Below are 251,301 nucleotides of genomic sequence, written 5' to 3' on the forward strand. Positions count from 1 at the left end.
CCTTTTTACATTTTATTTTGAGACAAGGTTTTGCTAAGTTGCTTAGGGCCTTGCTAAGTTACTGAGGCTGGCTTTGAGCTCAGGATCCTCCTGTCTCAGCCTCATGAGCCTCTAGGATTACAGGTGTGTACCACCCTGATTGGATCTTCAGTGTTTTTAACATTAATGGATGATGAATTTTGCTGAAGGTTTTTTTTCCTACATCTATTGAGGTAATCATGTGAGTTTGTCTTTAATTTTATTTATGTGATGAATTATGATTATTGATTTGCATATATTGAATAAGCCATGCATCCCTAGAATGAAACCAACTAGATATGATATACAATATTCTTAATGTGTTTTTGAATGAGGATGGCTATACTTTATTAAGGATTTTTGTATCTATGTTCATTAAGGATATTGGTCTATAGTTTTTATTTCCTGATGTGTCCTTATATGCTTTTGGTGTCAGGGTAATACTGGCTTCACAGCATGAATTTGGAAATATTTGATTTCCATTTCATAGGATAATTTGAGGAGCTCTTCTTTAAAGATTTGTCTAATTCAGCTGTGGATCTGTCTGGGCTTGGGCTTTTCCTTACTGGGAGACTTTTTAGTATTTCTTTAATCTCATTGCTTAATATTGGTCTATTTAGGATTTCTATACTTTCTTTGTTCAATTTTGGTAGGTCATATGTATCTAGAAATTTAATCACTTCGTCTCAGTTTTCCAGTTTATTGGAATATAAGTCTTCAAAATAGTTCCTAATGATCCTATGGATTTCAGTGTCTGTTGCTCATATCCCCGCCCCCTTTTGTCTCTAATTTGGGTCTTCTCTCTATTTTGGTGAGTATGATTAAGGGTTTGTCAATCTTGCTTATTTTTTTCAAAGAATCAATGCTTCATTTAATTGACCCTTTGTATTATCATTTTATTCTCTACTTCTATTTTTATCTACTGGTTTTGGGCTCAGTTCTTGTTTTTTGAAGACCTTGTATTAGGTTATTTATTTGAGATCTTTTTGATTTTTTTTAAATCTAGGCACTCATAGCTATAAAATCCTCTCTTATAACTGCCTTTGTTATATCCCACAGATTCTGCTATGTTGTGTTTCTATTCTCATTTGAGTCTAAGAAATTTTTAAAAAATTAAAAAAATTCTTCTTGATTTCTTTGATATCCCAGTCATCATTCAAAAGTGTATTGTTCAGACTGGGCATGGTGATGCATACCTGTAATCCCATTGGCTTGGGAGGCTGAGGCAGGAGGACTACAAATTCAAAACCAGCCTCAGCAACTTAGATCCTAAACAACTCAGTGAGACTTTGTCTCTAAATAAAATATAAAAAAGGCTGGGGATGTGGCTCAGTGGTTGAACACCCCTGGGTTCAATCCCCAGTACCAAAAAAAGTATATTTTTAAAATTTCCATGTGTTTGTGCAGTTTCTATAGTTTTTCTTGTCCATTTGTAATCTAATTCCAACATGATATGAAATATTCTGTAGACATCTACTAAGTCTATTTGATCTAAAGTATAGCTTAACTTTAGAGTATCTTTGTTGATTTTTTTTTTGACTAGCTGTTAGTGAGAGTGGGATGTTGTGTTAGGGGCCAATCTGTCCCTTCATACTAACTAGTGTTTGTTTTATGAAATTGGTGCACTGGTGTTTGGGGCATAAAAATATACCATGGTTCTAGCACCTTCTTGGATTGTTTCTTTTATCAATATGTAATCACCTTCTTTGTCTCTTCTGATTAATTTTGGCTTAATGTCTGCCTTGTCAGATATGAGAATAGCTATTCTTGCTTGCTTTTGGATTCCATTTGCATGGATGGAATATCATTTTCCATCCTTTTACCTTCAGTTTGTGAATATCTTTGATTGCAAGGTGTGTTTCTTGATGACAACCTACAGTAGGGTCTTCTTTTTAATGCAGTCTGCTAGTTCATGTGTTTTACTTGTAGAATTTAAGACCATCTACATTCAATGTTATTGTAGACAGGAATACATTATTTCTTTTTTTTTCTTTTCTTTTTTTTAGAGAGAGAGAGACAGAGAGAGAGAGACAGAGAGAGAGAGAATTTTTTAACATTTTTTTTTTTTAGTTTTTCGGTGGACACAACATCTTTGTTTGTATGTGGTGTTGAGGATGGAACCCAGGCCGCATGCATGCCAGGCGAGCACGCTACCGCTTGAGCCACATCCCCAGCCGGAATTTTTATTTATTATATTATTATTTATTTATTATAATTTTATTTTATTTCTAAGTTTGACTCATTCCAATTTTTATTTGATTATCTATTCTCCTAGTAATATTTATTATTCACTGAATTCTCTTATTTGTTTTCATCTTTTTCTATATGTAGGATTTCTTTAAATATCATCTGCAATGATGGCTTAGTGGTCATAAATTACTTTTGTTTATGTTTATCTTGAATGATTTTTATTTCCTTGTTGATTCCTAAGGATAGCTTTGCTAGATATAGTTATCTAGGCTGGCAGTTACTTTCTTTCAGGGCTTGGAATACATTGTTCCATGCCTTTGTCTTTTAGGGTTTTCACTGAGAAATGTGCTACTATTCTGATGAGTTTACCTATATAAGTGACTTGGAATTTCTCTATTGCAACTTTTAAAATTCTTTCTTTGTTCTTTTTGGCATTTTAACTATAATATGTTATAAGGAGTTTCTTCTCTGATATTGTCTATTTGAGGTTCTAAATGTCTATAATATCTGAATGTTCATCTGATTTCCAGTGTTTTAGAAATTTTCTGCTATTATTTCACTGATTAGGTTATCTATGCCATTGACCTGTGTCTCTACTCCTTCCTAAAGACATGTGAATCTTGAATTAGGCCTCTTAATGTTGTTTCAGAGTTCTTGTATATTCTTTTTGTAGTTTCTTATTTTTTCCTTATTACTGTCCTAGTTCATCCAACTTGTCTTTAAGTCTTGAATATTTGTCTTCTGCTTGACTTAGTTTACTGATAAAATTTTTCATTGAGTTTTTAATTTGACTTATTGAGCTTTTCATTTTCAAGGGTTGTGTTTGGGAATTTTTCAGAATCTCTTACTTTTATTAAATTTGTACTCATATCCTGTACTGTCTTCATTAATACATTAAGTTATTTTGTATCTTCTTTGAATTTGTTAATAATTTTCGGGGGAGAGAAGGGAAGATGGCGGCGGGGAATGAGTGAGCCGCTCTGTGCTCCGCGCCACCGCCGCTGCAGCGTATGTTGCTGCTTCTTAAAAGAAGAAGTAAAGATCATTAAAGGAGATCTGTCGACAAGGATTCAGCACCGTGTCAAGAAAAGGGCCTAGATGGAGTGAATCCGCCACGACTTCAGCGCAAGCAGTAAGGCTGCAGCCCCCGAGCTGCCGGGCTCCCTGGGCCCCTTCTCACTCCCCTCTCCGCCTCTCCGCTTCGCTTCTCCCCCGCCATCTCTCCTCCCACGCTCACTCCCTAAATCTAGATCTCAATCTCTTTCCCCCACCCCACCCGCTCTCTCGCGTGCCCAGTACCCGGCCCACGCGGGCCCCGAGGCACTGCCTCCCCTCCCCCAGCCCGCACCCCCTCCACGGGGGTCCCGAAGGCCACAGCTTTGCCGCCACCGCCGCCGCCGCTGCAGCCACCGCTGCTGCCGCCACCGCTTTCCACGGAGCACCTTAGAACAGACTCTTAACCAAGTAAAATGGAACAGCTGATAAGATAAGTGACAATTTAAAATCTAAATGATCCAACATGGCGGCGGACGCGGAGAGATCAAGTCTCTAACCCCTTCAGCTGCACGGGCATAGGGAGAAGTAAACTGTCAAAATACTGTTCGCTCAGGACCACTAGGCACGGTTGAGCTGAAGTGGACCCCGGGCGAACGGTCTAGCCTTCTCAGAACACACCGAGCCCGAATTGGCTGCATTCTAGCTCAGGTTCGCCTGCTTCATGGACTCAACACTAATGATCCCGCTGAAATAACTAGTCGGCCCGCCTGAACTCAAAGAGGTAAAAGCCAACTGAGCACCACAGCCAGACCCAGGGAATCAGGAGTGACACAGGACTAGCGGCGCAGGACTCCCAGCTATTGCTATCACCAGTGCTGACAACAGGTCCCTTGCACCAGCTATCAGGGGAGTTGCTGCTACCTGAGGGCAAACAAATTCGCTGGGGGCCCTCAGCCCCAAGCCCTACAAACTTAGGGTCTGAGGGAGGCAAACAGAAAGGGTGTGCCCAGGCACCCATGAAAACAGGGCTCCCAGGAGCAGCAGACCTGGCGTGTAGTCAGTATTGTGGTGAGTGTCACAGGTGAGCAGGGCCTGGCTTGAGGAACCACAAGAGAAGGCCCTAGGCACTCAGGATTAGAGACCCACACAGTCTGGGAAGAAGAGCTGAGGCACAGTGATTGGTTCCCACCTATCAAGAAGAAAAGCCTGGCCCAGTGGGCATAGCTCCACCAACTGGATGAGAAGTTAATCGAGCTATATGACTGCATTTATTATTATTATTACTTTTTTTTTTAATGATTATTATTAGTATTTTTTTTTTAAATTTTATTTTCACTTTTTGTTGTTGATGTAGTTGTTGTTCTTTAACGTTCCTATTAATGGTTTCAATTTTTTTAAATTCTTTTTATTTTATTAGTATTACTATTATTTTTTAAACTTTAATTTCCATTTTTTTACTATCATTATAAAATTTTTTCTTTTTTTCTTTTTTTTTTTGGTTTTAAATTTTTATTTTTTTCGTTTCTTCTTTCTTTCTTTTCATTTTTTTTTCTTTTGTCTTCTCACTTCTTTCAATTTTCCTATTCCACCTTCCTTGAATTCTACCTGCCTACACTCATTCTCTTTAGTGACTTCTTCCCTCCCCTTCTAATATCTCTCCTCCCCAGTATCACACTAATTGGAGGAGGATCACAGCCACTACCTGCCCTGAAAGGGTGATTTTTCAACTATACAAGAGCAATATAATTAAATAGAGGGGGAAAATATCAAAGACACAACAATTTCACCAAGCAGAAAGAAACGCCAGCAGTATGAAACGACAAGGAAAGAAAGGACCACAGGCAATGCAGGTCAACTCAACTTTAGAAGAGGTAATAGCTGCAACAGATGGAATGTCAGATAGAGAGCTCAGGACATACATGCTTCAGATGATCTGGAGTCTCAAGGAAGACATGAGACAGCAAAATCAGACAATGAAAGATCATATTGACAAACAAATCCAGGAAGTAAAAGATCAATTTCACAGGGAGATAGAGGTAATAAAAAACAAACAAATAGAAATACTAGAGATGCAGGAAACAATAAACCAACTTAAAAACTCAATTGAGAATACTACCAGCAGAGTTGATCACTTAGAAGATAGAACATCAGACAATGAAGACAGAATATTTCAACTTGAAAAGAACATAGATAGCTCAGCAAGTCTACTAAGAAACCATGAGCAGAACATTCAAGAGCTATGGGATAATATCAAAAGACCAAACTTAAGAGTCATTGGGATACAGGAAGGCACAGAGCTCCAAACCAAAGGATTAAGCAATCTATTCAGTGAAATAATACAAGAAAACTTCCCAGACTTGAAGAATGAGACAGAATCCCAAATCCTAGAAGCCTACAGGACGCCGAATGTGCAAAATCATAAGAGATCCACACCTAGACACATTATAATGAAGATGTCCAACATACAGAATAAGGAGAGAATTTTAAAAGCTACAAGGGAAAGGAAGCAGATTACATTTAGGGGTAAACCAATCAGGATAACAGCTGATCTCTCAACACAGACTCTAAAAGCTAGAAGATCCTGGAATAACATATTTCAAATGCTTAAAGAAAATGGATTCCAACCAAGAATCATGTATCCGGCGAAATTAAGCTTCAGATTAGAAGATGAAATTAAAACCTTCCACGATAAACAAAAGTTAAAAGAATTCGGAGCTAGAAAACCATCTCTTCAAAAAATCCTTGGCAAAACATTACAGGAAGAGCAAATGGAAAATAACATTGATAACCAACAATGGGAGGTAGGACAGTAAAGGGGGGAAAGTAGTCAAAGAGGATAACAAATCAGGTTTAGTAACATCAATAAACAAATATGGATAGAAGAACAAACCATATCTCAATAATAACCCTAAATGTTAATGGCTTAAACTCACCAATTAAGAGACACAGGCTAGTAGAATGGATCACAAAACAAGACCCAACAATATGCTGTCTACAGGAGAAGCATTTGATAGGAAAAGATGTACATAGACTGAAGGTGAAAGGTTGGGAAAAATCATATCACTCATATGGACCACGGAAACAAGCAGGAGTGTCCATACTCATATCTAATAAAATAGATTTCAAGCCAAAGCTAATCAAAAGGGATAAAGAAGGACACTTCATACTGCTCAAGGGAACCATACACCAACAAGACATAACAATCATAAATATATATGCCCCAAATAATGGTGCAGCTGTATTCATCAAGCAAACTCTTCTCAAGTTCAAGAGTCTAATAGACCACCATACAATAATCATGGGAGACTTCAACACACCTCTCTCACCACTGGACAGATCTTCCAAACAAAAGTTAAATAAGGAAACTATAGAACTCAATAACATAATTAACAACCTAGACTTAATTGACATATATAGACTATACCACCCAACATCAAGTTGCTACACTTTTTTCTCAGCAGCACATGGAACCTTCTCAAAAATAGACCATATACTATGTCCCAGGGAAACTCTTAGACAATACAAAGAGGTAGAGATAATACCATGCATCTTGTCTGATCATAATGGAATGAAACTGAAAATCAATGATAAAAGAAGAAAGGAAAAATCAAGCATCACCTGGAGAATGAACAATAGGTTGCTGAGTGATCAATGGGTTTTAGAAGACATCAAGGAAGAAATTAAAAAATTCCTAGAGTTAAATGAAAACACAGACACAACATATCGGAATCTATGGGACACATTGAAAGCAGTTCTAAGAGGAAAATTCATTGCTTGGAGTTCATTCCTCAAAAAAAGAAAAAACCAACAAATAAATGATCTCATACTTCATCTCAAAATCCTAGAAAAAGAAGAGCAAAACAACAGCAAAAGAAGTAGAAGGCAAGAAATAATTAAAATCAGAGCTGAAATTAATGAAATTGAAACAAAAGAAACAATTGAAAAAATTGACAAAACTAAAAGCTGGTTCTTTGAAAAAATAAATAAAATTGACAGACCCTTAGCTATGCTAACGAAGAGAAGAAGAGAGAGAACCCAAATTACTAGCATACGGGATGAAAAAGGCAATATCACAACAGACACTTCAGAAATACAGAAGATAATCAGAAATTATTTTGAATCCTTATACTCCAATAAAATAGAAGATAGTGAAGGCATAGATAAATTCCTTGAGTCTTATGATCTGCCCAGATTGAGCCAGGAGGATATAGACAACCTAAACAGACCAATAACAATAGAGGAAATAGAAGAAACCATCAAAAGACTACCAACTAAGAAAAGCCCAGGACCGGATGGGTATACAGCAGAGTTTTACAAAACCTTTAAAGAGGAACTAACACCAATACTTTTCAAGCTATTTCAGGAAATAGAAAAAGAGGGAGAACTTCCAAATTCATTCTACGAGGCCAACATCACCCTGATTCCGAAACCAGACAAAGACACTTCAAAGAAAGAAAACTACAGACCAATATCTCTAATGAACCTTGATGCAAAAATCCTCAATAAAATTCTGGCGAATCGGATTCAAATACATATCAAAAAAATTATACACCATGATCAAGTAGGATTCATCCCTGGTATGCAAGGTTGGTTCAATATACGGAAATCAATAAATGTTATCCACCACATCAATAGACTTAAAACCAAGAACCATATGATCATCTCGATAGATGCAGAAAAAGCTTTCAACAAAGTACAGCATCCCTTTATGTTCAAAACTCTAGAAAAATTAGGGATAACTGGATCATACCTCAACATTGTAAAAGCAATCTATGATAAGCCACAGGCCAGCATCATTCTGAATGGAGAAAAATTGAAGGCATTCCCTCTAAGATCTGGTACAAGACAGGGATGCCCTCTCTCGCCACTTCTGTTCAACATAGTCCTCGAAACACTGGCCAGAGCAATTAGGCAGACGAAAGAAATTAAAGGCATAAAAATAGGAAAAGAAGAACTTAAATTATCACTATTTGCAGATGATATGATTCTATACCTAGCAGACCCAAAAGGGTCCACAAAGAAGCTATTAGAGCTAATAAATGAATTCAGCAAAGTGGCAGGATATAAGATCAACACGCATAAATCAAAGGCATTCCTGTATATCAGCGACAAATCCTCTGAAACGGATATGAGGACAACTACTCCATTCACAATATCCCCCCAAAAAATAAAATACTTGGGAATCAACCTAACAAAAGAGGTGAAAGATTTATACAATGAAAATTACAGAACCCTAAAGAAAGACATAGAAGAAGACCTTAGAAGATGGAAAAATATACCCTGCTCATGGATAGGCAGAACTAACATCATCAAAATGGCGATATTACCAAAAGTCCTATATAAGTTCAATGCAATGCCAATCAAAATCCCAACAGCATATCTTATAGAAATCGATAAAAGAATCATGAAATTCATATGGAATAATAAAAGACCCAGAATAGCAAAAACAATACTAAGCAGGAAGTGTGAATCAGGCGGTATAGCGATACCAGACTTCAAACTATACTACAGAGCAATAGTAACAAAAACAGCATGGTACTGGTACCAAAACAGGCGGGTGGACCAATGGTACAGAATAGAGGACACAGTAACCAATCCACAAAACTACAACTATCTTATTTTTGATAAAGGGGCTAAAAGCATGCAATGGAGGAAGGATAGCATCTTCAACAAATGGTGCTGGGAAAACTGGAAATCCATTTGCATCAAAATGAATCTGAATCCCTATCTCTCGCCGTGCACAAAAGTTAACTCAAAATGGATCAAGGAGCTTGATATTAAATCAGAGACATGGCATCTGATAGAAGAAAAAGTTGGTTATGATCTACACGCTGTGGGATCAGGCTCCAAATTCCTCAATAGGACACCCATAGCGCTAGAGTTAACAAATAGAATCAACAAATGGGACTTACTCAAACTAAAAATTTTTTTCTCAGCAAAAGAAACAATAAGAGAGATAAACAGGGAGCCTACATCCTGGGAACAAATCTTTACTCCACACACTTCAGATAGAGCCCTAATAACCAGAATATACAAAGAACTCAAAAAATTAGACAATAAGATAACAAATAACCCAATCAATAAATGGGCCAAGGACCTGAACAGACACTTCTCAGAGGAGGACATACAATCAATCAACACGTACATGAAAAAATGCTCACCATCGCTAGCAGTCAGAGAAATGCAAATCAAAACTACCCTAAGATACCATCTCACTCCAGTAAGACTGGCAGCCATTAGGAAGTCAAACAACAATAAGTGCTGGAGAGGATGCGGGGAAAAGGGCACTCTTGTTCATTGCTGGTGGGACTGCAAATTGGTGCAGCCAATTTGGAAAGCAGTATGGAGATTTCTCGGAAAGCTGGGAATGGAACCACCATTTGACCCAGCTATTCCCCTTCTCGGTCTATTCCTTAAAGCCCTAACAAGAGCATGCTACAGGGACACTGCTACATCGATGTTCATAGCAGCCCAATTCACTATAGCAAGACTGTGGAACCAGCCTAGATGCCCTTCAATAGATGAATGGATAAAAAAAATGTGGCATTTATATACTATGGAGTATTATTCTGCATTAAAAAATGACAAAATCATAGAATTTGGAGGGAAATGGATGGCATTAGAGCAGATTATGCTAAGTGAAGCTAGTCAATCTTTAAAAAACAAATACCAAATGACTCCTTTGATATAAGGGGAGTAAACAAGGACAGGGTAGGGACGAAGAGCTTGAGAAGAAGATTTACATTAAACAGGGATGAGAGGTGGGAGGGAAAGGGAGGGAGAAGGGAAATTGCATGGAAATGGAAGGCGATCCTCAGGGATATACAAAATGTCATACAAGAGGAAAGGAGGGGTAAGACAAGATAATACAAATGGAAGAAATGATTTACAGTAGAAGGGGTAGAGAGAGAAAAGGGGAGGGGAGGGGAGGGGAGGGGAGGGGGGATAGTAGAGAATAGGACAGACATCAGAATACATCAGACACTAGAAAGGCAATATGTCAATCAATGGAAGGGAAACTGATGTGATACAGCAATTTGTATACGGGGTAAAAGGGGGAGTTCATAATCCACGTGAATCAAACCGTGTAATATGATGTATTAAGAACTATGTAATGTTATGAATGACCAATAAAAAAAAATTTTCATGATCAATTAAAAAAATTCTTTGGCATTTCAGCTGTTTCAATATTTATGGATTCAGTTACTGGGGAATTGTGAACCTATGGAGGTGCTTTGTTAGCTTGTTTTCTGCGATTCTCTGTTGAAGTTTTCACATGTGTTGGGACGAGTTTTTCTTCCATTATTAATTGAGAGTCATTTTAAGTCAGTATCAAAGCACCTACTCAGAGTGATCTAAGTGCTTGGTTCAGCTAACAGCATCACCATGAGAGGAGAGAACAGTTACAGTAGTAATTTAAAAATAAACCATATATTAGCATATAGTAAAAACTTATTAAGTATGATCTTTGAAACTCCACTAACCAAAGAGAAGAAAGGGTGAGTAATAATATAGAATAGGCTGAAAAGTTAGGCTTTAATGGGAGTATATTAAATACTGAAATATATAGATATCAAGAAAAAAGGGTGAGGAGGGAAAAGTACAGAAGAAGAAATTAGGGGAGAAAGAATGAAAAAGAGGATAGGAAGGAATATAAATAAGAAAGAAGAAAAGAATTGTGGAGAAAAATCCAATGAATTGAAAAAATAAAAACATAAAACTAGATAGAAATATAAAAAAAATTATGGAAAAGAGACTAAAACAACTTACCCGCCTCCTCCCGAAAATAAACAACAAAGCTAAGATTTGCTTGATGATATAATTAGAATAAAGACACTTCTTTCCTCCAGGGCTTCAGTTTTAGAGTCCACCAGCTATAGGTAGGTTTATGGGACACAAAAGAGATTAATTATGTTGGTGAGGATGTGGAAAAACTGGAAGACTTGTATACTCTGGGTGGGAATGTAAGATGACTGCATCTACGGTGGAAAACAGTATGCCATTTCCTCAAAAAATTAAAAATAGAAATACCATCTGATTTAGAATCCATCTCTGAGTCTATAAATCCAAAGGAATTGATATCAGTATCCCAAAGATACCTATCTATCTATCTATCTATCTATCTATCTATCTATCTATCTATCAATCTGACACACTCCCATGTTCACTGCAATATTATTTACAGTAGTCAAAATATGGAAACAGCTTAGTTAAAACTATAATGAAATACTACCTCTCCCCTGTTAGAATGGCTATTATCAAAAACCAAAACAAACAAAAAGAATTATAAATGCTGGCAAGAGTGTGGAGAAAAAGGAAACTATCATACATGTTTTAGGAATGTTAATTAATACAACCCGTGAGGCTTATAGAGGTTCTTAAAACCAACCAACCAACAAACAAAAAACCTGAACATTGATCTAGTTAACTCACTTCTGGGTAAATATCTAAAGGAAATGAAATTTGCATACTAAAGTGATACCTGTACCTCCATGTTTATCTTAGCACTATTGATAATAGCCACCAAAATATGGAATCAGATTAGCTCTTGTTCAGGGGTAAATAAAGAAAATGTGGTATGTTTATATAATGGAATGTTATTTAGTACTTAAAGAAGAATGAAATTCTATCATTTGCAGCAAGATGGATGGAATTGGAAGACATTATATTGAAAATGAAACAAGCCAGGCACAGAAAGTTAAGTATCACAAGTTCTCTCATATGTGGAAGTTAAAAGAAAAATTGACCAGAATGTAGAATGATTATCACTGTAAGGGGTAGAGGGGAGATCAAGGAAGGTTAGATTTGATCAGTGCATACTTTGTGCATGCATTGAAATATCACATTGAACCTCATTGATATGGACAATTAAGTTATGTTAATAAAAATTTTAAAAACCCAAATAATAGAATTATCATGACTGTTTTAAAACTGGTCTGAAAATAGGGTCAATTCTCTAAGTACGATACCACAGAGAAAGTGAACACCTGGGCAGAACTCAAACACTGCTAATGAAGAATGGCAAATTGGATTTTGAGCAGGAAACCCATATTGTCTGTGTTCACTGTGTACTAGGAAATTCACAGGCGAAGAGCATGTGAAGTTTGATTGATGTAGAAAAGTTTGAAATAGAAGTGGTAAATTCAATGCAGTAAAAATAGAATAAATACAATATTTGTTAAATAGCAGTAAAGTTCTGTTGAAGTTAGATAGCATTGCTCAGAGAACCTGATCAGCAAGGTCCTGAGATATTGAATAATATTGAAGACACTCATTACAGGTGTTCATATTTGATGAAGTTTCTGATAGGGGAGAAATCCAGGAATAATGGCTTTTTTCCATTACATCACGTTTTTTTTTTTTTTTTCATAGAAGAGGGCTTAGATAAAGCACTCATTTGCTTTGATTGAGGAAATGATTCTATTATCTTATGGATTAGAACCAAGATGATTCCTGAGAATCCCAAGTACAATACGGCAAGAATGCAAAAATTACCTTATCATTGAATCTTACATGAACAATGATGAAGGAGTAATTCCTAATACTCGGTTTTCCTCAGAATAGACATTATGAGCACAACCTTGGGGTTTTTCACTATGTGGTTACTGTATAAGCATAATGGAGTATCACTTTCTTCATATAAATCTCCTTGGTTTGGTGATAAGGGTAATGGTCCAGATGTACCGATGAATAGAGAATTGTTTTTCAATCACTGTGAAAGAGCACTTTAGAATTATCTCCTTAGAGTGTTGAAAATCAAAACAAATTAAAAAGATTTCACTGACTTGGAGGCATGAAATCTGAAGCTTGACCATGATTTCTAAAATGTTCTTCTTTTTGAAAAGTTCTCTTCCAATTTTTTTTTCTTTTTAGGTGAGTAAATGAGTTATAGTCAGGAACCTCAGATGACATAAGCATAAATTTCACTTGTGTTACATCTTTTAAACACTAAGACTTGGGAAGCATTTAGAATCTTTCTATAAGATGCTTTCTAATAAGAACAACAGTGATAAAAATTCCTATCCACTGAAGAAATCTTATAGACTTATAGGATGGTCAAAACATGAAGATTCATCAACTTATACACATTTCTTCTAATTGTTTCTGCCTCGTTTGGTTGAAGTATTTCTCTCTTAGGGAACTAATGAAGCACAGCATAGAAATTTCAGTTGTATACAGCTGGAAAAATTACATTGAGCATCAGTTAGGACCATCCTGCCAATATATGAGTTGGTTATTGGATATAGGCAGTGGAATTAACATTGAGAATTTAAAATTTCTTATTTTTAATATCCTTTAGGGACATCTTTACACAATTATCATGCTTATGCTTGACAGATGTTTGGTGATTCAGGAATTAATCATGGAGAATTCAGATATGTAAACAGATCTGAGTTACTCAATAAATTAGATGGGAATAAGTTTCCCAAGAAAACCAAGTAAAATAAGCAGAAAAGGACCCAAAGCATTGGGCATTTCTTTGAAGTTTTTTGCTTGCTTACATATAGACCCTTGGGTCTGTATTGGTTTCTTTATATTCTTGACATTCAGATTAGTATTTATTTGTGAAGCAGCCATAATAATAAAAGCTCAGGATATTCTCTCTCTCTCTCTCTCTCTCTCTCTCTCTCTCTCTCTCTCTCTCTCTCTCTCTCTTTGTGGTACTGAGAAATGAATCCAGGGTCTCACACATGCTAGGTAAGTACTCTAACCACTGAGCTGCATCCCTAGCCCATACTTTCAAAGGCAGAAAATGCAGTTACAGAATTCATATAATAAAAGCCATTTCAAGACAGTAGAATGAGCTCATACTGCAGCGCAAAAGTCTGAGAAATGACAGAGAACTAAATAAATAAACCGATCAACACATATACCACTTGCAAATATAAATGGGAACAAAGGACCAGAGACTATAAAAATTTTCCTAAAGATGAAGACCAGAGCCCAGTCCATTTGTAGAAAATCTTATACTGAAAAATGGAAGAAGGACTGAGGAGGATCCATGCTGAAGGAGATTAAGTGCAGAAGTTATGAACAGTGAGAGGCTCAAGGAAAAAATGACAGGGTGGTTATTTGCGAGGTGTTATTGGGGGAACCTGGGGAGAAAGATGCCTGTGATTCTTCCTCATCTTGGGCCTGGTGGCAACACGGGGGGAATCCCCACTGCTTGAGGTGAAAGTTCTGTCTCAGTGACGGGGTTTGGATGCTGGGTGACACTCTGGGAGAACACTTAGAAGCCTGGCACATGGGCAAAACCCATTCCTTACCAACTCTTACTGAGAGCAGAATGGTGGGCTAAGCCCTCAAAGTGGACTGTACAACAGGGTATCTCAAGTACAAAAATGACCACACTAAGTGTTCAGATACACCCAACATCATGCAAGGAGAAATCATGTGTAAAAAAAAATAATTTGCACCTAAGAAAACATAAATAAAGACTCCACTTGGATTTGACCGGACTCTTGATTCTGTGTAATTCTCTTGGCTCTGTTTTTCTTTCTCATACTGATTTCCCACATGGAAGCAAAATGGCCCCAGGAATTTCAGGCCTACGCTTCAATAGATGAATGGATAAAAAAATGAGGCATATATACACAATGGAATAATCCTCAGCAATAAAAGAGAATAAAATCTAGGCATTTGCAGGTAAATGAATGGAGTTAGAGAAGATAATGTTAAGTGAAGTTAGCCAATCCTCCAATGCCTAATGTTTTCTTTGATATAAGGAGGTTGATTCATAATGGGATAGGGAGAGGGTGCATGGGAGGAATAGACAAACTCTAGATAGGGCAGAGGGGTTGGAGGGGCAGGGAGGGGGCATGGGGTTATTAATGATGGTGGAATGTGATGATCATTATTATCCAAAGTACAGGTATGAAGACACAAATTGGTGTGAATATACTGTGTATACAACCAGAGATATGAAAAATTGTGCTCTACATGCATTCTGCTATCATATATAAATAAAATAAATAAATAAAAGAAAAAAGAGAATACCTGTCCAAGACTGTCCAGAAAATATCCTGAGAAGCAAACTTCCATGAGCACTCTTGCACCAATTCATGAATACAGAGGAAGAAAAGAGACTGACTGAATTAACCTTGGATAACTGGAAGTAATGATGGTAGCAAAAAGGAAGAGATTACCCTGATTTCTTAGGTCAATCAAGGTCTGTTCCTAGAAATGGAAATTTTTCTTGCTTTTAGATTCCAACTGAAACTTAAACTCTTCCTAGATCTCAAACTTTCTGGACTTTGGGCTATAACAGAAACATTAACTCTCTGGGTTCTCAGGCTTTTAGACTTGGCCTAGAGCTACATCACAGAATCTCCTGGGTCCCCAACTCACCTTGCAGATCTTGGGGTTGGTCAGCCTCAATAATTATACCAAAAAATTCCTTATTTAAAAAAAATCACTACACACACACACACACACACACACACACACACACGTATACACACACTATTGCTTCTGTTTCTCTGGAGAACCCTGACAAATAAAACTTTTTATTGTATCGATCAAACTCAAGGGTACAAAAAACAGGTTTCCTACCTATTGAAGGGTCAGAGGAAATCATGAAGCCAGCAGTTCAGGACATAGGCCTTGCTTGTACCTAAAAGGTAACCTTTAATTTAGTCTTCCATATGGGTTATAGAAGCTTTGGACTATTGTTCTCATTTCTTTATTCTCTCTGCATCTGTATCTTTTGCCACATAACTTTGCTGAGTCCTTTCACTAGAATCTGGGGGAGATATTTCTCCATTTATAAAAGTACTGGGTATGTAATGATTCACTTAAAAATGAAGGGCACTTCTATTCAACCTTACAGAATGGTCAGAAATAATGTTGTTGGCAGCCCTCCAGATGTAATCCCTTCCACCGTAGTGAGGGCATCCACCGCTAATGAGGATAAGCCACTTTTCCCAATGGAGCTAGTTGACCCCAAATCTCATTGTTGACGATTGGTTTATTTTGAACATATGCTGGAATGAAGCATAGTAATAGGGGAAAACAGAAAACAGGAGGGAGATGATTATTGATGACTGTACAGCAAAGAGATCTAGGCTGTAAGGCTTTTGTCATTTTTATATCCATCTTCATTTATCAGAAAGAGATGCTACATTGAATATTCATAAGTCCGGAGAAATGAATCCTATCATTGGAATTACCTAACCCTTTAGATGAAGATGCTGAGATTCAGAAAAGCAAAATAATTTGCTCACTCAAATTTACTATAGTGAAAACAGGGTACTTTATCTGTTTCACATAGACTTGTGTCTTCCTCTCCCTGAAGAATTCTTACTCATTCTTCAAAGCCCTATTTTTTTGCATTATCTCCCCCGCCCCTTTGCCTTTCTTGCCCCAACACCCGAAATGGTATGAACTGCTCCTTTCCCTGTAATCTTGTAGAATTTTGGTATTTACTTTATCAGTCTGCATCACAATGTATTATGACTGTTTGTTTAGATCACTTACTCCCCGTTCCTCACCTCATTAAATTATGACCTCCTTCTGGCGGGAGTTGCATAAGGCTCTGTTGTTACTGCAGAGACTGCAGAACAGCTTTATTTGCTCTTGCTTTATTCCTGCAACCACTGTATTTGATAATTTGGCTTCTTAAACCTGGTAGTCAGGAAGGGTAGATTCTGAAGGTCCTTTGAATTTAGGCCAGTGAAAAGGCATACTCATTACAAGGGCAAAATAAATGGGCATCTCGATCTGTCAGTCAGGGTTTTATCTCTTTGGGTGTGTATGAATCAATTCTTTAGGCTAGTGGCGTTCAACTTCACCAGCAAGACTATGATCAAAAGAATCAACCCTGAGGTCTTAGGGTATCCAACTTCCTGGCACCATTTCCTAGGAATTCTTAATATGTTTCTGATGAAGTTTACATTTATATATATTTAAATCCCTTAATTGACTTTGATATACAATCAACTTAGAAAAATATGATCTTCAGCCTGATCCCCCTAATAACATAATAAAACGAAAGTAGGAAAACTCAGGTTCAGAACCCACCAGACTCTAGCAGCTGCTCAAAGATTAGACTTGTACTGAACTGATCGTAACCATTTCTTATGTAAATTTTTAATACTTTTAACAGCTTGGTGTTGGGGGCACATGATTTTTGAAATTTGAACTGTCCTTAATAGCACTCCTTGGTGACTTGACCTTCTGGAACTTGCCCACCTGCTTAGCTATGGTACACCTTGATGTGGTGTGTACCTGAGTATGTGGCTCCATTTCTTGAGTGGAATGTAAGATAATATGAAATTTCCTGTGTTTGGCTCTTTATTTTAAAAGCAGACAGAGAACTTCACTGTTTATTTTTTCCTACTGTGGTCCTCTGTTGAGAGCCACAGCCGAAGGGGCCCCAGCAAACTTCCAGCTGCCAACTGATTGGTTCCTCTGCAGTGACACTCATTGGGTTGCTTCCCCGCCCTTTCAGACCATGGAGCTGCTCATTGGGGGACTTTTTTTGGTTCCGCCCAGGCGACCCAGCCAATTGGCCTCAAGAGCAGGACAGCTGGCAGCTGTCCTCTTTTAAATTTTATGTTACAGTTTTGAGACACCAAAACCAGTAAGACTTGGTTTCAGTTGTCAAACATGACTAAGATTAAGTTGAGTGAAATCATCATTATATTAGCCGGGCTTCTTGTTTCAAGAGTGACACAACTAGGTCAAGAAAGGCTATTTTTTGGCCAATGTGTATCTTTTGTGGGAAGGACAAGGTCGTAAAAGATGACTGGAACTTGGGACTCTCATGCCACCCAAACTTCCCCCTCTCTACTTTGCATGTCAACTCTAATCTTTAGGCAGATTCTTGCATAACGACTGAAATGTGGCCTCCATTAGAGTTCAGACTCACGTGTTGAAAAATGAAAACTTGGCCTCACTGAACCCAGGATCCTGAGATGGACAAACCAACACTTGGTCAAGGGCCATCCTCAGATCTATTCTAGGGATGTGGGACCCTGTAAAATGGACATCCCTCTTTGCTTGTGGTGTAAGCAACCTAGAGTTGCATCTAGGTGACTATAGAATTTTCATAACTTAATCTAAGTTTAACTTCATTTTGTGGTTGTTGGGGAACCATTGAGGTTTGTTTGTTTGTTTGTTTGTTTTTTACCAGGTGAGTTTTTTTTTTTATTGGTCGTTCATAACATTACATAGTTCTTAATACATCATATTACACGGTTTGAATCAAGTGGATTATGAACTCCCGCTTTTACCCCGTATACAAATTGATGTATCACATCAGTTACCCTTCCATTGATTGACATATTGCCTTTCTAGTGTCTGATGTATTCTGCTGTCTGTCCTATTCTCTACTATCCCCCCTCCCCTCCCCTCCCCTCCCCTTTTCTCTCTCTACCACTTCTACTGTAAATCATTTCTTCCATTTGTATTCTCTTGACTTACCCCTCCTTTCCTCTTATATGACATTTTGTATAACCCTGAGGATCGCCTTCCATTTCCATGCAATTTCCCTTCTCACTCCCTTTCCCTCCCACCTCTCATCCCTGTTTACTGTAAATATTCTTCTCAAGCTCTTCGTCCCTACCCTGTCCTTGTTTACACCCCTTATATCAAAGGAGTCATTTGGTATTTGTTTTTTAAAGATTGACTAGCTTCACTTAGCATAATCTGCTCTAATGCCATCCATTTCCCTCCAAATTCTATGATTTTGTCATTTTTTAATGCAGAGTAATATTCCATAGTGTATAAATGCCACATTTTTTTTTATCCATTCATCTATTGAAGGGCATCTAGGCTGGTTCCACAGTCTTGCTATCGTGAATTGAGCTGCTATGAACATCGATGTAGCAGTGTCCCTGTAGCATGCTCTTGTTAGGGCTTTAGGGAATAGACCGAGAAGGGGAATAGCTGGGTCAAATGGTGGTTCCATTCCCAGCTTTCCGAGAAATCTCCATACTGCTTTCCAAATTGGCTGCACCAATTTGCAGTCCCACCAGCAATGAACAAGAGTGCCCTTTTCCCCGCATCCTCTCCAGCACTTATTGTTGTTTGACTTCCTAATGGCTGCCAGTCTTACTGGAGTGAGATGGTATCTTAGGGTAGTTTTGATTTGCATTTCTCTGACTGCTAGCGATGGTGAGCATTTTTTCATGTACTTGTTGATTGATTGTATGTCCTCCTCTGAGAAGTGTCTGTTCAGGTCCTTGGCCCATTTATTGATTGGGTTATTTGTTATCTTATTGTCTAATTTTTTGAGTTCTTTGTATATTCTGGTTATTAGGGCTCTATCTGAAGTGTGTGGAGTAAAGATTTGTTCCCAGGATGTAGGCTCCCTATTTATCTCTCTTATTGTTTCTTTTGCTGAGAAAAAACTTTTTAGTTTGAGTAAGTCCCATTTGTTGATTCTATTTGTTAACTCTAGCGCTATGGGTGTCCTATTGAGGAATTTGGAGCCCGATCCCACAGCGTGTAGATCATAACCAACTTTTTCTTCTATCAGATGCCGTGTCTCTGATTTAATATCAAGCTCCTTGATCCATTTTGAGTTAACTTTTGTGCACGGCGAGAGATAGGGATTCAGATTCATTTTGGTGCAAATGGATTTCCAGTTTTCCCAGCACCATTTGTTGAAGATGCTATCCTTCCTCCATTGCATGCTTTTAGCCCCTTTATCAAAAATAAGATAGTTGTAGTTTTGTGGATTGGTTACTGTGTCCTCTATTCTGTACCATTGGTCCACCCGCCTGTTTTGGTACCAGTACCATGCTGTTTTTGTTACTATTGCTCTGTAGTATAGTTTGAAGTCTGGTATCGCTATACCGCCTGATTCACACTTCCTGCTTAGTATTGTTTTTGCTATTCTGGGTCTTTTATTATTCCATATGAATTTCATGATTCTTTTATCTATTTCTACAAGATATGCTGTTGGGATTTTGATTGGCATTGCATTGAACTTATAGAGAACTTTTGGTAATATCGCCATTTTGATGATGTTAGTTCTGCCTATCCATGAGCAGGGTATGTTTTTCCATCTTCTAAGGTCTTCTTCTATGTCTTTCTTTAGGGTTCTGTAATTTTCATTGTATAAATCTTTCACCTCTTTTGTTAGGTTGATTCCCAAGTATTTTATTTTTTGGGGGGATATTGTGAATGGAGTAGTTGTCCTCATTTCCGTTTCAGAGGATTTGTCGCTGATATACAGGAATGCCTTTGATTTATGCGTGTTGATCTTATATCCTGCCACTTTGCTGAATTCATTTATTAGCTCTAATAGCTTCTTTGTAGACCCTTTTGGGTCTGCTAGGTATAGAATCATATCATCTGCAAATAGTGATAATTTAAGTTCTTCTTTTCCTATTTTTATGCCTTTAATTTCTTTTGACTGTCTAATTGCTCTGGCCAGTGTTTCGAGGACTATGTTGAACAGAAGTGGTGAGAGAGGGCATCCCTGTCTTGTACCAGATCTTAGAGGGAATGCCTTCAATTTTTCTCCATTCAGAATGATGCTGGCCTGTGGCTTATCATAGATTGCTTTTACAATGTTGAGGTATGATCCTGTTATCCCTAATTTTTCTAGCGTTTTGAACATAAAGAGATGCTGTACTTTGTCGAATGCTTTTTCTGCATCTATTGAGATGATCATATGGTTCTTATTTTTAAGTCTATTGATGTGGTGAATAACATTTATTGATTTCCGTATATTGAACCAGCCTTGCATCCCAGGGATGAATCCTACTTGATCATGGTGTATAATTTTTTGATATGTATTTGAATCCGATTCGCCAGAATTTTATTGAGGATTTTTGCGTCAAGGTTCATTAGAGATATTGGTCTGTAGTTTTCCTTCTTTGATGTGTCTTTGTCTGGTTTCGGAATCAGGGTGATGTTGGCCTCGTAGAATGAATTTGGAAGTTCTCCCTCTTTTTCTATTTCCTGAAATAGCTTGAAAAGTATTGGTGTTAGTTCCTCTTTAAAGGTTTTGTAAAACTCTGCTGTATACCCATCCGGTCCTGGGCTTTTCTTAGTTGGTAGTCTTTTGATGGTTTCTTCTATTTCCTCTATTGTTATTGGTCTGTTTAGGTTGTCTATATCCTCCTGGCTCAATCTGGGCAGATCATAGGACTCAAGGAATTTATCTATGCCTTCACTATCTTCTATTTTATTGGAGTATAAGGATTCAAAGTAATTTCTGATTATCTTCTGTATTTCTGAAGTGTCTGTTGTGATATTGTCTTTTTCATCCCGTATGCTAGTAATTTGGGTTCTCTCTCTTCTTCTCTTCGTTAGCATGGCTAAGGGTCTGTCAATTTTATTTATTTTTTCAAAGAACCAGCTTTTAGTTTTGTCAATTTTTTCAATTGTTTCTTTTGTTTCAATTTCATTAATTTCAGCTCTGATTTTAATTATTTCTTGCCTTCTACTTCTTTTGCTGTTGTTTTGCTCTTCTTTTTCTAGGATTTTGAGATGAAGTATGAGATCATTTATTTGTTGGTTTTTTCTTTTTTTGAGGAATGAACTCCAAGCAATGAATTTTCCTCTTAGAACTGCTTTCAGGCTGGGGATGTGGCTCAAGCGGTAGCGCGCTCGCCTGGCATGCGTGCGGCCCGGGTTCGATCCTCAGCACCACATACCAACAAAGATGTTGTGTCCGCCGAGAACTAAAAAATAAATATTAAAAATTCTCTCTCTCTCTCTCTCTCTCTCTTCCTCTCTCCTCTCTCACTCTCTCTTTAAAAAAAAAAAAAAAAAAAAAAAAAAAAAAAAAAAAGAACTGCTTTCAATGTGTCCCATAGATTCCGATATGTTGTGTCTGTGTTTTCATTTAACTCTAGGAATTTTTTAATTTCCTCCTTTTTTTTTTTTTTTTTTTTTTTTTTTTTTTTTAATGTATCTAGCATCACATATTTTATTATAGCAACACAAAATGGACCAAGAAAACGGTCATTGCCAACTACTAGCCCCTCAATCCTGGAGTTCTCAGCCTCCAGAACTGTGAGGCTTTATTACCAATTTTCTAGTCTGTTGTAGTCTATTAAAATAGCACAACAATAAACTAAGACAACAGTTGGCTGATCTGTGACAAAAGAGCAAAGGCAGTACAACGGAGCAAAGACAGTCTTTTTTTTTTTTTTTTTTTTTTTTTAGTATATATTTTTTTTTTTCCCTTTTTATATTTTATTTTATTTTATTTTTTTTTATTGGACGTTCATAACATTACATAGTTCTTAATACATCATATTACACGGTTGATTCACGTGGATTATGAACTCCCGCTTTTACCCCGTATACAAATTGCTGTATCACATCAGTTTCCCTTCCATTGATTGACATATTGCCTTTCTAGTTTCTGATGTATTCTGCTGTCTGTCCAATTCTCTACTATCCGCCCTCCCTTCCCCTCCCCTCCCCTCCCCTTTTCTCTCTCTACCCCTTCTACTGTAAATCATTTCTTCCATTTGTATTATCTTGTCTTGCCCCTCCTTTCCTCTTATATGACATTTTGTATAACCCTGAGGATCGCCTTCCATTTCCATGCAATTTCCCTTCTCACTCCCTTTCCCTCCCACCTCTCATCCCTATTTAATGTAAATCTTATTCTCAAGCTCTTCGTCCCTGCCCTGTCCTTGTTTACTCCCCTTATATCAAAGGAGTCATTTGGTATTTGTTTTTTAAAGATTGACTAGCTTCACTTAGCATAATCTGCTCTAATGCCATCCATTTCCCTCCAAATTCTATGATTTTGTCGTTTCTTAATGCAGAGTAATACTCCATAGTATATAAATGCCACATTTTTTTTATCCATTCATCTATTGAAGGGCATCTAGGCTGGTTCCACAGTCTTGCTATCGTGAATTGAGCTGCTATGAACATCGATGTAGCAGTGTCCCTGTAGCATGCTCTTGTTAGGGCTTTAGGGAATAGACCGAGAAGGGGAATAGCTGGGTCAAATGGTGGTTCCATTCCCAGCTTTCCAAGAAATCTCCATACTGCTTTCCAAATTGGCTGCACCAATTTGCAGTCCCACCAGCAATGAACAAGAGTGCCCTTTTCCCCGCATCCTCTCCAGCACTTATTGTTGTTTGACTTCCTAATGGCTGCCAGTCTTACTGGAGTGAGATGGTATCTTAGGGTAGTTTTGATTTGCATTTCTCTGACTGCTAGCGATGGTGAGCATTTTTTCATGTACTTATTGATTGATTGTATGTCCTCCTCTGAGAAGTGTCTGTTCAGGTCCTTTGCCCATTTATTGATTGGGTTATTTGTTATCTTATTGTCTAATTTTTTGAGTTCTTTGTATATTCTGGTTATTAGGGCTCTATCTGAAGTGTGTGGAGTAAAGATTTGTTCCCAGGATGTAGGCTCCCTGTTTATCTCTCTTATTGTTTCTTTTGCTGAGAAAAAACTTTTTAGTTTGAGTAAGTCCCATTTGTTGATTCTATTTGTTAACTCTAGCGCTATGGGTGTCCTATTGAGGAATTTGGAGCCCGATCCCACAGCGTGTAGATCATAACCAACTTTTTCTTCTATCAGATGCCGTGTCTCTGATTTAATATCAAGCTCCTTGATCCATTTTGAGTTAACTTTTGTGCACGGCGAGAGATAGGGATTCAGATTCATTTTGGTGCAAATGGATTTCCAGTTTTCCCAGCACCATTTGTTGAAGATGCTATCCTTCCTCCATTGCATGCTTTTAGCCCCTTTATCAAAAATAAGATAGTTGTAGTTTTGTGGATTGGTTATTGTGTCCTCTATTCTGTACCATTGGTCCACCCGCCTGTTTTGGTACCAGTACCATGCTGTTTTTGTTACTATTGCTCTGTAGTATAGTTTGAAGTCTGGTATCTCTATACCGCCTGATTCACACTTCCTGCTTAGTATTGTTTTTGCTATTCTGGGTCTTTTATTATTCCATATGAATTTCATGATTCTTTTATCGATTTCTACAAGATATGCTGTTGGGATTTTGATTGGCATTGCATTGAACTTATATAGGACTTTTGGTAATATCGCCATTTTGATGATGTTGGTTCTGCCTATCCATGAGCAGGGTATATTTTTCCATCTTCTAAGGTCTTCTTCTATGTCTTTCTTTAGGGTTCTGTAATTTTCATTGTATAAATCTTTCACCTCTTTTGTTAGGTTGATTCCCAAGTATTTTATTTTTTGGGGGGATATTGTGAATGGAGTAGTTGTCCTCATTTCCGTTTCAGAGGATTTGTCGCTGATATACAGGAATGCCTTTGATTTATGCGTGTTGATCTTATATCCTGCCACTTTGCTGAATTCATTTATTAGCTCTAATAGCTTCTTTGTAGACCCTTTTGGGTCTGCTAGGTATAGAATCATATCATCTGCAAATAGTGATAATTTAAGTTCTTCTTTTCCTATTTTTATGCCTTTAATTTCTTTCGTCTGCCTAATTGCTCTGGCCAGTGTTTCGAGGACTATGTTGAACAGAAGTGGTGAGAGAGGGCATCCCTGTCTTGTACCAGATCTTAGAGGGAATGCCTTCAATTTTTCTCCATTCAGAATGATGCTGGCCTGTGGCTTATCATAGATTGCTTTTACAATGTTGAGGTATGATCCTGTTATCCCTAATTTTTCTAGAGTTTTGAACATAAAGGGATGCTGTACTTTGTCGAAAGCTTTTTCTGCATCTATCGAGATGATCATATGGTTCTTATTTTTAAGTCTATTGATGTGGTGGATAACATTTATTGATTTCCGTATATTGAACCAACCTTGCATACCAGGGATGAATCCTACTTGATCATGGTGTATAATTTTTTTGATATGTATTTGAATCCGATTCGCCAGAATTTTATTGAGGATTTTTGCATCAAGGTTCATTAGAGATATTGGTCTGTAGTTTTCTTTCTTTGAAGTGTCTTTGTCTGGTTTCGGAATCAGGGTGATGTTGGCCTCGTAGAACGAATTTGGAAGTTCTCCCTCCTTTTCTATTTCCTGAAATAGCTTGAAAAGTATTGGTGTTAGTTCCTCTTTAAAGGTTTTGTAAAACTCTGCTGTATACCCATCCGGTCCTGGGCTTTTCTTAGTTGGTAGTCTTTTGATGGTTTCTTCTATTTCCTCTATTGTTATTGGTCTGTTTAGGTTGTCTACGTCCTCCTGACTCAGTCTTGGCAGATCATAAGACTTAAGGAATTTATCTATGCCTTCACTATCTTCTATTTTATTGGAGTATAAGGATTCAAAATAATTTCTGATTATCATCTGTATTTCTGAAGTGTCTGTTGTGATATTGCCTTTTTCATCCCGTATGCTAGTAATTTGGGTTCTCTCTCTTCTTCTCTTCGTTAGCATGGCTAAGGGTCTGTCAATTTTATTTATTTTTTCAAAAAACCAACTTTTAGTTTTGTCGATTTTTTCAATTGTTTCTTTTGTTTCAATTTCATTAATTTCAGCTCTGATTTTAATTATTTCTTGCCTTCTACTTCTTTTGCTGTTGATTTGCTCTTCTTTTTCTAGGATTTTGAGATGAAGTATGAGATCATTTATTTGTTGGTTTTTTCTTTTTTTGAGGAATGAACTCCAAGCAATGAATTTTCCTCTTAGAACTGCTTTCAATGTGTCCCATAGATTCCGATAAGTTGTGTCTGTGTTTTCATTTGACTCTAGGAATTTTTTAATTTCCTCCTTAATGTCTTCTAGAACCCATTGATCATTAAGCAACCTATTGTTCATTCTCCAGGTGATGCTTGATTTTTCCTTCCTTCTTTTATCATTGATTTTCAGTTTCATTCCATTATGATCAGATAAGATGCATGGTATTATCTCCACCCCTTTATATTGTCTAAGAGTTGCCCTGTGACATAATATATGGTCTATTTTTGAGAAGGTTCCATGTGCTGCTGAGAAAAAAGTGTAATTACTTGATGTTGGGTGGTATAGTCTATATATGTCAATTAAGTCTAGGTTATTAATTATGTTATTGAGTTCTATAGTTTCCTTATTTAACTTTTGTTTGGAAGATCTGTCCAGTGGTGAGAGAGGTGTATTAAAGTCTCCCATGATTATTGTATGGTGGTCTATTAGACTCTTGAACTTGAGAAGCGTTTGCTTGATGAACATAGCAGCACCGTTGTTTGGGGCATATATATTTATGATTGTTATGTCTTGTTGGTGTATGGTTCCCTTGAGCAGTATGAAGTGTCCTTCTTTATCCCTTTTGATTAACTTTGGCTTGAAATCTATTTTATTAGATATGAGTATGGACACTCCTGCTTGTTTCCGCAGTCCATATGAGTGGTATGATTTTTCCCACCCTTTCACCTTCAGTCTATGAATATCTTTTCCTATCAGATGCGTCTCCTGTAGGCAGCATATTGTTGGGTCTTGTTTTGTGATCCATTCTGCTAGCCTGTGTCTCTTAATTGGTGAGTTTAAGCCATTAACATTTAAGGTTATTATTGAGATATGATTTGTTCTTCCAGCCATATTTGTTTATTGATGTTACTAAACCTGGTTTGTTATCCTCTTTGACTACTTTCCCCCCTTTACTGTCCTACCTCCCATTGTTGGTTTTCAATGTTATTTTCCATTTCTTCTTCCTGTAATGTTTTGCCAAGGATTTTTTGAAGAGATGGTTTTCTAGCTGCGAATTCTTTTAACTTTTGTTTATCATGGAAGGTTTTAAATTCATCTTCTATCCTGAAGCTTAATTTCGCCGGATACACGATTCTTGGTTGGAACCCATTTTCTTTCAGTGTTTGAAATATGTTATTCCAGGATCTTCTAGCTTTCAGAGTCTGTGTCGAGAGATCAGCTGTTATCCTGATTGGTTTACCCCTAAATGTAATCTGCTTTCTTTCTCTTGCAGCTTTTAAAATTCTCTCCTTATTCTGTATGTTGGACATCTTCATTATAATGTGTCTAGGTGTGGATCTCTTATGATTTTGCACCATCGGCGTCCTGTAGGCTTCTAGGATTTGGGATTCTGTCACATTCTTCATGTCTGGGAAGTTTTCTTGTATTATTTCACTGAATAGATTGCTTAATCCTTTGGTTTGGAGCTCTGTGCCTTCCTGTATCCCAATGACTCTTAAGTTTGGTCTTTTGATATTATCCCATAGCTCTTGAATGTTCTGCTCATGGTTTCTTAGTAGACTTGCTGAGCTATCTATGTTCTTTTCAAGTTGAAATACTCTGTCTTCATTGTCTGATGTTCTATCTTCTAAGTGATCCACTCTGCTGGTAGTATTCTCAATTGAGTTTTTAAGTTGGTTTATTGTTTCCTGCATTTCTAGTATTTCTATTTGTTTGTTTTTTATTACCTCTATCTCCCTGTGAAATTGATCTTTTACTTCCTGGATTTGTTTGTCAATGTGATCTTTCATTGTCTGATTTTGCTGTCTCATGTCTTCCTTGAGACTCCAGATCATCTGAAGCATATATATCCTGAACTCTTTATCTGATATTCCATCTGTTGCAGCTATTACCTCTTCTAAAGTTGAGTTGACCTGCATTGCTTGTGATCCTTTCTTTCCTTGTCTTTTCATACTGCACGCGCTTCTTTCTGCTTGGTGCAACTGTTGTGTTTTTGAAATTTACTAGCCTGAAATCACCTCTTCTGTAACTGAATGAGCTGTGATCAGTAGAACATGGGGATGATTACATCATCTCTTTGAAATGGCGGCTGCTGTCCTCCTCTGTGGTCCGACCAGTGTCTGGAACCAAACTGGACCACTTCTCTCCTCTGTCTCAAAGCTGAAACTCCGCCCTAAGCGCTGCCAAAGTCCTAGCGCCAAACCGCTAGAGGCCGTTCACAGACTCAGCCCTGCAGGGCCCAGATCAGCCGCTGCCGTGACCAGCGGGATTGTGAACCTGATCGAGTTGCTCCGAACCGGCTGGAGGGGGGTGGGGTGGTAGGAGTGTGGATCCTAGCGCTGAACCACCTGAGGCCAATCCCAGACTCAGCCCTGCAGGGCCCAGATCAGCCGCCACCGTGACCCGCGGGATTGTGTCCCTGATCCGAGTTGCTCCGAACCGGCTGGAGGGGGGTGGGGTGGTAGGAGTGTGGATCCTAGCGCTGAACCGCCTGAGGCCGATCCCAGACTCAGCCCTGCAGGGCCCAGATCAGCCAAATCCGGGACCGGCAGGATTGTGTTCCTGATCCGAGTTGCTCCGAACCGGCTGGAGGGGGGTGGGGTGGTAGGAGTGTGGGTCCTAGCGCTGAACCGCCTGAGGCCGATCCCAGACTCAGTCCTGCAGGGCCCAGATCAGCCGCTGCCGTGACCAGCGGGATTGTGAACCTGATCCGAGTCGCTCCGAACCGGCTGGAGGGGGGTGGGGTGGTAGGAATGTGGGTCCTAGCGCTGAACCACCTGGGGCCGATCCCAGACTCAGTCCTGCAGGGCCCAGATCAGCCGCTGCCGTGACCGGCGGGATTGTGACCCTGATCTGCGTCGCTCCGAACCGGCTGGAGGGGGGTGGGGTGGTAGGAGTGTGGATCCTAGCGCTGAACCACCTGAGGCCGATCCCAGACTCAGCCCTGCAGGGCCCAGATCAGCCGCCGCCGTGACCGGCAGGATTGTGTTCCTGATCCGGGTTGCTCCGAACCGGCTGGAGGGGGGTGGGGTGGTAGGAGTGTGGGTCCTAGCGCTGAACCACCTGAGGCCGATCCCAGACCCAGCCCTGCAGGGCCCAGATCAGCCAAAGCCGTGACCGGCAGGATTGTGTTCCTGATCCGAGTTGCTCCGAACCGGCTGGAGGGGGGTGGGGTGGTAGGAGTGTGGGTCCTAGCGCTGAACCGCCTGAGGCCGATCCCAGACTCAGTCCTGCAGGGCCCAGATCAGCCGCTGCCGTGACCAGCGGGATTGTGAACCTGATCCGAGTTGCTCCGAACTGGCTGGAGGGGGGTGGGGTGGTAGGAGTGTGGATCCTAGCACTGAACCACCTGAGGCCGATCCCAGACTCAGCCCTGCAGGGCCCAGATCAGCCAACTCCGTGACTGGCAGGATTGTGTTCCTGATCCGAGTTGCTCCGAACCGGCTGGAGGGGGGTGGGGTGGTAGGAGTGTGGGTCCTAGCGCTGAACCGCCTGAGGCCGATCCCAGACTCAGTCCTGCAGGGCCCAGATCAGCCGCTGCCGTGACCAGCGGGATTGTGAACCTGATCCGAGTCGCTCCGAACCGGCTGGAGGGGGGTGGGGTGGTAGGAGTGTGGATCCTAGCGCTGAACCACCTGGGGCCGATCCCAGACTCAGTCCTGCAGGGCCCAGATCAGCCGCTGCCGTGACCGGCGGGATTGTGACCCTGATCTGCGTCGCTCCGAACCGGCTGGAGGGGGGTGGGGTGGTAGGAGTGTGGGTCCTAGCGCTGAACCGCCTGAGGCCGATCCCAGACTCAGTCCTGCAGGGCCCAGATCAGCCGCCGCCGTGACCGGCAGGAATCTGTCCCTGATCCGAGTTGCCGAGATTCAGTCGCCTGGGACAAACTGACCCCTCACACAGACTTACTAGTTATCGGCAGGTCTCCTTCCCGTGGAATATTGTTAGAAGATCTTCAGCAGGTCCCATGCAAGTGTATTTATGTGTCTCTCTGATCCTGTTACTGCGGAGGTATAGGAAATGCTGCTTGCTCGCCGGCCGCCATGTTGGATCCCCAATTTCCTCCTTGATGTCTTCTAAAACCCATTGATCACTCAGCAACCTATTGTTCATTCTCCAGGTGATGCTTGCTTTTTCCTTTCTTCTTTTATCATTGATTTTCAGTTTCATTCCATTATGATCAGATAAGATGCATGGTATTATCTCTACCCCTTTGTATTGTCTAAGAGTTGCCCTGTGACATAGTATATGGTCTATTTTTGAGAAGGTTCCATGTGCTGCTGAGAAAAAAGTGTAGCTACTTGATGTTGGGTGGTATAGTCTATATATGTCAATTAAGTCTAGGTTGTTAATTGTGTTATTGAGTTCTATAGTTTCCTTATTTAACTTTTGTTTGGAAGATCTGTCCAGTGGTGAGAGAGGTGTGTTGAAGTCTCCCATGATTATTGTATGTTGGTCTATTAGACTCTTGAACTTGAGAAGAGTTTGCTTGATGAACACAGCTGCACCATTATTTGGGGCATATATATTTATGATTGTTATGTCTTGTTGGTGTATGGTTCCCTTGAGCAGTATGAAGTGTCCTTCTATATCCCTTTTGATTAGCTTTGGCTTGAAATCTATTTTATTAGATATGAGTATGGACACTCCTGCTTGTTTCCGCGGTCCATATGAGTGATATGATTTTTCCCAACCTTTCACCTTCAGTCTATGTATATCTTTTCCTATCAAATGCGTCTCCTGTAGACAGCATATTGTTGGGTCTTGTTTTTTGATCCATTCTACTAGCCTGTGTCTCTTAATTGGTGAGTTTAAGCCATTAACATTTAGGGTTATTATTGAGATATGGTTTGTTCTTCTATCCATATTTGTTTATTGATGTTACTAAACCTGATTTGTTATCCTCTTTGACTACTTTCCCCCCTTTACTGTCCTACCTCCCATTGTTGGTTATCGATGTTATTTTCCATTTCCTCTTCCTGTAATGTTTTGCCAAGGATTTTTTGAAGAGATGGTTTTCTAGCTGCGAATTCTTTTAACTTTTGTTTATTGTGGAAGGTTTTAATTTCATCTTCTAACCTGAAGCTTAATTTCGCCGGATACACGATTCTTGGTTGGAGCCCATTGTCTTTCAGTGTTTGAAATATGTTATTCCAGGATCTTCTAGCTTTCAGAGTCTGTGTTGAGAGATCAGCTGTTATCCTGATTGGTTTACCCCTAAATGTAATCTGCTTTCTTTCTCTTGCAGCTTTTAAAATTCTCTCCTTATTCTGTATGTTGGACATCTTCATTATAATGTGTCTAGGTGTGGATCTCTTATGATTTTGCACATTCGGCGTCCTGTAGGCTTCTAGGATTTGGGATTCTGTCTCAATCTTCAATTCTGGGAAGTTTTCTCGTATTATTTCACTGAATAGACTGTTTATTCCTTTGGAATGGAGCTCTGTGCCTTCCTGTATCCCAATGACTCTTAAATTTGGTCTTTTGATATTGTCCCATAATTCTTGGATGTTCTGCTCATGGTTTCTTAGCAGACTTGCTGAGCTGTCTATGTTCTTTTCCAGTTGAAATACTTTGTCTTCATTGTCTGATGTTCTCTCTTCTAAGTGATCTACTCTGCTGGTTGTATTCTCAATTGAGTTTTTAAGTTGGTTTATTGTTTCCTGCATTTCTAGAATTTCAATTCGTTTGTTTTTTATTACCTCTATCTCCCTGTGAAATTGATCTTTTACTTCCTGGATTTGTTTGTCAATGTGATCTTTCATTGTCTGATTTTGCTGTCTCATGTCTTCCTTGAGACTCCAGATCATCTGAAGCATATATATCCTGAACTCTTTATCTGATATTCCATCTGTTGCAGCTATTACCTCTTCTAAAGTTGAGTTGACCTGCATTGCTTGTGGTCCTTTCTTTCCTTGTCTTTTCATACTGTTCGCGTTTCTTTCTGCTTGGTGCAACTGTTGTGTTTTGAAATTTACCCCCTATTTATTTATGTTGCTCTTGTATACTTGAAAAGTCTCCCTTGCAGGTGCGGGCGGCGGCTGTGCCCCTACTCCAATTGGGGTGACGTGTCTACCACGCTGGCGGCTCTCTGGGCCTGTTCCGGGAGTGGAAGGCAGCTCTGCTCTGTCCCTATTCCAATTGGGGTGTCGTGACTACAATGTTGGCAGGTCGCTGGGCCTGTTCCGGGCGTGGGCGGTGGGCTTGGCTGGCGGGATTCCACCTAATGGCAGTCCCTAACCTCCCTGCTTGCTAATTAATGGCTTCTCTGAGGCGCCACGCCTTCTGTAGCTGCGGGGCAGGCCACGCGAATCTGTTGGCCTGGATCTCCGGGGCCCTGCTGCAGGCTGCTGGGATCCCTGGCACTCTATCACTTTGATTTTTTCTGCTTGCCCCTCCCCCAGCGCTGGCTAGCCAGGTTTCCTTTTGGCTGCTACTGGGAGGAGGGGTTGGAGGTCAGGTGTCTCTGGTTTCCCCCTAGTCTTTATGGAGGCTCAGCTTGATACTCCCTCTCCCGGCAAGCCTAGGAGAGATTTTATGCGAATTCCCGCTGTCTGGGGGGTGAGCTGAATGACACCGACCTGTTTTGATGTTGCACTCTGAAGGAGAGTGGCGGTGTATCCTTCAGCTTTCCCGGATGGTGGCCGCTGACTGCCTCGGTGGAGTGTCCACTGTGGGGGATGGGACTGTACCGCTTCCTTCCCCTTCTGAGATCCCGTGCTCAGCCCACGGGTCCGTGTGGGCTTGGCTGGTGGGATTCCACCTAATGGCCTTCCCTAACCTCCCTGCTTGCCAATTAATGGCTTCACTGAGGCGCCACGCCTTCTGTAGCCGCAGGGCAGGCCACGAGAATCAGTTGGCCTGGATCTCCGGGGCCCTGCTGCAGGCTGCTTTTACCAGGTGAGTTTAAAGTCAGATTTCTGATACAGGAAGATTTTCAAGCAGCCTTGAAGTTCATATTTCAATCTGGAAACCGGAAGTTGGCTTTCTGCTCTTTGCTTACTTGCAGTTCAACAACCTCCCACTCTCTTTGATCTCCTGTATCTACACTTTACCTCTAATTCCAGGGACACCTGTGAAGGAGGATGCTACGTACCATGGAAGAGGCACCCTTTATCTTTCTGAAGATGCCTCTGTTTGACCCTTTCCTGAAAAACATCTGTGACCCTCTACAGCACTAGATATATAATGGGGGTATGGTATCAAGCAAGAGAAAACAACTTAAAGAATTTAAAGCACTGATTATGAAACATCAAAGACAACTTGTGGCTACATAAATATATTGTATGGGGTCTGCCTTCATCTTCCTTGTTTTTTTTTTTTTTTTTTTTTTTAACCAGGTGAGTTTAAAGTCAGATTCTCCCATCCTTTCTCCCCATTTCCCATTCTCCTTCTTCTACTAAGACTTCCTTTCAATCATCCATTTATTTGGTTCTTTTGACTTATGGATAAAGGTGAAATTCCCTGTGGTACATTTATACATGCACATAACATGATTTATTAAGAATCCATTCTGCATTGCCTCCTCTGACCTCCACTCTGCTTCTTGATCTCCTTCTTCTACATTACTGATCTTCCCTTTATCTTTATTATGATTTCTCTTTTAAAAACTCCTTCTTCTGCATGCTCTTGGCAAAGTCAAGCGCAATTTTGCTTTGTCTAAAATATTCATGTGTTCTTCCACACAAAGAATGCTTTTTTTTTTTTAAAAAAAAAAAACAGCTTCATCTGCTGTTTGGAAAATAATTATTGTATTCGAGGCCTCTTGTGAAATGTGCCATTCTACCAAGTAGGAAAACATACTGTACTAAATGACTTCTAGGACAAGATATTAGGTGAGCAAAAGAAAGTAATATTTATTGAGCATCTACTACCTGCTGCCATTGTGCTATTACACAGAGGTGTCATATTTATTATTCACTACAATCTGCCATAAATATTACCCGTGATTAGTATATAGGGAACCTGAGACTTACAGAAATATTAAGTAACTTTCCCAAATCACACAGCCAAAACCCAAAAAAAACCCCCAAACAAAAACAAACAATAAAACACCCCCCAAGATAAATTTTATATAATAAGAGACACATTTTACAATGACAGTGAATCACAATTATATTTTGTGTGCAAACATAATCATTTCCATTTTGCAGATACTGCAAGCAAAAAAGATGGACTTTCCAAGATCATCATCTTGCTGTTTGTAAACTGAAAATCATTTTAAGTCATTTCACTATCAAAATTTATATTATAGTTCAAATGAAGTTGTATTAATAAGTGTACTATATTTCTTAAAATAGCTTGGAAATATATGGTGGAATTATTATCATTATTTAACAAGAGTTTATAAAAGGTATTTTTCATGTTTTTATTAGCTTTAAAATCAAAGTGGAGAAATAAAGCTGAAATTGGCTTTGGATTATTCAGAAAGACATGACATTACCCTTTCTGGATGTGTCATAGGGTAGTGTCTTGAGGTTTTAGCTCCTGCCTACCCTAGGAATATTTCTTTTATTATATTTATATTCATTCTTCTCCAGATCTAAAGTTTCTCTTCATTTTTTCTCCTATCTGAGATTTTCTTGAGCACTTATGGAGAAAAGGGCTGTTCTTTTTACCAGGAACTCTTGGGCTTTCTGTTTCTAATTGGAGATGTTTCTGTTTTCTTATTGGAGATGGAGGGTTTCTCCTAGTGAGATATGATTTCCCTGTCTTGCAAAGAGTTGGACTGGGAACTCTCATGTCACACTCTCATTGAGTCTTTATTGGTTCTGTTGCCCCTAACCACCCACCACTCACTTTCCTCTGTGATGCCGTAGCATGAAATGATGAGACTTGATTACCGTGTACAAATTCCCCAGAAAAGCACCAGTACAACCTGTTGATCAGACTTCCTGCAATAAAGGTGAATGCCACACAGCAGAGTCTTAGTAACATAACAAGAGAGTGGGGAAGGATACCTGGAGGGTCTAGGTTCTGAGCCAGATGAATTCTAGATGGGGTTAACAAGCCAGAGAAGTAGCTGGGTTTGAGCAGAGTTTATGTTATGGTTTGTATATGAGATATCTCCCCCAAGCCCTGTGTAAATGCAGGAATAGAAATGATTAGATAATTAAAGCTGCACCTAATCAGTCCATCCTAGTTTGAAGGAACTAACTGGAGGAGGTGGGTGACTGAGGGTGTGTCCTGAAAGGGGAAGATAGGATCTCTGCAGCCCTTTCCTTTTTCTCTCTCTACTTTCTGGCCTCTGTGCAAGGTTTCCGTGCTCCTCCATCATACCATTTTGCCATGATGTTCTGACTCACCTTAGGCCCACAGCCATGGAATTGGCTGACCGTAGACTGAACCTCTGAAACTATGAGCCAAAATACACTGTTCTTCCTCTAAGTTGTTCTTGTCAGGTATTTTGGTCACAGCAATGAAAAGTTAACAACAGTTCATGACATAATATCTTTTGATTGATGGACATAGGAAGCTGAAGGAATTGAGGCAATCTTCTTAAACCGTTGGTTAATATTGATAAGTAAACTATTTTTGTTAGTCACAGTCTTAACTTTTAGGAGCAATTATTTGCTACCATAGGTAGCTAAGTCACTTTTGCTTGTTCTCAGTGTAGCTCAAACATCAACAAAAAAAGTATACTAGATTCCAATATTGCTTAACACAGAGAGAGGAAAGCATGTTGGTTTTAGTTATCAGCAACACATTTTAACTATTAATTTTGTTTCTTGTTCTTTTTAAAAAACAAATCTATTGCATTAGGAGAAATTCAGTCATATTCCATTTAAATAATCTCCCACCCCCAAATCATCTTGCATATTTCTTTTTTCTTTTATCTTTTTTTTAAAAGAATGCAATCCAATTCATTACAGTGGAATGCATTACAATTCTTATTACACATATACAGCACAATTTTTCATATCTCTGGTTATATATAAAGTATGTTGACACCAATTTGTGTTTTCATACATGTACTTTGGATAATGATGTCCATCACATTCCACCATCATTGCTAACCCCCTGCCCCCTCCCCTCCCCTCCACCCCTCTACCCTATCTAGGCCCTAATCTTCATCATGTGGGATTAGGCCCCCACTTCCTTTATAAGAATCCTATAGTGCAAGAATTAAAACTAAGAATCAATAAATGGGATGGATTCAAACTAAAAAGTTTCTTCTCAACAAAAGAAACAATCTGTGAGCTGAACAGAGAGCCTACATCCTGGGAGCAAATATTTACCCCTCACACATCAGATAGAGCACTAATCTCTAGGGTATATAAAGAACTCAAAAAGCCAAGCACCAAAAAAAAAAACCCAAAAACAAATAACCCAGTCAATAAATGGGCCAAGGACCTCAACAGACACTTCTCAGAAGAGATTATACAAACAATCAACAAATATATGAAAAAATGTTCATCATTTCTAGCAATTAGAGAAATGCAAATCAAAACTACTCTAAGATATCATCTCACTCCAGTCAGAATGGCAGCTATTATGCATACAAACAATAATAAGTGTTGGTGAGGATGTGGGGAAAAAGCACACTCATACATTGCTGGTGGGACTGCAAATTGGTGCAGCCAATATGGAAAGCAGTATGGAGATTTCTTGGAAATCTGGGAATGGAACCACAATTTGACCTAGCTATACTTCTCCTTGGTCTATACTCAAAGGACTTAAAAACAGCATATTACAGGGACACAGCCACATCAATGTTTATAGCAGCACAATTCACAATAGCTAAACTGTGGAACCAACCTAGATGTCCTTGAGTAGATGAATGGATAAAAAAAATGTGGCATATATACAGAATGGAATATTATTCAGCAATGAAAGAGAATAAAATCATGGCATTTGCAGGTAAATGGATGGAATTGGAGAATATAATGCTAAGTGAAGTTAGCCAATCCTCCCCCCAAAAATGCTAAATGTTTACTCTGATATAAGGATGCTGATTCATCTTGCATATTTCTGATAGTATGGTTTTTAAATGTTCAGAAGTATCAGTATTTCCTAATGAATGTGAGCAGAGGTTGATATTTCTCATTCTGATGTTGGCTTCTTATTTAAAGCAATTGCAGAAGATATAGATTGTGAAAGTTGGATTAATGAGAAGCAAATAAATATAAATAATGATAAATTCTGGGAAAAAACTCAATATCCTCTTTTTTTCTTTTGAAAAATTTTTTTAATCTTTATTCAATGCTTTTTCCTTTTCCAGAGAAAATGCCAAACAAAACTCAAGTCAGATAAAGTAATATTAGAATCCATTTGGATTCTTTTCTGTGTTAGGAAATTGAAATCCTGGTGTTTTAGTACCTGAATTGTTTCAGGTGTTCAGCTCCAAATTCCTACTTTCTTAACTGCCTTAAGCTAATACGTCCTTACTAGAATAAATACAATTCTCAACAGAGGTTAGATTTTGCATTATGATTTCTTTTTTTTGAGGGGGGGGGTTAATTTTTTTAATTTTTATTTATTTATTTTTAGTCATACATGACAGTAGAATGCATTTTGATATATAATACATACATGGAATGTACATATATCAATCATATTGTCTGTTCTATTCTGCTGCCCTTCCTATCCTCCCTACTCCTCCCCTCCTCTCCCATCCTTTCTCTATCCAATCTAATGTGACACACTTTTTTTTTCTTTTTCTCATTACAACATCACATATGTATTCTGTAAAACAATGAGGTTCTCCTCCCATCTTCTGTGCAACTCCCCTTCTCCCTCGAATTATGATTTCTTTAGGGAAAAATTTGTTTCAATTTTATAAGCAGAAGAAAGGAAAAAGAAATGTGGAATTCTGCAGAAAAGGTTGTAGATTTCCACAGCTACTTTATTTTGCATTGCGATTATGAAATTTAAAATCACAAACATATTGAAAATCAAAATTGCCAGAGACACTCCTGAAAAAAGCCAGTTCCTTTTTGATTCCAGTGCTATTTTAATATCACATAATTGTAAAGAAAACACCCCACCCTTCTCCTGAAGTAAGAGGCCTCTTTTCTCCCTGAAGATATTACTGTTGATGGGGAAGAACGTCTCAATTAATAAATCTCTGCACTCTGACAGTGTGGGGACGGAGTGGGAGTCAAGCCTCTACCTGGGCCAGGCATGACTGGGAAGCAGAAGTCTATTTTGTCCCCAAGACTCTAACTTCTTAATTTTTTAGGCCTCAGCGTCACTCCTCTGTGTTTCACCCAGATGGCCAATGTCACATTCTCTATAAAACCTGAACAGGACTCCTTGATAAGAAAGGAAAAGTCTCAGTGTTCAAATCCAGGATTCTAGGATGTTCTGTGCCATAGATCTCATAAATTTGACTGTACTGAGTGGATTCTAAAAGGAAAAAAATGTACTCTCTCTCTTCAGAAAAATTGCTTTCTTCCTGCGCCATTTCCCCCTTATTAACGAAAGACAAAAAGAAAAATTATTTTACACACAATTTGTGTTCTCTTTGTAAAAAAAAAAAAAAAGGGGGAGGAGGGAAATAACCCAGATTCAAAATCTCAAGGATCAAATGTTTTCTCTCATAGAGATAGATAGAATGGGATAAAAATTAAAAAGAGGCATGCGGAATCTAATGAAAATAGAAGGGAATATAATAACATAGAGGAAGGGATGAGAGGAAGGAGGCCTTGGGGAAGTATTCAGGAATGAAATCTACTGAAATATGAATATACCACAATGAATCTGTATGTGTGTGTGTGTGTGTGTGTGTGTGTGTATAAATAACACTACTCCTACTACTAAATGGGAGATCAGTAAAGTAGAGAGCAAGTGGATTGGGGAGAGAGGAGAGGAGGGAAAGGGAAGGCATTGGGGAATGAGACTGATTTAATTTTGTGCATCGGCCTCAGTGAAATAAGACTCAGAAAGTCAAGGGTGAAATGTTTTCTCTCCTATGTGGAAGCTAGAGCAAAATAAGAGAAAAAGGGGGGGGAATTCCATGAAAAATAAAAGGGAGATCAATGGAATAGAGGAAGAGAATTGAGGGGAGAGGAGGAGGGATGGAAAAAGGGAAGAACTGTAGAATGAAATTGACCAAATCATGCCATGGACCTACATGATTAGACTACAGTGAATTCCACCTTTATGAATATCTATAAAGCACCATTTAAAATAAATAAATAAAAGAAAGACCAGTAGAAAAGAGGAAAGGATCAGGGGGCCTAAGCAGGGAAAGAGGAAGCACTGGGGATTGAAATGGAATAAATTATATTCCACACACATATGATTATTTCAAAATGAACCCCATTCTTATGTATAATGATAATACACTAAAAAATTATGTGCATGTATAAGTATGATATAATGAATTCCACTATTATGTCTACTTGTAATGCACCAAAAAAAAAAAAAATTGGACAGTCCTCACTTATCTTTCCTTCCTCATCCTTCTGACCTCATTCTTTCTGAGACATACCTGGAAACTTTCTAATTTACAGTCTAAAGCAATCCCAGAACACCTGAGACCTGGTGTTCTGGAGGTCTGCTGAGCTAGGGTCATCCTTCATCTCTCATGTTTTGTCTTGGTCGTTTGATAAACGTTCATCTGAGTAATTTCAACATGTCTCTTCACATGCAGTTGGTATCTATTCATGCACTATAAAATCTCAACCTGAGTCCATGTCCCAGAAAATCACCACCACTCCCACCACCACCAACAACAAGAAAACAAATATAAAAAAGTAAGTGATTCATGTAAGGCTAGCCAGTGCTTTGACAGTTCTTTGCTATGCTCTGTGTGCTAAAATCACATCTGTATTTCTGCTGTCCCCTCCATTTTCCCGCGGTCCTTCCAGATAAACCTGCTGCCTTGTGCGCGGGAGTGCCCGTTACTTTCTCTATGGTTCCTGTTCCCCTTAGGACAGCCTCTCTCTGAGGATTTTCTCTGGTTCCCTGCAGGCTGGCTCTGAGGAATTGTAAATCTTGCAGCCAAATGGCGAGTCCTCAGCCCAAATAGCAGCCGTGACCTCAGCTCCGCAGAGATAAAGTTTGCCCTCTGTTTCTGAGAAGCTCTGCCTTCTCAAGTTCATTTTGGCAGCTAGTGGCTTCCCTGAAACCGTTTGCTTACACAGTGTAGACCCAGCCAACAAACAGCTGGAAGTCTCTGGACATCTTCATTTAAAATCTGCAAAGAGTTAAAAGTCCCAGGGGAGAATTAGGCCAAAGGCACAAGCCAGAGAGGGCTTAAAAGGCCCTTCAGCGCACGCCGCTGGATGCTCACTTGCTGGGGGTACCCACCTGCCCTGCAGCCCGCTGCGCCTGGGGCTTCCTGCAGCTGGATCCCAGACGCACGCACTGTGCAGTAGCAGCGCCCAGCCGCTCGGGGCAGCCTCTGGAGAGCTGGGGCCGACTTCAGGGTCCTAAGTGTCCCCAGACCCCGGGGAAATCTCGGTGAGTGTTGGGTGCAAGGCAGGGGACCTAAGATGGGTGGGCAAGGGAGCCCAGGACAGATTTGTGGGTGTGAGCTGCTCCGGTGATTTTGCCCCGGTTTGATGCCCTAAAATCCAGGTTCTAAGGAACTTTGCAAATGTTTGAGACTCCAGTTCTGAAAGGCTAGACTTTTAGCGGTGCTGTGGTTCAGACCACCAGCATCTTCATTCTCTGCAATCATGTTAGAAATGCAAGTTCATGGGCCCTGCACCAGACCTGCGGAACCAGAATCTCTGGTTATGGGAATTAGGAATGTGAGATTAACAAACCCTCCAAGGGGTCCTCAGTGCAGCTGAAGTTTGAGAAACCTTGCCCTAGATGTCATTTAGTCTAATACTTGGGCCCCTAACCCCAACACAGGAACCCCCAAATAAATAGCAATGGGTGACTAAACTGTGAGCTGTAAGCATTAGTGTATTCCAATATAACAAAACACTTGGAAACATTCGTGGTTTGTTGTTATTCTGTCTCAAACTGTAAACTGTTAATGAGATTTGCTCAAAACAGCAGTCATGGCTTCAATGAACGTTTTGGATTTTCTACTCTGTTTCAAGACACCAAATAAGGTTCTTCCAAAGGCTGAGGGAGTTGCTTACTCTAAGGCTCTCCAAACCTAAGGCTTGCTATTGCTTTAACCAGGAACCTTGTAATTTGATGCAGTGTTCTATCCTTCACATGGGTTTTTATTCAGCTGCTCCTTCTGAAAAAGAAAAAAAAATGTTTTTTTTTTTTGGTTATCCCAGGGTGCCAGGTTAGATATTTTGAAAGAGGTATATTTACTTCATGAATTCTGAACAAAAATCCTTTGGAAGAATTTGCTCCAGAAAGACATATTTTCAATATCTAAGTTTATGATGTTACAACCTCTAAGTAGAATCAGTAGGGATCCTGAGATTTCTTATGAATTGGAGTAAAAAAGGCAATTCCCTGTGGTTCTGAATCATTCCTTCAGGTGAAGCAGGATCATCATCATTGCTGAGGAGCTGACACATTGGATATTTGATGATGAAGGCACAATTACAGTTTGTTGTGGGCTTTGTTTCTTTTTCTTCTTTGGTAACTTAGCTTAAACATTAAGTCTAAATTCATTAATGACTTATTCTGAAACTCTGGTTCAAATTTCTTTGCAGATGATTTTTGGTTTTCCTCTCTCTTCAGTGGGTGGATGAAGAATGTAGAGTTTTTTGGTATTTGTTTTTTAAAGATTGACTAGCTTCACTTAGCATAATCTGCTCTAATGCCATCCATTTCCCTCCAAATTCTATGATTTTGTCATTTTTAAATGCAGAGTAATACTCCATTGTGTATAAATGCCACATTTTTTTAATCCATTCATCTATTGAAGGGCATCTAGGCTGATTCCACAATCTTGCTATCGTGAATTGTGCTGCTATGAACATCGATGTAGCAGTGTCCCTGTAGCATGCTCTTATTAGGTCTTTAGGGAATAGACCGAGAAGGGGAATAGCTGGGTCAAATGGTGGTTCCATTCCCAGCTTTCCAAGAAATCTCCATACTGCTTTCCAAATTGGCTGCACCAATTTGCAGTCCCACCAGCAATGAACAAGAGTGTCCTTTTCCCCACATCCTCTCCAGCACTTATTGTTGTTTGACTTCCTAATGGCTGTCAATCTTACTGGAGTGAGATGGTATCTTAGGGTAGTTTTGATTTGCATTTCTCTGACTGCTAGCGATGGTGAGCATTTTTTCATGTACTTATTGATTGATTGTATGTCCTCTTCTGAGAAGTGTCTGTTCAGGTCCTTTGCCCATTTATTGATTGGGTTACTTGTTGTCTTATTGTCTAATTTTTTGAGTTCTTTATATATTCTGGTTATTAGGGCTCTATCTGAATGACTCCTCTGATATAAGGGGAGGAAACAAGGACAGGGTAGGGACGAAGAGCTTGAGACGAAGATTTTCATTAACAGGGTTGAGAGGTGGGAGGGAAAGGAAACGAGAAGGGGAATCGCATGGAAATGGAAGGCGATCCTCAGGGTTATACAAAATGACATATAAGAGGAAAGGAGGGGTAAGACAAGATAATTCAAATGGAAGAAGTGATTTACAGTAGAAGGGGTAGAGAGAGAAAAGGGGAGGGGAGGGGAGGGGGGATAGTAGAGAATAATATAGACAACAGAATACACCAGACACTAGAAAGGCAATATGTCAATCAATGGAAGGGTAACTGATGTGATGCAGCAATCTGTATACGGGATAAAATTGGGAGTTCATAACTCATTTGAATCAAACTGTGAAATATGATGTATGAGGAACTATGTAATGTTTTGAACGACCAACAATAAAAAAAAAAAAAGAATGTAGAGTTTTGATATGGGACTGGCCATTATCATTCCAAATTATTTCCCCAGAGTTTCCTATCTGTCACATGGTTATGACACTGAATCATTATCAATATACTAAAGCTGAGAAAATATTTAAGATGATGATCATATGGTTAATTATGTATGTGTTTTACATTAAAACGTCTAAAAGTCTTGTTCATAGATTTCAAAAGCTAATCACTGCTTTGTTTGAAAACATAGTTGGTAATGTCAGTAAAATTGGGAGCTGTCACTTAGAATGTTATAAGACTGCAAAAATAGTTTGCCACTATAAATATTCTGAATCAGAGCTGCACATAGAGCTGGTTCATAAGTAGTCAATGAGCATATGCTCAGCATCATTCTATGATGAAGTGCAAGGTTTACAACATATGTCTTGTTTTCATGGTATCTCATGCTGTGATTTTTCCTCCAAGTTCAAATCACCTTCCAAAAGGGAAGAATTTCCGACCCTGAAACATTTGCCTAAACCCTCTGTTTCTGAGAGTGGAGGATATGTATTAACTTAGGATGTGTACTTTTCTTGGTATTGCAGTTTGCTTTGAAGATGTCCCTGTCAATCTTATAGGATCTCAGATTTAAGTCTATCCTGGGCAGGTGCAAAAGGAATGGAAATGGCACCAGGCAAAGTGGGAACCTGAGATATGAATGAAATATACGTGTGTCCTTTGAGGAAGTTCTGGCTGGTGGTGTGTGTGGCTGTTTTGTCACTCCCATCCCTGGTACTGTATGATACTGACCTAGATTCCTCTGACCTGTTTGAATTCTCATTCTTCAAGCCACCATGGGGGTGTGTGTGTGGGGGATGGGCATTCTGCCATTTCGGATGTAGATCTCTGAAATGTCACTATGCAGTTCTACATTATTTGATGGTCCCAAGTGATAGTTCAAGTCTTCTCCCTTAGAATGGAATAATTTACTTCGTTAGCTAGTTGTTATCTTGGAAGATAACAGGAACATTAAAGGACCAGAATAATGGAATCAGAGAAAGATAGTGTAGTGCAGGGAAAAAGCATCATCTATGTAGTCAGGGCCGGCAAAGTTTTGGGCAAGCTATGCTACCTCTTTGAGCTTTGGTTCCTTCATTTGTAGGGTGGACATAATTGTATGTACCTTATAGAGTTGAAGTAAGCATTGAGCCTATTGGGTTACTGGTGTTGGGGTCCAGGTTCTTGCATCAGCAACAAAGAATGGAGGAAGACATGCAGAAATAACAGGCTAAGCACAGATTTATTGAAGATGAAGGTGAAAGCAACACTCTGTAAGATAGAGCAGAGTGGGCCAAGTAGGAGATAGAGGCTCGAGCCCAAATGTTTGGAAATTCTTGTCATATGTACTAAGCTGTGAGCTGTTCACCTCCATGCATGGGCTGACTGAGGGACATACCCATTTGCTCCCATTGATTACCTTATGATACCTCATTAGAATACTACCACATTACCCCCATTGATTATGTTATGATTTAATTGGAAAATGGTCTATTTTACCTCCATTGGTTGCTTTAGAATACTGACTCTGTGATGGAGGTCATCATGGCAATAACTTATTGTAAACAGGGACTTGATGACTCATCTCCTATCTTGTACTCCTGTTGGCATGTTTCTCATACCCTGCCTCCACCATCTTGGTGTCCCTGAACTTCTACCTAACAATTGAGTGAAACATTGATTATATATTGAATACATACCAGCAGCTGTTAATATTGAAACTTTACAGCTAATTACCTAGGCTAATCTTTTGTTTAACAATAGGGAAACCAAAACAGAAAAAGAAGAAAATCGTAGTGTAATAATCTAAATACAAAAACATTGCTAAAGAAGGGTATTGCCAGATCTTTTTAGTTAATAGGTAAATATAATTTATAATTTTCTCATATTTTATTCACTAATTATTGATATAGGATGATTGTTAAAGAGTTTATTTATGGGGCTGGGGTTGTGGCTCAGCGGTAAAGTGCTCACCTAGCACGTGCGAGGCACTGGGTTCCATCCTCAGCTCCATAAATAAATAAATAAATAAATAAAGGTATTGTGTCCAACTACGACTAAAAAATAATTAAATAAAAGTTTATTTATGTATTCTTATGCATACTAAATACCATTGTCTGGACTTAGATTACATAAACTATGAATAGGTTGAGCCGCAAAAGTGGCAAATCAAAATAGCAATTTAGACAAATCATACATTTTCATTGTGTAAAATAAGTCCACCAATAGGCAGTGTAGATTAATAAAGGGGAACCATGATTATCAGCGGCCAGGATTCTTTTTGCCTTTGTTTCTACCTTTTTCGGCAGGGAGCTTCCATCTACAACATTGCTCTATGTTCACAAGCTGGCTATTGGAGCTCCAGACATTTTGTCTGCATTCCATGCAGCAAGAAGGAAGATGCTGCAGATAGATCTATTTTCTTGCTGAGTCATCCACCTTCTGCATATATTTCATTGGCTAACCTTACCTATAAAGGAAATTCAGAAATGGGTTTTTATAGCTGAGCACATTGCCCTATCCACCATTCTCTGAATAAAAAAGGAAGGAATAGGAAATATTGGAATATTGGGTAAGCAACCAGACATTTGCAATATTGGAACAAGGAAAGAATAGTTCTTTAGAGAATGGCAAATGGTGTTGGTTGTAGTGGGTAGTGTGTGTATGTGTGTGTATGCATGTGCATGCATGTATGTGTGTTGGAGAAGAGGGAATGATAAGCAAGAGTGTGCTAAAGCTGCAGGGCAACTGGATGGCTTGAAGTATTAGGAAAAAAAGAGTTTCCCCCAAATAGAAATACTGCAGGTGGGAAATTAGAGGAATGGCGATGAATTAATCTAGGTCTTGAAGCAGTTTACGTAAGTGGCTGTATTTAAATTCCATTGTAATCTTGAGAGGTAAAAAGAACAGATTTTTTAAATTATCATTTCATTGAGGAGAAAGTTGAGGATCAGATTGATAAACCCTTGCTGAGGACCATGGGCCCACTTGGTTCAGAGCTGTTCTAGGCCTTAGCTCTTCTGATGCTTCAGTCCTTATCCTTAATAGAGAGGAGGAAGGAGATAGAAGAAATGAGAGAATGAAATTTACAAATTTCCTTTTAACCATGTGATAAGAAAAAAATATTTGGAAAGAGGGAGACATAATCAGATTTTACAAAAAATTTTACTATTTTACAGTAGTATAACGATTTAAGACCCCATCTATTGGGGCTCAAATCAGCATTGCACCACTTGATTAGCGGAGAGACACTTGAACAAAATACTTAAACATCATTTTTTTTTGTCACGTGGAAATATCGTAGTTCTTGCCTCATAGGGAAGTTGTAAAGTTAAAGAGCAAGAGGAGTGACTGGTTCGTAATAAGAATCATGTATGTGCTTAAAGTTCTACATCGATCCTAATTAAGAGAATCGATTAAAAATTATTAAACCTAAGGACTATATTAGTTAAGAGAGCTGACAGCAAAATAATTTTCAAAAAACATGGTAACCATTTAATAAAATGGCAGCAAGCAATTAAAGTAGAAAGAGAGGCAAATTTCTATTCTCAATAGTAATAAACTAGAACATAGCTGAGAACTGTGATTGTGAAATGTGTAGGACCAACTCCTGTTGGACCCTGCATACCTCAGCTTACTCCCCCTGCAAACACACATCCAAAGGCTTCACAGAAAACCTAATACACAGGAATGAACCTTATCCAAAAATATTCCCAATAAAAAGGAAACATTGGTTACACTTAAAACAAAGATGAAGCATTGTTCTAGTCAACAGAAGAGAATTACTCTAAACTCAACATCAGAGAACTCAGGCAGTATTATTCAAGGGCCCCAAGAAAAGCAAGAGATAATGGGAGGCAAATCCAGAAACTTCAGAAAGAAAATAAAACTATTTAAAAACCAACACCCAAGTTAGAAGCAGTACTATGTAATTCAGCCTTTTGGAAAATGGAGTTTTGATTTAGAGGCTTTGGAAAAAATCACCTTGGTTACGGAATACAAAGACAGATAAAGTTAAAGAGAGTAATAATAATGGAAAACAGATCAAAAAACAGCATAGGACTAAATAGACATTCTGGGGGGGGGGGGACAAAGGGAACCAAACATAAGTATAAAAAATTGCATTTTAAAATTTCAAACTGTCATTTCAAGATGTGTTATGGATTTAAAATAGCTTTTGGGGAAGTTGAAGGAAACCAGAATGTATTAAATGAATGTGTCATAATTTTTCAATTTGAGAAAGAGTCAAATGTGAAAAAGATGCATCTTTTAATTAAGGAAATGTGGAATTAGATGAAAACTTGCCCAAAGCAAACAAACATCTGAATTGGCAGATGAAAATTCTCACCGAGGGGCTGGCGTTGTGGCTCAGTGGTAGCGCACTCACCTAGCAAGCATGAGGCCCTGGGTTCGATCCTCAGGACCACATAAAAACAAATAAAAGTATTGTGTCCAACTACAACTAAAAAATAAATATATTAAAAAAAATTCTCACCGAGTGGAGCAGGGGCTTGGCCACGTACATTCACGTGCATCACTTGCACCGCGGGAACCCAGACCTGGTGAATATGGCGGGAATGCCGCCCCTGGCCCCGCAGCTGGAACAATTGTTGAATCTGCAACTTCGAGAGGCGGATCCTGAGGCCAACCCAGAGGAGGAGGCCACTGCTGCCAGAGTGATTGACAGATTTGATGAAGGGGAAAATGGAGACGGTGATTTCCTGTCGGTGGGTAGCATTAGAAAACTGGCATCAACCTCCCTATTGGATACCCAGGGAAGGGTGTGGAGTTGGAGATTCAGAGGGACTGGGTCTTGGGGAATCTGATGAGGATGATGCGATTGCTGCTGAGGAACAGGATGCTGAGGAGGGATGGGGAGAGCAGCCTGGCAGGGAGGAAGAAGAGTAGAAGCCTCTCTGCAGAAACACCAGGTTTCAGTTTCCAGAGCATTAGTGACTTTGAGAAATTTGCCAAGGGAATGGATGACCTTGGGAGCAGTGAGGAGGAGGAAGAGGAAGAGGAAGAGAGTGGCATGGAAGAAGGCTACGGCGAGGAAGATGGGGGAGGGTGAGAGTGAGGACGACAGGGCTGGAGACAAGAGCAGTGAAGATGATGGTGTCCCGATGACCTTCTCCAGCGTCAAGGTTTCTGAGGAAATGGAGAAAGGAAGAGCAGCGAAAAATCAGAGAGCACTGTGGCACCAGCTCTTGGAAGGAAGGATCAAACTACAAAAAGCTCTGATGACAATCAATCAGCTGCCTCAACTGGATGTTTTTCCTGTTTTCAAGGACAAAGGTGACCCAGAATTTGCCAGCGCCTTAAAAAAAAAAATAGTCACAAAATCCCTTAAAGCATTGTTGAGGTCATTGGTAGATCTTCAGGAAGAGTTACTTTTCCAGTATCCAGACAGTAGACATCGAATAGATGGGATGAAACCCAAAGAGGAAAGTGAGGAGATTTCTAGTGAAGATGATTAACTAGTGGAAGAGAAGAAGCAGAGATGGATGACTATCCCAACTTCATGACAAAGTGTTTCGCTGACTTCACAGTCTACAGAAACCGGACACTGCAGAAGTGGCACGATACAATCAAGCTGGCTTTGGGAAAATTGGGGAAGGGTTTTGGTGCCTTTGAATGCTCAATCTTGACTCAGATTGATCATATTCTGATGGACAAAGAAAGATTACTTCGAAGAACACAGACCAAGCGGTCTATCCACTGAGTGCTTGGCAAACCTGAACCAGTAGCTCAACCTGTCCCAGAGAGTTTGCCAGCAGAACCGGAGATCCTTCCTCAAGTCCCTGCCAATGCTCACCTGAAGGACATGGATGAAGAAATCTTTGATGATGATGACTTTTACCACCAGCTCCTTCAAGAACTCATGGAACGAAAGACCAGCTCCTTGGATCCCAGTGATCAGGTAGCCATGGGAAGGCAGTAGCTTGCAATCCAGAAGCTACAAAGCAAAATCCACAAGAAAGTAGTCAGGAAAGCCAGCAAAGGAAGGAAACTTTGGTTTCATGTCTTTAGCAAGCTCCTGAGCTTCATGGCACCTATTGACCATACTACAATGAATGAGGATGCCAGGACAGAGTTGTATCGATCTCTTTTTGGCCAGCTCAACCCTCCTGATGCCGGCCTTGGGGGTTGACTTCGCTGTCTCCTTTGCCGTGGGCCTCCTTGCACCCCACCAGTCCTGCCGGCTGCTCACCCAGGAGGCAGCTATGACTCCATAGGGGCTGAGTGGCCAGGGAATCCCTGGGAAGGTGCTTTGCCCAGAACGTGTGCCTAGTGCCTGCAAGGCACCTCCCCGCGACCTTTAACCATCACAAATAAAGAGTATTGTCACTGCTAAAGAGAGAGAGAGAGAGAGAGAGAGAGAGAGAGAGAGAGAGAGAGAGAGAATGAATTTAGGAAAAGAAAGGAAAAGAAAGACATGACAATTAAGAATTCAAGCCTGTGATCCCAGCGGCTTGGGAGGCTGAGGCAGGAGGATCGTGATTCCAAAGCCAGCCTCAGCAAAAGTGAGGTGCTAAGCAATTCAGTGAGACCCTGTCTCTAAGTTTTTTTTTTTTTTTTTAAAGAGAGAGTGAGAGAGAGAGGGGGACAGAGAGAGAGAATTTTAACATTTATTTATTTATTTTTCTTAGTTCTCAGCAGACACAACATCTTTGTTTGTATGTGGTGCTGAGGATCCAACCTGGGCCGTATGCACGCTAGGCGAGCGCGCTACTGCTTGAGCCACATCCCCAGCCCCGCCCCCCCCTCTCTAAGTTAAAAATATAAAATAAGGCTGAGAATGTGGCTCAATGGTCGAGTGCCCCTGAATTCAATCCCTGTTAAAAAGAGATTTATAGCCACATGCTGTATGTGGCTTTTGTTATATTTCTATTGGATAGCCCTGATTTAGATGGCTCTGGATGGCAAGTTGAAAAGATATCAGAAACACATTCTAAGTCATGCATACCCCCATTATGTATAACACAGTCCCCTTGTTACTCAAAGTGGTGACTGAGAATCAGAGTTTATACAATGCAGACTCTCAAAGCCTACTCCAGAGCGACTGAATCAGTATGCAATTTTACATGCCCAGGAAATTCATTAAAACTTGGGGAACACTCTCAACCCAGCTGCATTGAAAGGGCTATGGGTGCATTGGCAGAGACTTTGATCTTCTTAGCCTGGGGCTGTGGGATGGAAAGCCTTGAGTTGAGATCCTAAAGAACATTTTCATCTTCTGTGTGCATCACAGATCTACAGTTATGCTGCCCAAGAGCCATTTGCCTTATGTGGTTACTGGGTATTTGAAATGTGGCCAGTCTGAGGTGAGATGTGCTATAGAAATAAAATATTCACCAGATTTTGAAGACTTAGTATGAAAAATGAATGTCAAGTTTCTCATTAAAATTTTTTTGTATTGCTGCGTGTGGTGGCACACACCTGTAATCTCAGCTACTCAGTAGGCTGGGGCAGGGATATCACAAGTTGGAGGCCAGCTGGGGCAACCTAGTGAGACACAGTCTCAAAAAAGCAAACAAAACAAAATGAAAAACAACTAAAAACTGAAACAAGACAGAAATTCCCTCTTTCATCACTTCTATTCAACATAGTCCTTGAAACTTTAGCCAGAGCAATTAGACAAAAGAAGAGCTCAAACTATCCCTGTTTGCCAATGACATGATCCTATATTTAGAAGTCCCAGAAAACTTCCAGAACTCATAAACTAATTCAACAAAGTAGCAGAATATAAAATTAACACCCATAAATCAATTGTGTTCCTCTATGCCAGTGATGAACCAACTGAAAAAGAAATAGGAAAACTATCCCATTCACAATAGCCTTAAAAATAATAAACTACTTGGGAATCAATCTAACAAAAGAGGTTAAAATTCTCTACAGTGCAAACTATAGAACAAACAAGGAAATTGAAGTCGATCTTAGAAGATGGAAAGAACTCCCATGTTCTTGGGATAGGTAGAATTAATATTGTCAAATGACCATACTATCAAAAGTGCCATACAGATTCAATGCAATTCCTATCAAAGTTCCAATGATGTTCTTCATAAAAATAGAAAAAGCTATCATGAAATTCATTTGGAAAAATAAGAGGCCCAGAATAGCTAAAGCAATCTTTAGTGAGAAATATGAAGCAGGAAACCTCCCAATATCAGAACTTAATTTTTTTTTAAATACACGACAGCAGTGGAAGGCATTACAATTCTCATTACACATATAGGGTACAATTTTTCATATATCTGCATATAAAGTATGTTGATGCCAATTTATGCCTTTATACATGTACTTTGTTGGTATTTTTTGCATTACAATTCTTAATACTCATATATACCACAATTTTTCATATCTCTGTTTGTATATAAAGTATGTTGACACCAAATTCAAGTCTTTATACATAAACTTTGTATAATGATGTCCATCACAATCCACCATCCTTGCTAATACCCTGCTCCCTCCTTTTCCCTCCCACCCCTCTTCCCTATCTAGAATTCATCAATTCCTCCCATACTCTCCCTCCCTACCCGACTAGAGTCAACCTTCTTATATCAGAGAAAACATTCGGCATTTGTGGTATTGGCTGACTTCACTTAGCATTATCTTCTCCAATGCCATCCATTTACCTGAAAATGCCATGATTTTGTTCTTTTTTATTGCTGAGTAAAATTCCATTGTGTATATATGTCACATTTTTAATCCATTCATCCACTGAAGGACATCTAGGTTGGCTCCACAGTTTAGCTATTGTGAATTGTGCTGCTATAAACATTGATGTGGCTGTGTCCCTGTAGTATGCTGTTTTTAAGTCCTTTGGGTATAGTCCAAGGAGAGGACTAGCTGGGTCAAGTGTGGTTCCATTCCCAGTTTTCCAAGGAAACTCCACACTGCTTTCCACATTGGCTGCACCAATTTTCAGTCCCATTAGCAATATATGAGTGTACCTTTTCCCCCACATCTTCTCTAACACTCATTGTTGTTTGTCTTCATAATAGCTGCCATTCTGACTGGAATGAGATGATATCTTAGAGTAGTTTTGATTTGCATTTCTCTGATTGATAGAGATGATGAGCGTTTTTTCATATATTTGTTGATTGATTATATATCCTCTTCTGAGAAATGTCCGTTTAGGTCCTTAGCCGATTTGTTGATTGGGTTATTTGTTTTTTTGGTGCTTGGCTTTTTGAGTTCTTTATATACCCTAGAGATTAGTGTTCTATCTGATGTGTGAGGGGTAAAAATTTGCTCCCAGGATGTAGGCTCTCTGTTCACCCCTCAGATTGTTTCTTTTGCTGAGAAGAAACTTTTTAATTTGATTCCATCCCATTTATTGATGCTTGGCTTTAATTCTTGCACTATAGGAGTCTTATTAAGGAAGTTGGGGCCTAATCCCACATGATGAAGATTAGGAACTACTTTTTCTTCTATTAGACGCAGAGTTTCTGGTTAGTTCCTAAGTCTTTGATCCATTTTGAGTTCAGTTTTGTGCATGGTGAGAGATAGGGGTAGACCTTACATTATAGTACAGAGCTATAGTAACAAGGACAGCATGGTATTGACACCAAAACAGACATGAAGACCAATGGAACAGAATAGAAGACACAGAGACAAACCCACATAAATACAGTTACCTCATACTAGACAAAGATGACATAAACATACATTGGAGAAAAGATAGCCTCTTCAAAAAATGATTCTGGGAAAACTGGAAATCCATATGTAGCAGAAGGAAATTTAACCCATATCTCTCAACTGCAGAAAACTCAACTCAAAGCAGATCAAAGACCTAGAAATTAGACCAGAAATCTTATACCTACTAGAAGAAAATGTAGACTCATCACTTCAACATGTTGGCATAGGAACTGACTTTCTCAAGAAGGCTCATAAAGCACAAGAAGTAAGATAAAAAAGGAAACAGTCAAGAACATGAAGAGAGAGGATACACAATGGGAGAAAATCTTCGTTGTGTGTACCTCACATAAGGTGTTAATTTCCAGAATATACAATGAACTCAAAAAGCTTAACACACACACACACACACACACACACACACACACACACACACACCAAAACCAAAAACAAATTACCCGATCAATAACTGGGCAAAGAAACTGAACAGACTCTTCTCAAAAGAAATACAATCAATAAATATATGAAAGATGTTCAACATCTCTAGCAATTAGAGAAATGCAAATTAAAACTATGATGAGATTTCACCTCACTTCAGTCAGAATGGCAACCATCAAGAATACAAGTAACAATAAATGTTGGTGAGGAAGGGCACATTCATACATTGCTGGTGGGACTCAAATTGGTGTAACCACTCTTGAAAGGAGTGTGGATATTCCTCAAGAAACTAGGAATGGAACCACCATTTGACCCAGTTATCCCATTCCTCTGTCTATACCCAAAGGGCTTAAAATCAGCAAACTACAATGGTGTAGCCACATCAATGTTTATAGCAGCTCAATTCACAATAGCTAAACTGTATTACCAACCTAGGTGCCCTTAAACAGATGAATGGGTAAAGAAATTGTGGTATACATACACAATGGAATATTAGTCATAAAAAAGAATGACTTTATCACATTTGCCAGTAAATGGATGGATTTGGAGACTATTATGCTAAGTAAAATAAGCCAATCCCAAAACCAAAGGTCAAATGTTCTCTTTGATATGTGGATGCTAACATACTACAAGAGAGTGGAGAAGGGGAAGGATAGATATTCAGTAGATTGGACAAATGAGAATGAAGAAAGGTGGATAGGAAAAGACAAGACAGTGGAATGAATCTGAAATAACTTTCCTGTGCATGTAAATGAATACACTACAGTGAATCTCAACATCATGTATATTGACAAGACTGGAATCCTAATTAGACTTAGATATACTCCATGTTTGTATATGTCAAAATTGATTCTACTGTCATGTGTAACTAAAAAACAAACAAACAAAAACAAAAAGAAAAAAAAAGCTGGGGATGTAGCTCAGTGGTAAAGTGCACCTAGATTCAATCCCCTTTTCTGTCCCTCCTTCCTACTGCTCATTCTCCTTCTTCTACTCCACTGATCTTCCCTATATCTTTATGACATTTGATCCTGCTCTCATTGTCCCCCTTATTTTGCTCTGGCTTTTGCATATGAGAGAAATAATTTTCTGAACCTGGCTGATTTCACTTAGCATGATATTCTCCATTTGCATCCATTTACTGGCAAATGCTATAATTTCATTCTATTTTATGACTAATATTCCATTGTGTGTGTGTGTGTGTATGTGTGTGTGTGTGTTTGTGTGTGTGTGTGTGTGTGTGTGTATTTTCTTAATCTATTCATCCACTGATGGGCATCTGAGTTGGTTCCATATTTTGGCTATTGTGAATTATGTCTGGAAAGCTATTTGGCTATTATGAATACTGATGTGGCTGTATCACTATAGTATGCTGATTTTATTCCTCTTGTTTAATTATCAATGAGTGGGAGAGCTGGGTCATATTGTGATTTCATTCTTAATTTTTAGAGCAATAGACAAAATTCTTTCCAGTGATTGTACTAGTTTACAGTCCAACCAACAATGTGTGAGTCTATCTTTTCCCCCACATCCTCATTAACATTTATTATCATTTGTATTCTTGATGATTGTCATTATAATTGGAATGAGATGAAATCTTAGTGTGGTTTTGATTTGCATTTCCCTGATTGCTCGAGATGCTGAACATTTTGGTTATGTATGTGTTGACCATTTGTGTTTCTTCTTTTGAGAAATGTGAAATGTCTGTTTAGTTCTCTTGCCCATTCATTAATTGGTTTATTTATTTATTTCTGGTGTTAAGCTTTTTTTTTTTTTTTTTAAGAGAGAGTGAGAGTGAGAGAGAGAGAGAGAGAGAGAGAGAATTTTCAATATTTATTTTTTTTTTTTAGTTCTCGGCAGACACAACATCTCCGCCGGCATGTGGTGCTGAGGATCGAACCCGGGCCGCACGCATGCCAGGCGAGCGCGCTACCGCTTGAGCCACATCCCCAGCCCCTGGTGTTAAGCTTTTTGAGTTATTAATATGCTAGAAATTAATCCCCCTGTCAGAGGAGAAGCTGGCAAAGATTTTATCGCATTCAGTAGGCTCCCTCCTCATTCTCTTAATCATTTCTTTAGCTGTGCCTAATCTTTTAAATTTGATGCCATCCCACTATTGATTCGTGGTTTTGTTTCTTGAGCTTTACGGGTCTTGTTAAAGAAGCTGTTGCCTACATTAATACGTTGGAGTGTTGATCCTATGTTTTCTTCTAGCCATTGCAAAGTTTCTGGTATAATTCTTAAGTCTTTGATATGACTTTTGTGCAGGAAGAGAGATAGGGATCTAGTGTCTTCAATATACGTATATCTAGTTTTCTTAGTACCATTTGCTAAAAAGGCTGTCTTTTCTACAACACATGTTTTTTGCACCTTTGTCAAGTATGAATTGGAAGTATGTGGCTTTGTCTTTGTGTCTTCTATTCTATTCCATTGGTATTTGTGTCTATTTTGATGCCAAAACCATGCTACTTTTTTTTTTGTAGTTGTAGTTGGACACAATACCTTTACTCTATTTATTTATTTTTATGTGGTGCTGAAGATCAAACCCAGGGCCTCACACTTGTGAGGCAGGAGCTCTACCACTGAGCCATAACCGCAGCCGCCATGCTACTTTTGTCAGTACAGCTCTGTAGTATAATTTGAGATCAGGTGTTGAGATAACTCTTGCATCTCTCTTCTTGCTCAGAATTGCTTTGTCTGTTCTGGGTATTTTATTCTTCCAAATGAATTTTAGAACTGTTTTCTCTAGTTCTGTGAAGAATGCCATTAGTGTTTTGATGGGGATTGTGTTGAATCTGTAGGTTGCTTTTGATAGTATGGCTATTTTGGAAATATTAATCCCACCTATCCAAGAACATGGGAGGCCTTTCCATCTTATTGGGTTTTCAGTTTCTTTCTTCAGTGTTCTGCAGTTTTATTTATAGACATCTTTTATTTCCTTGGTTAGATTAATTCCCAAGTTTTTTATTTCTTGAGGTCATTATGAATGGAATAGTTTTCCTGATTATTTTCTCAGCAGAATCACTGTTGGGAGTAGAGAAAAGCTATTGATTTATGGGTGTTGATCTTGTATCCTGTTACTTTGCTGAATTCATTTATCAGTTCTAGAAATCTGCTGATGGAGTTTTTGGATCTCTAGATATAGGATCATGCTATCAGCAAACAGAGATAGTTTGACGTCTTCTTTTCCTATTTGTATCCCGTTAATTTCCTTATCTTGCCTAATTGCTCTGGCTAGTGTTTCAAGAATTATAATAAATAGAAATGGTGAGAGTGGTCATTCTTGGTTTGTTCTTGATTTTAGAGGAAATGCTTTCAGTTTTTCTCTGTTTAATATGATGTTGGCTTTGGGTTTGTCATATATAACCTTAATAATGTTGAGGTAAATATCTTTTTTTAAAATTTTATTTATTTATTTATTTTTTTGAGGTAAATATCTTTTATCCATAGTTTCTCCAGCATTTTAAACATGAATGGTGTTGAATTTTATCAAAGGCCTTTTTTTTGCATTTATTGAGATGATCATATGTTTTTTGTCCTTAATTCTATTTATGTGGGAAATTACATTTATTGATTTGTGTATATTGAATCAACCTTGCACCCCTGGGATTAAATCCACTTGATCTTGGTATATTATCTTCTTGATATGTTTTTGAATGTGGTTTGCTAATATTTTATTAAGGATTTTTGCATCTATGTTCATCAGGAATATTGGTGTATAGTTTTCTTGATGTGTCTTTGTCTGGTTTTGATATCAGGGTTATTATTGCTTCATAGAATGTATTTGGGAGTGTTCCCTCCCTTTCAATTTCATGAAATAATTTGAGACAGTCTGGTGTTAGTTCTTCTTTAAATGTTTGGTAGAACTCAACTGAGAATCCATTTGCTTCTGGGATTTTTTTAAATTTAAAGCCTTTTAACTGCTGTTTCAATTTCATTACTTGGTACTGGTCTGTTTTCTGTGTCTTCCTGGTTAAATTTGGGTAGATCATATGTGTCTAGAAATTTGTCAATGTATTTTAGATTTTACAGTTCATTATATCATAAAGACTTTTATTGCATTGATCCTGTGTATTGTATTTTTCTTCTCAGTTTCATTAATTTAGTCGCTAATCTTAATTATTTACTGTCTTCTACTGATTTTGGAATTAGTTTCTTCTTGCTTTTCTAAAACCTGAAGATAGAGCATAAGCTTATTTATTTAGGATCTATTTTTTAATGTAAGCACTCAGTGCTGTTAATTTTCCTCTTAGAACTTCTTTCCTAGTGTCCATAAATTTTGATATGTTGTATCTCTGTTCTTACTTGTTTCTAAGAATTTCTTGATCTATTCTCTCATTTCTTCAATGAGAAGACAATTGTTCAGTATTCATGTGTTTATGTGGTTGTTTCTATTATTTTTCTTGCTGTTGATTTCCAGTTTCATTGATTATAATCTGATAGAATGCATAGGGTTATAACTTTTTTTGTATTTACTAAAGCTTATGTTGTGATCTAGAATATGGTCTATTTTGAAAAAGGTTTTATGAATGTCTGAGAAGAAAGTATATTCAACTGTTTTGGGGTAAAATATTCTGTAGATGTCTACTAGGCCCATTTCATTTGGGTCAGAAATATTTTTATTGATTTTATGTTTGGATGACCTATTGGTGATAAGTGTGTGTTGAAATCATCTAGTATTATTGTTTTGGGGGTCTACTGGTTATTTAAAGTCAAGAGATTTTTTTAAAAAATGTAATTGCTGTGCTGGAATTTGGGGCATATATATTTACTATTATTACATTTTATTGTTGGATTGCCCCATTTACAGGATGTAGTAGTTTTCTTTGTCTCTTTTGATTAGTTTTTGCTTGAAGTCTGCTTTGTCAGATATGAGAAAAGCTACTCCTGCTTGTTTTTGGATTCCATTTACATGGGAATATTTTTTTCCCATCCTTTTACTTTCAATATGTGTATCTTGTATAAAAAGATGAGTCTCTTGCAGAGTTTTCTTGGATCTTGTTTTTTGATCCATTCTGATAACCTGTATTTTTAAGCTGGGGAGTTGAGACCATTTACATTTGGTTTTATTATGGATATGTGTTTATAGTTTCCTGCCATTTTAATTTGTTTGCTATATTTAATTCTGCCCTGATTTTCATTTATTTGTTTGCTCTTCTAGTGATCTTCACCTTTTTAAGAGCTTTGGGCTTGTTTTTGGGTTCCTCTGTGTGCAGTATATCTTTGAGAATTTGTAGTGCTGGCTTGATGGTCATGAATTCTTCTTTTTTTTTTCATTTTCATGGAAAATTTTTATTTCTACTCTGATTTCAAAAGAGAGCTTGAAATATTTCATTTCAGGTCCTCCTTTATTTTAGGGTCTTGGTTGAGAAGTCAGAAGTGAGTCATATTGGTTTGCTTCTAAATGTGACCTGACACTTTTCTTTTGCAGCTTTTAATATTATTTCCTTTTTTGGGGGGTGGGTGGGTAGCAGGGATTGAACTCAGGGGCACTCAACCACTGAGGCACATCCCCAGCCCTATTTTGTATTTTATTTAGAGATAAGATTTCACTGACTTGCTTAGCACCTCGCCATTGCTAAGGCTGGCTTTCAACTTTTGATCCTCTTGCCTCAGCCTCTCAAGCTTCTGGGATTACAGTTGTGTGCCACTGAGCCCAGCATTCTTTCCTTATTTTCTGTTAGGCATTTTGATTATTATGTGTCTTGGAGAAGTTCTGTTCTGATCATGTCTATTTGGAAGTCTATAAGCCTCCTGTATGTGGATGTCTATCTAATATGGAGAAAAACTTCTGTTACTATCTCATTGGAGGTGTTATTAATGTCTTTTGCCTGTATTTCCATGTTCTATTTTATTCCAGTGACTCTCAGGTTTGTTTTCTTGTTGCTGTCCCAGAGTTCTTGATCATGATCTTTTAAATTTTTCTTTATTACATACTGATTATTCAAGTTCATATACCCTGTCTTCAAGGACTGAAGTTCCATTTTCTATGCAATATAATCTGGTGGTGATGTTTTCAAGTGAATTTTTAATTTGATTCATTGTTTTCATTGTTGTTTATTCTGATCGGTTTCTTTTCATTACCTTTATTTCTTTATTAAAATGGTATTCGGGGCTGGGGATGTGGCTGAAGCGGTAGCACGCTTGCCTGGCATGCGCGCGGCCCGGGTTCGATCCTCAGCACCACATACAAACAAAGATGTTGTGTTTACCAAATATTAAAATAAATAAATAAATAAATATTAAAATTCTCTCTCTCTCTCACTCTCTCTTTAAAAAATAAAAATAAAATGGTATTCATCTTTTATATTTATATTTTTAATTCATTCTTTACATCTTCTTTTAGTTCACTGTACTAAATCTTTCTCTGAATTTCATCCACTTCCATATCTGTGGGATCCTTTGTTGGAGGATTTTGGATTTTGGAGGGAGATTTGTTTTCTCATGTTTTCAGAGGTCTTGGTCTTATGCATCAATTGGGATGGATTCTCTTTCCTCTTATATGTGTCCTTTTGCAGTGGTTATATTTTTTTTTATTTGTTTTAGGACTTCTTTCTGTTTTTTTTTTTTTTTTTTTTTATTGGTCGTTCATCACATTACATAGTTCTTAATACATCATATTACACGGTTTGATTCAAGTGGATTATGAACTCCCGCTTTTACCCCGTATACAAATTGCTGTATCACATCAGTTACCCTTCCATTGATTGACATATTGCCTTTCTAGTGTCTGATGTATTCTGATGTCTGTCCTATTCTCTACTATCCCCCCTCCCCTCCCCTCCCCTCCCCTCCCCTTTTCTCTCTCTACCCCTTCTACTGTAAATCATGTCTTCCATTTGTATTCTCTTGACTTACCCCTCCTTACCTCTTATATGACATTTTGTATAACCCTGAGGATCGCCTTCCATTTCCATGCAATTTCCCTTCTCACACCCTTTCCCTCCCACCTCTCATCCCTGTTTACTGTAAATATTCTTCTCAAGCTCTTCGTCCCTACCCTGTCCTTGTTTACACCCCTTATATCAAAGGAGTCATTTGGTATTTGTTTTTTAAAGATTGACTAGCTTCACTTAGCATAATCTGCTCTAATGCCATCCATTTCCCTCCAAATTCTATAATTTTGTCACTTTTTAATGCAGAGTAATACTCCATTGTGTATAAATGCCACATTTTTTTTTATCCATTCATCTATTGAAGGGCATCTAGGCTGGTTCCACAGTCTTGCTATCGTGAATTGAGCTGCTATGAACATCGATGTAGCAGTGTCCCTGTAGCATGCTCTTGTTAGGGCTTTAGGGAATAGACCGAGAAGGGGAATAGCTGGGTCAAATGGTGGTTCCATTCCCAGCTTTCCGAGAAATCTCCATACTGCTTTCCAAATTGGCTGCACCAATTTGCAGTCCCACCAGCAATGAACAAGAGTGCCCTTTTCCCCGCATCCTCTCCAGCACTTATTGTTGTTTGACTTCCTAATGGCTGCCAGTCTTACTGGAGTGAGATGGTATCTTAGGGTAGTTTTGATTTGCATTTCTCTGACTGCTAGCGATGGTGAGCATTTTTTCATGTACTTGTTGATTGATTGTATGTCCTCCTCTGAGAAGTGTCTGTTCAGGTCCTTGGCCCATTTATTGATTGGGTTATTTGTTATCTTATTGTCTAATTTTTTGAGTTCTTTGTATATTCTGGTTATTAGGGCTCTATCTGAAGTGTGTGGAGTAAAGATTTGTTCCCAGGATGTAGGCTCCCTATTTATCTCTCTTATTGTTTCTTTTGCTGAGAAAAAACTTTTTAGTTTGAGTAAGTCCCATTTGTTGATTCTATTTGTTAACTCTAGCGCTATGGGTGTCCTATTGAGGAATTTGGAGCCCGATCCCACAGCGTGTAGATCATAACCAACTTTTTCTTCTATCAGATGCCGTGTCTCTGATTTAATATCAAGCTCCTTGATCCATTTTGAGTTAACTTTTGTGCACGGCGAGAGATAGGGATTCAGATTCATTTTGGTGCAAATGGATTTCCAGTTTTCCCAGCACCATTTGTTGAAGATGCTATCCTTCCTCCATTGCATGCTTTTAGCCCCTTTATCAAAAATAAGATAGTTGTAGTTTTGTGGATTGGTTACTGTGTCCTCTATTCTGTACCATTGGTCCACCCGCCTGTTTTGGTACAAGTACCATGCTGTTTTTGTTACTATTGCTCTGTAGTATAGTTTGAAGTCTGGTATCGCTATACCGCCTGATTCACACTTCCTGCTTAGTATTGTTTTTGCTATTCTGGGTCTTTTATTATTCCATATGAATTTCATGATTCTTTTATCTATTTCTACAAGATATGCTGTTGGGATTTTGATTGGCATTGCATTGAACTTATAGAGAACTTTTGGTAATATCGCCATTTTGATGATGTTAGTTCTGCCTATCCATGAGCAGGGTATGTTTTTCCATCTTCTAAGGTCTTCTTCTATGTCTTTCTTTAGGGTTCTGTAATTTTCATTGTATAAATCTTTCACCTCTTTTGTTAGGTTGATTCCCAAGTATTTTATTTTTTGGGGGGATATTGTGAATGGAGTAGTTGTCCTCATATCCGTTTCAGAGGATTTGTCGCTGATATACAGGAATGCCTTTGATTTATGCGTGTTGATCTTATATCCTGCCACTTTGCTGAATTCATTTATTAGCTCTAATAGCTTCTTTGTAGACCCTTTTGGGTCTGCTAGGTATAGAATCATATCATCTGCAAATAGTGATAATTTAAGTTCTTCTTTTCCTATTTTTATGCCTTTAATTTCTTTTGACTGTCTAATTGCTCTGGCCAGTGTTTCGAGGACTATGTTGAACAGAAGTGGTGAGAGAGGGCATCCCTGTCTTGTACCAGATCTTAGAGGGAATGCCTTCAATTTTTCTCCATTCAGAATGATGCTGGCCTGTGGCTTATCATAGATTGCTTTTACAATGTTGAGGTATGATCCTGTTATCCCTAATTTTTCTAGCGTTTTGAACATAAAGGGATGCTGTACTTTGTCGAATGCTTTTTCTGCATCTATTGAGATGATCATATGGTTCTTATTTTTAAGTCTATTGATGTGGTGAATAACATTTATTGATTTCCGTATATTAAACCAGCCTTGCATCCCAGGGATGAATCCTACTTGATCATGATGTATAATTTTTTTTGATATGTATTTGAATCCGATTCGCCAGAATTTTATTGAGGATTTTTGCGTCAAGGTTCATTAGAGATATTGGTCTGTAGTTTTCCTTCTTTGATGTGTCTTTGTCTGGTTTCGGAATCAGGGTGATGTTGGCCTCGTAGAATGAATTTGGAAGTTCTCCCTCTTTTTCTATTTCCTGAAATAGCTTGAAAAGTATTGGTGTTAGTTCCTCTTTAAAGGTTTTGTAAAACTCTGCTGTATACCCATCCGGTCCTGGGCTTTTCTTAGTTGGTAGTCTTTTGATGGTTTCTTCTATTTCCTCTATTGTTATTGGTCTGTTTAGGTTGTCTATATCCTCCTGGCTCAATCTGGGCAGATCATAGGACTCAAGGAATTTATCTATGCCTTCACTATCTTCTATTTTATTGGAGTATAAGGATTCAAAGTAATTTCTGATTATCTTCTGTATTTCTGAAGTGTCTGTTGTGATATTGTCTTTTTCATCCCGTATGCTAGTAATTTGGGTTCTCTCTCTTCTTCTCTTCGTTAGCATGGCTAAGGGTCTGTCAATTTTATTTATTTTTTCAAAGAACCAGCTTTTAGTTTTGTCAATTTTTTCAATTGTTTCTTTTGTTTCAATTTCATTAATTTCAGCTCTGATTTTAATTATTTCTTGCCTTCTACTTCTTTTGCTGTTGTTTTGCTCTTCTTTTTCTAGGATTTTGAGATGAAGTATGAGATCATTTATTTGTTGGTTTTTTCTTTTTTTGAGGAATGAACTCCAAGCAATGAATTTTCCTCTTAGAACTGCTTTCAATGTGTCCCATAGATTCCGATATGTTGTGTCTGTGTTTTCATTTAACTCTAGGAATTTTTTAATTTCCTCCTTGATGTCTTCTAAAACCCATTGATCACTCAGCAACCTATTGTTCATTCTCCAGGTGATGCTTGCTTTTTCCTTTCTTCTTTTATCATTGATTTTCAGTTTCATTCCATTATGATCAGATAAGATGCATGGTATTATCTCTACCCCTTTGTATTGTCTAAGAGTTGCCCTGTGACATAGTATATGGTCTATTTTTGAGAAGGTTCCATGTGCTGCTGAGAAAAAAGTGTAGCTACTTGATGTTGGGTGGTATAGTCTATATATGTCAATTAAGTCTAGGTTGTTAATTGTGTTATTGAGTTCTATAGTTTCCTTATTTAACTTTTGTTTGGAAGATCTGTCCAGTGGTGAGAGAGGTGTGTTGAAGTCTCCCATGATTATTGTATGTTGGTCTATTAGACTCTTGAACTTGAGAAGAGTTTGCTTGATGAACACAGCTGCACCATTATTTGGGGCATATATATTTATGATTGTTATGTCTTGTTGGTGTATGGTTCCCTTGAGCAGTATGAAGTGTCCTTCTATATCCCTTTTGATTAGCTTTGGCTTGAAATCTATTTTATTAGATATGAGTATGGACACTCCTGCTTGTTTCCGTGGTCCATATGAGTGATATGATTTTTCCCAACCTTTCACCTTCAGTCTATGTATATCTTTTCCTATCAAATGCGTCTCCTGTAGACAGCATATTGTTGGGTCTTGTTTTTTGATCCATTCTACTAGCCTGTGTCTCTTAATTGGTGAGTTTAAGCCATTAACATTTAGGGTTATTATTGAGATATGGTTTGTTCTTCTATCCATATTTGTTTATTGATGTTACTAAACCTGATTTGTTATCCTCTTTGACTACTTTCCCCCCTTTACTGTCCTACCTCCCATTGTTGGTTATCGATGTTATTTTCCATTTCCTCTTCCTGTAATGTTTTGCCAAGGATTTTTTGAAGAGATGGTTTTCTAGCTGCGAATTCTTTTAACTTTTGTTTATTGTGGAAGGTTTTAATTTCATCTTCTAACCTGAAGCTTAATTTCGCCGGATACACGATTCTTGGTTGGAGCCCATTGTCTTTCAGTGTTTGAAATATGTTATTCCAGGATCTTCTAGCTTTCAGAGTCTGTGTTGAGAGATCAGCTGTTATCCTGATTGGTTTACCCCTAAATGTAATCTGCTTTCTTTCTCTTGCAGCTTTTAAAATTCTCTCCTTATTCTGTATGTTGGACATCTTCATTATAATGTGTCTAGGTGTGGATCTCTTATGATTTTGCACATTCGGCGTCCTGTAGGCTTCTAGGATTTGGGATTCTGTCTCAATCTTCAATTCTGGGAAGTTTTCTCGTATTATTTCACTGAATAGACTGTTTATTCCTTTGGAATGGAGCTCTGTGCCTTCCTGTATCCCAATGACTCTTAAATTTGGTCTTTTGATATTGTCCCATAATTCTTGGATGTTCTGCTCATGGTTTCTTAGCAGACTTGCTGAGCTGTCTATGTTCTTTTCCAGTTGAAATACTTTGTCTTCATTGTCTGATGTTCTCTCTTCTAAGTGATCTACTCTGCTGGTTGTATTCTCAATTGAGTTTTTAAGTTGGTTTATTGTTTCCTGCATTTCTAGAATTTCAATTCGTTTGTTTTTTATTACCTCTATCTCCCTGTGAAATTGATCTTTTACTTCCTGGATTTGTTTGTCAATGTGATCTTTCATTGTCTGATTTTGCTGTCTCATGTCTTCCTTGAGACTCCAGATCATCTGAAGCATATATATCCTGAACTCTTTATCTGATATTCCATCTGTTGCAGCTATTACCTCTTCTAAAGTTGAGTTGACCTGCATTGCTTGTGGTCCTTTCTTTCCTTGTCTTTTCATACTGCTCGCGTTTCTTTCTGCTTGGTGCAACTGTTGTGTTTTGAAATTTACCCCCTATTTATTTATGTTGCTCTTGTATACTTGAAAAGTCTCCCTTGCAGGTGCGGGCGGCGGCTGTGCCCCTACTCCAATTGGGGTGACGTGTCTACCACGCTGGTGGCTCTCTGGGCCTGTTCCGGGAGTGGAAGGCAGCTCTGCTCTGTCCCTATTCCAATTGGGGTGTCGTGACTACAATGCTGGCAGATCGCTGGGCCTGTTCCGGGCGTGGGCGGTGGGCTTGGCTGGCGGGATTCCACCTAATGGCAGTCCCTAACCTCCCTGCTTGCTAATTAATGGCTTCTCTGAGGCGCCACGCCTTCTGTAGCTGCGGGGCAGGCCGTGCGAATCAGTTGGCCTGGATCTCCGGGGTCCTGCTGCTGGCTGTTTTGATGTTGCAAGCTGTTGGAGAGTGGTGGTGTATTCTTCAGCTTTCCCGGATGGTGGCCACTGACTGCCTGGATGGAGTGTCCGCTGTTTTGATGTTGCACTCTGAAGGAGAGTGGCGGTGTATCCTTCAGCTTTCCCGGATGGTGGCCGCTGACTGCCTCGGCGGAGTGTCCGCTGTGGGGGATGGGACTGTACCGCTTCCTTCCCCTTCTGAGATCCCGTGCTCGGCCCAAGGGTCCGTGTGGGCTTGGCTGGTGGGATTCCACCTAATGGCCTTCCCTAACCTCCCTGCTTGCCAATTAATGGCTTCACTGAGGCGCCACGCCTTCTGTAGCCGCAGGGCAGGCCACGAGAATCAGTTGGCCTGGATCTCCGGGCCCTGCTGCAGGCTGCTGGGATCCCTGGCACTCTATCACTTTGATTTTTTCTGCTTGCCCCTCCCCCAGCGCTGGCTAGCCAGGTTTCCTTTTGGCTGCTACTGGGAGGAGGGGTTGGAGGTCAGGTGTCTCTGGTTTCCCCCTAGCCTGTATGGAGGCTCAGCTTGATACTCCCTCTCCCGGCAAGCCTAGGAGAGATTTTATGCGAATTCCCGCTGTCTGGGGGGTGAGCTGAATGACACCGACCTGTTTTGATGTCGCACTCTGAAGGAGAGTGGCGGTGTATCCTTCAGCTTTCCCGGATGGTGGCCGCTGACTGCCTCGGCGGAGTGTCCGCTGTGGGGGATGGGACTGTACCGCTTCCTTCCCCTTCTGAGAACCCGTGCTCGGCCCAAGGGTCCGTGTGGGCTTGGCTGGTGGGATTCCACCTAATGGCCTTCCCTAACCTCCCTGCTTGCCAATTAATGGCTTCACTGAGGCGCCACGCCTTCTGTAGCCGCAGGGCAGGCCACGCGAATCAGTTGGCCTGGATCTCCGGGCCCTGCTCTTCTTTCTGTTTTTGATATGAGTAGATGTCCAGGAGTGGGACATAAGGTCTCCCTCTGATTTTTCCTCCTTGGGGCCTGGTTGTTGGTTTGGGAGTTTTCCCTCCCCAGTTCTGTTTTGAAGTATTATTGAGGCTCAGTTGTGTCTAGATCATGTGTGAGGTGAAATTCACTGTTACTTGGCTGAGTTGTAAATATTCTTTGGTAGGAGGATCTCTACACTGTGATTTTAAGTGTCCCAACACCTCATAGAAGAAAGGGGGAGCCAGGAATAACACTAATGTTAGCAACAGATGTATAACCTCAAGATAAATGTCCAGTGTCTATTTTGACATGTATAATACTAATTGTCACCTATAAAGGAATAGTGGGGTCAGTATTTAATATCAGCAGCAACAATAAAAATGAACTAGATCAGGCATTAAATAGCAGATACCTGCTACTTCATCCACTGTATTAATAACCACAATATGAGTTGGGTAGGAATTACATAAACTATATAATTATATCAATGGGATTGCAGTTTCTTAAGAGCAGAGAAAATAGGGTAGGAAGGCCAGAGAAAGTTTGAAATAATGTAAAAAGTCATCAGAGAAGAGGTAGGAGATAGGTAGCAGATGCTGGCTGTAAAGAAGGAGGAATAAAAATTCACTAAAAATAATAAACAAAAGAGAAGCAGAAGGAACAGGAAAATTTGGCTATTAGTAGGGAAAGAGAGTAAAGATGGGGAGATAAGAGAGACAAAAACCAAGATACCAACAAACAATTGTAAGGTCGAAACAGCTTAAACCCATGTGTAATTATACTCCACCTATGTCAAACCAAGGATAGATAATAGATAGGTGTAGAAGAAAGAATTAAAATAAAAATTAAATAGTAGGAACACATGTCCACATACACAATCTTTCAGAATGGAAAAATTAAAAAAAAAGAATTTTGAAAAATTTTCAAAAAGAGCAAAAAATGGGAGGACATGGAGAAAAAAGAGAGAAAAGAGAGAGAGAAAAAAAGAAAAAATTCTTAATGAGAAATAAAGGGCTTGTTCCCATTGAAGTCATCAAAACTGTTGGAAGGGATTAATTTTCATTCTTTGTATTTATTTTTGGCTCTGTAACCCTTGGGTCAAGGACTGGGGGTTGTTAAATCCTGTGTCTTTGTGTTTCTCACTTAGCTGCCAGGCCTTGTGGCTAGGAGCCAAAGCTGGTTATAGTAAGTCTGAGCAGTACAGGGCAGGATAGTTAGGGCTGGGGGCAGGGGGAGTGCTGACGAATTGTGTGCTCTGTAGTGGGGGTGGCGCAGAGTTCCTGGAAGTTCTAGTAGTTGGGGTATAGTCTTGGCTGGCCTTTGGAACTCTGCCAGTGGATATTTGAGTTTTGACCCTTGCCCTCTGTTGCTGGAGAGATGTCCTCCCTGCTGGATGTTTGGATCTCAGTGGCCTCCCATAAAATCCACATTTAAGGTGTAGGGACTGAACTTCCACAGGCTTCACATTCACCACTATGGGTATGAGTTACCTATTACCAGCCCTGGAGTGTGGACACCCCTGCGTGGCTTATTGGTGTCTTCCCAACAGCTCTTATGTGGTTCCAGCAACAAAGGGAACCCAGAGCTCTCCCTAGTATTTGGAGCTTGGATGCCCTAGGCACATTTTTTTTTGTAAAAATTTCAAATTTATATGTGACAGCAGAATGCATTACAATTCTTATTACATATATAGAGCACAGTTTTTCATATCTCTGGTTGTATACATAGTATATATACACCAATTCGTGTCTTCATTCATGTATTTTGGATAATAATGATCATCACATTCCACCATCGTTAATAACCCCATAACCCCTCCCTTTCCCTCACACCCGTCTGCCCTGTCTAGAGTTTGTCTATTCCTCTCATGCTCCCTACTCCCTATCCCACTATGAATCAGCCTCCTTATATCCAAGAAAACATTTGGCATTTGGTTTTTGGGAATTGGCTAACTTCACTTAACATTATCTTCTCTAACTACATCCATTTACCTGCAAATGCCATGATTTTATTCTCTTTTATTGCTGAGTAATACTCTATTGTGTATATATGCCACATTTTTTTAAATCCATTCATCTATTGAAGGGCATCTAGGTTGGTTCCACAGTGCCCTAGGCACATTTTTTTTTTTTTTTGGTGTGTGTGTGTGTGTTTACTCACTCTGGTTCAGGTACTCTGGAGAGCATAATAGGTGACTGCTGAGTTCACCAGAAGTCCTTTATGCATTCCTGACCTGTCTTCTCACTGCCATGCAGCACCTATAAATGGTTCCTGTGCCGGTGACCCTAGTTCCTACCAAACTATCCGCCTATGGGCAGAGTGATTTTGAATGGCTTTCACTCAACCATATCACCCACTTGACTCTGGGTCCATTGAGATCAGCCTCTGTGTTTATTCCACAGGTTCTTACCACACTTTTCTCTCCTGCCTGTGTCCCCTCTGCCCTCAGCAGCCCCAGATGCCACCGCAATCAGCCAAGCTGTCACATCACTAATGTATTATTTCTTATATTATGTTTGAAGTATTAAAAAAAGCCTCAAAAAGTTTGAAGACTTTGTGTGTCTCTATAGTTTCTTCTACTGTCCAGTATTGAATTTCAGTGAGTTCCCTTAGTTACCCACCTTGTTGGAGAGCTGTCTTCCCACTTTTTAAGTCTGGAGCTAAGAAACTGGGGGTAAGTGCACCCTTCCTCTAATCCACCATCTTCTCTCCTAGACTAATTTTCTCCTCTTTCATAGGTGGGAGTTACAAATGTTATTTCATCTTGAAAATTGATAAATTTGGAAATATAAGTTAACACATTTTACTTATAAATAATTTTACTTAGTTTGCACCAATAAAAAATTTGATATGCACTCACGTTTGTGTGTGTATAATCTTCTAAATCACTAATCAGAAGAAATAAAAAAGAAGAAACAAATGATAAGGTGAAAATATTTTGACCAATAGTAAGGAAAATTAAAGCATAATACATAAAATAGAAATGACAGAAGTAAACCCAAACATATATTTTATAGCATAAAATTAAAAAATTTAAATTCCTCTCTTAAAAGAAAAACAAATAACAGATTGAATAAAAGAAGATGAATTCAGCTGCATGGTGTCTATAAGACATACATCTAAAACAAGAGATTTGATAACTGAAATTAAAATATTTGTCAGTGATATTCCATCTAAGAGAAAGGAGGGATTATGAAGTTTTGTCAGATAATGTTAAGATCAATAAAGAAATATGTTAAATGAGGCATAGTGCATGCTTTTTAAAAAAACTCTCCTTTCTTTTTTTTTTGCATTTTTTTTCAACCAATATTAAATGGGTGTTTTTTTTTTTTTGCTACTAGGGATTGAACCCAGGAGCACTTTACCACTGAGCTACATCTATAGCCCTTTTAATATTTTTATTTTGAAACACAGTCTAAATTGCTTAGGCTCTCGCTAAATTGCTGAGGTTGACCTTGAACTTGTGATCCTCCTGCCTCAATCTCTCAAGCTACTGGGGTTCAGGTATGTGCCACCATGCCCAGTGAGTGCTAACTATTGACCAGGTACCAGTAGAGACTGAAGATACAACAATGAGCCAAAAATAGATGTCCTTTTCTGAGGAAATTTCAATCTAATGGCTGAGCAAACTATAATCAAAGGTCACATAATAATAGTGAACAATGGATGAACATGTCCCACAATGAAGATATAACTGTCATAAACCTTATGAAGTGATTAGCGTGGTATAGAAATAAAAGAAAAACTACAGGAAATAAAGGGGGATTGATGAAAATATAATAGTAGAGAAAATATTGATCCACTCACATTAGTCCTCAAGAAACAGCAAAACTAAATAGGTTAATACTGAACTCTATGTCATCAGAAAAAAATTTATTTTCTTTTCAAGCATCCACTAAACTTTTCCCAAACTAAGCATTCTATGTCACAAGGGAAACATCAATATATTCCAATAAAGAGAAATATTACAGATAATTTTCTCTGACCAAATGTATTAAAATCAAAAGTTTTATTATGATAATAATTAAAAACTAGAGCTATACTCATGGAAAAATAAAACAACTTCAATAAAACAAGCAAACCCAAACTGAAAATCTCTAGCCACTTGAAAAATTTAAAGCCATAACTGAAGAATATCTGACCTATAGTAATTATAAAAATGCTATTGTATTTAAGCCAATGCTGTACTCAGGAAAAGCACTGCCTCAAAAAGCTTTCATTACTAAATAATAAAATGTAGAAATGAGTGGCTCAATCAGTCATTCAATTCAAGAAGTCAGGGGAAAGAGTATGGGGAAGTACTATAAATAAAATCAATCAAATTATGCTATGTGTATGTATGAATATACCACGTATGTGTGTGTATAATTATAATGTACTAATTAAAATAACAATTATAGTAATGAAAGGAAGATAGAGTGGAGCAAGGGCAGAGGGAAGAGGGGAGGGAAGCCAAAGGTTCTGGGTAATGAGATTGTTCAAATGATGTGCATGTATAAATATGGCATAATGAATCCTACTGTTATGTAAAATTATAATTCACCAATTTAAAAAAAGGAGTTAGGGGAAAAAACACAAAATAAACCTAAAATAGAATGAAGTAAGCACAAAATTGAGAATTAAGAGTCCCAAAAACAGTGAAATGGATTAATAAATGAAAACCCACAGTGAAGAGGATAGTCTCATGTAATCTGGGAAAGGAGAAAAAAATGCATATTATTAGGCATCAGAAATTAGAGATCACCCTACAGAGTAGAGAAAAATGAAAAAAAATTATCTGTCTTTATCAAAAACAATTTGATACCCAGGATGAAATGGAAATGGTAAAAATTATGAGTGATAATTCTAAAATCAAACTAAAGAAGCAACAGAAAACCCAGATGAAGGTAGAGCAAGATGGCGGCTGTGGAAGTTCCTCCTGTGATTGTCTCCCCAGAGACACACCAAGTTGTATTACTATTCATGCACCAAACTGCCTTACACAGGCTAAAGGAATCTGGTGAGAGACCACAGTGCCTGCTTTTAGTATAACAAATAGAAAAGAGGTATAGAAGAAGGCAAGAAGGAATGAGCTGTCAGCATCACCCCTTCCCCAACCCAAGCAGCCCAGGGTGGAGAGAGATGCCTCTCCCATGGGGGAGAGAGTAGGAATAAAGTCCTGGCCTTATTCTTGAAGCCCAGTCCTAGGTCTGTCCATAGTGAAACCTAGTAATGGGCAAAGCCCCAGAACACCCACCACTGGGCCAGTACCCATGGGAAGAGCTGTTGGGACCGCAATAGGCCAGGTGCTGACTCCTTTACCATTCCTCCTCCAGCCTCAGGTGACAGAGTGGGGAGCAAGATTTCATCTGATGGACAGCAGGGCACAAGAGCGAACACAGGGCTTTGTCATGGAGCTCAGTGTGAGGTCTGCCATGGTGAGACTGAGCACTCAAGGGAAACTGAAAGTCCCATTTGCAGGTCAGAACTCACAAATGGAGACTCTAGCATTAGGTAAGAGGCCTGTGTGTTACAGAACAGACTCAAATTTCAGCCTGCATCATTTCCAGTCTTGAGGTGGTCCTGGAGCACACCTGCTGTCCTGGGAATGTGTAGGTCTGTGCATCTGTGAGACACAGGTGCAGCCCAGATTAGTGTCAGCTTTGGCAGCCGAGAGACTATCTCTATCACTCATTTCTCAATCATAGGCTGCATATCTATCAATAGGCCAGTGCTCAGAGAAGGGGCTCTAGGTCTGCCTTGGTATCAGAGACCTGAGCTGCGGTGGGAGGGACTTGTGTTTCAGCCTGTATCACTGCCAGCTGTGGCCTGGGCCTCAGTGCACCCCGAGACTGTGCAGGTCCTGTGGCTGTGAGATTCAGGTGTGGCCCAGCTTAGTGTCAGCCTAGGTGGTCAAGGGACTGACTTCACCAATATACCTCAACTTGGGCAGCATAGTGTGGTGCAATTTCCCATTCACTGGGGTAGGACAGGGTGATAAGCACAATAATTCTCCCTGGAACTTAGCATTGATTTGGTGAAGTATAATGCTGGGAAGATCCCCACAGTCCCCATCCATTCCTGCCTGTGTGGACATAGCTCTAGCACCCAGGGAAGACAATGTGACCAGTGGATCCCGGTCCACTGAACGTCTATTACAGCCAGCATTCCCTGTGGTTGGTTGCAGTGGCCCCCATCCATGCATCTACATCAGCAATAGGCATCCCTTAACAGCTTGATCCTATCCCAGCATTGTGTTGGCCTTGGTGGGCTATGGCGCAGCCTGGTGGTTATTGGTGGTCACAGATGTCTCATAGGAGCCTGAAGCTAGTCTCTCTACAGTGACTCCTTAAGCATAGTATAGGGCCCCATAGCATTTTAGGGGCCCATGGAATGTTTTAATATTTTTTTGAAAACCAAAAAAAAAAAAAAAAAGAAGAGCTTTTAGGGTCAAAAATGTTTAATTTTTCTCATACCAGAAAAAATTTAGGACCTATCAAAGTTTATTAAATTTTTTTCCCATGCAGAAAAAAAGTAAAATTTTGAAGTATCTAAACTCATATGAAAATAATTTTTAATTTTATTATGGTGAGAGGATCCTATAAGGTCAGAGCTCATAAGACCGCAGAGGTCACAGTGTGGTTCTGGGGCCAAGCTTATTTGCTTACATGCTATTTGTCTTTGGCTGCTTTTAAAAGGGCAGAACTGAGTATATTTATACTGGAGATCATGTGGCTCACAAAACCTAAAATCCTAGCTGGCTCTCTGTGGAAAATCTTGCCAGTTCTGACTTACTGTTTTAGCACTTATGACATTAAACAAAATTTTCTGTATCGGTTGGATTTTATTTTCAGTTATTTACTTCCACTTAGACCATAGAAATAAAAAAAAGAGCCTAATTTTGAATTCTTCATATTTCATGACCATCCATAAAATGGGGTATGTCAAATGTATCAATTCACAATTTTAAGATAAGGAGAATCACTTAATAACCAATGTTTATGTTAGATTATCTTCGTATCGGACATCACAAAGAATATAAAGAGAATTAAGAAAGAAAAGATGAAGTTTTTTTAAAAAAATCTATCTCCAAATAACATACTTGCCTTTCCTTGATACCAGCTTCAAATGAGTGTCTGCCTGGGGTGGCATGAATGTCATACAGTGACCTCAGGAACAATGTGGCAGGTGACAATGATGAGAATATGGTTCCTCTTCTCTAATGCCAATTTTGAATAATTTCCTTACTGAAGTTTTAATGAGATGATAATAGTTGACAAGTTTGGATAAAATTTCTGATTTATTCTTGAAGCTCTTAAATTCATACTATAGCGGGATGGAAATATTTAGCTTAGACCTTCATTTTGACCATATATTTATCTTAAGATCCAGACAGTTGGCATTTAATTCATGTAGATTATGGTTCCTATAGCCTCCCCTAACATCCTGCTAATTTATTTTGAAGATTTTTGTATCCATGTGCATGAAATATATGAGCCTTTAATTTTCTTTTCTTGTAACGTTTTTGTATGTTTTTGGCAGTAGGGTAATGACAGCCTCATAAAATGAGTTAGGAAGTAGTCTCTCTGAGGCTATCTTCTGAAGGAGAGAAGAGGGAATTCATATAACTTCCTCCATTTGTGTTTGGTAGAAACCCCCCTCCCCCAGTGAACCTATGTGAGCATGGTGTTTTCTGTTTTGCAAGTTATAAACTGTCTCAATTTCTTCTTCTTTTTTTTTTGAGTTTTTGCAGACTGTATTTCAAGGAATTGGTCTATTTTCTCTAGTTTTCCAAATTTGTGGGCACAGAATTTTTCATTGTATTCCTTTATTATTATTATTATTATTTTTCACTGGATCTGTAATAATGTCCTCTCTTTCATTTCTTACATTAGTAATTTATGCTCTTGCTCTCTCTTTTTTCTTAGTCTGGCTACAAGCTAATCAATGTTGTTGATCTTTTCAAAAGATTAGCTTTGGGTTCATTGATTTTAAGTATTGATTTTTTTGGTTTTGTTTTCGGTTTCATTGATTTTTGTTCTCACTTTTACTCTTCTTTTATTCTGCTTATTTTGGATTTAATTTTCTCTCCTTTTTTTTTTCTAAAGTGGCAGTATAGATGATTGATTTTGTTTCTTTTAAGAAAGATATAGGTATTTAATGCTATAAATTTTCCCCAAAGTACTGCTTTTGCTGAATCTTACAAATTGCAGTAAGTTGTGTTTACATTTTCAGGTAGTTGGATATATTTTAAAGATTCTCTTTAGATTTCTTCCTTGATCTATGAAGAATTTGGAAGCATATTATTATTGTATTTAAAAAATTTTTATTTAATTAAAGAAATTTGTTCTGGTTAGTTGTACATGACAGTTGAATGCATTTTGACACATCATACATAATGAAGTATAACTTGTTATCTTTCCAGTTGTACATGATGTAGGATTACACTAGTCATGTAATCATATGTGCACACAGGCTTATAATGTCTGATTCATTTTATTATCCTTCCTATCCTCATGCCCTTCACTCCCCTCTGTCTATTCTTCCCTAGCCCCACTCCCTTTGTTGTGAATTAGCTTCTGCATATCAGAAAAAACATTTGGCCTTTGGTTCTTTGGTATTGGTTTATTTTGTTTAACATGATATTCTCTGGGTCCATCCATTTACTGGCAAATACCATAATTTCATTGTGTGTGTGTATATATATATATCTATCTATCTCACATTTTCTTTATCTGTTCATCTGTGGAAGGGCTGGTTGGTTCCACAGTTTAGCTATTGTGAGTTGAGCTGCTATAAACATTGATGTGGCGGTGTCACTATAGTGTGCTGATTTTAAGTCTTTTGGGTATAAACTAAGGAGTGGGATAACTGGGTCAAATGGTAATTCCATCCCAAGTCTTCTGAGGAATCTTCATCCTGCTTCCTATAATGGTTGCACCAATTTGCAGATCCACCAGCAGAGTATGCATGTACCTTTCCCCCCACATCCTAACCAATACTTATTGTTGCTTGTATTCTTGATATGCCATTCTTACTGGAGTGAGATGAAATCTTAAAGTAGTTTTGACTTGCGTATTTCTAATTGTTAGAGATGTTGAACATTTTAAAAATATATTTGTTGATTGATTATATTTCTTTTTCTGTGAAGTGTCTGTTCAGTTCATTAGCCCATATATTGGTTGGATTATTTGGTGTTTCAGTGTTAAGTTTTTTTTGGTTCTTTATATATGCAGGAGATTAATGTTCTATCTGAGGTTCATGTGGTAAAGATTTTCTCCCATTCTGTAGTCTCTCTCTTCATGTTATTGATTGTTTCCTCTGGAAGAATATTATTTTAATAATAATGAATGCTGGCTAGGATATGGTTTAAAAAGTACATTTGTTGGTAGGACTGTAAATTAGTATAACCACTCTGAAGGAAGTACAGAGATTCCTCAAAAAATTAAGACTGGAACCACCCTATGACTCAGCTATCCCACTCTTTGGGACTTATCCAAAAGAAACTAAAATCAGTGTACTGTAATGACACGACCACCTCAATGATCCTAGTAGCAAAGTTCACAATAGCCAAATTATGGAACTATCCCAGATACTTGTCAGTAGATGAATGGTTTAAGAAAATATGGTATGTATACACAATGGAGTTTTACCCAGCCATAAAGAAGAATAAAATTATGGTGTTTGCTGGTAAGTGGATGGAAGTGGAGAACATCATGCTAAGTGAAATAAGCGAAACTCAGAAAATCAAGGGTTGAATGTTTTCTCTTTTCTGCAGAAGCTATAGAAAAGTAGGGAAAAAAGGGGAGGACTTGCTCTCATAAAGATATAGGGAGGATCGGTGGAGTAGAAGAAGGAGATTGAGAGGGAGGGAAGAGAGACAAGAAAGGGGAATAAATTCCACAGGAAATTTTACCTTTATGTGTATGCAGAAAGCACCAATCAAAAATGAATAAATAAGCAAAAGGGATATTAGTAGAGCAAGGAGAATAGTGGGAGGGAGGGTGGGGAACAGGGACTGAAAGAAAATAAATCAAATTCCATGCATGTACGATGTTGTCAAAATAAACCTAACTACTAGGTCTAACTACAATGCTCTAATAAAAAAAAGGTATTGTTTAATCTCCACATATTTTGGGATTTTCCCATTCTCTGTAATTGATTTCCAGTTTTATTTCATTGTGGTCTAAGAGCAGATACCATATGTTTTCTATTCTTTTGTATTTGTTAAGTTGTGTTTTATGCCCTAGAATGTGGCCCATCTTTGCGAATGTCCCATGTGATCTTGAGAAGAAGTGTATCCCTCTATTCCTGGATGGAGTAGTCTATAGAAGTTCATTTTGTCCAGTGATTGATGGTATTCTTGTTCAGATAGGTCCTTATTGATTTCTGTCTGCTGAATTTGTACATTTCTGATAAAGGGGTGTTAAAATTCCAGCTATGATAATGAATGCATGTATTTTTTCTTATAGTTTTATCAGTTTTTTTTCTTATACAGGTGGTACTTTTGTTAGGCATTTATTTTGTAAGGATTGTTATACTTGACATTTTATCATCATGTAGTACCCTTGTTTATCTCTGATAACTCTCCTTGGTTTGACGTGTGCTTAGTCTGAGATTAAAGTTGGTACTCCCACTTTCTTTTGATTAGTATGGTGTGTCTTTCTTTGTTCGTTTACTTTTAGCCTATATGTCTTTATGGTTCAAGTGGGTTTCTTATAGAGAAGAACATGGTTGGGTCTTGTTATTATTAGGACAGGATGGCAAGAAGGGGTTGGAGTTGGGTATTTTCCTCCCCCAACCCTCAGGTCAGTTTGGCTCTGATAAATCCAAGTAGCTTTGACTCTGTTATTAGTTTCTTTTGTGGTCAGACTTTGTTAAGAAGAACAGTGTATTTTAGCGTATTTCAAAAATGATTCTTTTCCTCTTCACCCTGCTGATGCATGGGGGGAATTTTTCTTTGATTTTCACTGTGAGAACTTCTTAGTGTGGTGTCTGCCTATGTCTGGGTCCCCCTGGAGTTTTTAAATCTCAAACTTGTACATAAATTGCCTCTAGCAATTTGTCAAATACAATTTAGATTTTTCAACCTTAGTACTGATTCCCACCCAAGTTTCAGCTCTCAAGTTTCTGCTCTGTTCATTTGCCATTCTCTGTAGCCACCTGCCAAACTCTCAAATTTTGGGGATAGCAGATTGCCTATGATTAGTCTGCTTGGTTTTTAAACATATTTTTAGGGCAGAGTAACGACTTTCAAGCCACCTCACAAAATCAAGAAGTTAGGATACTTTTAAGAGAGATTCAAGGTGCTGTTAACCATTGAACTTGGATCACAGTCATTAGATTGGTATTGTTCTAAGAAACTACATCTTATATTTGTGACTTTCCCCCTCAATGTTGCATGTTTGCTTTACTCAAAATATTTTTCAAGGAATGAATTAAAAACTCCTTCAATTGAAATATGATCAGTCAACAAATATATGAAAAAAAATGTTCAACATCTCTAGCAATTAAAACTACACTGAGATTTCATCTCACTACAGTACTAAAGGCAATTATCAAGAATACAAGTAACAAGCTGAGTAGAGTGGTGTATGCCTGCAATTCCAGTGATTCATGAGGCTGAGGCAAAAGGATTGAAAGTTCAAAGCCAGCCTCAGCAACTTAGTGAGGCCCTAAGCAACTCAGTGAGACCCTGTCTCTAAATAAAATACAAAAGAGATGTGGGGTTAAGCACCCTGGAGTTCAATCCCTGATATATATATATATATATATATATATATATATATATATATGTAATTATCATTGGTGAGAATGTGGGGGGAAAGGTACACTCATACATTGCTAGTGGGAACTGAAAATTGGTGCAACTACTCTGAAAAGCAGTATGGAGATTCCTCAGAAAACTTGGAAGGAATGGAACCATCATTTGACACAGTAATCCCACTCCTCAGTTTATACCCAAAGGACTTAAAATCAGTATATTACAGTAATGCAGCCACATCAACATTCATATCAGCTCAAATCACAATAACTAAGGTATGGAACCAACATAAGTGCCCTTCCACAGATGAATGGATAAAGAAAGTGTGGTATATATACACAATGGAATATCACTCAGCAATAAAGAGAATAAAATCATGGCATTTGCAGGTAAATGGATGGAGTTAGAGAGGATAATGCTAAGTGAAGTTAGCCAATCCCCTCAAATCAAATGCTGAATGTTTTCTTTGATATAAGGAGACTTATTTATAGTGGGATAGGGAGTGGGAGCATGGGGGGAATAGAGGAACTCTAGATAGGGCAGAGGGGTTGGAGGGGAAGGGAGGGGGTATGGGGTAATTAATGATGATGGAATGTGATGATCATTACTATCCAAAGTACATGTATGAAGACACAGATTGGTGTGAGTATACTATGTATACAACCAGAGTTATGAAAAAAAATGTGTTCTATATATGTAATAAGAATTGTAATGCATTCTGCTGTCATATATTAATAAAAAAATTATTGGACTGGGATTGTGGCTCAGTGGTAGAGCGCTTGTCTAGCACGGGTGGGACCCGCGTTCGATGCTCAGCACCACATTAAAAAATAATAAAGGCATTGTGTTGTGTCCATCTACAAAAAAAGACTCTCTCTCTCTCTCCTTTAAAAGATACATAATAAATAAGTAAATGTTTAATTTGATGTATACCTATATAAAAACATCACATGATAAAAAAAGAAACTTTACATATGTGATCTCATGTAAATTTCTCAATAACACATTGCTGAAGTCATTCGTGACCACAATTCTCAGAGGACTGGACTGTGAATTCCTTTCAATTCACTGAGGACTGTACTGCCCCACTCTTTCTAGAGACCATTCAGGATGACCTAATCCAACAGCTCTCAATCTTGTCTGTATATCAGAATTACCTATTTTGCTTTAAAAAACCCCAGTGTTCACTAAGGAAAGAAATTGAAGTCTTAGAAGGTAGAAAGACCTTTTATGTTCTTGAATAGGCAGAATTAATATTTTCAAAATGGCCATATATATAAAAGTGAACTACAGATTCAATGTGATCCCCATCAAAATACCAGTGACATTCTTCACAGAACTAGAAAAAAAAACAATCCTAATATTCATTTGCAAGACAAATAAAAGACCCAGAATAGCCAAAGCAAATTCAAAGCCAAAAAAGCAATGCTGGAGGCTTCACAATACCTGATCTGAAGTTATGCTCAGAGCTATAGGAACAAAACAGCATGATATTGGCATAAAAACCAATGGAATTTAGAATAGAAGACACAAAGACAAATCCACATATAGTCGTTTGATCCTTGACCAAAGGGCCAAAAACATACATTGGAAGAAAAGACAGCCTTTTAAACCAATGGTGCTAGGAAAACTGTATATTCATCTGTAGAAGAATGAATATACACTCACCCCTATCTTCCCCGCCTGCACAAAAAATCAACTCAAAGTGGATCAAAGACCTAGAAATTAGATCAGAAACACTGAAACTGCTAGAAGAAAACATAAGGCTAACACTTTAACATATTGGCCCAGGCACTGACTTCCTTAAAAAAAAAAAAACTCCTAAAGCTCAAGAAATAAAATCAAGATTCAATAAATGGGATAACATCAAATTAAAAGGCTTCTGAAGAGCAAAGGAAACAAGAACACAAAGAAAGAGAGTCTATAGGATGAGAGAAAATTTTTGCCAGCTATTTTTCTGAGAGGGGGTTAATTTTCAGAATATATAAAGAACTAAAAAAAAAATTAACATTCCCCTCCCACAACAACCCATTCCAGAATGGGCAAAAAAATCTAAATGGACATTTCTCAAACGAAGAAATACAAATGGCTAACAGATGTTTGATAAATTGTTCAACATCCTTAGCAATCAGGGAAATGCAAATCCAAAGTACACAGATTTCATCTCATTCCAGTTAGAATGGCAGTCATCAAGAATACAAAGAACAAAAATTGCTGGTGAGGATATTGGGGAAAAGGTACATTTATACATTGTTGGTGGGATTGAAGGTTACACTTTGGAAGACAGTATGGAGATTTCTCAAAAGACTAGAAAAGCAACCACCATATAACCCAGCTATACTACTCCTTGGTATTTATCCAAAAGATCTAAAATCAGCATACTACAGTGATAACATGGGTATCTATGTTCATAGCAGCAGAATTTACAATAGTCAAGCTACGGAACTAGTCTAGGTGCCCATCAACAGATGAATGGATAAAGAAGATGTGGTATAATAGTTCATTTATTATAATCAGTGAATACAATGCTTTTGTATGAATGTAACCATAATTTGTTTATTCACTCATCTGTTGAGGGATATCTTGGTTGCCTCCAGTTTGGGACAATTATAAATAAAGCTACTATAATTTTTTTTTTTAAAAAAAGAAAGAAAAGGTGGTATATATACAGAATGGAGTTTTACTCAGACATAAAGAAGAGTGAAATTGTATCATTCATGGGTAAATGTATGGAATTGAGGAATATTTAAGCTAAATGAAATAAGCCAGACTCAGAAAATGAAATGTCATGTTTTCTTTTGTATGCAGGAGCTGAGGGAAGTGTGGGAGGGAAATATGAATTGAGGGAGTCATGGAGAAGCATTGGGGAATGAAATATACCAAATTAGGCTAGGTCTAAATATGAATATACCAGAATGGATCATATACACAATTATATATGTATATATATATATATATATATATATATATATATATATATGTAGCTATAATGCACCAATTAAAATAATAATAACAGCAATATAAGGTAGATCAATAGAGAAAAGCAAGCAGATCAGTGGGAGGCAGGAGGGATGGGAAAGAGAAGATATTGGGTAATGAAATTAATCAAATTATGTTATGTGCATATATAAATATAGCATTCCACTATTATGTATAATTATATTGCACCAACAAAACAATCCCCATTCTCAGACTATAGTCCTGACCAGTTGAGTCAGAGATTCTTGGAGTGGGAATAGCTATTAGTAGTTTCTAATAGTTCTCCAGTGTGCATCCAAGATTGAGAATCCCAAGCCCACAACTTTTGCCTCTTTAAGAAAGTTGTAATGAAAACATAGAGCCCTGTTCTGTTTTTTTCAGCAGCAGCTCCAAGAATGAGGTACACACTCCTGGGGAGATCCAAGAGCCACAGGGAGGTAGGCTGCACCCTCAGTGGAAGTCAGGCATTGAGGGTGTGGTTGGTGATGATGTTGATTTGGAGTCTTTCTGATTTGGAAAGTAGCTCTGGTCCAATGTCATTTATTTCCATGTGCTATAACAGGTCTTGTGACATTTTGGCAAATGGAAGTATTAAAAATATAAGCAAGGTAGTCTTTACTCTGGAAATCTTTTTTTTTTTTTTTTTTTTTTATTGGTCGTTCATAACATTACATAGTTCTTAATACATCATATTACACGGTTTGATTCAAGTGGATTATGAACTCCCGCTTTTACCCCGTATACAAATTGCTGTATCACATCAGTTACCCTTCCATTGATTGACATATTGCCTTTCTAGTGTCTGATGTATTCTGCTGTCTGTCCTATTGTCTACTATCCCCCCTCCCCTCCCCTCCCCTCCCCTCCCCTTTTCTCTCTCTACCCCTTCTACTGTAAATCATGTCTTCCATTTGTATTCTCTTGACTTACCCCTCCTTACCTCTTATATGACATTTTGTATAACCCTGAGGATCGCCTTCCATTTCCATGCAATTTCCCTTCTCACTCCCTTTCCCTCCCACCTCTCATCCCTGTTTACTGTAAATATTCTTCTCAAGCTCTTCGTCCCTACCCTGTCCTTGTTTACACCCCTTATATCAAAGGAGTCATTTGGTATTTGTTTTTTAAAGATTGACTAGCTTCACTTAGCATAATCTGCTCTAATGCCATCCATTTCCCTCCAAATTCTATAATTTTGTCATTTTTTAATGCAGAGTAATACTCCATAGTGTATAAATGCCACATTTTTTTTATCCATTCATCTATTGAAGGGCATCTAGGCTGGTTCCACAGTCTTGCTATCGTGAATTGAGCTGCTATGAACATCGATGTAGCAGTGTCCCTGTAGCATGCTCTTGTTAGGGCTTTAGGGAATAGACCGAGAAGGGGAATAGCTGGGTCAAATGGTGGTTCCATTCCCAGCTTTCCGAGAAATCTCCATACTGCTTTCCAAATTGGCTGCACCAATTTGCAGTCCCACCAGCAATGAACAAGAGTGCCCTTTTCCCCGCATCCTCTCCAGCACTTATTGTTGTTTGACTTCCTAAAGGCTGCCAGTCTTACTGGAGTGAGATGGTATCTTAGGGTAGTTTTGATTTGCATTTCTCTGACTGCTAGCGATGGTGAGCATTTTTTCATGTACTTGTTGATTGATTGTATGTCCTCCTCTGAGAAGTGTCTGTTCAGGTCCTTGGCCCATTTATTGATTGGGTTATTTGTTATCTTATTGTCTAATTTTTTGAGTTCTTTGTATATTCTGGTTATTAGGGCTCTATCTGAAGTGTGTGGAGTAAAGATTTGTTCCCAGGATGTAGGCTCCCTATTTATCTCTCTTATTGTTTCTTTTGCTGAGAAAAAACTTTTTAGTTTGAGTAAGTCCCATTTGTTGATTCTATTTGTTAACTCTAGCGCTATGGGTGTCCTATTGAGGAATTTGGAGCCCGATCCCACAGCGTGTAGATCATAACCAACTTTTTCTTCTATCAGATGCCGTGTCTCAGATTTAATATCAAGCTCCTTGATCCATTTTGAGTTAACTTTTGTGCACGGCGAGAGATAGGGATTCAGATTCATTTTGGTGCAAATGGATTTCCAGTTTTCCCAGCACCATTTGTTGAAGATGCTATCCTTCCTCCATTGCATGCTTTTAGCCCCTTTATCAAAAATAAGATAGTTGTAGTTTTGTGGATTGGTTGCTGTGTCCTCTATTCTGTACCATTGGTCCACCCGCCTGTTTTGGTACCAGTACCATGCTGTTTTTGTTACTATTGCTCTGTAGTATAGTTTGAAGTCTGGTATCGCTATACCGCCTGATTCACACTTCCTGCTTAGTATTGTTTTTGCTATTCTGGGTCTTTTATTATTCCATATGAATTTCATGATTCTTTTATCTATTTCTACAAGATATGCTGTTGGGATTTTGATTGGCATTGCATTGAACTTATAGAGAACTTTTGGTAATATCGCCATTTTGATGATGTTAGTTCTGCCTATCCATGAGCAGGGTATGTTTTTCCATCTTCTAAGGTCTTCTTCTATGTCTTTCTTTAGGGTTCTGTAATTTTCATTGTATAAATCTTTCACCTCTTTTGTTAGGTTGATTCCCAAGTATTTTATTTTTTGGGGGGATATTGTGAATGGAGTAGTTGTCCTCATTTCCGTTTCAGAGGATTTGTCGCTCATATACAGGAACGCCTTTGATTTATGCGTGTTGATCTTATATCCTGCCACTTTGCTGAATTCATTTATTAGCTCTAATAGCTTCTTTGTAGACCCTTTTGGGTCTGCTAGGTATAGAATCATATCATCTGCAAATAGTGATAATTTAAGTTCTTCTTTTCCTATTTTTATGCCTTTAATTTCTTTTGACTGTCTAATTGCTCTGGCCAGTGTTTCGAGGACTATGTTGAACAGAAGTGGTGAGAGAGGGCATCCCTGTCTTGTACCAGATCTTAGAGGGAATGCCTTCAATTTTTCTCCATTCAGAATGATGCTGGCCTGTGGCTTATCATATATTGCTTTTACAATGTTGAGGTATGATCCTGTTATCCCTAATTTTTCTAGCGTTTTGAACATAAAGGGATGCTGTACTTTGTCAAATGCTTTTTCTGCATCTATTGAGATGATCATATGGTTCTTATTTTTAAGTCTATTGATGTGGTGAATAACATTTATTGATTTCCGTATATTAAACCAGCCTTGCATCCCAGGGATGAATCCTACTTGATCATGATGTATAATTTTTTTGATATGTATTTGAATCCGATTCGCCAGAATTTTATTGAGGATTTTTGCGTCAAGGTTCATTAGAGATATTGGTCTGTAGTTTTCCTTCTTTGATGTGTCTTTGTCTGGTTTCGGAATCAGGGTGATGTTGGCCTCGTAGAATGAATTTGGAAGTTCTCCCTCTTTTTCTATTTCCTGAAATAGCTTGAAAAGTATTGGTGTTAGTTCCTCTTTAAAGGTTTTGTAAAACTCTGCTGTATACCCATCCGGTCCTGGGCTTTTCTTAGTTGGTAGTCTTTTGATGGTTTCTTCTATTTCCTCTATTGTTATTGGTCTGTTTAGGTTGTCTATATCCTCCTGGCTCAATCTGGGCAGATCATAGGACTCAAGGAATTTATCTATGCCTTCAGTATCTTCTATTTTATTGGAGTATAAGGATTCAAAGTAATTTCTGATTATCTTCTGTATTTCTGAAGTGTCTGTTGTGATATTGTCTTTTTCATCCCGTATGCTAGTAATTTGGGTTCTCTCTCTTCTTCTCTTCGTTAGCATGGCTAAGGGTCTGTCAATTTTATTTATTTTTTCAAAGAACCAGCTTTTAGTTTTGTCAATTTTTTCAATTGTTTCTTTTGTTTCAATTTCATTAATTTCAGCTCTGATTTTAATTATTTCTTGCCTTCTACTTCTTTTGCTGTTGTTTTGCTCTTCTTTTTCTAGGATTTTGAGATGAAGTATGAGATCATTTATTTGTTGGTTTTTTCTTTTTTTGAGGAATGAACTCCAAGCAATGAATTTTCCTCTTAGAACTGCTTTCAATGTGTCCCATAGATTCCGATATGTTGTGTCTGTGTTTTCATTTAACTCTAGGAATTTTTTAATTTCCTCCTTGATGTCTTCTAAAACCCATTGATCACTCAGCAACCTATTGTTCATTCTCCAGGTGATGCTTGCTTTTTCCTTTCTTCTTTTATCATTGATTTTCAGTTTCATTCCATTATGATCAGATAAGATGCATGGTATTATCTCTACCCCTTTGTATTGTCTAAGAGTTGCCCTGTGACATAGTATATGGTCTATTTTTGAGAAGGTTCCATGTGCTGCTGAGAAAAAAGTGTAGCTACTTGATGTTGGGTGGTATAGTCTGTATATGTCAATTAAGTCTAGGTTGTTAATTGTGTTATTGAGTTCTATAGTTTCCTTATTTAACTTTTGTTTGGAAGATCTGTCCAGTGGTGAGAGAGGTGTGTTGAAGTCTCCCATGATTATTGTATGTTGGTCTATTAGACTCTTGAACTTGAGAAGAGTTTGCTTGATGAATACAGCTGCACCATTATTTGGGGCATATATATTTATGATTGTTATGTCTTGTTGGTGTATGGTTCCCTTGAGCAGTATGAAGTGTCCTTCTATATCCCTTTTGATTAGCTTTGGCTTGAAATCTATTTTATTAGATATGAGTATGGACACTCCTGCTTGTTTCCGCGGTCCATATGAGTGATATGATTTTTCCCAACCTTTCACCTTCAGTCTATGTATATCTTTTCCTATCAAATGCGTCTCCTGTAGACAGCATATTGTTGGGTCTTGTTTTTTGATCCATTCTACTAGCCTATGTCTCTTAATTGGTGAGTTTAAGCCATTAACATTTAGGGTTATTATTGAGATATGGTTTGTTCTTCTATCCATATTTGTTTATTGATGTTACTAAACCTGATTTGTTATCCTCTTTGACTACTTTCCCCCCTTTACTGTCCTACCTCCCATTGTTGGTTTTCAATGTTGTTTTCCATTTCCTCTTCCTGTAATGTTTTGCCAAGGATTTTTTGAAGAGATGGTTTTCTAGCTGCAAATTCTTTTAACTTTTGTTTATTGTGGAAGGTTTTAATTTCATCTTCTAACCTGAAGCTTAATTTCGCCGGATACACAATTCTTGGTTGGAGCCCATTGTCTTTCAGTGTTTGAAATATGTTATTCCAGGATCTTCTAGCTTTCAGAGTCTGTGTTGAGAGATCAGCTGTTATCCTGATTGGTTTACCCCTAAATGTAATCTGCTTTCTTTCTCTTGCAGCTTTTAAAATTCTCTCCTTATTCTGTATGTTGGACATCTTCATTATAATGTGTCTAGGTGTGGATCTCTTATGATTTTGCACATTCGGCGTCCTGTAGGCTTCTAGGATTTGGGATTCTGTCTCAATCTTCAATTCTGGGAAGTTTTCTCGTATTATTTCACTGAATAGACTGTTTATTCCTTTGGAATGGAGCTCTGTGCCTTCCTGTATCCCAATGACTCTTAAATTTGGTCTTTTGATATTGTCCCATAATTCTTGGATGTTCTGCTCATGGTTTCTTAGCAGACTTGCTGAGCTGTCTATGTTCTTTTCCAGTTGAAATACTTTGTCTTCATTGTCTGATGTTCTCTCTTCTAAGTGATCTACTCTGCTGGTAGTATTCTCAATTGAGTTTTTAAGTTGGTTTATTGTTTCCTGCATTTCTAGAATTTCAATTTGTTTGTTTTTTATTACCTCTATCTCCCTGTGAAATTGATCTTTTACTTCCTGGATTTGTTTGTCAATGTGATCTTTCATTGTCTGATTTTGCTGTCTCATGTCTTCCTTGAGACTCCAGATCATCTGAAGCATATATATCCTGAACTCTTTATCTGATATTCCATCTGTTGCAGCTATTACCTCTTCTAAAGTTGAGTTGACCTGCATTGCTTGTGGACCTTTCTTTCCTTGTCTTTTCATACTGCTCGCGTTTCTTTCTGCTTGGTGCAACTGTTGTGTTTTGAAATTTACCCCCTATTTATTTATGTTGCTCTTGTATACTTGAAAAGTCTCCCTTGCAGGTGCAGGCGGCGGCTGTGCCCCTACTCCAATTGGGGTGACGTGTCTACCACGCTGGCGGCTCTCTGGGCCTGTTCCGGGAGTGGAAGGCGGCTCTGCTCTGTCCCTATTCCAATTGGGGTGTCGTGACTACAATGCTGGCAGATCGCTGGGCCTGTTCCGGGCGTGGGCGGTGGGCTTGGCTGGCGGGATTCCACCTAATGGCAGTCCCTAACCTCCCTGCTTGCTAATTAATGGCTTCTCTGAGGCGCCACGCCTTCTGTAGCTGCAGGGCAGGCCGCGCGAATCAGTTGGCCTGGATCTCCGGGGTCCTGCTGCTGGCTGTTTTGATGTTGCAAGCTGTTGGAGAGTGGTGGTGTATTCTTCAGCTTTCCCGGATGGTGTCCACTGACTGCCTGGATGGAGTGTCCGCTGTTTTGATGTTGCACTCTGAAGGAGAGTGGCGGTGTATCCTTCAGCTTTCCCGGATGCTGGCCGCTGACTGCCTCGGTGGAGTGTCCGCTGTGGGGGATGGGACTGTACCGCTTCCTTCCCCTTCTGAGAACCCGTGCTCGGCCCAAGGGTCCGTGTGGGCTTGGCTGGTGGGATTCCACCTAATGGCCTTCCCTAACCTCCCTGCTTGCCAATTAATGGCTTCACTGAGGCGCCACGCCTTCTGTAGCCACAGGGCAGGCCACGCGAATCAGTTGGCCTGGCTCTCCGGGGCCCTGCTGCAGGCTGCTGGGATCCCTGGCACTCTATCACTTTGATTTTTTCTGCTTGCCCCTCCCCCAGCGCTGGCTAGCCAGGTTTCCTTTTGGCTGCTACTGGGAGGAGGGGTTGGAGGTCAGGTGTCTCTGGTTTCCCCCTGGCCTGTATGGAGGCTCAGCTTGATACTCCCTCTCCCGGCAAGCCTAGGAGAGATTTTATGCGAATTCCCGCTGTCTGGGGGGTGAGCTGAATGACACCGACCTGTTTTGATGTCGCACTCTGAAGGAGAGTGGCGGTGTATCCTTCAGCTTTCCCGGATGCTGGCCGCTGACTGCCTCGGCGGGGTGTCCGCTGTGGGGGATGGGACTGTACCGCTTCCTTCCCCTTCTGAGAACCCGTGCTCGGCCCAAGGGTCCGTGTGGGCTTGGTTGGTGGGATTCCACCTAATGGCCTTCCCTAACCTCCCTGCTTGCCAATTAATGGCTTCACTGAGGCGCCACGCCTTCTGTAGCCGCAGGGCAGGCCAGGCGAATCAGTTGGCCTGGCTCTCCGGGCCCTGCTGCAGGCTGCTGGGATCCCTGGCACTCTATCACTTTGATTTTTTCTGCTTGCCCCTCCCCCAGCGCTGGCTAGCCAGGTTTCCTTTTGGCTGCTACTGGGAGGAGGGGTTGGAGGTCAGGTGTCTCTGGTTTCCCCCTAGACTGTATGGAGGTTCAGCTTGATACTCCCTCTCCCGGCAAGCCTAGGAGAGATTTTATGCGAATTCCCGCTGTCTGGGGGGTGAGCTGAATGACACCGACCTGTTTTGATGTCGCACTCTGAAGGAGAGTGGCGGTGTATCCTTCAGCTTTCCCGGATGCTGGCCGCTGACTGCCTCGGCGGGGTGTCCGCTGTGGGGGATGGGACTGTACCGCTTCCTTCCCCTTCTGAGAACCCGTGCTCGGCCCAAGGGTCCGTGTGGGCTTGGTTGGTGGGATTCCACCTAATGGCCTTCCCTAACCTCCCTGCTTGCCAATTAATGGCTTCACTGAGGCGCCACGCCTTCTGTAGCCGCAGGGCAGGCCAGGCGAATCAGTTGGCCTGGCTCTCCGGGCCCTGCTGCAGGCTGCTGGGATCCCTGGCACTCTATCACTTTGATTTTTTCTGCTTGCCCCTCCCCCAGCGCTGGCTAGCCAGGTTTCCTTTTGGCTGCTACTGGGAGGAGGGGTTGGAGGTCAGGTGTCTCTGGTTTCCCCCTAGACTGTATGGAGGTTCAGCTTGATACTCCCTCTCCCGGCAAGCCTAGGAGAGATTTTATGCGAATTCCCGCTGTCTGGGGGGTGAGCTGAATGACACCGACCTGTTTTGATGTCGCACTCTGAAGGAGAGTGGTGGTGTATCCTTCAGCTTTCCCGGATGCTGGCCGCTGACTGCCTCGGCGGGGTGTCCGCTGTGGGGGATGGGACTGTACCGCTTCCTTCCCCTTCTGAGAACCCGTGCTCGGCCCAAGGGTCTGTGTGGGCTTGGCTGGTGGGATTCCACCTAATGGCCTTCCCTAACCTCCCTGCTTGCCAATTAATGGCTTCACTGAGGCGCCACGCCTTCTGTAGCCGCAGGGCAGGCCACGCGAATCAGTTGGCCTGGCTCTCCGGGCCCTGCTGCAGGCTGCTGGGATCCCTGGCACTCTATCACTTTGATTTTTTCTGCTTGCCCCTCCCCCAGCGCTGGCTAGCCAGGTTTCCTTTTGGCTGCTACTGGGAGGAGGGGTTGGAGGTCAGGTGTCTCTGGTTTCCCCCTAGACTGTATGGAGGTTCAGCTTGATACTCCCTCTCCCGGCAAGCCTAGGAGAGATTTTATGCGAATTCCCGCTGTCTGGGGGGTGAGCTGAATGACACCGACCTGTTTTGATGTCGCACTCTGAAGGAGAGTGGCGGTGTATCCTTCAGCTTTCCCGGATGCTGGCCGCTGACTGCCTCGGCGGGGTGTCCGCTGTGGGGGATGGGACTGTACCGCTTCCTTCCCCTTCTGAGAACCCGTGCTCGGCCCAAGGGTCCGTGTGGGCTTGGTTGGTGGGATTCCACCTAATGGCCTTCCCTAACCTCCCTGCTTGCCAATTAATGGCTTCACTGAGGCGCCACGCCTTCTGTAGCCGCAGGGCAGGCCAGGCGAATCAGTTGGCCTGGCTCTCCGGGCCCTGCTGCAGGCTGCTGGGATCCCTGGCACTCTATCACTTTGATTTTTTCTGCTTGCCCCTCCCCCAGCGCTGGCTAGCCAGGTTTCCTTTTGGCTGCTACTGGGAGGAGGGGTTGGAGGTCAGGTGTCTCTGGTTTCCCCCTGGCCTGTATGGAGGCTCAGCTTGATACTCCCTCTCCCGGCAAGCCTAGGAGAGATTTTATGCGAATTCCCGCTGTCTGGGGGGTGAGCTGAATGACACCGACCTGTTTTGATGTCGCACTCTGAAGGAGAGTGGCGGTGTATCCTTCAGCTTTCCCGGATGCTGGCCGCTGACTGCCTCGGCGGGGTGTCCGCTGTGGGGGATGGGACTGTACCGCTTCCTTCCCCTTCTGAGAACCCGTGCTCGGCCCAAGGGTCCGTGTGGGCTTGGTTGGTGGGATTCCACCTAATGGCCTTCCCTAACCTCCCTGCTTGCCAATTAATGGCTTCACTGAGGCGCCACGCCTTCTGTAGCCGCAGGGCAGGCCAGGCGAATCAGTTGGCCTGGCTCTCCGGGCCCTGCTGCAGGCTGCTGGGATCCCTGGCACTCTATCACTTTGATTTTTTCTGCTTGCCCCTCCCCCAGCGCTGGCTAGCCAGGTTTCCTTTTGGCTGCTACTGGGAGGAGGGGTTGGAGGTCAGGTGTCTCTGGTTTCCCCCTAGACTGTATGGAGGTTCAGCTTGATACTCCCTCTCCCGGCAAGCCTAGGAGAGATTTTATGCGAATTCCCGCTGTCTGGGGGGTGAGCTGAATGACACCGACCTGTTTTGATGTCGCACTCTGAAGGAGAGTGGCGGTGTATCCTTCAGCTTTCCCGGATGCTGGCCGCTGACTGCCTCGGCGGGGTGTCCGCTGTGGGGGATGGGACTGTACCGCTTCCTTCCCCTTCTGAGAACCCGTGCTCGGCCCAAGGGTCCGTGTGGGCTTGGTTGGTGGGATTCCACCTAATGGCCTTCCCTAACCTCCCTGCTTGCCAATTAATGGCTTCACTGAGGCGCCACGCCTTCTGTAGCCGCAGGGCAGGCCAGGCGAATCAGTTGGCCTGGCTCTCCGGGCCCTGCTGCAGGCTGCTGGGATCCCTGGCACTCTATCACTTTGATTTTTTCTGCTTGCCCCTCCCCCAGCGCTGGCTAGCCAGGTTTCCTTTTGGCTGCTACTGGGAGGAGGGGTTGGAGGTCAGGTGTCTCTGGTTTCCCCCTAGACTGTATGGAGGTTCAGCTTGATACTCCCTCTCCCGGCAAGCCTAGGAGAGATTTTATGCGAATTCCCGCTGTCTGGGGGGTGAGCTGAATGACACCGACCTGTTTTGATGTCGCACTCTGAAGGAGAGTGGTGGTGTATCCTTCAGCTTTCCCGGATGCTGGCCGCTGACTGCCTCGGCGGGGTGTCCGCTGTGGGGGATGGGACTGTACCGCTTCCTTCCCCTTCTGAGAACCCGTGCTCGGCCCAAGGGTCTGTGTGGGCTTGGCTGGTGGGATTCCACCTAATGGCCTTCCCTAACCTCCCTGCTTGCCAATTAATGGCTTCACTGAGGCGCCACGCCTTCTGTAGCCGCAGGGCAGGCCACGCGAATCAGTTGGCCTGGCTCTCCGGGCCCTGCTGCAGGCTGCTGGGATCCCTGGCACTCTATCACTTTGATTTTTTCTGCTTGCCCCTCCCCCAGCGCTGGCTAGCCAGGTTTCCTTTTGGCTGCTACTGGGAGGAGGGGTTGGAGGTCAGGTGTCTCTGGTTTCCCCCTAGACTGTATGGAGGTTCAGCTTGATACTCCCTCTCCCGGCAAGCCTAGGAGAGATTTTATGCGAATTCCCGCTGTCTGGGGGGTGAGCTGAATGACACCGACCTGTTTTGATGTCGCACTCTGAAGGAGAGTGGCGGTGTATCCTTCAGCTTTCCCGGATGCTGGCCGCTGACTGCCTCGGCGGGGTGTCCGCTGTGGGGGATGGGACTGTACCGCTTCCTTCCCCTTCTGAGAACCCGTGCTCGGCCCAAGGGTCCGTGTGGGCTTGGTTGGTGGGATTCCACCTAATGGCCTTCCCTAACCTCCCTGCTTGCCAATTAATGGCTTCACTGAGGCGCCACGCCTTCTGTAGCCGCAGGGCAGGCCAGGCGAATCAGTTGGCCTGGCTCTCCGGGCCCTGCTGCAGGCTGCTGGGATCCCTGGCACTCTATCACTTTGATTTTTTCTGCTTGCCCCTCCCCCAGCGCTGGCTAGCCAGGTTTCCTTTTGGCTGCTACTGGGAGGAGGGGTTGGAGGTCAGGTGTCTCTGGTTTCCCCCTAGACTGTATGGAGGTTCAGCTTGATACTCCCTCTCCCGGCAAGCCTAGGAGAGATTTTATGCGAATTCCCGCTGTCTGGGGGGTGAGCTGAATGACACCGACCTGTTTTGATGTCGCACTCTGAAGGAGAGTGGTGGTGTATCCTTCAGCTTTCCCGGATGCTGGCCGCTGACTGCCTCGGCGGGGTGTCCGCTGTGGGGGATGGGACTGTACCGCTTCCTTCCCCTTCTGAGAACCCGTGCTCGGCCCAAGGGTCCGTGTGGGCTTGGCTGGTGGGATTCCACCTAATGGCCTTCCCTAGCCTCCCTGCTTGCCAATTAATGGCTTCACTGAGGCGCCACGCCTTCTGTAGCCGCAGGGCAGGCCACGCGAATCAGTTGGCCTGGCTCTCCGGGCCCTGCTGCAGGCTGCTGGGATCCCTGGCACTCTATCACTTTGATTTTTTCTGCTTGCCCCTCCCCCAGCGCTGGCTAGCCAGGTTTCCTTTTGGCTGCTACTGGGAGGAGGGGTTGGAGGTCAGGTGTCTCTGGTTTCCCCCTAGACTGTATGGAGGTTCAGCTTGATACTCCCTCTCCCGGCAAGCCTAGGAGAGATTTTATGCGAATTCCCGCTGTCTGGGGGGTGAGCTGAATGACACCGACCTGTTTTGATGTCGCACTCTGAAGGAGAGTGGCGGTGTATCCTTCAGCTTTCCCGGATGCTGGCCGCTGACTGCCTCGGCGGGGTGTCCGCTGTGGGGGATGGGACTGTACCGCTTCCTTCCCCTTCTGAGAACCCGTGCTCGGCCCAAGGGTCCGTGTGGGCTTGGTTGGTGGGATTCCACCTAATGGCCTTCCCTAACCTCCCTGCTTGCCAATTAATGGCTTCACTGAGGCGCCACGCCTTCTGTAGCCGCAGGGCAGGCCACGCGAATCAGTTGGCCTGGCTCTCCGGGCCCTGCTGCAGGCTGCTGGGATCCCTGGCACTCTATCACTTTGATTTTTTCTGCTTGCCCCTCCCCCAGCGCTGGCTAGCCAGGTTTCCTTTTGGCTGCTACTGGGAGGAGGGGTTGGAGGTCAGGTGTCTCTGGTTTCCCCCTAGACTGTATGGAGGTTCAGCTTGATACTCCCTCTCCCGGCAAGCCTAGGAGAGATTTTATGCGAATTCCCGCTGTCTGGGGGGTGAGCTGAATGACACCGACCTGTTTTGATGTCGCACTCTGAAGGAGAGTGGCGGTGTATCCTTCAGCTTTCCCGGATGCTGGCCGCTGACTGCCTCGGCGGGGTGTCCGCTGTGGGGGATGGGACTGTACCGCTTCCTTCCCCTTCTGAGAACCCGTGCTCGGCCCAAGGGTCCGTGTGGGCTTGGCTGGTGGGATTCCACCTAATGGCCTTCCCTAACCTCCCTGCTTGCCAATTAATGGCTTCACTGAGGCGCCACGCCTTCTGTAGCCGCAGGGCAGGCCACGCGAATCAGTTGGCCTGGCTCTCCGGGCCCTGCTGCAGGCTGCTGGGATCCCTGGCACTCTATCACTTTTGCTCTGGAAATCTTTGTTTAAAAAAATCTGGTGATCCCATAAGAAGAATAGGGATTGCTGTACTGAGCTTAGGTAATTAATAAGACTTGAAGGTGGTGGGGTGGGGGGAACCACCCTGATGATTGTGCCCTCCGACAAAGGAAACTTCCAGACGCATTACTATAGTTTCTGCCGATGTTCCAGCAAGAAGGGTGACATCATGCCCTTCTGAAGGGTCTTCAGTCTGAGAGGCCCAGAACTTCAAGGGATGGAATTCTCATTTTATGCCTTTGGCAGAGCCCATGTCCTTAGAAGATCTGGGCCCTAATTCACAAAGTGAGCATTTTAGAGCTGCTGGCTGACCCTCTTGCTTTGTAGATTGGAGAACCAAGTCTCAGAAAGGAGCTTATAATTTTAATTATGAGCTCTGATTCTTTGATATTTTCTGCTACCCTTGATCACAGTTTTTGAAAGCCTTAAGAGTATATCAAGTGCTTTTGTTGGTTGCTTTTGATACATTTTCATAGGAGAGACTCTGAAATGTTATATTCTATTTTTAAACTGCATTGTGATTCAGTTCTTTTCAATATATTCTGAAACACCCAAGTTCATCTGTTCTTTCAACAAACTCACTATACATCTACTGTGTGCCTGGCACCAAAGTAGGTGCCATACATATTGTATGATGGGGTTTGCAGTGACATTTTAGTAAAAACTTCACAGGCTTCTGACATTTCCTGACTTTACAAAGGTAAGTCCCTTACTTTGGGACTTAGCATTTGGTACTGTCTGTATTTTATCTTTCTGCAAAATTGTCTTGATCCCCCAGGTAGACTGACTGTATGCTCTTGGAGCATACAGTATATATTTTATGTATTTTACTCTTTGTGTCCAAGAGCCTATAGTAGTTCCATGAATTATCTATAAATGGCAGGGTTGGATGTGACAGTTGGTGGATTTGTTAATTAAGCTGCAGACTATGTTTCTCATGGGCCTTATCTGTCTTAATTTTAGAAGATAGTGGCACAGCGTTCTTGCCTTCAGTTCTAATCTAATTTATTCTGATGAATATGTCCTTGGAAGGAGATAGCAGACATTTCCCCCAAAAAAGAAAATCTTGAGGGACCATGTGATTCTACTGATGTGCTGTGTACTCTTAATTGTAGGCACCTCTCTACTTTGGATCCTTGATATCTCCTCTTCCCCTTAATACCTAAGACAACTTCCATTTGGGGGAAGTGCAGTCAGAGGCTTCCTGGTCAAGGTCCACCTGATGCAAAGGATCAGCCCTTTCATCGCACCCCCAAGACCTTGCCATCCACCCTCTTCCTTCAGTCAAGAGACATCATTGGCTCAAAGTTGCCAACAGAATAAAATTCAGTTACTTGAATTTTCCCTAGACCATCTAAAGCCCTCCGCTACCTTGTCATCTCAACTCTGTCCTTCTTACATAGACCTCCCTCCCTCCCTCCCTCCCTCTTCCACATCCTGGACTACAATCAAAGCAGAAGCCTCCAGCTCCAGGACACACCTATCGTTTGCTCCCCTCCAGAGCACTTGCTGGTCTCTCTTCCAATGGCCACCAGATCTGCTTCTTCCCCATCACGTCTGCTGTTCACACTTACGGTGTCCCGCAAGTCTAAGACAAATGCCACTTCCTCCCAGAAGCCTTTCCCACACGGACTCTGTTTCTGCGGTATTACATCCTCTCGTTTGAGATGAGGCCTCCTTCTGCCTCGTTTTTGTGAGCATTTGCACAAGTATTTGCTTTTCCCTTTTCCTCATTTGCATCTCTCCTTTCTTACCAAGTATTCACTCTGCGCCAAGCATGGAGATACACAGATGTATCAAAAAACACATGGTCTCTGCTTCAAAGAAGTTTGCCAGTCAGATGGGGAGGCAGAAATAAACAGGAAGGATCAAAGCTTCATGCAAGATTTTTTTGTTTTGTCCACTACTCAATCTAAACTGCCTACAACAGTTCTGAGAACATAGTTGACACTCAAAAAACGTTTTGTTAAATGGTGATCTATCAAAAGTGTCATGTGTACATAAATATATAGAAACTATGTAAAGTCCAGTAAGACCACCAAGGAGGAAACACTCTGAGTCGGGCTTGGCAAAGATTCTACTATTGTTTTAGGCAAGGACTAGGTCTCCGTCCTCATTTCCCCACGTTGCTGTACTGAGCTTCATGAATTGTGGGTGCTTAGTAAATACACATGGCATTGGACCGAAGCTGCCTCCAGCCAAACCAGAAATCAGCATGTTCGATTTTCATATTCTTTACCCTGCATCATAGGACAAACTGGTCTTGGTACTGTTGCCAAACCTCTGTCCCTCATCTGCTTCCTCTCTGGGTTGACCCTGGGGGATTTGGAAAGTCCCTCATTGGCATCTCTCCTTTCTTTTTAAAATTTATTTGTTTTAATTAGTTACATATGACAGTACAATGACCTTGACATATCATACATTTAAATCACATGGGATACAATATCTCATTTTTCTGAGTATACAGGTTGCAGAATCACATTGGTCATGCAGTCACATATATACACACAGTAATAATAATGTCTGTTTCATTTTACTATCCTTCTTATCTCCAACAACTCCTCCCCTCCCATCACTTCTCTCTACCTAATCTAAGGTAGCGCTATTCTTTTTTTCTCTCACATCTTCATACATGTATTTTGTATAATAATGAGGGTCTCCTTCCACCATCCATGCAATTCCCTTTCTTCCTCCCTTTCCCTCCCACCCCTCTTCTCAATGTAGAGGTAATCTTCTTCCCATGCTCTTCTTCTCTTCCCCTTTTTGAGTCACCCCCCTTATATCAGAGGAGACATGCGGCATTTGTTTTTTTGGGGATTGGCTAACTTCACTTAGCAATTTGGAAAGCAGTATGGAGATTCCTTGGAAAGCTGGGAATGGAACCACCATTTGACCCAGCTATTCCTCTTCTTGGACTATACCCCAAAGACCTAAAAACAGCATACTACAGGGACACAGCCACATCAATGTTTATAGCAGCACAATTCACAATAGCTAGACTGTGGGCCAACCTAGATGCCCTTCGATGGATGAATGGATAAAAAAAAATGTGGCATATATACACAACGGAATATTACTCAGCACTAAAAAATAATAAGATCATGGCATTTGCAGGCAAATGGATGGCATCTCTCCTTTCTTAGCAAAGTAAAAAAACAAAAGGCATCATTTGCATCTCTCCTTTGCTTTTTGCAAAAGTGGAACGAGGACTGTCCACCCAGCCTTCCCTGCTAGAGTAGGTTCTCCCCTACCTCCCACCACCTCCACCAGGACTTGTTTGGACTTGTTATGACTTTGTTACATAATTGTTAAAACTGGTGGAGTTCGCTTCCCATTTATAGGCCGTTGCTTTTTCAATCTCAGTTCACTCTAGACATGGCCTTTTGTTCTAGAAATGCCTGGAGTTGTTACTGTGTGAGGTTTGATAGGCAGTTGATTAGCAGTGGCTGGATTGATGGAGCTTCTTATTACCTCCTAAGTAATTAACTTGATTCAACAAATGTTTCTTGAGAACCCACTCTAGAGCATGCCCTGAGCTAGGAAGGTGGGACACTCAACACCGAGAGATGAGGTATTCAGTCCTGCCTTCCACAAGCTGATAGATTTTTGAGATTGCGTGTGTGTGTGTGTGTGTGTGTGTGTGTGTGTATGTGTGTGTGTGTGTCTGAGTGGGGAGGAGAAGAAAGGAATTAAGGGAGATATTTCAGTAACCACAGAACAAGGCAAAATGAGGTTAAATGTCAAGAATCCTAAGAGGACAGACTTCCCAGACCATGAAGCTGGAAGGGGAGTCTGGACATGTTGATGGATTTAGGGGTGTGGAGGATTGCATAGCCTCTCTGAGGTGTTTTGCCATGAAAGAAACAAGAGAATCATGAAAATCAAAGGAAGCAGAGCTGCGTGGCACTCACAGCATGGATAGACAGCCTAGGAAAACAAGACTGGGCCTCGTTGGTCCTGTTGATGGGAAAACTCAATCAATATGCCTTCCAGATGCTCTCAGACACGGGCCCGAGCACCACAGACTAAGGCCTGGGCTTTAATCTTGAACTCTGCCTCCTGGGCCCACTCTGTGACCTTGGATGTACCTCCACAGATCTCAGCTTCTTAGTTGGAAACCAGTAGGCTGCGTATGTGTGGTCTAAGGCCCTCACAATCTGGAGGTTACATTTTCTAAAGTTGTATCCTCTCTCTGTGGGAAGTCCATATTCTGGCCAGAGCCGGGTCTTGGCCTGTCTGTGGTACCTTTATACCTAGTGAAGGATGGATTAACCAGGGAAAGTGCAGGGTGAGTGCAGGGGAGAAGGGCAACGTGGTGGAGGACAGAAGAGATGGTCTAACCTTTATTTTTTAACCATATTTAAGGATTTATTGCTCCTTTAGCTGCATAGCTGCAAAAAGAGAGAGAGAGAAAAAAGAAACTAAGTTTGGTGGTTTCAGAATGTTATTTATGTTGTTTTTGAGTAGGGATTTAGCAATGTAAACCTCCAATAAACTGTTTACATACATTTTTTTTCCAACCCAGTGGGCTCAATACTTACACTAACGCCTTGCTGTATTATTATAACTCACTAAGTAATTTCCATTTTCCTTCAGTGTCGGAACCTGCCAGAAGGTTGCAAGCTTTATCGTGTTTTTTTTTTTTTTTTTTACTTTGCTAAACTAAGCTTTTTTTTTTTTTTTTCCTCTTGCTTTACCAAGTCACTTTAAGACTCCATACCATATGTTACAAAACAGACTGCCCCATAGGAAGTGTGGGGTTTGCCATTTGGAGTGTGTGTTATTTGTCTTTACAGACATTTATGACCAAAGAAATGTAATCGAAAGAAGGGAGATGATTATTCATTATTCCATCAAGACCCTCCTCCTATTTTTTGTTTCTCCTGGAAAGTTTTGTTCCCCAATGCTTGTGACTGATTTGCATGTGATGAATATCCCCACAGGAAACACACAACCAGCTGGTTGCTGCCTAGCATTCAGAGTGTGGAGACTTCGGGTTCCAGAGCCCACTGACAGTGGGCTCAAAGTTGATGCTAGGTTTTATTTAATTTTTAATTTTTGATATTAGGGATTGAACCCAGGAGTGCTTAACCACTGAGCCACATCCCCAGCCCTTTTTACATTTTATTTAGAGACAGAGTCCCCCTAAGTTGCTTAGGGCCTTACTAAGTTGCTGAGGTTGGCTTTGAACTTACGAGCCTCCTGCCTCAGCCTCCTGAGTTGCTGGGATGATAGGCGTGTGCCACCATGCCTGGCCTGATGCTAGTTTTGAATTTCCATTCCGACTCTGAGGGTTTGAGCACTGGAAATTGTGAGAATGAGTGAGTTGGTTCACTTGTTAGCTGTTTAAGCTTGGAGCTTCTAGAAGCTCAAAGTCTGTTTTAGGGGCTGATCTACCTGAAAATGACAAATTTAATTCCTATAAAGTATTACCTGTCGATGCCACTGTCTGCCTCCAGCTTAACATCCATCATGGCATCAAAGAATCAGAGAATTTTAGTCAGGAGGAGCCTTAGAGATGCGATTCAACCCATTTCTAAATACTAGAACTGCCACTCTGAAGTCTTGGGACCTCTATGGTCAGAAGTTTCAAAAGAACTGCTAGAAAAATCAACTCTAGAATAAAATCCAGCCCTTATACCTTTGGTATCTCATTTAAGGCAGATCTGTTTTTGAGTATTGGTCATTTTGGCCTTTTTCTTTTTCTTTTTCTTTTTCTTTTAAATGAACAACAACTCTGATTCGGTGGAATTTCTATGGCATTTAATTTTTTTCATGAAGATATTTGATTAATTGTGAACTATGTGGAGAAAGATGATGAACTGAATTTGTAAGATTGGTTATAACTGTGAGAGAACAATTCTCACAAGAATTTAATGAAGAAAACAGAGGTAGCTGCTGGCTCTTTTGAGCTGTTATGAACATATGCAATAGTCCTGATTAGCATAATGATAGGGGGAATAAAATTGTGACTGCGTACATTGTGCAAAGATGTGGACTTAATATAAGGATCGTGGTATAGTGGTTAAGGCCATGGGCATGGCAATATCCTTGTCTGGTGAAGGAAGTTTCCTAGATCTGCCAATTATCAAGTCACCTGGTGCCTCAGTTTCCCTATAGTGTGCTATAATAATTGTGCTTGTTTATAAGATTGTGGTGAGGATTAATTTAGATGATACTTGTAAAGCACCGAGAAAGGAACTTGAGTCATGTTAAGGGCTCAACAAGCTTAAGCATTATCTATTTTCAATGAACACCCTGAGTGCTTAATAAAAGACCTTGGGACTTCTTGACAAATACATGTTTACAGTGTATCCATTCATTCCAATTATTCCAATAGTTATTTCCTGGTGTTCATTAAGATTTTTCATATTGCAATATATACATTTGTAATTTTTACATATACATATATAATTTTTTTTTCAGAATAAAAGCAAGAAAACTCCATTAACAAAATGAAGATCCAGCTAATCATAGTTGCTCTAATAATCCTTTGGACTGAAATATTGGCAGATCAGAGCCCAGGTACTAGTATATTTTATGTTGATTGTTATTTGGGAAAATAAATATGTCTCATCAAACCTAATTTTAATAAACAGAAAAGTAAATAATTTATTTGCTGAAAATCAAAGTACATGGCATTTGTTAGTAGTTGTACTATGCAATAACAAACAAACTTAATTTTTGAAAGATGGTACAAAGCCGGGGCAGAGGGATCATAAATCATGGTACATGTGGCTTGAAAAACTTTGATTATTCATTGACTTGCTTAAGTCTCAGTGTTCCACATCTTTATGAACACAGTCAATCCAAAATGTTTATAGGTCAGTTTGAATTATGGATGAAAATGGAAGAAAAGGAACCCCCCACAGAAAACATTCTAAGTATTTTTGGGGCCAAACCATTGCCTGCTTTTCCCCCCCAACCCCAAACGTGAAATGTACAGGTTGGGCATTCCTAATCTAGAAGTTCTGAATCTGAAATGATCCAAAATCCAAAATGTTTTGAGCTCTGACTTGACACCTAAGTAGAAAATTCCATACCTGACTTTCAATGACAGGTTGCAGCCAAAAGGTAGGCCCACTAAAAATATTATGTAAAAACTCCTCCAGATGTGTGTAAAAGGTGTATATGAGACATAAACAAATTTTGGGTTTAGATTTGAATTGCATCCATCCCTCCAAAAATATAATTATATACTTGCAAATATCCCAAAATTAAAAAAAACAACTTTTAGAATCTAAAACACTTCTGGTCCCCAGCATTTCCACTAAGAGATACTCAAAGTTTATGTATATGGAGTATAAAAAGTATGTTTTTCTTTTCTCCTTTAAACAGTTATAAAGAAGTATTTCCAACCCTGCACTGGGCCACCATAAGATTTCATGATGAATTTCTGAGTTACTTTGAAATTGTTGGACCTTTCCCATCATATCATTAGTTTTAGGAGCTGAGGTAATTGACAGAGGCTGCTGACACGGACACTATTAGTGCCTCCCCATGCCCAGATTCTAACCCTTCCCCAGCTGCTGTCAATATTACATGCAACAGCTGCAGCTGCCACTCACTTTCTGGTTTTCCCAGAGCCTCCATACCTAAGGAATTATGCCCATACCCTCTGCTTCCTCCTACTGATTTCTGGGGATGGCCTGCAGCTGATGACTGACAGAGGAGTACATAAAAACTGGTCCTCTTTCCTCAAAGAGGGAAAACTCTGCAGTAATGTATGCTTCTGAGTCATTTGCAGACCATACCTGACCAGACCAGATATATCCCTTTGCTCCATTCCTGTCTGATCCTGCTTTTAAACTACTTGCCTCTGTTGAACCCATCTACCTAAAGTCCCTGTCTCAGACTCTGCTACCAGGCTGTCCAACTCAAGACAGCTTCTTACTCTATGCTCTTTCCAAAAACTGCTGTTAGTTCTCAGACCACTTTGGAACTTTCTGGGGCTGGTATCATTATTGTTTATCCATTAGTACAGTGTTAGAATTTGGTGATTTAGAACTGAAAAAGAAAAAGTCAGGGCTGGGGATGTGGCTCAAGTGGTAATGTGCTCACCTGGCATGCATGGGGCGCTGGGTTTGATCCTCAGCACCACATAAAAATGAAAAAAAGATATTGTGTCCACTGAAAACTGAAAAATAAATATTAAAAAATTCTCTCTCTCTCTTTAAAAAATAAAAAGGGGGAAAAAAAGAAAAAGTCAGTTTTCTCTGGCATAAACTGGAGCAAGAAAAATCTGTTGGCTAACTTTACGAAAGTCCTCTTATATGACATTTTAGCAAAAACAAGCACACTTTCTTCTGTTTGACTTCTGGAAGACACTTTCCTTGGTATTTTGCTAGACCTATAAATGAGGACATAATTTGCTAGACCTATAAATGGTGGTCTAAAATGTAAAGGTTAAACAATAACCTTATTTTTGTTGTCTTTGGATTTTGATAGGGCCAGGCCCTGACTATGCAGATGTGGTATTTCTGGTGGACAGCTCTGATCACCTGGGAGTTAAGGCCTTCCCATTTGTGAGAACATTCATCAATAAAATGATCAGCAGTCTCCCCATCGAGGCCAACAAGTACCGAGTGGCCCTGGCCCAGTACAGTGACATGCTCCACAATGAATTCAACCTGAGTACCTTCAGGAGCAGGAACCCCATGCTGAACCATCTCAAGAAGAACTTTGGGTTCCTTGGCGGATCCCTGAGGATAGGAAACGCTCTTCGGGAGGCTCACAGGATCTACTTCTCTGCACCTACTGATGGAAGAGACAGGAAACTGTTTCCTCCTATTTTGGTGGTCCTGGCTTCAGCGGAATCCGAGGATGAGGTGGAAGAGGCTTCGAAGGCCCTGCGGAAAGATGGGGTGAAAATCATCTCCGTGGGGATGCAGAAGGCTTCCGAGGAAAACCTGAGGGCCATGGCCACATCTCAGTTTCACTTCAAACTTCGGACGGTCAGAGACCTCAGCATGTTCTCCTCAAACATGACGCAGATCATCAAGGATGCGACCAAGTACAGAGAAGGAGCAGTCGATGTTGATGTACAAGGTAAGGAAGCCACATCGAAGTACTGGAAGTTTCAGCACAACATCCTCTTATTCTGCCTTTGCTCATATTGTTTCTCTGACAGCCTTCTTACAGCCCAATAACTCCTCTGACATTAAAATCTCAACCCTATACTCTTATCCTCTTATGTCTTTTAGGGTCTGACAGTTCCTTCCTTGTGAACACCTGTGACCCCTGTAATTCCCACAATTATCCACTTCTGTTTGCCCTCTTTCCCAGCAATGGACTGGTAGTGCCACAAGGGCAAAATGGGCAACTTGTATTCTTTGGGCTTAGAAAATGAGCTGGTGTTCTATTTCTTAGTGAATGAATACATGAGAGTCTTACAGTTACAAAAATAAGATCCTTGTCTGTTTTCTTTCCCTCGTGGTCCTGGTTCATTTGAAGTACTCAGTAAATACCCATCAATTCATGTCTAGCGGCACCCGGTGGGAATGGTAACCTTAGAATGAGACTTGTTAGCCCATGCTCCTGTTTTGCATTCATCCAAGCAGAAGAGGGATACAAGTTGTGCAGTCGTGTGACACTGTGGACCTCAGTCTTGAGCTGTGTGGCTCATCCCTCTCTGAGCCATTTTCCCCTTAGATGTTAAATTTCTCTGATAAAGCCAGAAGTTTGACTTATGAGCTCTCCGAGTCATAGGATCATCTTATGCTGATATCTTCATGTTTAAGACACATTTTTTTCCACATTTTTACTATACCAACTGGTATAGTACAAGGTAGCCTGAACTCAAAAGATCAGGACAATGCCATTAGCTGGCTCTGTGATCTAGATGCCATCTATCTAGGCCTTTCACCAGCACCCTCATTTGTAAGATGTATGAGGTGGTAGGCTTGGAACTTCCTTCCTGGTCTACCACTCCTCGTCCAGTCTCATAGCCACAGCTGTGGGCTGATTGTTCCCCTACCCCAGTCAGACCACAAAAACTTTAATAACAAGTAGCCTTCATGAAATTATTTCCCTTGTATTATTATGTGATCAGTGCTCAGGACACCAGTTGTCTTCACATTGTTTGGATTATCTAAGTTGGTGTTGGCTTTTGCACTTTCAAATATGACTTCCAAAGTGCCCTGGGAATTGACATCCAGCCGAAGAAAGGGGAAAAACATGGAGGAAGATCACCCCAGGAGAGTTTTAGGGGCTTAGCCTGGTGGAGGATAACACTACTTCTGCTCGTAAGCTGCTGCCCATGCCTAGCTGCCCATTCCCAGCTCTTGGGAGTGGTAGTGGTAGTTCACTGGTCAGATCTTCGTTGCATGGCCACATCTAACTGCAAGAGAGGCTTGAAAATCAGGTCTAGCTCTCTGCTCAAGAAGCAGAAATGGGCCTGGTGTGGTGGCGTAATAGGCCTGTAACCCCAGCGACTCCGGAAGGTGAGACAGGAGAATTGCAAGTTCAAACCCAGCCTCAGCAACGGGGAGGGGCTAAGCAGATCAGTGAGACCCTGGCTCTAAATAAAATACAAAATAGGGCTGGGCGTGTGGCTCAGTGGCCAAGTGCCCCTGAGTTTAATCCCCCCCCCCAAAAAAAAAAGCAGAAATGAGGTTTGGAAAGAATCTAGAAGACTCTCTTCACAGTGTTGCCCTTGAGGTATTGGGGAGTTCATTTTCCTTCACTCCTCACTGCTTTGGGGAAAAAAAATGTAGAAGCTATAGCAAGTCCTTAGGGCATATGGAAGAGATATCCCGTGGCCTTCCACCCTGGGGACAAAGGAGATCCTCTCTGAGCTCACTGGGGGCAATGGGGCTTTACCAACTACTTAGAGGGCTCTGTGCAGATTATGTTTCTGTCACTACTTCTAACTCACCTCACAGCAGGGTTGTACGACAAGATATTGCTTGGCCAGATCCTGTCTTTGCCTTTTGGAGATTAAGATTTAGAGATTAAGAGATTTATAGTCAGGAAGGTCTGGGTTCAGACCCTGGCTTGTCTGCCTCAGACCTTGAATAAGCTTACTTAACCCCCGAGCTTCAGTGTCTACCTTGCAACACGAATGAGGTGACTTGTATGGCATTTGGCATGTGGTTTACTAGTATCAGTAGTAATAAATGTTTGCAAATAAATAATAACCGAGGAGGTCATACTGGGAGTCTATTTTACTCTACCGTGTGGGATTCAGAGTAGATTGGAAGACTTATAAGATCATTTTTTAATTCCACCAAGATTGTTGACCTCTCACTGGGTGCCAGGCACTGAAGGGATAGAGATAGTAAAACATGCCTCCGACTGCTAAGATCAGAGAAGCTAAGGGGTAGTTTGTTAGTGAGATGAAGCTTATCTCTTGGCTACACTTTCCACAGTGGAGGTCTGTCTGTGCTTGGAGTGGCTGTGTATGTGAATATGGCCCACTGTTCTTTAGAACCCAGATTCAGAGAACCAACTGCTCATGTGGCATTTCCTCTGGGATGCTCAGTGGCATCTGAAGCTGAGTAGGTCAGAAACAGAACTCTTGAGTCCTCTCTATAACATGTTCTTCCCGCTCTCTTCCCTAACTTACAAAAAGACACCCCCACCATCCACTCGGTTGTTCAGGTAAGAAGCCCAGGAAATTTCTATTTCTGCATATGCTGTCAACTCTTGCATCCAATTTGTTAAGTGTTTTGTTCTCCTTCTCAATCATGTGTCAAAATGACCCTGGTTGTGCATCTCAGCTGCTTTATCCTTTCTAGAACCATTATCTCTTTCTAGAGCCATTGTTTTTTTTTTAATTGTTATTCCTGAATTCATTATTTCCCTTCAGTAAATCAGAGCGACACTTAAAAGATTTGAACTGAATCATGTGACTCCCAGGTGATCTGGGCTCGTCTCCCTCTGACCTCGTCCACCAATGTTTCCACGGCTTTCAGCCGCTCTGGGCTTCTTGCTGGTTCCAACCATTTGGTTTTCTTTCTACCAGAATTCCTCTTTCTTCAGATTTCCACACGATTGAATCTTCAACCCAAATGAGTTCCTCTCAGAGAGGACTTTTTTTGACTTCTTCATGTGTGAATTAAGTTAGAGTCCCCTACCATTCCATTTCCCCAGCATAGTTACTCGATAAGGTCACCTGTTTTATTTCCTTTCTAGCACTTATTACTGTCTGAAATAATATATCTGCCCTCCCCTTCAAATGTGAGCTCCCTGAAGTCAGAGATGTCACTGATAACTCTTGCCTGCATCCCAGCTCTTGGGAATGGTAGTGGTAAAGACAGTGGTAGTCCTACTGGTGGTGGTGGTTGAACTGGTAATGAAGGTGGTGGTCTAAATGCAGTTGAGTATAGCAAGGCTGGTAGTGATGATGGTCACCCTGATGAGGGTGGAGGTGCAGGTGGGGATGGTGATTATGCTGCTGGTGGCAATTGTACTGGTAATGGAGGTGGTTATACGGTGGCTTCCATAGAGACGATGGTGAATGTCGGGTGTGGTAGCAAAATTGGTAAGTAGCATTCTTTAGATAGAGGGAAGAGCATATGCAAAGCCTCTGAAGTCAATGACCTTGAAAGTCTTGTTCAGAGTTTTGAGCTTTTGTTTGCTAAGATAAAATATTGCTCTGCATCTGTCATGACTCCCTCTATTTTCACTCATGCCTTTTGGAAATCAGTAAAGTACCTGTCTTACTCTGGGCTAGTGCTTTATCCTAATCATCATACTTTTTTTTTTTCCTCTCCATAGTTCCCTTCCTTACATCCTGTCAGAAAGATTCACTTGCCGACCTTGTGTTCCTGGTGGATGGGTCACTTGGGACCCAACAAAATTTAAGAGACCTGCAGAAGTTCCTGGAGAACATAACCAGCTCCTTAGATGTGAATTCTGATTGCATTCGGCTTGGACTGATGAGCTACAGCACGAGGGCTGAGACAATTTCTTTTCTGAAATCCAGCACAACCCAATTTGAATTTCAGCAGCAAATCAGGAAGCTTTCCCTTCGGGATGGGAAATCCAATGCTGGGGCTGCCATCGATCAGTTGAGGAAGGAAGGTTTCTCACAGTCCAGTGGCAGCAGAAGGGCACAGGGGGTCCCTCAGATTGCAGTCCTGGTCACCCACAGATCATCAGATGACGAGGTGCATGAGGCTGCATTGAACCTTCGGCTGGAAGGCGTAACTGTGTTTGCTATGAACATCAAAGGGGCTAACAGGACTCAGTTAGAAGCAATAGCATCTTACCCTACAGAAGAGACAGTTTCCACCTTGAACTCCTATGCAGCGTTGGAATCTTACAGTAATAACTTCCTGAAAAAGCTCCACAATGAAATATGGACCCAAATTTCTACTCATGCTGAACAAATTAACCTTGACAAAACTGGTATGTTTTTAAAAATATGTATTTCTTATTCTATAGTAAACTGAAAGGTTGCCTAGTGTTGGGGCAGGGGTGAGGATTGAACACAATTGGATAAGGGAGCTTTTAGAATTATGGGAACCAAAACCAGATTTGGGTCACGGTTGCATAACTTTGTAAATTTACCAAAAAAAATCATTGAATGATATACTCACAATGGATCAACTTCATAGCAGGTAAGTAAGTCATGCCTCAAAAAACATGTGTAAATAAAGTTGTACGTGTTAACTGTAAAATATTTTAATTGTGTGAATGGATATAAATTAGGAAAGTAAAATCACCTGAAATCCTATCTTCAGATAAAACTATTAACAATTATTTCTCTTTTATAATAAGATATAAGGGGGAGGTACTGGAGATTGAACTCAGGGGCACTTAATCACTCAGCCATATCCCCAGCCCTATTTTTTATTTTATTTAGAGACAGGGTCTCACTGAGTTGCTTAGTGCCTCGCTTTTGCTGAAACTGGCTTTGAACGAGTGGTCCTCCTGTCTTAGCCTCCTGAGCCATTGGGATTACAGGCATGTGTTTAGTCTCTTCTCTCTCCCCACTCACTCCGCTCATGCATGCACAGACCCATATAAACACAGTTGTAAAAATTATATATCTGTGCTCCAACAGAACATTCTGGGATGATGCAAATGTTCTCTAGGTGCACTGTCCAATAAGGCAGCTGCCAGCCACTTGTGGTTTTGGAGCACTTGAAACGTGATGGAGGAACTGAATTTTGTAAATGTAATTTGATTTTGATTTATTAGCCATGTTCAGGGTCTGTTATACTGGACAGTGCAAACACACACAGTTTGGTGGCTTGTATCAGTTACAATCACTTTTGGGTATGACTAAGAAATAAATCAGAGTAAAAGTAATTGAAATAGGATAAAATTACTTTCACTGCTTTACAAATAAGTCTAGAAATCGACAGATGAGTGGCCATGGTACACCTCAGTGTTAGGGACCCTTTCTCTTCCTGTGATTTTTTTTTTTTCCTGTGTGTGACCTTTATTCCAAGGATTGTAGTCCAAGACAACAGCTGCAGGCATCATGTTCAGCGGACAAGTACAGAAAAGAGGAGGAAAAGTGAGATGCCCTCCTCCCCACCATTCTTCAAGGATATTTCCAGAATTACACACACATTTCTGCTTCTGTCCCCTGCACCAGAAGTTGATTATATGCCACACTTAGTTGTAATAATGGGACCTGGGCAATATAGTGTTTATTTGGAGTAGTTGAGTATCTAAGTAAAAATATGGAGAGTCAGTTAGCATAGAGAGAATGGCTATTGGTGGTAACCAGTATTTTCTGCCTTACCTGCTGTCTTTTGGTCTCAGGGATTGAACCCAGGGGGACTTTCACCGAACCACATCCCCAGCCTGTTTTATATTTTATTTTGTGACAGGGTCTTGCTAAATTGCTTAGGGCCTTGCTAAGTTGCGAAGGCTGGCTTTGTACTTTTGATCCTCCTGCCTCAGCCTCTTGAGCGGCTAGGATTACAGGCATGCCTGGCCCCATTTTTTAAATCAAATTTACATCAAGAACTTTTGTCTATTTCCTTAAATATTATTTTGCAATATACTTTTTAGGTTGGCGATAATATTCTGTTATATGGATTTACCATAATTTGTGCAGCATATCTGAAATTGTGGGGTATATGGGACAGTGACAATGTTTTGCTCTTGTAAAAACTCTTGTACCTATATTTTTATGCACAACCACAATTACTTCTCCACATTTTGATCTTTTTTAAAATTTTTTTCTTTCATCATTCTAGCCAAGGACATCCTAGTTAAGATGCTTTGTGAATCTGCTGTAGTTTACTGAGCTCTTTCCAAAGGTGTATGCCAAGAGAGACTTGATAAGACTGAGCATATCTAATTCTGAGATATCTCCTGCCTTCACGCATTTTCTCTACAGATAAACTGTTTTTAAATAATTAAAAGTAGTATTTGGCAGCACTCGCATGGAAAGGAATTGCCATCTTCAAAGGCACAGGGGAGTGTGAATTTCCAGACACTTCTGGCTCAAGTGGCAAGCAAAGAAGATTCTAGCAACTCAGGAACAGCCCTCCCACAGACATAGTGTTTGCTAATGAGAGTCAAAGCAGTAGGTGCCAGCGTGCCCAAAAGTGACAAGAGATTTCAGGGGATGTAGGCAAAGCACCAACAATATCTGCTATAAACTTATCAGCCTGCTAAGGAGCTTGTTGATAATTTAGTGGTCTAAGCCTCATGCTAAACCTAATGAATCCATCTCTGAGGGTGGAGTTTGAGCACGTGTGTGTGTGTGTGTGTGTGTGTGTGTGTGTGTCTCACTTGGGTTGAACCCAGGTGCACTTTATCACTGAGCCACATCCCCAGACCTTCTCCTTTATTCTTTAAAAATTTTGAAACAAGGTCTCTAAATTGCTCAGGCTGGCTGTGATCTTGCTATCTTATTGCCTTAGACTCTGGAGTTGCTGGGATTACAGGAGTGTGATACTGCAGTCAGTTGGGCAGCTGTATTTTCATAAGCTCCCTAACAAACTCATGCTAGGGAGTTAAAAACAAAACAAAACAAAAACCTCCCTACCTGGTCCAGAAATTTGCTAAGGTCCAGAAAGTGATGGCCAGTTTTCCAGTTTTAGGGTGATCAAATTGCAGAAAAACAACCTTATCTGACTTAGTCACTGCTTTATCCACTACATTTGGCACATTGAGGATATTCAACTGGTTAAATAGAATTTATTAAACCAAAGGGACACTCATATTAACCAAACTCAGGATTCTGATGTATTAAGAAAAGAATGGCGATTTTCTTTATAATATCAAGAATGATCAGTGCCAAGGAGACTAGACATTCATGTCCTAGAAATGGAACATACTCTCCCTATAGACATGCAAAGTTTGAAGCTAAATTGTAATAAAACAAAAAACGGTTGGGGGTTGTGTAATCTGAATAAGAGAGTTTTCTGATTGAAATGTTTAATGGAATCTACATGGACAGCTATCTTGATTTCAAAATCAAATATATACATTGATAACTTTCTGTATCTAGAGCCCTATCTGTATATGTGATTGTACAGGTGAGGCCTTGAACCAAAGGACTTATTCTTCTTTAGTCCAATCAAAATGTGTAATGACGGAAATGTTCCATATCTGCCATTCGATATGGTAGCCACTAGCTTGCATGGAGCTGTTAAGAGTTTGCACGTGCAACAAGGAGCTGACTTTGAATTTTATTTAATTTTAATTAGTTTAAATTTACAAAATTTTAAGAGCAGCATGAAAAGTTTAATATGGTTAAAACAGATGAAGAATTGCTGGGAATAGGGTCAGAGAGAAAGGTAACAAGCAAAATAAAGCCAATTTTAAAATTCTGAATTCTAAATACACTGATAAATCATTTAAGTAGAAAAATAATATGATCTTATTCAGCTTTAAACATATTGTTTATGGTAGCTCTGAGAAGAGGAGATTATTGGGGAAGTAAGAATACAAGCTCCTCAATCCCATGCCATTTCTCAAAAACTGATAACAGCAAAAGTATCTAATGGGGCAGGTGTCAATATGAGAAAAACTATTTAACTTAGAGCCCAGAGGTTTGGGAACCTGGTCCTTACTCTTTAATTTGTGACCTGAGGTAAACAACCATGCCTTGCTTTGTTTCAATTTTCTCCCAAGATGGTTGTACATTTCAATGGAAAAAAAAATGGACATAAAGAGTCCAATGAAAGGTACAGGCTTTTGGCTAAGGCAAAGAAGCCTTGTTCTAATGGGAATAGCCTCATGTTTCTCCAAAATTGTAAGGTTCTCTTGCAAGTTCCTTCCAGGTTCTTTATCATCAGCAGAAAATGCTCTGTTCACTTTTCATTTTTTTTTCCCTTCAGGCTGTGTGGATACAAAGGAGGCTGATATCTATTTCCTCATTGATGGCTCCGGCAGCATCCAGGTGAATCAGTTTGAGCAAATCAAGACCTTCATGTCGTCAGTGATAGACATGTTTAGCATTGGCCCAAACAAAGTCCGAGTTGGAGTCGTGCAGTATGCAGGGAAGAACAGGGAGGAATTTCCCATCTCTCGCTATCAGAACAACATTGACTTAAAAAAGGCTGTTTTTAACATCAATCAGCTCCGAGGTGGCACTCGGACTGGAAAAGCTCTAGATTTCATACGGCCAATAATAAAGGAGGGAAAGAAGGACAGGACAAGTGAAGTGCCCTGTTTCCTGATCGTGCTGACTGATGGGAAATCTGAGGACAGTGTTGTGCAACCTGCTGAGAGACTAAGGGCTGAACAGGTCATCATTCATGCAATTGGCATTGGAGAGGCTAATAAAACACAGCTGCTGCAAATTGCTGGGGTAAAAGAAAGGGTCAACTTTGGACAGAACTTTGATGCCTTAAAAAGCATAAAAAATCAAGTTGTTCGCCGCATCTGCACTGAAAAGGGTAAGCAAAACAAAGATAAAAGGCTCCATTTTCCACATATCATCAGTTGCTTCAAGTAGGTGAATGGCCAGGCTGAGTGGAGGTGCCACGTGATTAGTTGTCTGGCTCACAGTTTGCTAACTTCCTTTATCACCAAGGAGGGATTCAGTTCCTCATTTTAAACCAATTGCCAAGACATGGAGAATCCCTCTAGAGAGAGCTGCTCTGAAGCTATCTTGCAGGCAGTAGGCTTGAAAGAGACTCTATTGTACGTGTGAATTGCGTGTGCATGTGTGTGCTCATGAGCATGCACGGATGCACGGATGCACGGATGCATGGATGCACGGATGCATGGATGCACGGATGCCCGCATGCGAATACAATGGAAAGAGACTAGGCTTTGTAGATTAGGGTTCAACTCTGTTCTGAAGCATCCTTATCTATAAAATATAGATAACATCTACATTCAGAGAATCATATGGGTCAAGCATCATACATGCCAATCATTAATTTCATATTATGGGTACACATCTAGTACATATGCAAATGCTGTTCATTTTTGTTTATGATAGAAACACATCTTGGTGTGGTGAGTGGAGAGTAGGAACACCAAGGAACCTAAACACGAGAGGTACAAAATGCTAGCAAGTCTTAGGCGCAGGTGGAGAGAGGCACAGGTATCAGCAGGGACAGATCAAGCTGCTCTAACAAAAAGACTTCAAACTAAAGTTTGGACTGCAAAGTCAAACAGGCTACTATACCCCAAATGCAGCTCCCTCTTTAGCAAAACTGAAATTCCGGTTCTGGAGCCCACGATGCTCAATCATTTTAGTGGCAAGACCCAGAAGTGGCCAGCTCGATGTTGCTCTTATCTTTTGGCCCAAACTTAGTCACAGGGCCATGTCTAGTTTCAAGGAAGGCTGGGAAAGATAGTCTTTAGCTGGGCAGCCATCTGCCTGGCTGAGATTTGACTAACACAGAAGAAAGGGAAAATAATAGGGAACAAAATTGTCCCCAAATTGAGAAATAAGGAGGTAGATCCTGTGAATACCAAATCTCATGTTGAAGGCTTTTCCTTTGCCCATGTCACATGGAAGAGTATCATCTGCACCTCACCACAGTGGACCTTTGCCAAGGTCACAGACATCTCAGAGACCTTCCCACTGAGTGTTTTCAAGATGGCTAGAGGGCAGCTTGGGTCTTGAGTGTCAATCCTCCTGGTGGATCTAAGTGTTGGCTTTATATCGGTCATTGAAAAATAATTATCTTTTCATTTTCTCATATATGGTGAGAAAATGAAAAGATAATTATGATGCTAAGTGTTTATTTTCAACATTCCATGAATGTTGAGAGAAAGTCTGCTAAGAGGATGGCAGAGATTACAAATGGACAGGTGCACAGGCAAAAGGGATAAGACCATGGAGATCCCTGCTAACGACAATGTAAAATATGTGTAGCATGTGTTATGGCGAAATTACAATAAATCACCAAGTCAGTCTTGGAGCAGGAGATGGAAACTTTATTCACTAGCTGGTGGGAGGGGCAGGCTGCAAGTCTGCACTTCTCGACCCCTCCCAGTGATTGGAGCAAATCTTTTAAAGCATGTTGGTACAGTAATCATTAATGGCTGTTGCTATGATTCAAAACCACAAACAAAAATCATGAGATATAAAATCATAAGCAGAAGGGGAAGTGGGTCAAAATGACCCTTGTTGAGTATGAGTTAAAGAATGGTTACTATATAGGCAATGACCAAAAGGTTTGTCAAGACAAACCTTAACATTCTATGTGATTAGGGAACATTGCACAAGTACATTGTATAAGAATTGCCATTTTGTGTGCTAAGCAACTGTTGGTGGGTACAGAGGCAGGTTGTTCCCATGAGAGAAGCGTTTCTTACATGACATGGAGTCTCAGGGTAAAATGGAATCTGTTTGGTCATTGCCTATATAGCTTGGCCAGTAACATATGGATTAATAATGTTTTCTCAATACTTTATAGGAATTGGTCTTAGATGTGTGTATATGTACATATACATATTTTTATATATGCATGTATATGCACATATACAGATTTCCAATCAATAAGTTATCAACAAATTTCATGCATAAAGGAACAGTCTATGGTGAATAGGTATGTGCTTACCTTAGCACTTATTATCCCTACTAAAAACTTTTCACTCCAATTTTTAATGTTGACTTGCATTGAATTTCTGATTCAGGGTTCTAGTCTGCAGTATTTATCAAATTGCTTAAAATTATCCCAGAAAATGATGTTATTATATATTACTTGTTGTTGTGTTTTCCAAAAAATTACATAAAACCCTGGAGTAGTTAGTCCTGTGATTGCTGGGACTTGATTACTTTGGCTCTGATTCTTTATTATTGATCACTATTGGATCCCTTAATACAGGATCTGAGGTTTGGTATTTTATACTCCCTAAGAATTTTGAATGAATGAGTTATGAATAAATGGATTATGAATAAAGGAGTGATGTATGTGTGAATGAATGAACATGTACTTTGGAAGTTGCATTTCTTTTATAAAACTCCTTGGATGTTCTCCCATGAATTTCTGATTCAGGGTTCTAGTCTGCAGTATTCTACTAAAGATGCAAATAAGAGTCTCAAAACACAACAGCAGTTGCTTGAGTTAAATTTCACTGTTTTCCATTAGTGCCTTATTACTGTGGTACTGTTGTTACCTATGCTGAGAACCATGCCGATTTCTGGTCTTTCCTATGCAGGATGTGAAGACATGAAGGCTGATGTCATGTTTCTGGTGGATAGTTCTGGAAGTATAGGAACTACAAATTTTGATACAATGAAAAACTTCATGAAAAACCTGTTGGCTAAGATCCAAATTGGTGCAGACAAAACCCAAATTGGTGTCGTTCAGTTCAGTGGTCATAATCAGGAAGAGTTCCCACTGAATAAGTACTTTACACAAAAAGAAATCTCTGCCGCTATAGACAGAATGTCTCTCATCGGTGAAAACACTCTGACTGGCAATGCACTCACCTTTGTAGATCAATACTTCACCCTCCCCAAGGGGGCCCGTCCTCACGTCAGGAAGTTCCTCATCCTCATCACAGATGGAGAAGCACAGGATGATGTGAGAGGTCCTGCGATTGCTCTCAGGAACACAGGGGTGATCATTTTCTCTGTGGGGGTATTTGGTGCCAACAGGACTCAACTGGAGGAGATCAGTGGGGACGGCAGCCTCGTTTTCCACGTGGAGAACTTCGATCATCTAAAGGCAATAGAAAGTAAACTCATCTTCCGTGTGTGCGCTCTGCATGGTAAGTGACCCTGTGATCCTTCGTGACTCAAGGATGTGAGCAGTTGACTATATAGTGGATACAGTGTCATATTCTGGACTTGACCCCTACCTGGACTGGGGCTAAGTTTTGGTTTTATCAAAATGATATTAAAATACCCATCACCTTCCCTTAGCATGATATTCTCCAGCTCCAACCATTTACCAGCAAATGTCATAATTTCATTCTTCTTTAAGGCTGAATAATATTCCATTGTGTATACACACCACAGTTTCTTTATCCATTCATCTGTTGAAGGGCACTTAGGTGGGTTCCATAGCTTAGCTGTTGTGAGTTGAGCTGCTACGAACACTGATGTGGCTGCATCACTATAGTATGCTGATTTTAAGCCCTTTGGGTATAAACTGAGGAGTGGAATAGCTGGGTCAGATGATTCCATTCCAAGTTTTCTGAGGTATCTCCATACTGCTTTCCATAGTGGTTGCAGCCAAAATAAAACCTCTTTTCTTTATAACTTAAAAAAAAAATCACCTCCGTGGATATTCCAGTTTAACAACTTAGCAACTAGTTTGGCTCCAAGAGTCTTGCTTTTGGTGACTTCAGATATATTACAAGAAATTACAAGAATTCTTCTTCCAAGAATTTTACACTAAAATTGCAACTCTTTAATATCTACATACCTGGATTTTTCCAGAGCCAAATTCTGTTTCCAAATGATTTCTTAGAATTGTTCCTTGGCTGTCTATAATCACTGTTAAGCAGAAAATAATTAGAAACACAAATCCGTCTTTCTTTTAGTTATATTAAACCCAGTATCTTAAGCAGTGTTGCTACACACATACACACACTCACACACACACACACACAAGACTTTTATATTTTAAAGATACAGTATACATTTCATTACTTCACATTACTCTAAACTTCTATTAATTGAGTATTTTATATTTACTTGTTCACATGCTACTCCTTTGGAAAAATTTAATTGTGATTCCCCCCGCCCCCGAAATGTTTGGAGCCATTGTTTTTAACTCACAAGTCGGGATGCTTTTCAAATTGTATTGAGTCATCATTAGTTTGAAAGTATCAATTTTAATGCCTCTTGAATGAGAACTTGCTGTGAATTCACACAGAGACTGAAAACACCTTTGCTCTTAAATCTATCAACCGCCTATTATCTGTTTTGGATACAACTAAAGAGAATAAAGCAAAGTGTTAGGAAGCTTGTTGTGTTGTTCCCCTGGCAACATAAAGACATCTGTTGGACTTCATTCTTCAAAATTATGTGTGTGTGTTTTTTTTTTTCCCAGAAAGTTAACAAATAAAATATCTCATAATAGACTCTGGGTTTAAAGTGATAGCTCTAAGGCTTCTTTGGTAACAGCTTAATTGTTGTTTTTTTTTTCTTCTCCTAAGTGTGGCAGCAATTCCCAAACTCTTGGTAATGTAGACAGCTGTATCCAAAGGCCATGGCCTTGACTTTGAAACCTTCAGGGTTCTTGCTGGCATTTCTTCGTCTTGACAAATGTCATGATTGTGGAGACCCTGTCTATAGCATAAGGCAAAATTTCTGCCTATTCATCATCTATAAGATGGACTTGTAAATATTTATTAAGTCGTGGCTAGTCACCAAATCTCAGTGACCACTGCCTCAGGTTTTTACCGTTATCACCTGAGCGCCTTCACATTGTGTGAGACTTTATTGCCAGCAATAGGGATTGGAGGCAAGACAGGCAGGTGGAAAGTAGAAAAACAACCTTTGGAAGCATGTGCTTATGTTATTAAGGGAAGGAGATGAGAGGGTGAGAGTCTGTATATTGAATACTCGATGGGAGGGGTTGCTTGGCTTGTCATGTGGAGGAGAGTTGGGGAGTAGGGAGGAGGGCTTGGGAGCCTTAGCTCTTCCTTTACTTAGGGCCACTTCCTGAGTGCTAATTTAGGAGGTCAGTCGAAGGAGCCAAATAACCAGGGAGAAGCATGAGGTACATGGGAAGTCTTGTCCCTTGGAAGCTCAGAAGACATCTCGAGCTGAGAGAGCAGGATGAAAACCCCATCTTATACGATGAGCTCCCGAACTCTTGAAAGTAGCAGGCCAGTTTGGCAATCCTCAGTCTATCTCACCATGACGTTGGCACTCAGCTAGTTTCTGGCTGTGACTTTCAGTTGCAAGCCTGACATCTCCTGATGGCAGAGCAGAGTGGTGTGGCCTAAGAATTGCCAACTGTGGAGTCACATAGGTAAGGGCTCAAATGTCCTTGGAATCACGATCCAGGCAAGTGGCCCTTCTCTGACCCTTGTTTTTTTTTTTTTTTTTTTTTTGTAAAATGGCAACGACCACCCCTAAGGACGAAGTGAGATGGAGTATTTGGTGCATAGTAGGCTCATGGCAAAGGTTAGATTGCTTCCTTCTCGGTGATCCGTGCAGTCTTAATCCCCTCTTCTTCGTCTTCTTTTTTTCAGATTGTAAAAGGATTGAACTGTTAGATGTTGTGTTTGTGCTGGATCATTCAGGTAGCATCAGTCCCGAGCAGCAGGAAAGCATGATTAACCTCACCGTCCATTTGGTGAAGAAAGCAGAGGTTGGCAGGGACAGAGTTCAATTTGGAGCCCTCAGATACTCTGACAGTCCTGAGATTCTTTTCTTCCTTAACACCTACTCAAGCAGTTCAGCCATCATCGAGAACCTGAGGAGGCGCCGGGACACTTTCGGGAGTACCTACACGGCCAAGGCTCTGGAGCACTCCAACATCCTCTTTAAGGAAGAACACGGCAGCCGCATCAAGCAAAACGTGAGGCAGATGCTGATTATCATCACTGATGGGGTGTCCCACGATCGGGATAAGCTCAGTGAGGCTGCGCTGAAATTAAGAAACAAAGGCGTCACCATCTTTGCGGTGGGTGTGGGACAGGCCAACCAAGATGAACTTGAGACTATGGCAGGGAATAAAAATAATACCATCCATGTAGAGAATTTCGACAAACTGAAAGATATTTATCTGCCTGTACAAGAAAATGTGTGCGGTGAAGCAGGAGAGGGTAAGTTGTTGTTATTAAAGCTTCTCAGGAGGTCGCAACCAAAGTTCAAACGAAAACACAAATCCTATACTTTTATAATTCTTGCCTTGCTGGTACCTGGGTATCACGGGATGACCATTTCTCTACTTGGGCTACAAGTTTTCTCGTCTCTAAAAGAAATGAGTTGTTTGAGCAAGATCCCAGAGTTTCCCTCCCACCCCAGCGTGCGTCGAAGGGATGATACAAGAAAGATTCAGAGACATTCCTTGCTCTCTTTGCACCCTGTTGCTTTTCTTAGCCAGAAAGGTGACCCACCTCTTAGGGTCGTGGTCGCCTTACCCCCTTTAATGACTACTTGGTGCAGCCCTATTGCTTACCAGTCTCGATGCAACCATCGGTGGTCAGTTTTAGGCCAGATCCAAGTAGAGCGTTTCATGATTTAAACAGACAGACTTTTGTCTTCAAAGAGCCAAGGCCTTCTGAATGGTATCATAAGCATTCTGCGGGCCGTAAGAGGTTTTCATGGTCTGGTGTTCTTTTCTGGATAAGGATCACTAATGCAGAGGGAGGGATGGGGGAGTTGAATGTGGGGTAGTGGAGACTGTTGCTAGGAGCAGGGGGGAAGGGGACTAAGCTGATCACATGAGCTACTACTGGACTGGGTGTACTACGCTTGTCACATTCCAGTGAGGGAAAGGTGAGACTTGCCACCTGGTCTCAAAAGCAATAGAAATTGACAAGTCATTAGGGAGGGCTGCTATGCCTCTGAACGCACGTGTGTATGTTGACCCAGACCCCAAAACGAGGCTAATGAGTCAACCAACCTAATTTTCTTTTTTCTTCCTCCCTCCTCCTTCCCCTCTCCATCTCCTTCCCCTTTCTACCAACACAAGTCAGGCTCCTAAGACTGATGTTAACCCACTCCCATCTCTGTAACCAGTCCCACCCCAGACAAACATCCCCTAAATCTTGCTTTGGGTCCCTGTTTTCTTTGCTGAGTGAAGCTGTGTAACTATCACAGTGTCACCTTATTTAAATAAGAAATACATTCATCTTGTTGGTTTCAGATATTAAGTGAAGGTATCATCTTTATCTAAGAGAGGTATGGTCCCCCCCCACCACCCCCCAAAGCAGAAGGACTGTCTCAGTTCTTCCTCTTCTTTCTGGTCTGTAGACTCCCACCCTGAAACCTGGTCTCCTCTCCATTTCTCCTGCCACTGTGCAGTCCAATCTCAACACTGAAGATCTTTTTTTTATACACACTGGACTGTGTCAATCCTCTGCCTACAGCTTTTTTTTTTTTTTTGGAAGCTTCTCTCTGCCATTGGGGTAATTTCCAAACTCCTAGGCTTCATCTAATCCCTACCACCTCTTCAACCTCATTGATGACCTCTCCCTTCTTCACAGCCTACCTTGTTGTTCTGAAATTTCATCTTTGCAAACATTATTTGATCCACCACGAGCACCAGGCACATCACTTCATTTGCTATGTCTATTTTATCAAGTTTTAGCCTTTGTTTGGTAATTTCCTGGCTGAATGTCTGACCCCATGTTCTCACTGCACCTTCCAACCCTTGCAACTTCTTTGTGTTTGCACTTAATACATACTTTTTGCTATTTGATTATCTATATCTGTTGTAAGACCAAGAGTTCCCTGGGCAGGCTTGGTTTCTTGTTTATGGTCGGGTCTCGCCAAACCTGGTACATCTCTAAAACTGTGGTCTTGTGGGAGCTGCTTCATTCTCATCTCGCATGCTTACATTTTGGAGGCAGAGGGTGAGATGGAATTTGGGATCCAAGATGTTTCTTAGGGATACAGATCTGCGAAATAAGTGGGGGAAAGCAAGATGGACAGAAGAAATGAAACGGTGACACACACTCAACAAAGCTTTAAACCTAGCGGATGGCTCAGGAGTGAGTATTGCTCATGAGAGTTGTCCAGCATCAGACCAAAACATCTGGGAATCCCCTTTGCCCTTAGTCCCCAGATGTGGGCTTCCTGGGAAGCCCATGACCTTTGGCATAGTATCTTTCTGTGGTGAGGCAGACCCTGAAGGAGCGGAGAGCTAAAGGCTTTTTCTGCCACAGGAAGATCTATCTTCCTTGAAGGTCTCTCTGGGAAGCCCATCTGCGCCTACTACACTGCCATCACAAGGAGTTGTATGACAGTGGGCAACCCATGGTCTCAGTTGCCATTAGTGATGATTGCAATGCTGCACCTACCCTAGACATTGAGTTTGTTTAGAATCAAGTGTAGAAAGTCTTTCTTTGGTTTGTTGAAGAGACTTCTAGCCTTTTCTCTCTCTCTTTTTTTTTAGTTGTGGATGGACACACTACCTTTAATTAATTAATTAAATAATTAATTAATTAATTAATTTCATGTGGTGCTGAGGATGGAACCCAGTGCCTCACACATGCCAGGCAAGCGCTCTACCACGGAGCCACAACTCCAGCCCCTTGTCATTATCCCTTAATGAATCTATTCGATCTATGCCAGCTTCCTACTTTCTTTCTGAGTAGCCTGCAGTCTTTTCCAATGAATCATGCAAATAATTACAACTCGTGAAACTGCTGCTATTATTACCCTTTCTGCTATTTGTCCTTCTCTATGAAGGCCAATAAGTGATTCTGCTGCTAACTTATCTCAATTTATTTATCTCATTGTGAAGCAATGTAAGTGGTTGGTAAAGCAATTGAAATAATAGAATAAAGAAAAAAAATTAGAATGATTCATGTGGGAAATGATTTATTCTTTTCCTTATTGCAGTCTGTAAACTTCAGGAAGCTGATGTGATTTTCCTCTGTGATGGCTCTAACATGGTGTCTGATGCGGAGTTTGTTACCATGACAACTTTCTTGTCAGACTTAATTGACAATTTTGATACTCAGTCTCAAAGAATGAAAGTTGGGATGGCTCAATATGGGAGCCGCTATCAGGAAATAATTGAGTTGGGAAACACTCTGACCAAAGCCCAGTGGAAATCGCGAATTCAGGCTGTCTCCAAGAGCAACGGGCAGTCTCGAATTGACTTTGCCCTTCAACACGTGAGCTCAATGTTTCATCCATCTTTTGGTGGGAGAAGAAATGCCGGTGTCCCTCAAACTTTAGTTGTTATCACATCTGGGTCTCCCCGCTACAATGTGGTAGATGCAGTAAAAACCCTGAAAGACCTTGGAATCTGCATCCTGGTTTTGGGCATAGGAGATGTTCGCAAGGATCAGCTTCTGCCAATAACGGGCAATTCTGAAAAGATAATCACGTTTCGAGACTTTGATAGATTAAAGAATGTGGATGTGAAAAAAAGAATGGTCCGAGAAATCTGCCAGAGCTGCGGGAAAACCAGTAAGTGTTCTTTGTCCAGTTTTATTCAATTGTAGTTTCCCATTTCTCCACTTCCCAAGGGATTGACAAAGGCCCGCTCTAGTAGAACATATATTTGGAACAATGTGCAGTGAGAAGAGAGCTCTTCTCTGCTTCCAGAAGTGTGTGTTCAGTTGGCCTCCCTCAGAGACAAGGAGAGGCTGCAGAGGCTGAAAGGACCCAGTCTGTGTCCTCTGGTCAGCCCTGTCCTCTCAATGTAACCTGCTGTTTATGCTTTTCTTTCTCAACACCTGGCTCTCAATCTCTTATTTCTACTTTCTCCATTTCCATCTCCCTATTTTAACTTTGTCAAACTATCTTGTGAGGGACTGTGTGTGTGTGTGCATGCCTGTGCACGTGTGTATACATCTATGCACATGCATACAGTGTATTCTTTTAATGATGATGTCTATATCATTATAACATAGTAAAGATTTAAATTGTCCTAAGAAGTTGTTTAATCCAGGGGTCACAAATATAAATGCTGCAAAGGCCAGGTGGGTAATGTATGTGAGTCAAGGGGGCAGAGTGTGAGGACAATGAAATGGAGAGCAAGGTTCTAATGGGGTTGTCACTCTTCGGTTGCAGCTGACAGCAGCCTTGGGGGACTCAGGTTCTGTCAATTTGGAGATTGGGAGGACTGCATGTCAGGAAACATTCCACATCTTGTGAAATCTGCACAACTTGCAGGAATTCCTCGGAGTATTTGTTTCTAGGCTTGTTGTGATGGAAGCATCCTTCAAAAAATGTGTCATTTTTTTTTCTAGTGCCTCAGATCTTTTACATCCCATTCAAGTGCTCAAGTGGAGACAAATGAGAGAGGTAGAAAGAGCCCTGGACCTGGAACCAGAAAGCCAGAATTCTAATTTAGGGCAGGAATAATAACCTCCATAAATTGCTGTCCCCTCATCTGGAAAATGAGCAACTAGACAGTATCAGAGGTGACCAGATGGCCACTTGCACATCATGCAGTTTGCTTCTTCTGTCCACACGTGACAACTTATTAAATTAATCTACAGCATTAACAAAGTGGAAATTTTATATTTAAAAAAATGTGGATTTCAGATTCCTCTTTGAAAAATCAGAAGATTAAACAAGAATAGGCCCCATTTTCCTCGAGGCTCCTCTCAGCTGGAGCTGAACACTGAGCAGATGTAGGGGTGGGTTCTTGCTCTCCAGATCATTGTCTTCATGTTCTGCTCACTGGACTCATCTGCATTATCCACCTAGCCTTTGCAACCATTTGCATTTGTGACCTCTGGAAACTAAGATCTCTAGAAGAGTTCAAGTATTTATTATGTTTGATTACATGGATTAGAATATATTATCATTAAAGAATTAAAATGCACACACACACCCAAAACCACTGTGAATGAGACTACACTGTGTTTGAACTTCTAATAGCTACAGGAATGCGTGATATTTGAAAGGGGACAGAGGAGAGAGACACTTGTGTTATGTGTTAGTAGAGCAACGAATGTCTTTCTTCTTGAACACTTTTTGGGTAATAGAGACCCTCTAGACTCCAACTCTGAAGCATGACAGCATTTCCTTTTCCCTACCCGTCGTTATCTCTATCCACTCATTAATCTAGTCTTGTTTCCTTTCATCTCCAGATTGCTTTGTGGACATAGTGGTCGGGTTCGACATTTCCACTCACCTGCAGGGGCAGACTTTGTTCCAGGGCCACCCCCGGCTGGAATCATACCTCCCAAACATCTTAGAGGACATCACCTCCATCAGGGGGGTGAGCTGTGGGGCAGGTGCAGAGGCGCAGGTGAGCCTGGCTTTTAAGGTGAACAGTGACCAAGAATCCCCTGCTGAATTCCAAATCTACCAGAAAGCAATATTTGACAGCTTACGCCAAGTCACCGTCAGGGGGCCCACTCATCTGAATGCACAGTTCTTACAGTCGCTGTGGGATACGTTTTGGGATACATCTGCATCCCGGGGCCAGGTATGTGTGTTTCATTCTATCTCCCATTCCTTCCCCAGTTCTATCTCTAGCTTTCACATCATCCCATTCTTTGCTTTCCTCTTTCTCTAGGTGCTGCTCATCTTTTCGGATGGTCTCCAGGGAGAGAGCACAATGTTGCTTGAAAACGAATCGGACAGGCTCAGAGAAGCAGGTATCGAGTTGAAAATTTATTTATTTATTTATTTTTAATTTTTTTTTGCTGATAAGCAATTGTTTTATTTATTTATTTATTTATTTTTATTGTTGGTTGTTCAAAACATTACATAGTTCTTGATATATCATGTTTCACACTTTGATTCAAGTGAGTTATGAACTCCCATTTTTACCCCATATACAGATTGCAGAATCACATCAGTTACACTTCCATTGATTTACATATTGACATACTCAAGTCTGTTGTATTCTGCTGCCTTTCCTATCCTCTACTATCCCCCCTCCCCTCCCCTCCCCTCCCCTCTTCTCTCTCTACCCCCTCTACTGTAATTCATTCCTCCCCCTTGTATTATTTTTCCCTTTCCCCTCACTTCCTCTTGTATGTAATTTTGTATAACCCTGAGGGTCTGAGTTGAAAATTTAAACAATGAATATGCGGAGCAAGTCTCTGTCCTCATTAGGGTGCTCTAGATTTTGGGATATGTCTGGCCATTTGCAGCAGATTCTGTTGGGTCCTTGTCCAAAGGATCTTCCCTGCACTCCTCCCTCAAATGCTGCACAATGCTATGGCCAAGTGCTTACATCTGTGACCTACCAGAGCGTGTCCTTGACCGACCCTGAATTGTGTATGGACATATTGGGATGAGGGAGAGATTATATCATGCCCCATCTTGGTAAGTGGGGCCATCAATGATATAGGGATACAAAAGACCAGCACCCTAACCTCAAATGAATCAACTTCGGTACAATTCATATTCTGGAATTCCTCATGAATCAGGCCAAGGGCAAGACTTTGCTGAGATGTATCCCTGCTTACACCTTCCCCTTCTTCTTTTCTCTCTTATTAACTATGCTTGCCTCTCAGATTAACCCCTCTCAGATTCTGCTTCTAGAAAGCCTGACCTGAGACACCTCCTGTTGTTTCTGATTGTCCTTCTGGAAGATAGCAGCTCAGACTTCTTACTCTATACATTGTGTCCATGTCATGGTTCTGGATGGAACTGGAATCTAGGTGCAGAAGTTGAGAGGACTATGCAGTGAAGTGGAGATGCCACTCATTGTCAAATGGGAAGCATCATTTGAGAATTCTTGGTAGAGCCCCAAATTGTCTTCTGGGACTCAGCTGGCACAGACAACCTCCCTAGAGGCCACAGAATTTGGGAACTTTATTTCTGGGGTGTGTTACCTTCTCTGTTCTGATCCCTTCAACACCTTCTCACTGTTCTTGGAATATGTATACACTTCCTTAATATGGCCCTGAGACTCTGCAGATGCCAGCCTCTTCCCCCACCCAATCTTAACTCATTCCTCACACTCAGGGTTCCAGGCACAGAGAACATTTCCTCCCCCTCCTCCAAGGTACTTCACAGCTTCATTCCTCCTAATCTTATGTAGAGCTCTGTCCAACTCCCCTCCTCTCCAGTTCTTTCCATCTTCCATCTTTGGTTCTTTTCTCTTGACCAATTTCCATTCATCCTTTAGAATTAGCCTAAGCATCTGTTTCTCCAAGAACCTTCCATGACCCTCCAAGACTGAAGAGTTTCCCCTCAAGGCTTTCAGAGCACCCTGGCACTCCTTCTCAGAGCACTTATCTCTGGAGCGGCTCTCTGATTCTTGTCCATCTCCTGTTCATGAACTCCAATGGGAAGGGGTATTCCTGACCTACTCATCTTGCATCCTTGATTCAATGACCAGTACATAACAGGCTCCTAAGAAATAAATATTTGCTTAAGAACAGTTAGAGTAAATGAACTATTGGATGCCTTAATAAGTGAGTGAATGAGTGCATGAACTGTACGTGATCAGAAGTTCAGCTGAGACTGGAATCACCCTGGGCTTCCTTACGCTCTCAGGAGTGCTTGGAAGTGGAGATAACTTGAGAACTGTCATTAACTTACATACAGGAAATTTCAGAAAAACCCTCTGAAGATGAACAATACCCCTTTTTAAAAAATCACCTTTGAATGCCCAAGAGTTGCATCTAAATTGGTGGTGAGATGTCGATCACAATGTTTTTTTTTTTTCCATTAGTATTTGTCAATAGATTTGTAAATAGTTTCTTTTGAATTCTTTTTCTCAGGGACATTTCTTGCTAAAGTCAGAGACCACAGTCTGATGTATATTCAGAAATGCAGACAAATCTGCTGTTGGCTTCTTCCTATGTTGGAAGTCCGGCTTCCTCTTATGATCCCCACCACCCCTTTGGATAATGTTCACTGAGTGGAAATTCTGTTTTCATGTACAACTCTTTGATTTTTATATCTGCTGTTTTTACCAAATAGGACTTGATGGTCTGCTGGTGGTGTCCCTTAACGCAACTGCTCATGATGAGTTTTCCAGCTTTGAATTTGGAAAAGGATTTGATTATAGGACTCACTTGACCATTGGAATGATGGAACTGGGCAGCATGCTCTCACAGTACCTGGTGAGTTGTCGAAAAATCCAGTTATTCTAAATGCCATGAGAACTAAATTGAAATTTGCTATTTCCAAAAAGACTACTTTTGCTTGGCCCAGTAAATGAATCACATGGTCAATAAAAACGTGTGAAAGACCAGAACATCATGTTTTATAGTTTGCATATCATTTCATTCTTTGTTATTTCACTAAATGAATGCCTAGGGAACTGAGGACCAACCAACCCCTAATCAAATTAAAAAGCTCCCAACAGTTCATGCTGTAGAAATTCCTGTTTTAGGATATTGTTAACTTGGAGCCAAAAGTCTTGGGCAAACTTAGCCTGTGGTCATCTGTGTACTCTGTGCCCGTTCAATAATAGAGATCATTTCCTTTGGAGAGGGGATGTTGCCAATGACGTTGTTAGCCTGGTGCCCTCTCTGCCGTATTAAGTTCAAGAGCAGCTCTTATTCTCTGAAACCCCTCATTCAAAGGCAGGAGGTAGGCTTGTAGGTGGTGGATTGATTTGGGTGAATATGATTCTTAGGTAACAAAATTCCTGATGATTGTTGCACACCTGCTTATTTGTTCCTTTCCAGGGAAACATTGCAGAGAGGGCTTGCTGCTGTGAATTTTGCAAATGTCCAGGGGTTCCAGGACCTCATGGGAGCAGAGGACTACAAGGCTTTAAGGTACTATTCAGTTGGGATACTCTTATTTCCAGTGTCCCTTGCTTTGGTGTGGGTGAGACTGAGACTGAGTGGTTGAATTTGTGACCTCCCCTACATACTAATGTAATTGCTTTGGGCATTTCATGTGACTTTTTTTTTTTTGTAGGAGCCAGTTCAAGGACTCATTTTTGATAATGCTGCTAAGAATGATTCCCCCTTCTCTCAGACATTCTTAGTGATGTTGCTTGTTGGTTCTGCGATTTACACTTTTGTATTTGCTATTGACAGCCTGAAAGGTATTAAAAATAGTGGAGAGAGTTGTGCTTTATCAGCAACAGAACAAAACTGAACTGCAAAAAATCAGAGCATTGTAGATGAATAGGCCTTTAAAGCAACAAATTATGAAAGATCAATCACACAACAACAGAATATAAATATATCATGGCATTTTCAATGAAATACTCTATAATACCCAATGCAAATGAATGAACTACAGCTACACACAAGAACGTGAATAAATTTGACCAACTTAGTAATGATCGAAAGAAGCAAAACATAGAAGAATACATATGGTCTGTATTAAAAATGGTATGATATCATTTATAAAAGTTTGAAAACAGAAGAAACTAAATATAGTATCTAGGGATGAATATTTAAGTGGTGAAATATTTGAAAAAGGCAAGGAAATATCCAACACACCAGGAGTGTACCCCTGGGGTGGAGTGAGGGGAGAGTGGCAGAATCCAGTAGATTGTGATGGGAGAGGGCACTAGGCCGGGGACTGGTAATGTTCTAATCCTCAACCTTGGTGATGAACTGCACACTCTTTACATAGGATAATTGTAAAAATCATTGTATAAAGTTCATCTTATAATAATTAAGTTGAATTTTTATATTTTATTCATTTTATGTTCATTTTCAAATGTATTTTCGACATCACTATAAAAAGGACTTTAAAAAAAAGAGATCAATGATAATATTTGCTCATGATTTCTGCATTATCCATCCTTGTGGGAAGATCCTTTATATGGAATCTCTCTACTCTATTGTGATGTTTTGTTTAGCAAGGTCTCCTCTCTCGGGTCAATAGAAGACTTATATTCTAGGAGCACAGCCTCCCTAGTAGACTGAGCAAAAGGTGGGGATCTGTATTAGAGGCGGGGAAGCCAAACCTCAAATGAATCTTTGCCACAAATAACCTATGAGGCTAAGGGAGGGATCACGGCAATGTGAATATGTACAACCACAGTGTTGGAAGTGCTTGTTCTAATCTGAGCTCTCAAAAAAGCAGGGGAAAATAAGATGATCCCTTTGGACATGTTATTGATTTGCCTGTTAAAAAATTATGGCAGTCACAGATGTCCTCCCTGCAAATCCCTCAGACATGGGAATGGCCTTGTGACCCCTATTGGCAAGGAGGTTTCCAAGGGTCACCCTCCTGCTGGCAATAGGAGGGTCCACTGTCTGCAAAGGGGCTTCAGAGATGAGTGCAAGGACAGAAACCAGCTCCAGACCCTGGCAGCCACGTCTGCAAACTCAAATCACGTTGAAGGGAGGATCTTGCTTAGAATGCCCAAGAACTTCACAAGTTTGAATTCATGGGGAATGTCTAAATTTCACTTTTCTCTTCCCTCCCAGGGGTTTTCAGGTCTGAAAGGCAGCAGAGGACACAGAGGAGAAGATGGAGACCCTGTAAGTTTTTGAGACTTCTCCTCCTGCCACCTGCACATATCCTCTTTTCCATGAAAAGCTTTATGTTCATACAGAAAGGTAGATTGTTGGGGTTTTATTTAACTTTTTAATTGCATTTTTAGGGAAAGGCTTGTTTTCCTAAATCTAAGATCGGGGACAGAGAGGGAATGGGTTCACAGACATGTAGATTGGCCTGTGTTTCAATCAATGGTCGGAAGCTGGGCTTCTTCCTCTCTACCCTAAGCAGGATGCAGCAGGTTATCTGCTGCGGAGTTCTCTTTAGACCTGAAATCTAGAGCTTATTAGTATGTGGCCTTCAGCCAGAGCTGGAGCATATGTCCCTCCAAGAAAAGGAAGTGGGCCAGGCAAGGTGTGGCTTCATGGTCAAATGCTATAGAGGTCTGTGAACCTCAGTATTGGACAGTACAACCAGAACTCTCACTTTGTTCCTAAACCAAAGTATGAGTGGAATTTGGAGGAACCAAGAGCCCTGGCTCTATTTGGGATAGGGAAAGCTCCGAAAGCATTGTGATTAGATCTCCATCCCTTTAGAGTCAAGGCCAGCTCCTCGACTGGGCAGCAAGTTTATAATGTTTAAAAGGTCAGACTCTGGAATGAGACCTAGCTGTGAAACCTTGAACAAGATACTTAACTTCTTGAGTCTTGTTCTCATTGTAAACATGTTATGAATTCCTCTAGGACTCTAATGCTGACCCATACTTACAAAATAACCATCAAGGGGAGTACTCTCGTCTCTCACCTTATACCTAAAGGGCTCTTAGAGACCACCAAGCCACTCGGGGGCACTTTGAGTATGGGAAATAGTGTGACCCATTTGCCTGGCTGAGAGCCCAAAGCTGGCTTAAAGCCCAGGCAATGGGAAGTTATAAGACTTAGGGAGCTCTCAGCAACCTGTGGCCGTGAGCAAGACTTGGGGGGCTTTTACAGGGAATAATCCTCAGAATAAAGAAAGCAAAGCAGGGAAAAGGAAAATCACTTGTCACCTCTCTTATCGGGAAGGGAAGAATTAGTTCACTGCTAAACAATTATTCTTCTGTTGCAAACTAAGAGTAACTGTTATGTACCCAGACCCGAGCCAGCCATAAGAGACACAAAGTGAAAGGGCTGGGGGCAGGGGGCTTGCCCTCAAGGAGCATGCAGTTGTCCTTCTCTTGAAATTTATTTTACTCTGGCATTTATCATATTTTAATATTTCTTGGGAGAAGCAGGGTTAGTGGTGGACATGCACATCTTTGACCTAGAGAGCTCTTTCCCTTTTGACAGGTCTGACTTTGGGCATCTTTAACCTGGTGACTCTGCCCACCAGGACTGGCTCTTCTGCCTCTGTGCTCTCATCCTTGCCATAGTGTCACTTTCTGTGCACAGTTTCCGCTCAGCTCTGGTCTCCTGGACTTGCTTCTCTGTGTCATCCGTGTTGACTTTCCCAGTACAGCATTAGGGAACTAGGCAAGAGGTCAGGGCCAGCATCTTACTGGAGTCCTAGGAATGTGGCTAGAAAGTGAAGTTACTTCCAAACCTTTGGCTGCACTGTCTGATGAGGGAGTGAAGTGGCTGAGCTCATTCTGCACCTATTTGTGACCTTGAATCTGTGAGGAAGCTCTGAAGACTGACAGGGAAAATAAGTGAATCTAGAGGGAAAAGGGTAGATTTAAATGAACAAGTTTCAGGAGGAATTGCTTTGCCTAAAACTTGGCATGCTCGTGGACTCTGGCTCGACACTCTGAAAGCAAATTGCTAGCAGCTTCTATTAAAAGTGTCACTTTGAATATCTGTTCGGATTCCTTTTCTTAGGGAAGACGAGGAGACACTGGACCCCAAGGAGACAGAGGAATTGCAGGATGTCCGGGGATACGGGGTCAAAAGGTAAAGTTCTGCTGGAAATGCTATTTTCATTCCCTGTAACACCCTCTTCCTCTCTCCTGCATTCCTACACTCCCTCATTTTCTATCTTCCCTTCCTTTTCCCTTTCTCCAGTTACACCTATTGGTTTCCTTGTTAGCAGATTATAATTCTATACTTAATAATCTCAAGGATACTTGAGCATTAGTTAAATTCCATCTATAACCCCTTTGCAGATATATAGCCAGAGTGACTAAAGAGTTACATAGTCTCTCTCCTTAGCAAGGCAGCTCCTTCCTGCTACAGTCTATAAATCTGCACTTTGTCCTAGATACATTAGTGATGGATATTTATTCTTTTGTAGGGAGCCAAAGGATTTTCTGGATATAAGGTATCATAATTTCTTCTCAGTCAAGTTTGATTTCCTAAAGGGATGAGTTTCCCAATAAGTGCATGGCAGAGATCCCCCCTTTACCTGACTGCTGTTCATCCTTGTCTGTCAGGGAGAACATGGAGAAGATGGGATTGATGGGCTTGATGGGGAAGAGGTAAGCCATTTTTCTTCACATTATCATAGCACCATCATGAAGTTGACACTTTTTTAAAAAAAGGATTTTTTTTTTCTTCTTTTAGGGCTTTCATGGGCTTCCTGGAGGAAAAGGAGAAAAGGGTGATCCAGGATCTCAGGTAACACTTTTGTGTTCATCAAAGAAGAAGCATTTGGTGACAGAGATAGTCGTAATTGTGGTGTGTCACTCACTGTTGGGATAATATTAACAGCTGACTCAACAGCAGAATGAAAGCCTATTACCTAGGAATAGATGCTGTATTTTTGTTTGGGGTAAGTGTGTTAACTATGTGATATTAAAAAGTTTTCAGCTAGAAGAATTCAAAGCATGTTAGGTCCTTCTATGGGCATGTTTTTCAGAAGTCTGAAGATGAATGCTTTTGTCCATTGATAGCATCTGTGTTCTCTTTATGGCCTCAGAGAGGAAAAAAAAGAGCAAGAGAAAGTTATTTTGCTGGCCTTGGTAGAGCAAATCACAGTGGAACATTTTTTTAAATTTTAAATTCATTTCAACATCCATTAATGTATGCCTACTTGATTCTAGGCAACTCTATTTTTTATGTTCTTATTCATTTATTTATCAAATAGTTTTGAGCACCTGTCATATGCCAGACACTGAGTTATGTGCTAAAAAATCAGAGGTGAACCACACAGTCCTTGTCCTCAAGGATCCCACAATGTAGCAGGGAGACAGATATATCATTAGGATGTGACTGTGGTCACATTGCAGGCAGCTGGGTAAGAGTCCAGAGAAGAGCACCTAACTCTGCCTCAGGGTGGGGGGTATCCAGGAGTCTTCTTAGAGGAAAGGTTCCCGGAGTTGAATATGAACAGCAATTAGCAAGGCCAAGATGTGGAGGAAAAGCTCTCCAGGTGAAGGAACAGCACGGGCAAAGACAAGTGGCTTGGGGGCGCTGCATGTTGTCTTTTTTTGGGGAGGGAGCATTAGAGAATAGGCAGGAGACAAGGTTCAGGAGGTGGAAGGAAGAGATCAGGATGTCACCACTGAGCCACGTGGAGGAGTTTGGCTTTTATCCATTAGGCAATGATGAGCCGTTGAAAGATTTTTGAGCAGAAGTATCATGATTAAATTTGCATTTTAGAAATATTACTTGACAGTGTAGAAGTTGTGTTGGAGATGACTTGGATGCAAGGAAGGATGAGAGGTGTATCTATAGTAATGGAGATGAGGAGGGACAAAGCCTTCAAGTGAAGCAATGGCATAAGAATGTCTGTATATAGGACAGTAAGAACATAGCAGGGTACAGGCTGGGGTGCAGCAAGCAGGGCACCCTGGAGGGGAAAGGAGGCACTCACTGTCAGGGTTAGGCAAAGGGAGTTCCCCCCTAAATTTTGTACCCTAGGAGCCTCTCTTGGCTTACCCTAGTCCTGGCTCTGGGACATAAGATATCCAGGTCAAGGTGACCAGAGGAGCAGGACATGGGGAGTTGGTTTAAATGCCTGCAAGGATCCTGGCTTGGGCAAGTTTAGTTGGGAACAATTAGTTTCAGGTGAAAACAGAAAATCCCTGTAGAAGTTTTCAGTGGGAAATTTGATTATAGATGTCAGAAGTTGCTAGATGGACTAGATGTCCAGTACAGTAGCCACCAGCCATATGGGATTAAATTTAAATTAATTAAAATTAAAAATTCCACTTACCACTTTTCAGGTGTTCAATAGTGACTACCATAATGAACAGTGCAGATACAGAACATTTCCTGCACTGCAGAGAGTCTTTAGTCCAATGCTAGTCCTCTAGATGCTTTTAACAACTAATATCCTGACCATAAGCTTAAAAATGAACTTGAGAAACCTACAGGAACCTGGCTGAGATAGAAGAACATGGAGCATTGTATATGGCAGATTACCCTCCCCACCACACCACACACTGCTTGACATTTAACATCATTATAAATGTCTCCTACAAGCTAACACAGAAGCTGGTTTTATTTTATTTTATTTTATTTTATTTTTCAGGGCAGCCCAGGTTCCAGAGGTCTGCCTGGGGGAGATGGAGAGAAGGGCTTCCCAGGGGATCCTGTAAGTTCCTAAAGTCCAGTGGCTTCTGAATTGTTCACTTCCTCCCCAGTTCCATCTCTTTTCCCTTTGTGTCTCCTGCTAACCTATAGGCAAATGCTTGTCTTAGGAGTGGGGTGGTAGGTGTTGACTGAGGCTTCTTTGGGAAAAATTCGTCCTTGACTGATCTGGTCTGATTATTTGAAAGATTCAGAACTAGAAACTACATTTCTATCTTAGGAATCCTTTTGATACGTTAAGACTTTCAGTTTCCTTTGGAGAGATGTTTCCATAGTGTTGTGTGTTGGACTACTAATCTTGCTGACCTGTAGTCTCCCTATTTGTAGATTCCATTATAGGAGAATCTTATTATGCTTTTGAGGGAATGGTCTAAGAATGTTTGGACTAGGGTATCAGAGAGACTGCCATTACAGGGGAAATCACTATATAGTAAGGACTCTTATGATTCTTCATTTATCACTACGTTTCCTTCAAACTGGGGAAATGTTGTTTGCATACTTTAAAAAAAATCCTAAGTTTCAAATTGGAGAATTTTCTCACACTTCTTGTCCCTTAACCTTAGTAGTTTAACAGCATACCATTTGGGGTGAGGAAGCTGATATTTTTGGATTCTAAATTACTTTTAAAATCTTCTTCTAGGGTAATCCAGGCCGAAACAGTAACATCAAAGGAAGAAAGGGCTCCAAAGGAGAACAAGGAAGACAAGTAATTGGATCTATTTTACATATATGAGTTGATTAATTTCATTATTGAGCTAAGCAAAAAATTAGTAAAATGCATAACCCTTCTGTAATTGAACACACATATCTATGTTTAAAGGGGCCTTATTTTGTTAAAATAAGTCATATTCATGGCAGGTTACATTTTTACGGGAAAATATATTAAGTTTCTGGCAAGTGATGTCATTTGGGAAAACTTGGAGTGGCAGGGTATGTTCCTGTACGTTCTTCCTTAATGACTATCTAACCAGCAGCATTAATATACAGAATGATTCTAGCATGACACTTTCATTTTGCTGTTTTAATAATATTTGATGATTATTGCTGATACCTCTAAATACTCAGAATCTTTTGCCTTATGATCTTGGGGGAATGATTGTGTTTTTAGGGTACAACTGGGCAGAAGGGTGCACAAGGAAGTCCTAGTTCCAGAGGAAGCCGGGTAAGTGTTTCTGCAGATACTTATTTTCCCTCCTATCCTTTGGAAGTTCCATAGAGGCTTTCAGGTTATTTGTTGCTACAGAGTCATCTGATTCCAGGGACCATACATTTGCAGAGGTTCTAACTCTTGGCACTGTTGACATTTGGAGCCAGACAATGCTTTGTGGGGGCCCTAGACATTGGGAGTGTTTTGCAATATTCCTGATCTCTACCCACTGCATGTCAGTAGCACCACCCCAAACCCCTCTCTATTTGTGACATCCAGAAATCACTTCAGATATTGTCATATGTCTGTGGAGATATTGTGGTGGGTGGGAATGGGAGTCAAAAATCTCCCCAGATGAGAAACACTGTGATAGAGTCCGCCTTTCCCTTTCCACCTTCCAGATGCTTTTGAATATCTTTGAAGAGAGTTGATCACTTGAGCATAAATGCCCTTCCCCTAGTATCTGAGCATCTGTGAGCTAGGTCAGAATAGTGTGAATTTGGGAGATTACATACTTTCTCTTTACATGTTGCCAATGGAAAAGAGGAATCACAAATAAATTCTTCTTGAATGGACCAAAACACTGGTGATTAGGGTCAACTCAGGGGCCACTTCAATGTCCTAGGGTAACTTGATAGCATCCATATGATATCAAGCCTATCGCAGCAAAAACAGGGGTGTTAGATTTCCTGATATTTGAAAAGAACAACCAAGAAATCACCTTTCCCGCTATGAACTACTAAAGTTAGGGATGATATTTGTAATGTCAGAAACTCCTCGGTCTCGTGCTCAGTGTGGACATCATGAAAAGAGAATAATGGGCAAAGTTCTTGGTTTTGGCAGAGTCTTGTGCAAGAGGGAACTGAACGTATTTGGCTTTCTTTTCTATTATAAATTTGGAATCTTTTCATCTTTCCTGTGGGCTGCTGCTTGCTCGCCCTTCTTTCTAGGATACATAGTGGAGATAGTTTTCTGCCGCCTCTTGCCTTTGTTGATCATTTAAAAAAAATGTTTAACTTTTTATTTCTCTTTGGTGCTGAGGATTGAACCCAGTGCCTCACACGTGCTAGGCAAGTGCTCTACCACTGAGCTACAGCCCCAGCCCCTCTTTTGTTGATCTTGAATCATGTTGAGGAAGGGAAAGGATGTGAAATCCAATGACTGAGGCTTCCCAGTGCTTCTGGGGACATTCTTTGGAACTTTGCCCTTTTCTCCATATAAGAGAATTCAAATCTAATAAGAGGAAGCAGTAAAGCAGCAAGATCAGCTAAATGTAATAAATTGATTTTTTAAAAATAATTTTACACAAATAGAGCACAACTTTTCATTTTTATGGTTGTACGTGATGTCGGGTCACAGCATTTGTGCAATCATACCTATGCATAGGGGTAATAATGTCCATCTCATTCCACCATCTCCCCCCTACACACTCCCTCCCTTGCCCTCCCTCCCCTCTGCTCAATCTAAAGTTCCTCTGTTCTGCCCCTCTTGGGTCAACATCCACTTATCAGAGAAACCATTCGGCCTTTGGTTTTGGGGATTGGCTTACTTCCACTTAGCATGATATTCTCCAACTCCATCCACTTACCTGTAAATGCCATGATTTCTTTCTTCTTTAAGGCTGAATAATATTCTATTGTGTATATATACCACAGTTTCTTTTTCCATTCATCTACTGAGGGGCATCTAGGCTGATTCCACAGTTTATCTATTGTGAATTAAGCTGCTATAAACATTGAGGTGGCTGCATCGCTGTAGCATGCTGCTTTTAAGTCCTTTGGGTATAACCCTGGAAGTGGGATAGCTGAGTCAAATGGTGGTTCCATTCCAAGTTTTTTAAGGTGTCTCTATACTGCTTTCCAAAATGGTTGTACCATTTTGCAATCCCACCAGCAATGAATCAGTGTACCTTTTCCCCACATCCTTGCCAGCACTTATTGGTGCTTGATTTTTTTGATAATTGCCATTCTGACTGGAGCGAGAGGAAATCTTAGAGTAGTTGATTTGCATTTCTCTAATTGCTAGTGATGTTGAACATTTTTCATAAATTTGTTGATCACTTGTATATCTTCTTCTCTGAAGTGTCCACCCATTTCCTTAAACCATTTATTGTTTAGATTATTATTATTTTTTAGATTAAGATTTTAAAGATACATATGTGTTATTGGCTTAAGAGAAAATACTTTCATATGATGGAGCTTTACAACTGATACATTAATCAGGCACTTTCAAAAAAGAGGTGCTGGGGTAGGGTAGGGGTCATCCTTGGATAGGCTAGTCAATGACTTTTAAGTCACTCTAAGGACTGGAGGTTCTCAGTCCCCTCCTCCTCTTTTACCCAACTTTCCTGCTGATTGGCTCCCTTATGACTTCTTTTCTCTGGAATTAAATAATGCAGTGTTGACTTAGGAACACATGAAGCTTTTTGACCCTCTCCACCACCCTTCCAACGAAGGACAGAATTCTGCACGAGGGTCAGAGCCCCTTAAACGATGTCAGATTCTGAACTACACAACTAGACTCCAGTCGTTGCCTCCTGCATGACAGAATTTCAACTTGTATAAAGGTATAAATTAAATGTAGCATCAGCTGTCACTACAACTATGGATCAGCTCATTGGAACATACACTTAAAAAAAAAGAAAAAAAAATACACTTGAATGTGTATTCCAGTCCTGTTACCTTTTGCCTGCCACACAGGAAGAATCCTTACAAATATTTATATTTATACTGTGTTTTGTACCAGGTCCATCTATTTCAAATATTAATTTGCTTAAGCCTGATACTATGTCCATGAGGCAGATAACTATTGTTATATCCATATTACAGATGAGAACATCAAGGAGCTTTAGGCAATTTGCCCAAAGTTACAACAGCTAATAAGTGGCAGAGCTGGAATTTGCACTTAGATGTCTTACTTCAGAGACTGGGCGCCCGGCCACGCCGGGTGAGATTCATTGTGTAGGTGTCTTGTGTCTCACAGGCTTAAAGAGTAGAGCTGAGTTCAAGACTACCTGACTTCTAGGTTACATGCAACAAACATTATTTTATCCTGGGTTTTTAATGGAGACAGAATTGAGAGATCATAGAAAGAGTAGCCTCCATCTCTAGTCACATCCGGCTACAATCAGCTGATAAGTTACCTTGGGCAACTTCTCCTAAAGTGCATTTGCATTTTAAAAGGAGAGTACCTTGAGTCAAAGGGCAGACTTTAATGGAAAAATTCTAGCCATCTGTCAGACTGGTGGAGATGGTATTTGGGCAGGGTGTTTATTCTAAGAAACTTCAGGTAGTGGGCAGTCGAAAGGAAATGGCAGTACTGAAATAATTTCCATGCCACAAATGAATTAATAGAGTTGTTTTAAGTATTTGTTTTGTACCTAAAGGAATCATAAGTTTGTTTATCTTAGCACAAAGTGAATGGGAGGTCGAGAAGGTTCCACAGTTCTCTTAAAGGTGTGGGGATTGTGGTGGTGTGAGTGGGCAGATTTTTATTGTATTTTAAGGGAAAAGAAATAGGGGTCTGGGACCTAAATCATCTGGCTTGGTCACCTCTGGGAAGGGGAGATGATGCCCCTAGGTGGCTGCTCTGGTAAGGAGCAGACAGGTGGGGCTTGAGGGATCAGCCTGGCTATTCTCTGGTGAACCTGGTGGTAACATCTGGACCATCACAGAGTGCAGGGGATGCTGTCAGCCACTTTCTTCCTGTAGAATCCCATAGAGGCAAACTTTAGGTGCCCTTAGGAAATCCCTATGTCCAGCAGCTTCACTCTTTGCTAAGGTATACTCAGAAGCCCAAGGCAGAGAGACAGATATGACATTCTTGTTCTCTGTGGGGAATTCATATAGAGTGCTTTGTGGGCTTGCCTGAGAGGCAGTATTAGAAGACAATTCTTTGGGGGTGATTTGATTCTTCAGACAGCCTCCTGACTATTAATTACCAACATAATAATATTAAGGTCAGAGGTCGTCAGACTGGCGGCTGATCTGTGATGACATTTAGATTAGTTTGCAATCAATCCCCCAAATGTTGATCTGCAATGAAGCACCCAGTGTGAAATCCTTTTTTTTTTTTTTAATTTTTTTTTAAAGAGAGAGTGAGAGAGGAGAGAGAGAGAGAGAGAGAGAGAGAGAGAGAGAGAGAGAGAGAGAATTTTTATTATTTATTTTTTAGTTCTCGGCGGACTCAACATCTTTGTTGGTATGTGGTGCTGAGGATCGAACCCGGGACGCACGCATGCCAGGCGAGCGTGCTACCGCTTGAGCCACATCCCCAGCCCCAGTGTGAAATCTTGTGTGTGGAAAGTGCCTCACTTTTTGTGAGCTGCTCACTACTTATGTCAATCAAGGAGTGAGAGAGACTGGTTGCCCATAGGAGCCCCTCCATCCAGACACACTGACAATTTTGTCTGTTCTGTTCCAGGGACTGGAAGGCCGAAGGGGATCCCCAGGTGCTCCAGTAAGTACCCTTTATTTCCTGTCTTCTACGGTACAGGGGACCAAGAACATTTCTCCTATGCAGATGGTGCTGGGATAAATGAATATTTGACGAGGGTGCTGTGGGACGTGCCCTGCACTGGATGTGATCCCCACCAACAAGTAGGAAACACAACCAATAATTCAACCTCCAAAAAACAGGATAGGCCTGATCAAGGGCAAAACCTTCACAGATGCCTTGCAGATAAGAATTCTCGCACAATTCCAAGTGCTGTGAATTTGACTGATTTGCATGTGCATTGGGAATTAATGTACATGAGAGTGAAATTCGTTATAAAAATAAGAAAGAAGTTTGTGTTCATTCCTTGGGCAATCTGGAAGAACAAAATCCTAGGCAAAGTAGGGGGTAAGCCACTAGTCAAATAAAATAGTACCTATGTCCTACCTATGTCCTACATACCATAAAGAGAAAATCTATATGGAAACTCATGTGGAGAAAATCTTAATGCTGGAAACTCTTGTCCAACAGGGAGAACCAGGAAATCCTGGACCTCAAGGTATTCAGGGAGCTGATGGATTACAAGGTTCACAGGTATGTTGGAATATTCCATTAATGTGGTTATTCTGATGGGAAGAACTGGATAGCTCTGTGAAAATAAGTAATTGAGAAATTTTTACTCTTTCCCCTCACCATATTCATCATTTCTCATCACAGGGGGTGATTTTGGGATTTGGGACTACCAAACCTACTCCAACATTTGCAGTTCTCAAATAAGTTTTTTATAAGAGGAAAGGTGTGTTCACCTAGTATTGTGTCGGGGTGTTTGTAATAATGAATGCTGGATACCTTAATATTATATTGGTAATTAATATTGACATCAATCAATCGGTTTTCTATAAGTGAAATCCTACACAGAGACTCCAATAAAGGAAAGTTAGTTAGAAGTCTGAAACTGTTATTCAGAGTACCTGAAGCTAAATACACAGGGAACATCACTTCTAGATTATGGCTGAGCTTTATGGGAGCCATTTACATTTCTTCATGGTCTTATCATTAGTAATAAGGGCATCAGAAATTAGACCAACTTTTTTGCTGTCTTCCATGCCAGAAAGAAGCCATGGTCATCCCTAGAGTATGGCTTTGTAACACATGGGTATTTAGTCACCTTATGGAGTCCACCTTGTATGGGGCCCACTTTAAGCTTGGACAGATCTGGGTGGATGTTCCTATTCTAAGGTCTCATTTTTCTTCTAGGAAATTCCAGATTGTTAGTACCAAACTGGAATTTGGTATTCTCTTGAGTGGTTCTGGAGTCCCTGAAACAAGCCAAGAGCCAGCAGGTTCTGGATTGAGTGATCATAGAATCAGTCCAGACCCATTCACAGGCTTTAGAGTGCAGGAGTTGTGTGACAATTACCTGCAACTCGGACAATCCACCCAGTGGCTCCCAGGCAGCCGGGGACTGCTTCCAGATGGTATTTTGATAATGAGGAACATTATTTTTGGTTTCTGTTTCTATGTGAGAGAACTATATGAGAACCATGCATCTGATGGCAATAGGACAGAAAAATATACTTTGAATCCTCTGACAGGAGTTTGCTGCTAAAATGTTTCTTAGTGCTAACTTCAAACAACTTTGCTCTCTATTTAACACATTGTTAAGCAGGTAGGCCCAGGGAACCATCAGAAGAACCTATTTGTTGTTTGTATCTTCCTTTTTATATGGGTTCTCTTTCTCCTCTTTGGTTTATTTTTATTTCTCCCTGCAGGAGAAGGATGAGGGTCTTATGCCCAGGGAAGGAATTCTATAATAAGATCTGTATCACTGAGTCTGGGCCTGTCCTCGGTGACTCTCCTAACACAGGCTTAATCTCCTAGTTAGAAGCCTTCTTGAAGGGTTGGATCATTGCTTTTCCTCTGTGGGGGGTGCTTCAAAAGCACTCACCAAGAAAGTGAGCTTTGGGGCTGGGGTTGTAGCTCAGTGGTAAAGTACTTTCCTAACACATGTGAGGCTCTGGGTTTGATCCTCAGCACCACATAAAAATAAATCAATAAAATAAAGGTATTGTGCCCATCTACAACTAAAAATAATATTTTTTAAAAAGAGAGTTTTATTGACATCATTGCCTTGTATTTCTTTTGTTACCACAAAAGGGGTCAAGTGGAAATCCTGGCAGGAAAGGAGAAAAAGGAAGCCAGGGGCACAAAGGACCTCAGGTGAGTGACTGAGACATTATGGTCAATGGCTCCAACCTTTTCCTCTTACTGCAAAACATCTTCATATATTGTTTATTTTAAAATTATCTACATACGGATTTTTTCACTTTTGCACTACTGTGGGTTATATTTTTAGCGCAGTTCAGATTACACGCCTAAGTCACGCCTCTTTTTCCTTCATGGGGTTTAACTCAGTACAGACCCACTTCATCAGCCTAAAGAAAGCATCTTACAGGCCAGGTGTGGTAACCATGCCTGTAATCCCAGCAGCTTGGGAGACTGAGGCAGGAGGATCGTGAGTTCAAAGCCAGCCTCAACAAAAGGGAGGCACTAAGCAACTCAGTGAGACCCTGTCTCTAAATAAAATACAAAATAGGGCAAGGGATGAGGCTCAGTGGTCAAGTGCTCTTGAGTTCAATTCCTGCCACCCAAAGAAAGCATTGGCAGAATATAAATATGCTGAACCATGAACATTTCCTCCCAAACCTGATACATTATTGTACTACATTTTTCTACTTTCTCTAACTTCTAAAAATCATCTGTGCCATGCACATGTCTCCTTTGAGCTTAGATATTTAAACTTGAATGCAAGTGATTCCCTGCTGCTCCAATCTCTCTGATTCCTAAATCCAGCTCTTAAAGTTATCCACTGAATCTGCTTGTTTTCTGAGTAACAAGAGCTTAGATAGTGAAGAGTGTGTGTGAGACATTTTCTGAATTTGTCCAGTTCTTAAGCTCAGACAGCAAGAGTTCAGAGGGCGAGGGAAGCCTGTATTTGCTCAGTCATCTTCCTAGAGGGTGTGTGAAAGACCCTTTTGCCCATTTTTAGATCGGAAAACTGCAATATATCCTGCATGCCATTGTGGGTGTGCACACAGGGTCATGCATACAGGCAGCAGCAAAGTGGCCTGTTCTGTCAAAATCAGTGCATTGCAGTGTCTCCCACGTTTGGATATAATGTTTGTTGAGTCAATAGTGACTTTCTCTTTCTCTCTAAGACCTCATATGGACTAGTGATGACCCAGCAGATGCAGACCTGTGGTCCTCTACGTAGGATTGGGCCTTGAGTCATCTGTTCAGCCCCGATGCCTTCCTCCCCTGGGTGGCTGGACCCCTTGTTAAGGAGGCGTCAAGGGGCTGCTGGGAATGACATGAAGAAAAGTGAAACACTTCTAATGGGTTTTCTAAGAATGGCTGTGGTCTTAACTTTTGCATCTCTCCCTTTTCTTTTCAGGGTTCTTCTGGGCTAGTGGGACCTAAAGGGAGCATTGGAAGACCTGGACTTACGGGGAGAAAGGTAAATGTTGTTTCTTATGGATTTCAAGTGCTAAGAGCAAAAGTACATGCCTCCTTTCTCTGATTTGATGTTCATTTCCCATGTGATGAATCCAAGCACCACCAGCATCTGCTAACCTGTTCTTTTCTTTACAACTGCTCACCTCTCCCTTTACTAGGAGAGACACTGATCTTGCCCATCTTGAAACAAAGCTGAGAACTCTTCTCAACTCCATGATTTCCTGAAAGCACAACGTGCTTGGTGGCTGAGTCAGGTGGGGTGGGGGACATCAGAACTCAAGTCTGTTCCTGTAGGTTGTCCTCTAAACTCAATCTACCGTGCCAGGTGGCTCTGTTGGAGATAGTCAAAGAAAGTTATTTGCCTCATCAGAATCTCACTCCCCTGCTTAAAACCATCCATCAGGTCCCTCACTGGGTCACCTTCAGGGGCCTGGGTCTGTGTAGTTATACAGGGCCTGAGATGGGCCCCTGCTTGATTTAAGGCTGTGCTCAATCCTGGAAATGCTTAATTTCTGAGCAAAGGGCCTGTTTTCCTTTTACACTGAGCCCAGCAAACTATGTTGTCAGAGGTCTCTTCCCCATGACCCTTGGGAAAATCTTCAAAGCTTAAGGTAGTAATAAGATAAATAAGTCCTGGGGAGCTGACATAAGCATTTTGGCTATAGTTCATGGCACTGTATTGTATAACTGAAATTTTGCTAAGAGAGTAGATCTTCAATGTTCTCACATTTAAGAAAGAGTGCTAAAAAAGAAAGTGTGGTAACGTCACTGGAAGAGGGGAACTCAACTCAGGACTAGAGGGATGCTTGACTGTGAAGGAAAAGAATTTCAGCATCTGTGGGCAGAGGTGCAGAGATTTATTTAGGAAAGCAATAGTAGACACTCAAAGGAGAATGTAGACCATCTTGAGAGCAAGAGATGATGCTTTGGGGGTTTTCTGGTGCTTCTTTTAAAGGAAACTTGGTGAGGTGTGGGTGTGGGAAGGTATGTGAGGATGAGTTTTTCAGGATCCTTAGGTTGGTGTGGTCTCTGTTATCTGATGGGTCGATAATGCTGTCAGGCCCCCAATGTTATTGGTTTCTTAAAATATCCTCTATTAACTTACTCTATTTATTGGTGGACAAATTAACAGCCTGAAGAGTAATTATTCACAGGTGAGTGAACTTAGAACCTTTAAGATTTCCCAGATATTTGGGAATATCTAAAAAGCCTGGAATAGATTGAGGTACTTTAAATTAAAATTGTATTTCCTTGCTCTTTCTTTGTGTCTCCTTTCTACCTAATTTCCTGTTCTCCTCTATCCTACCTCAGTAATAAATTGAGGCAGTAGATGTGCTAACTAATGTGATGTGGGTAATAATTTCATAATATGTGTGTGTATCAGCATCATATCATACACCTTAAACCTACACAGTTTTGTCAATTACACCTCAATAAAGCTGCAGGGGGTGAGGGAGCAGCTTACGAGACCCCTTGCTGTTTACCCTGTTTAGTTGAAGGCTGTTGCTCATCTTCCTCTGGTGAGCCATCTGGCCTGTCTCCACCTTCTTTTTACCTTCCTCCAGCTCACACAACATTCTTAGGGCTTAACTTCCCTGTTTCTTTCCCTTAGGTAGCCTCCCCAGGCTCACAAATCAGGCGTGGACTCCCCCTCTCTCTGCTTCCGTAGCACCTCAAGCTCTTAGAAAATTTTTATTAGTGCATCATAATTCTACATAAAAAATGGGACTCATTGTGACATATTCATGCTTTCACATAATATAATTTGATTAATTTCATTCCCCAGTATGTCCTCTCGCCTTTTCTTTCCTCCCTCTCCCAATCTCCTTTCTCTACCCTATTGGTCTCCCTTCTATTTTTTATGAGGTCCCTTTCTTCCTTTTTTTCTATCTAGCTTCTAACCCTTTACTTTCTGAGTCTAGCTTATTTAGTTTAACATGATGCTCTCCAGTTCCATCCATTTTTCTGAAAATGACAGAGAATTTCATTCTTTATGACAGACTGAAACTCCATTGTGTGTATATATACCCCATTTTCTTTATCCATCCGTCTGTGGACAGACACCTAGACTGGTTCCATAACTTGGCTATTGTGAGTTGTCCTGCCATAAACATTGGGTATGCATGTATCACTATAGGATGCTCATTTTAATTTTTTTGGATAAATACCAAGGGGTCATATGCTCGTTTCATTCCCAGTCTTTTGATTTCCATAGTGGTTGTGCTAAATTACATTTCTACCAACAGCATATAAGAGTTCCTCTTCCTGATAGCCCATCTACATGCCAGAACTTGTGACTTGTACTCCATTTTTTTTTTCTGGTACCAGGTATTGAACCCAGAAGTGCTTAACCACTGAGAGCCTAATTCTCTTTTCAACCAGACAACCTGCCCTTGGTGAGGGCAGGACCATATTTATCATGTTCAGTGGTTTATTTTCCAGGACATTAAGCAATTGTTGGATGAGCAAATGCCTCAGCAAACAAATCAACTTTCCCTGGGTTCATTTTCTACTCTTTGCTTCTCCTTCAGTTCTTTCATGAACACTGGGAAAGCAGTCACTTGAGTCGAGCTCTGGTCTGTGCTTGATATTTTTTGCTTTCCTTTGGGAAGATCATTACTTGTACCTGTCCCCCTGCTGAGCACTGACGGCACCCCGCCTCACTGCGAACCTGGAGTCCCCACATCCAGGACAGAATATCCTTTGATGGGAGCTAGGTTTGATTGTACTAATCTGAAGCTCTTCTTATCTCATGGACTAGGGAGAACCTGGAGAACTTGGAGTTCCAGGGCCAGTGGGGCCAGCTGGACAGCGGGGAAAACAGGTATGAAATTTGAAACCCTTTCCCTCCCAACTTCAAGTGCTAAATTCTGAGATAAGGAGAAGGGGGCTGTCACTATTGGCACAAGCATCTGTGGTATGGAAGGTACTTAGGCATCTGGGAAGATGTGGGGGCATTTCTCCAATATTCTACATCTCTCTCTCTCTCTCTCTCTCTCTCTCTCTCTCTCTCTCTCCTTCTGTGAGTCTGCTCTATCTGTTAAAGTGAGGGAGAATAATAAGGGGGAGGCAGAGAGGATAATGAACGAGTTAGAATAGGGCATTGCAGCATTTTAGCAGCCAGTATGGCCATGTAGATACCTATTGCTGAACAACGAAACTGCCCGTTTCTCTCCTTGTAAAACTCTGGGGCAACAACAGGAGATAGCGGGGGTAGGGCCAAGAAAGAGAGCATCACCTTTTCAGGTTCACACTCTCTCCTAAGTGGCTCTGGTTGTACCCAAATCTCAGTCCTTGGAACACCAAATATTAGGACAATTATTTCACTCCTTTAAAAAAAAAGTAACATTTTTATTATAAACATTATGTGTACATATTATAGAAAATTTGCCAGGTGTATAATTGACCATAGCTTAGATGCAGAATCAACCTAAATGTCCAAGTGAATGCATAAAGAAACATCACACACACACACACACACACACACACACACACACACAATTCCACTTTAAATAAAAGAAGGAAATCCTGTCATTTGTGTATGAAAATGTGGATGAACTTGGATGACATTATGAGCGATGAAATAAGCCAGGCATAGAAAGGAAAATACTGTACCACATAATCTCACTTACACGTGAAATGTAAAAAAGGCAAACTCAGAGACAGAGTAAATTGATGGTTCTCAGAGGCTGAGGGGTCGGGGACTGGGGTGATGTTGGTCAAAGGAGACCACATTTCAGACAGGAGGAATAAGTTCAAGAGATGTGTTGTACATCATGATGACTATAGTAAATCATAATGTATTGTGTTTTTGAAAATAGGAAGAAAGGAAAGGAAGAAGGGTGTGAGGGAGGAAGGGGAAGGAATTAACAAACAACCACAGAGCCAGGAGCTCACAGAGAAATGGATATAAGGACCCAGCCAGTTCCTGGCCTGTTGCCATGCCCCACAGTCCACTGTCTCTACAAAGGCTTCTAGTCTTCCTTCATGGAAGTTTTTATCCATAAAAGTAAATCAGAATGCTTGTAGAAATGGTCCGGCTTCTTCAGTCTTCAAAGTGCCTTTTCATGATCTAATTTGAAAACATGAATATTCAAAAAGGGGAAAAAAAAAGAAAAGAAAAAAGAAATGAAATTTACCAAGCTTAAAAATGGGCAAGGGATATGAAAAGAAAAACTATCTACCATCTCACCATTTTGAGATATTTTTATTCATATCCTGGAGATAGCAAAAAATAAAAAAGAAGGAAGAATCACTTTATTTCCCTTCTTTTTAAAAAGAACATTTTTAAAAAATTAATTTATTTTTTTTATTGTTGGTTGTTCAAAACATTACATAGTTCTTGATAACCCACTTGAATCAAAATGGGTGAAATAAAAAGAACATTTATATAGGTCCATGTACAGGAGAATGTTTGGTTTAGGCCCCCACACCAACATGGATATTTAACTTTGTTTTCCCATCTTTACCATTGACACAAATGCTATCTGTTCAATTGCGTTTATTTGGTTCCTAATGTATCATGAGCATTTCTTCCTAGTCTTGACAAGTCGCTACATTTTTTCTCTCAATGACACTTAATAGTTTTCAAATATTCTACCTTAGTTTATTTGCCCAATCTCTTATTATTAGAAATTTAGTTTTATTTCAGTTTTTCACTATCCTAAATGATACACCAATGAATATTCTTATACCTAACTAAAATTTTGGACAAATGCAATGTGTGTGTGTGTGTGTTATTATTTTTGTGCCATGCTGGGGATTGAACCCAGGGTCTAGTGCTTGCTAGGCAAGTGCTCTACCACTGAGCTATATCCCTGCTCTATCTTCTACGTAGAAGTTTCTAGAATTTGTATAGTTGGGTCAAAGAGAATGTACATGCTTAATTAGGCTTTGAATTCTACTTGTCTATGCCATTAGGAAAATTCAAACAATATATAGGTCCACGTGCAGGAGAATGTTTGGTTTAGGCCCCCACACCAACATGGATATTTAACTTTGTTTTCCCATCTTTACCATTGACACAAATGCTATCTGTTCAATTGCATTTATTTGGCTCCTAGTGGGGATAAACACATTTTCCCTGTATATCTATTTGCCATTTAGCATCATTCTTTGAGTAACTCCTCACCCATATTCATTGGACGAACTCCTAAGTTTCCAATCAAGAAATGGCCATTGGATCTGAGTCCTGAACAACCATCCTTCTGTTTCCTGCACTGGTTAGAGTGGTTGGTCAAAGAAGAACCAGGGCATACCTCAGGAACTGAGGGAAACCTAGCAACACACATGTTCCCAGGGTTCAGGGTCACCAAGCAGGCCCCCTCCACCTGGAGGTCCACAGTGCTTCTCTACTGGTATTGGGTACACTTAGTTTTTTTCAACTCTGAGAAACTGAAATGATTTGGTGTGTTTACAGGGAGATTATGGCATCCCAGGTTATGGTAATAAGGGACAAAAAGGAGTAAAGGTAAGTATGGAAAACAATTATTTTAAAAAATTGATTAAATCAAGCCTAAATAATAACAGGAAACCCTACGGAGGAAGTGGTATGCTGATTTATTTGTTTTCTGCTGAAAAATTACAGGGTCCAAGAGGATTCCCTGGAGATATAGGGCAGAAGGTACTGTGCACATGAACTTCTTTTGTAATTATCGTGATCTTCACCTTCTTGAGAGTTAAGGTTGTGGGTCTGAATGCAGTGGGAAGGTGGGGGCTGGGTGGGAGCAGTGCAGTTGTTTCTCCCAGAGCTTTATGACTCCTATGAATCTTTGTATTGGAAAAGATAGTCCTGTCCTTCATTGCCTGAGGTCCCACACCTTGAAACCCCACCTACGGTATCCTTTCTTTGTACTTTAGTTCTTCCTTCTTTTCTTGATTTCTCTGCCTTTATTATCTCATTCACTACCTTGGCTATTACTACTTGCCCTTCATTATTGCGTCCTTTGTTTCCTCTTGGCTGAAAGATGACAATAGTTTTCTCATGGATCTTTTTTAAAAATTATTTATTTATTTATTTTTGCATTACCATTAGAATAGAGGACACAGAGACTAGCCCACAAAATTACGACTACCTTATATTAGACGAAGGTGCCAAAAGCATGCACTGGAGAAAGGATAGCATCTTCAACAAATGGTGCTGGGAAAACTGGAAATCCATATGCAACAAAATGAAATTGAATCCCTATCTCTCAACATGCACAAAAGTTAACTCAAAATGGATCAAGGAGCTAGGAATCAAACCAGAGACTCTGTGCCTAATAAAAGAAAAAGTAGGTCCTAATCTCCATCACGTGGGGTTAGGACCCAACTTCCTTGATAAGATGCCTATAGCACAAGTATTAAAACCAAGAATCAACACATGGGATGGATTCAAACTAAATTTTTTTTCTCAGCAAAATAAATAATATGTGAGGTGAATAGGGAGCCTATATCCTGGGAACAAATTTTTACCCCTTACACATCAGATAGAGCTCTAATCTCTAGGGTATATAAAGAACTCAACAAGATAAGCACCAAAAAAAACCAAATAATCCAATCAATAAATAGGCCAGGACCTAAACAGACACTTATCAGAAGAGGATATACAATCAATCAACAAATATATGAAAAATTTCTCATCATCTTTAGCAATCAGAGAAATGCAAATCAAAACTACTTTAAGATACATACCATCTCATTGATCTTTGATCTTCTATTTTGATCTTTTCCCGGCTTCTGTTGGTCCCAAATACTACAGTCACTGGATTTTCCCCAAAGCATAGCCTCACTATGCTGCTTTTTTTCTTTTTGTTTTTCTTTCTTTCCTTTTTTTTTTTTGTACCAGGGGTTGAACTCAGGGGCACTCCACTTCTGAGCCACATCCTCAGCCTTTATTATTTTTTGAGACAGGATTTCATTAAGTTGCTGAGGCTGACTTTGAACTTGTGATTCTCTTAGTGCTGGGTTTACAGGCATGTGCCTGGCTTGTTATGTTACTTTCTTGATCAGACCTCTTCTAGAATTCCTCCTTGACTATTAGATTGAAGATGGGTCTTCTATTTCAACCAAAGTAGCTCACATTATATGTGTATGCACAATGATTCTGTATTAAGATTTTCTGTTTCAAAAAAGTGTTCAGAATAGTGTTTTCCACATAGTTGGTGCTCAGATCAAAATGCAAAATATAAGTTAAAAAACAGAATGATGTCTAATCAAATTCCCTAGAGGAAAGCAGCCAGTTTTTGTATTCTCTTAAAAAGTATTTTTAACTGATGATTTACCAAAATATTCTTTCTTTTGGCAGAAAAGGATACAAGGGAGATAAAGGGAATTGGAGGAGAGGGGGTGGAGATGTTCAAAGTATGTTATGTGCATGTATGGATAAGCCACAATGAAACCCATTATCTGTATAATTAAAATGTACTAGTGAATAAAAAAAGACAATTCCAAATTAAAAAGAAAAAAAGGACACAAGAAGAGACTATATGAATAGCTATTAGGACAAGAGTTCTCCTTATAAAGGATCTGTTTTCTAATTTACTGATAAAGGGAGGAAAATTTGCATATGTAAATTTACTGACATAAGTGAAATAAGCATATTGATAAATAACTATTAAAATTAGTTTCTCACCAAAGTCAGAAAAATTTTTTAATCTTCAACTTAATAATTTAGGGAATATCTAAATGGACATAATGACAGTTCCAAATGGCAGGAAAAGATGACATTTAATGTTTTATTGGCCTTCGTTAATATAGACAGTATAAGTCTTTTTTTTTTTTTTTTTTTGATACTGGGGATTGAACCCAGGGCCTTGTGCATGCAAAGCAAGCACTCTACCAACTGAGCTATAGTATAATTCTTAAAAGAGCAATTCAGTTTTGGTTTGAAGACAATTTTTTTATTCTCTTATAGCACATATGTTAACATCTTGATTTTTTTCTCTGACTCTTCAGGGTATTGTTGGTGATCCTGGAATTCCTGGGGACCCTGGACCCAAAGGGTTTAGGGGACTATCAGTAAGTGACCTGGTGTTTCAGAAATGGTAAATGTTTCTTTGGCAGACTCTGCTTTCATGTTGTAATATTAAATGTGGATTGTAGCTCTATCCCAGGGGCATCTAAAATGCCACTAGCTAGCTATGTGACCTTCAATACACCTTTTCAGGGCCTCTGTTTCTACATCCTAAGAACTAAACTTAGTGACATCCAAGGTCACTTTCAGTTCTAAATGTCTACTGTACCATGAATCTGAACTACTGTAGAGATTTACAAATTGATGACTGGCTGTTGCAGAAATATCAGTGCCTTTCAGTCTTTCCTAAGGCACATGTAATCCCAGAATATTAACACTGTGAATGGGAATGAAACTGTTATCTTCCCTCAGGGTCCCTGAGGGTTTTCTGATGATTCTTCTACCCATAAGAAGGTCATATGGGATATTTGTTTGGAATAAGAATACTAAGATCTTCTAATTAGCAAAATATGGACTAGATTTTTATGCTCATTTAACTACAAAATGCTGAGACGAGCATCTTTTTCATTTTAAAGTTTGAATGCAGCTCTCAGTGGTCCCCCTCAGTGTGAAAGAGATGTAATTCAACACAAACTTTCCATCTGGCTGGATACATTTCAGTGGGCACTCATATCCTGCTTCTTATTTATCTTTTACAGATGAGAAGCTTTTTTTAAAAACTAGATCTCTGTGCACCCCAGTATATTTGCTTTTTCTATTAGTACCAATTCCAGTTTATGGCCAATTTAGATTTCAATGCACAGCTGGTGCCAGAGCACAGTATATCACTGAATGAAGGGCTAAGAGGTAAATGGATGCTTACCAATGATTAAGAATGCAGAGCTTATATTACAAGTGAACAATTGATCTGTCTTATATTAGCAGCTGCTCTCTTTTAAAAATAATCTTTAAAAAATTATAAACTTTGATGAAAACTGAGGTAGCCCCCCATGAATAGAAAAATGTTGACTCTACTGTATGTTCCTGTCTGCAGTTCACCGTAGGCCAGAAAGGGGAAAGTGGACTTCCAGGATCCCGAGGCCTGCCAGGACGGAGAGTGAGTATTTGCATGAGAACTAAGTAGTATGTGCTGGTTTCTGGTAGATTCTATAGAAAGGGCACAGAACTTGTAGTCAGAAGCATTAGGTTTCAATCCAGATTCTGCTTCTTCCTAGGTAGTATGCCCTTGAGATAGTCACTGGGTCTCCCAGTTTATTTCTAAAATGGGGATGACATATCCTCTCCTGACCACCTCAAAAAGTAGCTGTGAGGATCAGATAATCAAATGCAAACACTCTGCAACCTTTAAAGTGCAAATATTAGGTGCTATTGTGATTTATTACTGAAGGCTTTAAAAAAGAAACGAGATTGCATGAACTTTGCAAAGGTATCCTAGCAAAACGTCCATCACGTGAAACAGTTGATAAAGTTTGCCAAAACCATGATTTTTGCCTCCCTATCCTCAAAATTAAGACTTTAGAGAAAGCTGGAAAAAGAACTGCAACTTCTCATTCTGATTCTATTACAAGAGAAATGTCACCTGTGGAAGCATTCCCAGGCAGTCAGGTACATCTCCCACTGACCAAATATCCATAATCTTGACTTTAGTTCCTCTGAGGTGGTTGTAATGATTTAGTTACAGCTCTCTCCCATCACAGGCACAGTCAGATAAGAACTAAATATTGCCAGCACCTGTGGTTTGTGGAGGAACCCCAGGCAGCATTGTGTAAGAAATGGATAAATTGCTTCTCTTGCTTTATGCATCAAGGGGTTCTTGAACTTTGGATTGTATAATGGAAAAAACAGGATTGGTCTTGTGATAAACTGATAATATAATTTTTTCTTTCTTTTGCATCAAGGAATGGGTGAATATTCTTAGTCATGTGGGTGATCATCAAGTCTCTGTGCCAGTCTTGTCTGCTCTGGATTGATCTTTCCAGATTCTGGGGCTGTCATTTGGGCCTCCCACCCCCATCTTCCTGGTCTTGCACTTGGCCTGACTGATCTGGACTGTAATGTGGCTTCTTGATCTCAGGCCTTTGTTCCTCAGATTTGCTTAAGAACTTTCTCAAAGTTATTATTAAGCTTACTCTTTCAGGACACACTCTTCATAGGTGTGATTCTCTGTAAAATGTGGGCTTCCTCCTCCATTTATTAGCCAGAAACTGTGATTCTTCTGTCTGCTTAAGGTGTCAAGTATTCTTTTCTGTTTTCTGCCATAACTTGAAAAAGGATGGTTGAGACTCTACCTTTTAGTGATTTGCATCAGGAAGATAACATGCTTCTATGAATAGAATCGTGGATACCACACAATTCTGATCAACAGCAGAAGCACACCACGGGCTACCTCAGCTTTTGGCAAACATTTACCTGGTTATTGGATGCATATATACATGCATGGATGGATGGATGGATGGATATAGAGAACCAGTTGTCATTGAGGACAGAGATTCTTGCACTGACATCCATGAATAGGCTTCTGGGAGGCAGGAGTCCATAAAATTGTACAAGTGTGAGCACTTAATAGCATTTTTCTGAAATGAGCATACTAGCATTCATTAGTTGCTTAAAGGGATCTATACGTGAAAATATATTACGAACCACTACTCATAAGAAACCTGATCCTGATAAAAGGAAATAACAAGAGGAAAAGAGAAAAGCTCAAGATGCTGAGAAGTAGGATTAACTTCTTTCTAGAAATCCTTGATTTATCTCACCCAATTGGTTTATTGCTTTGCTCCATGACCTCTTGGCATTTAGAGCTTAGTATGTAAGCTCTTACTTGAGCTCTTATTTTCACTTTGCTATGCAGTTGTCTTTGGTTCTTTCACATATATTGGGGTTGCATTTTTAAAATCCCTAATTTGTAACCTAACCGTATCCCTTCTTAGCACCACCCTTTGTGAATTCTGCTCTTTACTGTTTTATGCATTCTTACGAGAAATGCCTTAAGTGTTGCATCTTTCATACAAATATCTTTAGGAAATACTTTTGCTTCTTCTTACCACCCTAGAAATAATTCAGTTCATTTTGGGTAGACATTAGATTACCTAATCTACATTGAAATTAAAAAAAGTTTGCAGCCTTGATGTGAGTGGGGAAAATGTCTTGTAATGAGCCCACCAAAGGGAGAACTTTAACTGCTTTCTGTCAGCTGTGCTGTTTAAGAAAGGTTTTGTTTTCTTATTTTATTACTACAGACTCTAGTTTACAAGCCAATAACTTGCTCTGTTTTTGTTTTCCTAGGGTCCTAAAGGCGTGGCAGGACAGCCTGTACATTCTGTACGTATCTCCTAAATCATGGGGGAAAAAAAAGAAAAGAAAGAAAGAAAATTCTAATCAGTTTACCAGGAAATAAATACAATCACAAGGCAATCAACTATATTTATGTTTATTTTCTCTCTCTCTCTCTGTAAAAAATTACAGCAGTGTGATCTGATCAAGTTCTTGCGGGACCACAGTCGTGAGTATTTACGTGTCATGAAGAAGTGTGTCAGTGGTTCTGAGCGCTTGGGATTAAACCCCACTTAGCACAGGTCTGTGGAATCAGAAGGCTGAATTCACGGATGCAGAATCCTCTGTAGCAGGATTTCCTCAAGTGCCTACTGTGGGGACATCTCACATCAAAGGTGGGAGGAAAAAAGGGTATAAGTAAAAATGTGGGAGCTCCTGAGGGGAGATACATACAAGAAGAGAAGATATGCATATGGGAAACAATTAGAGGCCAACTCAAATGGTGTATGTATTTGCTCACAATTATGTGCAAAAGGATTGAGAGGGCACTGTATTAAGGGAATGAACGTAAGGGTTTAGGGTTAATTAATCAGTTATTTAGACCTTGACATCACTCAAATTCTGGTGGAGGGAGGTGAGAACTAGAGCCTGGGACCACAGGGAGGGAAGGAAAGAGCCACTGTAGGGGGAAGAAGTGTGATGATCAAGCTCCCTCCAGGCGTTGCCAGTCTTCTCAGTGAAATCAAATATCTTCCCAAGGAAGACCCAGGATAGGTGGAAAGTGTCAGGGAGGTGAAGACTAGTTGCTGGAGGGTTTGGACTTTGAAGGGAGAAGTTTTCCAACACTAGATGAAAGGAGTCAGTAATTAGAGGGTTGAGGAAAAGCAGGTAGGTTCTTTAACCACACTGGGTCCTGATTGGACTAGGCTGGGACTCCAGAATGCAGTATGGGGACAAGACTTTGAGGGACAGGCCTTTAGGGCTTTGTAGATGACACCACCAATACAGGTTGGTCTAATATTCATTACTCTCCAGTCTTGTCGAAGCTCTCTGCCACCTGGGATAAGGGCCAGATGCTGATCTGATGGCTGGGACCCTCCCCTGAGATATAAATTAGATCCAGAAGTCTGGGGGCAATGGGGAGAGAAAGAGGTCAGCCAACAATAAAACAGCACTGCCCAAATGGTCTGTGCTTTGAAGGGAGACATAGAAGTAGAAGGTGTTTAGGAAATTTAAATAAATAAATACTTAGACAGATAGAGGAAAAGTAATTTCTCCCAGAGTCAACCAGGTTTGATAGATTCAGTCCCATTAGGTGAGTCTAAATCCATTTGCCTGTAGCCTTGCAGCTGGGTTTGAAGTTAGCACATGAAAGTTCTCTGTCAGACAAAAGGATCTGATTTAGACTTTGTGATGCAGAGGAGATGTGGGTTATGGATACTGATGGTGACCATCAGCATCTCAGTGGCCATAGGACTAAGACAAACACAATAGTGTTGGTGAGAGCTGATCTGGTGCTGGGATACCTGGGCAGAAAACACCAGTCTGTCACTTTTAAATATATTTTATTAATATATTAACTCTTTTATTAGATTAGTGGGACTCATTGCTTCCTAAGAATTGAATAAACTGAACATGGAAATTTTCAGGACTGTGGTTTCTTAAAGATTTACCCATATTTCCCTCATGTGGCTCAAGTTTACGGAGTAAATCAATTGGAGACACCAGATGCTGTTTTACTGAAAGAAACCCTTGGGTTTCCCACCCGCCCCCCTTTCTTCTCTCTGTATGTGGAGATCACTCAAACAGAGGAGCTATATTTTTAATCCGAGACAAAGTTCATTTGAAAATCCCCTCATCGTCCTACAAGAAAATAGAGGTTCCCAAAGAGTTCATCAGGGAAGAAAACAAAGACCCCATATTTCAGTCTTATGTTGCTGAATGACTCTCTAAAGGCTCTAAGAAGAGAGACAAAACAAATTGAATTTCAGCTATCTTGTCATTTAATCAGAGCCTCATCTATCCTAAGACAAGTGATCAGTGTTTCCATTTCACCCCAAATTCTGCTCAGGTCATCTGTCCATAAGTCGTAGGGGGAAAATGTCAGGAAGGTTCACAAATTAACAAAATTCTGTGGGTATCTTTCTCAATCCTTTAAACTTGGCTTCCCATAATGCAGAAATTAGCCTCATTTCCAATTAGAGTCAAAGAAAATCTTAAAACATTGTTGAATATTGTTTTGGATTATTTTTGGTCTGTGTTCCAAAAATATAACAGACTATTTCTCTCTCTCTCTCTCTCTCTCTCTCTCTCTCTCTCTCTCTCTCTCTCTCTCTCTCTCTCTCTCTTAATATATATAGCTTGTTGGAAAGGTGAGTGTTCTTACCATACTATTTCTTGATGAAATAATGATTGTGTCTGGATGAGACCAATTTGAAAGAAACCCTTACCTCCCTTGGAAAGTGGACTTCTTCCTTCTATGCAGATGTTTTTCTTGTTTTCTTAAGGCTGTAACTGTCATTGTCATGTGTGACCCAATTGTACCTTGAGGTGCCCTAATCCAACCCCTCCATAGTATTGTCTTTTCTAGGTCCTGTCACAGTTTTCAACTCAGCCCCTTAATAGAGTAGATTCTGGTTGCTGGGAGATCCAGGGAACAGAGTTTTGACTGATGCACCCTCCACTGCTCTGTCTGCTACTGTTCCTGTTGATATTGTCACCATCTTAGAACTGCAATGTGACCTTTCCTCTCATGACCCACATTAGCACCTGTGATCTCACCAAGTGTCCACCACTTGTAAACATTGCTGTGCCTGTGGATGGTGTGTCTAAGGCCTAGACTGCAGTTGGTGTTGCGTGACTCCTTAGATCCCTTGGATGACATGGCCATTGAAGCCAGCTATCTCAACTTTAAGACCTCCTGGTCTCCTGGAGACCTGCTAAAGTAGACCCTCAGGATCTTAGATCATCCCACAGTCTGGAACCTTTCACTTTAATTGTGCAAAAAATTTCCTTGCACGTGATAAATGCTCAATCAAAATTCATGGATTACAATTAAATGTGTCAATGTTATGTGTGACCCGATTGTCCCTTGAGTCAGGTACTGTACTGGGTACTGGGAGGAGGGGGAGAATACAAATAGAAATCAATTCCACCTTCTAGGAGATCCTGCAAATATGTCAGTTTTAGAAATGCTTTTCAACCACTTGGCCAATCATTTTTAGCATAGAGTTAAGAAATAAGGAATACTTCCATTTCTTATTCTGTTGTTCAACATCAGTTTTCATATTTTAAAAATTCTCTACAGTAAAATTCCTTGATTCAAAACACATCTCTAAATTAATACTTTTCTATTATGTCATCAAGAATAGTGGTTGAGGGCTGGGGTTATAGCTCAGTTGGTAGGGTGATTGCCTCACATGCAAACACCTTGGGTTCAATCCCCAACATCCCAAAGAAAGAAAGAAAAAAGAGAACAGTGGTTGAGATGCAGAATACTTTGAGTTAAACGTGCTTTGGGGATTAACCAGATTGGAAAAAAAGCCTAAATAGATAAAGTTGATTTTTTTTTTGTGTGTGTGTGTGTAATCTTTTTTTCTCTTCCTATGTTCAGACTGTAACAAGAACATCTAAAAATTATGTTTGATGCATATGGAAGATTCTCTAGGAAATTCCTAAAGTTCAGTCATCCTACGTCTCTCAGTACTGAGTTGGGAATTGCACACAGTTCCATTTTTGTAATAGCTCATAGCCAACCTGTGTTGGCCTAAGCTGTTCCTTTGTACTGTCACTCAGGCCTTTATTCAAAACCATCTTCCACAAAGCCCCTGATATAACCCTTCTTGAGGAACAGCCTCTGTCCTCTGAACTCCCATTAAGCCATCACTCTGTGCCTTATTGTATGAGGATCCTTTCCAGTCCACAGTCCTTGAGGGCACAGCTGTGTTTGGCTCCTGTGTGCACGTGTTGCAGAGTAGATGTCTCACACTGCATTTTGAGTGGTAGGCACTTAATAAACATTCATTGCTTGAGTGGATAAAAATCTGCCAAGTGACTTCATTTTTAAATAATTTTGAAGATTTTTTTTTAAAGGAAAGGACATCTGCAAAATCCCCAACAAACTATAATTTCCTCTTATACATTTTTCATATATGTGTACAGTAAAATTCACTTTTTGGTGTGTGTGCAGTTTTAACACCTGCATAGATTTATATAACCATGACTCCAACCAGGACACAGAACAGACTCCCCCCATTTCCTCTTAAAGTGCACACTGATAGTAGGCTGTGAAGTCTGAGCAATACATAGCCAAATATTACTTGTATAACACCTTCAAGTTTGCAAAGCATGTTCCTTATTTTTCATGTGGACACCCCCCACATCTAGAGCTGGTTGAAGTTCTTGCTTCACCTGTGTGTACCAGCTTCCCTGGGGTAAAGAGCATGGGAAAGACTTTAATCCAGTGAAATAACAAAATACCTGTGCTTCTCATTTTTGTAGAAAAGTGTCCAGCATATCCCACAGAGCTGGTGTTTGCCCTGGACCAATCCTCTGGTGTCACTGAACAAAGGTTTAATGAAATAAAGGGCATCATCACTTCCATTGTCAATGACCTTCATATCAGGGAAAATAATTGTCCTGTGGGAGCAAGGATCATTGTAGTTTCCTACGACTCAGACACGGACTATCTCATCCGTTCGTCTGACTACCACACCAAGAAGCAGCTCCTCCGGCTTCTATCCCAAATAAAATACCAAGTCCCTACAGAGGCTCGGGACATTGGTAATGCCATGAGGTTTGTGGCCCGCCATGTTTTCAAGCGTACGCACCCAGGAGCCAACGTGAGGAGAGTTGCTGTGTTTTTTAGCAATGGTCAAGCTGTCAGCAGGTCATCCATCCTCACAGCGACCATGGAGTTCAGTGCCCTGGATATCAGTCCAGCAGTCTTTGCTTTCAATGAAAGAGTTTTCCTGGATGAAGCTTTTGGGGTAAGAAATTCCCTTGGTGACATCTTTATTTTTAAGGTAGGGGTATGGAACAGCAGGATGGAAGTGGTGGGGGTCAGGGGAGATGTCTGGCCTCTTGATCCCCTTTGTACCTTTTGAAGCTGTGTTGTTGAGAGTGTCCATGAAATCCAAAACCTGATGATCACAATAGTCAAGAACAGTGCAGCCACCTTGGCTCAGCTCCTGCTGCATGCCAGGTACTGGCCCTAGAACTTCACAGACATATTCATGTATTCTCACGATGCTCAGAAGTGAATGCAGTTGTTCGTTCCATGTTAAAAATAAGAAAGTGCAGGCCCAGAGTGTTCTGGCAACTTATCTACTTCTGTCCAGCTGCTGAGGTGCTAAATCAAGAATCAAATTGAGTTCTGTCTGAAATAAAGGGCCATGAACATGTCCCTCTCTAGCCATCTGCAGGCCTGGTGTTTCTGTTTCTCTGATTTATCATCTGCTCACAGTATCTTATTAAACAGTTGGTCTTAACCTGTGATAAATTTCAGGGGATCATCTCTGATCCCCTAAAATGGTTCAAAACATTTGATGTATGTGAACCATTTTTTTCCCTCAAAGAGTTTCTGTCACTTTTGGATCAACAGACTTTGGAGGGCTTAATGCCTCCTTCTACTTCCCCCTAAAAACTAAGGTCCAGTGACAACTCCATCTAAGGACCAGTGACATTTAAATGTATTCAGATTATCCATGGAGTCCCTGGTTCAGGAGCTGGATGAAACCATTATGTTGTTTAAACACACACACATACACACTTCTACTGTGAAAAGACAGGCAGTTCTCTGTGACAGGGAGAGAATCAATCTAACACACCTAGGAATTTTCTGAAAATCAGAGCCACAGAAAGAGTCATAACAGATTCTGACAAAACGGATTATCGGAACTTGAGGTCCTAGGTTTTTCAGTTTTCCTGCTGCCCTCATTTTTCTCCCAGAGGGAAACAAGTGACAGTTCTGCTTTTAGAGCTGCATCACATTCTAGAAAAAGAGAAATCTCAAGATAAACCTCAAAATAAATCTTCTCCTCTGATAAGACCAAGGCCAAACCCTATGGAATCTCCAGCAGAAAAGAGACTCCACTGCTCTTGTTAGCAAGTCACTTGTAATTCACAGTATCTACAGTAACTGACCCAGGAAGTCTTTCTGATCACTCTGTTCTTACCGGATAATAACCTCACATGTGTCATGCTTGAGCAAGGCTCCCTTCAGTGATGGCATGAACATCCCTGCCTCTCCACTCTTCTCCATTCAGGATACCCCCTTAGCCTCTGTCCTCACCCCTCCTCTCCACCCTCTTCATCAATTCCTCTCCAACTCCATTCTGAAGGTGTTGAACTGTTACCTTTCTGTCTAAAGGTGTCTGTTTTCCCATATACTTAGCAACATTGGATTTTATCTATCAGGCTTTAAAAAAATTGTTGGCAATATAATAGGTTACAATGAGTACCTCATTGTTGTTGCTTTGATCGAGATTTTTGGGTGTGATAGTAAACATTTTTTTAATATTTATTTTTTAGTTGTAGTTGGACACCATACCTTTATTTTATTTATTTATTTATTTATATGTGGTGCTGAGGGTCGAACCCAGTGTTAGGCAGGCGCTCTACCGCTGAACCACAACCCCAGCCCACATTAAACATTTTTTCATAAGCTTATTGGCTATTTTGATTGTCCTGCAGAACTACCACCTCACATTTCTTGTATCGCTTGTGTTTTGTTATTTGAGAATTCTAAAATACTTCGCCTTGCTTTTTTTTTAAGTCCCCATACTCTAAATGGAATTTAGACTTGCAATGTCCCACTGATGTTCTAGAAAATTCTAAAAAAATATGATTAAAGTTTTAGTAGATTAAGTCTTTATAAATCTTTCCTGGCTCCCCATGTAGCAACTTTTTTTTTTTTTTTTTAAGAGAGAGTGAGAGAGGAGAGAGAGAGAGAGAGAATTTTTTTTTAATATTTATTTTTTAGTTCTCGGCAGACACAACATCTTTGTTGGTATGTGGTGCTGAGGATCGAACCCGGGCTGCACGCATGCCAGGCGAGCGCGCTACCGCTGAGCCACATCTCCAGCCCCATGTAGCAACTTTTTTAAGGAAAGAAAACAGTGTCTACATTTGCTGTCTCCAGTGCTTCTCCTTGCATTCTCTCTTGAACTCAAGCCTAGTAGTGTTTTCATCCCTACTACTCTCCCCAAATTGCTCTTGTCAAAGCCAACTGTGATCTCTCTGTTCCTGCACCCAGAGGCTGGTTCCAAGTCTGAAGCTCATTGACTTATTAGTAGTATGTGACATCATTGTTCATCCCACCCTTCTTTTCTTGGAAACATTTTTCTCCCATTCATTTTCCTGGTTTTTCTCATACCTCATTAGTTTCCCCTTCTTGGTCTAGTTTTCTGACACCTTTTCAATTTCCTGACTTTGAAATTTTGGAGTTCCCAAAGTTGATTCCTCAGCCCTCTTCCCTATCAGCTCTTGGTCTCTTGAAGTCACCCACACTCTTGGCTTTAAATACCCTCAATAGTAGAAATTCATATTTCCCATCCACACCATGATCCTGAACTCTAGATTGACATATACAGCAGCCTTCTCAGCACTTGCATGCCTAGTGGATATTTTAAACTTACCAAGTCCAACATGAAACTGGATTTGCCCCCAATACTTGCTCCATATTCAGCATCTCAATTAAAAAAAAATTCCATTCTTTTACTTTCAGCTATCTATAACACCTCATCTTTTCTTACATCCTTATCCAACATCCTTAATTTTAGCATATGTATATATTAAAATCCTTAATTTTAGTATATGTAAATGTGTGTGTATATATATATATATGTACATATATATGGTGTGTGTGCCTATATTAAAGTGTATATATGCACATACACTTAAATATATTGGTATTCATTAGTAAATACCTAGTATTTAGTACTCATATAAATACCAGTATTAAGTAATTGTGTAAATACTAGGATTAATATTATTAATGAAGCTATATATCCAGATTCCGGCCACTTCCTAGCACCTACACTTTCAATACCTTGATGTAAACACCCATCATCTCTTGCCTGGACTTTGCAATCACTTTTTTATTAGTGTCTTCCCACCTAGTTTTGCTCTGCCACTATCTGTCTCAATACAGCAGCCAGGACAATCCTGCTAAACCCAAGACACTAGATGGTTCCTTTGCTCAAAATATCCCAGTGTCTCCTCATTTCTGAGTTAAAGCTAAGACCTCTACAAGGACCAGCATTTTGAACTCTAAGTGGTCTGCCCCCCGGGCCCTCTTCTAATCTCTCTGACTTCACTTTCTCCTTTTCTTGCTCTCACTTTCTCCATCCCTGACATAGTCCTTGGCACTGACTTCCAGGGAGCCAGGCACACTCCCTGCTTCCCAGGAGCCTTCCTAGGTCTGTTTTCTGTGTCCCAAATTCTCTTCTCCTGGATATGACTGCTTCACCGCCTTTGAAATTTACCTAAATGTCACTTTCCCAGTGAATTCTATTTAAATGTCACTTCAACATCTCTCATTCCTATTACTCTGCTTTTTTTCTGTAAATATTATTACCTCCCAGCATATGAGGTAATGTTACTCCCCCTGGTAGATTGTAGAGTGGAGGTTTCATCTGGAATTTCTATATCCCCAGCCAATGTACCTATAACATTGTAGGCTTTCAATAAGCATTTGGCTCACCCCAATAAATTTCCTTGGTTTACAGAGTTGGCATTTAGTCTTTGCATGTGGGACCAATGGGGCCAAATACAAAATAACGCCCCCAAGATCCAATTTCATAAAAGTAGAGAGTAGAAAGGTAGTAAATACTTTCTAACTGTAAGGCCAGAAACTTATAAAAATGTTGTAATGCTCAGAATTTTATGTAAAGAAAAGGTATGGCTTTCTGACCCTTTAATTTTCTGAGGGACAAAGAAAACAAGAACAAATATCTGTGCGGATTGAGAGCTACCCTCATTACCACCTGGGAGTGATGGATTACTTCCATTGTGATAAACGTATTTTTCTTTCCTGGGGCCTCACACAAAGTAAATGCCCCCAAAACACATATTGACTTACTGAATGATTGAATTAATGCTCTATATTGCCCATTTCAGTGAGCATAAAGACAAAAACATTAATCAAAAAACAGATGAAATCAGTGTACGACCTAGAATATTAAGAAAAGAGTGTCTCTGTCTATTGCCTTGAAATAGACTTTTAATTGGAATCTGTGATTGAAAAGTTCCACTTGACATCTTCTAGACAGAGTGGAGTAGGAATAGTTGGCATCACTACTTAGAGAAGCCAAAGAAAACTTGTGAATGTAAGATTTCTGGAGAGCCCCATTTCGGAAGCTAGTGTATAATCAGAAGAATGCAAAAATTCAGTCCAGAATTGAAGGTACAGGAGTAAGAGATTTAGATTTCCCCCTGCCCTGATGAACCTAAATCTGGTCAGGTTATCTTGTGGCGGCTTTTCTTTATCATAAAATAAGGGTGTTGATAACTGTTCTGTGCATGCTTTTGAGGGGTTATGTTTAGGATAAAAGGGAGATGTGCATGCATTTTCGGGCATGTGAAGATGTACTGACTGAATAAAGCAAAGGATTATAATGCAAGGTGATAGTGATTAATTGGGTGTTTTCAAAGTGAGTACATAATGGTTCCTTGTAATGATTAAAAAAATGGGTAAATAAGCATTTATTTCTTTTTCTATGCAGTTTGACAACACAGGGACATTTCAGGTGATTCCAGTTCCTCCCGATGGAGACTATGAACCGTTGGAAAGGCTGCGTCTCTGCACACTTTGCTATGGTAAGACCAATGAAAAGAATCTACTGTGTTGAAAGCTTAAATGACTTCTGGGTGGATTACTGAATATGGTTATTTCAGATTTCTATTTTTTGATTATAGGGTCTATTTTCAATTTTTGCAGTTTTAGAAAACACCATATGTCAGGATTTCAATCCCTGTAGTGTTTGGAGTTTCCAGAGAATGTGAAAATTGGTTTAAAAAATTATCCCAATTGATGTAGCCCTTCTGGAAGACAATTTGGTAGTTATTAATCCAAAGCCTCTAAATGATGAAAATATTTCCTAAATAGGTTTAGACAGGATTGTGAACTTCAAGTTGCTACCTAAATCTGCTTCCAATACAGACCCCAAGTTGCCTTCTAGTGGCCACAGAAACATTGGATGTTGACAACTCTTCATTAGTTTAAATGATGTGAGATTGAAGATGTATGGATCAGATGATTAACTCTTGGTAATTAGTCACTGAATCCCTTGACCAAGATCTCAAACAAGTATCTTGTACCAACATCCCATCAATGATGCATCTCTCTGTGTGTTTTCAGATAAATGCTTTCCAAATACTTGTGCCGAAGAGATTTTCTTACCTGGAAATTCCTACATGGATGTAGCCTTCCTCTTAGACAATTCTCAACATATAGCAAATGATGATTTTAAGGCTGTGAAAACCTTGTTGAGCTCAGCCATCGACAACTTTGACATTGCTTCCAACCCTTTAGTCTCAGGCTCTGGGGACAGGATTGCCTTGTTGAGCTATTCTCCTTGGGATGGTTCCAGAAGAAAAATGGGGACAATAAAAGTAGAGTTTGAGTTTACAACTTATGACAGCCAAGTCCTAATAAAGAGCCACATCCAGACTTCCCTCCAACAGCTAAATGGGGAAGCCACCCTTGGTCATGCCCTACAATGGGCCACGGAAAATCTCTTCCCAGGAACACCCAACTCACGCAAACACAAGGTCATCTTTGTGATCTCAGCTGGAGAAAATCATGAGAGAAAGGAGTATGTGAAGAAGATGGCTTTGAGAGCCAAGTGTCAAGGCTATGTCATATTTGTGATTTCTCTGGGCCCTGCGCATAAGGACAACATAGAAGAATTAGCCAGCTACCCACTGGATCACCATCTGATACAGCTTGGGAGAATGCATAAACCAGATCTGAATTATGTGGTGAAGTTCTTAAAGCCATTTGTGTACTCGGTCAGACGTAAGTCATGGTTTGGTTGTTTTCCTTTGTTTTAATAAGCTAGTATTTGTTCCTAGTATTGATAACTTAATGGTATCCTTCTGTCTACAGCTAATCCATATATATGAATTCGATGATGAGATGGGGGCAGGAGTGGGTCATATTCTGCTTATATTCTGTTGATGACTCTGGTAATACAATGGTGAGAACTTTTCCATAATAGAGTGTCTCTTAGCTAAAATCAGACCAGTAGAAAGTACGTTCTCATTTTAGACACATAGGAAAAAGAAAAAAAAATGTTTACTTAAAATCAGAGAAATGTGACACTCTCTTGGATATTTTCATGGAGTCATGGATCAGCCAATCATCAAAAGCCTCCTTTAATTTACTATTTTCCTGGATAAGGAGAAAATATTATAAACTTCTCAATATTCTACATCCTGCAGATCAACTTCAGGAGAGGTTTCCTGAGTCATACTTGTTCAACTTACAGAAGTTCCAGCAGTTCTTAGATAGTCTCTAGTGTAGGTACTTAAATAAAAGTTCCACTTGCTATACCTGTTTTATTTACAACTTTGGCATACCCTGGAGTCCTGCGAGGGGAAGTAAAGATGGCACAGTCAAGTGCTCCTCTCAAAGTCTAAACATACAAATCACATAGAAATTCTGTTTAAAATGCAAGTTCTGATTCAGTATGTCTAAGATGGAGCTTGAGATTCTGCATCACCAGCAGATGCCTGAGTGATGTCAATGCTGCTGGTTCAAGGACCACACTTTGAGTAGCATGACTTTAAGTCAGTTTTCTATCGTGTTGCCCATTGAATGGGTACCAGCCCACAAATTGATCTGTGAAGAAATAAATACAGAAATTCAGGATAAGCATCTAGAAACTTTTAAAACAATTTGACATGGATTGCTGTAGCCTACAAGTGCATTGATCAATGGACTGGTCTCATTGAAAAGGAATTAGAGCAAAAATATCAGTCTTCCAAGAATTAGAAATAAATACCTGTCCTCTATCACAAATGATTTGAGAAAGCCTTCTCTTAGAGATATAGTTCTCAAAATGTGAGTTGGTTATTTTTTTCCCCAGGAGACATCGGGAAATGTCTGGAAACATTTTTAAATTATCACAACTTAGGAGTGCTATTACCATCAAATAGATAGAGGTTAAGGACGATGCTAAACATCCCACAGTTCACAGGACAGACCCCCCTCCCACACACCAATAAGAAGTAACTCAGCCTCAAATGTCAGTAGCATTATATTATATTTCTCATTGTCTGCTTTCCATTACTGTAATCAAATATCAGAGTTAATTAACTTATAAAGAGCAAAGAATTATGATTCTGAAGTTTCCAATCCAATGTCAAGTGGCTCCATTGTTTTGGGACTCTAGCAAGGATAGCACATCATGATGGGAAGTATATGGTGGAGCAAACACACTTACATCATAAGACAGGAAGCAAGAGAGCCAAGAAAGGACCAAGTGCCACAATCCCCTTTGAAGGCACACCCTCAATGACCTAAGGACCTCTCACTAGTCCCTACCTTCTAAAGATACATTGCAGCTCCAATATCCCCACCCTGGGGAGCAAGCCTCTATCTCAGGAACCTTTGGGGGACATTCATCTAAACCATAACACCGCCCTCTAGAAGATTCCGCAGAATGGGAGCTGAGCCTATTCTTTCTAGGAAGTTGACAGAATCCCAATCACTTACCAATCCCAACCACTCCACAATTTAAAATGTCTCTTGTATTCAAGGAATATCCCAGCACCACTTTAGTGAAAATATCTTGAAAGTCCCCTCTTGATGACAGAGAAAGCTCCCCCGTTCTCCTGTGATTCATACTCAATTGGAGAATCCAGTATTGCCCTCTTGGGAATGCTACGTTATTTCCTTGAAACTGAGATGGTCCTCAGTTGTATGATATAAAGAGGAAGAAAAAAACATGCTTCCATTAAATTTTGATACCAACTCTCCTTTTAAAAGCATTTTAAAATTTTATAGTAATTGAAATTTCTTTTAGATGTATACTACCATCTCTCATTCCTATACATGCATGAAAAGGAAATATGTGTAAAATAGACTGGTTATGGCATTCCTAAAACTTCTTCTCATTCAGAATTTGCCTCTATTAAAAGTAAAAAATTCAAAATTCAAAAGATTTTTTATTGGTGCACCATCATTGATAGGACAGCTCCATCACATTCCTGCCTTACCAGCAACAAACATCAGATGCCATTGACCAGAAGACACATTCTCATTTTAGAAAAATAGAAAAAAGAAAAAAAAAGTTCACTTAGAATCAAAGAAATATGACACTCTCTGGGATATTTTCATGGAGTCATGGATCAGCCAATGATCAAAAGCTTCCTTTAATTTACTATTTTCCTGGATAAGGAGAAAATATCATAAACTTCTCAATATTCTACATCCTGCAGATCAACTTCAGGACAAATATAATGGAACATATTAATTAGGCCAATAAGTTTTATATAATAGGAAAGATTTTGGCTTACTGGTCTAATTATATTTATATTATTAAATTTGTATTTAAATTAATTATATATTAATTTATATTTAGCTTACTGGCCTGTTATATTTACAAGTGGCTGTTAATTGACTAATGGTGTATTTTAGTTTCCCTAAAACAGAAAAGATTTCCTCATAGGAAATCAGTGTTCACTGGTGCAGAGGCACAGAAATAGCATCATGTAATAAAATGTGATCTTTCCTAGATTTGATCCAGTAGCCTAAGTCTGAGAGGAAAAGAATGTCCCTTAGATTTTGTTCACCTGGGCTTGTGGAAAGCATGGGTCCTTGCATGATGATTAACCCTCAAATGAACTGGAGATCTTTCTCCTTGATCTTAGTAATTCTTTAGCTGCTAAAACATTCTGAAATCACATTTTGAGTGCTATTTCTTATTGTTCCTATTTTCCGTTTTCACTGCCAGCCAAATTCTGTTGTGACATGTTAACATTTATTGCTCCAAGAGGATGCCTGTTGGGATCCTCTTTACCTAGCAAACCCAATTACTAGTTTAAAAATCTAACTATAACTTTGTTCTCTCACCAGGAGGATTCAATCAGTACCCACCACCAATGCTGGAGGATGCCTGCAGGCTCATCAGATTGGAGGGGGATGGTCAGAACAGCGGTTTCCAGTGAGTTGGAAAGCTGTTACATTTACAAGTGGCTGTTAATTGACTGATGGGTGAATTTCTGGCTGCTGGCAGGTTATTAGACTGAGGAAACCAGCAAGATCTCTGAAGTAAAGGCTCTTCATATATATACTCCCTTGTCGATAGCAGAAGTTACATATGGAGCATGCTTTCTGGTTTGATGTTTTTATGAACTTTATTACAATCTTACCTTTGACACATTCATGGTTTCCTCAGGAATTCTTGTACTGAAATTTACCCCAGAATAGAACCCATAATTTATTGTGAACTCATCCCAACCTCACTTCCCAGTTCTCCCCATCCTGATGCTCTGGGTTCTGGCTGTATTGCACTGCTTGTCTACATGGTATGAACTAAGCGCTTTCACCTCACTGGTCTCTGTTCAACTGCTGGGGACTCCATTCCTTCCCATGAAACCCTACCTATATTTTATGGCTCAGATTGAAGCTGTCTCCTCTTTGAAACTGATCTTTACTCCCAATCAAAATCCACAGGCCTCTTTTGTACCTTTTTATACTTCTTCCAAGGTACTTATGATGTTTTCCCCAATATCTAACCTTGTTAAAGCCTGGGGCTGCATATGATGTTTTGTTCCATCCCCAAAATATTACATTAAAAACTTCACAACATAATTGCATGTGTAGATAATTTTACTTAACATTAGGTCCTAAATGAAAAATAAATAATTACTCTGTGTGATTTTTTTTAGTACCAGAAATTGAACCCAGGAATGCTTAACCACTGAGCCACATCCCCAATCTTTTTTTTTAATATTTTATTTAGAGATAGAGTCTCACCGAGTTGCTTAGGGCCTTGCTAAGTTGCTGAGGCTGGCTTTGAACTCAGGATTCTCCTGCCTCAGCCTCCTAATTAGGCCTGCGCCCCTGCATCTGGCAATCTGTGTGAATCTTGACTCTCAAATTGGGTGAGAGTGACCAATCTTGGTTGCTCTTTGCTTGTTAGGTACTTCTCTAAGTTTGAATCCCTGTGAGAAACCTTGTGGAAATCCAGGTCTAGGCCCATAATTAACCATCTCCACTTAGATTACAATTAAGCAAACAAGCTTCTCAGAAGTCCTCTTAGATACCTCTAGAAGCAAAATGGCAAGGATCCCCCACCATCTGTGTAAGCTCACATTCCTCTAACAGCCAACTTCATGTACTTGGTGGTTGAACAGGAAAGCATCCAGCAGCCAGCACTCTCTGAAGAACAGTATTGCCCTAATGTCATGTAAAAGCACGGTTTTCCAAATCTGGGTAAATCATACATTCATTGAAAAGAAACCAATCCTCCCAAGACTGCAGACAAAAATATTATGTTGTTTAAACATGTGCAAACATAAATCTTGCAGTAAATACTATATGCTTAGTTCTTACGTAGCTATTAAGCCCAAACAAGTGTACACATCAAATCCAAAATCAGTAAGACAAAAATTTTCAACCCTAATTTTTATGTCATAGGTGAATCTGCTTTGCTAAAACTAACAGAAATAAAAAATACAGTATATTTTTTATAAATATGTAAAATAAGGTACATGCTGCTGTGGTAGACATATGCTGGCTATCCTTACACAATGAATCCTTTTCTTATCACTTATGCTCACCTGCATTGACTGTAAAATTACCCACACAGTGTGTTGTGATGTCATCTGATTTTTGCTTGGTGTAAATGTATCATTCATATATGTCTGACTCCTTTTATTTCTTTCCTCATTAATCCCCCATGGTTAAAGTACTACTTCTGGGTCCCAATTGCGAGTATCAAATATAAATGCAACATGGACGTTGAAATTACATAAAATCACATGATCAAGAACAAAATGTTTTATTATATAAAAAGTTTTGTTTTATCATCTAAACAGAAACATTCTCAAGTTATAATGGAGAACTCTTAAACCGCCAAGAATATAAATGTCTTCACCATTTTAAGAGCCACTGATATCAACAGAATATCTTTAAATACTCTCACTCCTCTCAAAGAAGTGCTTGGTTAAATTAAATAACTATTTTCGATGGTGATTGGTATCAATTGAGACATAATAAGGTTGTTCCAGATATATGGTTGAATTTTCTCATCATTTATCTGTGATTCTGTGCAAATCAGACTAGGCTTATCCCAAGAAATAGTTCATAGGTTATAAGCAGATATGGGAAAAAGAAAGATAAAGAAAATTTTTGTCATTTTTTTAAAAGTAAAGTGTATAGCAAATCTATTATTTGAAATGAACTTAAACATTTATTTTTGATTTGTCATTGTATTAATTTTCTATTTTTTCATTTTTCAATTTTGTTATATATGACAGCAGAATGCATTACAATTCATATTACACATATACAGCACAATTTTTCATATATCTGGTTGTACACAAAGTAGAGTCACACCATTTGTGTCTTCATACATGTACTTAGGGTAATGATGTCCTTCTCATTTCACTGTCTTTCCAACCCCCATGCCCTCTCCCTTTACCTCCCTCCCCTTTTCCCCATCTAGAGTTCATCTAATCCTCCCATCCTCCCCCAACATTATGAATCAGCAGCCTTAAATCAGAGAAAACATTCCGCATTTGTTTTTTGCTTCCAAAATGTAGGCTCTCTCTTCATCTCACTGATTATGTCTTTTGGGGAGAAGAAGCTTTTTAGTTTGAATCCATCCCATTTATTGATTCCTGATATTAATTCTTGCACTATAGGAGTTTTATTATGGAAGTTGGGGCCTAATCCAAAATGATGGAGATTTGGGCCTATTTTATCTTCTAATAGATGCAGTGTCTCTAGTTTAATTCCTAGGTTCTTTACCCACTTTGAGTTTTTTACATGGTGAGAGATAGGGGTTTAATTTCATTTTGTTGCATATGGATTTCCAGTTTTCCCAGCACCATTTGTTGAAGAGGCTATCTTTTCTCTAACATACGTTTTTGGCCCCTTTGTCTAATATAAGATAACTGTAGTTAGGTGAGTTTGTCTGTGTGTCCTCTATTCTGTTCCATTGGTCTATAAGTCTATTTTGGTGCCAATATCATGCTGTTTTGTTACTATTGCTCTAGTATGGTTTCAGGTCTGGTATAGTGATGGTACCTGCTTCACTCTTCTTGCTAAGGATTGCTTTAGCTATTCTGGGTCTCTTATTTTTACAGATGAATTTCATGGCTGCTTTTTCTATTTCTATGAGGAATGTCATTTGGATTTTGATTGAAATTGCATTAAATCTGTATAGTGCTTTGGTAGTATGGTCATTTTGATAATGTTAATTCTGCCTATCTAAGAATAAGGTAGAACTTTCCATCTTCTAAGTTCTTCTTGAATTTCTTTCTTTATCATTTGGTAGTTTTTGTTGTAGAGGTCTTTACCTCTTTTGTTAGGTTGATACCCAAGTATTTTATTTTTTTGAGGCTATTATAAATGAAGTAGTTTTCCTTGTTTCCCTTTCAGAGGATATGTCACTGATATACAGAAATCCTTTGATTTATGGGTGTTGATTTTGTATCCTGCTACTTTGCTCAATTCACTTACTAGTTCCAGAAGTTTTCTGGTAGAATTTTTTGTGTCTTCTGGATACAGAATCATATCATTGACAAATAGTGCTAATTTGAGTTCTTCTTTACCTATCTGTATCATTTAATTTCTTTATAATTGCTCTGGCCAGTGTTTCAAGAACTATGTTAATTAGAAGTGGTGAAAGAGGGCATCTCTGTCTTTTTCCAGTTTTTAGAGGGAATGCTTTCATTTTTTTTTCTATAAAGAATGATGTTGGCTTTGACTTAGCATAGGTAGCTTTTACAATGTTGAGATATGTTCCTATTTTCCCTAGTTTTTCTAGTGTTTTGAACATGAAGGGGGTGCTGTATTTTGTTGAATGCTTTTTCTGCATCTATTGAGATGATCATATGCTTCTTATCTTTGTCTATTAAGGTGATGAATTATGTGTATTAATTTCCATATGTTGAATTAGCCTTACATCCCTGGGATGAACCCCATTTGATTGTGGTGCACTATCTTTATAATATGTTTTGTATGCAGTTTGCCAGAATTTTATGAGAATTTTTGCATCTGTGTTCATTAGAGATATTGATCTGAAGTTTTCTTTCTTTGATGTGTCTTTACCTGGTTTTGGAATCAGGGTGATATTGGTCTCATAGAATGAGTTTGGAAGTGGCCCCTCTTTTTCTATTTCCTGAAATAAATTGAAGAATATTGGTGTTAGTTCTTCTTTAAAGGTCTTCTAGAACTCAGCTGTGTATCTATCCAGTCCTGGGCTTTCTTGGTTGATAGGTTTCTATGGCATCTTCTATTTCATCACTGGAAATTTATCTGTTTTAATTGTATATATCATCCTGATTCAATTTGGGCAAATCATATGACTCTAGAAATTTGTTGATGACTTCAATAGTTTCTATTTTATTGGAGTATAAGTTTTCAAAATAATTTCTAATTATCTTCTGTATATTTGTAGTGTCTGTTTTGATATTTTTTCCTATCACATATGTAAGTAATTTGAGTTTTCTCTCTCCTTCTCTTTGTTAGCATGGCTAAGGGTGTGTCAATTTTATTTACTTTATCAAAGAATCAACTTTTTGTTTAGTCATTTTTTTCAATTGTTTCAATTTCATTGATTTCTTATTTTAATTATTTCCTGTTTTCTACTGCTTTTGGTGTTGATTTATTCTTTTTCTAGGGCTTTGAGATATAATGTTAGGTCATTTATTTGTTGACTTTTTCTTCTTCTAAGGAATGAACTCCATGCAATGAACTTTTCTCTTAGTACTGCCTTCATAGTGTCCCAGAGATTTTGATATGTTGTATCAGTGTTGTCATTTACCTCTAAGAATTTTTTAATCTCCTCCTTGATGTCTTTTGCAATCCATTGTTCATTCAGTAGCATATTATTTAGTCTCCAGGTATTGGAATACTTTTATTTTCTATTTTATCATTGATTTCTAATTTCATTCAATTATGAACTGATAGAATACAGGGTAGTATCTCCACTTTTTTATATTTGCTAAGAGTTGCTTTGTGGCATAATATATGGACTGTTTTAGAAAAGGATCCATGTGCTTCTGAGAAGAAAGTGAATTTGCTTATTGAAAGATGAAATATTCTATATATGACAGTTAAGTCTAAGTTATTGATTGTATTATTGAGTCCTAGTTTCTTTGTTCAGCTTTTGTTTGGGCGATCTATCCAGTGGTGAAAAATGTGTGTTAAAGTCACTCAGAATTATTGTGTGGTCTATTTGACTCTTGAACTTGAGAAGAGTTTGTTTGATGAATGTAGATGCTCCATTGTTTGGGGTATATATATTCATTATTGTTATGTCTTGTTGATGTATGGTTCCCTTAAGCAGTATGAAATATCCTTCTTCATCCCTTTTGATTAACTTTAGCTTGAAGTCTACTTTATTTGATAGTAGGATGGAAACCCCTGCTTGCTTCTGCAGTCCATGGGAGTGGTATGATTTTTCATAACACTTTCACTACAGTCTGTGGATGTCTTTTCCTAAGAGATGAGTCTCTTCAAGGCAGCATATTGTTGGGTCTTTTTTTTAATTCAATCTTCTAGTCTATGTCTTTTGATTGGTGAGTTTAAACCATTAACATTCAGGGTTATTATTGAACATGATTTGTATTCCCAGTCATTTTTGTTTATTTTTGATGTTAACTTGATTTGGTTTCTCCTTTGATTAGATTTTCCTTTAGTGTGATACCTTCCTTTGCTGATTTTCATTGTTGTTTTTCAATTCCTCTTCATGGAATAATTTGCCAAGGATGTTCTGTAGCGCAGGCTTTCTAGTTGTAAATTCTTTTAAAATTTTGTTTATCTGGAAGGTTTTTATTTCATCATGAAATCTAAAGCTTAATTTTGATGAATTTAAAATTCTTGGTTGGCATCCATTTTCTTTCAGAGCTTGGTATATGTTGTTTCATGATCTCCTGGCTTTGAGGGTCTGGGTTGAAAAATCTGCTGAAATATGAATTGGCCTCCCCCATATGTAATCTGGTTCTTCTCTCGTGGCCTTTATGATCCTATCCTTATTCTGTATGCTAGGCATTTTCATTATAATGTGCCTTGGTGTAGATCTGTTGTAATTATGTGCATTTGGTGTCCTGTAAGCCTTTTATATTTGATTTTCCAATTCATTCTTCATGTTTGGGAAATTTTCGGATATTGTCTCATTGAAGAGATTGTGTATTCCTTTGGTTTGTAACTCTGTGGTTTCTTCTATCCCAATGACTCTTAGATTTGGTCTTTTGATGCTATCCCATAATTCTTGGATGCTCTGCTCATGGTTCCTTACCATCTTCATTGTGTGGTCAACTTTATTTTGCAGATTATATACTTTGTCTTCATTATCAAACGTTCTGTCTTCCATGTGATCTAGTCTGTTGGTGATGCTTTCTATTGAGTTTTTTAAATTTGGTTTATTATTTCCTTCATTCCAAGGATTTCTGATTTTTTTCAGAATATATCTCTTTCTTTCTTTAATTTTCTTTTTTATTATTTTTATTTATATATGACAGTGGAATGCATTACAATTCTTATTCCACATACAGAGCATGATTTTTCATAACTCTGATTATATACAAAGTATATTCAATTCATATCTTTATACATGTACTTTGGACAATAATGTCCATCACATCAGGGACTTGTACATGCGAGGCAAGCATTCTACCAAGTGAGCTATACCCCTATATCTTTCTTGATGTAATCTTTTGCTACCTGTATTTGTTCCCTTATCTCTTTGTTGGTGTGATCAATAGATGCCTATATTTGCTCCCTTATCTGTTTATTGGTGTCATCAATGATTGCCTATATTTGCTCTTTTATCTCTTTGTTGAAGTGATCAATTTTTGCCTGTATGTGCTCATTTAGGTCATTGTTTAATTCACAAATTATTTTAATTATGAACATTCTGAACTCCTTCTCTGACACTTCATCAATTGCGCTGTCCCTGGGTTCTGTTGTTGTAGTATCCTGGTTTGTTTGGGGCACGTTCCTCCCTTGTTTTTTCATTTTGTCGATGTGGTTTTCTTCTTGCAGTGTGGATCTGAGGCATTACAGTTTCTACCCTATAATGTTGTAGTATCTGTGCAGGTTATTTGTACCTCACCTTGGTGTTGGGCTTCCAGACCCTGCTGGTGTCCAGGATGGATGCTACTGCAACTATAGGAGGTGGCAGCAATAGCAGGAGATAAGTCAAGATAGCAGTGGAGGTGCCCCAAGATGGATGCAACATCTTTAGGAGATGGGGCTGAAAGGGTGGGCCTTACACTGTCTTTGGGATGCCTCCTCCAAGATGCAGCTGCTTCTAGGCCCTGTCTGTTGTCTGAAGGTAGAGGCTACTGCATGGGGGAGACTATGGGGATGGCTGCAGTGTCTCAAGATGGAAGTGGGTTAGACCTGGGCTCCCAGGTGGTGGGGAAGGGGGTCAGACACAGCTTATCCTGGACCTGGTTCCTGTGCAGGTCAGCCAGGTGGGTCTGGGCTAGGCCTGAATTCCAGTGGGTGTCTTCCGTGGCTGGATGGACCCAGTCCTACCCTGGGTGCTGGCTCCCTCATAGGTCAGTGAGGCAGGTCTGGGCAGAGCCTGATTCCAGCAGATGTCTGCCAGTGGGCGGAGGCCGTCCTAGACCCAGCCTGAAATCCAGTGGGTGTCTGCCAGTGATGGGATGGACTCACACCTATCTTGGGCCCCAAGCTCCCGCACAGGTCAGCAAGGCAGATCTGGCTGAACTTAGACTTTTAAAAGTGCTTTTACTGGTGCATTATAATTATACATCAAGACTGGGACTATTTGTGACATATTTTTACATACACACAACATAATCTGCTCAATTTTCTTTCCCTGGTGCTTCTCCTTTCTCTCCCTTCTCCCCTCCCCAGATTCCCTTTCCTTTACGATGAGCTTAAATTTTTACTACACAATTGCTTTTCATTTCAGAAATAATTAAAGTAATTAAAGAACTATATTACATTGTTGGGATGTCTCATTTGCATTCTCTGAAGTTATCCAGATCACCTGAAACTTGCTTCTTCTTCTTTTTTTTTTTCTATCTAGATTTACTGCTGAGCTACATGAGATCTCTTCAGACAAGAACAGCCTCCTGGGCCAGGAATTAAGTGCTGGGAGAGACTCATCTTTTGTGTTGGAGGACGGTGGAGGTGACCATTTGGTTTATATTCCAAGTAAAATATTAGAGCCACAAAAATTAGTGGTTAACTATGAAAAAGATCAGGTATCTGCAGAACCTACAAGTTTTACTTCTGGTAAGGAAATTTTAAAAGTTGGGAAATTTTAAATGCCCTGAATCCTCATATTTTAATACTAGTAGAGAATCAAATCAATTAGAGCTGGTATCTAAAGCAACTATTTTTTCTCAAATTCAAGATGGTGACTACAACTTCTGCGTTCATTAAAATTGAAGTAAATGATGACTGGCACCACTAGGAAGATTGTTGATAAAAGTACTCAGTAATGTCCTTGGTTTTTTCAGCAACTTAAGATTTCTCTAGAAGCTATGATTTAGAAGGTTGCTACAATATAGAAGGAGGCAATGTAGAGAATATCAGAACAAAGGAAGGGTTAAAATGACTTTTTTAAAGTTAACCTGACTAGTCTCTCAGAATTTGTGATTACATGAGAAGGTACAAGTTTAATTTTTGATATACTCAAAATGTTGAAGAAAAAACTCTACCACTCCTTACTCTCTACATTTTGTTGGGAAAGCAGTGACTATTGTCAGAATTTAATAGTTTCAAATAAATCTGATATATAAGATTATGTCTCTATTGTTGTTAAAAGTGTAAAATTCCAAACAGATTATTCAGCCACTCAACCTATGCATCTGGAATCTCTCAATGATTTTTTAATTCTCATATGGAGATATAACGTAAACAAAAGAATTCAATGTTTGTTCTTTGTCATGAATGTTGTTAATTTTGGCTGTTTATTTTAATGATAAGGAAATTATAATACCCTTCCAGGCACAGGTATTTATGATGGTTTGGTCTATAGAGAAGAATGAAAGGCGTTCTGACAGTGTTAGGATAGCAAATTGTTATTTGTGATAGCTTTGTTAGAGGCAAGCATTCAAGCATATGAATTGTGTCAGGAAAGACACATATGACTGGTGGAGGCAGGTAACTCCTCTTTGAAGCCTCGTTATGTATCATTGTTCAGTAGTAAATGAAAATCTTTTCAATCAGTTTTCCAGATGTCTGAGAATCAAAACATTTGTAGCCAGTGTAAGGTCCAATTTTGGTGAAGAAATAATTGTCCATGGCTCTGACAAGGGGAAAAAGTGTAAATCCACCCTACCCAACTTCTCCTGCAGTGGGTTTTGAAGTATGCTGGGAGTTCCCTGGAAGATTATGTCAGGTTGGGATGGCCTGGAAACAGAATGTCTCAGACCTAAGGATAAAGTGTTTATTTTTATCCTTCAAAATAAATCTGAATCTTAAATCATGTTTTCTAGGGATTTTGTGCTTTCTTTTTCTTTCTTTTAAAATTATGTTTGGCCAGTTATCAAAAACTGTTGAGAATTTTCTGCATAGTGTGTTAATCCTTTTGGAGAGAAAACTGTTGTTCAGATACTCTTTTTAGTTAATGAGAGATGAGCTTTGATAAGTTCCAGATGTATTGCACAAATAAAAGATTGATAACTTTCATAAGCACTTCCATATGCTCTCTTTAGTACTCATTTATAATATAATTCTTACAAGGTGATGGTTGATCTTTTTGCTTTTGAATGGAGAGAGTCTTGGGGAGAGTCAGCAATCCTAACCATTGAAGAAATTTAGAGTTCCCAGCATCCTGTGGGCTGGTGGTTAGTTGTGTAGACCCCCTTTCACCAGAAATTCAGTCACTGACTCTCTCCCTACCTCTGCTTTTCCTGCTTCCTCCCACCTGCTCTGATTTGCTTTGAGTTCATCTTCAATTCCATCACCTTACCAGGCCCTCTCCATTCCTTGGAGAATCCCAAGGGCAACCTGAATAGAATAATCTAGAAGTTCACCATAAACAGATTTCTAATCCCACCTCAGAATGGCTGCTTCTTACTTAGGAGTGTGAATAGGAAGGAGAAAGCTACAAGTTCTATAGCCACCATAGGTGATTTTCGTATACCCTCAGCTTTGTCCTTAGCTCTCCCTGTGGTTCTCAAAGTGTGGTCCCTATCCTGGCAGTTGTGGTATCACCTGGGAACCCACTAGAAAGGCACAATCTTAACACTCATCTCAGACCTACTGCATCAGAAATTCTGTGCCTGGGACTCAGCAATGTTTGACCAGTATTGCAAGTGATTCTGACGTAAGCTAAAGAATCACTGCATGTCCTATCACTTTGATGTGCCAAATTTGGTTTGTGTTTTCAATGAAACTGAAAGCAACTGGGTATCTAGTATCACAGGAAAGAAGTGAGAATTCATATTTCCAAAGGATTCCTGTTAAACAAGGTTACAATTTTATTTTACTCATCCAAGAACATCTATGCGATATCTATATATCAAAAACTTTTAAGATCCACTATAGAGATTATCTTAGAGATCCTAGCAGGCATTTTGACCATGATATCCGTAATATAAAAATGCCTTGCAAAATACAGCTCCATCCAATTACTTAACCAATGGAATGGACTTTGTTCTTTGGAAATATGTAAAAAGAATGGCTAGTTTAATTATTTTTTAAAAATTTTTTATTTGTTTTAATTAGTTATACATGACAGTACAATGATCTTGACATATCATACATTTGAATCAGATGGGGTATAATTTCTCATTTTTTCTGAGTGTACAGGTTGCAGAATCATGGATAGTTTAATTCTAAATAAATTGCAACTCTTGACCCAGTGATGAGGCTGGCACTTTCATCAAAGATACTACATTAACCAATGTTGAAGATACCGTGAGTCTATTTGTAAGATTAAAGGGCAGGATAATGTTTAGTAAAAAATGTTAAATACCAACCCAAACTCAGCCTAAATTTTGTTCCTAGCTTTTAGCAGTCCAGACCTTAGGATATCTTCAACTGATGTTCTTTTCTATAAATTCATTAAGAAATGAAAAGAAACATGTCTCCCTTCAGACTAGGCTGGAGTTGCACTCAAGAATTTAGAAGGGGACTGTGGATGGGGCTTCGTGATACAGCACTTGCCTAGTGTGCTCATGGCCCTGGAATTGATACCCAGTACCACAAACTAAAACCAAACCCCAAACAAACCTTGAGGGGATTTGCATTAGTTTGGCTTTCTTTCTTTCTTTTTCTACTTTAAGCTTATTCTGAACTATAGGTAAACTTTTTTTTTAAAAAAATCAATACTTTTTCTGATTTTGAATCAATCAATTTAGATAATAGATCTGGAAGGGTATTTAGTAATCTGCTGGTACAAACTCACCTGGGAGCAATTCTATGCTCTCTCACCCCAGGGGGCATATTGTAATGTCTGGAAACATTTTTAATTGTCATAATTGGAAGGTGCAACTTGCATCTTTAGTAGGTGGAAGCCACGGATGCTGCTTAACATCCCATCATTCCAAGGACAGTCCCCACAACAAACAATTACCAGGCCAAACTATCAATAGTGGAAGAATCCTGGTTTATGAGAAAGCTCATGCCTGCAAGGTCAAGGGACAGATTGCACTATGGCACAGCACCTCTCTGTCCACTGTTCCCCAATGATACCACCAGGACCTTGCCAATGCTTTTAAAAAAATTATAAAAGTAACATCAAGCCATACAAAATTTGAATACAAAGTCTCAAGCGATTTAGCCTATTGAGCTGTTTATAGTGTGGAATATGTTCTTTGGCTTTCCACAGGCATATTGTTTTTCATAGTTTGATTCAATTGCATATCTTGCTTTTCACATAATATGTCATAACATTTTCCATATTGCTGTAAACCTCATACTGACTTTTCTAAATGTCCTCATGATGTTCCTTTGAACAAATGAATATACTTAACCATTTACTCTTTTTGAACACATAGTTTGCTTCCAATTTTTGCTGTCATATATTAAACTTGAATATATCTTTACTCCAGCTAAATTTAAATCTGAATTGGAATTAAGCACTGCAGAATTGCCTTCTGAGTCATCCATGAAATATTAACTGATGCTCCACTTTCACATCAGTCCAATTTCTTTTTTTTGTTTGTTTTTACCTATTTTTCTTAGTTGTCAATGGAACTTTATTTTTTGTTTATATGTGGTGCTGAGAATCGAACCCAGGGCCTCACACAAGCTAGGCAAGCGATCTACCACTGAGCCACAACCTCAGCCCCCATATCAGTCCACTTTCTTTTTTTTTTAATTTTAATATTTATTTTTTAGTTCTCGGTGGACACAACATCTTTGTTTTGCATGTGGTGCTGAGGATCGAACCCAGGCCGCACGCATGTCAGGCGAGCGTGCTACTGCTTGAGCCACATCCCCAGCCCTCAGTCCACTTTCTAAAGAAGAAATCTTTAGAAGATTTGTGGTCATATTTGAATTTTAATGACATGTTTCATAAAGTCTTTAAGAAATTTCAACCATCTTGGTGCTCTTTGGTAAATAAATTGAGTCTCCTCTTCATTTTCAATTGTACATCAAAGTTGTTGCGTTTACTTCTGCTTGGGAATTTAATGTGAATGTCATCATTTTCATTATTATCATTTTAGTTGTCTTTAGAAAGTTTCACATGTAGACAAGACTATTGTAAACAGAGAGTTCAGAGTTTGTGGACTATCGGAATTCAAATGTGTGCTTTTGAATTTTGCTGCTCTATAACTTGTGCAACCATTTGTTGCAACTAATAAAACAATGTTTTATAGAATTGGTGACATTTTTTTAATGTAGTTTCCTTTTTAATGGAATAAGAGTTGGAAATCTGAAGTAGTAATTAGGTGATGGTGGTGGTGGCCGTGGTGCTGGTGGTAATAAAAATACCAGTGCAGATCACGGTGGTAGTGAAGTCACTGGTGATAAAGATGTTTGCTGTTAATGGTGGGTGGTGATGATAGTACTGTTGGTGGAGATGTCAGTGATAGAGATAGAAGGGTGAGAGTTGTGTGGTGGTGATGTTGGTAGTGAGAGGGTGATAGTGATGGCAGTGGTATGCAGGTGGTTATGGTGAAGAGGGTACAGGTATGAAGGAGGGTGATAATGATGGTGGTAGTGGTGGTGGTGGTTAGTTGTGATGGACATGGTAGCCCTCAACAAAGTCTTACTCTAAGAAAGGACTCTGTTAAGCATTTACATGAATTTTCCCATGATTATCCAGACATTCTTTCATGTGACAAACGTGTATTTAACTCTCATTCTCAGCTAAGGCCTGAGCTGGACTCTTTCAAAGAGTTAGATTAAAATCAAACAATGGAGACATAGATCCTGTCTTAAAGAAGCTCACAGTCTGACAGTGCAGGAAAAGTGCCTAATAGGAGTCAGAAAGTATTCAGTTCAACAAAAATTTCAAATGGAATGATTAGGAGGCCAATATTTCTACCATTAACTCTCGGGGGAGCTGGGGTTATGGCTCAGAGGTAGAGTACCTGCCTGACATGCATGGGGCACTAGGTTTGTTCCTCAGCACCACATAAATAGGTAAAATAAAGGTATTGTGTCCATCTACAACTAAAAACTTTAAAAGTTTTTTTTTTTTTTAAAGAATAACTCTCAGGGCTCGGGTTGTAGCTCAGGGGTAGTGCGTTTGCCTAGCATGTGTGAGGTGCTGGGTTTGATTTTCAGCACCGCATAAAAATAAGTAAATAAAATTTTTAAAAAGTATTGTGTCCATCTACAACTAAAAATATATTTACAAAAAAGAAACACTCTCAAAGCATTGCATACACTGTGTGACTTGACCACTGAACAATGCATGAGAAATAACAGTAACCACAGAAACGGCTGCTTATTGAGTTCAGTCATGGACCAGACACCATGTAAACATTTTATGTACATGATTCCATTTCCTCATTAACATATTATTGTTATATTACTTACTATTCCATTGTACAGCTAAGGACACTCATGTGATCTATATATATGTGTGTGTGTGTGTGTGTGTGTATGCGCACGCTATACACACACACATATATCACAATACACACACATATATCTTTATTTAATCTTTACAAAAATCTATTATTATCATTCAATTTTACAGATGAGGACAGGATTCAAACCAATGGCCATCTGCACACACACAAAAAACTGACTTAACTATGTTTGCCTGTTGCTTGGTGATGGCACCTTCTGCATTTACAGATGAGGAAATGTACCCAATTGCCAACTTTGGAAATATGTTAAGTTATATCTTTACTGGGAAGAGTTATTTTAAAATAATTTTGATGGCATAATTTTAGTATCTAAAATTTTAAAATAACCTGTTTATAAACTCCTGCAGAGGCGATGGAACACAGAACAGCTCCATTAAAATCAAAGTGCCAGATGCAGGCGGCTGGGGAGTAATGGCTCTGCAGACATGCAGCACTTTTTCTCAGTGTGCTAGTATCTTTCGGCAGTATACTTAGATTTCTAAGATTTTTCTATTGTTTCAGAGCATGGAATAGTCCACAAGACTTGTTCTTGTCATCTAAGAGCCACCCGGAAAAGTTCAGGCCCTCAAAAGACATTTATTCTGTCTTTGGGAAAAAGGATAAAACCTATTTTAAACAATGTGCATTCAGGAGAAAAGGGGAAGAGGATCTCATACAGCAAAATAGGAAGATTTTAAATGTCTGTATTTCTCTTTGGCATAAAATCAATGATATACCGTCAGATACACACACTTGTCTGTGCCTCCTTGCCAGCCCAGCCTGAGAGCTTGACCAGTGACCTCATCAGACAGAAGGGAGGGGACCTTTGTTGGCAGTGTTAAATGAAGGGGTATATAAAGTACTGCCAGCTCCTCTGAAGATAAGCATGCATAAACACAACAGAATTATCTTTCTCATTTCTGAGAACATGTGTGTGCATGTGTGTATGTTTGTGTGTGTGTGTGTGTGTGTGTGTGTGTGTGTAAGTTATACCATTGACTTTGCTTTTTTTTTCCTCATGGAAACTGCAGACTCTATTATCTTGGGAAGTATTTTTTAGATATCTAAGATTTTTTTCTATTTGTTTTCTCTTAATTAAATTTGTAGTATATGTAGGGTAGGTTAGGCACCATGAAAATTAATTTTCTCAAAACCCCTGTAAGGTTGTAGTTTATTATTAAGGTGTTTTAGATAGTAAAACTGATGCATGAGGAAGACTTAGGCTCACACAGTTGATACTGAGCAGAGATAGGACTCAGACTCCAAAGGTTTTGTTCACAACTCCTGCTCTACAATGCTTAGAGAAGAAGAGGAATCAAATTTTATTTAATTTAAATAATTGCTTACTTTTTGAAGAAAACGATCTCTAGTGGCTTCAGTCAGAAGAATATCAATTGACTGAAAATCGCATTCTTTAAATCAGGCCTGTGAGTCCTTAGTGAGCCAGTTAACATGTGCTCTGATGTTTCTACTCCATCCTCATACCCAATGGCTCATTCTTCTGAAAGACAGAGCTGGGTTCAAACCTTACCGTTTCTTGGCCAACTCATTTACACGCTCCAAACCTCAGCTTTCTCATTTGTAAAGTGAGAATGATGGTTATTTTACCCTCCCAGATTCAACAAAAGAATATGTGTGTGGAATTGAGCACAAGACCTGAAAAAAACGGAATTAAGTACTCAGAAAGCAGAAATGCAGAGAGAAAGCCTTGAAAACCACATGAGAAGTCATCATGTAAAATGTTAACTTGAAAAATATCAGCTGTAGTTTATATGGACGGAACCTTATACATTGCACACGTGGTTTGCCTCAGGAGAAAATGTGGCTAATTTTGGCTCCCGGACAAATTGCAAGACAGACCCATGGATAACTCACACATGGGTTCAGATTTCCCACAAAGTCTGTAAAGGGAGCATCACTGCCTCACAGCACACTCAACCCCAATCCAAATGACTCAGGTCCTTTAAATTTTCCCTCACTATCTAAATTTCCTTTCCATGCCCAGTTCTCCATAAAGTTAAAAGGAGTGTACTTGGCATTGTGGCTTAAATCCTTGGCCAATGTTAGGCTGATCTCTGGGGGGTGCTTCCCTGGAAATCCAGCCAGATCCTTCATTCTGTCCAAGTCTTGTCCATAATACAGAGAGCCAGCTCTTCCTCCTCTGCAATTCCAAGGAAATTCTTCCACAGAACTGAAGGCGGAAATTTGGCTCAGTTGACATTTCTAGAGAATACACAGCACTGCTGTGAGGTCTGAGTGTATTATATTCACGCTTCTGCCAGGTTTTCTTGAAGGAAAACACTTCTGAAGTTCCCATCCTTTTAAGTAAAATGAATTTAGATTCAAAATAGAATAATCACACCTTTCAAAATTTCTGAGTTTTCAAGGCACAATCATCTACATTTAGCTTCACTGATTCTCATGCTGGTTCTATAATGTAAGGAGGAAACCTATTTTTAGAGATCTTTGTAGATGAAATATACCTCTTGAAAATTGTTTTGTTGGGTACTTTAAGAAAGGATTGAAATTTTGCTCATTTATAAAAAGAAAACTGAAAAAAAATCATTTTTCTGATGTGGGCATGTATGAAAATAATATTTCACAGCCATAGTAAGTCAATCCTTCTTCTTATATCAGAACATATATGAAGGGGCAGGGGATATAGCTCAGTTGGTAGAGTGCTTGCCTTGCATGCACAAGGCCCTGGGTTCAATCCCTAGCACCACCATCCCCACTCACATGCACAAAACTTATGTGAAATTCTTCCCCCTATGCTTTTACAAAGCATCTTGGTTGACCTTCTTAAAGAAACTGAAATACCACAGAGAGAAAACAGACATCTTGGTGGCAGAGGAGGTGATGATTAGTCAAGTCCAAAAGGCATAAATGTTCATTTAATTGACCTTCGTGATTCCTAACACACTATGACTGAGAATTCTAGAAATGTTTTTGGTGGTGATGCACATTATATTGTGTACACAGCAAAGAAGAACGCAAGCCATGTACTGTTATCTTTACTTTTTGTTTTGTATTTAGTAGTTTAATCAGTGACCTACATCTGCATCAGAAATTCTAGGAAGAGTTTAAAACTGGGTTTTCTGGAGAGGACGGGGAGGCCCATAAATTTCAAAACATGCTTGTAAAAAGCAAAATCCTGTTCAATTCTATAAATGCATTAATGAAGGAAGAATCTGGTGCATAAAGACCAGTTCTTAGTCCTTTGGGAGAAGGAAGAGAACATGAAGCATCTCAAACAAAATGGTTAATTTTCACTTAGTAGAACTGCCCAAGATGAAATTAAAACAAAACAAAACAAAACAAACAAACAACAACAACAAAACTAGACTTGTCTCTCAATTGAAATAACCAACTGGGAAAAAATACAGATGAAACAACAGTTTCTAAGACACTGGCAACTGAGAAATGAAAACCAGTGGTTCTGAGAGATGGGAAACAAATGAGGTGAATGCTACCACTGCTCCAATTTACTGCCTTGAGAGAGTTTCCAGGTCATGGTGCAGAAATGGGGAGTGTAGGTGGAGCCCGCTGCATTACCAGAGCTGAGGAGGCACAGCTGGGAGTCCAGTGAGATTAAGGGGCTAAATTGCACACAGAGTCTCTGGAGATCTGCAGGTGGTCTCCCTGGATTGTTCAGCTGAACTCTGATAGCATGAGCACATGAGGAAATCACTTGAGCCTGGGGAAAGACCCACTTGCAAGGCATATAATGCCAATCACTCACACAGAGCCAGCAACAGTGCCTTCCCCATCTGCAAGCCTGGAAAAGCCCACAATCCATAGAGTATTGAAAGAAAACCTCAGAAAGGCTTTGCCTCAAAATTTATTTATGTCTTGCCCTAAATTAAACACTGCTGCAAACTTGCTTAACAAATCACAACAGCAAGACCCAAAAGGATCACACTGTCTCTATGCAGCTTCACTTTCTCTGAAAAAGGCAGATGAATGCTTATGAGAATCCAAATGTGTCCCACACCTAAGGAACATTGCAACATCTGGCACAGAAAGGTGTACAGACATGGCCCGTAAAGCACAATGTAATCCCCCAAGCCAAATAAGAATTGGCATCAATGTTAACATTAGCAGGAAAATAATATTAAGACAGTTATTATGCATATTCCATGTTACAAAGTCAAGTATAAACATGGAAGATACAAAAAAAAGAACTATATAGAATTTGTAAAGATGAAAACTGTGAAGTCTAGGATGAACAGTACCCGGAGTGGGAGATAAATGACAGGTTAGATTTGGCAAAAGAAAAAGAGTGAATTCAAAAATGTAGCAATAGAAATGATCCAAAATGAGACACAGGGGAAAAAAGATTGAAAAATACAGTGAATATCTGTGAGTTTCAATATTCTTTCCAATAATTGATAGAAAAGGCAGAGAAAAAAATCAGCAGAATATAGTAGATTTGAACAACACGGTCAGCTAATGCGACCTATTTAACATTATAGAACACTCTGTCCAATAGCAGAATACACATTTTTTTTCAAGTGCACATCACACATTTGTCAAAACAGACCATGTTGTGGGCCATAAAATAAAGCTCAAGATTTTAAAAGATTCAAGTCATTCTATGTATATCCTCTGATCAAAATAAGACTAAATTAAAAAGCAACAACAGAAGGATCTTTGTAAAAGATCCTCCAAGTATTTGGAAACTAAATAAAGTACTTTTAAACGATCCATGGTCAAAGAAAAAATCAAAAGGGAATTAGAATTTTAAGTGAATGAAAATCAAATTAATATATAGAATTTGTGAGATTCCACTAAAGCAGGATTTATAAGGAAGTTTAAAACATTTAGACCTGTACTGATAAAGAAAAATGGTTTCAAATCAATGACCTCAATTTCTATTTTAAAAACCCAGAAAAGGAAAAAGAAGATAAGCCCAAGGTAAGCAGAAGAAAACAATAAAATTTAAGTAGAACTTAATGAAACAGGATAAATCCAACAGAGAAAAAATCAATAAACCCAAAAGTAATTTCTTTGAGATCAATAAAATTGATAAACTTGTAATCAAATTCACCAGGTGGGGGGGAAAGACATAAACAACAAATATCAGAAATGAGAGAAGAAGTATAGTCAGATATTAAAAAGATATTAAGGGAATACTATGAATAATTTTTTATATAAACTAAACAGCTTATGTGAAATGCCTTTCTTTGATGCAAAAATTACCAAAGCTCACTCGAGAAGAAATAATCTAAATAGCATAAACATATTACCATTCAACATGTGTTGAATAGTAATAGCTCTGTTTGCACTTTGTGAAGACAGATTTGGAGAATTTGTGTGGGAACAAGTACTGTGATCAATTAGTGATGTCTGTCATGGGTGTGGAAATGAAGCATGGTGATTCTCCAGGTCATATATTTGCCATCCGTGGCTAGGAATTTCAAGCTTATCCTTCTACTAAGAAGTGTGACTTGAGTTAATTGTGTTGCAGGACTCGAAAACCATGGCAGAAAAGAACCAGGTCTTACCTCTGCACCTGGAGATACCTCTCTTCAAGAATATTACATGGATGTGGCTTTCCTCATAGATACTTCCGAAAGAGTAGGAGATAACGAGTTTAAGGAACTGAAAGCTTTTATAGCCTCAGTGCTTGATTACTTTCATATCGCCCCAGATCCACTGACCTCCACTTTGGGAGACAGAGTGTCTGTCCTGAGCTACTCTCCCCCTGGCTATCTGCCCAACACTGAAGAATGCCCTGTCTACCTGGAATTCGATCTGCTGACTTACAACAGTAGAGACCAAATGAAACACCATCTCCAAGACTCTTTCCACCAGCTCAATGGAGACGTTTTTATCGGCCATGCCCTGCAGTGGACAATTGACAATGTCTTTGTAGGAACCCCCAATCTGAGGAAAAACAAAGTTATCTTTATAATATCTGCTGGGGAAACCAACCCTTTAGACAAGGAAGTCTTAAGGAGTGTATCTCTGAGAGCCAAGTGTCAAGGCTACTCTATATTTGTATTTTCCTTTGGTCCTGGGCACAATGACAAGGAATTAGAAGAATTAGCCAGCCACCCCCTGGATCATCACCTAGTCCAGCTTGGCCGGATCCATGAGCCAGATTTGGACTATATCATCAAGTTCATAAAGCCATTTGTCCACTTAATCAGACGTAAGTCACTCAATTTTTTTCTCTTCTATTGCTTTCCCCTCTCTCATTTTTTTATGGGTGCATTATAGTTTTATATAATGGTGGGATTTGTGGTTACATATTCATTTTCTTCTATTCCTTTTTCGATTTAATGTCTCTGTGTACCATCCATCAGTAGACTTAGTTAAATAGTCCTTATTTAAGTTTGAGGGATGTAAGTGAATAGGAGCAGTGAAAAATCTCAGAGAAAAATCCTAGGTCTTGTTGACCTTGAACATGTTTCTGCACTTTCAAAGTTTTAGCCAGGAAATCCTCAAAAGGGGGAAAACTTTCCTTTAACCTTAATCTGTGTTTACTATGTGCCAGGCTCTTTGAACAGATTAGGTCATTTAATCTTCAGGGTGGCCCTCAAAGGGAAATATTCATAATCCCTTTTGATAAGGAAAAAATGTTGAGGTTCAGAGACATTAACTGCATAGCTTAAAAGTTTAGAATTAATAATTGGTAAATTCTAGATGTGCCCCCACGCAGTCCTGTCCCCAGATCTATGCTTTGTCCATCAAACTATACTTCAATTACTAAATCCTTAACAAGGTTTACTGCTATAATAAATAATATCCAACTGCCACCACCCTCCACCTGATTGAAGGGCTTGTTTTTTATTCTGTCACTATAAGTGATCTTTAGCTCGGACTTGAATTCTTATGAGCCATTGGCACAAATGTCTCTAGAATCTTGTCCCAGAAAGCTAGCTCAGGCACAGCCACACAAGGATATTTTCCTGGTGTCTTTAAACCTTGGGGCTCTGAGAGTCTGCTCTGCTTCTGTCTTTGTTTTAATTTTCTAGTAACACACTTAGTATCTTAATGTATCAAATAAGTGCTGGGAATCAGGAATGGGGTAGAGACCACAGTGAAAGATTGTCTCTAGCTTCTGGAAGTTTGCTAGGGTTTTGTAGGAATGCAAGCTTTCGGGTACTCACAGAATTCTAGGACACACAGAGTCCTCAGGAATCCTGGGATTTAGGAGTTACATTTAGTAGCAGGCAAAAAAAAAAAAATGGTGTTTTCCCCCCAACCCCAATATAAAAAAAAATTTAAAAGGTAGACAATTTCAATAGCAAATGAGTCTTCTAGAAAGATCCTCTATTTCCAGGAAGAAAAAAAAAATGGTAGGAGGAATCAAGAGATACTCTTGAATTATATCACTAGCCTGTGACATATGGAACATAGGATTTTTTTTAAATCCATTTACTTCTATATCTTGTTGACTTGGCCAAGAACAAAGTATTTTAATGTCAGAGTGTGCCTAGTTTGCTTAGTCCCTAATAAAGTTAACTTTGTTTTTGAAAACACTGCCAGTCACAAGGAAAGATGAACTGACCTTGGGTGAAAGTCATAATGTGGAAGGGGAAAGTTTAACTAGCTCACTGTCTCTATCCAGGTGCTATCAACAAATATCCCACCAAAGATCTGAGAGCTAAGTGTGTGAACATCACCTATCCCAGTCCAAGGGACACTCGCATGGAAGACACTGTATTGTGAGTTAAGAAATCCCAAGTTTGGGGAATAGCGTAACTGGAAACAGTCCTTAAGAAAATATTGGGGAGCAAATGCATTTTTAGTTTTCAAGAAACACGTTTTGGGGCGTGTGAATGTGTTTTAAATGCTATGGTTTGTGATAACAACACGGGTCTGCAGTTAGTAGCAGGTAGAAATGACCTATATTAGAAAGAACTGTGTTTGCATTTCTATTCTTTTTGCCAACAAACAAACAAACCTCTTCTTTGGACCTTATTAACAATTAAATAAAAAACTTTAATGTTGGGTAGTGCCAAAGCAGAAAACTTATGATATCAAAAGTTGGAGCAGGAAAAAAACATGAAAAATAAAACAAAACATTTGCCATTTAGAAAAGAAAATGCACATGAAGACAGGCAGGAAGGATTCTTTCAAATTTGACTTTATAAAGTCTAACCCTAATGACTCAATAAAAATTCAGTGATGAACCCAGTTTTTGGCTTGAAGTTCTGAGATGGTGAGACAAATAGATGTCTAATTTCCCTTCAGAATATTAGAAAATTGCCCCTGAATCCAATTCCTTCCACAAATTACATTTGAACTATGCCAGTCACATACATAAAATGGATTCCTCGTATATTATCTGGATGTGTTTACATTTAATCTTGCAAGGGACTTGACTAACCAATTTTTCATCTCTTTTTCTCTATCACTTCAGACTCATTCCCGAGGTCTATGAAATAGAGACAAAAAACGGTGAGCTGTTTGGTGAATTTGGTTCCCAGGAGCAGCATTTCTTGGTGTTAGGGAACAATCATAGCAATGATTCTGGGACCACGAGTGATGTGATCCAGAAGTTGTACATGCTCTTTTCACCTGGGGAATTGATGGTGAACGACAAAGAAGAGGCACATTCAGAAGAAATTACAGCTTCAGTAAATGACAAACAACAAGGAGAAAAAGGTAATCTTGGGTACAATTGTTGAAGACCCTGCCGTACTTTAGTTATTTGGATTTTTCCCCCTGGTGGAAGATGAGCAGTGAGACTGTATTCAAGCAGGTGGAGATGACAGAATAAAAGAGAGGCTTATCACCTAGGGCTGCAGGGTGTGTGGGGGGTCCCTAAAATAAGGAAGCAATAAAACTCCAGAAAATCAAAAAGGAAGTTAGTTGTGTTCAAAGCAAACAGAACTGCAAGAGTAGAAAGGCTTGGTGCAGAGTTAGGGAACTCAGAAATGAGAGGCACACACAAAAAAGGACAACAGGTCTTGAATAAGCAGGAGGAGCCCTGTCCCCTGGGGCAGAATGGGGCTGAGGAGACAACACTTGAGGTCTTCCTCTTTCCAGTTCAGCTAGGGCTTTCTTGGTTTGAGATGTTGGATCCCTGCTGAGCCCTAGTTCTGATGGGGCTTTGAGAAGAAAAGGCTTCTGTGGTTCTGAGATCCATGCAGAAGCCAAGAATAGCTTCTGGGCTGGGTGGGGGAAGGAGTCATGTCCCTGAAGCTTAAGGGAAAACAGGGGATGGAAAATGGGAAGCTACAATGGGCTCTAAAGAAGTCATCCACTGTCCTTGCTGAGTACCAGAATCATGTGGGAAATTATTTTAAAATAAACATTCCCGGGTCTGCATTAATAATCTTGGGTACAATTGTTGAAGACCCTGCTGTACTTTAGTTATTTGGATTTTCTCCTGGTGGAAGATGAACGGTGAGACTGTATTTAAGAAGGTGGAGAAGACAGAATAAAAGAGGGGCTTATCACCTAGGACTGCAGCTGATATATGAAATATATGCATATCCAATGACCCAGCAATCTTTCTTCATTGTGTAAACTCAGCAACAACAACAAAAATGTGTGTGTGTGTGTGTATGTATTCACCAAAAGTCACACACTAGAATGTATACAGAAGCACTATTTGTAGTGGCTCTTTAAGTGGGAACAAAATTATCCAACAGCATACTTGAGAAATAAATGTTGGTATATTTATACAATAAAATACTATATAGTATATATGTATAGTTCAAAAAAGTTTAGATAAAGTTACAAAATACTTACTCTTAAAGATTATGTATACATAGTTTGATAGATATATAGCAAGATATATAACAAAATTAACAAAATGATGAAAAGCAAAGGAAACAGACAGGGAAGTATGAAAAATATAGATAAAAAAGGAGAAAGATGTAATAAAATGAAAATTAAAGGTGGTGTTTGTCAGCTTTTTGTCACTTGTGGCTGAAATATCTGAGAATAACTTAAAGGAGGAAAGATTCATTTTGGCTTCTGGTTTCAGAGGTCTCAGCCCCTGGTCAGCCAAGTCTGCTGCTTTGGGTCTGAAGTGAGAAGGAGAGGAGCATGTGGCTGAGGAAAGGTGCTCAGCTCATGGCAGCCGAGAGAAAGAGAGCAGGAAGGGACAAGGGACAGATAGAGTCCTAACGGCCACCCCCTAGTGACCTACTTCCTCCAGCCATGCCTATCTATAGTTACACCCGGTTGCTCACTCAAATAATTAATTCACCAAATGGATTAATCCACTGATGAGGTTAGAACCCTCACGATCCAATGTTTACCTCTGAACATTGCTGCATTACCAAACATATGGCTTTTGGGGGGAACTGCCAGACCCTAAACCATAACAAATATATATACAATGAAATATCTGGTTCTGGGTGGAATGAGTCCTTTTTAGCTCCAACATGGAGTGAGTACATAGTCTCTCTCTTTCCTACTGATGATAACTAAAAAATTTTGATGAAATACAAAAGGCAACGACCTGAGAACTCTGAACAAAAGAATAAAAGGAGGTATACTATGAAGAGGCATAATTTTACCATTTTTTTCTGTTCTTTTGTGACTGTATACGGAGGGCAGCCCCAAGTACCAGGGCTGTGTGGCAACAGTAGGGCAGGTGGCTAAAACGAATAGTTACCCAGCTTTGTGCCAAGAGAAACTAGGAGAGGAGCCCCTATGTGTTAAAGATAGTAGAAGAAACCTCATTTCCTCCCTTTTTCTCTCATTTGCTCAGAAGGCAGGCAGGCGGGAGCTAATTGGAAAGCTAGCTGACTAAGTTAAAGAGGAATTCTGTCTTCCTGGCCAGAGAAACTGGGAAGAGGGACCTTGTGGCCAACACTTATGAGTAACCTGACAGAGGAGAGAGTGGGAGCAGGGGGTCCTCGCTTTATAATTGCGTCCTGTCCTGTGTGGGTCCCAAGTTCTTCCGAAAGCTCGTGTGGACGGGAGAGCTTTGAAGTGAAAATTGAGATTGGAACCATTACCCACAGAAGGCAGTGCCCAGTACTGACATTCTGAATCCCTGTTGGGGTTGATTTCCTGCTAAACCCAGCAAATAGTATTAAATTCCCACAGAGACCGTAATAGGGCTTGGAAATTATACAACATAATTTTCAAAATGGTCAAGATGCAATCCAGAATTATGCAATTTACAAAGAACCAGGAGTGTGAATAATTCCCGAAGGAAAAGATAATCAACAAAATGCCAACCTCAAGTTGACTCGGGTGTTGCAATTACAGACATTAAAAGAGCTGTTAGAACTATGCTCCATGAGGTAAAGAAAAACACCTGGAAGTGAATAGAAACAAGAGATATTTGAGCAGAGAAATAGAGACTGCCCAAAACAACCAAAAGGAGACTGTAGTACTATAAAACGTAACAGCTGAAATTTTAAAAATTCTTTGGGTGGGCTCAATAGCAGAGCGAAGATGACAGAGAAAAGAGTCAGTGAACTTGAAGAGAGGTTAACTATACAAACTGAAGAGAGGAAAGAGACGGAGAAAAATGAAAAGAACCTTGGAGACTTGAAAAACAGTATCAAAATATCAATTGCAATTATCAAAATATCACTGCAATTCCTGGAAGATAGTAGAAAGAGATTCATGCAGAGAAAAAAAAATTTGAAGACATAATGACCCAAAATATTTCAAATTGGCAAAAGATATAAATTTACATGTTTTAAAAGCTCAATGAGAATCTGACTCAGGCGCATCATAATCTGAGACAAAAATTATAAAGAAAAATCTTGAAGCAGCTGGAGAAAAACTATATGTTCATAATTGTAATATGAGGAAACAACTGTTCAAATAACCATAGAAACCTCACAGTCTCTGGAACAACTTTTGTTTTCTTTAAAGTGCTAAAGGAGAAGAGCTATCAACACAGAATTCTGTATCCTGTGAAAATATCCCTCTGGAATGAGAGTGAGACAGTGTTCACATTCTGAAATTCAAGACATTCTCAGATGAAGGAAAATGCGCAGAATTTGTTGCCCATAGACCTGTTCCAAGGGAGAAATAGGGTGTGACGATCTGGGAATTTGAACGGAGCTCAAACAATTGCTGAGTGGGCGGGTGGAGACGTGCTGGGCAGGCAAAGCACAAAAAGAGGCACAAAGGAGAAGTTAAGAGAATGTATTAGTCAGCTTTGTGTCGCTGTGACCAAAACGCCTGGCAAGAGCAATTAGAGGAGTTTATTTGGCACGTAGTTTCAGAGTCTCCATCCATAGACAGCTGACTTCATAGCTGTGGGCCTGAGGTGAAGCAAAACATCATGGTGGAAGAGTGTGACACCAGGCAGAGAGAAAGAGAGAGAGATAGAGAGAGAGAGAGAGAGAGAGAGAGAGAGAGAGAGAGAGAGAGAGAGAGAGAGAGAGAGAGCGCCTGGGCACACATGCTCCACCACCAGGGACAAAATATACCTACCTCCTCTAGCCACACCCTACCTGCTTATAGTTACCACTCAGGTAATCCATATGAGTGGATAACACACTGATGAGGGTATACTTCCCATAATCAAATCATTTCACCTCTGAACAGTCCTGCATTGTCTCACACAGGAGCTTCTGGGGACACCACACATCTAAACCATAACAGTAACTGATGGGAAGGGAGGCTGACTGAGTACAAGAAAGTAGTTCCAGGCACAGTTTGCCCATGTAAAGGACAATACTATTCATAAGATAATTCTGTACCTATGATCTCACTGAATTCTCTCCAAAACCCTGTATGGGAGACAGGAGTTATTATTCCTATTATGCAGGTGGAGAAACGGAGGCTCAAAGAGGCTTAGTGCCTTGCTGGGGCATGACACCAGCTCCATCCCTTCTGATGCAGTATGCTTTCCCAGTGTCTGGAGGAAGGCATTGTGGGTAGATCAGATACAGAAGGGGTGGGCAGAAGAGGGGATGTCTTATTCTGCTCAGGCTGCCATAACACATGCCATACCCTATGTGGCTTAAACAAGACTAATCTATTTTCTCCTGATTTGGGGGACTGGAAGTCCAAAATTAAAGTGCTAGCCTATATGGCTTTTTGTTATCTGTACTACAGATTGAATCCAGGGGAACTTGATCACTGAGCCACATCTCTAATCCCTTTTATCTTTTATTTTGAGACAGGGCCCTGCTAAATTGCTGAGGCTGGCTTTGAACTTGCGATCCTCCTGCCTCAGCCTCCCAAGTCCTTGGGATTACAGGCATGCACTCTTGCTTCTCAGCTGCCTGTATGGCTCTTGATGAGGGCTCTCTTTCTGGCTTACAGACAGCCACCTCCTTACTGTCCTCACGTAGTGGAGGAGAACCCAGGTGTCCTTTCCTCTTCTAATAAGGTCACCAGTTCTATAAGATCTGGGCTCCACTCTTCTGGATTTAACCTTAATTACCTCCTTAAAGGCTCTGTCTTCAGTATTGCCGAATGGCCTGTTAGGGCTTCAAAATATGAATGAGGCAGGGCATGATTCAGTCCACAGCAGAGATAAAATTAACAAGGTAATCACAGAAAAGAGTTCTATAAATCCAGTGGTTCCCAGATTTGTTACTTTTAGCATCAGTTGGTTATTTTTTGGGGGGTGGGGGTACTAAGGTTTGAACTCAGGGGCACTTGACCATTGAGCTACATCCCCAGCCTTATTTTGTATTTTATTTAGAGACTGGGTCTCACTGAATTGCTTAGCATCTCACTTTTGCTGAAGCTGACTTTGAACTCATGATCGTCCTGTCTCAACCTCCCAACAACTGGGATTACAGGTGTGCATCACTATGCCTGGCTACCTGGTTATTTTTTGAAAAGTTTAAAGTCCAGCCCATGCCCCACATCAATTAAATTACATTTTCTGGGGTGGGGGAGGCATTAGGAATCATTAGAAGCATTCCAGGTGATTTCAATGTACAATCAAGTTTGGTACAAAACTGCTATAAATTCTGGTTGAATTGGTCCAATTGGATATCTCAAGGAGTTGTTGCTGAAAATGATAAGGTTGGTAAAATAAAAAATATTATCATTAAGCGAGCATGGTCAATACCATTCTTACTATCATTGTAAATAATTTCTTTCCTCCAAAAGTTTTTAAAATATTTTTCTATGGTAATTACGTACATATATCTATAAATAGATGGTGTCTTCAATCCTTTTCCTCAGAGCTATGTGGCTAATAGCTTGGTTTGGTGACATTTGGCTAGGCCAGCTATGTGAAGCCAATGGCTCTTTGAAAAATATCAATTGTGGTTTTTTAAATTTTTCTTGGACTCATGGAGGCTTAGAATTTGAAAATTGGAGTGACTTTGGAAATCACTGACTTCTTACAGATAAGGAAATGGAAAAGCCACGGATATTTAAAGTGTCTTACTTAAGGATGTCCATAGTGCCTAATCAATGCTGTTTGTCATAATGATTCATACTCTATAGTTATGCTTATACAATGTAATTTCATCAAGTCAGCCCATGGCAAGGAAAACGTATCTCTCAGTTACAGAAAGTTGGAGATGATACATAGAAAGCTCAAAATACACATGGTGCCTACTATAGATAATAATCTGGTATTGTCCCTGTATGAGTTATCAAAGTCTGATAATATATTGACAACCAAAGATAAAAATTCATTGTGCAAAATTATCAGGCTTTGTATGACTTTGCTCATATTTTGTTTTCCCAAAGAAGAGTGGTCTTTTCTTTTTACCTACCCTCGTTGCTGATGTTTTCATTTTATACATTTGCATAATGGACAGATTTTCTGTGTGCATTTGCAAGACTTTATTGTATATTGTTAAAGCATAACTATGTCTCTTTTCCTTCTTCTGCCAATCCAGGGCTTGTTTCTTAGTCTTTATTTTCCAATCATCAAGTGCAGTGTTTCTCCAGTGAGATCGTTAGACTAGCAACATCAGTATCATCTTGGAGCTCATTAGAAATGCAGATTCTGGATTCCTATTCCAGACCTACTGAATCAGAGACTCTGGAGATGGGACCCTCCAGGTGACTCTGGTGCTGATTAGAGTTTGAGAACCACTGACTTTGTGTTATAGATATTGAACCCAAATCAGCCTTTTTAAATTGGAGTCCTTTCACTGGATATTAATAGGTATTGGGGTGGGAATCATGTTTCTGACATCACTGATAAGTATGTGTCCTTTTTGCAGGACTTTTCATTGCTTTTAATGGGTAGATGGTTATGGTGATTCTGAGAGAGTAGCTATAGTTAAACCAATTTAACTTCAGGATCTTTATTAGGGAGTATCACATGGGCCTAGTGTTTGCAGCCACCACTTTGGGAAACAATTGATAGAATGAATCCTGGGGCCAGACATAGATTTGAATCCTTTTTCCACAATTACTGATTATGGGATCTTGGGTATATCACTTTGACTCTCTGAGCCTTTGTTTTCTCATCCCTCATGGGGATAATAATAGACCTTATGCCATAGGCTAATGAAAGCAGTAAATGGATGTAAAGTGTTTCAAACAGCACTCGGCCTAGAGTAAAAGCTTCATAAATGTTAGTTATTATTTCAAATGATGATGACAGTGGTAATAGTGATGATGGTAAATGACATTAGAGCTGATGGCCATGGTGAAGAAAACAGACTTGGAATGGGGAGAACCAGGTGCTCGTTTTGGTCTGTCACTTACTAGCTTTGTGGTCTCTAAAAGTCACCTGATTGCTCTAGTCCTCAACTTCCTACTCCATAGTGAGGAGTATGGGTGAGGGCAGTGTTTTTCATACCAGAGTATCTATACCAGCACCCACTGGGGGATATACAGAGATCATAAAAGCCAGACTTAAAGGGTGCTCTACCCGAGAGTAAACATTTGTGTCTCACATTTGTGTCTGAGGAATCATGGAGGACCTTATGTCCTTTTATAGATGCTCCCAACTCCACACACAAACCATGGTACATCTCCTGGATCTGATTGTAGTGCTTTGGCTTGGATATAACCACCCTCCTCCATCCAGGGAAGCATTGGAGATGGGGTGGGAGTTGTCACACCAAGAGTAAAAATAATAGTGAGAACCTATCCATCTAATTCATAAAACATGTCCAATAAAAATGTTTACTTTCTGCCTTGATCAAATTACCAAAATTTTAATATTTGTGCTATTGTAATAAATCATAATCATAAATCCAGCTAGATTAAATCTTTAACACATAGAAGCTTATAGTCATAGGAAAGTTTTTGAAATACACAAATATTTACATGTATATGTATATATTTCTCCTCGCAGAGAATTATGATCATGTAAACAGTAAGATTTTAAAGCATATGCATACTTTACAGTTAGAATGAAATTCGATGGAGGAAGTTAAACGGAAATATAAGTTTAAGGAGAGAAATGAGCACTATAATATATCTGCCTTTTAAACTTGGCATGTTTGCATATATTTTAATGGATAATGGTGATATCAAATCACTGTGAATTTAGATTTCATTGAATCAGTTAAAAGAGAGATGTGGAAGTTTTGTTTTTATGTCAGTTTTTACAAATACATCACAAAGTTACACATTTTCAGCTGCTTAAACTTGTTATGAAAAATAATCAGATGTTAACTTTAAAATGTGCAAGGCCAAGAAGTACATTTTTCCTCCTTTGTGGTGGGTACATAAGTAAAAATGGCTGGAACCTCTCTAAGATTCTTAGGCTAGCTTCCCCTGAAGCCCACCCTGAGCTGAGACTCTGTGTGCATGTGATCTGTTGAGGAGATGGCAGAAGAGCCAGTGAGGGCATTGCAAGAAGCAAGAAGGGCAGGAGCAGAAGCCCAACAAGGGTGTCATCTCAGCAAAGTCCCATAGAGGGCAGCTAAAGCCTGGTCCTTCGAGGGAACTCAGGTGTCTGCGGTAGGCTGCAGTGATGTCCTGATGAGGCAAGGAAATTGGGTTTTCTTACTCCCTCCCAGATGACTAATTGGTGAAAAGCTGCCATAGGGAGGGACACAAATTCCAGGAGGGTTGTAAACCCCAGGCACTCAAGGCATGTGTAGTTGGATCAGCTCTGGCAGCTCAACAGCAGTCCTCTGAAGAGTAGCTGGTGCTGATGCTGGAAGTGGTAGTGGCTGGGAGAGGAGGGAAGAGAGGGGCGAAAGTTGATGGGGAAGAGATGCTGTCCCATAGCGAATGCTATGAAAAGGTCGGAGGGATTCCTAGCTGAACCCTGACATTGTCTGCATCTCACATTTCTTCAAAAGCCTGTCTGATGATGCCAGATGCTAAATTTGCTGGGTAGGACATTTCCAATCATGAATGTACCATGGCCTCCCCATGGAGTGTACCTCCAGTTCTGTTTTTATATATTGCTCGTTTATGTCTATTATCACATCAGACTTTTAACTATTGAAAATGGCAAAACTACTTGTGTTTGTTTCATATATGGCTTATATAGGAGGAGTGGGCTCTACAGAGAACATTTTAAATAAATACAGTAATATTAAGAGCAGTGTATATTTTTCTGTTTTTTTCAGATGGCGAGGACACAAAATGATTATAGCAGACAAGAAGACAGCCCTTTGGGCGTGTGTAATCCCCTGTGGTTCTAACCAGAGAATATGAATAATCCATTAGAAGTGGTGTCAGGAATTTTCCTGAAAATGACTGTATAAAAATGACTGTGCTAAATTTTGTTCTTGTTTTAAGAGTTTTCTGAATAAAGACATCAGTGACCAGACCTGAGAAACTAGGATTGATGTCATTTCTCCTGAGAATTGGGAAAACTGAACCCAAAAGAGTTAACTGAATCTTTTCTTTGACAGCTTTGCTCTTTTCATTAGGTTTGATCCATTTTGATGATGTAGTTGTCTAAAGAAGATTTTTGCAATACTTTTTATCATATCTAAATCTCAAATTGAATTCTGAAGTAAAAAGAATTTAGAATGTCCTAGGAACATCTTTCACCCATCTAAGAAATGGAATCCCATGCCCCTGTCTCATGTTCCCATATGGCCCCAAATTGCTTCTAGCACTGGTTGCCTGTAAAATCCATTTTCACACTGCTACCAGCGTGGACAATGCTTTCTCTTTTACTAGGACATTTTAAAAAGGAATGGAATTCATGAGAAATAAAAATTGAGACGAGGATAATCCCATGAATTGCTATTTTGTGTTGTGATCAGTTTTTTTGTTTGTTTTAGCAGGTTTTGTTTGGTGTGTAATGGTTTTTTTGATGAAAAAAATAAAAACTTGGAAATGCATGAATACTAAATATGACCAGAGCTGGTCTTAAAAATGACAATGTAGAAGGAGACAATTTTTCAAATAAAACCAAGTCTGACTCACAAACTTGTTTTGTTCATTTTGTTTTATTTAACTATGGACCCATTAGTATTAAATCAGACCCATGAGAGTGCAAACACAGAAATATATTTGGAAATACACATACAATGTAAAATAAACCCATAGTGAATTAGTCTTAAAAATCATTCCATTTGGCCAAGGCAACAAGTAATAACAAAGCCAGTGAGCATATATTATATGAAAAATAAGATCACTGTGTTTTCCACATAATTTTTCTTAATTTGTTTACATAATTTAAAAATAACCCAATCAATTAATTCTAGATTGTCAGATTTTTAAAAGTACCATTTATTGCTGTATGGAAAGTTCTACTCATTTAATAGTTTTATTTTCTCCCAAGCATCCTGATATGTGTGTAAATAGGTATCAATGTATGCATGATGAATACCTCAGATCCCTAAATCAGAAAATAATATGGGCTATCAATAATAGAAAACTACAGGACATCCCACTGCTGAGGGGAGCATAACTGTTGCAACTTTGGACAGCATTTTAACAATACCTAGTTAGATATCCTATGACCTAGCAGTCTCTCGCTTCTAGATCTATGTAACTGTGTGAGAAGCTCCTCACTCATGGACACTCGGAAACAAATACAATCATGTTTATTGCAGCATTGCAGGTTTTAGGGACGAGTTGAAACCAACCTAAATATCCTAACATAGCATTTTCATATAAGGGAATATGATACAGAGGTTAAACTGAGCTGCATCTGGAACAGCAGCTGTAAACATGGACAGATCTCAAAGATGATGTTGAACCAGGAAGAGTGGCATTTTTAAACCTGGTGAAAAAAATACCACTTATTGTTTATGACTACTGACAACCCCAGGAAAAGCAAAGAGACACATATGGAGATGACAGACATCAATCTCCAGAGAGTGGTTATCTTTCAGCAGGGAGAGGTAAAATGGGAGTCCAGCTGTCATTGTGATTGCCTTAGTTCTTAAACTGGGCAATGGAAAAATGTGCATTTCTTATATTATTCTTCGAACATTTTTGAATGCCTGATATTTCATCATTTGAAAGAAAAATTAGTCATGAAAAAAATACATCCAAAATTCAAGTAAATCCTCATGCTATATCTAAGATCATGTTAGGGAATTGGGAGGGACTTTTAAAAATAGATAAATCTCCTTGCCCTGGAGGAGTATGCTGTAAGTCAAGGTCACTAGAGTTAGTACCATTCCAAAATAATGGTGAAAACTTGTCCTCTTCACTGACAGGCCACCTAATCTTGATCGGTGTATAAAATTAGTTTATGTCACTCTTAGAATGCATTCACTTTTGATATAAATTTTATGTCTAAGTTGTTTGAAGATATGTAGGGCACAGCAAAATTTGATGCATATAGGAAGTAACAGCGATGATATTAAGTGATATTGTTTTTCTGGAGGAGCAATTATGTTGTAACTATAAGGAAATTTTAAATAAGTGTATTATGTACTTTGGCCATTCAAGCCAGAAATATAATAACTTCATAAGTTCTGTGGGCCCTGAAAAAAAATCAAGAACCAACAGCAGAGGATGATCATAGGATGATAAAATATTGCAGTGCACAAATTCTGAGTAAGGCTGCTAAGAGAGCCAGTAATTGCTCTGGAATTCAGAAAAGGAAAAATCACATAAGATTTAGATAATTGGAGACTTCAAGGAATAAATGGGATCATGCCAGTTTCCTGCTGAAAGATAATAATAATTATGCTTTCCTTTGGGCTCCTTTATGATAACAGTGTCCTAGAAGGAGTTTCTAAAGGGCCATTTTCAATCTAACGTTTCTCAACCTTTCCAGCCTCAACTCTTCCCACTGCAAGGAACTTCTTCCTGTTCTCCTATTCTTTCTGCTGGGCTGGCTTTCACCTGGTGCCGCAGTCTGGCTGGGCACAATTCTCGAGCCACTTGTCAAACAGAAACGAACTTTATCTTTAGAACACACACTGCACCACAAGAGCTCTTCAGGAATTCCCTCAGAGCCCAACTGCCACCACTGGCTTCCAGTGAGCCTCTCACCTCCTACTCCTCCCGCTCTTGAGGCCAATTGGCTGGGTCACATGGGCGGAGCCAAAAGAGTCCCCCAATGAGCAACTCCATGGTCTGAAAGGGCGGGGAAACAGCCCAATGAGCATCACCACAGAGAAGCCAATCAGCTGGCAGCTGGAAGTTTGCTGGGGCCCGCTGTGAGCCAATCAGCTGGAAGTTTGCTGGGGCCCCTTTGGCTGTGGCTCTCAACAACCTGGAACATCTTCCATAAGTAAATCTGGGCAAATAAGTCCACACTGCTGTCTATTCTCTTAGTACCTGGGTCGCTCCTTCGGACCCCTCACCAGAGCAGGTTACAATGGCCCATTCACTTGTCAATGTCCCTAAGAGGCACTGAAGTGAGCCTCTCTGCCTTGCTCAACACTGTACCCCTAAAACCCAGGACAGTGTCTGGCACTTATAAGGAATCCAATAAATAATTGATGAATGAAGGAACATTTGGTCAGGAAGGATAAATATAGTTTGATTGGGTGGTGAGGTAAGGAACTGGCATGAGTCTGTGCTCTGGTGAGTGGGGAAATGGGCAGGGTGTGAGCAGGGTTTGTATGGTGGCCAGTGTAACCACATTAGGAATCTGAGGCCATAGCAAGTAAAACAAGTTTAAAAAAGAGTAGACTAAAAAAAAAATCTTGAGCCATTTTACAACATCCAACCTATATGAATATGGGGTGATCCATGAGCACAGTTGCAGCCCTTAAAAAGGACCAATGGTGCATGCATTGAGCACCTGCTTTCCCAGAGATTTTATGCAGAAATGACCCATGACCCATAGTTGAGCCACTGCAACCTTATGTGACATGAGACAATGCGCTAGAACAGCTGGTCAGAATTACAGATGACTAAGAATCCTGTGATATCTCTGGAAAACTTCATTTGACATTTTAAATATGATTCATAAATCTTTTATCTAAGTGCAGACGGTGGGGGTGAAAAGTTGAATAGTCATTTTTAGAAGTTTGGGCAGCCCCTACTGTTTTCCCTAAATCGAAACCTCTTTCCATCTCTCCAGAGTGATCTGTCTCCACTTTTAGAACATCTCTCCTACTCTGAGAGTATCCGAGATCTCCTTGCCCTGGAGGGAGTCTGACATTTTCTTTTGTCGAAATTTCTTTTCTCAACGATCCACTTTGATAGTCCTAGCACCTTGTAGAACACTAGGAACTTAATAGAGGCTTAATAGCTATTTTTCTTCATGCCAGAAGGGATGAATGAATCAGCCCTGTCTTGCTGAGACTGGATAATGTCCTGTTGGCCTTCTTCTCTTCTTCTCCCCGGCTTCTGCTTCCCAAAAGGAATTTGGATTCTATGTTGAAATAAAGTCCTTTGGCAGGACTAGTAGTTGTCCTTCACAGAAAGGCTGCCAATGAGAAAATTCTCATCTCCTATGATGGTGCTATTGTTGGGATCTTACATGTTTCCCAAGGCTCATGTATTTTTTTTAAATCAGGACATTATAATTATAAATAATTGTGGGGTTCACTGTGACATGTTCATACATGCACCTAACTTAGTTTGCTCCAGTTCATTCCCCAGTACTTCTCATTTCCCTCTTCTCCTCCCTCCCTTTGGTCCCCTTCCTTTATTCTGCTGGTCTTCTTTCTATTAGTTTTTTTGTTGTTGTTAGTTGGTGGATTATACTTACCCATAAAAAGTAAAATTTTTGTGAAACTGAACAAATTTTGCTTTGTGCATGTAAGAATATATCACCATGAATCTGAGACCCATGTATTAAAGGCTTGGTTCTCAGTTCATGGCACTACAGAAGATGGAGGAAGCTTTAGGAGGTGGGACATAGTGGAAGGAAGTTAGGTCATTGGGAGTACACCCTTAAAGGGAATATTGGGATGGTGGACTTTCTCTCCTTGACTCCCAATTGCCATGAGGTGAACAGTGCCCTCTGAGAAGTTCCATGTATTCCTACCATGATACATTGCCCCACCACAGGCCCAAAAGAAATGGAGCTAACCAATAAAGGACTGACACCCCCCAAACCGTGAGTGAAAATAAACCTTTCCTGTTTTTAAGTTGATTTATCACAGGTATTTTTAACATCAGTTGAAAGCTGACTAACACAAATGGGGATAACTGCTCTGCAGAATGGGCTCACAAATGGACTATTTGTGGGTAAGACTCAAAGATGATGGATATATTAGTAAACAGCATAAATCATCTTTTTCCTCCCAGTCACAAATACTTCTGCAAATTCAAAAAGGGGGGGCTTTTCTTGCATGATAGAAAGTACCCTGTGTTTTCATGGCTTTGGATGGTCACAATACTGGCTGCCCAAAGTGTAACTAAGTGAACCAGCAGTATAGCATCACCTGGGAGTTTGTTAGAAATGCAAAATATTTGGACTCCAAGTCTCCTTGATCAGACACTGCATTTTAAAAAGATCTAAAAGTAATTCATGTGTACATCTAAGTTTGAGAAGTGCTGATCTAGAATTCGTTTGCTTGAAGCTCTCTGTGAATGAATAGATGCATTTAGTAGTTTTCAGTTCAGTGCAGCATGGTATATTGAGCATCTACATCTGCCATGTAACATTCATTGTGCCAGAGGCAGGGAATTTAAAGATCATTAAAAATGGCACATGCCTTTAAGCTGATGGTTTAATGGAAAGACAGACCCAAGAAGAGATCAATTTAATGTAGTGGTGCTAAGGCAAAGGTAGCAGCTTGCATATGGGAGGGAGTACAGAGAAGGACTCTTTAGTTCAGACAGAATATGGAGAAGGTTTTTAGATTAAGGAGAAGTCCTTTGATCTAAAGATCTAAATGAAAATGATTAGATACAACTTTGCAAGATAGGAACTAAAAAAGAAAGAAAGAAAACCCCCCAAGTTGTTTTCCCCCTAACTTGATGGTGAAAGTTTCTCTCTCTCTCTCTCTCTCTCTCTCTCTCTCTGAACTTATTTATGCTAAGAATGGAAACTGAGAAGGTACCACCTGTCCCAGGGGGCCACCAAGGAAAGAGGAGTTGTGACATGTTCTCTGGCTAGCACAACCTAGTTAAATCTACATGTGTGTATCTTCTCACTTTTGTTTATAAAGACAGTGCAACAGCTTCTATAGGACCAGAAGAGACAGATTAGCTGCTTCTCCCCGGTTTTGGCCAAAGTGCATTCAATTCAGTTTTCCTTTTTAGATCATTTGTTTTATTTCATATGTGGGCAAGTAACCCAATCCAGCCAGGTGGTACCTAGGCAGGCTGCTGGCTTGGCTGCTGGTCCTTAAAGCAGGTTTTGTTTAAACCACAAATCCCATTGTTTTCATAAGGAGGAGGTGACTGTGTGCATTCTGTATGCTAACTCTGCATTAAGGAGGGATGGAAAAGAGGATAGAGGGGTAAGCACAATTCAGTCAGAGAGGGCCTTGTGCACGGTGCTGAGAATTTAGATTTTACTCCGGAGGCACTGGGGTACCCTGAGGACAGAAAAGGGATACAGAGTTTTTTTTGGTTTGCAGTGGCTGATAGAGGAAGAGAGAATTGTAGGGGCTAAGAATTAGTCACAGGGCAATCAGTTATCCAGGTAAGAATACATAATGGTGCCTGGGATGGAGATGATTGGAAACTTAAGGGAAATATTTAAAAGGTAAAATTAGTAGGATGTGATCTTCTATAGGTTGGAATAAAATATAAGGGAGAAGAAGAGATAGGGATTGTTGGCCTGTGATCCTCAAACTCAAGTTTCCATCAGAATCCCCTAGAAGGCTTATTAAAGCACAGAGAATCAGATTCAGTAAAGCTTGGTGAGGCCTGAGAATCTGCATTTCTAACAAATTCACAGGGGATGTCAGTGCTGCTGGTCCCTGGCCCACACACTGAGAACCACTTTTCTCATATCATTCAATGGCTGTCTCATTTGAATGCTCACCGAAATCACAAACTACTGCTACCTGAACCTCACTTCCAAGGATCCTGATCAAATTTGTATAGGTGCAGTCTGGACAATGGGCATTTCTCAATGTTCCACATGATTCTAAAGTTCAGCTAAATACCAGCTGGATATATTTTAACTATATTAAATAGTTATATATAATATAGGTAAAGGAGGCATGCTATTATTTCTTAAGTTCATTAAAATTATTTCTTTGTATTCTTCTTTGCAAATACTTCATCTCATGTGCAAATATGTAGTTAATGCATCTGCAAGATCAATACAAAAGGACAGATTCTACAGAGATGAACTAGACACCACTTTCATAACTCAGGCAAGAGGAAGAATAAAAATAAACAGAACCCACATTGTCTTAGTTCTTTCTATGTATCAGATGCTGCAATAAGTACTCTGTATACATTATTTCATGGAAAATTGACAGCAAAGCTAAAGTAAGATGTCATCATCTCTAGTTCATAAATAATGGATCCTGGACTCAAAAAGGGGAGGTCACACAATCCAATGTGAGGGGGATTGAGATCTTGGTTTGCCTGGTTCTTCTAAAGACTCTTTGCTCTATGTGTACTATCATAGAAAGAGAAATTATCCATATGGTCTATAGAAAAATGCCAGGGTTAGGCATCAGGGACTGACATCCTTGTCTTAGCTCTACCCCTAATTAGTTGTGCCACCTTGAGGGAATTACCATTTCCCTGGGCCTGATTTTACTCCTAGGGATAACAATGTGACACAGTTCATTGCACTAAGTGAGATAATGTCTAATGTGGGAGAATCTCAAATAACGCTCGCTCTTATGATCTACTTCTTCATCATTATTATTATCGGTTAAGTGAGGTTACCAAGATAATCATCCTTTAAAAAAATTCCTTCAGTTTATTAACACTGAGATTAAGAATTTGCTACTTTGGTGTTTGCAACTACTTTCTGAAACTCTTCAATCATTGACTTTGTCTTAAGAATTGGTCTTTACATAAAATTAGCCATTCTTTTCCTGTAACCACCCACCCACCCACCTGCAGGGTGTTTGTTCCCTGGTCCTCCATGACTGCGACACGGTAATATTGCAGGCGTTCCATCACACCTCTCGGGTGGTGTTGCTGTTTTCTTGTGCCTGCCGTGCCTGCATGAGAGTCCTTCTGCCAGATCAGCAGGATTTCTGTCCAGTGAACACATTTGCAGTGATAAATGGAATGCACTTTGCAGCTTCTATGCTAATGGCCTTTTCCTGTAATCTGATGCCCTGTCTGTAGACTTAAAAAATGTATACAAGGTGCTCTTTGGAATCATGGAATGAGTGAGATTTGCTGGCCATCTGATGCTGAACTTGTGGCCTAACTTATTGGAGCCTTTGTTTGTCTCATCTGTGCAAATAGTTTTGTGAGATTTGGCACACGGGAAGTGCTTTATACAGCATTGGCTCACGGCAGCTCCTCAACAGAAGCTGGGAACCATCCCTAATGGCTCTGTTTAGGAAACTGGTGATTGATAACCTTCATGGTGGGCCAAGGACCAGAGTCGTACAGAACTTTGGAGAGAGCAGATTGTGACTTTTTAAAACCTGGTATAGTAGACTTGCTGTCCCTGTGACATTTCTGACATTGTTTAAGTAGCAGATTTCAGTGACAGCTTCCACTTAAACACATCCATCAGAAAGAGTTCTCGGGTTCTCCTATGGGATGTGATCTCAGAAACCTTCAGGTTCACACTTATTGCACGTCACCTGGTTGACTTCAAGGTGGGTCAGGATCCACGGCATTTCTTGTGCATGTTCTTTTTAGCAACCGGCAGGCGGATTCAGCCTCTCCCAAACCCAGGAGGACTGTAACTCTCTTGGTGGTTTTTGCCCGTGGAGACAACTGCCAAGGTAAAAGACTCTTCCCGAGCACCTGAAGATATTTTTCAATGTTGCCACGTAAGTCTCTTGTTTCATCACTCACCCTTGGAGTTAAAATAATTTTTTATTAAGTTTCATTCTGACATGTAATGCTTCCCAGATGAAGTTAATATAAGGCTGTACTGAATTAGGGTGGCTCTTATATCCCATGACTGGTATTCTTAGAAGAAGGCCATGTGGAGACCCAGAAACACAAAGGCAGGCAGGCCACATGGAGACAGAAGCAGGGATTGATTGGTCAATCTATAAGCCAGGCACACCCAGCTCTGCTGACAACCACCAGAAGTCAGGAGAGAAACACATAACGGGTTCTCCTCACAGTCTCTGAAAGGAAATCAACCCTGCTGATACCTTGATTTTCATTTCTGGCTCCGTAACTGTGATGGAATACATTTCTGTTGTTTTAAACTACCCAATTTGTGGTGATATGCTATGGCAGCCCTAGGAAACTAATTCATAGTTTCTATGGGTATGAAATTCCATGTTGGGGATCAGCCGCCTCCAAAATTATGACAGTACCGCTTATAGCATTATAGCATCCAATGTGGGTTTGAGAAATCTAGCACCACTTTTATTCCCATTTCTTTGCATGTGAAGTACCTCCTACCACAAGCATTTATTATCATTTCATCATCTATGGTATCCCCAAAGTCGTTCACTAAATTGAGTTCATTTTGTGAACTAAAATTCACTAATATCTCTCTTGGTGTGTTTTCTTTTTTCATTAATTGAGATGGACACAAGGAAAGCCTTTTCTGTCTGGTAAGCTAAGTACTTCAGTTTTGGGAAATGGGAAATATTCTTTTGTCATTTCTTTTCCTCTGCTGTTGAAAGTTGTATCTCCCAAATTGACCTTCCCAAATTTCTTATCCTTTTATTTTTTATTTTTGACTCCCCCCACCCTTTTTTTTGGTGTGAAACAGAAATTTGTTAAGAATCATCTATGCTATCTCAGAAACATGGGGGGAAAGGACAGGGTAAAACAGGGTAGAGGGAAGTATCCCAGGAAAAGATGCTCTCTGATGTCTCTCCCAGGTGAAGGTGGAGGGGTCCACTGGTCTCTGTGACGCTCCAGGCACTGTAGTGATGAGAATCCATGTGGAGAAGCCGATAGCAGTTTGTACACTTCGCGACTGCAACTGTTGGAGTCCACCCCTGGACTATCCTTGCGCTATGATGTCGGGGCCCATGAAGCTCAGGGTCCTCTGGCTATTTGTTGGTTTTGTCTGTGTTTCATCTGACCACTTTCATTGAAGCCACTTTGTTTCTGAATTCATGGTCTGTCTTTTAGGCCAATGTCCAGCGACATGTCATGCAGCAACATATTCGTAAAACCCAGGACCTAGACACCCCCTTCTAGCCCTCGTGGTTGCCATGGGAACAGACTGTGGTCCCACGGGGGGCTGGCTGATGGAGAAGGAGGTTTCTTCTCATGATGTGCCTGGGAGGACTTGCTACTCTCTGCCTCCCACTGACTGTTGCTTATCCAGAACCTGAGGGTGGCGCAGGGACATGCTGGGGGGCTATTCCGGATGTAGGGGTCCTTGCATGCAGGTTGCAGAGGGGAATGATAGGCAGGCGGGCTCTTCTGCCACCTTTTTGTCCTGACTGTAGAGCAATAAGAGCAATAGGGGGAAAGTATGAGGGGCAGCTGGCACTCTTTGGAGAGAGAGGGAAGGTAGAAGGATCTTCAGGGAGTGGGCCTGCCCCATGGATTGTCTGTTGCTCAAGCATCTGATATACATAGCCACTGTTGCAATGAATTTTCTGTTTACCAAAGATTCTCAGGTAAGGTATGAGTTGTAATCCATGTCAAACACGATCGTCATTATTATGGGATCCAGGTGGTTGGGGAGTGGCTGGCTTGCTAGAATGAGTTGGTATATATTCCTCACTCTGGCTCTGCTCTGTGATTTGGTCTACCTTTGGCCTCTGCCTAGGGTGCATGGTCAGTGATGGATTGATGATGCTTTGCATTTCAACCCACACATGAGACGGAAGGTTGCAACTTTCATGCGGGTTCTACACCTTCAACTGCAAAAAGGTGGTGATCAACAACACCCAGGCTCTAGACTTTAACCTCGGGATGATTATATTCTTCCTTCCAGTAAAGTTCTGGGGCACAGAACTGGAGAGCACTGCAGATCCTGTCTAGCTTCTGCTCAGCCATGAACCTGCCACTGGGGCCTGAGTTGCAGAATTTCATGTTTCTTCTGGAATCCACCAGAATGTTCTCTGGCTTCAGATCTCCATGCAGAATGCTCTTCTCAGGGCAGTAGCACATGATCTGCCTGGACTCTCTCCAGGCCTCCAGGATGTGGTACAGTAGCTGTCCCCCACTTGCATGCTCCATCACAAGAGAGATGTTTTCCATGGTTTCAATAACTCCATCAAATTTGGGTGTTCTATAGTCTACTGGATCCAGGTCAGATATGATGACAGGGAAGTTGTGCTCTACCTCTGTCCTGCTAAAGCAATGAGGGGCAGCATCACTTGGGCCAGGCTGCCCTTTCTGACCTGCCTCAGAACTCTTGCAGTGGTTATTGAGGGTCTCTTCCTAGAGGAGCTGGCTGAGATACCCTCACTCTCTCACACCCTCACTACACTCTGTACACACTGTGAGTAGCCACACCAACTAATGACACCAGCTAAAAAGAAAAGAGAGAAAGAAATAAAGACAAAGAAAACCCCCCAAACAAACAACCCCCTGCCCCACTACCAAGAATCCCTAAAACACAAGTCAAAAAAACCAAAACACCAAATGAGCTAACTACCTGTGAGTCTGACAGGTCACCAACCAAGAATTCCTTATGCTTATGGGCAAAAACACCAGGCCACATCCGGGGCCTTCTAGAGGTGGTGTTTGGAATTAGCTCACCAAGGCTCCCGTGAGGCCACGGCTGGGCATAACCCACAGTGGTGGTCTCACTTTTTGGCCTCTAGGACCTTTTCTACTTTAATAAGAAGAAAGGACTCCAGATTTTTGCTTCAGTGGGTTATTTACTTTTTTTTTTTTTTTTTTTTTTTTAGAAATTAAAACCTATAGGTTGCTTCAATGGCTTTTCGAGTCTGAAACTCTGCAATTAACTTTACTTTTAAAGTCCTCATCATATCCACGCTCAAGGTCTTCAGTTCCTTTTCCTTAAACTTGGAAGGATTGATGTCAAAAGGATGGTAGCACCTCACTCACGTCCTGATACTATAGCACAGTGGTCTATTCCCTAAGATACCACAGGGCAAGTTATTAACACCCATGTGCCTTTGAGGAAGGAAACTTTCATCCATAAGGTACTCATAAGGTACTCATCAGATTTCTCACCAGATACCCTGGAACCCAGAAGGCAGAGGGTTGATATGTTCCAAGTGAGGAAGGACGAAACCTGTCAGCCAAGAATTGTAGGGCCAGAAAATGTGTCCCGCCCACAAGACAGAGAAATGGAATGTTCCAAGATGTCTCAGTCCCTTCTTGCTGCTGTAACAAAATATGTTAGACTGAGTCATTTATTAACCACAGAAATTGACTTCTTGCAGTTCTGGAGGCTGAAAGTCTCCAGAGGTGCTGGGAGATTCAATGTGTGGAGAAGGCTGGTACCTTGTTGTCATGTCCTCTGACGGTGGAAGGAAAGGTTGAACTCACTGAAATCACTCTCTCAAGTCTCTTCTTTCTTTCCTTCTGATCACGCTAGAGAATAAATTCAGGTCTTGCGCATACTAGGCAAACCCTCTACCACTGAGCTATATAACCTGTCCCCTTTTATTTTTTATTTCATTTGGGGGGGGGGCTCACTGGGGATTGAACTTTACCACTGAGCCACATCCTCAGCCCTATTTTGTGTTTTATTTAGAGACAGGGTCTCACAGAGTTGCTTAGCACCTCACTTTTGCTGAGGCAGGCTTTGAACTTGCAATCCTCAGCCTCCCAAGCTGTTGGATTACAGGTGTGCACCACTGCACCCAGTTTTCATTTCATTTTTTTTATACTGGAGATTGAACCCAGGGCATTCTACCACTGAGCTGCACCCCCAGCCCTTTTTATTTTTTATTTTGATATAGGGTCTCACTAAGTCGTAGAGGCTGGCCTTGAACTTGCAATCCTCCTGCCTCAGCCTCCTGCGTTGCTGTGATTTGATTGGTGTTTACCACCACACCCATCAGAACACCACCACAGCAGAAGGGCATGATGGAGGAAAGCTGCTCAGATCAGGCCGTCAGGGAGCAGGGCTCAACTGCTCTTTTTATGATACTTTCTTAGAGATCTCCTTGGCTCTATTTATAGCCCCAGTCTTCTCCCGTGTTGCTTATTGTGTTGGCTTGTGTCTTTCTCATAATGAAATTTTTGTTTGAACATTCAGGATCCTTGACTATCTGTTTGTATTTAAGAACGTGAAAGCCAACAGCTGACTGGAAACTGTGTGAAGGATCAGCTTGCCAACCAGTTCTAAACAGGAGAAAGAAACCTAAGGACCCTCACGACTTTGTATCCAAGACTTCCATCAATCCGCCTGTACGTGGTTTCACATCTCACGCACATCTTTCATGCCTGAAGTTCTGAGATTTTCCAAAGTTCTAAAGAAAGAACCTTGTTTCTTTTAAGTACTGTGTTTCTTTCTGACCCTGTTTGTAGCTGTCTCCATTATACTAAGAAATGTACTGCTCTCTTGGAGAGACTCTCTCTCTCTCTCTGAAAAATTTGTGTTAATTCTCATTTGTGTCTGTAATTTTTTTCATCTAAAAGATTTTCCAGAAGAAGAGATGGCTGTATGTGATCCTCCACCACGTCGAAACAGATGTTTCCTTCATTTTCTAATGAATAACATGCAATAAATATTATGAGATTTTATTTAGGAAGGACCCCTGCAGTTCAAAACAAGCACTGTTAACAGGATTTGGGGATTTGGAAGATGTGGTTAAACTCTAGTTCTGCCATCTACTAGCCACTTAATACTTAATGAAACTCAGCTTCTTTGCATCTTTATTATTTATTTTTATTTTCTAAGTAAAAATTGTGTATACTTTTTGATGTACAACATTTTTATATGTGCGTACCTTGTAAAATGTTTAAATAAAGCTCAGTGACATATGCATTACCTCATATTCAATCATTTTTGTAGCGAGAACACTTAACACCCTGTTGCCGGCAATTTTCAATGATTTAATATACTGTTATTAACTATAATCATCATGTTGTACAATAGGTCTCCTGAACTAATTCTTCCTGTTTTGCTGAAATTTTGCATACTTTGACCAACATCTCCCAAATCCCTTCTATCTCCTCATCCTCCAGTAATTACTCTTTGTTCCTGTTTTGAAGAGTTTTATGTTTTCAAATTCCACAGATATGAGTGGGTATTTGTCTTTCTGTTTCTGGCTTATTTCACTTCATATAATACAATCCAGGTTCATCCATGTTGTTGTAAACAATAGGATTTCCTTATTTTTCAGAGCTGACTAGCATTCCATCTTGTATGTATACTATGTTTCCTCAATTGATTCCTCTGTTGATGGACACTAAGATTGATTCCATATCTTGGCTGCTGTAAATGGTGATACAATGAACATGGGAATATAGATATCTTTTTAACACACTGATTTCCTACCCTTTTGCTATATGCCCAGAAGTGGAATTTCTGGATCATATAGTATTTCTATTTCTAGTAATTTGAGGAATCTCCATACTGCTCTCCATAATGGCTATACCATTGTCTTAAAATAGACATAAAAATACCCACCTATGAGTAGTCATTGCTAGTGCATAGTGACTCATGTTTTTCACCCTGAGGATTACTTAGGAGTTAGCTGGATCATAGATAGGAAGAAAACCACAAATATCTTAGGTCTAATCCCTGAAGAGCTTCAGGGTTTTGCCCCATGGTATAGAATATAAAATGGATGATGATAGAGATGATTATTTGATTAACTTAGCAGACTCAATTAGTTTCAGAATTTTTCTGATGGAGAATAGCCCTCAAAGGTAATTCACAAACTGTTACATCGCTAAGGAAAGAAAAAAAAAAATGTCAGTGGAAATTAGAATCTCTCTCTTCCTTCAGGCAAAGTGACTTCTCCACAAGAATGGAACTGATTGGAAATGAGGCTTATACATAGTTTCCAAAGACAGTTTATCTTTTCAAAATCTAACTAGAAAATCCCTCAGGAATAAGAAAACATTAACTCAGAGCCAGAACTTAGAAAGATAGTAACAAATTATTCATGGCTCAAGAAAATGTGTTCTCACAAAATGTGTTGAATAATTGTATTTGAAATACTAACAAATGCTCTCAAACTTCCACATGTAGATCCAGATAGACTGCTTTCTTCTTAGATTAGGTTACTGATGATAAATTGCTATTTCCTCCATGGTCTAGAGAATTATTCCTGAAAAGTAGAATATTTGAGAAAGACACAAAAACATTTTCATTCTTTTTTGCAGCTAAAGATAAACTTATATATATTTTTTGAAATAATGTTTTTCTTTATAAAAATAATGTGTGTCTAGTGTAGAAAACTTCAAAAATGTAATTCATATCAAATCTAGCACATTTTCTGTAGTGATGATTTTTCTCAATTTGGGAACTCAATTTTCAAAAAAATATCGACTCTATACTTAGATTTCATAATTTTAAAAGTAGATTAAAAGAGCCCAGTTAATCTGAACATACTTAAAATTTTCTAATAACTAAGTTATATATACATATTGTTTTTTAAAATCAAGACTTCAATTGATTAGCATTAAATGAAATGAATTTGGTTCCTCATTTTTGACTAATCATATTTCAAGGGCTCAAGAGCTGTATGTGGTTAGTGGCTCTTGTATTGGAGAGCACAGATGCAGATGGATCTGTATGTAGGTAAAGAGACACAGAATAAGGAGATGGGTGTGGGTGTATCACATGTAAGCATTTCTCCCTATCAATAACTATGACTCTGGGCTGGGGGGGTAGCTCTAGCTCAGTGGTAGAGTACTATCCTGGAATGGATGAAGCCCTGGGTTATAGCCCCAGTTACTTATACACACACAGACACACACACAGACACACACACACACACACACAGGAAAAGAAAAGAGATTATTCCAACACATGATTTTCAGTGATGGAAATTAATATTCTTTCATTCTTTTTAAGGATACACATAGCATAATATACCTATTCATTCTCAAAGGTTTTAAACTTTTTTTTACCATTTTTTTTACTATTTTTGTTATATAAATTTGCACTATATTTGTGATTATTTCCTTGGGATAGATTCTTACAAATGGTACTACTACCTTTTTTTTTTTTAATTGTTGGTCTTTCAAAACATTACATAGTTCTTAATACATCATATTTCACAGTTTGATTCAAGTGGGTGGTACTACTACCTTTAAGCTAAGTATTATTACATTATTAATCAGGATTCTCTAAGGAAACAGAAAACACACACACACACACACATATCAATGGAAAAAGAGAATTCTTTAAATTCTTTAACATCACTCTCTGTGTTTCTTCCCCCCTCCCCCACTCCTAAGGAAAATGGGAAACAGTAGAAAATTCAAAATCTGTAGGTTAGGTCAGCAGTTTGGAGATTCCTGGAAGAGCTGATGCTTCAGCTCAAGTTCAGAGTCAGTCTGCTTGAGAATTTTCTCTTCCTCAGGGAAAGTCAGTCTTTTTGATAGGTCCTCTCACATCATGAAGAATACTCTGCCTTACTCAAATTCTACTGATTTCAATATTAATTGTATTGAAAAAATACACAAAAGTACCTTTACAGAAGGTATTTTTAAAGTTAGTGAGCTTTTTTGGAGAGATTCAAGTCAAGACTGAGTGACTAATGCCAAGGACCCTCTGGATGCATTACTAAAGCCAGAACACCCTAACATACTTATACCAAAATGTGGAGTTACTTTTCCTCTAACACTTTCTTCCTCTTATTTTCAAATAATATGATTATGTACCTGAAAACCCCAAGAAAGATATAATGAAATTAGAACTATAATTGGAAAGGATGCTAGGTAGAGTGGTTAGTTATACAGATATAGAAAAGTCCATAACCTTTTATATAGCAATAACAGTATAATAGTAGCAATGATGTAAAACACCTAGCTATAACATAACAAGCACTAGAGAGAAACTCTAAAATTCCACTGACCCATATGAAAAAAAAAAAAAAAACAAAGGTAGGTGGAGCTCAATTGTTAAAAGAATAAAAAAAAAATCATTCCTCCCCAAAGTACTATATAATTTAACATGCTGAGAAAAGTGTGTGTAGAACTTGAGAAAATTATTATACCCTTGGAAGAACTAAAAACTAATACTAGGCAATAGGCGATTTGCTTATCATGTAGCAAAATATACCTTGAAATCACATTTTGTGTGTGCATGGTGTTGAGGATCAAACCCAGGACCTTGCACGTTCTAGGCAGGTGCTCTGCCACTGAGCTACATCCCCAGACCCACAATACATTTTCAAATGGGTACAAAAAGACATAGGCATGAGAGGTTGAGACAAGAGGGCCATGAGTTCAAAGTCAGACTCAGCAAAAGCAAAGCACTAAGCAAATCAGTGAGACCCTGTCTCTAAATAAAATACAAAAAATAGGGCTGGGGATGTGGCTCAGTGGTTGAGTTCATGAGTTCAATCCCTGGTACACCCCCTCACCCCACCCCCAAAAAGATATAGGCAAATCAATAAAGTAATGCAAAGTTTCAGTATGAACTTGAATTAATATAGATATACATATATATTTTACATGTATATTTCTAATATACATAATCATATTTTAATATTTTGAATTCTTTTGTTTCAATGTGTGGTAACATTATGGTGCTGACCTCTGACAGTGGTTATGTACAAGGTAATATTTATTATCTTGGTTTGCCTGAAACAGGGCTAAACAGGTATAAACTTTTCATCTTGGCATAATTATTAATAGTAACTCCTTTCACTTTCAAAAATCTCCTTTTGCTTGATGTATTATATGGTCACCTAAATTATGTATGTTGTTTCTAATTTTCCCTATTATGAACAAAAAACTAATAAATGTTTATGCAGATAATTCTCTGCATGGAATTTTTATATGGCTTGATCAAAGTATGCTGTACATTTTAAGTGTTTGATATAGATTATTTTTTCTTCCAGAAAGACTATATAAATTTACACTCCTACCAGCAATTATAAGAAAAGTCATGGGGCTGGCAATGTGGCTCAAGCGGTAGCGCACTTGCCTGGCATGCGAGGGGCGCTGGGTTCGATCCTCAGCACCACATAAAAATAAAATAAAGATGTTGTGTCCACCGAAAACTAAAAATAAATATTTAAAAATTCTCTCTCTCTCTTTAAAAAAAGAAAAATTTTTTAAAAATGTCATTTTTTCCAAAATCTTAACAAACTGGGAAGTACCATTAATTTTTAAGGAGTCTTGCTAATTTAACAAGTGAAATTGTTTCTTTCGGGTTTAATATGTATTTGTTTCATTAGTCTTGTAGGTGAGCATTTGTGCAGATTGGTGTTCTTTCACTGGGAGCAATAAACAACTTTAGGTGCTTTAAATCCAGGGGAATCTAGGACAGGAAATCAGAGGCCCACAGATTTTGTCAGAGGCTGGAAAACCAGGCATAGGAATGAGCAGGACTATTGGCACCTCTGAATGTGAGAAAATAGGTGCTTCTGTGATTAGAACAGTATAGAACAGCATCATTGGATGCAGTCCAAGAATGAAATGGAGCCCCAACAGGTTTGGTCTTCTTATACCTCTCTTAAGATTCAAATTGCAGTTGACTTATTTTGGGGCACATGCCTGCCCTGGGGCTAAGAGTAGAGAGTGCCCTGGTTACAATTCCACTGAACCACAGCCAGTGGAATTATAATCAGGGTGCTGCCTACTCTTAGAGAGAAAGTGCTAATTTCTCCAGGGAAATTAGCTAGGAAGGGGAAATGGATCTTGGGCACCCAGCTGAACAAATGACCATAACAATGTCTTTCTAAATTGGTACTTCATTTCCCCTTCTGTGGATCATCTATTCTTGTTCTTTGTCCATTTTTTCTGGGTCAGTTTCATCTTTATTTTACTGACTTACAAGAGATCTTCAAATACATTTTAAAGCTGAACTCAATAGTGTTTTGCAAAACCTCCCTAACGATTTCCTCCTCCTCCTCCTCCTCCTCCTCCTCCTCCTCCTCCTCCTCCTCCTCCTCCTCCTCCTCCTCCTCCTCCTCTTCTTCTTCTTCTTCTTCTTCTTCTTCTTCTTCTTCTTCTTCTATTCACACATTTAAATCTCAATCTCTTTGCAGGTTTTATTGTTGCTAGGGGTGGGATGATGGGTGACCTATAATTGAAATATGTCAAGACTGGCATATTTCTTCTCTCTCACTGTGAACACTGTAACTGTGATACCAGCTGCTCTAACTTATAAATCTGAAAATCTTCATGGTTTCAGAGATGGTTTTAAAACATGCCCCCCCAAAAATCTTTAATATTCTTCCTTTGAAAAGTTAGATTTCTGTCTCATTATTTTGAATCTAGGCTCTATCATCACTTTATCAATAAATTATGACAGAAGTAAAATTGTGTTTGTTTCTGGACCCAAACTTCAAAAATGTGTCAACTTCTTTTCTATCCCTTTGGACAGATGCTTTTTGAACTCAGCTACTATGTCTTGTGGCAGGCAAGCAGACTTTGGTGAATGCAGAATGGGAAGGAACTGGGGGTGGCGGGCAGCTGCTTCAGGCTCAGCTGGGCTCCCAGCTGTCACCCAGCACTTACTTGCCAGTCATGTGAGTGACCATCTGAAAGTCGGTCCTGCAGCCCCCAGATCTGCCCCAGTCAATGCCATAAAGAGCAGAGGACAGATGTCCCTATACAGTCCTGTGCAGATTTTTTAATGAGTTAAACAAATGATGGTTATTTTAAGCCTCTAATTTGGGGGGTTGTTGGTTGCAATGGATAACAGATACAGAGAAACATACTAGAAATGTATTTCTTATTCATAGTCCAGTACTTGTGCTGTGTTGAGCAAGAAGCTTCTCCACGGTAAGCAGAGGCTTTGAAGAAACTTGCTTCCTCCATTTCCTGATGCTACCTTTCCCTGTGGATGCAGCTATTCTATGGGGAAAGGAGTACGTGAAAAAGTACGCAGGGAACTAAAATTTGCTTCTTTGGCTCCTTGATCTGGAAATAATTCATCACCTTCTTTTGTGTTTCTATTAGCCCAAACTCATCACTCACGGATGTCTTAGATCCGTGGTTCCTGGCTTTCCAATAAAATCTTCACACAGGGAAAGTAAAGCACAAATCCTTGATAGAGCAGCCAGCTGTCAGACACACTCACTTATCAAAAAAATTGACTCTTATTCTTCCTGGCATAGCAAAGAAATAAAGAGAACCGATTGTTTCTGTTGGAAGAATCTCATTGTTCACCTGGTATATCTGTCTCCTTCAATAGCTTATTTCTTGACAAAATATATAAAAAACAGAAACCCAGTTGTGACTCATTGATGTTTTGATCTATATATTACGTTGTGTACTGTTGAAATCAGGTTAAATGTATGTATCTCTTTAAATATCTATCATTTCTTCATAGTGAAAACATTTACTATTTCCTTTTTTATATCTTTTTGAGATACACAGTAAATAATTGTTATCTATAGTCAGCCTAGTGTGCAAACCATGACAGAGTTTTCTATGTACAAATTGTTTCTAATGAATTGGTTAAAAAAAATTTTAAACACAATAAAACATGTACCAGATTTTTAAAATGAAGTACGAACATATGAATAGAAGGCATTTCAGTTTATTTATATTATCTCTTATTGGAATATATTTTGGAGATATTGGCTTAAATAAAATATATTATCAAAATTTAAAAATATTTAGTTAAATCTCTTTCCGGGGTATCAATTTAATTATGGGAAATTAAGTCGTTTCCCAATAAAGAATCAATCATAGGTAACTTAACAGGGAGAATCTCCAGAAAAGAAATACTGATCAGATTTTCTCTCCTCAGTGCTTTTTACTTTGTGACCTGTCACCATCTGCTGGGTGACCTTTCTGGCCTTCTTTGTACCTTCATTAATACAGATGGAAATTGAAGGAGTTGAACTAGATAACTTTTTTTTTTTAAGATTATCATCTAGGAGTCTGAGCACAAGTATAGAAAAACTTTCTATTAAAAAAATAAAAATGATGCCATATGTATTTCTGATTGTCAATGATTTATCTTCCCCTGGAAATAATCCTCTCTCCAGAGACTTTAGGGTGGGACCAATGGACTTTGAAAGTTTGCATAGCGTTCCCTTAGCAACAAACAGCAGCAACAGAATCTGCCCTGAACCTTAGTCACATGAAATGAAGAGACATGTCTTCAAATTCTTTCCTAGGAATATGGCTTATTCCTAGATTATTATTATCACCCCAGCGTAGAGTGCATGCAAGTCCACAATTTCAGGAAGAAAAAAAAATGAACCTGTGTCATTACTTCCCTGTTTTCCAAATTTAACTTGAGGGGGTCTGCTCAGACAGTGAACAGTGCGCAGGAGGGAAGTGCAACAAGCAAATTCATCTGTTCTCAAGATTGTAACTAAGACAGAGTGCTCTGAGGCTCTGCTCTCAGCAAAATGCTGACCAGTTAAACCCGAAGCTTAAGTCACAGGAAATAAAGCTTTACATCTTGATGCATTTACTGAGTACACTACTTGTTTAGGAAAATTTGGATTTCATACATGGTCAGAATTATTTTTTTCTCATCACTCCTGGGACAAGAGAATTGTTTTTGCCCCCAAAAGATGCATTTTCAGCAAACTGGAATAATCCATATATCAATCTCTGCATGGGGTGTGTATGTGCTTGTATGTGTACTTGCATTTGTTTAATTCTCTGCCAAGGATCCCAGAGGGTGGGTGACTAATCACAATAAATAAGGACTTCTTCAAAGCTTTTAGAAAAAATAGTGAGGGAAGAATTCTATATCCAAGACTGAATAACTAAAGTCCAACACAAGAAGCTATAGGATAGAAATAACAGGAAGAAATCAGTTTTTAGGAGACTTTTGGTGTAGGGGTGCACATTATTTCTGAAAGGGGGTCTTCCTAGAATATATTTTTTAAAACAGAGATGTTTACACATATTTATTCAATAGTCTTTCTCATGGAAAAGTGACCAGTTGGGAGTAATGTCAGCTACTTTATCACATTTATGAATGCAATAAGGTTCATTGAAATTTTCAATTTATTAATTGTCCTTGATTTTACTCCAGTCTATTATTAAATGCTCCCATAAAATTGGAAATGCTGTTTATACTTTATACCAAAAGACACAGAACTTTACCAAGAACTGTAATTAATTGTTCTAAAGATCCTGACTTACTTCTTTAAAAAAAAAAAAAATAGACATGTGATGTGCTGCCTCTCCGGAGGCCTAACATGGGTGTTAGTTCAGGCAATTTAAATAACACCATCTCTCCTGACAGAACAAAAGTTCAGGATAAGGCTTCTTCAGGGTAGGACTTCTACCCCATGAAAAACTCAAGATAAAATTTTTATAAAACTTATCTGGTCTCTTTTTACAACATGCCTAATGCAACAAGCTTTCTTCCAAATTCAATATTTCTCTTTTCATGCTTCTTAAGGAACTGCACGATTAGTGTGAAGAGAGAATGGAGGCTATAGCTCTCCAGTACAATTGATGGCACTTCCTAAATCATTTGTTACAACTGCTGTCCTGTCTCCTTGAATAAGGCTTTTAAGGGCAGATAAGTTGCTTTCCAACAAAGAGATCACGCTTCCTAGTTATTCTATATGTATGTTTAAATTCTGAAATGTCATTAACATGAATCTATTGCCTTGGCAAATATAATATCTGGGCTTACTGGGTGGAAATACAACTGTCTTAGCTTAAGTCCATAAATAATTGGAACATGATAAGGAACTTCAAGAAGTCTCATGCATCTTACCAAGGCATCTCCTTGCAGACTGGAAAACCTCAGACACCTCAGATGGTGTTGTAAGATCTAAATACTTGGTGCATTGCATTGTGCTAAGTAGAGTAAGCCAGAGAAAGACAAATACTGTATGACATCACTTACTTGTGGAATCCTGGGGGACAAATATCAAACTCATAAAAACAGAGTAGATGTTGATTGCCCAGGACTGAGGAAGGTGGGCGGAGTGGAGAGATGTTGGTCAACACAGACAAACTCATTTATAAGAAGAATGAGTTCTGAAGAGCCGCTGTCTCTAGCATGAGGACTGTAATGAATAATACTGTATTTTATACTTGAAGTTTGCTGAGAGTAGGTCTTAAGTTTTCACACACACACACACAACTGTGTGAGGTGATGGGCTAATTGGCTTGATTATAGTAATCATTTCACATTGTGTAGGTACGCCAAATCATTTTGTTGTGCACTTTAAATACATTCAGTTTTATTTGTCAGTTACTTCAATAAAGCTGAAAAGAAAAATGTACTCAAAAGGAGTTTAGAAAAGGTAATTAAGCCAGATGTGGTGGAACACAAGCCTGTAATCCCAGCGCCTTGGGAGGCTGAGGCAGGAGGATCACAAGTTCAAAGCCAGCCTCAGCACTGAGGAGGTGCTAAGCAACTTAGTGAGACCCTGTCTCTAAATAAAATACAAAATAGGGCTGGGGATGTGGTTCGGTGGTCAAGTTCAATCCCTGGTTCATTGCAATAACATTCTCCCCCCAAAAGAAGAGGTAATTAAATTAAGATGGAGTCATTAGGGTAAACCCTAATCGAATACAACTACTGTCCTTGTAGAAGAGGAAATTAAGATACAGGTACAGAGGGAAGACCATACAAACACACAGGAAAGAAGACTGCCATGTGCAATCAAGGAGAGAGAACTCAGAAGAAACCAATCCCCAGCACCCAGATACAGAATTGCCAGTCTCCTCTAAATCAAATTCTGTTGTTCAATGACACACCCCCCCCAAAAGAAAATTCTGGAAAAAGCACTGAAATAGATCTATCTCTTTATGGAAAGAAAACACATACTATTAAGGCACTTGATTTTTGAACTTAAACCTTTCTCATAATAATTTTTATATAATGTCCATTTAGAGAGATTTGGCCATCTGGATCAGATACTCAGTCAACATACTGATTTATTTTAGATGTATCCAAGAAAAACAATTCTTATCAGAAAAAAAAAGGAAAGTCACTTTCTAAACCAGTTTTCAACTTGTGCTTTTTCAATAATTTCCAATCAATCTCATTGTCAAATAGAGTTAACAGCTCCCGACATGACACAACCTCTTCACTCCTCAAATAGAGGTGCAAGTGTTTCTAAGGTAACATTCTTGAAGGCAGATGGTGTTTGCTACCCCCCCCCCACCACCCCAACCATAAGCAACAGAGGATCAGCAGAGGCAATGGGAATCAAGTGGGAGAACAATATGGAACAAGCCAAGCCTCAAAGAGGAGAGACGGGGTCAACATAGGAGCTTGCCTGCACACAACTCAAGAGGATTTTATATTCTGTTTGACTTGGGTAATGTGAGTCTCAGCTGCATCGTAATTTTCTTTGCTGTTTCTGCTCTATGCTCCTGGGAGCTCACACACTGACCCAGGCACGCGGAACTGGAGCGGTTCACCAGCAGACTCCACCTCCTGCCTCCCCTGCTGCGCGCTGGATTCTATAAGCTGCTCTGCCTGCTTGAGCCACCCTCAACCCCAACCCCAGGGCCAGGCAGAAAGCCAGAGAGTTAGTCCTTCTGCAAGCATCTCTCAGCCAACAACAAACAGATATGGCGTATTCTGCACTGTTGCCCAGCATTCCCCCATGGGACTGAGCAGCAGTGGTCCACACTGGTAATTTGGTTGATAACACAGCCCTCATTGGCTCCTTTTCCTTTCCTATCTCAGCTCCCTACTCCTAAGATCTTCTAGGTCACTTCCCACATAAACTATTTGCACATGAACCCTTGTATCTGGATCTGCTTTTGGTTTGGAGTAGGAGCCAAATGAGGAGTCTCCATGCCTTAGCACAGAGAAGATAGTAAAATGTTTCATTGAATTGCAGAGGGACAAAGACCCGGGAGAGATTGCTGCAACATGATCACCCACCCAGAATCTGTATGCCAGCTTGCTTGGCTGTTTATATATCACCCCCATATCCACTGCCTCGTTCATTTTCCATGTTCCGATCTTGCTTTAGAGATTAGTAGCTGTGCAATTAAGCTTGGGCAGCCTCCTTAATTTTTTGGTGCCCATTTCTTTACCTGTAAAAGTATCAGTTGTAGGGGGTTTACTAATTATTTTTGTGGTTATTTCTCTGTTATTATCCCAACTCTTTAAACATTTCTGCAGGGCTGTCTTGTACTTTCTTGGTTGTGATTCAGAAATTAGGGGAAAGCTTATGAGCCTCCTCTTGGGCCAAACAGTCCAGATGGGTCCTTGGGAGTAATTTCAGCATCTATGAGGGAAAGTTCCCACGAACAAAGAAACCTAGGGGTCAGAGTCAGATTCACAAAGTCCAGGTGCCTCTCCCTTGTCAACCTTGGGGGATGATATTTTGTTTGCTTACAGGAACTACTGGGTTTTCTTATGAAAGGCCAGAGACATTTGACTCTATCATAGACTTTGTTTATTTTCTACTTCTTTAAACAAGTTTCAAGAAGAGCATTTAGAAAATTTCTGCTGAATCCTAATTGTACCCTCGTGGCCTATAAGAGTGAATTGACCTCTCATAAATTATACAAGTGGAATAAATCACACAATGAGAGAATTTGGTTCAATGCCTCTAGCTTCTTAGCATTTATTTGACTGATTCGGAGGAAAAGTCTTCCTCTACTCTGACTTCATGGCTGATTGAAAAACCTCAAGGTTTTAAAAAGGAGCTCTCTCTTTGAATGACTCAACATGTGCCCTAAGTAAGTAATGGAACCAGAATACCTTACTCCTTGTGATAAGTGAAATCTGGAAATCAACTGCCTGAAATTCAAGGTTGCAGTTTTGCAAACTCATTGAAAATGGATATTGTAAAAAATTATAGGTCTTAAAAGAGCACAAAAGTAAAGATGAAGATATTTATACTGCTCTCAACTGACTGATTGGAAGAGTCCTTCACGGTTGGTCATTTCTTAACTGACCAATTCTTTGGAATTATAGAAAGGGATGGTGGCTGAAAAGTGCAGACCTAGAACTCTTACATTGTGGACATCTTCTTCATGTTTTTCCATCTATGGTCTTCTTTATGAGGCTGAAGATTTATTGCATCTGTCTTGCACTTGAGAGAAAAGCTATGCTATCACCAATAAGATGAACATCCCTTCAATGCCATGTTTCAGTAAAGTCATAACTCAGACTATTCCCTCTTTCTTGGCCCCATTTCTTTTTAAAGTCCGCTATTTTTTTTTATCTCCCTTCCACTCAACGGCTCACCGCACTCTGACGGCTACCCCCACCCACTCATTTCTCTAGCAGCAGTCACAGGGCCCTCTGCACGGCCAAGTCCAAAGATGCTTCCCAAGCCTGTCCTTTTTGACTTCTTTGTGGCCTTTAGCACCAGCCCTGAGTTTCTTTCTATAGTGCTTTGGCTTCTGAGATAGCTCTTTTCCCTGGTCTCCTCCTACCAATGCTGGCCTTTCCTTCACCACAAGTTAGCACATGATGGAGAGTCTTAAGACCATAGCATCCTTGAGATCCCCTGGATCTGACTTTCCATCCCCCTTTCCATTGCCCTGAACTCTCTTATCTTTTGCTCAGCCTATAAATGTGAGTTATTTCCCAGGACTCTGCTCTCGTCCAAGTGCAAGTCTTGGTTAAGTATCTTATTTAAATTTATTTTAAAATATATACTGATTATACTACTATAAAAGTCCCTCTAGAGTCTATTACCCTTTATAAACAGGAGTCACACATGTCACTCCTTCTGCTCATACCCTCCATTTCCCCCCATCCTTCACTTTTCCCACTATGGCCCTCACTGTCTGTCCTCCCACTCCGCCCTTCACTCACCTGCTGTAGCCATATCAACCTCTTCTTTTTGCTTAAATGCACAACTCTGCTCTGGCTTCAGAGGCTTAGCACTGATTCTTTCCACAGTTTTTCTTCTAAAACTTCTCAGGACTCACTTCTCATATCTGTTCAAGACTTTGTCCAAAGACACCTTCTCATTGCATTAAAATTTCATCCTCCCCTGCCACCCACTAAGGTGCTCTCAATCCCTTCCCCCAAGAACCCCAAGAGTGTGGTCTTATTGGCTTTGTTCCCTGGTGGGTATTGCCAGGGTCTAGAACAGTGTCTCCCACAGAGTAAGTGCTCCATTGATATTTTTTCCATGAATGATGAATGAATGAGCTCTCCCTGCACCACCTCATATAGGGCTGTAACTTCAACTACCCATTTTTACAATAAACCCAAATCCATGCCTCCAGGTCAGGGCTCACAACCAAGCCTGAGACCTACAGGTGTCCATCTGGCCACTGAACCTCATTATTGACCAGCTCCCAGGCATCTCAAAGTTAAAAATACCCAAAATAGAATTATTTTCTTCCACCTTTCTCCCAAATAACCCTTTCCTCCTCCTCTGTTCACTATCTCAGTACAGGTGCTGCCCCCACATAATCGTAAGCCAAAAACCTTTGAATTATCCTAGACTCCTGCCACTCACATTTAACCCACCACCTGCTCTCTACCTCCTTCTCCAACTTCATTTCTTACCAGGCTCCTTGATTGCCCAGTTCTCCGGCCACCACTGGCTTCTGTGCTTCACGTACCTACTCATTCTATCTTACTCTCCGCCCTCTCTGTCAACCTTCCTCATCCAACTTCATTGTTTATCCCATGCATCATCTTCTTTCCAGGGCTCCTTCCATAGTGTCCTGTGTATTCAGACCTTTGTCACATTCATAATTAGTTTACATATCCACCTCTTAACACTAGGCTCTGAGATCCTCAGAGCAGAGACCATGGCTGATTGCAATCTGGTGTCTAATAAAGTATTTACCACATAGAAGGGGTTTAATATGTGTTTGATAAACTAATGTATCCTAAAAAATGTCTTGGTTGAATATCTTATTTAAATTTATTTTAAAAAATATACATATTAGTTCTATAAAATTATTCTACTCTTCCCAGTGCCTGGTTCATAGTAAATATTCAGTATACAGACAGTCATCCCCAACTTGCAATGGTTGAATATGAGATTTTTTTTATCTTCATGATGGTGCAAAAGCTATACATATTCGGTTGAAATTTTTATTCCAAAATTTGAATATTTACTGGGCACTGTGGGACACGTCTATAATTCTAGCTACCAGGGAGGCTGAGGCAGGAGGAGTGCAAGTTTGAGGCCAACCTGGGCAACTGAACAAGACCCTGTCTCACAATTAAAAAAAAAAAAGGTAGAGGAGAGAGGTTATTGGGATATAGCTCTGTGGTAGAGTGCCTCTGGGTTTAGTCCCCAATCCTGGGGTCGGGGGGATTGAATTCTGATCATTTCCTAGTCTAGCAGCATGTGGTGCAATACTCTGTTGCCATGTTTGGCAGTGGCAGTGAGACACAGTTTGTTAGCCAGACAATCACAAGAGTTTAAACAGCTGATACTCTACAGTGAGTTGTGTTGCTGAGTGAGGGTGTTCAGGAGTTTGGTCAATTTTTTCAACCTGTGATATTTTCAACTTGTGAATGATTTATTGAGATGAAACCTTGTCATAAATTGAGGAGCATCTGTGTGTATTTTGCTGATGAATAGATAAATGCAAAGCCAACAGCCTTGACAATGGCAAGGAGATATGAATGCAGCATGACATCAAGGAATGAGGGTCCCTAGTAGGGCACTGCAGCTCACGATTAGAGTAGACAGTGGGGCAGGATGGCAGAAAATTATGCAAGAAGGAAGATTAAGGAGACTGAGTTTGGGCTCTGGTCTGCAGGCAGTGGGGAAGTCCTATGTAATTTAATCAGCAGGGTGATTCATCAGATGTGTGACTTAGATTTTTCTGTAGGAAGAAGGAAGGATGAATTGGGAGAAGTTGGGTGAATGAAGGAGAAGACTGGACTTCCGAAGACCAAATAGAAGGCAACTTCAATAGCTTGAGGGTCTAAAGTATGAAGGTTTAGTTGGATTGTGTCCTGAAGACATTTCAGAAATCAGTGTGATCTTCCCAGGCTAACTTTATCCCAAAGGCTTGAAACATAAGTGGACTAAATTCCCAGAGCCCCACTCCCCATTGTCAATGGAAGACCAACAATTCTGATGTAATCAGAGGGCAGTTTGATAAGGTTGCCATGGGCTTTAAAAATGGGTCCCAATATATGTGGCACCCATACTTCCCCTTAAGTTACAGATGGTCTTGAAAAACTTCAGAAATACAGAAAATGGGAGAGAAATAACCATCACTGGCCATTTACCTATCATTTCTCTGGTCTAGAAATCCAAGATTGCACAATGGGGAAAAGTGGGGTCACTTTAGGCAACCACCTGCATTTACAGAACCCAAGAACCTTTCTTCTTTCTCCATCATCTTGCTCTACAGTGGGTGAAAGGAAGTCTATTTTGGTCTAAGTTTGATCTAGTTGAGAAAACTGATTTTGACATTAGAAGGTCCAGGGCATCATATAAAATATTTTGAGATATCTGAAAACTATATGTCCCAGGGATTCTGCTTACTGTTAAGGCAGAGCCACTAAGCCTTCTCCTTGGACTGACATGACATTTGGTCCTGAGTAGGCCATGACTCACATGCTCATAACTTCCAGGAGCTCTTCTCTCAGACTAGATTTCTTGCAGGGCTATCATAAAATGGGGGATTGTGTTTGCATGTGTGGTACATTTTTAAAAATAGCTTTGGGTGGGGCTGGAGTTGTACCTCAGTAGTTGAGCACTTGCCTTGCATGAGGCACTGGGTTCGATCCTCAGCACCACATAAACATTGATAAACAGAACAAAGGTATTGTGTTCATCTACAACATATATATATATATATATATATATATATATATATATATATATATATATAGAGAGAGAGAGAGAGAGAGAGAGAGAGAGAGAGCGCTTTGGGTGGACTGGCAATTGTCTAGAAACCCTGCAACCCAAGAAACACATCTAGCTTTTTCAATAAAGACCCTGGAATGAGGAAGGCATATTTGTTTATGATGTATGTTTTTTAAAAAAATACTCTAGAGAATATAAAAACTTGAAGGGGAGGTACTGGGAAATTGACCAAATTATGTTATGTGAATACATTAACATGTCACAATGTATCTCACTATTATGTATAATTCTAATTAAAAAGCAATATAAAGAGCTGGAGATGTAGCTCAATTGGTAGAGTGCTTGCCTTGCATGCACAAAGCCCTGGGTTCAATCCCCAGCACTACACACACACACACACACACACACACACACACACACACACACAAATATGTATGTGAATGAATTGATTTTAATCACTTTAGGTAAATGCAAGAACAATTTGAGACATTTTAATGCTTGCTTTTTTGTTTTTCTTCTCTGAGACTTTTGAGCCAAGCCAAGAGATCCATAGAGGAATTGCCATTTTGCAGCTGCCTGTCCTGGTGCTGCTCTGCCAACTGTGGGAACCAAAACATGAAGCCTCATGGTCCCGGACACTCAGTGAGAGTCATTGGAAAATCTTTAGTATTTACACTCCATTGAGAAAGACACCAAGACAAAGGACATGGCCAAGTTGCAATCGTTGAAGTATCTATCTGAGACCTGAAGTTATGTCTTGGGTTCCAGAGCAATTACTATTCCATGCTGAACAATCTCCATTGGAACTTGTCATTGGTGAAGTTGACATTATGCCATACACAGCACAACAGGTAAACACATACTCCAGAGCCATTTGAAGCTTCTCTCTCTTTAATTTTTTTCTTGACTTAAGATGACAACAAATACTGGATTTTGAAAAATTAAACATTTGACTCCCCTGAAGAAGGATAGAGCGCCCCTTGTCCTCCCAGTTGCTTGGGACTTTTCTGCCTAGCTTAATCTTTACATTTTATTTTGAAGTTAAGCTTCTTTTGGCCTCCCAGGCTTAAGTGAGGATCCCTTCTTCTATAGTCTCCTGGCATCACTTACCTGCACTAGCAATTGCCACCCTATTTTGCTTCCGTCTTTCTCTCCAACCAGACTGTGAGATCTCAACTTAGTTACTTTTGTATCCCAGGCCCCTAAAAGGTGCATAGTAAATGCTCAGATATTTATGAAACAGATAAATGAATAGGTGAATGAATGGACAGAAAGAGGAAAAAAAAGTAAGTAAGTAGACAAAAGAGAAGAGGATATTCTTGAGACTTGTGAATTTCTAGCGGTGAGGTCCCAGGCTAGAGTCTGTCCCCACGCCCCCCCCCCCCAGCAAAAGTGAGAAATTCCCACTAACCCAAAGACTCGGGCTACCTTGCTAGACCCTGCCTTCTCTAAAAAGACTCCAGAACACAGGCAAAGCCGCCAAACGACAGCAGTGGCCACAGTAGGAGCGGAGCCACTTGCTCTTGCGTGCGCCTGGATCGCGCGCCCTGCCTGTCTGTGGGGCGCAGAGAAGGCGAGCACCACCAACTCCACCAATTCCCCCCGAGATTTCCTCCCAGAGTCAGCAGCGGAGGCAGGGAGTACCATTTTGGAGAGAAGCTGGAGGGGCACCCCCCCCACTCCTATTGTGTCACCTCCCTCAGGCTGCGCTCCTCTCTGGAGACGTGCGCTGGGCCCGGGGCCGCCAGGGCGGGGAAGGGTCGACCCGGGGCGGGGAGACAAGTGTTTATATATTGAGCAGCAGGGGCATAGGAGCTGCCACCCGCTCGTCCGCGGGACACCAGAAGACGAGAGACTGCCCGCGCCACCGCCCGTCCCTTCCAGGTCCCGGAGGAGGTCTCCGCGGTGGTTCCTGGCTGGCAGCACTGAGCGGTGCGCTCTGCCCGCGAAGCGCGCGCTGGGGATACCCGCCTAGGGACTGGGAAGTGCAGGGCTAGGGCTGCGTAGAAGTTTCCCTGAGGTAAGTTCAGGAGCCAAAGTCGGCTGGGACTATAAAAGCCAGAACTAGGTTTACGAGTGGGGAGTAGTTGGATGCAAGGGATCCTCCAGAATAGAGAGGGCTACACGAGAAGGATGCGGTGCAAGGAAAGAAGGAATTTCAAAAGCCCCAACTCGCCTTCTTTGTTTTTTCACCCCTTGCTTGCAGTTAACTTCCTTCACTTCGCCATGCTTAAAATTTTTTCTGCAACCGATTGTTGAAGAACCTACGGGACCCTCTGTGGTATATTCCCTCCTTTGGGCTTACTGTCCGCACACTCGGCTGCCTCCAAGGGCAAGAGGGGCCTCACCCTGCACTGTGTCCCCACGCCCAGCACAGGGTCTGGCGCGTGGCAGACACACAGGGGCACTCGGGGGAGTAATGAATGAGGTTGACCAGCCTTAGTCAGGAAAAGTGGTTGCAAAGCCTGTACTTTTGCTCTGGTAAATCACACAAATCTATCAAAAATAGAGTTTTTATTGTCTGAGGGGAGGGGGGAATAGGGAAAAATGCACGTTTTTATCAATTTCAGGAACATTTTGCTATGAGTGGAGCCTCAGCTGCCTGGCTCAGTGTCAACTGTGGGAATGATTTTGATATAGGGAAGAGGCTGGGTGGAAGAGGGAAAGTCTTGGGACTAGGAAGTGATTTTCTTCTGTGTCCTCTTTGGATAAAGACTTCTCATTTCTCCTTTTAGAAGTCTACTCTATGGAAATGTTTGAAGAGGACCTTAAACAGCATGTGGTAATTTGATAGGGGAGTTAGGTGGTAATGTTGAGGAACTTCTGATGGTTAAAATCATAAGACCTGAGACAGGAAGAATATTGGAAACTTTTTGTTTAGAACTTCTGTTGCTACAGAATATAGCAGTTATTGATTTTTAAAGGATCTATTTAATAAGTACTCTTTTCAATATAAAGCTTCCAAGTATGCCATTTGGAAGTTACAACGTTAAACTTACTGTTTCCTGTCTTATAGGGTCATACACACAAATCCTGACACTCTAAAATAAATGGTTTAAGACACATAGCCTTAAAAGTTTTTATCCTTTTAAGAGAAGGTATCAGTTCCTTCTTCCTCCCTCATTTCATTCCAAAACATTAAAGATGCAGAGGAGAACTTGGGGGAAAAAGGATTCCTTTCCACTCAATTTTTTTTGGTATGTTTTAATTGCTGTGCCATGTGAAATCAAATTTTATGACACTGATAATGTTTTATGTTAAGTACTCATTAGGAAGTAAGCTTTTTTTGTAGTAACCTTTTGATTTTGCTACATCTTCTTGTGAAGTAATTCTTCAAAAATATCCTTGTTTAAAAAATACTCTCATTAAATATGAATTACAATTTAGTTTTCCCATTCTCTTCAGATAAACTAAACTTCAGAAAATTTTAAGTATTTTGAATATTAAGGCAGGAAATATTTATTTATTATTTGCCTTGACAGTAGCAAAAACAGCTAATGTTGTCACCAAATACAGGTCAGGCTACAAGAATTATGAATAGAAATTGACACATTGTTTATTCATCTACATGTACAGTATACTATATAGTCCTACTAACATAATGGTATTGATGACTGAAAAGAACTCTCAGTAAATATCATTTGCCCCTACAATTTCTCAAAAATATGAGATTATTAGTCATACTCACTGCAGATAAATAAAAGTGTTCCCGTCTAATGAGTAGGTGTAAAGAATGCCCACTCCTACAGTCCCAAGAAATAAGTGAATATTTTATTTTCTATGCTTCTATTTATAACTCTATATATGTCATGAATATAAGACTTTTTCAGAGTAATTAAATGGTGATCAAAATATTTTTTCTTCCTTCCTGACCTGTTGTTATTTAAAGTACCAAGTGGCTTAGCTTTGCTCTCAAATAGGTCTAGGTTCAAGTTAGAGCTGAGCTTAGCGAGTTCATTGAAACTTGCTGAGTTTTACCTTTCTCACCTGTCACACAGAACAGAGATACCCACCTACTTCACAGGGATGTGTGAGAAAAAACAGGAAATTTGTAAAATACCAAGCACAGGTGGGTCATAAGTCAGACTATGATGATAGTAAGGTGGTAATAAAGTGTAAGGATAGTACAGAACAGCAAATAGAGCTATTCCCAATAATTCACTTAATGTTGAACCCAGTTTTATTCCATGTTCTGGTTCTCAATTAAAACACCTCATTTCCATGGAGAAAAACACACGACTAACTGAAATGAATGACTTGCCAAACGTCATATCTCCTCTTCTTTTTGCAAGTGTTCCAGTTTGAAAAGGATGGTTTAAGGAAAGACTTGTCACTCAGGCAGGCTGCTGTTCTGGAAGAGATGTTTTAGGGGATGAGATGGTTCTGTGGAGTTCATTATGTATTTCTCATACAGTTAGGGGAAATTTTTCTCAGGGAGGTCAAGTTGTTCCTACAGGTAGGTGGCTTTAAAAAGTGCAGTTGGTATTTTTGTTTCTGTGAATAATGGTTTTGTGATAATAAAAATATCTTTCTGCTTTCAGAAGCAGCATATTATATTTATTTTTTTCAGAATTTTAAAACAAAATCTCCAAAAGTTCACCCTAAGTTGTTCAAGGAATGGGGATTTGAAAAGGTACAAAGGATCTTGTACAAAACAGTGACTAATTAAAAGCCAAACTTTTAAATGAAGAAATAATTGTGTCTTTGTCTCATGGCTTTTCCTCATTTCTCACCCTCCTTCCAAAACTGTTCTATTCTTGGAGTGACCCCAAAACCCTGGAACCGGAATTTGGAAGAGATTATCATGAATAAAAATGAAAACAGTTTAGCTAATATAAATCATGTGCAGAAGAAAAGATATCTTGTATTTCTCATAGTACCTGGCACTCAGTAGGTACTCAGTAAATATTCTATAAATCATATAAACATTCTATAAATCTGTTAAAATTTCAAATATCCAGCTGAGGCATGTTTTTCATGTGAAGCTGGAGCAGTTGCACTTAGAAAATCCATAGCATGCAAAATCTCATGAAAATCCATAGCATGCAAAATCTCAGGGAAAATCCATAGCATGCAAAATCTCAGGGAAAATCCATAGCATGCAAAATCTCAGGGAAAATCCATAGCATGCAAAATCTCAGGCAGGGCAAAGGAGGTAACATCTTCTTTCTTTGTGTCCCTGTCTCTGAAGTTCAGCCTTGCTAAAGCAAATAAAAGCTGGTGTATTATTACTGACTCTTAAATCTTACCTTTATTAGTTATCTGGATTGACTGAGATAAATTCAAACATCAGATATTTTTTATGATTCCAAATAACAGGCCTAAGAAAACTTGCTGATTTAATTTTGGCATGATGAGAAAGTTTTTTCTCCAAATGCTCAAGTGGTAGAAGGGAGAGAAGAAATATAAAACATAAAAACTTAGTTTTACGAATGTAAACCTCGACATTCTCTTTAAGTCACATATTTAAGGCTTAAATATCCACATAACCATTTTTTTTAACCACTTCCAGTTAAGAATTTGGACTTAAATGGACTCCAGGATGTTTTGTAACACCCTGAGTACTGTATCCTACACTTTTGAGGGGAAAGATTTTGCCAGAATTAGTTGCCAAAGGCACTTGTGTTGGCTTGAAAAACCATAAACTAATCACTTATTGAGAACTTTAAAAACAACTTGATTAATGTTGGGCAAGATATTGTGACTGAAAGTCTCCGTTATATGAATCCAAATACAGCTGAACTTTGAAGATCATAAGCAGGTCATAGTCATATTTGACAATTATTGTTTGGTGTGTGTGTGAGGGAAATCCCACAGTGTGTCCATTGACCCATATACCATCTTTTGGTACCCCTACCTCACCCTAAGCTAGAATGTATATTTGACTGTATAGTTGGGAGAGGTAGAATCTATGATACTAAAAAGACTGTACATATGTAGATATTGAGTTGGCCTCAATGTCCAGCCTTTTCTCTGCTGGCTTTCAGTTGATGTTGGAGCCCTGCCCACATTCCCTCCTTCAGTGTACACTAGAGGCTAGGTACTTCATGCACTGTGGTTCTGCCTGAAGGTTTTCTCTGGCCTTGGGCACATGCCTGACCCATGTGGGGTAGGACAGAGGCCTGGGTCTTAACACCCCTGGGAGCAATACTTAACCAATAACAGGTGAAAGTAGGTGAGTAAATGTTCCATTTGCTCATATCCTGGGGGAGGCAACTCCTGAGGTATCATCTATACATTCTTCTGAGGTGCCCAATGGAACTGAGTTCCAGTTGCCCACAGTAGCGAATTCCCTGCTCATTAACACTGGCTTCCTTTCCTTCACCCTCTCACTTCTCCACTCCTCACCTCCCAAATAAACTAATTGCATGAATTCTTTTCCATGCTTTGCTTTTGTCCTCACCTACCATCAGCTTATTAGCTATTTCAGTAAACTGTGAGTAGCTCATGAACACCATTCTAGCCAAAAATTAAATCAAGAATGGAATTCTTGCTTTCCACACTGGAGAACAGAATTTTGTCTAGCTAATGCCATTTTCACTTGTGTCTGGGTCAGTTAGTTTGTAGGTCATGGCCTGATCCTAAATCCCCATCAGCTCTTGGGCACTGTCCTGGGACATGATAGAGATGTCAGGGAGGACTCAATGTGGCAGTGAGGGCTTGCTGCCACTCCACAGTTGGAGAATAGTGTAAAGAACACATTCTGCTGATCATGGAAATTGGTTCAAACACATTATCTGTGAAGGAGGAGCTGGTCCGTTGGTATTCCTGTTAGTTCTTCCTATCCCCTACACAGGTTTGGTCACCATTAACTTACTAGTGACTTAATTCATACCATCGGGCCAGACCTCACCTGAGAACTGCAGACCTGCTTATCTAACTTCCAATAGGCACTTGTACATCACACACCACCAAAACAAGCCCAAACAGTACCATTTATCTGCCTCACAAACCTTCCTCTCTTCCAGTGAGGGGCACAACCCAATGGCCTCACCAGAAAGTTTTGCGGTATCCTGGAAACCCTATCCTCCTGAGCCCTCATCAACAATGCCATATAATTGGTTTCCAAATCGTAACAATTTAATTTCCTAATGATCTCTACAAACTTCTCCCTGTCATCCTTGCTCCTAGTTCCCAAAACGCCAACATCTCTCATTCATATAACACCTGCTTCCTAGTCCACCTCCCCTCCTCCATCGAGTCTTGATCCCTTCATAGTATTCTCCATATTTCATTCTGAGTGAACTTCCTAAAACCATCTGCTCAACTTTTCTCTACTAAAGAGCCCCAGTAGTTTTGGATAAAATACAAAATCCTCATCCTGGTTGAAAATTCTCCTACCATCAAACTTGTATCTCCTTCTTCTGCCTCATGTCTTCTTATTTCTTTGCCACCACTCCAAATCCTCCAGTTCCCTAAGAAGAACTTGCTCTTTCCCATCTCTTTCCATTTGCATCTGGAATCTCCTAGAGTAGTATTCTCTGGACCCTAAACTGGGTTAACTACTTCTCTCTCTCTTTATAGCTTAACTACTATGTTCATTCCTCGGGGAAGCATTACTGTACCATTTATACTGGGAACAGGTGCCCTGAGACCCCAGAGTACCCTGGGGCTCCCTTCGTGATATTGCTCACTTGGACTGTGACTTCCTAGTCTTTCATGTTCACCAGGCCATCTTCAGTGAATACCTGTTGTATGAATAAATGAGCTGAAATCAGGTGCCTTACTAACTGACGATCATGGACAAATCACATAACCTCTCTGAACTTTCATTTTTCTCACCTAAAGTGGAAATAATATACAAGTGTAGGGGGATGGAAAGCATTGGTAGGAAGGATGGCTTTTTGATTCCTGACACATAGTGCTCAATAAATACTGGTTACTTTGGATTAGGCAAAAAAGGATAATATTGTATTGACTGTGTGATGTTTTTTTTTTTTAAAGAGAGAGACAGAGAGAGAGAGAGAGAGAGAGAGAGAGAGAGAGAGAGAGAGAAAATTTTAATATTTATTTTTTAGTTTTCGGCGGACACAACATCTTTGTTTGTATGTGGTGCTGAGGATCGAACCCGGGATGCACGCATGCCAGGCGAGCGCGCTACCGCTTGAGCCACATCCCCAGCCCACTATGTGATGTTTTAGGACTGCAGAGGTCATATTTCTGGATGTATAAGTAAATGTGCATCTTAATACAGTGGCTTTGGGAGGAACCAAGAGAGAAAAAAAAAGTGTCGTTTAGCTAAAATGTCCCATTTTTATGATGTTTCCTCAAATCTTGCATAGGGTGTGTTTTTAGAAATGTAAGAGATATAAAAACATATAATGGCATCTAATTCCCTTACACAGTTTCTTCCAAATGATCCTTCTTCTCGGGCTTCAACATCTGTATTCCCTGGATTCATGCCATGAATCCAGCTCCTAAACTGGAGAGCTTTTCCCACGAGTTTTGCCTTAATAAATGCCTCCCCACTGTGATTCATGCTTGGTTTTCCCTCTTCTCCACGATTACTGTCATCATCCTGCAACAGCACCATTAAGCACCTAATTGTTGGGCCTCCTGGGAACTGTCATCAGAAGGCTCAGGAACCAAGTGGCACATTTATAGGTGATTTAACTTGGTGGAGGTGAGCTCTAAACAAATCCATAGGCTTGAACTGGTGAGTGATTAAAGAAAAAAAACCAACAACCCCTTAGTAGTAGTGGGTAGTGAGTTAAGTATATAATCGTGGTAAAAATTGGGATAATAGCACCTCAGGGAACTGTCAGAACCATTTAAAGTGTTTTTTTGTTTATGGTGCTGGGGATGGATCCCAGGGCCCCACACATGCTAGGCAAGTGCTCTACCATGGAGCCACGTCCCAGACCCAGGGATTCTTTGGTGGGAAATTACTTCTTTGGCAAGCTTACTTCATGTCTATAGCAAAGCGGGTTTCAAGCTCAGTGGGCCAGAGGTACCCCCAATCCACCCCAGACACACAACATTTGCAAATCTCCTTTGTTTCTATATATTGCAAAATGATATGGCACACGTAGTCTCTTACAATTCAGTCACTACATCTATGTAGTGACTTGATGTCTATGTAGTGACTTGATGTCTATGCTACATCAAGAAGCATAGACAAATTGATGGTTGATGGTATTGTCTGTATTGGACCCCCACCTCATTTTCTCAGAGAGACTTGAATAGATAAATCCCAAAATATTTCTTTCAAGGTGAAAAATGCTTTTAAAAAGATGCCTTTTTACTCCCCAAAGTGTGAGGGTTTTCATTTATTTGCTCATTTATTTATTGGCAATCCACTGGATCTCTCCATTTCTTCATGGAGAAAGTTGCCATTAGGCATAGATGTGCTGCTGTCATCTCAGTCATCAGCTGCAAGTCATTGAGTTGGGTGGTGCATGGGACACTGAGAGGTTGTGATTCTGTACCTTCTATGCCTTCTAAATTGCCCACGGGGAAAGGAGATGGGAGCTGTGGATGCAGAGTGCAGCCACCACACTAGCTTCAGTCAGTAAGCCAGAGGGGACTGGACTAGGACGACCCCAGATAGAGGCCGATGGTTGACTCCAGGTCTTCACAAAGTGCATTTTGAATATTCCAATCCAAGGAGTTTTCTATGTCAATGAACTCAGCCCTTATTAAGCACTTGGAACCCATTCTTGTTATGGTTTACATATGAGCTGTCTCCTCAAAGCTCCTGTGTTAGTGCCAGAATGTTCAGAGACAAAGTGATTGGGAGCTGTAACCTCATCAATCCATCCTAGTTTGAATGGACTGACTGGGTGATCACTGTATACGGGTGGAGCGTGGCTGAAGGAGATGGGTCATTGGGGTCATGCCCAGGAAGGGGGCATCTTCCTTATAGCTCCTTCTTCTTCCTCTGTCCGATTCCCAGCCACCATAAACTGAGTAGCTTTCCTCTGTAGCACGCTTTCCGCCGTGGTGTTCTGCCTCACCTCAGGCAGGAGCCATGGACTGTGGACTGAACCTTCAAAACCATGAGCCCCAAATACATTTTTTTCTCCTTTAAATTGGTCTTTTGGGTATTTTCTCCTGGAAAAGCTAACAGCTCAGAGAGAAAAGTACCAACATCATCCCCCTTCCCAAATGAGGGTCTGAGGTTTCATCAGTTGTTCAAATGACAGCTGACCAGTGGCTGGGCAGGGTGGGGGTTGAATGCAGAATGTGGTAAAATCCAGCCTTCAATATTGCTCTCTCTCTCTCTATTTTGCTGAGATTGTTAGTATTTCCAAGAGTCCATTCTAATTTTGCTGAATCACTTTCCATAGAATTTCCGAATTTCAGAGCAGAAATGGATCTAAGGAATAAATCATTTCAAGTATTTTACCCTTCCTTCCAATTAAAATCCTTCAATGACTTCTCATTGATCTAGGGGAAAAAACATAAATCATTATTGGGTCCTGCAAAGCTATGGATGGCCTGGTCTCATTTAGCATCTTGCTCCCCTTTGCTCTGTGTTCTGCTCATACCAACTTCCTTTGATTCCTTGGCTGCTGAGAGCCACAGGCGAGTCAGAATGACGCATGGCATTTTTGCCAGAAGGGAGTGGTTGAGAGGTGACACCAGCGAGCCATTGAGATGATGATGGTTATATTAAGCTGTGTATTCAATTGTATGTAGACCCCTGCTGTCCGCCTTGGGCTCCCGCTATTTTGGAGTTCTCTCGGGATGCCTGGGGAGTTAGTGTTGGTTGAGGAAGTTCCAGAGGAGGGATTTCCGGTTGGTGGTTCCTGGAAGGGCCGCGTGGATGGCGTTAGCAGGAGTTTGGGCAATAAAGGAGTTGCTGTTTTGAACCTAACGAGTGCCTCCTGGCGGCTTGGTTATTTTGTGCCCAGCCAGACTGCGGCACTTGGCCATACTATTCTTCTTCCCGCCATAGGACTTTTGCATGATGGATTGGTTGTGGGTTTTCGGTGAGACCTCTTCTTGATGGGTACCACAGTTGTAACTTTACAGTTACTGATGTAATTCTTTCTTAAATACCCTGTATCCTCAATAGACTGTAAGCTCCATGAAGACAAAACCTAAATCTGGTTTTATTGCCCTTTCCCTAACATGGCACCTAATATTTAGTAGATGCTCAAAAATATTATTTGAGTGAAAGAATGAATGGATACATCTGAAAACTAAAAACTATTTTACGGATGAGGACAATGAGCCTCTGTTGGGGTTCCTGGAGTCTGTGACATTTTTCCCTCTTCTTCTTTAAGCTTGTGTTCTTTCCCAGGAATGATCATTGATCTTATCTTACTATTGATGTATGTCATGCCTAGGACCCAAAGAGGTCGGCCTAAGCCATCTGACTTACGTCCTATTTTGAAAGTCACTACAGATCTTCAGCCAAGAGCAGCTGGTGTGCTTAATCTTCACACGAGAAGTTTAACCATTCAAAAATGTTCACTCCCCCACAAGGGCATCTCGAACGAAATCAGTTGGGGCAAACTCTGATTAAGAGGGAAAGGAGAATAGAATGTAATCAAGAGTTTCCTCTGTTCTCTTGGAAGAGAACAGCTGCCTGAAATGTAACTTTCTCAAGCAAGATCATATCCTTGGCCCCCTGCCTTTCTAATTAAATTCCTGATATATATGGGTAGTTCATTTAATGAACAGATGGCAAAATTGGATCCTTGCTCTGCCGAGGTTTACCAAAGCACTTGAAAATTTCTGTCTGATTGAATACTAATATGTAACCCTAAAATACAAAAGGAGAAAATTAAATCTAAGCTAGCTGCTCACCACCCAGAACCTTCCAGATTGCGTCCTCTCTGGTCTGAATAGTAATTTGTTCCTTCCCATCAAGTGACTTCCTCTGTTTGTTGTCCCCCACTTAGAAGCAACACCCGGTAGTGGGGTTTATGCTTTTCAGGGATATTTCTCATGCCCTGAGGCCCAGCTTCTACCCCCAGGAGGCTTCCAGTCTAGCAGACAGATTTGACAAGTGCTTTGAAGAAAAACAATAAGATGCCACAAAGGGAGGAAAAAATCACCAAGGGGACCTAATTTAATGAGGAAGCAGCAGCAATGCAATGAAGACCCAGAGGATAGGAACTGAGCAGGATCAAAGACAGAGGGACAATAAAAAGTGGCCACAGTGGGTAGCAGTGGTCAAGATGGGCATCAGACAGGGCTTCTCCAACTTTGATGTACATACAGATCACCTGGGGAGCCTGTTAAACTTCAGCTTCTGATTCAGTGTGTACAACAGGAGACTTTGCCTTTCCACCAGGCACCAAGTGGTGCAGATGAGGCTGATCTGTGGGTCACATTTAGAGAAGCAATGGAATAGGGCAAAGGTTGGCAAAGTTTTTCCATAAAGAGGTAGATAATAAACATTTTAGACTTTAAAGGTCCTGCTTTTTTTCCCCTTGAAATGACTCAACTGTGTCATTGTGCTGTAAAAGCAGCCAAGATAATGGCTAGATAACAACACCACGGAGCTGTTAGCCCAACACCTGCTCAAAGTGTGTGTGCTCTAAATAGGCCAGTGGTAGTCTTATTAGCTGTGCAACTGTGGGGAAATTCATTAGCTTCTCCAGCTTTATTTCCTTTATCTTTAAAACAAAGATAAACTCTGCCTCACAGGGTTTTGCAAGTTAAACGCTTGCAATGATTAAGTTAGGATGTGTAACCCTTAGCTGGGCCATGATGCCCAGTTCCTTGGTCAAACATCAGTGGCTGGGAAGGGAGTTTTTAGATATAATTTACAGAGGATTTTGAGCAAAGCATAAGGTGGGTAGGCCTCATTCAATTGGTTGAAAGCTGGAGGTCCCCAGGAGAGAAAGGTGTTCTGACTACAGACTCAAGAGTGCAACATCCACTCATATGGGAACTTCCAATTTGGGACTTGCTAGCCCCCATAAGCAGGTGAACCAGATCCTTAAAATCTCTCTCTTTTCTACCCCTGTCTCATGCACACATATATCCTATTGGTTCTGTTTCTCTGGAGAACTATGACTAACACAATGTGCTTAATATGTGTAGGTCAAATCTTCTCAACCCAAATAGTTTCTCCACCATTGATATCTGAGCTGGGTGATGCTTTGTTGTAGGGAACTGTCCTGCACATTGTCAGACGTTTAGCAGTGTCTGTGGCCTCTGCCCACTAGATGCCAGTAGCCACCCCCAACCCCAGCAGTAAAAATCAAAAATTTCTTCAGACATTGCCAAATGTCTCCTTGGGGGTGGAAAATTGCCTCTGGAAGGGAAACACTGGTACAAACCACTACAAAAATGTGGGAACATTTTTCCCTAGTTCACTCCCCCTAAGCCAGGGCTACACTGCTGCCCCAGCAACCCACATACCCTTCCCTTGGCATTGTTTTATCTCCAACACCTGGCATACAGCTGGAGTTCAGTAAATCTTTGTGGATTGCATAGATTTTGGCTAGTCCTCCTGCTCGGCAGAGGGCAGCACAGTGAGTGAGAGGGAAGACTCTCAAAGTGTGGCTCCCAGACCTGCCACATTTGCATCACCTGGGACATGGTTAGAAATGCAAATCCTGGAGCCCACCCCAGACCTACGGATTAAATAAGACTATCCTTGTCCACAAAGTGGGGAGGAGGTGCTTAGGATGAAAGATGAACCTTGAAAAATACCAAAATGGCCAAATGACTGCACAAATTTGCATGCCGTATTTTGCATTTTGTTTTAATTTATTTTCTCCTTCTGATAGCATTTGGCAGGGTCTTTTCTTTGTCCTTCTGAGATTAATATATAAATTACCTAATGGGGCAGTTGCCAAGGCAAAGCAATTTGTCTCGTTATGGACTTCAAGTTCCTGGAAATGATGGCAGTCATAAACATTTCTCTCTACCCTCACTGTCTAGGTCTTTTTTCCCTCAGGGGATACTTGTGCTTGACACTGAGGATTTTTTCTTTCAAAATTTATTGAAGCAGGCACTTTGGGAAATTTTATTTCTGAACACCCATGAGATTTTTTTTTTTTTTTTGCCAAAGCACTGAGATGCCTCTTGTTTAATTGTCTACATCCTTACCTTCGGCTTGTCCAGGTCAGCCTGCCTCCACCCCCCTCCACCCCTGCCCCCATCAGACTTCAAGTTCGCTAGGTCAAGGCTATGTTTACTGGATTTACTGTGTACTGGCTAAAGCAGGTGACTATACTCACAAGTATGACAGTGATTTACTAAGGCTCCAATACTATGTGTCCATCTTTTGTCTGTGGTGCATATCCACTTCATAATATGTGGGCACCTTATATTCAGCATTTCAAAAAAGTAAACCTTGCATTTCCCCTTTCTGTACCAGCTATTTAATTTTACAGAACCATTTCAAAAAGTAGTGCCCTAAAAACAATTATCTTGTCTGTGGGTTGACAGGGTTGCTGGGCAGGTCTTACTTTGTGGGTCTCAGTCAACTGGTGTCTGGTGCTAGAGTCATTGAAAGCCTTTTAGTCACTTGTCTAGCACCTGGGTTGGGATGGCTGGCTCACCTGGCAGCTCTCCCAATCTCTCCACCTGGCATACAGCTGGAGTACAGTAAATCTTTGTGGATTGCATACATTTTGGCTAGTCCATGGAGTTGTCTCAGGTTTTCTCATAGCATGTTGGTCTCAGAACAGTGGAACTCAGATTCAGTCTGGCTTCACCCAGATCAAGCGATCCAGGACTTTTAGCATTGAAAGGCTCAAACTAGCACTGATCAAAGGAAAGGGAATTAGACTTCCCCTCTCAATGGGAACAGTAGCAAAGAAAAGGCTGCTTTCCTTTTCTATGATACTTGATCTGTCATATTTTCTAGCAAGTGAAATTTGTTGTCTTTGGTAACAATTCTTCCATAACCCTACATCCAGAATATTTCTAAAAAATTAATATATATTGAAATAAAAATAGAAGCACATTTAATATTTTTGGATCCTTTATTTTTTAAAATCATTTTTAATCTTCATCCTTATATCCAAATTTATACTTATCTTCATAAGTTTTCTTAAATATTTTTTGAAGTCACCCCCTTTTCTTCATTCACTTTCTACTTCCCAAAGGTAAGACGTCATTGCTCCACCTAGTTTAATATTAATATATTTCATCACTTCATCGTCTGCTTCTCACTTTTTAAAATAATTTTTTAGTTGTAGATGGACCCAATATATTTATTTTCATTTATTTATTTTTATGTGGTGCTGAGGCTCGAACCCACGGCCTCATGTGTGAGAGGCAAGCACTCTACCACTAAGCTACAACCCCAGCCCCATCTGCTTCTCATTTATCTACAATCCTCTATCAGATTGGTTTTTCTAAGAACAGAACACTCCTTTTTCTCAAGAATCATGTTGGTGTCTTCTCACCTCATGTGTTATTACCATCTAGCATTTCTTTTTGATGATTCACTTCAGAAATACAGAAGAGCACAGTAAATAATATTATAAATATTTCTTACCCATTTTAAAACTACGAAAACTATTATCTTACATTAATAATTTTAATTTTTTAAAGAAAATACACCAGATAGTGTTGAAGTCCCCTTCCCTGATCCCATTTTTTCATTTTGCCTTCCCAGAGAGGGCCACCATTCCAAAGTTGATTTGTGTTATTTCAAATTTTGCTTTAATGGACATGTGGTTAAAACAAATACATAGTACAGATGCTCCTCGGCTTACAGTGGGGTTATGTCTGGTACACTGAAAATATCATAGGTTGAAAATGCATGTAATACCTCATCTATAGAACTCCAGAGTTTAGCAACACAATACACTGTAGGGGATTGGCTGTCCTTGGGATTGAGTGGTGGATTGAGAGCTGTGTCTGGTTGGCACTACCCAGCCCTGGGAGAGAGTATGGCACTATGTATTGCTAGCTGGAGAAGAAGTCAAAATCCAAATATTGAAATAAAGTTTCTATTCAACGTGTATGGCTTTCATGCTATCATAAAGTGAAAAAAAATATATAGGTTGAACCATCGAAAGACAGGGACCATTTTTATTTTGCTGTGTTTAAGGATTTTACATGGATGGTAGCACACTTATTCTGAGTCTCTCTTCCAGGAATGGGAGCCTTGTTGTAGGTAATTCATATCAACCTACAACAAGTAGTTTTCTTGCTGTGATTTTGGGATTTATTCCAATTAAAGCATGTTGATCTAAATTATTCATTTAATGCTTGAATAATAATCCCAGGAATGAGAATGCACCTGTTTAATGACTCTTTCTTTGTGTGCACATTTAGATTGTCTACAACTTTTACATACATATATGTCTCCTTGTACATGTACAACAGTTTCTCTAGGAAACTACTTTAAATGAAATATTTTTTAAAATTAATTAACTAATTTATTTATTTATTTTATTTGGTGCCAAGAATCAAACCTAGTGCCTCACCCATCCTTGGCAGGCACTCTACCACTGAGCTACAACCCTAGCCCTGAAATCTTTGATTTTACTCAATATTGCCAAATTTCTCTCTAAAGCAAGGGTATCAGATGATAGTCCCATGAGCCGCGTCCATGAGTGCTAATTTCCTGATACTCTTTTCAGCTCTTGGTATGGTCAAATACCTTAATTTTCTCCAGGCTAATAGGCAGGAAATGAGATCTTATTATTGTTTTAATATGCATTTCCCTGATGCTGGTAAGATTAAGGATCTTTTCAGGATGTATCTATTGACCATTCAGATTGCCTCTGCTGTGAGCTGCATATTCAAATCCATTGTCCATTTTTCTATTGGGTTCATTCAGTGGTTTCTATTGATTTGTAGAAATACTGCACATATTCTGGACATTAATCTTATGGGTTAAATATTTTTCTCTAGTTGCTTGTTTATTGTAAATGTCTTTTGTCAGTATTTAAGGTTTGAATGTGCTTATATCCACCACTTTCTCCTCTGTGGCCATGTCATCCTCAGGAATTATTCCAAAGTATTTTTTTTTTGTTTGTATCTCATCATATTCTTTTGGGAGCATCTTTTGTGCTATTTGTCAGAATTTAATCTTAATATACATATGTGCTTTTCCTAAATAATACAAGAACCAAAAATACATTTTTTATTGTACCTGTCCCATCTTCCATATTATTATTGTTGAGTACTTTAATTATATTTTATTTTGAAACACCCCATATTATACATTATTTCTTCATGGTTTCCTGCATTCCATTTTTTCTTGCTGGGTTTAATTTTCTTCTTCTTCTCCTTCTCCTCCTTCAACAATAACAACAACAATAAGAACTCCTCCTTCTCCTCCTCCTCCTCCTCCTCCTCCTCCTCCTCCTCCTCCTCCTCCTCCTCCTCCTCCACCTCCTCCAACTCCTCCTTCTTTTCACCAGGGATTGAACCCAGAGCACTTAACCACTGAGCCACATCCCCATCCCTTTTTATTTTTATTTAGAGACAGGGTCTTGCTAAGTTGCTTTGGGTCTCACTAAATCGCTGAGGCTGGCTTTGAACTTGCAATCCTTCTGCCTCAGCCTCCTAAGCCGCTAGGATTATAGGTATGCACCATATCTTTTAGTAGGGTGTTAGATGAAAATCTACCAAGAGTTTTTTGTAAATGCTTTTATTTCACATTCATTTTTTAAATCACAAATTATATGAGTGCCATTTTTTTCTGCTAAGCAAAGACATATTATTCTCTGACATCTTTGTCTTTCCTTTTTACTGGTCCATCATAATTATACACAACAGTGGGCTTATTGTTACATATTTGTACATGCACACAACATAACAGTATAATTTGGTCAGTTTCATCCCCCCAGTACCTCTCCTTTCCCTCATTCACTTCCTCTCCTCTACTGGTCTTTTTTCTATCATCATGAGATCCCCTAATTCCTTTCTCACTCCCTAGTCTCCACATATGAGAGAAAACATATGACCCTGGACTTTTTTTTTTTGAGAGAGAGAGAGAATTTTTTAATATTTATTTTTTAGTTTTCGGTGGAGACAACATCTTTACTTTATTTTTATGTGGTGCTGAAGATCGAACCCAGCGCCCTGCGCATGCCAGGCGAGCATGCTACTGCTTGAGCCACATCCCCAGCCCACCCTGGACTTTTTGAGTTGGCTTGTTTTGCTTAACATATTGTTCTCAAGTTCCGTCAATTTTTCTGCAAATGGAATAATTTTGTTCTTTTTAAATGGTGGAATGACATATTCCATTGTGTATATATACATTTTCTTTATCTGTTTATCCGTAAACTAAGCTATTTCCACAATTTGGCCATCATGAATTGGGTATGCATGTATCACTATAGTGTGTTGACATTAATTCTTTAGGATAAATATTGAAAAGTGGCATAACGGGGTCATATGGTGGTTCCGTGCCTAGTCTTTTAAGGATTCTCCATACTGATTTTCATAGTGGTTGTACTAATTTAAAACCCCACAAATAGTGTAAAATGTTCCCTTCCCTACACAACGTCTGCATTTACTGTTATTTGTAATTTTGGGGGGTGCTACATTCCTAAGCCACATCCCTAGTTATATATTTTATGAGACAGGATCTCACTAAGTTGTGCGTGCTGGCCTTGAACTTATAATACTCCTGCCTCAGTGTCCTGAGTAGCTGAAATGATAAGAGAACATCATCATGTCCAGCTTGTTATTTCTGATAGCTGCCTTTCTAACTGGAGTAAGATGAAATCTCAGCATAGTTTTGATTTGCATTTTGCTAATTGCTAAAGATGTTAAACTTTTTTTATGGTTTTTTGGTCATTCATACTTCTTTTGAGAAGTTTGGGTTGTTTGGTTTTTTTAAGTTATTTATATATTCTGGTTATTAATTCTCTGTCAGAAGATTAGGTAGCAAAGACTTTCTCCCATTCTGTAGGTTGTCTCTTCGTGCTCTTATTTTCTTTGCTATGCAGAAACTTTTAAATTTTTTTAAAAAATATTTTTAGTTGTAGATGAACACAATATCTTTATTTTATTTATTTATTTTTATGTGGTACTGAGGATGGAATTCAGTGTCTCACACATGTAAGGCAAGTGTTCTACCACTGAGCTACAATCCCAGCCCCCAAACTTTTTAATTTGATTCCATCACATTTATTAATTCTTGGTGTTGTTTCCTGAACTTTTGGAATCCTGTTGAGGAAATTGCCTGTGCCTCTACGTTGGAGTGTTGGCCGTATGTTTTTTTTCTAGCAGTTACAAAGTTTCCGGTATAATTCCTAGGTCTTTGATTCATTTTGAATTGACTTGTATGCAGGGTAAGAGACTGGGATCTGGTTTCATTCTTCTACATAATGGATAGCCAGTTTTCCCTGCACCTTTTGTTTAAAAGGCTGTCTTTACTCTAATGTGTGTTTTGGGTACCTTTACCAAAGATCAGATCAATCTTTGGGTTTATCTCTAAGTTTTCTATTCTTTTACTGTAGCTCTATATTATAATTTAAAGTTGACTATGCCTCTAGTATTGCCTTTTTCTCCCCATAGAATTGCTCTGGTTATTCTGGGTTTTTAATTTTTCCAAATGGATTTTAAGACTGTTCTTTTCTAGTTATATGAAGAACATCATTGGTATTTTGGTGAGGATTGAATTAAATCTGTAGGTTGCTTTTGGTAGTATGGCCATTTAACAGTATTAATTCTGCTGATCCATGAACATAGGCTGTCTTTCCAGTTTCTATTGTCTTCAATTTTTTTCTTCAGTATTCTGTAATTTTCATTGTACAATTCTTTCACCTCCTTGGTTAAATTTATTCCCAAGTGAGGCTATTGTGAATGGAATTGATTTCCTGATTTTTAAGCAAATTCATTTGGTTTTATATAAGAAAGCTAATGATTTTTGTATGTTGACTTTGGATCCCATAGTATTCTGGTGGAACTTTTGGGATCTTCTAAGTATTGGATCACATCATCTACCAACAGTGATAATTTGACCTCTCCCGTTTCTACTTTTATCTCTTTTATTTCATTCTCTTGCCTCATTGCTCTGGATAGTGTATTAAGAACTATATCGAATAGGAGTAGTGAGGGTGGACATCTTTGTCTTTTTCCTAATTTTAGAGGAAATGCATTCAGTTTTTCCCATTCACCATGATGTTGGCTTTGAGATTGTCATAGTTTTTATGATAGTGAAGTAAGTTCCTTCTCTCTTTTCTTCAGCATGTTTGTCATAAATGGTGCTGAATTTTGTCAAAGACTTTTCCTGCATCTATTGAGATGACATCATGAGTTTTTTCCTTAATAAGAAGTCTGCTCAGTAAATTTCATTCATTCGCTGATTTATTCTACTTCCTCAAGTGAAGTTAGTTAATTTGTTTGTTTTTCCCACAAAAGTGTACTCATGTTTTCCTTTGATTCTGGAAAATTCCTGCTCACGACTCCTTCAAACATTGCCTTTCATTCTCTATTATTTTCCCCTAGAATTTCTATTAGACCTATGCCAATTTTTTCTCACTCTATGCTGCTAAATTACCTGTTGGTTTTTTATTTTAATTATTTATTTCTCTTTGCTTCCCTGGCTACCTAACTCTTTTTAATTTTTTTTATGAATAAAGCAGAATATTTAGATCCATTCTAGTTCCAGTTAATACATTTTCCATTGGTAGATATTTTGGTGGTGGTTTTTCAAATCCATTTTCATTTTATATTCTTTATGCTATGGTAGTTTTATGCTCTATTATCTCAGTGTAATAGCTATACTTTCTATTATCTCTTTAACTACTTTCAACATACTTTACAGTCTCTTTCAAGTTATTTTATTTCCTCATGCTCATGGATGCCTATCCATGTAACATTTGGCCTCCCTTTCAGAGGGGTTAATTCATTCTATAGTTGTAATTCTTTGCTGTTGATTGCATCTTCAGAAATGTTATTTTTAAACTGTGTGAGAGATTTCTATGTATTTAAAGTTGTGAAAATATCTCTAAGGAGTAGTTTTGCCTTCATCTCAACAGCAGCATCAGAGTTTCATGATTGAAACCAATTATTACATTAATTCTTCAATTTTGAGGTTGTACCGTGTGTGTTTTGTATATTTAAGCTCCATACCTACTTTTTTTTTCTTTTTTAACCAGACTTGAGTTTCTTTTCTCACTTCTTTTAAATATAGGGCTTTAATGCAACACTGTGATCAAGACTTGGAACTCTAATGTGATGATGTTTAAGTTTCATTGGTACTGCTTCCTCACTGTAGGACCTTGGACACATTATCCATCTTCCCTGAGCCTCAATTACTCACCTGTAAAATGTGGATAATAATAGAACTTATTTCATTGAATTACTAAGAATACTAACTGGTAGCTGGAATGTGGGAAGAGTTTGAAGTCATTATAGCATTTCTCCAGGCCAAGAAGCCAAGTGTTTCTATTTTTTTATTTTATAGAAGGAGATGCTATTTGGCAAACTTTACTATACAGAAAACCTCTCCACTTGTCTGTATGACATGGTAATTTCTAATTATGAGTCTTCATGAGACTCAAATTCTTCTCCCATGCCCTCCTTTGCATATAACCAAATTATGTCCATTCTTTTTTTTCAAATTCTAATTTGTTATGTATGACAGCAGTATGCATTACAATTTATATTACACATTTAGAGGCACAATTTTTCATATCTCTGGTTATACAACAAAGTAGAGTCACACCATTTATGTCTCCATACGTATACTTAGAGTAATGATGTCTATCTCATTCCACCATCTTTCCAACCTGCATGACCCCTCCTTCCCCCCTCCCCTTTGATCTATCTAGAGTTCACCTAATCCACCCATGATCCTCCCCCTATAACCCCATTATAAATCATCATCCTCATATCAGAGAAAACATTTGGCATTTGGTTTTGGGGGATTGGCTAACTTCACTTAACATTATATTCCCCAACTCCATGCATTACCTGCAAATGCTATGATTTTATTTTCTTTTAATGCCAAATAATATTCCATTGTGTATATATGCCACATTTTCATTATTCATTCATCTACTAAGGGACATCTATATTGGTTCCACAGTTTAGCTATTGTGAATTGTGCTGCTATAAACATTGATGTAGCTGTGTCCCTGTAGTAAGCTGTTTTTTAAGTCCTTTGGGTATAGACCTAGGAGAGGAATAGCTGGGTCAAATGGTGGTTCCATTCCCAGTTTTCCAAGAAATCTCCATACTGCTTTCCATATTGGCTGCACCAATTTGTAGTCCTACCAGCAATGTATGAGTGTGCCTTTCCCCCCACATCCTCACCAACATTTGTTGTTTGTATTCTTAATAGCTGCCATTCTCACTGGAGTGAGATGCTATCCTAGAGTAGTTTTGATTTGCATTTCTCTAATTGCTAGAGATGTTGAACATTTTTTCATGTATTTGTTGATTGATTGTATATCCTCTTCTGAGAAGTGTCTGCTCAGGTCCTTGGCCCATTTATTGATTAGATTATTATTTTATTTTTTGGTATTAGAATTTTTTAGTTCTTTATATATATTAGAGGTTAGTGCTGTATCTGATGGGTGTGTGGTAAAAATTTGCTCTCAAAATGTAGGCTCTCTATTCATCCCATTTATTGATTCTTGATTTTAATTCTTGCACTATAGGAGTCTTATTAAGGAAGTTGGAGCCTAATCCTTCATGATGGAGATTTGGGCCTACTTTTTTTTTTCTATTAGGCACTGTATCTCCGGTTTAATTCCTAGCTCCTTGATTCACTTTGAGTTGAGTTTTGTGCATGGTGAGAGATAGAGGTTTAATTTTATTTTGTTGCATGTGAATTTCCAGTTGCCCAGCACCATTTGTTGAAAAGGCTATCTTTTCTCCAATGTATGTTTTTGGCACCTTTGTCTAATATAAGGTAACTGTAATTATATGGGTTTGTCTGTGTGTCCTCTATTCTGTACCATTGATCTACAGTCTATTTTGGTGCCAATACCATGCTGTTTTTGTTACTATTGCTCTAGTATAGTTTAAGTTCTGGTATAGTGATACCACCTGCTTTCACTCTTCTTGCTAAGGATTGCTTTAGCTATTCTGGGTTTCTTATTTTTCAGATGAATTTTATAACTTCTTTTTCTATTTCTATGAGGAATGTCATTGGGATTTTGATTGGAATTGCATTAAATCTGTATAGTGCTTTTGGTAGTATGGTCATTTTGACAATATTAATTCTGCCTATCCAAGAACAAGGTGGATCTTTCCATTTTCTAAGGTCTTCTTTAATTTCTTTCTTTATCATTCTGTAGTTTTTGTTGTAGAGGTCTTTCACCTCTTTTTTTGTTAAGTTGATTCCTAAGTTTTTTTTTAGGCTATTGTAAATGGAGTAGTTTTCCTTGTTTCTCTTTTAGAGGATTTGTAACTGATTTGACAAATATACAGGAATGCCTTTGATTTATGGGTGTTGATTTTATATTTTACTACTTTGGTGAATTCATTGATTAGTTCTAGAAGTTTTCTGGTGAAATTTTTTTGATCCTCTAGGTATAGAATCATGTTGTTAGAAAATAGTGATAGTTTGAGTTCTTCTTTTCCTATCTGTATGCCATTAATTTCTTTCATCTGTCTAATTGCTCTGGCCAGTGTTTCAAGAACTATGTTAAATAGAAATGGTGAAAGAGGGCATCCCTGTCTTGTACCAGTTTTTAGAGGGAATGCTTTCAACTTTTCTTCATTTAGAATGATGTTGGCCTGGGGCTTAGCATAGATGGCTTT

The 251,301-nt window shown here is 39.9% G+C and overlaps 1 protein-coding gene and 1 pseudogene across 1 annotated transcript; both read left to right on the plus strand.

Moving 5' to 3' along the window:
• Nucleotides 1-40,101: 40,101 nt before the first annotated feature.
• Nucleotides 40,102-198,353, plus strand: Col6a5 (collagen type VI alpha 5 chain). The gene is made up of 41 exons (XM_026383975.2): nucleotides 40,102-40,158; nucleotides 99,807-99,905; nucleotides 101,829-102,428; nucleotides 106,101-106,733; nucleotides 110,636-111,196; nucleotides 113,922-114,476; nucleotides 116,916-117,491; nucleotides 120,238-120,813; nucleotides 122,448-122,788; nucleotides 122,879-122,960; nucleotides 125,245-125,387; nucleotides 125,958-126,050; nucleotides 127,668-127,721; nucleotides 129,534-129,605; nucleotides 129,946-129,972; nucleotides 130,085-130,129; nucleotides 130,215-130,268; nucleotides 132,127-132,189; nucleotides 132,826-132,891; nucleotides 133,294-133,347; nucleotides 137,755-137,790; nucleotides 138,298-138,360; nucleotides 139,924-139,986; nucleotides 141,221-141,283; nucleotides 144,044-144,106; nucleotides 146,702-146,752; nucleotides 146,870-146,905; nucleotides 149,218-149,280; nucleotides 150,270-150,332; nucleotides 152,522-152,557; nucleotides 152,702-152,738; nucleotides 154,870-154,881; nucleotides 157,010-157,497; nucleotides 162,235-162,328; nucleotides 162,870-163,529; nucleotides 166,593-166,680; nucleotides 174,754-174,962; nucleotides 186,177-186,863; nucleotides 188,286-188,382; nucleotides 189,081-189,325; nucleotides 198,106-198,353. The coding sequence occupies exons 2-41, from the start codon at nucleotides 99,836-99,838 to the stop codon at nucleotides 198,123-198,125; spliced, it is 7,839 nt and encodes a 2,612-aa protein (XP_026239760.2). The 5' UTR covers nucleotides 40,102-40,158; nucleotides 99,807-99,835; the 3' UTR covers nucleotides 198,126-198,353.
• LOC113179360 (protein AATF pseudogene) lies at nucleotides 47,098-48,680 on the plus strand (annotated as a pseudogene).
• Nucleotides 198,354-251,301: the final 52,948 nt, after the last annotated feature.

The sequence above is a fragment of the Urocitellus parryii genome, chromosome 2 (genome assembly GCF_045843805.1).
Source record: "Urocitellus parryii isolate mUroPar1 chromosome 2, mUroPar1.hap1, whole genome shotgun sequence".
Taxonomy (NCBI): Eukaryota; Metazoa; Chordata; class Mammalia; order Rodentia; family Sciuridae; genus Urocitellus; species Urocitellus parryii.

Excerpts from the sequence above, each read along its gene's own strand:
- Col6a5 (XM_026383975.2), top strand. The coding sequence starts at position 99,836 with ATGAAGATCCAGCTAATCATAGTTGCTCTAATAATCCTTTGGACTGAA. Across the intron at positions 117,492-120,237 it reads GTGCGGTGAAGCAGGAGAGG|TCTGTAAACTTCAGGAAGCT; the intron begins GTAAGTTGTTGT and ends TCCTTATTGCAG. Across the intron at positions 141,284-144,043 it reads CTGGACTTACGGGGAGAAAG|GGAGAACCTGGAGAACTTGG; the intron begins GTAAATGTTGTT and ends CTCATGGACTAG.